The sequence below is a fragment of the Leucopleurus acutus genome (genome assembly GCF_964270905.1).
Source record: "Leucopleurus acutus genome assembly, chromosome: 16".
In the NCBI taxonomy this organism is placed as follows: domain Eukaryota; kingdom Metazoa; phylum Chordata; class Mammalia; order Artiodactyla; family Delphinidae; genus Leucopleurus; species Leucopleurus acutus.
Window position 1 is genome coordinate 4,420,977 of NC_139158.1, and position 283,480 is coordinate 4,704,456.

Genomic DNA, 283,480 nt, shown 5'->3' on the forward strand with positions numbered 1-283,480 from the left:
TCTTAGTTGTCAACCTGTTAGTTCACTGGGCATTTCATCCAAAATGTGTACCATTTTCTTCCTTGTTACACCGGCATCAAGGCAGATGTAGGTCTTAGGTGATAATTTTCTCCTTCAGATCACTGGGATGCAATTTAGTCCCATGGAGAAAAGTGTCAAAAGAATGTTGACTAATTTGTGACCCTGGACAAATTTTCCTCATCCATTTTGGTTTGTGGATGGGAAATTCTTATGCCTACACCCTGTTTATCAGTGCCCACACCCACTGGCATGGCTATAATTTTTTTTTTTTTTTTTTGTGGTATGCGGGCCTCTCACTGTTGTGGCCTCTCCTGTTGCAGACCACAGGCTCCGGACGCACTAGCTCAGTGGCCATGGCTCACAGGCCCAGCCGCTCCACGGCATGTGGGATCTTCCCGGACCGGGGCACGAACCTGTGTCCCCTGCATCGGCAGGCAGACTCTCAACCACTGCGCCACCAGGGAAGCCCTATAATTTTTTTAAAAAGGAAAATAATAAGTGTTGGTGAGTATGTGGAGAAATTGGAACCCGCATACATTGTTGGTGGGAATGTAAAATGGTGCAGCTGCGTTGGAATATAGTTTGGTGATTCTTCAACAAATTAAACAGAATTACCATATGCCCCAGCAATTCCACTCCTAGACTTATACCCAAAAGATCCGAAACAGGGACTCAAACAAATACCTGTACACGAATGTCCACAGCAGCACCATTCACAACAGTCAAAAGGTGGAAACAATCCATATCAGTGAATGAATGGGTAACTAAAATGTGGTCTGTACACACAATGGAATATCACTCAGCCTCAAAAAGGGAGAAGGTACTGATACATGCTACAGTGTGGATGAGCTTTGCAAACACTGTGCAAAGTGACATGACTAAGTGACTGTGGTCACATATTGTGTGATTCCGTTTATATGAATTATCCAGAATAGGCTAATGTACTGAGAGAGAGGAGATTCATGGTTGCCAGGGGTTGGGAGGGGGAATCAGGAGTGACAGCTTAACGGGTGTGGGGTTTCCTTTCCAGGTGACGAAGATGTTTTGGAACTAGATAGAGGTAGTGGTGGCACAACATTGTGAATATAGTGAATGCCACTGAACTGTATACTTCAAAATGGTTAATGTTATATAGATTTCATCTCAATTAAAAAAAAAGAAGAAAAAAGAAAGAAAGAAACTGCATGTGATTCTACTGCAAGGGTCTAGAACATTAGGAAGTGTGTCTGGATGAAGTAGTTAATATTGTCCTGTGGGAGAATAGATGTGTTCTGACCTCTCTAAGGTTGCTTAGTTCTCCTATGACACCTCCCAGAAGAGACAGTCCAAGTTTCTCAGATACACAAACAGATCCAGAACCTTCTGTGGATGGAAATTGCAGTGTTTGCAGGTTTTAGGCATGGAGCTTCATCCATGGTCTGGGCAGGGCTGACACATTTCAACATTGGGGACGACCAGGTAGCCTCACCCCACAAATTCTGGGGTCCACAAGTGGCCTCCTGTGGGGTTCCACATGGATGACAGGGGGTAAGGATATGGTAAGTGGGCACACATACCCATTCTCACTCTGTTTAGTGTGTCTTCCTGTATTACTGAGGCTGGAAAGCTAAATACTGCATTTCCCAGACTCCCTTGCTGCTAGGGTTCTCGATTCAAATTAGACTTGGCCAGTTAGATGCGCTTGTGGGTGACTTGCCAGGTGGAGGAAAGGAGGGTGTATCTTCCTGTTGCTTCCAGCACTGTGCTGGCAAGCACACTCAAGGTGGGAGCAAGACCCTGGCTCCTCCCTGATCCAATTTGTGCCCAAAGAGAGTTCACTTAATGGCCCTGAGATGCCCCATGTTGTCTGTTCCCAGACAAAGTTTTTTTTTTTTTTTTTTTTTTTGGCGGTACGAGGGCCTCTCACTGTTGTGGCCTCGCCCGTTGCGGAGCACAGGCTCCGGACGCACAGGCTCAGTGGCCATGGCTCACGGGCGCAGCCGCTCCGAGGCACGGGGGATCTTCCCGGACCGGGGCACGAACCCGTGTCCCCTGCATCGGCAAGCGGACTCCCAACCACTGCGCCACCAGGGAAGCCCCGCAAAGTTCGTTTTTACATGCTGACCTGCATTTCACCACAGCTCTGCTCTTCCATGACCAACCATTCAGTCATGTTTTCTACTCTATCAGTTTCCCCCTGTTTCACAGAGACCTACTTCCTGAAGCTGCCCATCCACTTGCTCAAACTGGACTGATGTATAGCTGTTGGTCTGGGCAACTATTTCTCCCAGACTAGCTCCACTGTTTCCTACATTCCAAATTGTTCTCTTTCTTGGTTGATTCTTTACATTTCTGACGTGCTTCCTAACATGGATTTAAGGGAAGGTAAAATTTATGAATTCTTGCATATCTAAAAATATCATTATTTGTCCTCATAACTAGAATAGCTTGGCTGGATATAGAATTCCAGACGGAAAATTACTTTTTCCTTAGGAAAAAAATTCCACCTAGTAGCATTGAGCACTCCAGCACCCAAATTGTGGTCCCTATATATCATTTCCCTCTAAAGGAATCAGGGCTTTTGGAGAATTGGCTGATTACAGGTTTGGGGTAGGAAATTGTCAAGGTAAGCCTGGGACATCTTGTCATACCAGGAAGTAAGGAAGCTATCAAAGATCATTAGTGTTGAGTAAAAAGCCATAGGAGCCACCTTCAAGAGGCTCCAATTAGTTATAGATGGAACAATTTGGACATTAATAAGAATAGTAACTGCAATGGGTTAAAATGATCCTCAAAAAATCAACTCTTTGAAACCTGTGGAGGATGCTAGAGAGCCAAGTTTTTGAAAACTGATAAAGAAAAAGTATCAACTCAGAAACAGAGTAGAACAGTGGTTGCCAGAGCTGGGGGTGGGGGAAATGGGGAGGTGTTAGTCAAAGGGTAAAAACTTCCAGTTATAAGTTCTGGGAATCTAATGTACAGCATGGCGAGTACAGTTAACAACACTGTATTGTAGACTTGAAAGTTGCTAAGAGAGTAGATATTAAATGTTCTCATCACAAAAAATAATAGTGGTAATTATGTGAGGTGGCTCATCTGTTAACTAAGCTTATTATGGTAATAATTTTGAAATATGTATGTATATTAAATCATCACACTGTACACCTTAAACTTACACAATGTTATATGTCAATTATATCTCAATAGAGCTGGAAAAAGAATAAAATGCATTAACTTATTTTAAAAAGAAGAAAAAGACTCAAACATTTTTTCTTGTCTTTCCTACACAAACTGTACCTCAAGGTACGAAATAGTTGATGAGGAAAAGCTTCTATTTTGGGAAGTAAGCAGCTAATACATGAGAAAGAAGTGATAGACTACAGTCATTTTGTAACCCCTAGTGAATTATCATATCTATGCAATAATCATCAATAGTGCTAATGCCATAACAGGAGAGACATCCAGACACATATGTGTCTCCTGATGGAAGTACACACCACCATCAATGAAGCAGTCTTGTTGGGGGGCGACATGAATTTGATTAATTTTCAAAAACGCAGGGTAAAATGTTAATAACACGACACGTCCACACCCAGCAAAGTCCAGACTGTGGGAACCTCTGTAGGACAAAGGACCTAGTCTCCCCAACAAATAAATTCCAGAGGGAAAAAGTAAGATTTGGGGACCCTAAAGATTAAGAGAGACGTAAGAGGTCTTCCCTGGTGGCACAGTGGTTGAAAATCTGCCTGCTAATGCAGGGGAAACGGGTTCGAGCCCCGGTCTGGGAAGATCCCACATGCCGCAGAGCAACTAGGCCCGTGAGCCACAACTACTGAGCCTGTGCGTCTGGAGACTGTGCTCCGCAACAAGAGAGGCCGCGATAGTGAGAGGCCCACGCACCGCGATGAAGAGTGGCCCCCCGCTTGCCATAACTAGAGAAAGCCCTCGCACAGAAATGAAGACCCAACACAGCCAAAAATAAATAAGTTAATTGATTTAAAAAAAGAAAACAACAACAACAAAAAAAAAAAAGAGAGACATAAGAGATAAATCAACAAATTGCAATGTAAGGACCTTATCTGGATCCTGATTCAAACAAACTGTTAAAACACACATACATTTATGAGACAATGAGCAACACCTGAACACTGAATACTCGATGGCATTGAACAATTTTTGTCAGTAATTTTAGGCATTAATATGGTATTGTGGTTTGTGTTTCTTTAAGAATCCTTACCTTTTAGAGATACACACTCAAATAGTTACAGATGAAATGATAAGATGTCTGGAATTTGCCTCCAAATAATCAAGGCACTGGAAGACAGGGAGGTCAGCAGGAGCGTAGGTGAAGCAAACTTGGTCATAAGTCGACAATTCTTGAAGGCAGGAGATGGACACAATGCATTTGGTAGAGTATTCTTTCAAGTTTTGTATATATTTGAAATTTTCCAGAGTAAATCTCAAAGTACAAAGAAGAGTAATTTCCCTAAGAAAGTTGCAGGCTTTGCTCCAGTTATGCTAATGAGGAATCTGATGTCAGTTGTATCTCTGTTCTTCTGCAGGTGACTGATTTTTCCTTTCTAGAAGCTTTTAAAATCTCTATATCTGTTGTCCTGGATTTTCATGAGATTACATCTATTAATGGAATTCCATCCATTCTGTGCAGCACTTGGTGGGCCTTTTCATTCTGAAGACCTGGGTCCATGACCTCTAGGAAATTATCATCTGTTATATCTGTTAATTTCTTCAATCACGATTTTCTTTTTTCTTTCCTTCTGGAAAAGTTCGATGTGGAGACTCTTGAATTCATCCTTTCTGTCATGATTTCTGCCTCTTCCTTCTGCTCTATATTCTGAGAGATAAACTTTAACTTCTAATTTTTCTTTTTTCTTTTGGGCCATTATTTTTAATTGCCAGGTTTTTTTCTTGTACCCTGATGTTCCTTTTTCCTAACATCCAGTTCTTATTTCATACAGGCAATGTCTTCATGAATCTCTGATATACTATTGGTGGGGGGGAGGGGCTTAAAAAACAGAAATTAATTTTCTCCCAGTTCTGGATCCTAGAATTCCCAGATCAAGGTCCAGCAGGGTTGGTTTCTGATGAGAGCTGTATTAGTCAGTGTTCTCCAGAGAAACAGAATCAACAGGATCTACATATGGGAAGAGATCCTTATAAGGAATTGGCTCACATAATTATGGAGGCTGAGAAGCCCCAACATATGCAGTTGACATGCTGGAGACCCAGGAGAGCTGATGTTATAGTTCCAGTCTGAGTCCAAAGGCAGAACACCAATGTCCCAGTTCAAAGGGGGAATTCTCCCTTACTCAACCTTATTGTTCTATTCAGGCTGCCAACATATTATTATATTCAGGCTGTGTTGAGTGACACAACCAACATTTGAACTATTGATTCAGACATTAATCTCATCCAGAAACATTCTCTCCGACCAGCCCAGAATAATGTTTGACCATATATTTGGGCTCCTCATGGCTCAGTCAAGTTGACAAGTAAAATTAATTGTAAGAGTGGTGCTTCTGGCTTGTACAGGGCCACCTTCTTGCTGTGCCTTCACATGGCACAGAGGGGAGAGAGATAGAGACAGAGAGAGAGTCAGAGAGAGAAAGACTCTTTGGTGTCTCTTCCTACAAGGACAATAATCTTATTGGACCAGGGCCCCACCCTTATGACCTCATTTAACTTTAATTGCTCCCTTTCTCCAAATACAGCCACACTGGGGAGTTAGGACTTCAACATATGGATTTGGGGAGGACACATACCTTCAATCCATAATGCTGCCTGACAAGTTATCACAATTTTGCAGCTTAAAACTTACCCATTTATTATCTCAAAGTTCTTTAAGTAAGAAGTATAGGTAGGCTCTGCTGGATTCTCTGCTCAGGGCTTCACAATGCCAAAGTCAAGGTGTTGTCCAGGCTGGGCTGTCACCTGGAGGCTCCTGGGAAGAATATGTTTCTGAGCTCATGCAGGCTGCTGACTGAGTTCAGATCCCTGAGGGTGTAGGACTGGAGCATAATTTTCTTTCTGACTGTGGCACAAGAGCTTTCGTCAGCTTCTGGAGAAAAATTCCTGGGCATGTGGCCCCCTCTGTATTCAAGCCAACAAGCACTGTTGAGCTTCAAAGCTCTTTCTTCCTTTTCTGCTACCAGCCAGAGAAAACTCATTGCTTTTAAAGGTCTCGTGTGTTTAGGTCAAGCCCACCCAGTGTTGCAATACAAGGAAATGTCATTACTAGAATGATATGTCTTCCCATTCATAGGTCCCCCCCAACCTCAAAAGGGGGGCAACCATACAAGGGTGAAGGTCACTGGGGGTCATTCTTAGAATTCTGCCTTCCACACTCTCACAGAATTAATCCTACCTGTGGATGACAGAATCGGCCCACACCCATGAAATCCCATCCTGCTTGTGATCTTCCTGGAGACACTAATTTATAAATCCTTAAAGTCCTCTTGTTTCCTGAATTTTCTCTGTTTCTTCCTACACCATTTTTTTCCTGTTTATTTTGGTGGTTTGCTTTCATCTAGCAGGATTTCTTCAAATGTCTAGTGGTCCTTGGCTGGCTCTTCTTGGTTGAGTAACAGATCTGCAGGAATATCTCTCTGCATATCTGAGGATTCCTGGAGATACACATATGTTTCACATGTGGCAAGTTCCCCTTTAGGAAGAGCAGGGGGCAGGGGGCAGCCACTCTGCTGAGGGTCTCCTACAAATCCAAATGAAGATGGCTTTATTCTAGGGGGCTAATACCCATACGAGGAATGATAGATGTGGCCATTAAAAAAATGACCATGAAATTCTCTGATATTCCTACTACTGAGAATTGGGGTTCTACACCCCTCCCCTTGAAATAGCTTTGACCAATGGAATATGGTAGAAGTGACACAACGTGACTTCTCAGGTGAGGTCCCAAAAGGCCATGCAGCTTCTGCCTTGTGTGTGGAACACGTCGGGATCACTGGTATCCAATCATCCCGAGACTAGCACGCCACACAGGGAGGCCCACCTGGAGGCATGCTAGCCCAAGTCCAGGTGTACGATTCCAGCTGCCAAGTCTCCCCCAGCTGAGGTCTAAGACATCATGGAGCAGAGAAAAGCCAGCCCCACTGTGCCCTTCTGAACTCCTGACCCAAGAATCCATGCATAGCATCAAATGGTGCTTGTGTTAAACCACTAGGTTTGGGGGTTGTTTTTGACACAGACGCAGTCAACAAAACAACAGACAGGACAGAGCTTCTGACTCCTCTCCTCCACGACCACCCACGCATCTGCAGCAGGTGCATTCTGGTTGCACAGCGCCCTGTGACCCTCACCCATGTAGAAACCTGGTCTCTGCACAGCCACCTCTGAGGGCACCTTCACGAGGGCACATAAGCCCCTGGGATCACACACCACGCCAGCCAGGCTACATGTCCTGGTCAGGGCCCCGTGCCTCCCTGAGAGCTTGAACCTTCCAAATGCAGAAAGTCAGGAAGGTGGGCATCGAATCTCTGTGTAACCTCCACTGTCATTTTGAAAGCTCCCAGACTCCCCTATACTGGTCAGGCCTCGACCTGCTGCAGGCAATGGAAACCCAACTCCAACCAGCTTTAGAGCAAAACGTCATCCCTGTAGGGCTTGGGCAATGGCTCTATCCAGGGACAGGAGGAACAGCATCAGCCTTCTCTCTCTGCAAATCCAAGACAGGCTTTCTCCACATGGCAAACGCAGCACCTGTTGGCAACGCAAAGCACATCCCACCAACATACCCCCAGAAAGAGAATTTCTTCCCCCCTTCACATTGAAGGGACCAATCTAACTCCTTGGTTAGGTCCTATGCTCTCCCCTGGGCCATCATCAGGGGGTCAGCACACCCAATGTGGGTGGGATAGGTTGACCCCAAGAAAGACTTGTTCCATTAAAGGAGTCCACTATTCTGCCCATCAACTCCAATTCCCGAAAGAGTCAGGCACACACCAGAGAACCACACTGCCTGGACTTGAATCATGGCAAATCTTGGGCAGGAGACTTCTGTGTCTCAATTTCCTCATCTGCAAAATGGGACTAACAATAATAGATTTGTTGTATTAAATTGAATTAATTCACATAAAGTGCTCAGAACAGAGCCTAAGATACAGATGCTGTAGACGTGTGAGCGGCTATTATTACCAGCCTGGCATCTCCCCCTCTCTGAGAAGCGACAGGAAGGGGAAGAGGACAGAAGGGAGAAGAGGCAGCCATCCCCCATACCTAGTCCCTGGAGAAAAGGGTTCTGGGCATCCAGAAAGGTACACTGTCCTAGCTCCCCAGCCTCCGCACCCCTGCCCAGGTCACCAAGGTCCACCCTAGTCCCCTCATGGCCTTAGATGCAGCAGCTCAGACAGAGGTGCATCTGAACAGAAGTCTTGCAGGGTCCCAGCCTAGCCTCTTGTCTTTGCTTTCCTGGACACTGGGAAAGCGCCCCCCGCCCCCATAGCCGGGGGAGGTTCTCACTCAGAAGGGGGCTGGAGTGCAGGGGAATCCAAACTGTGGTTTCCACACTGCAGGTCATGACTCATCATGGGTTGAGCTTTTTTTTTTTTTTAATGAAATAGATTAAATATGGTGGGATAAAAAAATGCAGTAAGTGTTAAGTACTGGTTCATGAAAGTGTGTGTGTTTGTGTGTGTGTGTTTGCATGAGCACATGCACTAGGTCACAACTATGTAAAATGTTTTTCTCACTGTGGATTACAAGCCAGTTTTCAAAGCACTGAGTTGGGGGATTAGAATGTTTTAATGGGCTTGAGGACGGAGGCCACTGAACATGACCACAGTAGGGTGCTCTGCTCAGGGATTCTGCTGAACGAATGAACAGAAAGAAAGGGGACCTCCTATTGGCTCTTTGGAACCGTGGGAGAGGCTGCAGCAGAAAGCACAGGTCACACACAAACAGTGAAGCAGCTGTAATCTGAGAGAGGCCAGCCTGGTCTGGGTGGGGATACTTTCTATCCACAGCCACAGAAACACCTTAGCAAAGGCCACGGGTTTAAAAAATTAATAATAACCTATTTATATGTTAAAAATAAATAGAGGGACTTCCCTGGCGGCCCAATGGTTGGGACTCCGAGCTTCCACTGCAAGGGCACGGGTTAGCTCCCTGGTCAGGGAGTTGGGATCGGCATGCTGCATGTGCTGGGAGAAGGAAGAAGAGAGGGGAGGGGAGGGGAGGGGAGGGGAGGGGAGGGGAGGGGAGGGGAGGGGAGGGGAGGGGAGGGGGAAAGGGGGAAAGGGGGAAAGGGAGAAAGGGAGAAAGGAAGAAAGAAAAGAAAGAAAGAAAGAGAAAGAAAGAAAGAAAGAAAGAAAGAAGGAAGGAAGGAAAGAAGGAAAGAAGGAAAGAAAGAAGGAAGGAAAGAAAAGAAAGAGAGGGAGAGAGAGAGGGAGGAAGGGAGGGAGGGAGGGAGGAAGGGAGGAAGAAAGAAAGAGAGAAAGAAAGAAGAAATAGAGGGATGCAAGCCATTCACTTCTCTGTAAAATGAAGAACCGAGACTAAACTGAATGCTGACGTGCCGTGTTGAGGTGGCCACGGACCGCTAGCACTCTCTCACTGCGCTGGGAACGTACAGTGACGGGCTGGAGTTAGCCGTACTCGGTGGCAATTTAGCTATATCTCCCAATTTAAATATGCATGCCCTTTGACCCAGCAACAGCACTTCTAGGACTTTACCTCATATAAACAGGTACATTAAAAATCTACATAACTAAACGGCTATATGTACAAGAATCTATGTTGAAGCACTGTTTGCAACAGTGAGAAGTTGGAAACAACCAAATAGCCATTTATGGAGAAGTTACCTAGATGACGGTATAGTCACAAAATGAAAATACTATGATGGAGCAGTTAAAATGAGTGAGGTAGCTCTGTCAGGTAAGAAAGAATGTCACATGGTTAAATGATAAAAGTTGTAAGAGAGCATGTAAAGCATGTCCCTAGTTTTACAACATTTCCACGTACATAGAAGAAATGTGCTCCCACACCTCCTGGAGCAACCATGGTACCTGATGGCTGGATGTAGTGTGACTCTTTAGGAAATGAAAAGTGTGTACTTAACACATTTTTGCACTGTTGGAATTTTTACAACTAGTGTGAATTTTATAATCAGCAAAAAATTAAATAATGAACAAGGATCATAAAGCTTTATTTAATAAATATAACCAAAAAATTCAAAATACTTTATTCCATATGTAGCCAATTAGGAAAAGAAAAAAGTTAGAAGGAAGTGTTTGAAGAGATTACGTGAAAGGGTCAGGAGAAAGGGAGGATGGGGAAATTCAAGCAATAAAGGTTAAGTGGAGACCAGAGGGTGTTCAGGGCCTCATGACTCTCAAAGCACCAGCTTTCAGGGGTCACAACTCAAGGGGCCCTGGGGGCTTCCTTTCCTCCTTGGCAATGACGGGAGATGCTAGACTGACATCTGTGGAATTAATCAGGACTCCAGAAATTTGGAAATCCTCTCAAAACCAGGGAGGCTGTCTACTTTTTTTCTATGACCATCAGAATTGCCTTATTTCCCCTCTAAAATAAAGTATCTGGCTGGATAACTGTAAGCTCTATCAGGGAATAACTTAAGTTTTCTGAATAGACTTTAAGATCCGCAAGGCCATCCATTTTAAACTAGGTCTTAATGCCCATCTACCACTGAAATACTGGCTTCTGTTCTGATGCCTGCATATCACACGTGAAAAGAGAATTTACTTCATAGTTCATATTTTTCAAATCTGTGGGGAAAGGATGGGAGGGTCAGATCTGGTCGTGGGGACACCATGTGGTGAGAATTCAATAATTCAGTTCAAAGGAAGGTGTCTGGGGCCCTGGGGGGCAGGTGCTCTGCCCTGGCACAGAGCAGGTGAGCCTGGATAAACCCATGTGGCTTTGGGGCCTCAGAACAGGGGTCTGGACCACCAGGAAGGGGACCTGGCTAAAACAATCCTCCACACGTCAATGTCCTGATACAGGTGTGCATATTACAAGACGCAGGTAGCAGTGTGCGGGCCCACTGGGGACTCCTGGGAAGACACAGTGGACACAGGTGGCAGGGGCCAAAGCTCTCTTGGGTTGACTCCTCACGGGCCAATTCTAGTTTCTAAGAAGAGAAACTTCTAAAGATCGTTTGCAGGAACAAGGTGGGCCTGATGCCTTGCAGGGCCTCCCTGAGGTCCCTGAGGAGCGGCAACAACACGGAATCCAATCACAAAGCTCGTTTGTCCACTCTTTATTAAAGCTAGGTCCTCCTGCTGACAGCTGCGGGGCGGGGCAGCTTGGGCTCAGGAGGGGCACCGAAGGTGGGTACTCAGGGCTGTGCCAGGCGGGACGGGCGCAGCTTGCCCTGGGCCCTTCCTGAGGCTCCTTTCGCAGCTGGGAGAGAGCGCCCAGGGACAGGCGGCACCGCCCAGCGCTGCCGGCGCCTCTGCGGGAACCCCTGTCCTCCTCAGCACCCCGCCCACCCCCACCCTCACCCAGCCAGGCCCATTCTTACCACCACCATCCAGGGCCCCTTCCCGCCCGCCCCGGCCTCTAGCGCCCAGGTGCTGGCTCTCAGGCCCCAGGGCCATGTCTGTGCCAAAACAGAAGGAACTAGGTCTAAAAGGGAATGCGGCTGCTTCAAAATCCCAGTTCTCTGGCCCCATTCACACTGGCCCCCAAAGCATTAAGGGGGCGGATGTCTTGCAGGTGACCCGGTGGCTCGAAAGAGCCCAGCCTGGAAGGTGCGGCGCTGGCCGGCTGCGGGCCTTGCATAGCTGGACAGTTGGTCAGTCACTGAGCCACGGGCTCAGGTCCGAACCCCCAGAGGTGAACCACTGTCGTGTACACAGCCCGGCCCACGGTGCCTCCACTCACTGCCCACTCTGTGAGACGGGAACCTAACCAGAAACACCACTTGCTCCTAGTGTAGAACAATGACAGAAGCAGAGTTAAACGGACCCGAGGCGGTCATAAGGCCCTAATCCTGGGAGGTAAGAAACAACCCTACTACCAACCTCTGTCACTTTACACTTGTCTATTAAATCTAAATGAGCGGCAGGCTCACAAGAGCAGGGCCCCGTGTGTCCACCCACTCAGGGAGAGGTGGCAGCCGGGGAGCCAACGGCTGGGGTCCCTGGCTGCTGGGCTCCCAGAGGATCTCCGAGTATGCCGCCTCCAGCGTTCCCAGGCAAGAGTACCAAAGGACTCAGAGGGGAGGCTGAAACTAACACCCACACGGCCGGGCTGCTCTCGGTGCTCAAGTGGGGTGAAGACAGCGAGCGACTCTGGGGAATAAGGCTTCAAACTCCCTGGGGACCCTGCGAACACCTGCAACCCATCTGCCTGGGGCCACAATTTGGTTTCCGGGTTTTTCTCCTCCTCCCAGATTCTTCGGGCCACACAAGCCATGGAAATAAATATCCACAGTCGACAGAATAAAAGCTTTCCCAGGTGCATCTCCACTTCACCCCCGACCCCGGATTAGGGAGGAACACCGTCCTTTGAAAACCCACGAGGCTTCCCCTCGCCACGCACACCGTCCTCAAAACTTTCTGGACATACTCGAATGCCCGGAAGGCCCCTGAAGTCTCCCGCTGAGGAACAGGAAGAAGTCATCAGCCAAACGCCCTGGAGTAGCCATACGCTCTGCCCTCGACCACCCCACCCTCCCTGGATGCAAGGGCTTCCCCTCCCTCGCTGTAAAACCCAGTTACTAACTCACAAGCCACCTGTCCCCCGGGCCACCCATATCGGAATCCGAGTAAAATAAATAACACCTCGCCTGCCATCCCTACCGCTTGGCCTCACCGCAACGATCCAGTGATGTCGCAGTCTCTTGTCGGGGTGGCCGCCCCCTGTCCCCATCTGCTTCGCGCGCAGCTCTCCTCTCCCCCTGCGCCCCCCGTACGGCCATCTGAGCTCGGCGGCCGGTTCTCTGGGGCCGGACAGGAGGGAAGCCCGAGGCCGGGGAGCGGTGCACCGGGGCTGAGGGGAAGGCACCGCACCAGGACTAGGACCCTCAGCTCCCTGAGGCCAGAAGAGCAAGGGGCCGGCGCGCGGCGGCCGGCGCTCGAGCCGCAAGGTGCCGGTGGCCTAGCGGGCTGCGCCTCCGTCGGCCTGGGGCCCTCACATGATGCTCTCCTCGTAGGCGCCCGAGGGCCCCGCGAACGCGGCCGTCGGCTCGGAGCCGAAGCTCGTTCCGCCTGCGAACTCCAGCAGGGTGCTGCCGCGCTCCCCGGACCCGGTCCCTGCGCCCGCGCTCGGCGGCCCCTTAGCGGGTGCCTCGGCCTTGGGCGCGGGGGCGGCCGGCGTCTGGCCAGGCGCGCCCGCCGTGCCGCGGTGCGTCTTCATGTGGGTGAGCAGGTGCGAGCTCTGCGAGAAGCGGCGGCCGCAGTTGGCGCAGGCGTAGGGCCGCTCGCCCGTGTGCGTGCGCTGGTGTGTCACGAGCACCGAGCGCTGCGAAAACCGCTTGCCGCACTCGGGGCACGGGAAGGGCCGTTCGCCCGTGTGGCCGCGCCGGTGCTTGGCCAGGTTGGAGCGCTGCGCGAAGCCGCGGCCGCAGTCGGTGCAGCGGAAGGGCTTCTCACCCGTGTGCGTGCGCCGGTGCCGCTTGAAGTCCGAGCTGTGGCCGAAGCCCTTGCCGCAGTCGGGACAGCGGTGTGGCTTCTCCTCGGCGTGCGCCCACTGGTGTCGCGTCAGCGCCGCGCTCTGCCCGAAGCGGCGGCCGCACTCGCCGCACGCGTAGGGCCGCTCGCCCGTGTGCGCGCGCCCGTGCGCCGTCAGGTGCGCGCGCCGGCTGAAGCCCGCGCCGCACACGCCGCACACAAAGGGCTTCTCGCCCGTGTGGCCACGCACGTGCGCCGCCAGGTGCGAGCCGCGGGCGAAGCGCGCACCGCACTCGGGGCACGGGAAGGGCCGCTCGCCAGTGTGCGTGCGGCGGTGGCGCGCCAGGTGTGAGCCGTACACGAAGCTCTTGCCGCAGTCGGCGCAGCGGTGCGGCCGCTCGCCCGCGTGGTAGCGCTGGTGCTTCGCCAGCGCCGCGCGGCGCCCGAACGTCTTGCCGCAGTCGGAACATATCCACGGGCTCTCCTCCTCGGCCAGCGCGGCAGGCGCAGGCTCCGCCAGCAGCCCCCCGACTGCAGGCCCGAACGCACGCAGGCCGCCGCCGCCCCCAGGCCCAGCACCGCCGCCGAAAGGGTCGCAGGCCAGCCCCGCGCCTTCTACCAGGGAGAGCCGGCCCCCCAGGGGTCCGGGCAGGGGGCGCCCGTCGGTCGACAGCCGCTCCGCGAAGTCCGGGAGGCCCAGAATCGGAAAGCCATCCGGGTGAAGCCAAGACTTGGGGTGCACGGGGAAGTGGAAGCCGAGCGGGTGCGAGGAAGGGCCTTCGCCCTCCCCCAGGCCGTTGCCCAGCCCCAGAAACCGCCTGTCCGGCTCGGGGTCATCCTTTCTCCCGGGGGTGGGCGCCTCCATCGCCGCCTCTCTCGCCTCGGCCTCTCCCTCGGCCTCTCCGTCTGCTTCGTCGACCTCAGGCCCCTCAGGCCCGGCTTCGGCCTCCTCGGGCCCCGCCGAGGGCCCCGTCTCACAGGGCTCGCGCCGAGGGCCGTCGCCGCTGGGCTCCGCGCAGCCGCCGCCCCGTCGATGGCGCTGGAAGTCGGCGCGGAGGCGGAAGGCCTGGCCGCAGTCGGGGCAGCAGTGAGGCCGGTCGGCCGTGTGCACGGCCTGGTGCCGCGCGAGCGCCGAGCTCTGGCTGAAGCTGCGGCCGCAGTGCGGGCAGGGGTAGGGCCGCTCTCCGGTGTGCGTGCGCTGGTGCGTGACCAGGTAGGAGCGGCGCCCGAAGCCCGCGCCGCAGAAGGCGCAGCGGTAGGGCCGCTCGCCCGTGTGGATGCGCCGGTGCGTGACCAGGTGCGACTTGTACACGAAGCGCTTGCCGCAGTCCGGACACGGGAAGGGCTTCTCGCCGGTGTGGGTGCGCTGATGGATGGCCAGGTGCGAGCGGTACACGAAGCCCTTGCCGCACTCATCGCAGCCGAAGGGCTTGACGGCCGCGTGGTAGCGCTGGTGCTTGGCCAGCCGGGACCGGTGCGGGAACACTTTACCGCACACGTCACACGTCGTCTCCGGCCGCCCGGCTGGAGCAGTCACCGCGGCCGGGAACGCCCAGGGCGCCAGCAGGCTCGCGCCCGGCTCCCGGCCCTGCAGAAAGGGCTTCGCCTCGGACCCCTCGGCCAGGACCCCAAGGCCGCCGGGGTCAAGACTCCACCCCTCTGGAGTCTGCGCCGAATCCGAGTCGTCGGGGCCCCAGGTCCCAGGCACGTCCCCCACGCCGTAGGCCGCGGACCACAGCCCTGGGGGCTCGTTCTCCTCCTCGGCCACCTCTGCCAGGAAGTCCTCGTCGTCCTCCTCCTCATGGTCCTCTATGTCGTCGGTCCAGAACCAGGCCCCTGAAGGCGACAAGGGAAAGCCAGGAGAAAGAGATGAGAAGAGGCCGTGACAGAAGCCGCTTACAGACTCCTGCTCCTGTAAGGAGCGATTTCTGCGGGACCCCAGGCTCTCGGAGCTCGGAGCCTGGAGCCCGGGGTCAGGGCGCCTCTTCCACGGGAGTGAGAGATGGTGCACGCCTCTTCTCTGAGTTAGGAGGAACTGTGCAGACAGGAGAAATGCACACGCGGGTGTCCCTCCTAGGAAGGCTGGGGTTCCCTCACCTCGTGGACTCTCCTCAAATGGCCTCAACTAATCCCTTTTCCAGACCTCCAGCTCCCTTCAGGGCTTGCCACCCTGCTGAGAATAGGGACACCTACGAATTGGGTGACCTTGCCTGTGGGTTCCTGTGAGACCAGGTGTCAAGCCCAAAACAGGGGTCCAGGGCCCAGAAAAATAGATGGAGACGCCAGGTCTGTTCTCCCCAAAGCCCCTTGTCTCCTGGAGAACTCCACCCCCCCCACCCCACCCCCCACCCCGCCTGTTTGGCCCAAGGCAGCCAAGACTCCAGCACCAGCACGGCCACTGAGGACCTGCCTTTGTAACATCTAAGCTTTGCTTAGCATCCCTCCTCTGGATCTCTCCACCAGTCTCAGGCTGGCCAGCATCCAGGGCTCTCCCTCCCACCCCCAGAGCACAGCCAGGAAAGGCTGCCCTGGGCCAAGGAGACCTAGAGCTCTCTGCACTCACCCTAGAAGGCTCCAGCAACTATGCAGGCACAGCCCAGCCTCCCCGCTGAGCCTCTCTGAAGCTTGGCTTTCTGAGCGGTTGTGCACTTGGGAAACGGTCCCAAATTGACTAAGACTGGGTGAGCTGCAAACATCTTCCCATCACAGAAGGCTAAGGACCCGCCTTGGGGTCCTGCAATTCCATCCCTCCTCCACCAAGCAGCACCCTGACCGCTCCCTTCAGTGCAGAGTAAGGATAGGGATTCGGTTTATAAGAGTGATGTGCCTGCCATCATGATGCACCCAGGAGGGAACTAGTATTGGGCTGGCCAAAAAGTTCATTCGTGTTTTTCCGTAGGGTGGCCAATCTGATATTTACAAAGCAGGCACTAAGTCACACAACAAACAAAGAAAAAGGCCTCGTCCACGGCAGCCCAGGTGTTCCAGAGAACCTGCGTGCCACCTGCCTCTGGTACACCTTGCCCCGTGTGTGTCTACCGTGGCCACGTACAGTGTAGTCCACCTCACGATCCCAGTACCAGGAAGGTTCAAGCTCCCCCACAGAGGTAGGAATCCCCTTTCCCACCACTCCCGGGTCCCCTGCCAAGGCTGTGGCTGGTGTCAGCCATCACCTGACCGGGTGGGCCTTCGTCACTGAGTCCTGTCCCCGAGGAGGGGTCGGGGCCCAGGAGGGATGCCCGTCCTGACTCGGCCCTGGTCCTGTGTTCTGTATAGCGTCCCAAACATACGGTGATGAATCACATGGGAAAACACAGCACAGTGCTGTGACATAAAGCCAGACACCGAAGTGCACAGACATGATTTCTTCTCTGAAGGAAACATGTATAAAGGGACACAACGGGTTATTTTAGTTCTTCATGCTTTGCAATACTTTCTAAGTTTTCTGTAGTTAGTAATAATATACGATTATAGTAAAAATAAGCTTTAAATAAAGGACAGTGGTTTCCTGTTACTAAGCTGAATTCATCTCCAACTGCCACCCACGGTGAGTGAGGGATGAGAAGTGGCTGAACAACACGGAAGAGGCCCAGCTCCTCACTGTGAAGGCTGGAGCACCCCTGAGGGGAGCTGGTGCAGGGACGGGCAGTTTGGGCCCATGGTCAGATTAGCTGGAAATTCTTCCAGTGAGTCTCAAAAAGGCTTTTCCCTAAGACTCTGGTGAGTGTCTGGAGGAGTTTTAACTGGAGTCCCTAAGGCAGGGGGTTCAAGTCGGGGAACAAGTACAATGTCTTCGTGGTAGGAATGTGCCCCAGGACCCAGCCAAGGGCCAGTAGCACTCGCTGGATAGAAGTGGACACCCAGGCCCAATGAGGGCCCGCCAGCTGGCAGCCTCAGCTACTCAGAGCCGGGGGACAGGCTAGGTCCCAACGACTCATCCACAACACCTCTTCCTTGGGGTCTGAGAGTAGCAAAGCCCCCCACTTGGGGAGGTGATCCTTTGCCCTGCCCCCACCCCAAACATCAAACAATGCTGCGCTCTGCAGAGGGGGCTGATCCGGGGGGTACCTGACCTCATCACTGGCTCTGGAGCTGGTATGGCCACTTATCCAAAAATGAGAAAATATTAAACATAAGGCAAGTTGGTAGAGGCCACCACTGACACTGAGTAAAGGACAAGAAGGGCATCCAGTTCCCTGGCTGCACCCCGAGACAAGATCTCTGGGAAGCAGCAGGGCCACCAGAGGGGACTCGGGGACAGCAGCCTGCCTCCAAGCCAGGCTCTGTTCTCATCTTCTGCCGCCAAAGTGGCCCAGGATCTGGAGGTCTGGGCCCCCGGGCGGGGGTGTCCATTGTCGGCGTTACCCCCGGCTGCAGTGGGGCCAGGGTTCCCCGGGGGTTTGCTAGCGCCCCGGATGCAAGCCTATTCTGGATCCAAGTGAGGACCCGTCAGGTCTACTCGTGAGACTGGCCGAGGCAGAGGAGACGCTCTGACAAGGGGGGGTGGCGGGCGGGCCTTTCCCAAGCGTGGCCCAGAAGGTCAAACACAGCTGCCTCTTCCAGAAGCCACAGGGGGCGAGTGGACAAGTGGAGCCTGGGGAGGGGGAGCTGGCCCTTCATCTCCCTGAGACGTCCGCTCCTAAGGACTCTGACACTGGGTGAGGATTAGCTAGGCCAGGGCCCGTGCTCCGAGCCTCATGACACTCGCGGGGGCCGACCAGTGGCCTTGTGAGCAGACGCCCAAGGCGCCCCTGGTGAGTGCCTTATTCAGGCACGAATAAACGGCCTCGGGGAGGAGGCCCCGCAGCCACCTGCCTGGCGCACCTGCTCCCTGAGCTGCTGCGAGGTGGCCTGACACCTGCTCTGCCCCGAGAACCAAGCCGAGGGTTTCTATGACTCCCACCCCAAGCACCCTCTGCCCCTGTCCTGTCCCGTCCCCGAGACCTGTCCCCAGGCCTGGCCTCACGGTGAGTCAGCTGCAGGTCTGCTCTGACTAACCCCTCCCCGAGGGACCCAGCCACGGCACAGGGCCCAGGAGGCAGTCGTGTGTGAGGTCAGCACCTGCTCCTGACCCTCCGGCCAGACCGAGACTCAGGGTGGGCTCGGGGAGAGCCCCGCCCCCAGGCACAAAGGCAGGACGTGGACAAGGGGGTGGCCAAAGCCGCAGGCGGGCTCCTTCCTCCCCGCCCGGCTGCCATCAGTAGCCCCTGCTTCCCTCTGAGCAGGAGTCCGGTCGCCCGGAGGTGGTGACTCCCGGCAGGGCTGGGCTTCTGCGATGGATCTATCCTCCCCGTTGCAGGGTCCTCAGGCTGACACATCTTCCGGGAGGGGGTCCTCCCCTGAGCGCCTCTCCAGAACCGCTGGTCGCGCTCACCAGCCATCAGATTCTCTCGTTTCGGTGTGCTTCACCTGACTGCTTTTGAACTTTCTCTCTCTCCTTTCCTGTGTAATGTTTAAGCCGGTTCCATCCTGCCTATCGTACTGCTCTGCTATCTTTCGCTTTCACACGAGGGGCAGGAACAGCAGTCAGGGAGCGGGGTCATCAGCCAAGCACTGTGGAGACGGCACAGGTGCGAACAAAACACGGCGCGCGCTCACAGAGTCCGCTGGAGCAAACGAGGAGGCAGGCACCTGGGCACGGCCATCCCAGACCTCGCCAAGGGCTGCGGGTGCAGGGAACGTCCTGGAGTGACATGGGAGGTTCCCGACATCAAGGCGGTCAGAGGACACACACAACCCAAGGGGGACCTACACACTGAGCCAGCCACACGAAGGTCACTCCAGGCAGAGAAAACAGCAGGTACAAAGCCCCGAGGCGAGAGCTTGAAGAGAAAGGCTGTCGCTGGAGTTGAGCCTGAAGAGCTATGGGTGTGTGCAGGGTGCAGACCCCCAGGCCGCAGAGGATCCCAGATACTGTGCCGAGTGCCCGGGGAAGTCTAGGGGTGGGGGGCAGTCAGCAGCTCAGGGACACCCGCGGCCACATGCCTGACAACCTCATGCCTGCACCAGGGGTGGGGTGAGGAAGGCAGAGGGACGAGGACCACCTGGGCCCCAGCCAGGCCCACCACGTGCCAGGGACGCTGCAGGCGGGGCCCGGGGTAGGAGACGTGGTACCACTTCAGGTTTAGCTCACTCTGAGATGCCCTCAGACACCCAAGTGGAGACATCAAGCAGGCGGTGGGACAGACAAGGTCAGAGCTGGAGAGAGAGGCTGAGAATGGGCAGGTGGGCAGCACTTAAGGCCCTGGCCCCAGCTGGGGTCACCTGCAGAGAGGAAAGAAGAGGACATGCAGTGGCAGGTGGGGAAGCAGCCAGGGGCAGCAGAGGGACCAGGGGCACGTGGGGTCCACCCTGCAGAGCAGAAAAGCTAATGCGACGAGGAAGTAAGGCCAGAGCCACCAGGCCAAGGGGACGAGGACATGCTCGGCCGCAGGAAAGGGGGTTCAGCCACGGGCAGGGATCCGCCAGGCGACCACACCGGGCATCTGTAAGGAATGGGGGAGCGTACGATCTCAGCCGGGTGAGGAGAGGTGGCAGTGATGGGTGAGGACCAGGGAGCAGGAGGTGGTGGTCAAGGGGAGCCAGAGCAAGGAGGCTTTCATTCAGCACTCAGAGGCGCCGGGGCACCTGAGTGGGCGCGTGTGGCCAGAGTCCAAACCTTATGTGTGGCCCAACTTGTTAAGAAGCACAAGAGATGAATATGCTTGTGTTCTGCAAGACTATGATCTAGAAATACAGAAACTCTGCCAGGCTCAGAACCGGCTGTCCTGCCCAGACCCAGTAATTCGCAACCCTCAACGGGTTCAGCTGCACAGAAATGAGCGCAGGGGGAAAAGGGGAGGGAAGCGCTTGGCAGACAGGCTACAGTGACAGTTAAGAGGGGGGACCTCAGATGGATTCGCTCTGCCCGAGCTGACCCCAGCCTTCGCTACCACAGCCCCTCCCGGGAGGCAGGTGAAGCGTGGAAGACTATGCCTGCATCCTGCACCCACCTCGGCCCACAGGGGAAGGCGGAGGTGCTGGCCCAGCGAGCCTGCCCCTTCTGCGAGCTGCCAAACCCCAGCTAGGTTCACAGAGCACATTGTGGGGACCACCCAGGCTCGAGCCTGCAAAAGGATCCTCCAGGACCCTCCAAGAAGCATGGAGAACAGGGGCACATCCAGACCATGTGTGGAGAGACTGGCCAGTGGAGGCCTTACAGCCCCTTCCTCTCCAGGTGGCTTTTCAGATCTGTGCCCAGAAACAGGGCACACCTCCCATTAGACCCTCCGACAAACATCACCTACATTCCAGTCTCAGCCTGGAGGCAGCAGCAACATTTTTTGCCAGCCAGAGCCCTCCTGATTCTGAAGGCCGGGAGACATTCCAAGAGGGTCCCAGAGAATGTGGAGACCTAGGGTAGGAAGGCCACCCCGAAACACAGTGCACAGTAAGGCCCGAGGCCTGAACCCACTGTGGGCAAGTGACTTAGTCACTACTTCAAAAGTCAATTTCCTTGACTGTAAAATGAGACCAATAATCCCTCGCCTGCTACTTCACAGCTGTTACGAGGATATAAAGTATACAGGGAAATACTCTGAAGAGTACACGTGTAGGCACAGCACTGTCTGTGTTCTTCTGTATTTTATTTTAAAACCTCTACAAGCTGCTCCCAGTCTACCCAAGCACGTGAGTGGCATGAGACATCAGAGCCCAACACTAGGCTGGCATCACCCAAGACCAAAGCCAAACACACACACCGTGCAAGGGCCTCCGCTGAACCTGACACACGGGGAACAGCTCACCAACCTCCACGCACCTCCGCAGAACCAGTGGTCCGACAGCCTCGGGTGGGAAACTGGGGGTTTTGTTCAACTCTTTATTCTCCAGATGAATAAAAATGAGGCCCAGAAAGTTGGAGGAACAGGGCCAGAGCCAGGTCCAAGGTCTCAGAGAAATCCGACACCCTGAACGCTTCCTGTATGTCTCTCTCCAAAATCTCCTCTCTGGAAGGTCCAGGGCTGCCAGCCCAGGCCCTGACCCTGGGCCTCCCAGGGAGAGGAGACGGCCAAATGGGCAGGGAAGCCGTTCAATCCTGGGAGCCGGAAGGCCAGCTCCAGCACTTCAGGGCAACGGTCTGTTCCTCACCTGGCCCCTCTGAGCTGGTAACGTGACAACTGACCCTCACACACACAAAAACAATCAGAGGCTCAAGGCAGGGACAGGGCATCGTTGTTAAAGATTCGCAACAGGAACCTCTGGGTTCTCTAAAGACTCCCCAGCCTTTGGGCCTCTGCAGACCAGAACCAGGAGGAGCCAGCCCACGAAGGCAGAGGTGAGCCCCCAGTGCCACCGTGTCCCCACAGCAGCAGCTCCAGGGCGGCTCCCTGGGGCCACAGTGGAGAGCAAAGGCACAGGCAGGAGTCGGTGAAACCCGCGAGACCCCGTGTCATGCTCACCTGTGTAGACACCGGTGACGATGTCTCCCTCCTCGGGACGGGGGCTATCCGGGACCCAAGGCTCCTCTCCTTGCTCCAGCCGGAAGATCAGATCCGGCTTGGGGATTGGGTATCCTGCCCCGGAAAAAACAGGCAGCAGCTGCAGGGCCCCGCCTGCAGGCCCCGCCCTCACCCACACAGCACTGCCACCACTGGCTCCTCTCTCCGGCCTTTCCAGGACCAGCCTTCCCACCTCCCCGCCTCCGCTGGGAGATCCCACACTCCCTTCTCTCTGGAGCCCTGCCCTGACCCCCAGCTCCCCTGTCCAGCCCCCTCCACACACTGCCATCTGCAGGGTGCCCGCCCTTCTCCTCCGTCACCTGACTCCTCACCCCTTGAGGTCTCTGGGGAGTGTACAGCACAGAGACCAGAGCAGCACTGCAGCTCCCCAGAACATGTCCACCTGGGTCATGGCGCTGCTGGGCCATAGTGGGCACCCCCCAAGACATGCCCCGGCCCAGAAGCCAGGCTGGTCCCTAGGGCTTCCCTGGGAGGCGGGCTGGCTCCAGCAGCTCCTTCACCAAGACCCCGGGGCTCCAGAAACCACCCTCTCAGACAGCTAAGCCCTGGCAGCCATCACGCCAGGATGCCTCTTGGGGACGAAAGGCTCTGCTCACCCAAGGACACCAGAATCCCATAGTTTTCCTGCATGACTTCCTTGTAGAGCTCCCGCTGGTCTGCATCCAGCCTTTCCCACTCCTCCAGGGAGAAGTACACAGCCACGTCTTCAAAGGTCACCAGCCCCTGGAAAACAAAGAACCCTGGCCGCTGCCCTACACTGCCCCGGCGAGAGGCAGGGGTGTCCCACGAAGAGAGGACAGGAGGTCACTTCAGTGGACACTGAGCTGACCCTGCAATGTGTAGGTCACGGGGACACAGCCCAGCAGCCCAGCAGCTGCAAGTCTACAAACACCTGACCGAACGAGGGGCTTGCAGGCCTGTCACAGCCCCGGGAGGCAAGAACCCCATTCCCATCCAGAGACCAGGGGCTCAGGCTCAAAGAGGGAGAACGCTCGGCTCAGATGGGGCAGAACCCGGACTCACACTGAAGTGCAGAGACAATGAAGCCCAAGACCCCATGTATGTGCTGCACGGGCACCTCGCCCCCTGCTACTTCACTGTCTGCCTCAAGCCAGTGGTCACATCAGTGGTGTGAGGGCCCATGCCTTGGTGGACAAGTGGCACCAACTGAGTGTGGGCACTGGCGCCCAATCTAACTGGGCTCAATAGGAAACCAGAGCCTGGACAGGTGACAGGCACTCCAGGTAAGGGCACAGCTTGACCCCGGGGGAGAGCCAGGGCTGACGCAACTGTGCAGGCTGCAGGAGAGCTGGTGGTGGGCAACATGGTCAGGACATTCCAATGGCCTGGGGAGGGTCGGGCCCCAGGAGAGCGGAACCATATCCCACAGGTTTGGGGCTGGAGACTCCCAGCTGCTTCCTGCAGCCCCGTCCTGGCCCACAGCCTGCGCTCAGCCTGAGGACCACAGCGCCACTGCCCTGCCAACAGGGCAGGTCTCCAGGACAGTGGGTGCCAACCTCCCTGGGGAAACCCAGCCTGGTCAACTGAGCCCCAAATAAAGGGGCAGCTCACCTGAGACCCAGATGCCAGGGAACTGTCCTCATCCTCGTCCTCGTCCTGCTCCAGGTCCTCACCCCTCGACATGGCTGGAGCCCGGGACGCCTGCAGGGCTGCGGGGAGAGACCTCTTGGGCTCCAGCCTTTAGCATCAAGCCTCACTGCCCTGGCCGACGTCTGTCCATCCAGCTACCAGGGTCAGCAGCTCCTGGCCACTCCCCCTTTTCAAAACCTGGGCCCTGGGCTTCCTTGGTGGCGCAGTGGTTAAGAATCCACCTGCCAATGCAGGGGACATGGGTTCGAGCCCTGGTCCGGGAAGCCCACATGCCGTGGAGCAACTAAGCCCGCGTGCCACAACTACTGAGCCTGCACTCTAGAGCCCACGAGCCACAACTACTGAGCCTGTGTGCCCCAACTACTAAAGCCCACGCGCCTAGAGCCTGTGCTCTGCAACAAGAGAAGCCAAAGCAATGAGAAGCCCGCGCACCGCAACGAAGAGCAGCCCCTGCTCGCCACAACTAGAGAAAGCCCGCGCGCAGCAACGAAGACCCAACGCAGCCAAAAATAAATCAATGAAATAAATAAAATTTTTTAAAAAAGAAAAAACCCTGGGCCCTGCCACTCCAGCTGCACCCCGTCAGGTCAAAGAGCTCTTCCCGGCCTGCCCACCCAAGCCCCCCCTAACTTCCTCCCCGAAGACTAGCTCCTTTTTCTTACCCTTTTCCTGAAGACCTGGGGACTCAGCATCCCCACCATAGCTAAAGCGCTCCTGGGTCCCCGATGCCGGACTCCGCTCTTCTGCCACCACCGCCTCCGCGTCGGCGTCCTCCACCTCCACCTCCGCCTGCCGCCCCGGCCCTGCCTGCACCCCGTCCGCCTCCACCTCCTCTGCCACCTCCGCCACAGCCTCGGCGTCCTCGGCCTCCACCACCATCACCTCCTCCTTCGCCAGCTCCCCCTCCTCTTCCCCCTTTTCTTCCTCCTCTTCTTCCTCCTGATCAGGATCACATTCCGACCCGTCCTCCGCCCTCTCCCGCTGGGCGGCTGGGGAGTCTGGAGTCGTGTGAAGGGCCGCCATCGTCTCTGGAAGGGAGCCTCAGCTCGGCCTGCAACACAGACAGGCGACGGTGACCAGCTGCCCGGCACGCAGCCCTCTGACGGAGGTGGGGTTGGTTTGCCCCGCGATACAGTAACAGCACCGGAGCTGAGGCACGACTGGAGCTCCTTCCACGATCTCATGTGGCACAACCTAGATTCTGTAGCAGAAGAGCTGCCAAAGAGCCCCTCACCGGGAGCCGCGCTACACGGCCTCAGCTCTTTCCTGCAGGCAATGGCGGGCCGCGTGTGAGCTTGCCATGCTTTCTTGGAGTAAGCCAGGGATTGATCCCGGGTTTTCATCCTCAAGAACATGGAAGCGTCAAGTCCAGGCAACACGCCCAACGGTGGCCCAGCCTGCATTTAGCTGAAACGGGTGCACACAGCCCATAAGGAACAGTGTACCTGATATATGGGGGCAGAGGAGATGCTCGCCCAGCTCTGAACGTGCACGAACTTGGGCACGAACTCGGCGGCAGGGAGTGTGGGAGCCGAGGTCTGAGCATGGGTGGGCCAGGAACCCCAGCGCAGTGTGACAGGCGGGGGAAGGTAAGACCACCCTGCCAGGAGAGCCCACTCTACCAAGCCAGCAGGTCAGGCTCCTCCCTGTGGGAGGCGGCAGAGAAGAGGCCCTGAGCAGGCAGTTACCCCTGTACCCCCCTCACCCCCTCGCTCCATTCAGGGCATCTGGAAAAAGCTCGGCTGATCAGGAATTTGGTTCATCGCTAGACCAGCAAAGGTGAAAAAAAATGCCCTGTGACACCTCTTCACGTTTGGGGATCAGAGAATCCTAAGTGTTGAATCATCAAAGCCCCAGTGGCTCACAGCATCCACCTCTCGCATTGATGTCGGAGACGGCTCAGCCCAGGCACTTGGGAGGTGCAGCCACACCGCCTCACAGCACGGGAGCCCGGGGCTGTGGACCCAAGAGGGATGGGATACCGCGGGCCCTGGGGCCACTCCTCCCTCCTAGCTGCGCATTCCTCACCAGCCCCAGTGAAGTTCCAGGACAAGACAAGAGTCATGGGTTTTGACGAGCCAGTTTCGGTGGCTCCTTTTTGAGTGCAAACTTAAGAACAGATCCATCAGCCAGCATGGCCCCATCAGTCTCTCAGACCTGACTAGAGCCACTTCCAAAGTAAGCCAACCCCACTACAAATACAGCGACCCCAGAACCCCGGGAAGAGAGTACGAACCCCAGAGGAGCCTGAGATGTCAGGCCACACATGACAATGTGGCTGCAAATTCAGGCTGAGCCCAGAAGCCATGCCAAGCCCAGCAGAGCCCCTCCTGCCTGGCCCCCTTGCAGAGCAGACTCCCGCAGGCCAGGCCCCCATCCGAGGACCAGAGGCTTGGGAATAAAGTGGACCCGTGCTTGTTGCACCTCAGGACCTTTGCACATGCCATTCCCACTCCCTGGCACTCTCCTCCCCTCTTCTTCACTGATCCTTTGGTGGTAGCCCCCTGGGCCCCTAAGACACACACAGTTCCCTGGACTCTGCCCTCTTAGCACCCACATATTTTTTTTTCTTTTTTTCGGTACGCAGGCCTCTCACTGTTGTGGCCTCTCCTGTTGCGGAGCACAGGCCCCGGACGCGCAAGCTCAGCGGGCATGGCCCACGGGCCCAGCCGCTCCGCGGCACGTGGGATCTTCCCAGACCAGGGCACGAACCCGTGTCCCCTGCATCGGCAGGCGGACTCTCAACCACTGCGCCACCAGGGAAGCCCAGCACCCACATTTTAATATACTTACAGAACTGTCTGCTTATTGCCTGTCTCCCCAAATACACACTCCACTCCAAGAAGGCAGAAGTTCCCTTTGTTCATCTCTGAATCTCCTTGTGCCAGACACAGAGTGAGCACTCAAATATTTATTGATAAAATGACTCTAGGGACTTCCCTGGCAGTCCAGTGGTTAAGACTCCACGCTCCCAGTGCAGGGGGCCTGGGTTCAATCCCTGGTCAGCGAACTAGATCCCACATGCCGCATCCCGTGTGCCACAACTAAGACCCTGTGCAGCCAAATAAATAAATATTAAAGAAAAAAAAGAAGAAGAAGAAGAAAGAATAAAATGACTCTAAAGCCTGCGGTCAACGTGATGAACATGCGATTTTCAAAACTCAGTATTCTGGCCCCACTGTCATGTTCCAGAACAGGATGACTGCTGTTGAGGGTCCTTCAGACTAGAACCCACTGGAGAATCTCTGCCTCTGAAGAGGTTACGACCTGAAGTCCCTTCTCCCAAGAGGTGCACCTGCTGCTGACCAGAGGAGGGAAAGACCCTCCAGTCGTGGAGGTGGTCAGTCACCCTGCAGACGCGATGGGGCCTAGCACAGCCAGACGCCCCATGAGCCCTGACCCAGCATCCAGAACAGAATGGTTCTGAGAAACGGGTCTCAGTAACACGGGTGGCAGATGCCCCCTCTGCCTCCCCAGGACAGACGTGTGCTGCGCATACCCCCAGACCCTCCTTTCTTCTTTCCAGCCTGCCAGCCTACCAGAAACTCACTTCTGGCATCCAGCTCAGGATGCCACCAAAAGTCAGGTGAGCAACCTAACCATGATAACCCTTCAGGTCATCCCAGACCATTATTCCCATGGGGGCTGGGGCGGGGCTGCACCCTAGGATATAGTGCTGCAGAGTTTAGAATGGGGCACGGGGAGAGGGGGGCGAGGAGGGGCAGTTAACGAGATGCCTGCCTCCGGGAGAAGGACCACACAGACAGAAAGAGGCAAACTTAGAAAACTTAGCAACTCTCCACTGAAGTCCCATATCCAGGGAACCTACATAGAGAAATGAAGAAATGTGTGGGTGCAGGTGGATCTAGGCCCCTTCCTTCCGTCTGGTGGCCTCACTGACCACACCTGTGACTCAAGGCCTTCCAAGCTTTCATTTCCGTCCAGAAACCTTCCTTCCCTGACTACCAGGATCCTCACTGTTTGTCCACAGATTTGGGCTCCCCTGCTCTCCTGGGTTTGCTCCTGGTGCAGGTGTATCCACGGGGCCAACCCTGCTGGCCGAGGGCAGCCCCTCACCTTGCTGGCCAGCTCCCCAAACCTGCCAACACTTGAACCAAACCCAGTACCAGAGTCTCCCCACAGAGGCACAGCTAGGGACCTGATCCTGCATACCTCCCCTTCCCCCTGCCCACTGGGTCCTCCACCAAAGGCCGGCCCCTCTCCCACCTCTCCGACCACATGGGGCAGCCCAGACCCCATCCAACCCCAGAAATGAGTTTCCCAACCCGCCTACTGGCGGTAGAAGACTCAGCACAGCAGCCCACCGGGGCCTCCATTTGCAGAGGGAGGACCCAGGCAAGGCCCCCAAGGTCACTAAGCAAGCTCGCGGGGGCGCCAAGCCATCTCCATCCCTCCAGGGGGCTTATCGGGTCTCCGCCTCCCTCAGAAGCCAGGTCAGGGCCGTGACAACCCCTCCTGGATGGGTGTGTCCCCGGGGGCGGCCGCGGCCCAACCCCCGCACCTCCGGCCGAGAAGGCGGCGGGCACCTCCCAGGGGTCGCGGGTGTGTGTCCTCCCAGCCCACCTACTCCGCGCTGCCCGCCTGGACCGGCCCTGGGGGTCGGGGCCCGCCTCCCTCGCGCAGGCCCGGGCGGGGGTCCACGGGCCGCACCGAGCGTGGGCGCGGCCGCGAAAGGCCAGGCCAGAGCGCCGCTCGGGCCCCCCCCAGACCCAGGCCCGCCCCGGACCGGCCCGCCCCGCTGCGCGCCGCTGCCTCCCCGCGGCCTCCCGCGCCGGCGTCGAGGGGCGGCGCGACCCCGACCCCACGCCCGCGCCTGGCCCGCCGGCACCTGCCGCCAGCGCCCGCCTCCCGCCGGCCTCGCCACCCACTCGCCGCGCCGCCCACTCACCGCGCGCGCCGGCCGCCGAGCCGCCGCCGGACACCCGGGCCGGGCCGGGGCCTGCGCGCCCCGCGCTACACAAAGTGACGGCCCCGGAGCTGCGCGGCGGCGGCGCGTGGGCACCGGAAGTGCCGCCACCGGGCTCCGCCCCGCCGGTGCCAACGGGGGGGCACTTCCGGTCACGCGGGGTCCAGCGCGGCCCCTGAGGGGGCGTGCGTGGGGGGAAAGAAAGCGTCCCTGGTGCGGGGGTGCCCTCGGACCTGGGTCGCCGCGCTCGTGTGCACTGCGTCCCGGGCCTTGGGGACCCTGGCGCGCCCCGCGCCGCCCCAGGGCCCGACCCCACCTCTGGGGACCACGGGCCCGCCCTCCCCCTAGAGATGCCCGCGAGGTCCGCCCGCTCCCCAAAACCCTCCCGGCTTCCTCATGCAAACATGATTCAGGGGGCGCTACCGAGCGCCAGACTCGGCCAGGTCCACCCGGGCCTCGGGACCCTCCCCGGGCCCCACGACGGTGGAGGGAGGCGATGACCCCTGTGAGGGCCCGCGTGCCCTCAGACCCGGGCAGGGGCGGGAGGCGATCCCTGCTGGTGATGGGCCCGCAGTACTGGAGCAGGTGGGTCGGACGTCTACAGCTCGTGCAGGGCCAACGCTGGGTAAACATGGGCGGGGGGAGAGGGGTTCCCAGAAAGGACCAGGACATGGACTGAGGGGGCCGGTGGGCCAGGGTAGCTGGATGAATGCAATAAGGGCCTCAGATCTGGAGGCTTTACAGGTGATCCATGGGGAGCGCCTGCCTCTGGGAAGGGAAGCGTTCCCCCAGCAGGAGGCAGGAAGGACAGATGGCCGCCCGAGGAGGTGTGAGAAGGTGAGGTTGGTGGACTCAGGGGACGCCTGCAGCCCTCCCCAAACCTAACCGCCTCTGCCCCCCAGGGGCCGCAGCTGGGGTCTGCCGGTGAGCTCTTGCACCCACGGAGGTTGGGCCCTGCTGCTTCCCCAGCTCGTACCCCATGGGTACCATTATTCTTATATTTTCACTAGTGACCCCGCGCCTCAAGACAGGATCATAGTCTGACTGGGCTCGCGGAGGGGTCACACCTGAAGTAACAGCTTCTCCTTCCCAGGACCTCAGCACCTGGCTGGGGAGCTGCTCAGGCCCACTGAGGACTCAAACCTGCCTGCAGCCCCCGTCCCAAGCCTTGCCTTCCCCAGCCCAGAGCACCTGCTGTGCGGCCTCCAGCTGAATCCAGCTCCTCACGCTTATTGTTTGGCTCCTGGTGTTTTAAAAATGTTTTAAAATGAATAACTAACACTTAAAAATTGAGGGTCTCTCATTAAAAGATGGACAAAGTCAGAAGTTCTGCCAATGTAGAGCCTGTGGTTTGCGGGGCCCTGGTCAGGGACCTGAGAAGGGACCAGCCCCTGTGATGAGCCTCGACTTTGAGGTGCTCCATGCCCACCGTGCCCCCGACCCTTCTGTAGGCCCACTTCTATGTGACACCCCCCTCTGGTCCTGTGGTCCTCTATGCTTTGGAACTCTGGACCCCCCCACCCTTCACCCCAGGTGGTTCCAATGAGAAGATCCGAAGGTGAGGTAACTCACAAGAGCAGCAGAGGCCAGGTAAATGGGAGCAGCAGGAATGGAGGCACCAGAGTCTGCCACCTGGACCTGAAGGGGTGGGGCAGGGAAGGATGCTCTTGTGCCTGCAGAGGGCTGGAGCCGTGGAGATGGCTCACCAGGTGGGAGCTGGGATTGATGTGAGACTCCGCCAGCCCTGTCCTCCCCTCTCCCACCCTGCCTGTGCTGCCCACTGGTCAAATCCACTCCTAATGTGGGGGACAGGGGAGTCCAGGGGACGCAGTCAGAGTCGGGGCCCAGAGCCAGGTAGAAAACAAATGGGGGAGGGGCAGGTAAAACAGAGAACCAACAGCTCATCCCTGCCTTAGAACCCTCCAGCTTGTCAGGCAGGGAGCCCACAGTGCCCCAGCATCTCCTCAGATGTCCTCTTGGCCTGTTCCCACCTGACCCCTAACCTAAGACCCGATTTCTTCCCCTTGTGTCTCTGCGGATTTTCACAGGCTTGGAGCCCACCAGACCCTGCCCACTCAGCAGGCCCCGCCCTCCCTGTCCCTGACGGAGTCTCTGCCCTCAGCTGGCCGCCATCCTCTAGAGGCTGAGCAGGGGCTGCCACCCTAGGCGCTCCAGTTTCCTTCCCTCTCTGAGGGGCTCCTCCCCAAGACCCCCCAGAGCCTCTCCTTCCTCCTGCCTTGTGACAGGCAGAGTCCCCAAAGCTCGTCCTGTCCAGGACACTGAGTGATGTGACCACACAGCCCACTGTGTTCAGTGTGTCCCAGGTCAGAGGTCAACTTCCACCCCTCCCCTGCCCCGCACGCCTGCGACTACAGGAGCCGGGTGTGCCCAGGTAGCCCGCCCACTGCTCTGTGAGAATAAGACCTAAGCCGCTTGATACGGTCCTTAGTATCTGTGTTTATTTCAGAATCAAATAAATGTAATTCCCCACTCTTGTGACCCCACCTGACCCTGTTCCTTCCAGACCTGTTCTCCGCTGGGCCTGGACTGGATGCATGGGCCTTGCCAACGGCCTCGGGCTGGCTGAGCCTCTGCAGATGACCTGCCCCCCCCACCCCTCCCCCGGGCCCGACGTCAAGTTTGTGCCTACTCAGGGCAGTGCTAGGCTGTCCCAAATGCGCCACGCCTTGTCCTCTCATGACCCGACGTCACCTGGCCTTGACCCTTCCAGCCACCTAAGTCCAGAGCTGCCAGGGGTCAGGGCTGGCTGCCCCCAGGTGCCTGTAGGCACAGACCATGGGGCAGGACCCCTGCCAGGAGGGCCTATCTTCACAGCGCTCCTGGACAGCAGAGACCCAGGTACCAGCCTTGAAGCTCCTTCTCCCCTCCCCCCTTTAGTCCATCTTGCAGTGATGTCCCAGAAAGCACCACGTGACCCCGCTGCTTGGGTTTTATGAATCTCAACAAGTCCTGGCCACTGGCCCTCTTTCGCCACCCCTTCCTGTGGGTTCTCAGGTTCTCAACGGCATCCTTCACTCCCTCCGCAGCAGCCCCATCCCTGCTTTTCCTTCATTCTCAACGGGAATTCTCGATCTGGGTGTGTGTCCGCATGTTTACACTCAGCCCATATGCGTTGCACACCCGATGAGCTTTGGACCCTGTGCTTACTCCAGTTGGTTGGGAGGGCGGGGGAGATGGGGGCCCCGTGGCTCACCAGGCCCTAAGGATCGTGTGTAGAAACGTGTGAGAACCTGATGGGGGCAGAAGGCTGCAGGTTGAGGCGTGAAAGGGGATGGGAGAGAGAGGTTAGGAGGGGTGGGACCAGGAAGAGAAGTGTCGGAGAAGGCCCGCAGGACTCACTGCGTTCCCAGGAGAACCTGGTGACCCAACTCGTGAGTCCAGACACAGCGCCACCCACAGGGAGACCCACTTAGGGCCATCTGAATTTACCATGGGGTCCCTCAGAACTCAGATATACGATCCTGCCTGGCAGCGATAGAGAGCCCTTTGAAAACAATTATAAATGAAAACAAGGCATCAGTATTCCATGTTGCAGATGACTGGAAATGGAGTAGGGGTTTGAGGCCATTTTTGGACATGATGGGCTAACTAGATGTGCCCCAGTCCTTCCAATTGCCTGGCTCCGTGAGGGGCAGCTGATGGACCAGAAACACAAGGACCATCAGAAGAAGGGACCCAGGCCCGCTCGAGACTTCTGCCAATATGAGGCTGCCTGGGGAGAAAAGGAGGGTGAGTGGGCCTGTATCCGGGCTGGTCCACCCTGCACCAGCTGCTTCTGAGCCAGAAGAAGAGATGAGAGGGGTGGTTGGCAGTGTGTCCCAGGGACAGGGCCCACCAGGGCCTGTAGCCCGAGAGAGCAGGAAGCAGCAAGAACAAGAAAAACAGAGACCCAAACTGGACGTTGTCGCTTGGCCTGGCCAGCACTAACCTGTTAGTCGGAGCTCTGGAAAGGGGGCTGGTGGAGGTGGGCTGGGCAGCGGGGAAGCAGCAGGGAGAAGGGCTGGCCTTAGCGTGAGCTCCTCCTGCGCCTGCCATCTGGGCTGCTCGGGGGTGAAGGGTGGACAGAGCAGTGAGGGGCACAGGGCCTCCATGCCCAGAGGAGGGCAAGTCCTGAGGTCCCAACTGTGAGAGCCATGGGCCAGGAGCTGAGGGGAGCTGCAGCGAGGAGGTCCCCACACCTTCATGAGACAGGTGGCATTTCCGCCATACCTGAAAGATGGCCAGAGACTGGGATGCAGTGGGGCAGGGGAGACCTGGCCTGAGCAAGAGCCTGTAGGTGAGGAGCTTGGGGCAAGTCTGGGGAGGGGGCGGGGCCATCCCATGGCTGTGGCCTCACATCTCAGTGGGGGCACCACAGCGGCAGGCAGCCAGCAATGGCATCAGGTAGGGGTGGGTTGTCACTTACCAAGATGGATGGGGGGGGTGGGAATAGCAGGGGTCCAGATGGGATGCAGGGTGCTGTCCAAAGGCTGTTGAGGTAACCCATGTGGACAATGACAAGGCTTCAAGGTAACGAAGTGTCTTAGTGCATTTGGGCTGCTATAACGAAGTTACCGTAGACTGGGTGGCTTAAACATTTATTTCTCACAGTTCTGGAGGCTGGGAAGTCCAAGGTCAAGGCACTGACGTATTGTCTGGTGAGAGCCCTCTTCCTGGTTCATAACTGGAGCATTCTCACTGAGTCCTCACACGGTGGAAAGGGTGAGGGATCTCTCTGGAGGTCCCTTTTCTAAGGGCACTAATATCCTTCATGAGGGCTGCACCCTCATGATCTAATCACATCCCACAGTGCCCCCGTCCTAATACCATCACGTTGGGGATTAGGCTTCAACGTGTGAATTTGAGGAGTGAGGGGAGCAGGAAGCAGACACAAACGTTCAGTCTGTAGCACAAGGTGACAGAGTTAAGCTGTGGAAATGGGAATTGCTGATGGGGGAAAACCTGATCACTTTGGGAACACACCTCCTGGTTCTGTGATCCTTGACACTATCGTGAAGAATTCTGCCCATTGTCCTTCTGGATGGAGCCCCTCCCTGGCCCAGCCCCTCCCTCAGTTTAAATTGCCCCCTGCCCGGGGCCGAGTCCATCCTAGCCTCCCTCCCAGCAGTGCAGGGCAGGCTGGCAGAGAGTGGTTGTGCCGGGTCTGGGGACAGGACAGGCAGGGGACTGCCAGAGGGCAGAAAGGAAGAGCAGACGGCTCCCTCCCATCCTGGGTGCAGAGAGAAATGACAAAAATGTCCACCAAACAGGGGCAGAGCTTCAAGTCCAGGCAGAAGGGAACAGGCAGGGGTGGGGTCTGGACTGCAGAGAGGTGAGGCATGAGCCGGGTGTGACAAAGACTCTCTCCCACACCAAACTTTTAGTCTGAGCCTCATCTCAGTTAGGCCTCCACTTTGGGGCTCCCATGTCTATCTTTGCATTGCCCAGTTTTAGCAGAAATCCTGTCAAGTCAGTTTAGCCAGAATCCCCACCCTGGATATCTGATCAGAATCCTCACTCCCAGCATTCCCTAGGTGATGTTCTCTGGTTCCCTCTGACAGTGGCACTACTGCCCTCTCCCTATGCGGGGCATGTAGGGGCTGGCTGGGGACGTGGGTCAGCACTCCTCTGTGCCAGACTCTGCCAGCCCACAGCAGGAGAACCCAGGAGGAGCCCAGGAGGACTACCTGCAGGTGGTGACAGCTGAGCATGTCCTAAGAGTCTAGTGGGAGGGAGCTTTGCCCAACTGTGGGGGGCCAGCCCTTGAAGGCAGTGCACGCCTGTAGATGAGTCTGTGCAAAGGTGGGGACAGATCAAAGCCCATATGCCCCAAAAGAGACATCCTGGATCTCACAAATTCCAAGTGCACCTAGATGCCTCGTACCTCTCACATCCCGTGTCCCTGCTGCAGAGCCACAGGAAGGCTGACACACAGAATGAACTTCATGGCAGTCACTGGATGGCTGACAGCCTCCTCACCACCAGCATCCCCCGTGGAGGGCACAGCAGTAACTAGGCAGATGACACACCCCACTCCCGCCACGAACTTGATTTGGTGGATACATTTTTATATGCATCCACTAAAAGGTTTATAGATCTATAAGAAAGGAAATTTTATTAATGCAGAAGCATCTGATTTATTTTTTGGAGACCGTTCGATTTCTTACACCTTATTTCGATGTGTTTAAATTTACTTCTTGGGAATTCCCTGGTGGTCCAGGGGTTAGGACTCCGCACTTCCACTGCAGGGGGCATGGGTTGGATTCCTGGTCAGGGAACTAAGATCCCCACAAACTGCACAGCACAGCCAAAAATAAATAAACAAATAGGTAAAGTTGCTTCTTTTCCAGGTGAATTTGGGAAACGAGTCAGGATTGAGTTCAGCACCGAGTAACAGGAAAGATCATCTAAGCAACAATCTATGCACACCAAGGATGTGATTGTCCTCACGTCGGAGGAGGAGTGTGGTCCAGGGCTGGTCCAGCAGCTCCCCAAGGCTATGGACCACCTAACCCCACTCCATTTCTCCCCTCCCCTCCCCCGAGTCAGCCACTCAGCAGCCTTGTAAGCCATGCTGCTGGGAGTGAGAAGCACAAGTTATTGGTGGGCAGTTTAAATTGCATTATTTAAATTTAGTTCCGTTTATATACTTACTACATCATTGTTTACTTATTCCTAAAACAGATAAATAACTTGGAAGTAGACTGGCAGAATAAATCAATTTATGGCCAGAGTTTTTAGTGTCTGGAAGAATGTGGTAGGAAAGAGCCTAGTAGATAAAAAGGGTCCAGAGTCTGAAATGCCTTTTACTGAGGTAAGGAATTTAGATTTTTCTCCTGTAGGTCATGTGAGACAGAGATCATTTTAGGAGGTGCTGGGAAGGGACTTTCAGTAACACTGAATTCCATTCGGAAGCAGTTGTTACCTTTACTCTTCTTCTTCTGATAACATCAGAGAGAAAGTCTCTGTTTGGGGCTCCCTGGTCTCTAACACCTTTCAGACATTTGCTCAGCTCCCATTTAAACAAAGATAATTTAACAACATCGTTTTGTTTCCATCGTATTTTTTTTTTTTACAACTACCTTCTACTTATGTCAAGTGACACTGGTTTTCCATTTACGGTAAGTAAAGTTAGCTTTTAGAATAAATTTAGCAGGACTTCCAGTTTCTGGTCCAACATTTAAGGAGCTTGGAAGTCACTAGTCCATCATCACAACAAGAAAACAAACGAAAATCAACAACTCATCCTAGATCCATCAGAGAATTGAAATCATGGGGCAAACCACTGCCCCCAGAATTGGAGAGACAGACAGCAGATACAGAGAATCACAGCTTCCTAGAGCAATAGCGCCTGCAGGAGCAGAAACTGCACTGGAGCCGGTGCTGGTGCAGCAAGACTTAAACTGTAACAGACAAACTGTTAGGGCCTCAGTGCGGTAAGTCTGAGACTTAAAAATTCCAGAGGTTCCAGTCTTAGGAAGGCCTTGCACTTGTGTGAGTTTTACCTCCAGGAGGACCAAATGGAGAAGTGACATGAATGACTGGGATCTTATAAGGGAGAAGAAGTAGGAATTGGGAATACCCTGTTATAAGATATATATATATATATCTCCCATGATATAGTATAGTGCACAGCCCCACTGAGCTCACAGCTGAACGCCAGTATCAACTACAAGTCTCGTGATGAGCACTTTTGGATGTCTCAGCCCCACGGAGCCCTCAGGTGATACAGCCCTGGCTAACCTCACATGGGGCAGAAGGACCACCCAGCTGAGCCCAGGAAGCCTGCAGAACCATGAGAAATAATAAAAATCTGTTGTTTTAAGCCAGTGTTTTGGGGTGGATTATTGCACAGCAATTGTTAACTGAAACAGAGGGCGTTAGGAGAAGCAGGGGCCATCTAGAAGGACTCCTGGGTTTGTGTCTCAATGTCTCCATGTGGACGGTGCTGCCAACCACTGAAGGGAGAAATCAGGAAGTACAGGCTTGGCCAGGGATTGAGAGCTCCGCGTGGCCTGACTGAGCTTTAGATCTTTGGAATATGCAAGTCTGGGAGACCAATGAGTCCTCAGGTTCAGGACTTTGGGGAGATGCCTGGGCGGTGGCTGATGTCACAGGATGGATAAAGTTACCTGGGAACCCTACCAGACCCTACCTGCAAGGGAGAATCCTAAGGGCATCGCTATGCCTTTCTACCATCTGGGGGCCTCACAAAGTCTTCATTTCTACAGTGTCTAAACTTTGAAATCTTGGAATAGTAGAAAGCCTTATCTCATAGAAAATCCAACCAGAGGAAAGAGTACGTGTTGGTCTCTTGCTTTCAGTGTAACAAGCGTATTCCAACTGTCTACTGTATGCCAGGTTCATTCGCACATATTATTTTACCTGTTTGACACACAATAACCCAGAACGATAGACCCTCTCGCTCACATTTTAAAGGCAAGGAGAGTTGTCACGTAGTAACTGGTGGCTACAATTCCAATCCCCAAGTCCTCGCTGGAGGACCGTCGCTAGTTTCTGAAAGAGGAAAGGCTGACTCAAAGTCTGACTGTATCTTATTCCCTGGAGATTCTCTGTTTTACCAGAGACTTCTGGGTAAGCCCAGAAGCCAGCCCCTTATATGGCACAAATACAGCCCAAGGGTCAGCCCAGAGAGATATTTACCTGATGGCTAAGAAGCAGAATGACACCCTGCCCTACTGCCATTATTGTGACTAACACAACCCAAAGAGACAGGAAGGACTTCTTACCTGGTCCCTCTGTCTCACACTAGTGCCTAAAATAGGTAAAACCTTGAGTCCTAGCCTGACCCCCTCATAGAAACAACCTTCTCCCTACCTTTTGCAAACCCTTGCAGATATGATCATTATATGAACAATTGAGGCTAATTATAGTCAGTAATTTTGGGGGTTAAAAAATGTTTCCCACTGTATTTTTTTCACTTGATGAGCCAGCCTTGTAAGGTCTGGACTCCTTTACAGAATTCCCCAAGGAAGACTCCTTTTCTTAATGTTCTTGTCTCTATGTCTTCCTTTGATGTCTCCCAACACATATGAATTAGTCAGGTCTGGCTGGCTGCCGGCACAGAATGGCCAAGATGTGATATAAACCCAGAAAAGCAGAGTTCCTCTGCGACTTAGGGTCAGGGTCAGGGTCAGGGTCAGGGTCAGGGTTAGGGTCAGGGTCAGGGTCAGGTTTAGGGTTAGGGTCAGGGTTAGGGTCAGGGTTAGGGTTAGGGTTAGGGTTAGGGTTAGGGTTAGGGTCAGGGTCAGGGTCAGGGTTAGGGTTAGGGTTAGGGTTAGGGTTCAGGAGGGAAACTGGCAAGGTAGGAGAGGGTTAGGAGAGGGGAAGGCGGGGATCAGTGTTGGGCAGGAACCCCAGGGGCAGGGCCTGGCTCGTGGGCCTTCCAGGGTCCACACTTGGCTGGCTTCAGGACTCAGGAGTCATCCTGGGGACAGCAGGCACAGAGGGCAGGCCTAGGTAGTCTAAGATGCTATTGGAATGGAGAAGTCAAGTAGGGGTGGGAGAGATGCTGAGAAGTTCTGGGGAGAAGTCAGAGCCTTATTGGGAGTCTAGGGCAAAGGGATGGTAATTAAGGCAGGGGGCTAGGCGAGGCCACCTGGTGTAAGGCTGTGGACAGGGAAGGAGCAGACTCCAACAGACCCTGGAACCTGCCCACACTTAGCCGTGGAGCGGACAACCCAGCATGGGAGTCGGAAGGAGAGTGTCCCCCGAGATCGTTCATGGCTGGGCTTCCTGGTGGAGTTTTGTCCATACAAGTAAGGAGGCCTTCAATCTCAACCCCGCAGTCACCTTCAAGGATGCTGCTGGAAACCCATGGGTTCTGGGAGAGAAGATGGGGGGAGGACACCTGTGCAAACTCCCAGGACTAGAGGAAGAGGCTCTGCCAGTGGAGACTCAGGGGTCTCTGCAGGTGGCCTTCCAAGGGAGCCGGGATGCACTGCAGAACTTTTGTGAATTTCCCATCTCAGCATCACACATCTCCTCCCAGTGATAAATGGAAATGCCACGTCCTGAAGATGATTGCTTACATGTGAGATATAGATATATACATATATACATACATACATATATATGTATTTTACTGTTGGGAATTATATTGTTATATTGTTGGGAATTAATATCAGATGTGTGCTCTCTATGTTTAAGTGTGACTGGTTGTTTTTTTCCTGTGAAGCCCATCAGAGATCCATGGTTCAACAGGGAATTCTTACAGCGTAAGGGAGAGGATGTGATGAAAATGGATCACAGCGCAATCACTAACATGGCCTCCGATGTGTGTGAAACCAAAACCACAAACCATACTTAACCAGCAAACACACCAGTCCACCTACAGTGGTGCAACTACTCCCGTGCAACCAAAGCACACCAACTCTTTCCCCCAGAGGACGCAAAGTCCCTTTATCCATCTTTGGGTGCCGTCATTTCCCTTCGACCTTTAATTCTCTGTAACTTAAATACTGAGCTATAAAATTAACTACTATGACTGTGTTTTATATGAGATGGTAGAGAAATGGGAGAAGGAAAGGGAGACAATGGTTAACATGTAAATGAACAGATTCACATCAAAATAAGGGCAGAACGCTGAGAACCATTACAGCCCTGGTTTCTGCAGCGGGTCACGTGGTTGTAACTGTATTTAGAACTGCTTTCTTGCACACCCAGTGTGTGTTCTCTTTGCCCCCAGCAGGCCCCCGAGTGTGGCCTCCTTAACCAGAGACAGAAAAGGGGATTCTGGGAAACGTGGTTGGCTCAGCCCAGCTGACACACAGAGCTGCTCCACTGGCCTTCCATCTGTACTGGTGAAACCCAGTTCCCGTTTTACATACGTCTGTTTAAGAACAAAATCAGCCATTTAAGACAAATATTAAGACAACGGTAGTAAAGGTGAACATAATAGATACAATATGCCAGTGTCCAAGGTATGGGAAACACTGATCCATACGATTAAATAGAAGCTTCTCGGCTTGAAAGTCATGTGATTCCACAAACTGTAGCCCCTGCCCAGCCCACCCCTCAGTCCAACACCTGTCTCCCATAGCACCTCTGTCTGGCCCTCGGGAAACCCTTGGAGTTGCTAACTCCTAACCACATCCAGAGCTTCTCCGGCTCTGATCCTTCACACACAGCGTGACTTCCGCCTGGATGCTTCCCACCCCACAGCCAGCCCCGCAGTCCCTCCAGTCCTCACCTTGCAAACACCTCCTGGGACTTCCCTGGCGGCAGCAGTTAAGACTCCAAGCTTCCACTGCAGGGGGCGTGGAATTGGTTGGGGAACTAAGATCCCACATGCTGCACAGCCAAAAAACAACAACAACAAAAAATCCCAAAAAGACACCTTCTGACTCAGGAAGACTTCTCCCGTGAGGCCACTTGGGTCCCCGTGGCAGAGCTCATGGCTCTGTCCCCACGGCCCATCCCATTGTGTCTCCCTCTCCCCCTGGGTTCTGAGCTCTTCAGCGATGCCTGTCAACCCCTGCCGCCGGAACAACCTTCGCCCGCCCACCAGCTTCGCCTCCCCTCCTGCCCTGGCCCCTGTCTGAGGTTTCCCAGGACCAGACCATGGAAGACCATTTGCGCACCAGGAACCACTCAAGGAAATGCAGCCAGGGGAAGCTGGTGAGAGAGGGGGACGCAGCATAGGAAAGGGGACTGAGGGGGAGGGAGGGCTCAGGCACAGCCACACAGAAGGAAGGAAGCTTCCATGGCATCCCAGGGCTCCTAAGGAGGAGAAGTGGTGCCGAAGCCTTGTCCTCGCCTGAGGAGGGAGCTGGGCTTTCACACTCCCACACCCCTCAGGGTTAGGAGCCCCGTCCCCTTCCCCTGCGGGTGCTGCTGTGGGAAGCTAGGCGGGGCGGGGTGGGGGGACCGTACGTCTGTAAGGACTCGTCCAAGGAGAGGTGGGCAGAGAATCAACATCTGTCCCGAGCCCTCCTTAACCCACACAGATCCACTCGCATCCCATATGAATTCCACTCTGGGTGGAGAACGCTGACTGGAGAAGGGCTGGTGGGGTCACGTACAGCCCCTGAGGCCCCGGCTGACGCTTCTCATCTTCCCCATCCTTGGCTTTAGCATCTCTGCTGGTCTAGGTGGCTTGTCTGATGGGGTTACTCAGACCTTTACCCCCAAGGAGCCAGAGCCCCTGCTTGAAAGATCTGGATACCCTTGTCCCCTCAGTGAATGGTTGCTCAGGGAAACGGACCCAGGTCTATTTGGGGGAAGGACCAAGGAAACACTACTCTATACGAATACCGGGAACTGTCGCATCGTAAAGTCCTTGCCCGGGGGACCGGCTTCTCCTGCGATCAGCGGGCTCTGGCTCAGAACTGGCTCAGATCTAGGAACTGGGAAAGAGACTGTGACTTTCCACTGGGGAAGATGACATTGGTCTTCAAGGTCACCACTTTTTTTTTTTTTTAATATAAGTCAAGCAATAGCCTAGTTGGCTGTTCACCCCTCTTGTCCCTGGGAACACCATTGTCTGCTACCCAACACCATGGATCCCTTCAGGCCTGGACGCCACCCCCAGCTTACTGCCCATTTCAGTAACTATGTCTGTCTTGTCCTGGGAGTTCAGCATTGCATCTGGCCGCTGCTACTCCAAGGATGCTGCCGCCCTGTTGACACAAGAGAGTCCAGTTCCGTGAAGGCACTTCTAATGTCAGCCCAGGTCTACAGACAGCAGCTCCTGCTTAGCTCCTGAATGAAGCCAGTGCCTTCTCACCTGCACACTGCTCATCTCCTCGGGGAGGGAAGGTCCTCTGGGCTCTCCCACAGCATAGCCAACAATGGGTTCTCTGGAATAAAACATCTATTTTCTCCAGACTTCTGATACTTTGACTCAGCACTCTGCCCAGGCAGTCCTGGCAACCCCAGCTCACTTGATGTGGACCATCGCCACATCCAAGCTTCCAGCGGTCGTCTCAGCAGAGCAGTAGGACCAGCTCCAGGTGCCCTTGCCAGGGCGCTACCCAGGGGGACACAGAGGTGTGTCTCAACCTCCAGGCTAATATGCCACCCACTCCCAGCCCCTCAACCCCCAGATCCACTCCTAGGTGTGCTTCCCTTGTTCCTGCTGGTAGGTATTAGCCAGGACTTGCAGGTCCTTTGGTGAATAATCCCTTCCCTCCCTTGGCGGAGCCAGCGCTGCCCCAGCCAGGCCGTGCCGGGCCTAGAACCTCATCATAGGAGGGCAAGTATTGTCTTGAAAGACATCTGCCTCAACCAGACCTCTGCATGGTCTCTGGACAAGGTAAGAGGCACAGCTGGTGTTTCTAGCAAGGGGAATCGGGTCACACCTGCTGCCCAGAGTTGAGGGGAATGTGGGGGCTTGGTGTTCTCAAGGACGTTGCCCAGATACCCCGGTCCGAGCCATAAGTTTCGCTACTCTTGCATTACGCCTTGTGCCTAGTCCTTGGCAGTCGACGCTTGGCAGAAAGAACCGAGTCCCTTTAAATACTGCACGGAGGCCTCTGACGGTCTCTCTGTGCCTTCAGTTAACTGTGGTCCCGAGCCTCTCTTTTACCCTCATCGTGGCTTTAATGGTGCTCAGCGAAACCAACCCACTCCACAGTACCTATAATAACCGTGTCTCACATCTCTGAAGTGCTCAAGATACCGCACGAGCTGGGGCATCTCCTCTCACCTGGTATCCTGTCCTGTCCATCAGTATAGTGGCCAGGGGTCACCACCCACAAGGGGGCCCCTGTTGCTACAATGGGCGAGTGGTCCAAGCCCAGGGTCCCCACTTTAGACTCCACTTGCTAAGACCGCTGTCAACACCGTCAGTCTTAAGGTGGGCTCCCCAGGAGCAGACCTTGAAACAAGGGTCTACGTGTGCGTGATTTATTAAGGCCATGGAGACGCCAAAACTGGCTTCCTCCAGCGTCCACTCTCTGGTCCTCGTCCCTCCCAGGAGGGTTTTACTGAATGAGCCCATCCCCCACCAAGGGTCTCAGGCTACAAGGATGGCTCTAGGGTGAGGGGCACTGGGCACGGGCCTGAATACTAAGTCCCTTGTTTCTAGAGCGACCAGGAAAATGCGCCAGAGAAATGAAGCCCCATGAAACCCAGAGGTGAAAACACAGGCAGGACAATGTATTTCCTCATTTTAATTTATTTTTCGTTGTTTGTTTCTCACTTACCAACACATCTGTAAAACGTAGCAGGCTCTGTTAGTAAAGGAGAAGCAGGGAGGACAGCAGGGCAGAATCTAAGTGGCCAGATGGGGGAGTCGAGAGCAGGAAGGGCTTGGGGGCCTGAGGTGGCGGGTGCCCCCCCGCCCCGGCATCATCCTGCCTTCCCACAAGGCATCATGTTGCTGCTGCTTCGACTGAGCCCCAGATGCTTACAAAACTGTCATAAAGAGCATTTCTGGTGCCTCCAATCCCTGTCCCTGACATTCTCCCTCTGACTCCCGGCGATGAGGCAGGGTCTACTCGGGCCAGCCCTCTGCACAGCCTGGCCCGGGAGAACCTGCCGCTGCGTCTCAAGGCCCCAACCCCATAGCCTCAGTCCCTGGACGGGCATCTGAGAAGGGAGGCTAGGGTGGGGCTACCCGGAGCTCTTTGGGAAGGATGGAGGGACCACCCCTTAGGACCTTGGACAGCACTCCCAGAAGGCCCTCTGCTTCAGCCCCAGGCTTTTCTACTCAAGAGGCATTAGGGAGCGGCTGTGGGCGTGGGAACACGGCAGCAAAGAGGCCTAGAGCCGGCCTGAGGCTTGCCTGGGTGGCCCTGGAGGGAAGGTTTCACCTTCACCCAGAGTGGACTTCCTGGCGTTTGCACATTGACCCAGCGGACACTCGGACCCTGTGTTTATGAACACAAACATTTTAATCAGGATTTTATCCACCCTGATGAATTTTCATTCTAGGAAGTATTTTCAAGGCAAATGCCATTGAGGACAACTTAATGCCTTGATCAGTTTTCTACGTAGTGCAGATACATTTCCTTTTTTTCCCATGAAATAATTTTCACCAGGACCAAATCCTTTTCACGTGCGTTGTACCACGTATATCGGACTCCCTGGTTAGTGTTCGAGCTCTGTCGAATGTCACCCACTGTCTCGTCTGGTCATTGGAATTTCTCTCCTGCGGCTCTCACCTCCAGTAAGTCCAATTTTCCCAGGGAGGCTTCCCTGACCGACTTCTCACCTATCGGTACCCGATGCCGAATCTGAACCGTGTGCTGTTTGTACTGATGTGCAACATCCGTGCTGTTTTAGCCTCGTCGACTTCCTCCTGTGGAGTGTTTCTGAGGGTGAACCCGTCCGACCACTCGGTTGACCCGGTAGAAGGATGGTAGCCTTTTCCCGGCGATATTCCAGGACGTCCCGAGACCCCGGAACTGGGTCAAGACGTCCTAGCGGGCGCTGAGCTTCCTGGGTGGGGGGCAGGGACAGCGGCGCCCTCCCCGACCTCGGCCCCCGCCCGGGGTCACGGCGCCTTGTCCGCAGCCTGCTCGGCGCGCGGGGCCCCGCCGGCGGCCGCGCGCGCGCCGCGGAGCAGACCCAGGCCCCGGGAGCGGCCGGCGCCGTGCAGCTGGCGCTCGTGGCGGCGGATCTGCACCTTGTGGCGGAAGCGCTCGCCGCAGTCCTCGCACACGTAAGGCCGCTCGCCCGAGTGCGTGCGGCGGTGGCGCAGCAGGTTGGACGAGACGCTGAAGCGCTTGCCGCAGTCGCCGCAGGCGTAGGGCCGCTCGCCCGTGTGCGTGCGCTGGTGCTGCACGAGCGCCGAGCTCTCGCTGAAGCGCTTGGCGCAGTACGGGCACGCGTAGGGCTTCTCGCCCGTGTGGATGCGCTGGTGCGTCACCAGATTCGAGTGCTGCGAGAAGCTCTTGCCGCACTCGCCGCAGCGGTGGGGCCGCTCGCCCGTGTGCGTGGCCTGGTGCCGCACGAGGTCCGTGCTGCGGCTGAAGCCCTTGCCGCACTCCCCGCAGATGGTCGGCCGGTCCCGGGCGCGCCGCCGCCGCCGCTGCCGGGCCGGCGTCAGGGCCGCGCTGCCCGCCGGGCCCGGGATGGCCACCACCGAGGGCGCCGACACGGCCGGCAGCACCATGAGCTCCTGCAGCACCACGTAGCCCGGGGGCGCCACCACGACCGCGGCGGGCGTCCCCGGGACGGCGGCACCGCCGCCCCCCGCGGCGGGCACCAGCTCCAGCTGCAGCTCCGGCGGCACGGGGGTCAGCTCCAGCTGCAGCTCCGGCGGCTGGGCCCCCAGCTCCACCGGGGTCAGCTCCAGCTGCACCTCCTGCTGCTCCTCCAGCTGCTGCTGCTGCTCCAGCTGCTTCTCCAGCTGCTGCAGTTGCTCCTGCAGTTTGAGCTGCAGCTGCCGCTGCTCCTGCTGCCGCTCCAGCTCCTGCCGCTGCCGCTCCAGCTCCTGCTCCGACCCCAAGTCCACCGGCATGAGCTCCAGCTCCACCTCTTCCTCCTCCTCCTCTGGCTCCAGCGGCCGGGGCTGCAGCTGCTGCTGTTGCAACTGTTCTTGCTGCTGCTGCAGCAGCTGCTGCTGCTGTAACTGTTGCTGCTGCAGCAGCTGCTGCTGTAACTGTTCTTGCTGCTGCTGCAATAGCTGCAACTGCTCTTGCTGCTGCTGCAACAGCTGCTGCTGTAACTGTTCTTGCTGCTGCTGCAACAGCCGCTGCTGCTGTAACTGTTGCTGCTGCAGCTGCTGCAACTGTTCCTGCTGCTGCAGCTGTAACTGCTGCTGCTGAAGCTGCTGCTGCTGCTGTAACTGTTGCTGCTGCAGCTGTAACTGTTGCTGCTGCTGCAGCTGTAACTGTTCCTGCTGCGGCTGTAACTGTTCCTGCTGCTGCAGCTGTGACTGTTCCTGCTGTAACTGCTGCTGCGGTGGCAGCTGCTGTGATTGTAACTGTTCCTGCTGTTGCTGTGACAGCTGCTGTTCCTGCACTTGCCGCTCCTGTGGTTGTTCCTGCTGTTGCAGCCGCTGCGGCTGTGGTTTCCGCTGCTCATAGTGCACAGATTGGGGATTTTCCTGTAGTTCCTGCTGCTGCCCATCTTGCTGCTGCTGGAGCTGTTCCTGCTGTTGCTGTGACAGCTGGTGCTCTTGCATGTGCTGCTCCTGTGGCTGCTTCTGCTGTTGCATCAGCTGCGGCTGTGGTTTCAGGGGCTCCTGTCGCACAGGTTGGGGGTTTTCCGGCTGTGGTCGAGGCAGCCGCTCTTGCCCGCCCTGCTGCTGCTGCGAGTTTGGCTGAGGTCCTGACCCTTCATCTCGTGGCTGCAGCTGTTGCCGCTGCTCCTGCTGTGGCTGCTGCTGCAGCTCTGGCTGCTGCTCTAACTGTCGGGGTTGCAACTCCTGCTGTTCTGGCGGGGCTCCCTCAGCGGTTGCACCGGCCCCCCTCGGGGCTGAGGCTGCTGGCCGCAGTGGGCTACTGCTCCTCTCCTGAGCCTCTTCCTCCTCCTGACTCTCACTCCCACCGCTGCCACCTGTAGCGGAAATGGCAGGAAGCCAGGAGAGAAAGATCTACAGGCAGCTCTCCGATCCAGACTCCCAGGATCTCCCCCCTTATTCTGCCCCATGTACAGTCACTGTACCATACACTCCTGAGCCCTCAGAAGGGACCCCAAAACACTGGACCAAGTGACAATGGCGGTGTGGTAGAAACGGAAACGCCCAGAGGTGTGGAGTTGGCTTGGAGAGGTGCCCCAGGGACAGCTGGTCACGTCACTCTGGACCCCAGCCCCCGATCTCTCCTTTGGGCCTTCTGCCACACAGGCTCCGTGCCTCAGACCTTGGCAGTGACACCGTGGGGGCCTGTGGCTCCCCAGCACCTCTCCCTGAGAAGTCCTTTGGCCTTAACGGCCATCCAGTAGGAAACAGTGAACCAGCCATTCCCACGGCTAAGCCACAAGCCCATGCTGAACTCACACCTCAGTTAAGGTCACACCGTAAATTAAAGGAACTCACCTCCTCTGTACATAATAACGAATTTCTGTAAGGCTGCCTGGAAGTGTTTCTGCGGCAGTTTCTAAAAGTCACCAAAGTGTCAGAGAGAACACGAGGTTTCCAGGTCGGAAGTCCTCATTTCAGAAAAACTCTACCAGTGAGCAGCTGTCTAACCTCCTGCAGGTTCAGGGCCCTCCTTGTCTGTAACATAGCTTAGTGACACCCACACCAACAGCTTAATGAGTGAAGCAGGAAGAGCCCCGACATTACCCCTAGCAGGTGCTTGAAAAATCCCTCTCCCTGTGGGTTTGGAATGGGTTTGAAAACTAACAAACAGTTCGGAAATACTGAGGATATAACTAGCTCCAACTGAAACAGTCCTTAAGCTGGAAGTGTTTTAGATTGTTATTCTGGGATGGAAAGGACCAACTCACGGCCCCAAGTCAACATGGCAACTGGCCAATTATTTAACCTCTGGGAACCTAAATTTCCCCATCTGCTAAAGAAGACAAATCCCTTTCAGGGAAATCGTGAGAATTAGAGGGGATAAATGAGCAGCCCCAGCACGGTACAGGACGTAGTGTAAGCTCAGCTAAACAGGACTCATGCCGTTGCTGTTTCACAAAACCCACACGCAGTCTCTCACTTTGAGCATTCCTGCTGTGTTATCAGAAAATCTGAAGAGGCTTTCTCCATTCCCAAGTCTGATTTCAACATCTGTTCTTCGTACAATATCATCTTTTCAATTTTGTAATGGAAAGTAGAGGTTTGATTTTGTAAATTTTGCTTTCTGGCTACTTTTCCAGGAATATATTGAATAATAAATAATATTGAATTAATAAAGCCAAGGGATATCTACATGTAAATAATTCCCTTTTAGGAAACTATTCCCAATAACCTTTGCTTAGACTAACAAATCAGTGAACGCATTTTTCCTATACACTCACATCAGGTGGGAGTATGCGGGAAGGGAGGGAAGACAGCCATGAAAACCTGTTTTCTCGGCAAATCGACACTCACATGGACACTCCCTTCTCCCACCACCTCTGGGTGCAGCAGGGACACAGCACGCCTCTGTGTGGGTCCTCTCATTTCTAGGACAGTGCTTGGCCATATGGCCACTCCGGACTTCTTATGGCATTTTAAACATTGTTAACAACAATGCTGTAGTAAATGTATACTTAAGTGTCACCTGATGTGTCTGCTCTCGCGAGATTTTTGTCAGTTAAATATTTAAGCCAAAAGAGTCCTGGGAATTCCCTGGCGGTCCAGAGGTTAGGACTCGGAGCTTTCACTGCTGAGGGTGCGGGTTCAATCCCTGGCCAGGGAACTAAGATCTTGCAAGTTGCGCAGCACGGGCAAAAAAAAAAAAAAAAAAAAGCCAAAAGAGTCCTAGTTAAGTCCACACATCCCCATCCAACCCCTCCAGTTCCCTTGGTCCTTTTCATGCTCTGTTCAACCCTGCCCCAGCCCCTCACTCAGCACCCTCGAAGCCCAGAGCGGGGAGTTGAGTCCCACGAGTGTGGCCACCATGGAAAGATTCGCCCAGAGCAGGTCCCAGAGAGAGGCGGGGTCTCGGAAGGTTCTGCAGGGCCACAGTTGCTTCTGGGCAAGAGGGGAGAGAAAGCTGGATGGAAGCAGAGGTCAAGAAAAAGTGGACGAGGTCAGAGACCAAAGAAAAGCCACACGGCCAATGACAAGAGGGCGCCTCTGCCGCTGACTTCAATCTGGGACCTTGAGTCTGGAGCCAGGGACAAGTGGGAGGAAAATGGAGGCTGTGTGAGCCCTGGGGAAACAGCAGAGGGTCCCAGCCAGCACTTATCCAGGTCCGGGGCAGGGGCTGAGAACGTCTGCACTGCCAGGCAGCCCTCACCAGCAAGCCTGCAGCCCGAGCCACCTGCTCTCTCGATGTGAACCTGCCGACGTGAGTGGGTGCAGTCTGCCCTCCACACCCCGAAACTGCCAGGTGGGTGCCCCTCCGCCACCACTCAGGGCTCCCCCCCAGCTGTGGCAGGCCTGGGTTCTGTCAAAGTATCCTTGCTGGGGACCTGAGGACCATCTCCTGGTTTAGGACGTCAGAGGCCCCCCCCCAGCCCCTCACCTGAGAGGGTGTCAGGCCTTGAGCCCCCATCTTCAAGACACCGCAGCTCCAGCACGAAGGTCTTGGTTGCCGGCCCTACCTCCATCCTGGCAGTCAGACGGAGATCCCAGGGAGCCAGCTGTGCTGAGGAAGGAAGGAAGCTGTTCAGATGCGTAGGAATGCTGTGAGCCCCGGGCCCAGGGGCACCAACTCCCTTGACGACCCCCAGAGCTGGCAGCTCACCCCTGCTGGAAAGGAGGACCGTGTGGTCCACAGCCAGGAAAGGGATGAGCAGGGGTGGCCTAGAGGCTTGGATCCCCAGCCCGTTCGCCTGCACAAGGAGTCCTGCCTCTCCAGACTTTGTGCAGGGCCCGCATTCAGCCCCACAGCTGGGGCAGCCCATGCAGCTGCGCGTCACTGAGGGACGATACTAAGGTGGCTAGCTGCACTCCCAGAAGGGACATCTGGGGAAGTCTGCAGAAAAAAGAGAGACTTGTCCATCTCACACTCCCCTAGCCCCCTTCCAAGCAGTGACAAGTCTGTTCAATTCCCTGGCCTCCTGCCTCCCAGGCTGCTTGGGGGGTTCACCCCACCTTCCCAGGCCGCCAGCAGACCAGCGGTTCCAGGCCATGTGGGTCGGTCCAGGTGCCACCTCAGCTCCCAGGAAGGCAGGTTTCCAGGGTACCACGACCCACGGAACTGGCGGGCTGCCTGTCTGGCCCTGTGCCCAGGCAGTCCTGAGGTCTGGAGGGCTCCCCGCCTCTCTCCCGCATCCACCTTGGCCCCTGCAGAGGTGTTCCCATGTCCAGTCCTCCCTCCCCTCCTAACAGGGTGACTCCAGGTCTCCCTAGCCCTGCAGAATCCAGTCCAAAGCCTCTTCAGAGAAGCGTCCCTAGGTTCACCCTGCTGTCCTACCCACTGGGCCTCACCTGGTACAGCATTTCCTGCTCCTCACGCAGCCTCTGCACTAGGGGAGGTGTGGTCAGCAGGGGCTGGAAGGTGAAGGCCCAAGCGTTCAGCCAGCACCTTCCTGAGAAGCCCCCATCCAGAAGGAGCCGGGGAGGCGCCAGGCCGCCCGGGGGCCTTTCTGGGCACTCAGGAGGGTCGGCCGCGGTCTGGGTTGCCGAGGTCGCGCTGGGCCAAAAGAAGCGGGCAGAGCGGAGTTCAAGAGCAGAAGTTGGTGTCGGCTCCCTGGGGTGGGGGCTGGAGGAGGCCGAGCCCCCAACCAGCGCGGGGCTCAGGGCCGGCCGTGCGGGACCATCGCGGGCGCCGAGGGCTACGGGGCGGCCCCGAGGGCGGCCCCGGTGGACGACCCAGCCCGAGGTCGGCGGGGCCGGGTGCCACCGGTGTCTTTTCAGCCCGGGGCAGCGCGGGCCCGGCCGGGGTCCGCCTGCCGCCACAGGTGCCGGGAGCCCGCCGGCGGGCAGCCTGGGCCGGGCCCCGCGGGCGGCGGGCGCCGCGGCCGGGCCGGGGTCCCCGTTCGCTCGCCCGCCCGCCCGAGCGTGCGACCCGCCGGCCGTGCGTCCGTGCGGGCAGCGGCCGGGCCGGGGGCGGGGGCGGCGGGGGCCGGCACAGGAAGTCCCCCCGGCATCCGCATCCTGTCCCCCGCCCGCCGCCCGCGCGGCCCCGCGCCCCGGCCCCCGCTGCCGCCGCCGCCACCGCCGCCGCCGCCGCCGCTCTAGGCAGCCGCGAGCTCGGTGGGCTTAACCCTTCCCCGCCCGGCCACTCGCCCGGCCGCATCCCTGGGTGCGCGCGTCCGCGCCGGGGTTGGCGACTGTCGCCGCAGGAGTGTAGCGGGAGGCTCCCAGCTGGGGCCCTGCCGCCCCGTGAACGACAGGCACGGCCTCAGGGCGCCCCTGGCCAGGGTACAAATTGGGCTTAATTAGCACTCAATTAGATGACACTCAGTTAGTGAAGCCCCACCCCGGGCCACCTGAAGAGGCCTCCCCCTCCTCCCCTTGGACCTCCGGTCCTGGACTCTGGAGTGGCGAGGACAGGCCTGAGGGGGCGGGGAGTGTTGCAGCCAGGACGGTGGGCGTGGGTCCCAAAGGACCAGATGGCGTCGTAGGGGCCACCCTGGTCAGCTCATCCCTCTCTGCGCCCCCTGCTCGCTTCCTCTGTGCACAAGGCCCCCTGCCCCACCCCCGCCCTCTGCCTTCCCCAGTCCCCACCCCAGCAGCACCTGGCAGCGGCCTCCCTGGACGTGCCTAGCCACTTCCCGGCTGGTCAGGGGTCCCTCCATCTCAATATCCCATCCCTTTACTGCACTGTCTCTCTGATCTGGAGATGAGTTCACCCTGAAATCGGGATACTCCAGTTCTCTGAAAACCCAAAGAGCTGGCCATAGGGAGCTGCTCCTGGGTGGACTATGGGAATGCCCCGCCGGAGGGGGACACGAGCCCTCATGTGGCCACAGCCCCCTCCCCTCCTTACTGTCTCCATGCTCACATAGCTGCCACACGTGTGACCCCCTTGTTCCATTTCTGGATTCTTCCTGGCCCTTCAGGCAATGGCGTTTGGGGCTTCCCCTCTGGCCCTTGTCTGAACTGCCTGTACTCTGTCTGGCAGCTTCACCTCAGACTAGGAGCTCCAGAGGGCAGGGCCACATCTTCCTCCTCCGCAGAACAAGCGCAGTAAGAGCCTAGCTTTGGAGACAGAAAAATCCGGGTTCCCAGGAACTTCTTCCAGCCATAGAATGAGGCCAATCATTGCCTTCCATCTGTGGGGTGGGGACCGCACCCCACTAGCCGGGTGTCTGAGGATAAGTGAGCATCCCCCTCCTACACAGGGCAGGTGTGCACCTTCCGCTCCCCTGGGAGGGGCTGAGGGCACAGCTGTCTCTGCCTTCTCCTGCCTCTTGGGAGACCTCACACCCAGAGGATCCACTCACCCCTTGAATCTTTAACCTCCCCCGCGGCTGGCTGCTTTCCAACAGCATTTACTCACTCTCATCTTAAAAACATACAATCCCCTCTCTCTCCTGCCCTGGGTGCCCAAACTTCCCGGAAAGATGACCCGTAATAGTTCCATCCACATCCCCATTAGCCTGTCCCTCCTTCCCTCTCTGCAGCCTCGCCTCTGCCCCATCACTCCACCCAGATAGCTCCCTCATGTCACCACCAGGGACCTCCATGTCACTGGATCTCTCATCTCATTCCACCTGTAGGCAGCTGTGGACATCTCTCTGGTGGCTGCTGGGAGAACACCCTTGGTTCCCCCTTCCTCCCGATCTGCTGCCTTTTCAGGCTCTGCTTCCTACCACAGGCTCCTTGCTCACCTTTACATCCTGCAAACCTGCAGTAAGGTGTCTTCCCAGGTCAGCAGTTCTCTCCCTAAGAGCATCATTTCTCTGGTCCATACCTGAGCACTGGCTCAACCACAGCCACCCTTTCCCTTTCTTCCTCGTTTTCCCTTTAATTTTTTTTTTTTTTTGGCCGCGCCTTAGGGCATGCAGGATCCCCAATCAGGGATCGAACCTGTGCCCCCTGCAGTGGAAGCATGGAGTCCTAACCACTGGACTGCCAGGGAATTCCCTCCCTTTGATTTTTTTTTTTTTAATCAAGGTAACACACATACCGAGCTGTGTAAGTCAAATAGTTCTACAAAATCTGTAGCAACAAGGAAAGTATCTCCTCACTTCTGAGTTCACTCCCATTTCTTCTAATATCTCTTGCCATATTTCTAAATAACATGCTTCTAATGCTATTACTTGATTTTTCCAGTTTAGATGGTATCTATTGACATCCCACTTTGGAAGGTGCAGATTTAACTCTTTAAACCACACAGACACATGCATACTTTCCCTCTCATCCTCCTGTTGTCCAATCATTTGTCTGGTGTTTATCCCGTTTTCCGGAAAACAGCTTCAAACCCTAGGCATTTCCTCGGTGATAGGAATGCCTTTGTTATTCCTGCTGGACCCCTGGAGAGCTTCAGGGTGGGTGCTAGTCATACCCTGAAGACCAATTATGTGATTCTGTAATTGGGGCTTTGAGCCAGTGATATCAACCCAACCTCTGGGGAGAAGGTGGGGAGCTGGAGATTGAAGTCAGTCTCGTGGCCAATGATTCAGTCAATCATGCCTAAGTAATGAAACCCCAATAAAATCTCTGGATACCAAGCTCAGCTGAGCTTCCTGGTTGGTGATAATCAGAGGAGTGGGATGCATTCTGATTCCACAGAGAGAGGATACAGAGTGCTCCATATTCAAGACTCTCCCAGACCTTGGGTCCCTTCATGGCCCATGTCTGGTCCTGATTTGTATCCTTTATAATAAAACTGTAATCATAAGTATAGTGCTTTCCTGAATTCTGTGAGTTGACCTAGTGCATTATTGAACCCGAGTGGGTCATAGGAACCCCTGAATTTGCAGTCAGTTGGTCAGAAGTGTAGGTGGCCTGGGAAACTGCAAACTTGCAGTGGATATCTGAGGTCAGGGCAGTCTTGTTGGGGATCATGTCCTTAACTTGTGGAGTCTGTGCCAACTCTGGTGGTCAGTATCAGAATTGCAGTGCAGTACCACACCTCTCAACACAATTTTATCCGTTTTGGTAAATCCATGTTTACTGTTTCCATAATTATATCTATGCAAATGTTGTTCACTGCTCAGCCTAGTGAATTATTTTTCTTAGTTTCCTTCTTATACAACTTCTGGTTCTTCCTGGAATTAATCACTCCTTCTCTCTTTCTCTCTTAAATTTCTTTGATTCATTCTTAGAATCAACAGTTAGGTCTCACATCTTCCTTCAGCTCTATGCATGCCTCTCAACCCAACTTTCCACCTGGTGAAACTGGTCAGAAAATCTATTTGTTTCATTTTGTTTCCAGAGACATCCCTTCTGGAGCCTCCTTCCTTGGGATCCAAATTGGGCAGGTTGCCCTCAGGGCTGCTGCCATCAGCCTGGGACTCTCCACTGCCATCAATCTGGGACTTTCCTTTGCCTCTCTCTCTCTCTCTCTCTTGCATCATTCTGTTTCCTCATACCATGTCTTTCTGTTTCTCATTGTAGTAGAGACATTTTGTGCTCAACAAATATTCCAAGAGCTCCCCTATATTTCCAAGCATTCCATACAGTTAAATTGGGGTTAAATGAATAACTTGGCCAAGGGACTATGAAAGGAAGTGACATATGCTACTTCTAAGACAAAGCTCTTACGAGCTGGTGTGCTTCCTCCATCTCACTCCTCTGCTGCCGTGTGGCCTTGGTGGAGATGTGTTCCAGATGGTACAACTACAAGAGTGGAATCTCAGTCAGCCCAAGGCCCGGAAAATCCATTCAGGAAAACAGCAGAATTCTCAAGTAATTAAACATAACATTTAATACAGGAAAATGGTACAAACATGTTAAAAGGGCTTCAGTATTACAAAGAGGGAAGATGAGACCACCCAGAAATTAGTGCCCTCGGGGCTGGAGGAGCAAAGGGGAAAAACAATATTTCAGGGAGCTGTGTCATCAAGCCTGTTGTACCCACTGTTGGAACTGTGAGTCCAAAGCAATTTCATGAGCCCAGACCCACCAGCCACTGGTGAAGGCACCACCAGAAACAGGAAATGTCTTCTCTTCCATCTCTCATTAGTGCATCTCACTAGTATAATAGAATCTAGCCTGAGGTCAAGACAAGGGAGTCTGGGAAATGTAGTTTGAAGTCTTGCAGCAGAAAAAGTATATGGCAAGTAAATTTTGGGGAACCCTCATGTGCAAAAACCTTCATTCTCATGTGACTGAGTATGGATTACAGATTGGCAATTGTTTCTCAAAATTTGAAAGACACTGCTTCATTGCCTTTTGGCTTCCAGTATTGCTACTGGGGATGTCCAGGGCCATTTTGATACCTGATCCTTTGCATGTGACTGGTATTTTCTCTTTGGAACCTTGTAAATCTTTTTTTTTTATATAACCTGTATCCTGAAATTCCATAATGGACACTCAAGCAGCTATTTCAGTCTGGAAACTCATGTTTTTCTGTTCTGAGAAATGAATTTGAGTTATTTATTTGATAATGTCCCCCTTCTGCTTTCTTTTCTCCTTTTCCAGAATTTTGATTATTCAGATATTGGACCTTCTGGACTTCCCTGGTGGCGCAGTGGTTAAGAATCTGCCTACCAATGCAGGGGACATAGGTTCAAGCCCTGGTCGGGGAAGATCCCACATGCCGCGGAGCAACTAAGCCCGTGTGCCACAGCTACTGAGCCTGCTCTTTAGAGCCCACGAGCCACAACTACTGAGCCCATGTGCCACAACTACTGAAGCTCACGCGCCTAGAGCCCGTGCTCCACAACCAGAGAAGCCACCGCAATGAGAAGCCCATGCACCGTAATGAAGAGTAGCCCCCGCTGGCCGCAACTAGAGAAAGCCTGTATGCAGCAACAAAGACCCAACACAGCCAAATAAATAAATAAAATAAATAAATTTATATATTAAAAAAGATATTGGACCTTCTGTTCTAATCCTCTCAAGTCATTTTAACTCCTCTTCCATTTTTCATCACTTAAATTCAGTGCACTTTCTAGAGCCCAGATCTAGAGGATGTTCTCTTCATTTTCTTCTAAGCTTTTTGTTGAATGTTTTTATTTCTGCTATCCTGTCTTCAATTTCCCAGCACTTTCTTATTCTGAAGCTGTTGCTTTTCTCATACTTGCTGTTCTTGTTTCATGATTACAATACTTGCTCTCATCTCTCTGAGGACAGTTAACTTTGTTCCTGCTCCCTCTGTCATCTTTGTTTGCTGCAGTTCCTTTTATTGTTTGTTTTTTAATGTGTTTGTTTTGTCTCTCCTGTTGGAGGGTTTCCTAGCATGCCAGGTGACCCTGGGTTGTTCAGTCATATGCGTGGAGTGAGTCACTCTGCATACAAGAGAGGGAATTGAACAACTGGAGAACTTCACCGGGGGAGGGGTGTCCTCAAACACCTGTTAGTACTTTCTCTTAGGCCACTCAGTTTTTCTAGAAAGGACTCATTTAAGCTCTAGCCTGGAGAAGTAACTCGATCATGAGCATTCTAGGAGCTTAACAGGGAAAAGAGGATTCTCATATTACGCAAAGCAGATTTCATTAAATCCCCCTGCTTTCAAGATGAACTCTCCCTGCCTTGGCTCTGCCCGGTGTTCCCCAAATCAGAGCCTATTTGGTCTCAGGCTTCTGCCAGGGTGGAGGAGAAGGGGTCTCTTAGCTGGATACAAAGTGGGAGGTGAGGTCTGGGGGCCCACTGGCTCCTTTTAATACTTTGTACCAATCTTCCTGTTTTTAGGAAGCCTTGGATTCTGCAGGCTTTCTGGGGGTCTACGGAGCTCAGGTGGCTGCTTCTCGGCTTCTGCCTCTGACAGCTTAGCTTTCAGCTTTCTCTACTCTGCTAAGTCAGGTCCACTAGGTCATCTGTGTTCCAGTTTCTAAAATCTGGTGAATGGGTGCTTTTGGTTTTCTCTTTCCTGAGAGAGGCAGAGACTGTGTGCAAAAGAATCAGAGAGAAGGAAAGACAGAAAGGAAATTACACAGGCCTGGAGGGGGAGTGGAATGTGACAGACTTGCACCCAGATGGCAACTCTGGGGCTGCAGGAAGTTGCATCTCCAGCTGGGGACGATGGAGAAGGTCCAGAATATGCTCTGGGGAAGAGTGACCGATGAGGGGGCAGCACTGACTGCCCAGGGTGTGTGTAAAGCGTGCATGGTGGTGACCAGTGGGCAAATGTCAGGCATCGATTCCCCAGGTCCAACCCCCCACCCTCCCATCCCCCGATGTTCACTCTCAGAGAACTGGAACTGAGGTGCTTGCCTGGTTCTGAGTTTAAAATCTGATTGGGGCTGTAAGTCAGCTCTGCTCCCAGAGCAGGAGACCTGGGAGGCACATGTTCTTGGCCGCCACATCTAAACTCCTAGGAAAGACTCTGAATGGCTCAGCTCAGTTTGGCTATCCAATCTACATTGCCCGAGGCACGGGGATCACGTGCCAGGGAGGCAGGGGGGAAAAGGGATCTAGTGGTGTGTTCAGCTACCACTTAATTTCGGTGGAAGGAGAAAATGGATTTGGCAGACAGCCAGCAATCTCAGCTCCACAAAGTTAGGAGGGAAACTGCACCTTAGGGCTTGGTGGTGGTAGCTCAAACCCAGGGAACAAAGGGGCAGAAGTTCTCCTTTCAAACGCCTTAGTCAAGCTACACCTATGGAGGAAAGCGTGTTTCGCCCCATTTTGTGGCTGAAAACACCAGGGCTCAGAGGATTAAATGAACTCCTCCAAGGCCACAAAGGGCGAGCTGGGGTCAGATCCTGGTCTGTGGAATTCTAAAGCCCATGCTCTTGATCATTCCACCAACTAATTCCTAGTCCAGCAGGTGACGTAAAATCCCAGGGGCTGAGGTGCAACTGGGGTCACCACGCAAATATTAGCAACTGCGTTAAACATTTCTCAACTTTATTTTCTTGATCTGATCACAAAGTTAATACTGCGTGTTGCAAACACTTTAAACGTGATATTCGTTCAGCAAAGATTTACAGGTTGGCTTTCATGTGCTCTCTCTACCAGCCCTAATAGAAGTGTGATGCCAAATGCAAGCCATAAGAATCATTGGAAAAAAATTTGTAGCCACATTGAGAGGGGTAAAAAGAAACAGGTGAAATTAATTTTAGTAATATTTAACCCAATCTATCCAAAATAGTATCATTTCAACGTGTAATTGATTTTTTAAATTATGAATGAGAACTTTTACATTCTTTCTATATATGTCTTCTGCACGCACAGCGCATCTCCATTTGGGCACATTTCAAGGGCTCCTCAGCTGCCACGTTGGCTACAGGTTTCCATGTGGGACAGCAAAGCCATAATGTAGAACGTTTAGGGAATTCCCTGGCAGTCCAGTGGTTAGGACTCGGTGCTCTCACTATCAGGGCCTGGGCTGGATACCTGGTCTGGGAACTAGGATCCCACATGCCGCGTGGCGTGGCCAAAAAAAAAGTTTAACTCTCCTAAAATCCCAACCTCCAGAGACAACCCCTCTTAACAGCTAGGAACACAGTTTTCCAGATGTTTCTTATAAAAATCCATAGGTATATGTATTTGTGAATTCATCAAGAATCTCTCGGCTGCTGGTAAAAGAAAATCACCCCGAACTGGTTTGAGGAAAAAAGTTGGGAAGCATCTATTGACTCATAATTTAGAAGCCCAGGGTATAGATACCATGTTTAGGCATGTCAAGATCCAGGGCACAAGTGTCATCATAAGGACTTCGGGTCTCTTCATTTCTCAGCTCTGTGTTCCTCTGTGTGGTCACTCTCCATCCACGTGATTGCCCCCCCTGCCTCTCCCACCCCAGCTGTGGACTTACACCCTCCTAGCTTCAAGTGAAAAGACAGATTCTCTTTCCAGTAGTTCTGGCTCAAGTCTTTTTTTTTTTTTTTTTAATATATTTCTTTATTTATTTTTGGCTGTGTTGGGTCTTCGTTGCTGCGTGTGGACTTTCTCTAGTTGCGGTGAGTGGGGGCTACTCTTCGTTGCGGTGTGCGGGCTTCTCATTGTGGTGGCTTCTCTGGTTGCGGAACACGGGATCTAGGCCCACGGGCTTCAGTAGTTGTGACACGTGGGCTCAGTAGTTGTGGCACACAGGCTTAGTTGCTCTGTGGCATGTGGGATCTTCCCAAACCAGGGCTCGAACCTGTGTCCCCTGCATTGGCAGGCGATTCTTAACCACTGCACCACCAGGGAAATCCCTGGCTCAAGTCTTAGAATTGGGTTTCATTAGGGTTCATTGGGTTCATGCGTTCATTTTCAGGCAATCACCACGGGGGCTGCAGAGCTCAGCTAGGCCAGGCCTGGGCCAGGGATGGAGCCAGGGCCTCAGGGGTGAAGCGAGGATGCTATCAGTAGCAGGAGAAAAGGGGCAGAGTTTTGAATGGGCAGAAACGACAGAGATACATCATAACTAGAAGATATTGTTATTTATTTATAGTGTGTTTACACAGCGGGGATCATAATATACATATTGACTTGCAACAACTTTTTTATTTTTGTGGCTTGCAGGATGTTAGTTCCCCGACCAGGTATTGAACCCCGGGCCAAGATGGTGAAAGCGCCAAGTCCTAACCACTGGACCACCAGGGAACTCCCAACTTGCTCTTTAAACTAAATATATTTTGGACATCTTTCCATGTAGGACAAATACCTACCGAATTAGAAAAAATCCCTCTTAGAATCCAATTGCAAGGATATACCTTAATTTACTTAACCGGGCCCATACGGATGACTATCTAAGCTGTTTCTCATCTTTTTTTTTGTTTTGTTTTTGTTTCTCATCTTTTGATACTGCAAACATGCTTGTACACGGAACTTAACTGTGAGAGTTCTTCTGTGAGATACAGCCCTACTTGTGGAATTGCTGGCCAAAGATATTTTATTTACTTTATTTTTTTTTGGTCACACTGCACAGCATGAGGGATCTTAGTTCCCCGACCAGGGATCGAACCTGCACCTCCTGCAGTTGGAAGGGTGGAGTCTTAACCACCGGACGGCCAGGGAATTCCCGGAAACAGATATTTTAACTTTTGATAGATATTGCCCTGACAAAGTTGTACCAATTTAAACCATTACCAGCCAAGAATAAAAGTGCCTGTTTCCCAACCACTCTGCCACATCAAGGATACTTTCAGTTCCAAATTTCAGAAACAGTTAAAACTGGCTTAGAGAGGAAGACGCTATTATCTCACGTAACAAGAAGTGCAGTGGCGGGGGTTCTAGGGTTGGTCAATTTAGTGGCCCAAGGACACCTCAATGACCAAGAGGAGTCCCAAGAGGACTGCAAGATGCCTATGTCCTAAGAATAGAGGTGCCATATCCTCGACGACAGTGTCCAACCAACACCAAAACGGCTGTGTCCCCATTTCTGGTCCCTTTGGGCTAGAGAACTTTCCAGAAAGCCATTCTCTCAGACCTGCCCCCACCCTGGCCAGAAACACATCCCCTGCCCATGACAAAACCAAATTCCGAGCAGAGGTGTGGAAGGACATGCCGGTTTAGACCAACCACAATTCATTCCAAGGAGGGGCCCAGCTTCCACGGAGCAGGTGCCTGTCAAGTATTTGCCCCAACTGAGGTCCTTTAGGAGACAGATGGCTGGTAGATGGCTAATAATTCTGCCACATACACTTGCTAACCACACATTTTTTTTTTAACAGCTGGCAATGTGATGGGTAAAAATGACCTCGCTTTAATTTGCATTTTAAAAAATTCTCAGTGATGTTGAACAGGATTTCGTAAGTTGAAGAAGGCGTAGGTATCATTAAAATACTGTATTTTAAAGAAACTGGAAATTTTATTTTCTGTGTGGTTTTATGCTACCGATTCGGATACCAAGTGAATTTCACCTGCTTCAGTTTGCTTTGTGTTTCTGTCTGATTTAATGAAGTTACACATTTACATGGTCCCAAAGTCAAAACTACAAAACAAGGTACATTCAGCAGCCTCGTTTCCATTCCTATCACTTCACTCTGCTGCTCCCCCTTCCCCTAAGCTACTATTAGTTTTTCCTTTATCCTTCCTTCATTTCAATTTCTATTTCCCCACCTCCTTCCTTTTGCAAAAGGTAGCACACTATACACACTTTTCTGCGCCTTGCTTTTTTCTTTTAACTTAGTAAATCCTAGCAGTCACTCCCTGGCAGAATATCTTAAAAACAAAATCCAAACAACAGTAGCATAATACTCTTCCATGTGGATAAAAAAACATGTTGATAGACTCAAAGGAAGTTTTTGATCTTTTGCTATTATACGTAATGCTGCAATGAAACGACCTGTATGTGTATTATTTCCTATTTTTGCCATTGGAACTAAAAGGAGGTTCCTGGGTCAAAGGGCAAACACATATATAATTCTGCTAAATATTGCCAGGTTTCTTTCCAAAGGGGTTACACCATTTTGCATCCCCACCAGCTCCACTGAATTCAGTAGGTGATTCTACTTTTCATTTCTTGAAGTTCTAGCCAGCTTTTTTTTTTTTAATCTGCTAGGTAATTCACAATCTCTTTTTCCCTGGAGATAGTGTCACATTCATCTTTTATTCCTTTAAACATGACTGTTTTAGTCCGACTCTGACAACTGTGACACTGGAAGACTTTCTGCTGGTTCCCACTCTTGGCACCGGGTTCACTTCTCATTGTTTATCAGTCGTTCTCCTTGGACAGTCATTTGTGGGCTGAGCCTAGGATGAATGACTTTCCTCCAGAGGATGTGTGTTTGCTCCTGCCAGGTACCCGGGAGGACTACAAGTCTAGGACCCCCACGGACTGAGGTCACAGTGGGATGTGCCCTGGGGTAACCAGTGCTGTCAACCAGGGTGAGGACCCACCCCTGTCCCTCACTTCTCAGGAACCAGACTTTCCTTTGGTTTTTCTCAGGCTCTGCTCAGCACCAGGGAAACCTTCCATGCTGTCTTCTGTTCTTACTGAAGGTACAGCCCTGGGGGTTCCAGCAAAATCGAGAGAGGGTCTCCTAGTAGACCGCCACTTTGAGCCCTTAACCCTTGAGGCCCTCAGGGCAAAAGTGTCTTAGCGCACCTTACCTGCTTTCCCTTGGCACCCGACCTGGATGTTCTTTGCAACCTGTGGGCTCATCAATAGACTTCTGTATTTTATCCAGCATTTTAATTTAAAGTAAAAGGGTTGGTCTGAAAAATCTAGCCCATCACTACCAGAAATCGAAGTCCTAAAATTCCCTTAGAAAATTATCTTTTAATTAGACAAGTAACATGTGAATACATCATCCTTATAAAAATGTAAAACGTGCAGTACTGGCTAGGACATATACCAGACGCCGGCTTCTCTTACTTATAGTAGTCAGGGGCTGATTCAAGTCTTGTCTTTTATTATGACTCAGAATGTTTTGTTTGTTTGTTTGTTTATGGCTACGTTGGGTCTTCGTTGCTGCACGCGGGCTTTCTCTAGTTGCGGTGAGTGGGGGCTACTCTTCCTTGTGGTGCGCAGGCTTCTCATTGCGGTGACTTCTCTTGTTGTGGAGCACAGGCTCTAGGCGTGTGGGCTTCAGTAGTTTTGGCACGTGGGCTCAGTAGTTGTGGCTCATGGGCTCTAGAGCGCAGGCTCAGTAGTTGTGGCACACGGGCTTAGTTGCTCCGCGGCATGTGGGATCTTCCCAGACCAGGGCTGGAACCCGTGTCCCCTGCATTGGCAGGCAGATTCTTAACTACTGCGCCACCATGGAAGTCCCCAGACTATTTTTTTTTAATTAAGAATTAAAAAATAAAATGAAACTTTAAAACTGTACAGAGAAGGAAAGGTCTCCTTTGGCCGTCACCCCATTTCTAGTACCCTCCCCAGAGGTTTCCACTGTTTTCAGTTTGGTGTATACCATTTTGTTTGTTTGTTTGTTTGTTTGTTTTGCTGTACGCGGGCCTCTCACTGCTGTGGCCTCTCCTGTTGCGGAGCACAGGCTCCGGACACGCAGGCTCAGCGGCCATGGCTCACGGGCCCATCCGCTCCGCGGCATGTGGGATCCTCCGGGACCGGGGCACGAACCTGTGTCCCCTGCATCGGCAGGCGGACTCTCAACCACTGCGCCACCAGGGAAGCCCGGTGTATACCATTTTTAAACACATGTACATACACATCCACGTATACCTGTGGGAAAGCTGCAGTATCACCTTGTCTTTTTATTTTTTACATACATGGCTTTGGGCATTACACTCTTCGTAATGCTATCCAAGCTTTCACTTGGCAAATACTTCTCGAGGAACTTTCCATATCAGGAGCCCAAGGGGCAGAAACAGGAAACCTCTGGGTCAAATCTGGTTTAAGACTCTGTCGTGGTCAGCCCACATGGTATTTGGGGTTTTGGGGGGAGGCACTTGTTATCAAAGGATAACGACATATGGAGAAGTGCACAAACCTGTGGCACCAGCCTCTACTAGTCACGACCCAGCCTCCCCCACCATCTTGACTTCTAACAGCGGAGACTGGTTTCCAAATGTGGTTTTTAAATTAAGAAAACGCAACATGAAAAGTCGTATTTCCATCTTCCGTGAAAACTCAGAAGTCCTGGCAACGTTCCCTTGGCCCAAGCGACCAGGTCTGGCAACGACCAGCTCTAGGTGTTCTCTAGTTTAGCGCGGAACCCAGTCCCCGCTGGGGTCTGATTCTGGAAGCTTCATCCCTTGACATCACCTGCCTGGTCCCTAGAGACGTCCAAGTTTACAGCACCTAGTCAGACAGTCCTCTATTGATGCCTATTAGAGGTGTGTCTGGATCTTCCTTATTAAAGAAATACTGCACCCAGCATTTCCATATACATGTGTATGTGTATATATACGTATACCTTTCTCTCCAAAGGAATCAAAAACATGTTCACAGGAAACCTTGTACACAAATGTTCACAGCAGCAATATTCATAAGAGCCAAAGGGTTCAAATGTCCATCAACTAATAAATGGATAAACAAAATGTGGTCCATCCATACAATGGAATATTATTTGGCCATAGAAAGGAATCAAGAACTGACACTTTACAGTACGGATGAACTTTGAACACATTATGTTAACTGAAATATGCCAGTCACAAAAGAACATATACCGTATGATTCCATTTATATGAAACGTCCAGAAAAGGCAAATCTATGAAGACAGAAAGTAGACTAGTTGTTGCCAAGTGCTGGGAGGAGGGGGTCAGTGACTGGTAATCGTTGCAGGGCTTCTTTTTCGGACGGTGAAATGTCCTAAGACAGATAGTGGTGATGGTTGCACAGCTCTGTAAATAAACTGAAAACCACTGAATTGTACCCTTTAAATTAGTGAACTGGGTATGTGAATTACCTGCCCATAAAACCATTACTTAGGAAACAGACAATACAGCCCTGAACACCCTTGTACATCTCTTTCTAGTATTGCTGGACCACAGAACCATCTTATCTTCTAATTTCTCCAGAGCAGCTAAACTGATTCACTCTACCACAAACCGCAATCCTTCTCTCCCCACACCTTGAGCGACACTTTCTATGGCATTTCACTTTAATTTATATTTCCCTGGTTACCACTTTTAGAATCCTTTCTTATTTATTGGCCATTTGTATTTTCTCTTCTATGAATTTTCTGTTTATGTCCTTCACTCAGTTTTAAAACTGGAATGTCTTTGGATTAATGTGTAGTTTCTTTATACACTCTGGGTAGATACACTTTATTTCATATGTTGCCTAGTATTTTCTCACATGTCAGTTTTTAATGGATGTAAAACACTTAGCAAGCGCCCGCACATAACAGCGTAACAGGAGGGCCATCGTTTTTAATATGCTGACTTAACTGACCACATTCTGCTAAAAATACCACAAAGGAAGTCTGTGGCTCTAGTGGCTTTATTTCCTACATTTTACCCTTCTTTTTATTTTTATTTTGGCAAAAACCACCTCGGGTCTGAGAGGAGCTAAGACTATCTAGCCCTGGACACGGATGGTGACAACCACCTTCCGAGACAGAGCCAGGTTTAGAGACCCTCTCCAGCCAGGAAGCAGTGTGAGAGCTCCTTTTCCACCCTTTGCAGAAACACTTGGTACCAGAGTTGAACACGAAGAACCAGCAAGTGCTACTCTCCTTAGTTCCGTGGATGAGTCCCACCAAGAGAGATGGAAGCAGAGACTTGACTTTGGCTCCTGCCCTGACATCAGCAGATTTATACAGGCAACAGGAAACACAGGGACAATGAAATCAAACTCAAAGAAAAGGTAATTTCCTCTCTAGTTCACGGCTCTCAAAAGCAACCTAAAAGCAGGGTCCTGATAGGCGTCACTTGCAGGCTGGTTCCTACACACCGGCTGGGGCAGCGGTGAGCACTCCCGGGGCCCACGGAAGACCACGAGCTCGTGTCCCTGAGAAAGCACCCTGGTCACGGACCCTGGAGGCCAAGTATGGCTCTCTCTCTCTCTCTCTCTCTCTCTCTCGTCTGGTCTTCCAGGGCACGGACTTCAGCAGCAGCAGGGTAAACAACGGCAAGGTTACATTTTACCCCGAGTTAATCTTGGTCCTCCAAGCTCACTGTTTGCTGTAACCGCCTCTCGTTCCTCACGCTCAGCCTAGGGGAGCCCAGCCATGGGGTTACTGGTTATCTTTCCTTCCTCCCCAAACCACTAAGTGAGAACTCCGAGCAGATACCTTCCAACCGCGTGCTGGAGACAACTCCTGAGGCCTGAGTTTTGTTCCTGAAGGAAGAAAGGAGCCGTAACTGAAGCAGACAGACCCTGGGTGCCCTGCACAGGGTGCGGGGAGCGCCTGCAGCGTTTCTGCCAGAAGGAGCGCCTACAATTGTATCCAATCTTCTCACCAGGATCACTGCGGACTGGGGAGGACATCTCCGAGGCTCACAGCTACTAAGTTTTTAAAATACAGGCCATAAAGTCTATGAAACTGTTTAGAAAAAATTTATTTGAACATATGGAAGGAAAACTTAGAGACCCCAATAAAACAGAGACGTTCCTTTCCCTACTGATGGGGGCCACGCTCACAGGTTCCCCCGACCCGTGGGGACCAAGTGCTGGGTGAGAGCTTGCCATGCCGGCGGTTCAGCCTTGCGCTCCCGGAGCCATGGGAGTGCCTTGTGCTCCTGGCGGGACACAGCCCGTCCACAAGGAGGGAGGCCAGACACGTGGACTCGCACACGCTGCTCCTCCACCAGTGCTCCGACAGCACAGGCTCAGGGCGTGTGTCTGCAGTGACACCCCAGACCACAGGTTCACAGCCCTGGCAGCTTTTAAAGATGCCCGCATCGCTCCGCAGAGGGCTGGACGTTTCCTTACATCGATCCCATCTGGACTTTTACGAATGAGACGGGTAGGAGGTGCCTGGACGGCGACGTCGCAGAACTTCCGCACCGACCCGGTTCTGTGGTTCTGCAGCGAGGAGGGGCCGCCCGGCTGCCCCCCGAGCCCTCTCCTATGGATCGGTCGTCCTTTCCTGGGAAGGCTTCCTCCAACCAGGCATGGAAGGCACGGTGCCACTCAGCGGTTCGCGGGGGCCAGCCTAGCGGATGGGCCTGAACGGGAAGGTCATGCCTGAGATGAAGGTGTGCCCGGGGTGCGTGGGCAGGGCAGGGTGGGCGGCAGGGTGGGCCGGCACAGCCCCGTAGCCCAGCGGGGGTGTGTGGATGTGAGGGTAGAACCCGGGAGGGAGCGCCGCGTGCGGCGACTGCGGCACGGGGCCCGAGATCACCAGCTGGAGAAGGCTGCAAACACAAGGAGAAGGGTTAGGATGCCAACGGTGCCAATGGTGGCAGCCGCCCAACCCGTGGCGCTATGGGTGGGGGGCAGGCTAGGCTGCCGTGGTGGTCCTTGCTCCTGTGCCGGAACAGACACCAAGTTTCCAGGGAGGATGAAGGGTGGCTCATGGCTGGGTAGCAGGATGGGGGTGACCTGGAGGCAGCGGGATGTATTGACAGACTGGGGCCTGGAGAGGCGAGGGGCCGTGGTGGGCAAAGCCGGGATCCTGCCGGCAGCGATGGGGAGGGAGGGAGGGAGGGGGCCTGTAGTCCACAGAAGCTCCGACACAGCCTTGGCATCTGTGGCTTGGGGACCGTGCAGGTGTGCACTGGTGTCAGCCTCACCTGTCCACACCTTCGGGGGCTGTGACTGAGGAGCCACAGCAAACAGGACAGAGGGCCACGTTCTCCAAGTCACTCCTGGTGACCGAGTCCTAACTGAATTCCAAGCAAAGCCACACAGAAGGTGGCTTTTCACATGACCCTGACGTCCGGAGTCCTCAGGAATGGCCCCGGCCTGGACCCAGCCCTCACCCACTCTCAGGGCCCCCTCCTGCCCCACTCCCCTCCCCAACCCCCTCCCACCCTGGCCTGCGCTCCGCTCTCTGTGGTTCAGCACTTCAACAGCCTCTGCCTCCAGGAAGTCCTCCCTGCTCCTGAATTCAATGTCGCCTCCTGTGCTGGTCCCTTCTGAGACCCCTTGAAGAGCTTCCTCTCATTAGTCTCATCCTATCTAATGCCACCCTCCCCTCTCAGCACGATCAGCAGAGCGTCCTAACTTTCTCTCCACCTCTAGCTTGTCCGGACTCAGCCTGAAATAACCAAGTCCCCCGGTTACGCCCCTTCAGGACAGAGGGCCCCTCCCCAGCCCTGCCCTCCCCCGGGATCCCCCGGCCTCTGTGCTTTGCTCTCCCGGCCTCACCCAGGGCCGTGGCTCCGGCTGGGTCCTGTCTCTCGAGTGTGTACACTGTCCCTCCACACCACCAAACCCCGCCTGCCAGGTCCCGTTCTTGCCCACCACCTGCCCCTCAGCTTCCCGGTCCCACGAGGCCACACCTTCCCTGCATGCTGTCCTGCTTGGCCCAGCGAAAGCCCACCCCGACGGGCCACTTCACCCTTGGGCGACTGACTACGGTTGGCTGCTTCCTGGAGCTCTGAGATGAAGCGGGGGGCGGGCCTAGGTCTTTGGCAGAGTGACCCTCACTCTCTCCCACCCGCCAAGTACAAAGTCTGGTACCCTGGGCCCCCAGGAGGGGCTCAGGCAGTAAACCCAGGTGTGAAGAAATCTGGTGCCTTTTAGTGGCTTGAAGCTCTTCTGACTCTCTTCACTACGTTTTAATAACTACTACGGTTTAATAACTCTGGGTAAGAAATTCAAGGAAACTAAGCAGTAAGTCTAAGCAGGGAATACACTGCGGAGGCAAAACGTCGGTCACATGCTCGTTTGAACCTGCACACCCTGCCACAGAGAGAAGGGGTTTCAGGAAGTTTCTGGTCTAGTCCAGAAGACAATTAACACAAACGGAACAATCAGAAATCAAAGAGGTAGTCCAAGCGACTGTGGGCCACTCTCTCCCCATGTCAGTGTCAGGCTGCCCCCGGGGGACTGGGGCCCAGGGCTGTACGTCGGAGCGGCAGCTACAGGCCCCTGGGGGGGGGGGGTCCCTCGGGGCTGTTAGAAGTTCCAGAGGATTCCCACGGGGACCCCTAGTTGTAACACTGAGATGATAAACGATTCATACCCTATCTCATTTTAATGCCCTGAAAACATTAAACATTACATAAAAGCTGTGCACAAAGAAGGAAAAGGTTGCAAAGGGATTAGTGCGAGGAGGTGAAGAGGTGCCGCGTGCACTGGCGATGTCCTCAGACGCAGGAGACTTTCTTGGAGGGAAGAAAGGAAAGAAGGAAGGGACGGAGGGAGGGAGACAAAGGAACAGTGTGGGCTCCCGAGGGCGAGGTGGCCTCTGGACAAGCTGTCCACCCTGCCGATGTCACTTCTCAAGGTGGGCCGTTTTGTTGCTCCAGAAACCCCCGTTTAACCACCCAGATGCCTGCCTGGAGCTACCTGCCCCTTAGGGCCCGACAGCAAGCTCCCGGCCCTCTGGCCGCAGCTCCTCTCCTGTCAGCCCGGGAAGTAGCATCTGGCCCATCTTCTGGCCTCAAATTAAGCCTTTGCTCAGCCTGCCACACCTGCCCCACTGCCGGGCCCCGGCAGGGCTGGCGGGTCAGGCCCTGGGCGGCTGGGAGCACGCACGGTGCCGAGGGGCCCAGTGGGCTTTTGCTCACCCTCTGCCCGCACTGCCTGCCAACGCCAGCCCTGGAGCCCCACTATCCACCTTAGAAACCAGTGCGACCCTCTGAAGAAGGAACTTGGCTGCTTTCATTCCTGTAAACCGTGCCCAGGTGCACACAGCAGGCAGCAGGGCAGTTCTGCCTTCAAGGATAAACATCTCCTCACAGGGTGGCCACAATTACTGTTTTTAGTGGACACACAATGTTCCATCCTCCTGATGTATCATCACTAACTTACTAAGTATCCCCAAGCTATGGGATGGTTAGCTTGTTTCTGACTTTTTGCTACTGATAAGACTGCCTTTGCATGAAACATTTTTGTGCAGATAGCTTTTTGCTTCTTAACTTCAGTGAAATTAACTCGATTAAGAGAAACTCCTGTTACACAAATAACAGTAAAAGTCACAGTAGCTAACACTTCTTAGGTTATTTACATGTCAAGTACCATTCTAATTGCTTTCTATGTTTTTACTCAATTAATCCTCACAAAACTCCTGTGAGGGGAGCAGGGCGGGGGAGGCAGGGGGACCTGAGGCAGGTACTATTGTTTTCTTGATTTTATAGAGAAAACAGGGGTAGTGGGAACTTGCCCAAGGTCTTACAGATAGGAAGTAGTAGGGGTGGAATTCTCACCAGAAGCTGTTAGGACCACACAGTTCCTGCTTTTCACCACTATTACCACTGCTTCCCCCTACATTAGGACAATAACGACCACTTACGGAGAGACTCCCGTGTGCTGTGGACAAACAACTTTGCAAACACCACCTCATTTACACCTCACTACAACCCTGGGAGGCAGGTGAATTACGGTCCCCATTTTACAAGGGGGGAAGCCAAGGCAAAAGAGTCAGCCCCGGCGTCACAGCAAACCACAGACAGAACCACGCTCAGAACCCGGTCTGTGCCACCCGAGACCAAGGCGCTGGCCTAACCGACACAGTACTTCCTTCCGTGAGGGCTGTGCGATCGATGTCGCCACAGCACATGCCATCACCACGACCCACACGCACGCTTAGTGAGCAGTAAAGGCCCCCGAGTTCGCTGCGGCTTCTCCCTTGACGCCCACTTTTCTTACCTCGTTGATGGCCTCCCTGCTCGGGCCTCCTCTCCTGTGTTATGCTATCACATCCATTCCCCCACTTACTGTCAGGTTCTGGGGGGCCCCTTATTCACAGACGCTCTAGACGCTGCAAACCAGCTCTCCCCAAGAAGCCAGGACAAGGGGCCCGCCCCCGCCCCCACCCCCGCCCCCGCCCAGCTAGAAGTCTTGGGAGGATACTTACTTATTATGGGGCAGCCGGGAGCACAAGGTTCTCAGGTCATCTGAAATGAAGGAGACACAGAATTAAGGAACGCCTGGAGATGACGAGGCGAGAGGTTTGCTGATGTTCAAGGATGCCAGCGAGACAGTAACAGTACCTCATGCTCACCTTCCTAGCACCATTTAGAAGCGGGGCTCTTTTTCTTCCATTTTTGCTTTAACACACGCCCTCAACAGAAGACATCACTTAGGAAAGGGGGCAGCTCTACTGGTAATTTGTCAGATGGCTGGGAAAAGGCCCAGAGACAACAGATCAGACGCCCAAGGCTAAGAGCGAGATAAGAGGGAAACCCATCTCCAGGGACGACTGCGTGGGCCTCAGGCAACGTCTGTGAGCCAGCAGTCAAAGAGCAAACAGAAGTGTGTCATTAGCATCAGATCATTCTTCTGGGCGAGTTCAAGCACTGAAATGCAGAATTAAGGAGCCCTCTGAACAGGTGATGGGAATGGTTCCTGCACTTAAACAGGTGCATTTCATTGTACGTAAATTATGCTGCAATGCAAAAGAACTGCAGAAAAAGAAAAGATTCCCTAAGAGGAAGGAGATTAAGCCATTATTATCTGTGCTCTGGAGGCATCCCCAGGCCTGGGCAAAACAGCCAGGAGACACCCAGATGCCACGGCCACAGGATTCTACCTGGGCACGTCCTGCAACTTCCGCCCACCTACCCTGCGTTCACTGAGAGGAAAGAAGTCCTAAAAGCGGAAAACAGCCCTTGTCCAGGAACCCGATTTTCTTTCCGGCGGGTGGTGGTGACCCACCCCCGGGAGGCCTGGGCAGGCAGTCACCCACCTCTCGTGCACAGCAGGGCTCCAGAGGCCATGGCCACCTGCAGAGCCTGTGCCAGCCGGTCCAGGGAGAGCTCGATCTCCTGGGAGGCGTTGAGGGGGTTCAGTTCATCCGCCAATCTGTTGATCTCCTCCACCAGCGGGACCATGTGGTCAAACAGGATGAGCCCCAGGCGGCCGTACAGGTTCTTCTCAGTCAAGTGCACCTGGAGCATCATGAGGACCTGCAGGACGCTGAGGTGGAGCTTTGAGTACAAGAGGTGGGAATCTCTGTCCGTCCCCCCTGAGTCCTTGGTGACTTTGGCAGTGACGGGGCCATTGGCTAAGGGGGGCTTCTTCTTCCTTTTATAAGCCAGAGGGGCCTTCACACACCAGCGGATCAATCCAGTGAGCGGGGTGAGCTCTAAAAATCCTATTGGGAGATTGGCTGCGATTGGAGTATTTAAAAAAGTGATGAGAATCAACCTCGGGTCCTCAAAAATCCAGTTGACAATCATCTCAAGCAAGTCCAACGGTGGGATGAGATCGTCTGCAAAACAAAGTCAGAAGGGTCTTCAGCCCCACGGACAGGAGACAGGGACAGACAGACCTTCAAGCTCACAGTACTCATCACCCGACATCTGGACGACGCACCTCTGTCCTCACCTACCCTCTGTCTCCTTTCCTGGAAAGTCCCCTCCGAGAGGGCTGGGCTCTCATCCGACTCAGGAAGGCCTGGCCATGGTTGGGCTCAACACATTAAACCAACAATTCCCGAGAACTCCATTATGCCTTGTGATCCTACGTGTCAATTTAAATAAAAGTCCACTATCTACGTCCAGAACTACCACCACCACACTTCATCCCTTCCCTTGCGAGTAGGTTTCATCCCTGTGTTTGGTGTCCCCTCAGTGGTACGGTGACAGCTACGGGGGCCGTCAGGGAGCAGCTCAAAGTCCAGACAACGATCTGTCCGCTGCCAGGAGCCATCCCAGCCCCAAACCTGGAACCTCTAAGCAAGGCCTGGCCTCCTGGGAGTCCTGAGATCTAGTACATTCTATGGCAAGACAGAGAACAGTAACTTTAAAGACAAAAGTTGATATTTATTCTGAGTTTATGACGTGCCAGGCACCGGGCTAAGTCTTACCACAGATGAACTCACTTAATCCTCAAACAAACCATCTATTATATAGAGGATGAGGAAACTGAGGCACAGAGATGTTAAATCATTTTCTCCAGACTCATTAAAACTACGTGGTGGGCCCAGATCCGACCCCAGGTGGCCCAGCTCTTACCACTAGGCTACACCGCCCAACCTGGGGTCAGCGGACACTGCCCTTAGGCTGTGTGTGTGTGGGAGCCGGTCCCCAGCCTCCTGCCTCTAGGGCTGTGCACACCTCAGCTCATGAAGCTGGGGATGACGGAGCCCCTTCCGGGCTGCTGAGGTCCAGAGCCAAGCATGAGAAGAGAGACCGAGGGGCAGAGTGAGCCCCGTGTTGGTGTGAAGTCTCCAACTGCTCTTCCTCAGGAGACACCGGCCTTTCCCCTGGGACGGTCTACTGCTTGGGGGCTGACCCACGCCCTTCCCTTCTGCTACGAAATGACGGTGACAAGAGGGAGTTGTCGTCTATGACCTTTACTTGGCAAAATAAACAGTGGTGACCCTGTGTCCGGCCCCTTGACTCCCCGAAACGTTTCTGTCTGGGACACGCCAGTCTCAGGCCTGCTCCTCCAGCAACCCAGCCCCTCCCCCGCCCGACACGTGTAGCTGGGGCATCTCCGGAGCCTGAAGGTGGCATATGCACATATGCTGTGTACACATGTGCTCGGTGAGTACACGTGAGCGTGTGTACTTGCGTGAATAATCTCCACAACCTTCGTATGCAGAGACCCAGGTTCCCTGTGACAATGGGGCAAGAGGGTGTTCTGTTTGGTTAGGTAAGCCCCTTCCGTTTCACAGCTTCGGAGGCACAGACGCCCGTCAGCCACAGTACCAAGAGCAGCGGCAAGCACCCTGCTGCCAGCGGACTCAGGCCCACCCTCTGGGCCACCACTATGGAGCCAGGGATTTCCATATCTCCAACCTCATCCAATTGTACGTATAAATACATGGCTCTCTCTCTGTCAATCCTACCTCGACAGAGTGGTTTAAAGAAAAGACTTGACATGTCAGACTGGCAAACTGACTTAAGAGAAAAATACCACGTCTCATGTCCATCCTAGAACGTTAGTGTTATTTTCTGAACATTATTTCCTTCTCCATATGTTAATGAATCCATTCCCGATGTTAAGGCCAATTTCTGTCCTTGTTGCCCTGGAATAACCGATGACTTGAAAGAGCAACTACGATGCTGCAAATCCTTCCTGTGGGAACACAAAAGGCCTAAATACAGTGTCTAGCTATTAAGAGCTCTTGAGAAGACTCTTAGGAGAGCGCCAGGGAAGACTCCACCCCAGCAGCGGGGCACCCACAAGCCCTGCCACCCATCCCAGCGAGCGGCACGCAGCGATGAAAGCCAAGTATGCAATTACACGCGGGTGTGATACGCACTTAAACGTTCATGGTAGGTCCGTGCGAACTTTCTCAAGAGAACTCAAAAGTCTAACGGCAAGGAAGAGAGTTACAGATAAAAGGAGAATCAAATACAATCAGGGTGCTGGCAGGAGACCAATGCTGGACTGAACAAAAGTGGAGAATGCTGCTAAGGCTTTCCAGCAGCTGGGTTCGCTATTAGACCAGGAGAAGAAAGAGGCTACCTGCCAGCCCTCTGAGCGGCCAGAGCTGAGGGCAGAGGAGGAACCTGAACTAGAACAGCGGGCTTCGGGTCTGCCTCTGCAGAGAAAGCTGTTCACGAGGGCGAGGCCTGTACCTTCCCCAGATGCAAAGCGAGGGCAGCAGCCCTAGCCAGGGGCCACGAGGGCTGTGGGGGTCATTCAAGGACACAGATGTAGAAGGACTCAGTGCTTGTCAATCCATGTTCCTTGGAACCCACTCCTGGGGGAGGAAAGTGGGCAGCAGGGCCCAGTGGGTGGGGTCTGAGACCCCTGCCACAATTCAACCAGAGCTGGTCAACTTCTCTTGGTTTTCTTTATGGGGGGTCCAGAGGGCTCTGCTGCTGGACAGGGACAACAGCCGTGGGCTTCTCCCAGCTGAAGTCAAATGCCATCTAATGGCCTCCCTGAGGCCCTCTCCTGGTACCTTGCTAAGGAAGTCTCAGAACATCACCCACAGGCCAACAGACATGCTTGCCTCCCGGCGCAGGAAGGACACATCACGGCCTGGGTAATATTGTTGCCACAAATGTTTAACTTGAACCTTTCATAAGGAAACAGACAAAACTAAATTGAGGGACATTTTGCAAAACAACAGGCCTGAGCTCTCAAAAAATGTCAATATCATAGAGATTTTTTTAAAGGCTGGGAACTGTTTTATTTTTGTTTTTAACCTCTTTATTGGAGTATAATTGCTTTACAATGGTGTGTTAGTTTCTGCTGTATAACAAAGTGAATCAGCTGTATGTATACATATATCCCCATATCTCCTTACTCTTGCATCTCCCTCCCACCCTCCCTATCCCACCCCTCTAGGTGGTCACAAAGCACCGAGCTGATCTCCCTGTGCTATGCAGCTGCTTCCCACTACCTATCTGTTTTACATTTGGTAGTGCACATACGTCCATGCCACTCTCTCACCTCGTCCCAGCTTCCCCTTCCCCCTCCCCGTGTCCTCAATTCCATTCTCTATGTCTGTGTGGGAACTATTTTAAAAGGACCAAAGTGATGTAACAACCATGTATGAGCCTTGACTGGATCCCGAATTCTCCTGGTCCCTCAAAAGGGGGGAAAAAGGCTATAAAAGACATTATTGAGACGATCAAGGAAATCTGAACAACAGCTAAATATATGCGATAAAAGTATTCTGTCAGTATTTAATTTCTTACATGTGATAATGATATCATGTTTGTGTAAGGGAATGTTCTTGTTCTTAGATACACATTTAAGTACTTGGTACCTGACACTGGCAACAAGCTCAAGGGTTCAGGAAAAAAATACTTGTGAGTGTGTATGTGGAGAGAAGGGGAAAGAAAGAGAGAGCAAAAGGAAAAGAGAAAAAAAAGAATATATGGCAAATGTTAATAACTGGTGAACCTCGGTGAGAGATACACAAACCTTTGTTGTAACATTCTTGCAGCTTTCCTGAAGTTTTGCAATTTTTCAAAATAAAAAGTCGGGAATAAAAAAGCAAGGCATGGGGACTTCCCCGGTGGCCCACTGGTTAGGATGCTGTGCTTCCAATGCAGGGACCACAGGTTCAGTCCCTGCTTGGGGAACTAAGACCACACATGCTGAGTGGTGTGTTCCACAAAAAAAAAAAAAGCAGGTCATGTCTGGGGAGAAAGCCACATCTGTCCCACACACCAGACCCTTCCTTATTAGCTGTCTGCCACCCGGACCATTCTGAGTCAGGCAAATGGGACTCACTAAGGAAAGTTCCCTGCTAGCAAATTCCAGAGGTGCAGGTGGCCCATCCCTTTAGCTTTCAGCCTGAAATAAAATACACATTTCAGAGAGAGAGAAAAAAAAAAAAAAGGCCATCCGCTGGCTGGGTGTTCAGTGCAAATACAACTAGCAATCGGCTGAAGCCTCCTTAAGGGTAACAATCTGCTTAAAGTTTACCTGACGACAGGTCATACAGCGCAGTGACTGAGGTTATGAACTGGCAGCAGAAGCGAGGGCTGGCACTGAATATCTGCTTCAGCGTCTGAACGGATCCCGGCACCAGACAGCAGTAGTCATCCACGAGGGCCCTGGCTAACCGCACACAGTAGACCACAGGCGTCCGCTGGAAAGAAGCCACAGTCCACGTAACTACAGGTGTCGTGAGCCAGAAGACTAGCAACTATGTACACGTGGTGAAGATCAGAACTGGCAGAAAGCCTTCCAAGAGGGGAAGAAGACGTTAACAGCTTACTTTGAAGCAGAGATTGGCAAATGAAAGCCCACAGACCAAATCCACCCTGCCACCTCTTTCTGTAAATAGTTTTATTTAAACACAGCCCTGCTCATGTGTTTGCTATTGTCTCAGGCTGCTCCTGCACTACAAGGGCACAGCTGAGTAGGGGTGACAGAGATCATATGACCCGAGGGACTTCCCTGGTGGTCCAGTGGCTAAGACTCCACGCTCCCAATACAGGGGACCCGGGTTCGATCCCTGGTCAGGGAACCAGATCCTGCATGCCGCAACTAAAGATCCCGCATGCAGCAACTAAGACCCGGAGCAGCCAAATAAACAAATATTTTTTTAAAAAAGAGAGAGATTATATGACCCGAAAAGCCTAAAATGTTTACTGTCTCGCCCTTTACATGAAAGGCCTGCCGACCTTTGAAGTTCACTTCAGAAAAAATCATTCCTGACTTCAAGTGAGGAAACGGCAATTTTTGTAACCCTACAGGTGAGACTCCAAAGGTAAAAATTACCAGTTGGTACCACTTTGATGTGACTTAGGAGAGCCTGTGAACTATCACATGATTTAGAGCAGTACTTTCTCAAATTTTCCTACAGTCCTTTCCTATTACGGATTCCGTTAATAATTTTGAACCCTACATCACCACCCTCCCGTCTTTTTCCTTCCCACTCAGATGCCCATCTGTAGCCACATTTAACCATTGTTCAGGATGCTACAGTTTCAGGGCTACAACACAGCCTGCAGGGCAAACTGCAAGGAGGCATCAGGCCAGATTGTTCATTCACGCACCAAACCAGCCATCTCCACCCTTTTCTCTGGAGGAAGCTGCAGCCCTACACCCCAGTGTGGCAAACCCTGACCCAAGCCACAAGACCCTTTCCTGTTGTTAACATCTGCTTTCACTTTGCCAAAATGCCAGCGCAACAGCACCATGAGAGATAAATGGAAAATTATATGATGAATTTCAAGATGCTAAACTTGACTTCATCAGGTTGTCAAGGGATAGAGGTAATCTTGACATTAAATACAACACACAAGATTTATTCAGGTGTCCCAGAAATCAGAATGGTGGCCATTAAGGTACAGATTCCCTTGAGATTTACCTGTGTATTACAAAGAACACAATATATTTTTACTAGCCAAATTTTTTTTTTTTTGCGGTACGCGGGCCTCTCACTGCTGCGGCCTCTCCCGCTGCGGAGCACAGGCTCCGGACGCACAGGCTCAGCGGCCCTGGCTCACGGGCCCAGCCGCTCCGCGGCACATGGGATCCTCCCAGACCAGGGCACGAACCCGTGTCCCCTGCATCGGCAGGCGGACTCTCAACCACTGCGCCACCAGGGAAGCCCTACTAGCCAAATTTTAAAGATAAATAAGATCACAGGAAAAACTTTTAAATAAATTGAAAAAAACCCAAATGATGTCAAGTCCTTGGGAATGAAGCAGGTTTGAAAAACTGAATGTAGTAAATTTTGCTAGCTTAGCTGAGGATGTTAATCAAAAATTTGAGTTAATAATTACTCTAAGTGGATTATGAATTTTTCAACAACTGAGTAACGAAAAAGCAAAACAGAATAGATCTTCCAAAAAACTATCTAACACGAAGTCTACTATGAAAATACTTTTTTTTTTTTTTAGATATTTAAAAACATTATAGAAGGCTTCTATGTCCATATCCATTAGAAGAGCCATCAGCTTTGAAATGGCACCCCGGAACAACTCCCATGTTTACTGATCTAACTGTATAAAAAACAAGCAAACATTGCCACAGTTTGACACACAGTGACCTTAAAAAAAAAAAGAATCCAATCTTTGAGACTGCATGCATAGCTGTTTTCAAAATCCTACCTTACTGTTTTCAACTAAGAAAAATTAATTTTCACTTATTCTGAAGATGGAGCCTTCATTTACCGTTACAAACTACTGTTTTCTCAAGAATGGTGATCACCTGTATATACAGGTGTGGGGTATCAGCATACAGGGCAGGAACATCAGGGAGATAACATATGGAAAAGACCTCTCTAGAAATCCAATTAAATTAAACTTCCTGACACGAAACACCTCTTCAGAGACTCTCAGAGATGCTATCTCTAGAGACGTACCTGGAGCCAGGAGGCTGCACATTCCAACACTGGGATTCGACACACAGCCACTGCCATGGAGACCAGCTTTCCCAACAAGCTCATTCGGCTGTCATCGGCTTTGTTCCCTTGGGGGCTGAAAAGGGATGAGAAAATAATCTGCCGGACAGAGTCCTTGGTTTGCTCCTGGAAATAACTGCACATGATTTCAAGAAGTTGGAGCTCCTGAAGTGAATTCAATCTCTGTAAAACAAATCCAGGAGAAGCGATGAGAAATTCGGCCTATTAATTTCACAGAGTGAGAAAACAGAAAACACTGGTTTCACCAGGGAACTTTTCACCTCCCTAAAGCCCGGGTCCCGCGGAGAACTCTCTACTGTTAATCTCGAGAAATACCATTCTACGTCATTATGCATCACCCTAGGGGGCTCAGGATGACCTACAGCGGTTTGAGATTCTCGGTAACAGGCCTTTAAAGTCTCTTCCTTTAACACCATTGAGACATGGTTGTCACAAGCCCCGCAAAACGGGCATTTTGGCCGCTGCTGAAGGAGCAAGGCCAAGGGTGAGGACGGAGCCCCCGATCCGAAGAGCGTTTGTGGTCTGGCCGACGCTTGTCACCGAGAAGGAAAAAGGAGCCGGAGTTTACTTATCGGGGACGCGGCAGCCGGACCCGGCGCACCTTGGGCTGCGCGCCGCGCTCCTTGGGCACCTGGAACACGAACTCCTCGAGCAGCTCCACAGGGCCCTTGTCCACGATGGGCAGCGGCGCGCTCTGCAGCTGGCTGCTGAAGTAGATGTCCAGGTGGTACAGCACCTCCTTGGCGGCGCTGAGCGCGTCGCGGCGCAGGAGCGAGTGGCGGATGTCGCTCATGGTGCCACCTCTGCGGCCGGGGCGCCGGGAGCGCGGCGGGACTTCCGCCCCGGGCCCCGCGGGCGCGCCCGCCGCTGCCGAGACAAAGAGGCCGCGAGTCGGCCTCCGCCCGCCGACCCTGGGCCTGGGCCGCGGCGCCCGCCCGCTCCCCGCTCCCCGTTCGGGCCCGCTCAGGGGGCCACCGCCGCCGCCGGCGGCCAGCGGGCGCCCCGGGTGTGCGACTCCGGCGCCACCAAGAGCCCTGGGAACCCGATGCCGCGGAGTCGAAAGGCGGCAGACGCCGACCGCGGCAACGGCGGCCCGGAAGGGCCAAGCGCAGGCGGTGGCGAGGGCCCGCCCCCTGAGGGCGCCTCCTGGCGGCTCGGCCCACGGGCGCGGAAGGGCCCCGCCCCTGAACCCCGCCCCTGGGCCCCGCGACCGCCGAGCGGGTCCCGAGCTGCCGAGCTGGGGGCCACATCCACCAGAGAACGCAATCTAGGTCTTGTGCGCGCCCCCCAGCCCCGCAAGGCCCGCCCGGAGCTCCCCTTGCTTTCTCTGCGCGGCGTTCAAAGCCTACACATGTGATTTCATGGAGCTTTTCCAAGGATAGGGTGGTGGTGCAGGGCCGTGGCTCAGGCCCCAGCCGTTCATCTTTAACGCTATATCTAGTCTGAACTCGGGGCTGCGACGACAAATGATGCCTGCCTGCCTGCGAGTCCCTATTCCCCAGCCCCCTCCAGATGGGCCCCGCCTAGCCTGGGAGGGCCATAGGAATCATGTCTCCTGCGCCTGACCACTACGACCTCAAAACCCTCAGCACTTTCTGTGAATCTCTTTTCCTGCATTCATCTCTCTGCAATGAATGAACAGCGGGGCTAGCCTGGGATTTTAAAAACAGCAGAAATGACTTGAATGTGGCCACAAGAGGCCAGTGGAGGGCAGGCCAGAGGCCACAGGAATGAGCCTTCTGTAAAAGGTCCATTCTGGCCTGAGGGTGGGCCTAGGAGAGGATGCTGGGTGTGGTCAAGGAGATGAAAAAAGCCAAGGCCTTTCCCAGGGAAAGATGGAAAGGACATTAAAGAGGGTGCAGCTGAGACAACTTCAAGTCACAGAGACCCTCCTGCATATCAGGGGACACAGCCATAAGGCCCCTCCTGTCCAGGAGCCCAGTGGGAGACCAAGGTTAACTGGAACCTCTGGGAATTCACCTTTGAGCCCCTTGGCACCAGGACTTTAGAGATGCTCCACTCCAGCCGGCTGAATGAACAGAGGATGAGCAAGGGGTATTTCTGCCCCAGGGTTTATTAGCATGGCACCTGGCAAAGCTTAGGCACTCAGTAAACACTAGTTTTCCCTTCCCTTCCTTAGCTACTGAGAGCCAATTCATAAACACAGTGGAAACTGGGAAAAAAGAAATAAACCAATGCTTAGAAAGTAAGTATCCAGGACTTCCCTGGTGGCGCAGTGGTTAAGAATCAGCCTGCCAGTGCAGGGGACACGGGTTTGAGCCCTGGTCCGGGAAGATCCCACATGCCACGGAGCAACTAAGCCCGTGCGCCACAAGTACTGAGCCTGCGCTCTAGAGCCCATGACCGCAACTACTGAAGCCCGCGCACCTAGAGCCTGTGCTCCGCAATAAGAGAAGCCACCGCTCGACACAACTAGACAAAGCCCACGTGCAGTAACGAAGACCCAACGCAACCAAATAAATAAATAAAAATTTTTTAAAAAAGAAGAAAGTATCCATATGTATAAATAAACATATACTATATTTAAAAGGCAGTAACACTCTTCCCATTCTTATTTCTTCTTTCTCTCATAATGTGCAACAGCAGGTAGAAAGATCTCGCGAAGGTTGATCCAAAGCCCACGGGAGTGAATGTTCTGGTAAACCTGGGGCTCTGCTGACGGGGGCCAGGCCACGTGGGGGCAATGCTGGCACCAGGCTCGGGCACCTCTGTACCACTCGTTAGTGGTCTGATTGGTAGCGGCCAGGTACAGACAGAAGCACAGGTAGCTCCCCAGGAGGAAGCTCAGCACCACAACAAAGCCCAACAGGAAGACAATCCTCGGGAAGGTCAGGAACAGGTACTGGGGGCAAAGAAGAAGCAGCACGTTAGGCAGCTAGGCTGTGACACGAGTCGGGGTCAGGAACCACCGGCCATGGTCACGTCCATATACACTTCATAACTGCCTTCCCAGCTCCCCCACCTCCATACACATCTGACCCACTGAACACAAAATCAGAACCAAAAACAGCACTGACAAACCTCCCAGGAAGAATTTCATATGGGATAAATTAAGTGTGTGCATTGAAGGAAAAGGGGAAGGACACTCAGGAGATGATGCCAGTTAGCTATTCAGAAAATAAACAGAGAAATGAATGTAGATCTTAGTTCATGCATCAACATAAAGTCCAGACGGACAGAAGAGATCAATCTCTCTCTGAAAACAATACGACCACAGAAATACATGTACAAGGGTATTCACTGTAGCACTGATTTTAATAGCCCCTCTTCCCAAAAGAAACAAGTTAAATGTCCATCCAGGAGGAAGAGTAAAACTCTGGGATAGTCATACTATAGAACAACAAGGAGCCTTTAAATTAGGTCAGTGTCTATGTACTAATTTGGAAAAGATGTTGGTAATATATTGCCCAACAAGAAAGACAAAATGCAAAAATCACAATGGAATCCTATTTGTGTAAAAACAAAACTAACTCCATGAAAGTGTATGGCCATATAAATAAACATAGAGAAAAAGCCTGAAATGTACACCAAACTATAAAAGTGGTTGTCTCTGGAGAATGAAACTGTTGGGAGGGGAGGGGAATAATTCCCAGTTTATATTTTATTTTTGTCCAAGATGTTTTAAATTTTCTTCTCCCCCCCCCCCCCGGCTTTGTAGAGATATAATTGGCATGTAACATTATGAAAGTTTAAGGTGCATGTAATATACAACATAATGATTATATATATTATATAATGAAATGATTACAATAACGTTAGTTAACACATCTGTCACCTCACAGTTACAATTTGTGTGTGTGTGTTGAGAACCTTTATGAGCTACTCTCCTGGCAACTTTCAAATGTACAATACAGTATTGTTAATTACAGTCACCATGCTGTACGTTACATTCCCAGGACTTATTCATCTTTCAACTGGAATAACTACCTTCACTTATTTTTCCCACCTCCCCCGACCCCTAAAAGTTCTGGACTACTTGAATTTGTATAAGTTCGTTTTTATGATAGACAAATAATTCTGAAAAAGTTCAATATTTTTGAAAGTTAGCAGAAAAGAAGTAGATACTCATCAAAACTCCATCAAAACTCCCGAAGGGGGAGACTTGCTAACTGAAGTTACAAAGAAAAGAGACAGATTCGATGAGGAAGAATGTCTAAAGCTTTTTAAACAACAAAAAATGAGACACACAAACAGAAAACAAATATAACAAGAATGAACTACCATTATTATCCAAAGACCTCAAACCAAAAGTTATTCTAATATCAAATAGGTAAACAATTAAAGGGCAGAATTCACAAAAAAAGATATACCAATGACTGACAGACAAGGAAAGTAATCAAAAGTAATGAAAGAAATGTAATTTGTAAAAAAGGGTAAACCATATTCTGTCAAACTAGAAGCACTTCCCATCCCAGGCATCATCAATGCCTGCTGTTATACAGTGAAAGGAACACTTACACACTGCTCTAACCACAGGTTTTAAGCAATTTGACAACATATGTAAATATCGGAAGACTTATAAATGTTGTCAGTCTTTGACCCAGTATTTATGTTGTTGGAAATCTATCCTAAAGAAAGTCCTAAATACAAAAACAAAACCATATACACAAGATTACCCATTGCAAAGGGGAAAATGCACTTCACGAGTGGAGGGAACTGGTGGTCACCTCCGTAAACCAATGAATCAACCTGGGCTTCACTGCTCCTATGTCACCTGATGGGATGCACTATGAAATACACATCCCACCTAGGAAGCATTTTTGCCAAAAACATTTAACTTGAATCTAATCAAGGCTCTAGAACTAACTTCCAGTTTACACTAATATAAAGAAAGAGAAAAATTAGATGACAATTAGGAAAAGAAAAATCTAGAACATGGGACATTTTAAAAGATAACTAGACTACTAAACGTCAATTTAATGGAAAAAAAGCAGGGGCATTATTTTAGAATAAAAGGACATAATATTCAAATGTAATGCATAACTATAAAATGGAATCTGGTTCAAGGAGGTAGAAGAGCTATAAAAGACATATTTGAAACAACGGGGAAATCTGAATATGGACTAGAGAGTATATAGATTTATTATTACTTTTCTTACATGGAATAATAGAATTGTAGATACGTATGAGAATGTTGACATTCTGAAAAAATGCATGCTCAGGTATTTAGGGGTGAAGCAACATCGTCTCCAACTTATTTCTAATAATACGGAGAAATATATACACACGTATAGAAAGAAAACAGATTAAAATGTTAACAATTTTAAAATCTAGGTGGAAGGTATATGGGTAGTCACTCTGTTATTCTTTTAACTTTTCAGTATGATTACAAATTTACATAATTGGGAAAAAACTTGAGAATAAAAACTACTCAAGGTTAAAACAACAAGGAGGTATCATGACATACCTATGAGAACAGCTGAAGTGAAAATCAGTGATAAACCTGGCAAAGATGCAGAGAAACCACTTACTCCCCAGTCCCTGGGGAGGAGAATGTAGAAAGGTACAAGCACTCTGCAAAACAGTGTGGTTCTCCTTTTCAAAACTTAAAATGGACTTACCATACAACCCAACAATCACACTGAAGACTTCTTTTCACACAGCAGCTTCTAAACCAATGTTCATAGCAGCCTCGTTAGTGACAGCCAAACACTGGAAATTACCCAAATGTCATTCAAAGGCTAACTCATTAAACAAACTGCGATCCATTCTCACCACGGAAAACTATACGGCAGTAAGAAGGAATGAACTACTGATACATGCAACCACTAGGATGAATCTCAAGGAAACTGTGCTGAGTGAAAAAAACCAATCACAAAATGCTACTGTAGGATTCCATGTATGTAACAATAAATAACATAATAACAAAGATAGAAAACAGATGAATGGTGGCCAGGCATTAGGGAGGTGGGGAGGAGGAGGATGTGGGTATCAGGGATAACACAGGGAGTCTGTGGTGATGGACAGAAGAGCACCTTAGTTGTGGTGGCAATTACGCAAAGCTACACATGTGACAAACTGCACAGAGCTACACACACAACACAAACGAACACATATATAACTGACACTGTGGACTGTGCCAATGTCAATTTCCTGCTTTTGTGCTGTGGTTGCACAGGGATTCTGGCATGGGGAGAGGAGCTTAGGGGTGCACAGGATTCCTGTAACCTCCTGTAAATCTATCATTATTTTAAAATAAGAGTTAAAAAGAAAGATGCAGGCTTTAGGACTATGTGTGTATTTTATCATATTAAGACAATATCCTTCAATTCCTATTTTCTAAGTGCTTTTATTATAATGGGTATTGAATTTTTTGACAGGCTTTTCAGCATCTAGAGAAATAATATCATTGTTCCTAATACTTAATAATGCTGTATAAGATACTAATCAATTTCCCAATATTGAACCAACCTTGCATTCATTTAATACGTCCCACTTGCTCATTTTATTTTCTTTGAAACAAAAGGAAAAAAACACTCAAGGAGAATTAGGCAGTTACCTAAAAAAAGACTGCTCGTAAGCCATTTCCCATAAATGAAATAGAAATCTTTTAGCAATCAAATGAGTTTTTAAAGAATGGCTTTGACTTTCACATTATGGTAAATTAATGGGCAAAGAATAGTCTTTTCAATAAATGATGCTGGGGGACTACCCTGGTGGCACAGTGGTTAAGAGTCCACCTGCCAACGCAGGGGACACGGGTTCGAGCCCTGGTCTGGGAAGATCCCACATGCCATGGAGCAACTAAGCTCGTGCACCTAGAGCCCATGCTCTGCAACGAGAAGCCAGCGCAATGAGAAGCCTGTGCACCACAACAAAGAGTAGCCCTCGCTTGCTGCAAATAGAGAAAGCCCATGTGCAGCAACGAAGGCCCAACGCAGCCAAAAATATAAATAAATAAATAAATGATGCTGGAACAACTGGATATCCACAAACTAAAGAATAAAGTTGGGGCTTCCCTGGTGGCGCAGTGGTTGAGAGTCCACCTGCTGATGCAGGGGACGCGGGTTCGTGTCCCGGTCCGGGAGGATCCCACATGCGGCGGAGCGGCTGGGCCTGTGAGCCATGGCCGCTCAGCCTGCGTGTCCGGAGCCTGTGCTCTGCAACGGGAGAGGCCACAACAGTGAGAGGCCCGCGTACCGCAAAAAAATAATAATAATAATAATTAACTCAAAATGATTAAAGATCTAAATGTAAGAGCTAAAATTATAAAATACTTTAAAGAATATTTAAGTGTAAATCTTCATGATCTTGGATTAAGCAATGATTTCTTAGCTATGACACTACAGCAAAAGCAACAAAAGAAAAAATAAATTGAACATCAAAATTTAAAACTTCTAAAAAAAAAAAATTTAAAACTTCTGTGCTTCAAAGAAAACTATCAAAAAAGTGAAAAGACAACCAACAGAATGGGAGAAAATATTTGTACATCCTGTATCTGATAAGAGTCAAGTGTCCAGAATACAAAAAAGAACTCTTGCAACACAAGAATAAAAGACAACCCAAATAAAAATGAGCTGCTTCTCCCTTAAACTTTCTTCTCCAAAGAAGATATACTAATGGCCAATAAGCACATGAAAAGATGCTCAATATCATTAGTCATTAGGGTAAATGCAAATCAAACCACAGTAAGGTATCACTTCATACCCACTATATGGCTATAATAAAAAAAAAGATAATAACAAGTATTGTTAAGAATGTGGAGAAATTGGAACCTTCATAGATTGCTGGTGGGAATGTAAATGATGCAAATGTTTTGGAAATCAGTGTGGTGGTTCCTCAAATGATTACAACAGAATATTATTTAGCCATAAAAAGGAATGAAGCACTGATTCATGCTACAAAATGAATGAGCTTTGAACATATTACACTAAGTGAAAGAAACCAGCTCAAAAGGCTACATATTGTATGATTCCATTTATGTGAAATGACCAGAAAAGGCAAACCCATAAAGACAGAAAGTAAACTGGTGGCTGCCTGGGTCTGGGGAAAAAGGGGATGGGGAGTGACTGCTAATAGATAAGAGTTTCTTTTGCAGATGATGAGATGTTCTGAAATTAGATTGTGGTGATGGTTATGTGGTTCTGTGAATATACTTAAACCACTGAACTGTACACTTTAAAAGGGTGAATTTTATGGTGTGTGAATTATATATTGATTTTTAAAAATTATATATCAATTTTTTTAAAAAGGAATGCCTTCACGTTTTGACTCAGAAAACAAATGCCCTTTTTCCAATTTTTAAACCTTAAGTCAGAAACATACAGCCCACAACATAATTACCTGAATATTAATTACCTGAACAACAAAGACAGTGTCAACCACCTGCAAGTGTCCAAAATCATTGATGTAAGTCTCCAGGTACAAGTCCGACACCATCACCAGCTGGACTAGAAACACAGTGCTCACCACAGCCATGGTGGCAGCCGAGGCCGTCAGTGTCAAGAGGTAGAAGAGGAAGTACCTGATGTTCCAGGCCCCGATGCAGTTGTTCACCCACACACAGTGATGGTCAAAGCGGTGCACACACCGGTTGCACACACCTGCACAGAAACGGGGGAGCCACAACCCTGCGTTGATCCTTGATAATGACACCGTGCACTCCTACCGAGAGTTCACACACTGACACTAGCAGGATGAGCTGGCAGTGTCAATGGCAGCTCCTGTCACCAAGCTTTCAGAACCGAAGGGGACAATACAGTAGCCAATACAGTAGCCACATGTGAGTAATGAGCACTTGAAATGTGGCTACAAGAGAAACTTGAAAGAATACTTTGTTGATATTGATAAATTCGCAGTTGTTTTTCAATTATGCATTGCTCCTTTGAGATCCAATGTGAATAATGCTGAACTTATTAACTTGGACAGACATAATTTTAGTGAACTTATAGTGATAATTAGTGAACTTATTAACTTGGACAGACATAATTTTAAAACTGATGCTTTTGCTTTAAAGTCAAATCAATTCTTCTGATAAAGACGAACCATTATGTCAATATAGATATGGATATTAAAGAAAAATGCTGGTTTATTTATTTGTTTATTTATTTTGGCTGCGTTGGGTCTTCGTTGCTGTGCACGGGCTTTCTCTAGCAGCGGTGAGTGGGGGCTACTCTTCGTTGCGGTGCGCGGGCTTCTCATTGCTATGGCTTCTCTTGTTGCAGAGCATGGGCTCTAGGTGTGTGGGCTTCAGTAGTTGTGGCACACGGGCTTAGCTGCTCTGCGGTGTGTGGGATCTTTCTGGCCCAGGGCTCAAACCCGTACCCCCTGCATTGGCAGGCGGATTCTTAACCACTGTGCCACCAGGGAAGTCCCAAGAAAAATGATGTCTTGGTACTGATTCAGTCATTGAAAAACTTTTAAGAATGTCTAGAATAGCTTCGGTATGTGAATCAGCTCTTTCAACTGTAAGTTTTATGAAATCTAAATACAGATCAAGAATTTCCAATAAAAATTTAGTGTCGGGCTTCCCTGGTGGCGCAGTGGTTGAGAGTCCGCCTGCTGAGGCAGGGGACACGGGTTCGTGCCCCGGACCGGGAAGATTCCACATGCCGTGGAGCGGCTAGGCCCGTGAGCCATGGCCGCTGAGTCTGCGCGTCTGGAGCCTGTGCTCCGCAGCGGGAAAGACCACAACAGTGAGAGGCCCGCGTACCACAAAAAAAAAAAAAAAAATTTAGTGTCTATTGATTGAGATGTACTGTAAATGTAAAAACCACGGAATTGCAAGGAATTAGTATGAAAACAGAATATAAAAATATCCACGAATGATATTTTTATACTGATTACATGTTAAAATGGTATTTTAGATTATCTTAAGTGACATATAATTAAAATAAATTTTTCCCATTTATTTTTACTTTTGCAACATGGCTACTAGAAAATTTTAAATCACATCGGTGGCTCACATTATATTTTTGTTGGACAGCACTAATCTAGAATCTTGGCCACTGCCCAGAAGAGTAGGCTCTGCCAGGACTGAAGTCTGCAAACACAACATCCTACAGAAACATCTCTTGAGCAGCAAGCACTGCCATGTGGCAAAGGAAGGGCTGTTTTGCCCAGAGCTGAAGGTTACCCACTACAGGAGAACACAAGACCTCACCTCTAGGCATCTCAAAGAAACCACTATCTAACTGTCCCCTACCAACAGAGGCCGCCTCATGTCTGGAGGTCAAATGGCCCTGCTTCTACATTTATGTAACATTCCCTTACAGATGAAGCCCACTTGTCTGCTGTGCGAGGGCAGAGCTGGAGGGGCCAGAACCAGACTTACTGCAGTGCTTGGATCGCGCTGGTTTCCTTAAATCACAAGTAGAACACCTCACGTTCTTTGGGAACATCCCTTCATCAAATTCATAAACTTGAAGAAAGAGTAATTCATTTGCTTTTGTTATGGTACCTGAAAAAAGGAAGGACAAGTGTCAGTTTCGAGCAGTACAGTGGACCAGATGTTCACACAATCTGTCCAGGCAAAGCACAACTAAAACTGCTGTATTTAATACTCCAAATAATTTATTTTTTAAATTAACAGCTTTGAGATATAGTTCATAAACCCAATTCACCCATTTAAAGTGTACCATCCAATGTTGTTTTTTTAAAATTAATTAACTTATTTATTATTTATTTTTGGCTGCATTGGGTCTTCATTGCTGCGCATGGGCTTTCTCCAGTTGTCGTGAGCAGGGGCTACTTTTTTTTTTTTTTTTTTTTTTTAGGGGCTACTCTTCGTTGAGGTGCACGGGCTTCTCATTGTGGTGGCTTCTCTTGTAGCAGAGCACGGGCTCTAGGTACGTGGGCTTCAGTAATTGTGGCGCACGGGCTCAGTAGTTGTGGCACGCGGGCTCAGTAGTTGCAGCATGTGGGCTCAGTAGTTGTGGCGTGCAGGCTCAGTAGTTGTGGGGCACGGGCTCAGTAGTTGTGGCAGGTGGGCTCAGTAGATGTGGCGCTGAGGCTCAGTAGTTGTGGCGCACGGGCTCAGTAGTTGTGGCACACGGGCTCAGTAGTTGCGGCCTGCGGGCTCAGTAGTTGTGGCACACGGGCTCAGTAGTTGTGGCATGCGGGCTCAGTAGATGTGGCACAGAGGCTCAGCAGTTGTGGCATGCAGGCTCAGGAGTTGTGGCACACAGGCTTAGTTTCTCCGCAGCATGTGGGGTCTTCCCAGACCACGGCTCAAACCCGTGTCCCCTGCATTGGCATGCGGGTTCTTAACCACTGCGCCCACAGGGAAGCCCCCATTCAGTGGTTTTTATAGTCACAGAGTTGTACGACCACCACTACAATCAACTTTAGAACATTTTCATCACCCCAAAAAGAAATCCTTTCAGCAGTCATTCTCCATTTCTCTAATCCCACAACCCATGGCAACCACTAATCTATTTTCTGTCTCTATGGATTTGCCTTTTTTGGATACTTCATATAAATGGAATCATACAATATGTGGCCTTTTGTATCTGGCTTCTTTCATTGAGCATAATGCTTCCAAGATCCACCCATGTTATAGGATGTATAAGTACTTCATTCCTCCTTATGGTTGAGTAACATTCCATCCAACAGGTATATCGCATTTTATTTATCTGTTCATTAATTAATGGACATTTGGTCCTTCAAGGATAGAAAAGATTAAAATAAGGGAATGGGGACTTCCCTGGTGGTGCAGTGCTTAAGAATCCACCTGCCAACGCAGGAGACACGGGTTCGAGCCCTGGTGGGGGAAGATCCCACATGCTGCGGAGTAACTAAGCCCGTGCACCACAACTACTGAGCCTGCACAGCTAGAGCCTGTGCTCTGCAACAAGAGAAGCCACCGCAATGAGAAGCCCGTGCACCACAGCGAAGAGTAGGCCCTGCTCACCGTAACTAGAGAAAGCCCACGCACAGCAATGAAGACCCAATGCAGCCAAATATTTAAAATAAATAAATAAATAAATTTAATTTATTAAAATAAGTGGATGGGAAAAAAAAATACCTAGCAAGTATATATCTAAAAACAGTGTAATAATAAATATGAGTATCAGACAAAGGAGACTTGAGAGCAAAGAGTATTACTAGTAACAAAGAGGCTCACTGTATTTTGAAAAAAGATTCAAGAGATGATACTAATTCTAAACTTGAATACGTCTAATATGAGTATATATAACTATTATACACACACACACACACACACACAATAGCTTCAAAATATGTGAAGGAAAAAACCTGTCAAATCTACCAACAGAATGAGATCACATACCTCTCTCAGTAATCAAACAAAAATATTAGTATGAATATAAAAATCTGAACATAATTAACATCTTGATCTAATGGACTTATATCTTTGCCTGTGCCCAAGGACTAGAAAATATAATACTCTTTTCAAGAACACATGGATCATTTACAGAAACTGACCACATGCCTGGGCGTAATGCAAATATCAGTAACAACTTTAAAAGAAACAGTTTCATATAGACGGCAAGCTCTGTATATAACACAGTTAAGTGATAATGTTTAAATAGTTCTAAATAATCTGTGGGACAAAGAAGAAAAAAATAAAACTAGAAAACATTCAAAACTGAAAGATCATGCAAACCCTACATAGCAAATTTTTTGCAAAGCCCTTGGAGGGATCACTACTTGTTTGTAGCACTGCCAGTGAGACAGACAGTTGATCTGTCCCCATTTTCTATACTAAGAGCCTCAACTTACCAGGGTTTGTTTCACAACTTAGGGCAAAAAAAAACAGGTTTACAATCAGCAGCAGATAAGGCAGAAAAAGGTAATTCAAGGAGAACTCCAGCTCTTGACAGAGGCCAAATATTTCCCAGGTGTATTCAGTATAAACCATTCCTTGCAAGATGAGATGCAGGATAACAAAGGTGTGGTTTCTGAAAGGACACAGGTACATGACTTGTTCACAGGGGCTTCTCTGTGAAAAAAATCACACCACACTACAGGAGGTGAACCAACGGACAACCACTTCCTTTGGGTTTGAGACAACAGTAAGAATTACATTAGAAATCATGTGAAACATTTCACCTAGTGCCTACCACATAGTAAGTACTCAATAAATGTTATCTATTATCATCATCATCTTTGTTGGGAACTGAGGTCTCAGTATCAGTATATATTTCTTTTTACAGAAACGCACGTCAATACTTTCCCATTCTTTAAGTATTGATACTTAAAATTTGATATGTCAAAACCCCAGAGATAAAAGGCAGATTATCTGTCAGTAGAGGTTCTGAACCCAGGACTCTTGATCCCTGCAGCATCCCTCCCTGTATCACGCTGGAAACAAACAAGGAACCTCCTAGAGCTAAAGGACAGCAACAGTTAATAATCGAAACAGAAAAGAAGATAATACTTAAACTCTGAAATATAAATACCGTGTATGGAAGAGGTAATGAAGCAATCTTAGCATGGCTCTCCGAAGGCATTCTGGAATTATATACGAAATTATCTGAAACAAAAGAAAAGAGAAAGGTTCAGTTTCATTTCTCTTTCTCCCCACTCCTAAACAAATTAGATGCTTCTCTTTCAGCCAGCAATATTGGTGATATTAAGGCATGTTTCTGCATGTGAGCAGAGAAGAGATTTAAGTGAGAATAAAGAGGAGGGCTTCCCTCAGCTGGCCTTCCTATGATGTCAACTCCTCCATTTCCATCCTGACCCCAAACAAGGCATTAAGTCGGGGTCTTCAGGCAAAGAGAGGTAAGCAGAGGGGCTGGATCAGGTAATGCTGATGTGAACTGTTAATGTAGCCTTTCCCTGCCTTGGGTTCAATCCTAGGTTCCAGAGTCCACCTCCAGATCACGGAGCATTAGCCCAGGTCCCCCCACCAGGCCAACCGCTTCCCAAGGCTGCTCACTCCAATTCTGCTCACTTTGATCCCTGGAGGAGTGTGGGCAGCCCGATGTTCAGCTTTCTACTCACGCTACCCCCAGTTTCACCCATCAGGCCCCTCCAGGCAGACACTGCTCACATCCATGCCCAACTACAGGCATCAACTCTAGAGAAAAACAGCCAACCTTAAGAATGCTATCTTCTCTTAAAGCATCATCAAAAGATTACTTTTGGGACTTCCCTGGTGGTCCAGTGGTAAAGAATCCACCTTCCAATGCAGGGGATGCGGGTTCATTACCTGATCGGGGAACTAACATTCCACATGCCCACGTGCCACAACTACTGAGCACACAAGCCTCAACGAGAGAGCCTGCGTGCTGCAAACTACAGAGCCCACATGCTCTGGAGCTCACGTGCCACGACTAGAGAGAGAAAACCCGCGCACCACAACTAGAGAGAAGTCTGAGCGCCGCAACTAGAGAGAGAAACCCAAGTACCGGAACGAAGAGATCCCGCACACCTCAACAAAGATCCTGTGTGCTGCAACTAAGACCCGACACAGCCCAAAAAAAGGGAAAATAAATAAATTAAATAAATTTTTTAAAAAAGATTACTTTCAACAGTAACAAAAACAGAAAGAGAGAGACTTTCGAATATACCGCAAGTGCCATAAATGAAAGGACAAGTGAACGAATAAAAAATGGCATCTCTTTTTTGTTCTGACAGAAAATTGGTGAGCCTTTTAGACTGGTGGTATTCAAAATCCCGTGGTCTCCAACCATCACTGTTACCTGTGCTCCTCTTCTGACCAGGCCTTTAAAGCAATGGGTTTTCGAGCAGATGCAGATCGTAACAACACCAATCAGCATAAAAGCCAAGTAGAACAAGAAGAGAACCAGAAAGTCCATCCTGGGGCTACAAAGGAACAGAAGGAGTGTGACTATTACTGAGGGATATAGTCCAACACATATTCTCAGACATCAATTCCCTAAGTGACTCCAATTCCCTAAGTGACTCCAAGCAGATTCTTCATCCTTCAAGCACAAATTGTCTCTCAGTGGGGCTTCCCACCTGGTCACCCTTCAAAAGTTTCCTAATCAAACCACTGTGGTCTGCCTTGTGGCATCTCCTGCCTGCAAATCCCAAAATAAGTGGGGAAGAATATGCAAAATGCATCCCCCTTCCCTCCCACAACGATAAATCAGTCTTTTACTCCCCTGAATACAAATATTCACAATGACACTGATATGAAGGTAACCAAAAGAATCTGCTGACATTGCTCTTGGAACAAGCATCCACCAGAGGCAGTCAGGGGGCCCCTGCCAGGATCAGGCACGCTGTCCTATGAAGATCCCTCCAGGACAGTGACCACAACAATCAGCGATCACCCAGGGGGACCAGAGTCAACACACAGGCCTGTATTAAGAAACTGGAAATGGTTACTATTGGCCTTGGCAGATATGGTTCTGGGCAGAACTTCCAATTAAGATAACCAAACTAGAAAATCCTCACGAGATAAGGCAGAGGAAACAAAGAGCAGCAATTCTCACGAAGTGATTCAGGGTCCCCAGCCTACATATTTCCTTTGTTTGGATAGTTTTCAGCCGGCAGCTCTGGCATTCCTCCTCCGAACATTCACGGAGAATCCAAAAGGCATCTCCTCTTGTTCAGCGGCGTGCGCCCGGCACAACAGGTGGCACCCAAAGCTGCAGGAGACATGGCTCCTCTAGGAAGCTGGATCTGGCTGCGGAGACATCAATTCAACCCTCACATAATATGACAGGCTAGGAGTCAGGGGCGGAATACATTGTGTAAAAGAATTTGGAAGTCAAGGGATGTTGAGACCCCGCAGGATGTACGGGGCTGTAAGATTTCTAGACAAAAAGCTCATTGGGAAGAAATAACCCGGGAGCCTTGGATCTCGGTGTTTATCCCTATACCTGAGGAGCCCACGCTGGGGACCCAACAGAAAAGCATTCCCGATGCTACTCTCCGTCCGAAGATCCCAGCGGGTGGGCCTGGCCGGCGCTTTCCCCGGGAGCCGAAACCGGGGTTGGGGGGATGGGAGGTGCAGAAGATCTGTGCGCCGGGAGGGGTGGAGGTGGGGCTGCAGCTCCATACACAAAGGGGAAGGGCGAGTCAAACACGGAGACGAAGGGCCCTGTGCCAGCCCGGGTATCTAACAGCCCAGTGGAGGCGGACTTACCGCCGAGACCAGTCTAACGCCAGCCGCACCTGGTCCGCGCCTCTAGAGCGCGTCCCCAGACTTCCGGTGGATCCGTGACGTCATCACGCGACGCCATCGGCCAGGCCGACTTCCGGCGGAGGTGCGTGCGGACAGACGGTGGGGCGGAGCTGCGGCTCGTGTTCTGCACCCTCGGAGTAGTCTTTCGCTTCCCGCCTTGACTCCTCCAGAATGTGGTCAAGTCTGACGGCTGGGAGGTCCAACTTCATAGAGCCGTTGCCAGAAATCTTACAAAGAGACTGTCCCAGGCCTGGTGCGGGCGAGGACGCCGCTGTTGTGAAGCGGACCGAGCCGCCCACCGGCCTGGGTAGAGCCCAGTCATGGCTCGGCTCCCAGCCGAGCAGGGACCCCGGGCGGCCCAGGGCAGGCACACCTAGGGGCTCACACCCTGTGTCTTAGTGGTGGACAGAGTTCGCTTTGCTTTCTGCCAATCACACCGTTGGGACCTGTCTGAACCGTCCCAGTGTCTTTGCTCCTGCTGTCTCAGAACACCTCTGAACATCCTGCCCCTGGGAGCATGACGATTGATTTGACTCCAAACCTAGAGGATAAGAAGGAAGGCTGTTTAATGATAGTTGAACCTGGAGTGAGAAAAGCTGCTTCCAAACATAGCATTGACAAGTCCCCTGTGGGGTGTCCCTTTTACCCTGAACGCCTCTGAATCAGCTGAGACCAGTCTATTCTCGATGCCTCTGAAAACTTGTCTGTAACTGAGCCAGGCCTATCCTTCTTTTGAGGGGAAATGTCTGTGATCTCCAAACGCTGGCATTAAAGCGCTTCTCTCTTGCGGTCTTTGCTACCTACCCAGCTTACAGATTCTTAATTTTTTTTTTTTTTCCTTCTTAAAAAACTTACCAAGCTGGGCGCTTTCTGATACATTGTGTGAAAGGCCTTCACGAACTTGTGGACACAGAGTTGAAAAACAAAACCCCAAAATCAGAAAATGTGATACCACCAGGGAGGACTGTGGTTATGGATGGAGCCTCATAACGTATGCAGAGTGGCTGGACTTCATCAGTGTCTCCAGCTGACTCCTCACCCTGCTGGTTAATTCTGAGCCGGTGGTTAAGTATTTTAATTAGCTTTCCTCACTCATAAATGCCGAATTTTAGTTTTAACCCCATTCATTTTTTTCTCTGGATGGTTTCATTTGAGCCTAACTTTGATCTTCGTTTGATTACCTGTGGTATTTTGCGCTGGACTGCTTTTCTTTCGTTTCTTAAAATTTATGCAAGTGATACAATGTTGTGTTCTCCTTGTGAAAGAGTCAAACTATACAAAACAAAACCAGAGACCTCCCTTGACCATCACCCCTCCCAAATCTCAGTCCCTCGGCAGGATTAATCACTTATTTAGTGTGTATCTTCCACAACTCTTTTATACATTTATACATATGTACTTATTAAACAAATATGTATTGAGTACACAGTATATGCCAGGCACTATTTTAGTCACTGGGAACATAGCAATAAAACAGAAAAATCCCTGAACTTCATAGTTTACATTCTAGATTGTACGTACACATTTATAATTTTTTGTTTACCGAAATAGCATTATCTTATACATAATGGCTCTACATCTTGCTTTCTTTTTACTTCCCCCAAAATATGTCTTGGTGATCCTTCCACACCAATACGTATATATTTGCTATATCGTATTTACCGCATTATGTGCAATTCATGGTTTAGCTGAGCCATAGCTCATCTGCCAGGGTCCCAAACTCCAGTGCCTACAGGGGATATGCAGGTAACAAATCAGTAACGTGACAAAGTGGAGCAGGTGTGTTTTGTTCTAAGCAGAAGTAGCTATTTATTTACACAGACCAAAGGATTGTTAACTTGAATTCCAGTGTTTTAAGAGTATTTGAAAACCTGGCTTTTTATGACATAAATCAAATTTTTTAACGTTGGCAACTAATTCAAGATTTTAAAACACTATTCAGGCTAAGCACAACATACCTTCAGGACAAATCTAGCCTAAGGGCCACCAGTTTGCGACCTTTAATATAATGGTCCTATTACTAAACATTTAGGTTAATTTCACATTTTGCTATTACAAACTGTGCTGAAGTGAAAATACCTTCATGAACTTCACTACACACAAGTAGGTGTATTTCTCTAGGACAGCTACAGGAAGTAGAATTTCTCGGCCACAGAATTAATAGGCATTTTTAATTTTAATAAATACTAAATTGCTCTTGCACTACAAATGTCTGAGAGAGCCTGTTTCTCCAAACCCTTGCCAACATTTGATAGATCGGCTTCTGCTTTTTTTTTTTTTTTTTGGCCCTGCCATGAGACTTGTGGGATCTTAGTTCCCTGACCAGGGATTGAACCCCAGGCCACAGCACTCTGGACCGCCAGGGAATTCCCAGATCAGCTCCTTTAATATGTATATTCTGATGGGTTAAATGGCATTTTATTTATTTATTTGCTCACCACACACTTAGGTAGCACCTACTGGGTACCAGGTACCGTTCTGTTAAAAATTTTAAAATATTTATCATTTAATCTTTATAGTAACTCTATGAGATAAGTACTAGTATTAATATAATACCACTTTTATAGATGAGGAAATGGAGGCATAGAAAAGTTAAATAATTTTCCTTCAGGCCGTAGAGTTAAAAAGTATTAGAGCCATGATTCAAACTCAGGCCATTGGGCTAGAGCATCAGTGTGCTTAATTGCTGTGCTGGGCTGTCTTCACTACAGCTGGCTGGTTTCTAGTGATGTTGAACATCTTGTGTGTTTATTGGCCAATTGTCTATCCTCTATTGTGAACTGCTTACAATTATCCTTTGCCACTTTTATTTGTTTACCATTTTCTTGTTGCATTGTGGTAATTATTTACATATTTTATGTATTTGTTAGGGAACAGGCTAAGGTGCTTCTCTTAGTTCAGGCTCCCTAAGAGCAAACCCCAAGACAAGGATTTGGTATAAGTAGTTTGTTTGGGGAGAGGTTCCCAAGAAACATGGTGAGGGATTGGGGGAGAGAAAGGAGAGGAAAGCCGGGAAAGCAGATGTTGATGAGTAGAGGGGGGCATGTGGGGCTCAGTCCCACTGGGGATCATCTGAGAGGCTCCACAGAACACACCTCAGGAGTGTCCCATGGAGGAGCAGCTACTCCTGGGACAGTAACTCCCTAGTCCTTCGGGCCTGCCCACACATAGGCCAGCCCAGCCCCACATACAGAGGACACCTCAGGCAGACACTCAGGAAGCCATCCATCTCCACGGAGGGCTGTGGGGATACTGGCAGGGCACCTACAGTGTCTGCTCTGCTGTTATAACAGAGAGACCCCAAAACACAATGGTTTTATTAGGAAAGAAGTTTATTTCTTTCGCATGCGATAGTCCAGAGGTAGGTGGACAGTCCAGGCGTGGTAGGCAGTTCCGCTCCAGGAGATCCATGCGATCACACGAAGACCCAGATCCTTCCTATCTTGTTGCTCCACCGCTCGGTAAAAATTTCCAAACCTTCTCTGATTACATCACCCCTCAGGGACTTAGAATTTTTTTCACAGAGCACCTCAGCCAGAAGAAATATCTAATAATCCCGTCTATTAAATAATTATCTCTGAACAACTTCATAAGTATTTGCGTCCAAACAACTTAGTGCCCCTTGCACACTGCACAGTTTATCAAACTTTAAAAACAGGTTGAAAACCACCTCTGGGATGCAAGTGAACCAATTAGAATGAAGCTAGGATTCCTTTCCAATGGTGTCTCCTCTCCCTTAGATTGACTAAAGATATTAAGGAGGAAGCCTGTAGCTTCACTTCCCTTAATTTGTAACTATGAGGAAAGACAGCCTGAGGATAAAGCCTACATACTGGAGAGGGCAGACCCAAGAGAGGTGCAGAGAAATGAAGTCAGAGCCCTGATCAAACTGTGCCTGAAGCCCACACCACATCTGGACCTCCTAGTTAGATGTCCCCTTTATTTTTTTAAACTATGTTGAGTTACATTTTCTGTAACTTGCAGTTGAAGACATCCTAATCCTAAAAGAAACAGGTAGTCACTCAGCTCTTTTTCCCCTACCTCATATTTTTCTCTTTAAACTCATTTAAAATTTTATAGAAATGTAGAAATAAACAGCAAAGAAAAAGACTGTATTTTACTATCATAACTGCTACTTTATTATTGTGTGTTTCTATAAACATGAAAATGTGAACTTTATATGCGTTTAAAAGGTTTACATAGCTGTAACTGTAGTGTCTAGACAATTTTTAAATTTTGCTTTTTAAATTTAGTTTATCATAAATTCTTTTACTCTATCTAGATAATTTTAATTATTATTCAGGGATACAACATAATGAACTTAATCTTATCATTGGACATTTGTATTATTTCCTACTTTTCAGTATTATAGTTTTGCAAGTATTCATATTCATAGCTTTTATTTTTATTCAGTTGAATTACTTTCTCAGGACACATATCTCAGCGGTCAGTCAGTTCCTGAAACTCATGTATTTCTGGCATTTTATTTTCTCCCTCTGTTCTTCAAAACCTCCAAGCATGAACCTTGACACTTGTACTTTTATAAATAGCAGAGGAGAATACATGCTACTTAAGCCTAAATCCAAAATTTTAATTCAAGTGTGATAGGAAGGATTGTATCACCCATGAAACATGTAGCAAAGAATCCCTCTTTGGAGCATTCCTAGGCCCTCCTGTCAACCCCTGAAACTGGACCTGTGGTATCAGTTTTTTACCTGCTACAAGATCGGTTGACCGGATCAACCACATTTTATACCGCCATCTCTTGTCCCCAAGGGAATGACTGAAGCAATACTTTGGAAAGGGGATACGGGACTTCATAGCTACCCTTGCAAAGACAAATATAGCACATGATGCTTGCTTACAAACAGTGATTTATTGGTCAGGAGGAATTTTACAATGGAGAAAAAATATATAAAGGAACATGACCAAAGTATTTTTTTGGAGGACAAGCATTGGGTCTGTATTTGCTTACTATTGTATCCATATCAGCTATTTTAGTGCCTCATTCATAGTAGATGCTCAGTAAAAATGTGTTGAATGAATGAAAGAAAAAGGATGAATTCTACCCAAAGGAAAATCTATATCCTGGATAGCAACCAAAACAAAAATTCTTCTGGCCAGTAGGTGGGGCCATAGAGTGTCACCATTAACCAGCTTGAAGCATTACATAGGTGTGGCCAACTTAATACTTTCCAATGGGCCTTTGCTTCCTTGACTGCTGCCCCTTAAGGTAACTGTGTTCAGCTCTCAGTTCAAAGGAATTGTCAGAGCAGAATCTCTATTTCCCGATCACTTCTGGTCTTGTCTTAAGCCTGTGCCCTGTTCAGCTCTCCTCACCCCAAATGCTCTGTCATTCCAGGCAACAATACTGCAGTCCACTGTCAACTGTGGTATCTCTCAAAAGAGGGAATAAGAATAGCTATACTAAAAAATTATCCTTTGTTTATCTGAAATTCAAATTAACTGGGAGTCTCGTATTTTTATTTCCTAAATCTGGAGAGCCTATCTCTAGCTACCTATCTTAATGCCTCTCAACAGAAATTCTCGTTTTCTACCCCAGTTGAGACCAAGAATTAGTTTTGCAGTTGGAATCTGGTCATCCCCTGGTTAGCAGTGTTGAGCAAAAGGAGAGTGCAGCCCTGGACATTGAGCTGGGGCTGAGCTGTCTCTGGCTGACCCTGAGACATTTTCAGAAAAGAGAAGCCACCTGACAGCCCAAAGAAAAGGCAGACAAGCAAGAGATTCCAGGCTGACTGATGGAGGATGGCCCCTCCCTACACATAAAGTATACAGTTTGTTCTTCACTTGTTTGGTTTGTATGTTACACAGAAAGAGGCTGGAGAAAGACAAGGGATGATGTTGTGAATACTGTCTCAGAGCAGTGGGGAAGAAATGAGGAGCACTTCTTGGTCAGGGTCCCAGAGTCATGACTTCCTTGTTAATGCTCTCGACACCAAGCAAATCAGGACTGACACTGGGCCCTGTGAAGGGCAGACATGAGTGTCATCCCAGGAGGAAATTCAGAATGAAAATATTCGGTGGGAAGTCATGTAGGGGTTAAGCAGATGAGTGCAGGGGCTTCCCTGGTGGCGCAGTGGTTAAGAATCCGCCTGCTAATGCAGGGGACATGGGTTCGAGCCCTAGTCTGGGAAGATCCCACATGCCGCGGAGCAACTAATCCTGTAAGCCACAACTACTGAGCCTGCGTGTCTGGAGCCTGTGCTCCGCAACGGGAGAGGCCGTGACAGTGAGAGGCCCGTGCACCGCGATGAAGAGTGGCCCCTACTCGCCGCAACTGGAGAAAGTCCTCGCACAGAAACGAAGACCCAGCATAGCCAAAAATAAATACATAAATTTATTTAAAAAAAAAAAAAAGAAGATGAGCTCAGGAATCAGGCTTCCTGGGCTCCAGTCCAAGATCCACCTCGTCTAGCTGTATGGTTTTTACTTAACCACTGTGAGTCTGTTTCCTCATCAGTCAAGTAAGGATAAGAGACTCTACCTCAAAGCGTTGTTGGGAGGCTTAAATGAGATAATGCACGTAAAGCACATTCAATCAACACTGGCCGCTGCTACAGATGTTAACAAACGTGATCAATACAGGAGAACAAAGTGGGAAGTACTTCTGACCTCTGAAGAGGTTTGGGGTATCAGGGTTCTTTATGTTGCAAGTAACAGTAAGCCCAACTCAGATGGGAATAAACAACAAAGGAGATTCCTTGGCCTCTGTCACTGGAATACCTGAGAGATGGTGCAGGCTTCAGGAATGGTTTGAATCAGCAGCTCAGTGACATCATCAAGGACAGAGGTTCTTTTTGTCCCTCACTCTGTCATCCAAGTATCAGCTTCATCCTCAGACCAGCTTTCCTTCTGGTGGTGGGATAGCTGCCAGCCACAGCTGGGGCTTCGTGCTTCCCCATTCACTTCCAGATGTTTACCCTGGTATTCCAAGTAGGAGTGCTGAGATTCACCCTGGCTGGCTTGAAGCAGAGGCTCACTCCTGCACCTTGAAGGGCTGGGAAAATGGACTGTGCCTTTTGGTGAGTTAAACAAGGCCCCCTGCTGAAGCTGCAGGGGAGATCAATTTCTTGCAAATCACCGTGAGCTGCTCAGGGGTGAGGAAGATTCCAGACAGAGACCTGGGTAATACTAGAAAGGGCATGGATGCTGGGTAGGCACTCAGTAAGTGGGTATCTAATAAGTTGTATCTGGGATGATGGGCACAATAAGTAAAAAATGTTCCCCCAGTTAAGAGTGAGCCCAGGATGAAATAAGTTGCCACAGTGAAAACGTGGGATGAGTGGGGCGTAGCAGGAGCTCATGGTGGACGCCTTTCGTCTCCCAGACTCAAAGGCAAATATATTAATAAAATTCCTTCCTGGCAAGCCGTCCCCTGGTGTAAGTTCGAGAAAATGTGTATTCAAAGGAAGAGGAAGGAAATTCTAGCCACAAAGCTGCAATCTCACAGTTCTGCAAGGTCACCCAGAACGGATGCAATTCCTTAGGAAGAGCAAGAGGCATAAAGAGAGAAGAGGCAGAGGCTCTCCAGCATCACGGGGTGGCAGGAAAAGAGGGGCTGGCAAAGACAGCCCAGTTAGGGTGGTCCACCAAGAGGGCCGCCATGGAAGCCAAAGGAGGAAGTGTTCTCTAATCTCTCCAGGGGGGCTCCAACAGGGGAGGCAAATGGGAGGCCCTGGAATGAGCATCCCACAGACATGAAGAAATGTCCCTGGGGAAGCGAGGTGCCCCCTATCCTGGCACAGGCTCTGGCGGCCCCTCCGGTCCCCTGAGCTACCACAGCAACTCCTCTTGCTACAGATGGCACGTTGCGGGCTAGGAGCTCCAGAATCCGCAGGATTAACAGCTTACAAACTGCAGCCTGGAGAAGGTCGATCCGGATCCTGCCGTGTGGGGAAGCAGTCCTGAACATTAGCCCGAAGCCAGGGGACCGGAGGGAGAGGCTCCTGGGATACACAGAGTTTTTTGTTTGTCACACACACAACACAGTGAGGTTGTGCATCACCCTGACCGTCCCACTCTGATGGCGCTCCCAGGAGTGGAGCGGGGCGCCGAGGGAGTGTGTGCAGCTGAGAAGAGCTCAAACTGCCCCCAAAGTCAGCTGTGCCAAACGCAACCTCCTTCGTTTCCCCATAACTGGACCGAGCTTGGCTCCCATGACCTGGGTTCTAGTGGGGCGGTGAGTCTGCTCCTCCAAGCCTTCTCCTGAGCCTCCCTCCTTGCCCACTGCTCCAATTCTTACTTTTTTTGGGTGTGAAAGAGGCTTAGTCCCAGTGAAAGCAGTCTCACTCTATGGTTTATGGTGTAAACCATAGGTTTTTGCAATAATTTTTTTCCCCTTCCAAAATCCCCAACTTGACACCAAAAAAAGAAAACAGTTTGTATTTCAGAACTTGATGTTTCACCAGACACACTAAAGTCCACTAAAGAGGGTGAAAGACCAAAAGGTGCTCTTTTAAGGCTAAATCTCCCCATCACACACACACCCCAAGTTCCCATCTAAAGCTACCTTGACGACTGGGGGAAGAGCAACAGGTATAAGGGATAGGCAGGGCGACTTCTCCAAATCTCAAACTGTTCTCCACCACATTTATTTAAGGACAGGTGCTGTCTTATTCCTGGCAGGACTGGAGATGGTTTACATAGACGTACAAAACAAGATAAAATAACTTTCAAGTGAGGAGAGGGGAAACAAGACAAAGGGGAAATGAGCATAAGAAAGACAAGGTGCACCAGTGGGTGGATCTCACTTCCGTCGTGGAAGCAGGGGTGCCGGGAGAGGCTCCTACCGGCACTTGGCTCACAGACCAGCTCTACATGCAGCTCAGGCCAAGGCTTGTGCCAGGGGCTGAGCAGAGAGTCAATCCTGCCTGGACCCGGACGTGACAGCTACTTTGTTCTTCACTGTTGTTTTGCTAACGCTTCCTGTGGCATGGTGGTGGGATTTACAGTCCCAAATGCTGCTCATCACACCACACTCCTCTCCAAAGAGCACCCCCAACAACTCCCATCCTTAATTCACACCAGATCCGTGGTCAAGTAAGCCCCCAACTTTTACCCTGTTTACCGCTAAGCCAACTCTCCTACTATCTTGTTGGATTGAAACGATTGTGGCAACCAGCATCCCTAACTCTGGAGGCTGAGTCCCCACCCACCATCTTCCTCAGCATCCCAACATTTGCAGGCTGGGTGGGAAGATGAGTGTCTTTATCTGTGGTAGGGACAATGCCAGGTGCTTACCACCGGGCTTCCTCTTCCTGGGCACAAGGGAAGGTGACATCTCCCAGGCTCCTTTGAAGTTTGTTCTGGGCATTGAAAAGCAGGCAGAAGAAATGTAGGTCACTTCTAGACCATGCCCTTAAAACATTCCCGCACAACCCTCTGGCAATCTCTTCCCCTTCTATAATGGCTTCTACAGAAGTGACCACATGTTTACGATGTTGACATCACAAGATAGAAGGATCTAGAACCCTGTGTCTTTTCCTGGAGGTAGCCCCCACCCCCGACCCAGGAAAGCCACCCAACCCATGCCAGACTGTGATGTAGGCAATAAATAAAACCTTATTATGTTAAGCCACTGAGACTGCAGGTCGTTTGGTACCACAGCCAGCATGCATCACCCTGACTAATACACTAGCCAAGTTGAGGCCAGTCATCAAAATTCCATTATGACTCTGGTCAACTTCAGCTCTCATGTCACAGGGATGGACAATCATCTGGACCAACCCCTCCATCCCCTCAGTAGGCTGTTGCCTATTCCCCTGCCTTTGTTACCCAAGGTCCTAAGGATACAGTGCAGATATACTCAGAGGCTTTGGGTAGGAGTACATGACGTGACTGCAAGATATCAGTGCCCAGTCCTCAGTCCTGAGTGGCTGGATGTGTCAGGGTAGACTTGGCATGGAGAGAGGAAGACACGAGCCAATTTTAAACTGATGTCTGGGTCTTCCCACTCAATCCCTGTCTGCCCACATTTGCTCTCCTTGGCCAAGGCCACTTACCTAGCTCTTAACACATCCTGAGTGAAGAGCCTTTTAACCATATTCTGATGAAACTTCACTACAGCAATGCACAAGTTTGCTAGGGCTGCCTTAAAAATACCACAGACTGGGTGGCTCAAACAATAGGGATTAATTTTCACACAGATTTCAAGATCTGAGATCAAGGTGTTGGTAGGGTTGGTTTCTCCTGAAGCCTCTGTCCTTGGTGCTGTGTCCTCACATGGTCTTTCCTCTGTGCACATGAATCCCTCGTTGTCTCTTTGTGTTCTCTGTGTCCACTTCTCATAGGGACACCAGTCAGATTGGGTTAGGGGCCACCCTAACAGCCAAATTTTAATTTAATCACTTCTTTAAAGAGTTATCTCCAAATGCAGTGGCATTTGGAGGTACAGGGGTTAGGAATTCGACGTATGAACTTGAGTGGACACAATTCAGCCATAACAAACAAGATCCATTTTGTGGTGTTCGCAGTCATATTCCTGTGGATTATTTAAGGAGAAAAAAGCATCTTCTAATGGGGGAAGTCAGATCAACTACAATATACTCTTAACAAGGCACCAGGGCTGGGCTGGATGTTTCCAAAGTTTGCTGGAAGAAAAAACTTAGGAGAAAATCTGTACAACCTTGGGTTTGGTGATGGGTTTCTAGATACAGCACCAAAAGCATAATCTCCCCCCTGCAAATTTAATAAACTGGACTTTATTCAAATTTAAAATTTGGCTCTGTGAATAACACTGTTAAGAGAATTAAAATACAAATTACCCGCTGGAGAAAATATTTGTAAATCACATAACAGGTGAAGGACTTGTATCCAAAACACACACCAAAAAACTCTTAAAACTCAACAAAAATTTTAAACAGACAAAATATCTGAACAGACACCTCACCACAGAAGATACATAGATGGCAGATAAGCACATGAAAAGATGTTCAACATCATTTGACATTAGGAAGAAGCAAATTAAAATATCAATGAGATACCACTATATACTTACTAGGGTTAAAACCCAAAATAACCTTTACAATACCCATTGCCTATAAGGATGTGAAACAACAGGAACTCTCATTCACTGATGGTGGAATGCAACATGATACAGTCACTTTGGAGACAGTTTGACAAAGCTAAAGTCTGTCTTACCATATGATACAGCAATCGTTTGTATTTATGTACAACTCCTAGATATTTACCCAACTGATTTATGTCTGCACAAAAGCCTGTATGTGAATGTTTATAGTAGATTTGCTAATAATAGCCCAAAACTGGAGGCAACCAAGATGCCCTTCATAGGTGAATGGATGGTGACCCACCCAAACAATGAAATGATGTACAAAAGTAAAGACACAAAAACATGGATGAATCTTAAATGCATATTACTAAATGAAAAAAGCCAGTCTAAAAAGACTGTTTGATTCCATCTATATGACAATCTGAAAAAGGCAGAACTAAAGAGACAGTAAAGAGATCAGTGGTTGCCAGTGGACTGAGGGAGCAGGATTGATCAAGCACAGGGGGTATTTTAGGGCAGTGAAGCTCCTATAGGCTATAGTAATGGTGGACACATGACATTAATCATGTGTCAAAATCCGTGGAACGTTATAGCACAAAGAGTGAACCTTAATGTATGCAAATTTAAAAAATCATTTGGGAAGTTAGGGCATCCCAAGATGAAATACAGAATGCGACCCCCCCAAATCAAACTGTATTACAAATGTATGGAATAAACTCAGTGAAGGGAATGAGGGGAAAAGATGCTGACTTAACTTGGGAACTGAGTGGAGACTATATGACTAAAGGTGCAGAAGCAAGGACACCCCAGTAGGAATGAGCACATCCAGTGCCAGATCTTAGCTTCTAACACCATTCTTTGAGAAAAGAAACCAGAGCTCCTCGGAGAAATGGCTGATTCTAGGGGTGGGATGAGCCTGGCCTGCGTTGTAGCAGCAGAAAATAAGACAGTGTAAAACACACATGATTTGAGCAACAAAATAAATAACGTAGGACTGGATTATGAAACAAAGTATAAAATAAAATATCCATGAGTCTATACAGTTACAAATGATTGAATGAATCAATAGAGGAGAAGAGACATGTCTCCTATGCAGAAGGATCCCAAATAATTTATGTAGAGCATAACTCCCCAAATTTAAGTGACTTCCAAAGAAGGCAGGACGCAGGGGTGGGGGAGGGAGAGCTGTACAGGGGAGAAACCTGACAAACGGGACCTCAGTCAGGTGATCAAGGTTAACAGCATGTAAATCAAGTTGATAGCATGTTCCCTTGATACGACGTGATGAGAATCGCAGTTTGCTTCTCTGGTCTTCCTCCCCAAAACCCACAACCAGTCTAACTATGAGAAAATATCAGGCATACCCAAGAGAGGAACATTCTGTGGAACAGCTGACCAATCCTCTTCAAAACTGTCAAGGTTAAAAAATAAAAGTACTAAAGAACATATTTAATGAATCTCTTATGAGCTATTTCCAAAAACAAACAAACAAAAACCTGTCAAGGTCATCAAAACCAAGGAAACTGCCACAGATTGGAGGGACCCAAAGAGACATGACAACTAAATGCGGCATCTTGGATGGGATCCTGGGACGGATAAAGCACCTTAGGTGAAAACTAAGGAAATCTGAATTAGCCGATAATAGTGGATCAATTTTAGTTCATCGGTTTTGACAAATGTAGCATGTAACTAATGTAAGATGTCAGCGATAGGGGACATTGAATATGGGGTATACGGGCACTGTACTATTTTTGAAATTTGTCTGTGAATCTAAAACTACTCTAAAATATAAAGTTTCTATTTTAAGTGGTTTGTGACTTTGGGGAACACAGCTGAATTGTCAGAAGAACCTAATAATACTGGATATAATAATGATCACAATACTTACCATGTGCGATACTGGGGCCCATCCTGGAGATTCTCTTAAGGTTACTAAGGGCAGGGGCTTCCCTGGTGGCGCAGTGGTTGAGAATCCGCTTGCCAAAGCTAGAGGACATGGGTTTGATCCCTGGTCCGGGAAGATCCAACAATTCCCCAGAGCAACTAAGCCCGTGTGCCACAGCTACTGAAGCCCGTGTGCCTAGAGGCCGTGCTCCACAACAGGAGAAGCCACCGCATAGAGAAGCCCATGCGCCGCAACGAAAAGTAGCCCCCGCTCGCCGCAACCAGAGAAAGACAACGCGCAGCAATGAAGACCCAACAGAGCAAAAAATAAATAAATAAGATAAATTTATTTTTTAAAAAAAAAAGATTACTAACGGCAGCCTTGGGGAGAGAATGCACTTCCTTCTGTTTGAGGCATACAGCGTGGCTTTATTTATTTATTTTTGGCTGCATTGGGTCTTCATTGCTGCGCACGGGCTTTCTCTAGTTGCCGCAGGCGGGGGCTACTCTTCGTTGTGGTGCGCGGGCTTCTCATTGCGGTGGCTTCTCTTGTTGCGGAGCACAGGCTCTAGGCGCGCAGGGTTCAATACTTGTGGCACGCGGGCTCAGTAGTTGTGGCTCGCGGGCTCTAGAGCGCAGGCTCAGTAGTTGTGGCGCAGGGGATTAGTTGCTCCGCGGTATGTGGGATCCTCCCGGACCAGGGCTCGAACCCATGTCCCCGGCACTGGCAGGCAGATTCTTACCCCCTGTGCCACCAGGGAAGCCCAAGGTTTTATTCATGTATTCATTCATTTTACAAATATTTATTGAGCACCTGCTACGCAGCCGAGCACTGTTTTAGGTACTACAGGTACAGCAATGAACAGAAGTGATGGAAATCCCTGCTCTCCTGGGTCTTGCACGTTAATGGGGAGAAACAGACAATAAAAAAGTTAAATCAATAGGCCACACGGCAGGTCAATTGGTGAGAGTGCTATGGGGGAGGGAAAACAGAAAGCAGCGGACAGAAGGAGTGCTAGGGAACCACTCACAGAACAGGAGACACCGGAACAGATTCTAAGGGGGAGGGGCACGTGCAGACATATGAAGGAAAACAATCTAGGCAGAGGGAAGAGCTAGTGCAAAGGCCCTGAGGTGGGAACATGCCTGGCCCTTGCACAGAGGGAGAAAGCAAAGCGTAGTGTAGCAGCGGGAAAGCCAGGGATTTGCGAGGGCCCTGACTGGGTGGAGTCCTACAGGCCATTGTGAGGAATTAGTGCTGGGCTGGGTTTTGAGCAGAAGAGTGACACGATCTAACTTCAATTCAACAGATCATTCTGGCTGTTACATTGACCATAGAGTGCCGGGGGCAAGGGAAGCCCAGTGAGGAGGCTGAGGAACCAGTCCAGGAGAGGGATGATGGCGGCTTGGACCAGGATGGCAGCAGGGGAAGTGGAGAGAAGCAGGTAGGTTCTGGTTATCATTTTAAAGTCCAAGATAGAGTCCGGAGGATTCGATGATGTTTGAATTTGGGATGTAAAATAAAGAGAGGAGTCGAGGGTGCCTGCTCTTTTCAGCAGCACCCGCCAAGGGTCTCCAGAGGTTCCTTCTTCCACACCTACAGACATCCCCCTCCCTGACTCCCACGAAACCCTGGAAACCTGGGTCTGGCCTCCCCCACCCCGCACCTGCTGGCATGCCCACAGCTTGGCTGGACCTTCTGAGATCGGGGTGGGAAATGCCCAGGACACATTGTGAGCCTACTGGGACATGCTGGGCAAAAGAAGGTGGAACCCGGAGGAGCATGGATAAAGTATCTAGGCTTGGGGGGCAGAGATGTGCATTCATCTGCGGTCAGTTCTACAGGACCATGAGTCTCCCTGAGGGCTCAGGTGGAGGAGGGCAGAGATGGTCAAACACCATCTCAGCCACTCATGAGCTTGTGTGGCCCTGGACAAGTCACTTAACTCTCTGAAGCTCTGTTTTCTCCTCTCTGAACTGGGGCTAACAATTCTGACTTCTTTGGGAGAGTCGTGACCATCACATGAGGTAACAAATATATGACAACTGCTGGCGCATGATGGGGTCTGGCTCAGTGTGTGTTACTTTCCCAGCCTACATAAGTTACAGGGTTTGGGAGTGTACCCCTCAAGTAATTCAAGTTTCTAAACGTCACCTTTATCGAGGTATAATTTATATATAAGAAATTGCATACATTTAAAGCATACAGTTCAGTGAGTTTTGACAGGCACATCCCTGCCAAATTACCACCACAATCAAAATACAGAACATTTCCATCTTCTCCAGAAGTTTTCTCACACCCCTTTGCAGTTCATCCTTGCCTCTACCTCGGCCCCAGAAATCACTCATCTGCTTTCCAATGTTATAGGTCAGCTTGTATGTTATAGATTTTAATATAAATGGAATCATAGAGCCTTTCATTACCAGCTTCTTTCACCATGGAGCTTTTGAGGTTCATCCTTGTTGTTGATTGTATCAATAGTCATTTATTTTTATTACTGAGTAGCATTCCATTGTAGAGATAGACCACAATCTGTGTCTCTATTCGCCAGTACATAGGTATTAAGATTGTTTCCAGTTTTTGGCTGTGTGAATAGTGCTGCTATAAACATTCATGTACAAGTCTTTTTTTAAAAATTTATTTTATTGAAGTAGAGTTGATTTACAATGTTGTGTTAATTTCTGCTGTAGAGCAAAGTGATTCAGTTTGCTGTATAGCAGAATATATATATAAACATATATATATATATATATATATATATATATACACACACATACATACACACACTCTTTTTCATATTCTTTTGCATTATGGTTTATCACAGGATATTGAATACAGTTCCCTGTGCTATACAGTAGGACCTTGTTGTTTATTCATTCTATATATAATAGTTTGCATCTGCTTATCCCAAACTCCCACTCCATCCCCCCACCCCCTCCCCCTTGACAACTACCAACTTGCTTTCTATGTCTGTCTGTTTCTGTCTCTTAGACAAGTTCATTTGTGTCATATTTTAGATTCATATTTTGATATACTTAGATCACATAGAAGTGATATCATATGGTATTTGTCTTTCTCTGTCTGACTTCCTTCCCTTAGTATGATAATCTCTAGGTCCATCCATGTTGCTGCAAATGGCATTATTTCATTCTTTTTTATGGCCAAGTAGTATTCCATTGCATGTATGTACCACATCTTCCTTATCCATTCATCTGTTGATGGATTCATGTCCAAGTCTTTGCGTGGGCATATGCTTCCATTTCCCTTGGATAAATCCATACCCAGGAGTGGGATGGGTGGGTCATTTGAAAAGTGTTTAGTATGTTTAGCTTTTTAAGAAACAGTATTCCATAATGGTTGTACCATTTTACGTTCCCATCAGTGCTGTTAGGTAACTTAATTTTGTACCATATAGACTTTGTTAGTCGGGAGGACAAAAGAGCAGCCCAAGTGAATCAGCCATGCGACTGCCCTGGTTTGCGTCCAGTCACCATGCAGCACAACAGTTCTGCAGCCTAACAGGCACTCCGAGTTGTGCTTGAAGACGTACTCAATTACAGCATCAGTCACTCTTCCACCAGGCTCTGGGGACACTCTTGTTCACTCACAGTTATTATTTTTTTTCCAATGAGCATATACTGTAAGCTTCCTAGCAGAGTTTATAATGTACATGAGCCTAGAGCACACATATATACACTTCTCTCTCTCTCTCTCCCTCTCTCTCTCTCTCTCTCTCTCACACACACACACACACACACACACACACACACACACACACACACACACACAGAGTAACTTGGAGCGCCTATGGTCAAAGCAAACTCTGGAAAGCATCCAATTCAATCATGGTGGCCTATTGAGTACCTTCTAATCTGTCTGATCCCCATTCCCCACATCCTGAGAAAGGGATTTAAAAATAAACTTTTAATTTTAGAACAGTTTTAGGTTTGCAGAAAGTTGGGAAGACAGTACAGAGTTCCATCTTACCCCGTACCCAATGTCCCCTATTGCTGTCATCTTACGTTACTATGGTCGATTTGTCACCCCTCATGAACTGATACTGACCCATTATTATTAGCTAATTCAGATTTCCTTAACTTTTCACCTAACGTGCTTTCTCCGTCCCAGGATCCCATATTGCATCTAGTCATCAGGTCTCCTTAGCCTCCTCCAGTCTGTGACAGTTTCCCATACTTTTCTCGTTTTTGATGACCTTGACCATTTTGAAGAGCTACGTATTTTCAGAATGTCTCCCAGTTTGGGTTTGCCTGAAGTTTTTCTCGTAGTCAGACTGATTACGGGTTTTGCAGAGAAGTCCACAGAGGCAAAGTGCCATTCCCATCACAGCAGATAAAGGGTCCGTGCTACCAACCTGATTTTTCCCTGCTGGTGGTGACCTTGATCACCTGACTGAGGTCATGTTCGTCGGGTTTCTCCACTGCAAAATACTCTCTCCCCACCCTCGTATCTGTCCTCTTTGCAAAGAAGTCACTACGCTAAGCCCACACTTAAGGGTGGGGAGTTCCGTTCCACCTCCATAAGGAGAAATAGCCGTCTAAATTATCTGGAATTCTTCTGCACAGGAGATATGTCTCTTTTCCTTATTTATTTAATCAATTGTTTATATCAGTGTAAACTTGCAGATATTCATACTTTGGGTTGTAACCCAACACTATGTTATTTACTTTTTTGCTCAAATCGTTCCAGTTTTGGCCACAGGGAACCCTTTCCTTCAGCTCCTGTGTCCCTTTGACAAACCCCATCGTGTGTGTGTGTGTGTGTGTGTGTGTGTGTGTGTGTTTAGCACTTCCTTACTCTCCAGCACTAGAAGATGCTCCAGGCTCACCTATATTTCCTGCCCCAGCCCTCGAATCGGTCATTTCTCCAGGGAGCCCGGGCTCCTTTTACTGGGCAATGATATTAGAAATCAAGATCTGGCACTGGATGTGCTCATTGCTGCTGGGATGTCCTTGCTTCTAAGCCTTCTCAGCTGACAGAGCAAGCAAACTGATGTGCAGGTACTAACCTATGCATATGCGCATATCTGTAAAGATTTCTCTGTATATCTATCTGCTGCAATAGTAGGCTAAGCATGAGTTCATACTGCTGTTCCTGACTAATCCAGTGCCTCGCGGGTCATTCCAGCTTTTCCCCTTTGCTCATCTGTAATCTCCCACTCCAACAGGGAGAATCCTGGCTCCCACGATCCACTGACTTAACTGTTCAGTGCCAGTGTGCACGTACAGTGTGATTTCAGAATTGTCAACCTGCACCCCTGCAGGGAACAACTTTCCCAACTAGGGCACAGTGTTATGCACAGTTCCTTTTGCCTTTCGTTTTACAGACCCTGCTCGTTTCCAAAATTACTTAGGTCAGCATCTTTTCTCCCATCCAAACATCTTTTTCTGGACTGGGTCTCCCCTTCTCCTGCCAATAAACCTGGCCTGTGGGGCTCCGGAGGTGGTGTCCTCTGTGGGGACTGGATCTCCATGCCCCAGAGAGTTTCATCAGTCCCCTGTGCCGTCACCCCCACCCCCAAACAGCCCAGTTGAATCCTCTTGACCCACCTGCCAAGCTCTGTGACCTCAGGGGTGGACCTGGCCCCAGGCCCAGCTCCAGTCAGCCTTCACTCCTGCCTGAGGACCACTGCGCATCCCCCAGGACCCTACAGCAGGGGCCGGCCACTCTGGGCCCTGGCCAAGCTGTCCAACCATCCTGCTGGTCCACCTGGTAACCGGGGCCTTCTCGGGTTACTCAGAGGATCACTTTGCCTTAGAAACTCCAGCTGTCACCTCGGACGCATCAGTAACCGATGCTAAGGCCCTGAGCAGCGGAGGGCCGGCAACAAGCAAGTGTCCCCAGGTGTCCCGCGAGCGCTGTGCTCTGTCACTGCAGCCACTGCCGTCACCAGGGAGGAAGGTGAGCAAACCTGGAGGGAGGTGAGGGACCCAATATTCTGGGATGGGCAGCCCTGGGATGCCTGCCTCTCGTAAGCCCTGTTGGGAGCCTGGAGTCCTGTTTCCAGGGGAAGATGAGGGAGGAGAGTGACCCAGACGGGGAGCTCTGCATGGGTGAGAGAGGGCTTTGGTCAACCTGCAGGGCTGCGGACGCACTGGAGGGCTGGACACAGCTCAAATGCCCAGCAGGGTTCGCTTGCTGGCAGCCTCTTCGGTTGTGCAGGCTCCCCAGGTTGGGTGTAGATGTGTTAGGAGTTGCCTGCTCTGGCCTCTGATAGGCAGCCCTGCCAGAGGTCGCTGGTCAGAATAGGTGCGCACAGTTTCCAGCCAGCCCCTCTTTGATCGTGGAGGAGCTGACTGCTTCTCTCATGGTACAAGAACTGAGCTCAGGCCCCTCCAAGACACGGGGATGCCCCCACCCCGCCTGGGCCCAGTGGACCCAGGAGTCCAGTGATACCCCACCGTGTGACAGCGTAAGTGTCCCTGAGGCCCCGTGGTAGCACCACTGCCTGGCGGAAGAGGACCAGGTCCCCTGGGGTGGGCTCGGGAGTGAGCCTGCCGGCCTCGGGGAGTGGCAGCTTCCACCCCACCAAGTGTGAGGAGTTCTCACACGGTGCACTCTGGTGGCAGGGGACACAGGTTCTCACTGAATGTCACTCAGGGACATTTCCTCCCAGAGTCCATGATGCTCCTGGAAGCCTGGACCTCCTCCCTGCCCCACGACGGTTCTAAGAAGTGTTCCCCAGGTGTCCTGGGAGAGGCCAGCTCCTGGGAGAGGGAGCCAGTGGGAGGATGCCACCCATAGTGTGGGTGGAGGGCTCTCCAAACACCTTCGGAGGGCCGAGGGGTACCGAGACCAGGGCCTTCAAAATCCAGCCCTCAGAGGTTCTTCTAAGCCAGCATCAAGAAGATCTCAGAACTATGGACTCTCACCCAGAAAACTAAGCCTCACCTATGACGTGTCACCCTCACCTCCCCATGATGTGTTTGCGTCTCCAGCCCACACAATCATCTGCTTTTGGAGGACAGAGTCACCTCCCCTACCCCGAGCCTGTCGTAAGGCCAGGAGCCCAGAGCCCCCAAATCATGCTTCCTCAAGGAGGGCAATTCAAAGGGCAAATAACCCCCAAGGTCAGTAGGAATTTGTGAGCGCATACCACTGGGAAGTCCCATTGTCCCATGGAAGTTGGTGAATCGGGCACAACTGGATCCAAGAGTTCAGACAATATCCTAAGAACTCATCCTCCACACGGAGGCAGAGAGGAAGAAGTAGAGACTCGGACTAGCACAGGCTTTGAGTCTCTGAGCGGCACGCAGCCCAGTGTGCAGTCTCTCTCCCTCTCCAGCTGCTCGGACACCACTGCCATGCCAGCCACCAACCAGGGCTGGCCTGAGGACTTCGGCTTCCGGCTGGGCGGCTCGGGTCCCTGCTTCGTCCTGGAGGTGGCCGAAGGGAGCAGCGCACACACCGGGGGTCTGCGGCCTGGGGACCAGATCCTGGAGGTGGAGGGGCTGGCCGTGGGCGGCCTGAGCCGCGAGCGCCTCGTGCGCCTGGCCCGGCGCTGCCCGCGCGTGCCGCCCAGCCTGGGCGTGCTCCCCGGCCCCGACGGCGGCCCCAGCGCGGGATCCGGCTGTGCACCCCTGACCACAGCCTCGCGGGTCCCTCGCTCCGGCCGCGGCCTCTCTCTGGGCCGCGAGCTGCTACGCCTGGCCGGCCGCAAACGCCCTGACGCCGTGCACCGAGAGCGCAGGCGCAAAGCCCAGGAGTTCAGCCGCAAGGTAGGACGCCCATGGCAGGACGGGGCGGGGCCCTAGGAGGCGGGGTGGTCTGGGGGTGGGGCTCTAGGGGCTATTGTTCTGGGGGGCGGGCACTGTGGGCGGGGCACTCAGGGGCTTGATTTGTGGGGGTGGCTTTTCTTTATTTATTGAGGTAATACGGATGCACAGCTCAGTAAATCTTACCTAGGCGCACACCCTTATAACTACCACCCTGATCAACCTGTAGATTAATAGCATAAAGACAGTAATAGAATGCAGACCATAGAATGATTCCTTCACCCTCTCCTTCATGAGAAGGTTCTCACGTGATCCTTTCCCTGTCTATCTGCCCCAACCAGAGGTAGCTACTCTTCTGTCTTCCATCGTTACAGATGACTTTTGCCTGTTTGTGAACGTCATGTAAATGGAATTATATAACATGTACTCTTTGGTGCTGGGCTTCTTATGGTCATGTTGTATCTGTGACTTTCATCCCTGTTGTGTGTGGTAGTGGATCATTCTTTCTATCGCCCGTATTAGTAACATACTGCCTTAGTCGACGGCGGCTGCTCTAATGAACTGTCAAGAGTGTGAGCGGCTTACAAACAACAGGAATTTATTTCTCACAGTTCTGGAGGCTGGGAAGTGCAAGATCACAGCGCCAGCAGATCAGTGTCTGGTGACGACCCACCTCCTGGGTCACAGACAGTGGCCTTCTTGCTGTGTCCTCACAGAGTGGAAGGGGCTAGGGATCTCTGTTGGGTCTCTTTCATAAGAACATTAATCCCTTAATGAGGGCTCTACCCTCATTACCGAAACATCTCCCAAAGGCCCCATCTTTGGGGGTTAAAATTTCAATATATAAATTGGGGAGGGGGACACAAACACTCAGACCATAGTACATAGTGTTATTTTCAAAAGAGCCACACCTGGGCTTCCCTGGTGGCACAGTGGTTAAGAACCCGCCTGCCAATGCAGGAGACACGGGTTCCAACCCTGGTCCGGGAAGATCCCACATGCTGCGGAGCAACTAAGCCCCTGTGCCACAACTACTGAAGCCCGTGTGCCTAGAGCCCGTGCTCTGCAACAAGAGAAGCCACCACAGGAGAAGCCTGCGCACCGCAACGAAGAGTAGCCCCCACTCACCGCAACTAGAGAAAAGCCCACTCACCGCAACTAGAGAAAAGCCCGTACGCAGCAACGAAGACCCAACGCAGCCAAACATAAATAAATAAATAAAAGAACCACACCTATTTCGAGCCCCCACAAAACCGGGATCTGGCCCTGCACAGCAGTCTGGATGGCAGGTTGGCCACAGGAGGCCCAGGTTTGGGTCCCCCAAACCTCCAAAGGCATCGCCTGCCAGACTTTGGCACAAGCAGGCTCTGAGTGTTCTCAGGTGGAAAGTTAGGACTACCCTGAGGACTGAGAGTTAGGAGCCTGAAATGGCGAAAGAGGAGCCCAAGGCCTGAGTCACCTTCAGGAAGTGAGGGGTAGCTACCAGGAGAGGTGGGGACCCGGGGCTGGGAAGGAAAGACTGAGGATGGTGTTGGCCTCAGGCCAGAATCCCAAGAAACCTAGGATGTGACACATATATGAGGAAGAGGCTGCCCAGTACGATCATGTCTACCGGGAAGGTCTCAGCGCAGCAACTACCTCAGGCCATCCGCCCTCATATACCTATGCTCCAGGGCCTTCAGATGTGGTCCAAAGGCCCTCATTTGACTGAAACTCCAACTGAACAACAAGTGAGCCGGGAAAGAGTCTGGAGCCTAGACACTCCCCTCGCCCTGCCTAGGGTTCAGGCCCCATGTGGATGCCAAGCCCAATGTCCTGGAAACTTAGTACCTGCTTGGTACTTGGGACACTTGAGTTCAGATAGCATTCCTTGTCCTCCATGGAAGTGGATTTGCTCAGTCCTGCCCTTGGCAGGGTTTGGCCATGGGGTTTGGGGGCGAAGGGGCCAGGAAGCCATGCTGGAGTTTGGCCATTGCCCAAATGGCTCCCAGCTCACTGCCCAGGTATCAGATCCCCACCCACCTGGCCTCTTCCGGCACCTAAGCTTGGCCCAGTCCTCCTTCTACGCTGACCCCCCTCAGGAGCCTCACCTCTACCATGTGCCCCGGCATAACCCCTTGTCTGGGCAGGACTTCAGCTGAGCCTTTCAGCCCCATTCTCCCAAGCAGGCCAGCCTCTAGCCATGCCCAGGCAGTCACTCACACATACACACAGGACTCAGCTCTGGCCTTCCTAGGTCACCAGAGTCCAGCTCCTCAAAAGATGTGACTTTTTCCTATCTCCATAATAAGCTCGCCCGTAACAACAAACATCAAAGATATGGATGCCTTTGCACCCACCACAGTTTATTTTTACCCCCACTTTTAGTCCTCTAAGTGTCCAGAGGGCTGACCTCTACATGAGGTCCCAGCATTCCAGACTCCTCCATCTCAACATGAAGCTCAAAGATTCCCATAGAAGAGGAAGAGAGCATAGAAGATTGTGCCTCACAGAATTAAAATTCTAAGCAATACTAACAAGGAATATGATAGGGTGATAAGTGGAGGCGAGCTGTGTTCCATAGTAAAGTGTCGTAAATTTCTTTTCTTATCTAGGAAGGGACCAGAGATTAATGTCAGACTTCGGGTCATTTTGTTGTTGTTGTTGTTTAGTTAAATACATGTGTTAATAATTTAATGGTAACTACTAAAAAAAATTAAGAAAATATTCATTAAAAAAGAAAAGAAGATTGGGCCTCAACTCTTAAGGGAGGGATCCACCCACTGCACCTCCTGTCAATGCTCATTGGCTAGAACCAGTCACACTGCTGCTTCCAAAGGATGCTGGGAAGTGTAGTCCTCTGTGTGTCCAGGAAGGAGGGGAGACCTAGAGATATTGGTGAGCGCTAGCACCTGAATCCATTCCAGCTGTTGTAAAAAACTACCACAGATTGGGTGACTCGTAAACAGGAATCTATCTCTCACAGCTCTGGAGTCTGGAAGTTTGAGAACAGGGTGCCAGCATGGTTGAGCGAGGGCCCTCTTTGGATTGCAGACTTCTGGTTTTGTCCTCACATGGTGAAAGGGGCGAGGGAGCTCTTTGGGGCTCTTTTATAAGGGCACTAATTCCATTCATGAGACCTCCACCCTCATGACCTCATCACATCCCAAAGGCCCCACCTCCTAATACCATCGCCTGGGGCATTAGGTTTTCAACGTACAAATTTTGGGGGGACACAAACATTCAGACCATCGCAACTAGTAAAGTCTGCTGTAATGCCAGATGACCTGCTGAAGAACCAAAGTTCTGTCCCAGACTCCACGCAATCCCTGGAGAGTCAGAAGGGGGCCCATCAGAGGCCCCAGAAGGGCAGGGTGGACATGCAGACTTGGCCAGGAAGCAGGGCCAGGGGTCATGACCGAGGGAGGAATCTGACCAGCTGCCCAGGTCAGCTGTGGTGCATTTTCTGGCAAGAGGGAATGGAGAGTGGTAGATTCTGGTTAGAGCTCCCCAAGCAGCTCCACAAATCCCAAAAAAAGACTGCCTCAGGAAGATCAACAGTGTCTGTGGAGTGCCTCCCCCCACCATCCGCCATTGGTTTTGAACAATCAGCTCCCAGATTCTCGCCAGCACTCTTCCTGCCCCAGATTGTCCTCCTTGAAGAGTCTGATATTTAATAGAAAATCCATTAGTGTCCCGTGATGGCGCATCATGCTTAGATGTAGGTTGAGAGCATCTCGGTAATAGCTGACACCAAAACCGCACTGTGGCAGGGGCCCCAGGAGGGAGGAACTATTTTTTCCTCTTTCTTACATAAAACATCTTTCCCCCTAGCCATGTTCTCCTTTGAATCGAGGCTGCAGCTGACTTTGATTTCAAAGCCACTAACCTTCCTCGGTCTGGCGGGTTCTCGAGGAGGGATGCCTGGTACTGCAGCCTGCCCCACGCACCGAGAGGGAAAGAAAGGTCGGCGGGGAAGCTGCGGGAAATGCACCTCGAGAATGGCTGGCCACTTGCCAGCTCTTTGGTTCAGTTCTGTAAACGCTCACTGAATGCACCAAGCCCTGTGCTCGGGTCTGGATAGGAGTAAGATGTCAGGTCTATGTCTTGGGCCATCACACCTGGTGAGGGAGACCCGGTGTGCAGGTGCCGGGACTCAGGCATGCACAGGATGTGGCCTCTGGCTGGATGCCCTGGAAGCCACTTGCTAATACCTGCTCGTGCTCTATGGTGTCACCACCTCTGGAAAGCCTTCCTTAATCCCCTTGTGCTACCACGTAGAAAGCAGCTGGATGTACAGTTCTGAAGTTCAGGAGCAAGCTCTGGGCTGAAGATCAAGATGTAGGCGTCACCATTTGGGCTCCTTGTCCAGAGCGGTGTCAGGGAGCACTTGTGGCAAGTCAAGGGGTTGACTGCGGCGGGTAAGGACAGTCGTATGCAAAGAGCAGGAAAAAGAAGAGGATGGTGGGGTTGTGGGATCAGGGAGGACTTTATTTACTGGGAAAGATGTGAACATTTGTATGAGCTGAAGGAAGGAGGCTGTGGAGACCCTGGAATCCATGCATTTTGCCGCGGTCGATGAGCAAGGGCTGGGGAAACAGCTGTGAACAGGACTGGAGGGGAGCCTGCTCTCATAGCTGCTGACATGCCCGTGGGGAAAGAAACAATGAGCAAGAAACAATGAAACAGTTATTTCAGATGATGATTTCAGATGATGATCAATTCGGGGAGGAAATAGACAGGGAGATGAGAGAGTGATGGGGGCCCCTTGAACGGAGTGGTCAGGAAAGGCTCCCTCAGGAGGGGACTTTCAAGCTGGTAGCCGAGTGACAAGTAGGTGGCAGGAAGAGAGGGTGGGGACTCTGGTGTGTGTGTGTGTGTGTGCAGTGGAATGTCTGTGGCCTTGTGGGTTGGCCTTGCCCAGGAGAGTGGAGGGTGGAGGGGAGGGATGCTGGGTCTGTTGAGAAATTTGGAGGTGGATGGAAGGGAGTACTGAACAGCCCACTTCTGGCTGAGATTGCACCTGCACGGTCCTGAGAGAGATGCATGGCAAACTCCCAGGCTCACCAAGTGGCCCAGCCTCCCACCCCTGCTTCAGGGTTAGCTCAGGATGTCAGTACCCAGAGGCACCCCCAGACCCTGGACTAACAAGGCAGGGATCTCCTGGAGTATGGACAGACAATGGTTAACTGCTGCATTTTTAAAAGTATAAGTGGGAATTCCCTGACAGTCCAGTGGTTAGGACGCTGTGCTTCCACTGCAGGGGGCGCAGGTTCGATCCCTAGTCGGGGAACTAAGATCCCACATGCGGTGAGGCAAAAAAAAAAAAAAAAAAAGTATTGGTGCCAGGCACAAAAGCCCACATAGTATATGATTCCAGTCATAAGAAATATTCAGTATGAGCATCCACAGAACAGAAAAATAGATTAGTGGCTGCACGGGGCTGGGGAAGTAGGGAATGGGGAGTGACCGCTTAATGGGTACAGCGTTTCCATTTGGGGTGATGAGAATGTCCTGGAACTAGAAGGTGGTGATGGTTACACCACATTGTGAATGTACTTAATGCCACTGAATTGTACATATGAAAATGGTTACAGTGGTAAATTTTATGTTATGTGCATTTTTACCACAGTAAAAAATAAAGGGAAAAAAAGAAGCAATGACAACATGTATGCCTTTTCCTGACTGTATAAGTCATATAAGCTCGCTGTTTAAAAAATGGAAACCATTGACATAAAAATAATCAAAATCACTATAAACCTTAGTGCATATTCCCTGTGCAGACATATGTGTACTTATCTATGATAAAAATGTAACACCGTGTGTTCCATTTGATAACCTGTTTTTTCACTTACCTGTTTATCACAAACATTTTCTATGTATTTTATAACAGCTTTATTGAGATGTATTCATATACCATACAATTTATTCATTTAAAGTGTACACTTCAATGGTTTTTAGTATATTCACAGAGCTGTGCAACCATCACTACAATTTTAGAACTTTTTAATCACCCCAGAAAGAAGCCCTGCACCCATTAGCCATCACTCCCCATTTCATGGCTTTTAAATAAAGACCTACAGCATCATTCTCTCTGGCCAAATGGTACCACATTGCATCAAACCTTAAACACTGTCGATTGCAAGATGCCCTTGTTTTATTTACCACCAAGAAAGAAAAATCCCTGCCAACTGATCCATGACACATGCTTCCTTATCTTCTTGTCACTTAATTTGTAGTTAGTGGAAGAGGGCTTTTAGACTTATTTGGACATATTTAGTACTCGCAATGTACATAACTCAATGGAAGTAACAATATGAAACCCATGACCAAATTCATACATGCACAGGAATGACAACTAGCCGTAGGACACAACCTGATTTCAGAGATGTTAAAATTTTTTTTTAAAAAGTGCTCACCCTAGAATCAACGATATCCAATATTGCAGAGCATGGAGTGAACTTGGCTGTGAAACAACAGAAGTTGACTCCGCTAACTGAGGCAGAAAAGGAATTTGTGGGAGGAAGAGTTCATAGAATCAGTGCTGGAGACCTAGGCTTAGGACCAAGAAGGGATGGGCCATCTGGAGCACAGCTGTCCTAAACACCCTTCAGGATGAGTCTGCTCAGGGCGCGCTACAGGGCTCTGCCACTGCCCTGAACAAGCTCCGTGTCCCCACATCTCTGCATCATTCCTTCAAGAGCAAAAGCCCTGGGCAAGAGCCTCCGATTGCCCGAGGCTGCAACATCAGGCCCAGGACCTTGCCTCTCACCTGGTTGGGGATTTCCTCCCATCTTGGCTGCATAGCCAAGGAAATATCCCCCAAATGGATGTGCTACAATTATTTAGCCTGTAATGTCAGATATTTATACTGCTTCCAATGTCTCAGTGTCATAAACAATGCAGAGGTGAACCTCTTCACTCATATATCGTCGTGCACTTGTCAGGACACGTCAAGGACACATTCGTCGACGCACGATCATTGGGTAAAATGACAGGCGCGTTTTTAGGCTTTGGACACTCTTACTGCCCATGTCCGGTAGGCTCCTCTGAGTAGCTGTGCTCTGTCTGGCCTCAGCTGGTTTGCACACTAAGGTGAAGAAAACAAAAGTCCAGAGGGAGCATTGAGGAAACCAGAATTGGGGGTGACGCGTGCACTCCAGGGCTTTTTTGTGGAGCCAGAATGTTCTCTGTGGGATCTCTCGGCGGAAGAGTATGGTGGAAGGGAATATAGTGTTATGATGATAGTAACCAGCAATTACAGAGTGCTTGGCACGTGTTTTAAGCCCTTACATGGATTCCTTTAAACCTTACGATATTCAGTAGAAGGGCTGTCTCTGGGTTTGAATCCTGACTCCATGGCCTTGAGTAAGTCACCCCACCCCTAGCAGCCTCAGTTTCCTTAGATATAGAACAAAGATACTGGCCCCGCCCACCTCATTGGGCTACTGTGAGCTCTGAAATGGCATGGTCTGGGTAAGGAGCTCTCACGGGGGCCCAGAGGGGGCTGCCATGTCAGCTGTCCTGGGGGAGAAAGGGAGGGAGGTGACTGATTCCCTGGTGTTCTGCCCTGGGACCCTGGTGGCCACTCATCAGACCCTTCCCCGCAGGTGGATGAAATCTTGGGGGACCAGCCGATGACCAAGGAGCGGATGTTCGCTGCTCTAAAGCAGTTCGCGGCTGAGCAGCGGGTGGATGAGCTGGTGTGGGCGCTCACCCTGGTGCTGCCCCTCGAGGCCCGTGGGCCCCTCCTGGAGAACCTCAGGTACCTCAATTGGGGGGCAGGATGGGCAAGCAGGGGTGTCCACTCTCCCACCACCACCCCGGGCTCCGCTGCTGCTGTTGCTGTGTGGCCCGCCCCTGAGCTTGACCCCAGCTCCCCGTCAGCTCCAGGATATGGGTGGGCCAGTGACCCCGAAGGCTGCTGGGAAGGGCAGCTGTTGGCTTTGCTGGCCGCCAGGGCATCACTTTGAGTGAGAAGGAAAGGGCTGCCAACTGCTGGGCTGGAACGGGCTGCAGAGAAGACCCACCCCCTGAGCTCAAGTCACAGTCTGCCCTGCTCTGTCCCAAAACCCAGATCACAGAAATCTCCAGTGCGACACCAAGACACTCCTAGTTCTTCACTGAGCGGGAGTAATGGCGCAGTGTCAAGGCAAGGAAGCCTGGAGCTGTGCTGTGTCCATCCCGGGCACCGCCCCCCTCCCCAGCCTATAAACAGTGTGTTCTCTCTGCCCTTTGATGATGACAGCTGCACGCCAAGAACCTCGCCAGGTCCCTAGACGAACACTCTCTCACTGAATCCCACCAGCACTGTTATTGTCCCCATTCCACAGAGGTAGACTGAGGCTCAGAGAGGTTAAGGGACTGGCCCAAAGTCACACAGCAAATGAATAGCAGTCACAAGAACATGAACCAGTCAGCTGTGCACTTTCTGCTCAGCTTTGGACCTTCTAAATTCCTCCTTCAGGAAAAAAAAAAAAAATCTCCTGGTAGGTCCACACCTGGAGTGGCCTGGGAATCTCCCGAAACCGGCCCCCCACCTCCACCCCCATCCTGCCCGGCACCGCACAGCTTTGATCAGGCCCCCGTGGGCCTGAATGATGTGTTCCCTGCACGGGTCCTGTGGGGCTGGCTCTCCACCCCCTGCCTCCAGGGCCTGTGACGCTCCCCCACCCCCGCCCCTCCCCCTTCCTGGGCTCAGCCCGCCCCCTCCCCTCGCTGCCATTCACCCCGCAGCCTGCCCCTCCCTCTGGGCCTGGCCAATGTCAGGGACCGGGCTGGCCACCCCCACTCCCCAAGCCCGGGCGCAGCGTCTCCGCTCTGCAGCAGAGCACAGAAGGCCACCAAAAGAGGCCACCATGAGCTGCCTGGGGTGAGTTAGGGGCCTGCCCCTTGCCGGGAAAATCCGGAGAGGAAAAAAGTTATTTCTAGAGCCAAATTTGCAGAGCAGATGATGCGCTGGCGCTGAGGGCTCCCTGGGGAGGTGATGGATGGGCAGCCCCCCACCCCGCCCCTCCGCACCAGTGCTGGGCCAGGGGCCGGGCGGCCAGGCTGTCCCTGGGAAGTTGGCATGCGTGTCTTAAGGCTCTTAGCCGCCAGACTCAGCTGGAGGCCCCCTCGGTCCCTCATCTCCCTCCGGCGCTGCCCAGGCTTCCGTCCCTGCCGCCTCTGCCGGGTCAGCCGGTCTGCCTCCCGGGACAGCCCCTACGCCCGCCTTTCCTGTCCGCGGCTCGTCCCCCGAGCGGCCGGCAGAGGGTCAGGAAGAGTCGGGGTGGAGAGGCACCCCCTTGGGCATGCCCGATTTAGAGCCTGGGAACCGGGAACCCTGGACACCTGGGATGCCCAGTCCCCGCAGCGTCCCCGTCCCCGGGGCGCTGCTGGGGAGGATGAAACAGCAGCCTCTTGTCCGAGCGTCAAGGGCGACAGGAAAATTGGGGAGGCTGCTGGAGGGGGGGGGGGCGGTGCCCAGCTGGGCTCTGCAGGGAGAGGGGTGCCCTGGCAGCCTGGCTTCAGCCACCCATCCCCCTACCTCCCCACCCCCCTCCACCACCCCTCTGGTGTACTGGTGTACTCTGGTGCCCATGTACTGGGTTCCAGGGATGAAGTGACGATCCCACGCAGCACCTTCCCGAGAGAGCTCAGAGAAGGCAGGGAGGAATCACAGGCAGTTTTCTGCGATTCTGAGAGCTGAGCATCAGCTGAGGGGCAGCTGAGAATGGACTCAGCACAGGGCAGTCAGGGCAGGCTGCCTGGAGCAGGCAGCAAGTTCCGGAGCTGGAGCTTAGGCAGTGGCCGGTGGGGTGTGGCCTGTGCCCTGTGGAGGTGGGAAGATAGTTCATCAGGGCCAGGCATCTAGCCACAGAGGTGGAGCCCGGAGAGCCAAGGCGAGGGTGGTACCACACACAACCCAACCCTGGGTGCCCAGCTGTGCCCAGCTGTGACCCACCCTGCCTTGGTAGAGGGCCATGAAGGGCTCTGGGTGCCCAGCTGTGCCCAGCTGTGACCCACCCTGCCTTGGTAGAGGGCCATGAAGGGCTCTGGGTGCCCAACTGTGCCCAGCTGTGACCCACCCTGCCTTGGTAGAGGGCCATGAAGGGCTCTGGCCTTGGGACCCCTCGACTGAGGAGAGACAAGGCTTGAACGAGAGGTGCAGCAGCAAAGGGTAGGTAAAGATACACGTGTGCGCGTGTGTTGTGCTCATGTGTGTGCACACTCGACAGAGGCTGGAACCCACCCAAATCACCGTGTGGCCTCTGAGGGGTGGTCCCAGTGGCCCAACTGGAAGACTTGGGGAGAAAGGAGAAGGAGCAGTGAGACCATGAAGTTGGGCCATCCAGTGCAGTAGCCACTAGCCACATGTCACTCTTTAACATTGAATTTAATGGATATCAAATACGACTTAATATTCAGCATGGCCTCATCATCTTAGCATGGCTGTGAGGGTGAGATTTGGGTCAGTGGCGATGTTGTAAGTAAAGGGTCTTATCTTTCTTTACGACAGCAGTTACTCCTGTGGCTCAGAGCCTAATTTGGGTCTATCCCCAAAGGGATTCCAGTCTGATGAAGTGATAAAATGACTTTCTAATTAGGACAGGCCAGGTAGTTTGGAAAGCGTGACGTGGATAGGAGGCAAGAGGAAAGCAAAGTCAGCTTTGTACTCTGCTAGTGTTTCAGGAAAAAATGCAAAGAAGGAAAGGGTCAGGGGTAGGGGTCGGGAGAGGAAACAGCTGAGGTAGTGGAAGAAGCTGTGTTTTGAATCCCAGCAGACCTAGCGAACCCCCAGTCCACTCACTGGCTGTGTGACCTTGAGCAGTTTCACTAACCTCTACACTTCATTCATAAAGATGGGGTTGGTCATTTCTACGTGTTCCCCGTGGGGTTCTTGGTAGGAAAGCATGTAAGTGGACTCTGCCAGTGGCAAAGCAGAGAAAAGATTAGTTGAGAATCTGGGGGATAGGGTGTGAGCACCTCCTTCACCCTCCTCTGCTTTAATGACAAGTGTCAGCGACACCATCATACAAAGCTCCTTGGAAAATTCTATGACACTGTGCAGGGGAAGCGCCAGGCATCTAGTATGTGCTCCGTTAAATTGGTTCCCCTAGGGAAGGTCTCTTTCTCCCTAAAGAGGTTCCTTGACCATGGCACTATCGACATTCAGGGCCCCATGTTTCTCTGTTGCTGGGGGCTGTCCTGCATGTTGTAGGACGCTTAGCCGCATCCCTGGCCTCTGCTCACTAGATGCCAGTAGCACGCCCTCCTCCCACTTGTCGTTTTGTGACAACCAAAACTGTCTCCAGACAATGCCAAATGTCCTCTGTGGGGCAAAATCACCCCCAGTTGAGAAACACTGCCCTGGTGTGGCCTGCCTTTGGTAGTACCCTCTTGCCGGGGCAGACATTTCAGCAGGACCAGCCTGGCCCACCCTATGCTGCCATGGGTCATCTGGCCAGATGCACCAGCTGCTGGCCCCTTCGGTGCCTTCACTGTGCTGGGGTGGCGGGTGGGGGGAACCTGGCCCCAAGGCAGCGAGCGCACTGCTGGCTGTGTCTGGATTCGAGCAGCAGCATCTGCTCCGTGGTCGCGTCTCCAGTGCCCACGGCAACGTGGACGGTCTTCACAGCCTCAGGGCCATCACAGCTGGTACCAAACAACCAGAAATGGCTCGATCATGATGGGACGGCTGTGGCCTGTGGATGACAGGGAGCTGTGCTCACCGTGAGGATTTTCAGACACTTCTCCCCCCGGCAGGGCTGAGGTCAGGCACGGGGAGGACACCGAATGAGCACCGGCTCAGGCTTCCTGCTGCTGCAGGGGAGACATAAAGCCGTGAGAGGTCACCCCAGAGTGGTGGCCTCCCTGGGGCCAGGCATGCAGGGCTGAAGTGTGTTGGGCAGCATGGCCTGGATAGAGGACAGAGACTGACCGTCAGGTCTGCAGGGGCCTCCCTGTGACGGGCTGCAGGAAACCCGCAGGCAGGATCATGGAGGATGTTCCCCGCAAAGACTGAGGCGGAGGCAAAGTCCCCAGGGTTTCCTGCCTCTGCGGTTCCAGCCTGTCTGGGTGGTGACCGCCTCCTTGTGCTGACCTCCCTTCCCCCAGCGCCCTGCCACTTTGAGGCTGTCCCTGAGAAACCCCTCCCAGGATGCCCTGGGCTGGCTCCCCGGCATCTATCCTTTGGTCCTCAGAACTCAGATTCTCACCCTTTCCAGCCTGAAGCGAGGACTCGGATCAGCAAGAAATGACAATGCGGTGGGGGCCCTGGGGCCTGCTCCTGCTTTGTGGCAGGCCCAGAGCTGGAGGAGGGGTCCGGACCCCCTTTCCCCTTATCTCCGTCTCTTCCTCTTAGCTGGTCCTCCCCTCCCCTCTCCCAGTAGGACACGCCCAGCCCAGGGAGGCCCTCTGTTCCCCCCACTGCCCTCACCTGGGACTTGCCCCAATCTGGCCACCCCCTCCTCATTTCCACTCACTCACCAGGTCTCATTAACTTGACTTCCTGTGTTTTAGAATCTGGCCACTTGTCCCATCCCAACATCCTTTGCTGTGCCCCTCCCAGCATCACCCCTCCCCTGGTGTACCAAACCTTCGGGGTCCCTCCACCTCCCCTTAAATCCTTATACCCTCCCGCGGCTCCTCACTGTTCGGAGTGCAGCTTGAGCGGCTGACAATGGCATTCAAGGCCTCCTTCTCTAGCCCCTTCTCCTCTGGAGCTTCCCCCTGGGTGGGAAGGGAGGGTCTCTCTGGACGACACCTGCTGAGTCCTCGAGTCCCAGCGCAAAGGCCACCTCCTCCAGAAAGCCTTCCCAGGCTCTGCACAAGGCAGTCGGAGCTTCCTCTGAACGGTCGGGTTCGGCCTCGCTGCATTCGGGTGTTGGGGACTCTCCGGAGCGCCGCGGCCCGAGGGGTCGGAGGCGAGGCGCCTGGGGAGGTGCTCGTGGAGGGGGCCAGAGGAGGCGGCGTGACGGCCTCGACCAGCCCCAGCTCGCGGGGAGCTGACTGAAGGGTCCCCCGAAGGGGCGGGGCCGGGCGGGGCGGGGCCACCCGAGAGGGGGCGGGCGCGGGGCCTCGGGCCCAGCCGGCTCGGGAGGGGCCGAGCGCGCTCGCCCAGCAGAGGCGCGTGGAGTCTCGGCGACCTCGCTCTGCTCGCGGGCTCCGCCACCCCCTGCCCATCGGCACCTGCCGCGCCGCCGTCGCCGGCTTCAGATGGGGAAGGACCAAGGCTTCTCTCGGCACTTTAGGTAGTTTCCCCACTGCGCCCGGAGCCCCCGGGAACCGCGCACCCTGGTGCGACGGACCCGCCTCCGGCTGACCTGAAAAGGGGTGGGGCTGGGGCACTGAGGGGCTTCGCTGTCCTGGGTGGGCACCCACCGAGCCTGGCTGGGGGCGGGGGCTTGGGAGGGCAGGCATAAACCGGAAGGTTATTAAAGGGGCGAGTTCCCCGCGCTAGGCACCCGGAACCCGTCCGAGGCCCTAGGGGTCGGGATGCAGGTCGGGGATCAAGGGCTGGGATTGAACTGGACTGATTGAGGGAACTGGGCAGAGAACAAGGCGGGGAATGTGGTGGAGAGAGAGGACCCTATGGGAGCCCCGGGTAGGAATCTGGAGCTGGATTTAGACCTGATCCCCCAGAGAGAAGAGAACTGACTCTGAGTGCAAGGTCATTGTGTGGCACCCAGAAGAGCCCTGTGGCCACAGAGAAGCTTCTTGGCATAGCAGGGACCTGGGAGTCCTGAGGCAGCCGTAGCCAGGCTGTCAGGTCAAAGGGGCATCAAATCCATCAGCCACAGTGGTCCATGAGACCCCACTGCATCTGGATCTGCTGGGCCAGTCAATTCAGAGCAGACCCAGGGCTGGGGTGCCTGGGCCAGACTGAGCCGCATGGAGGGCCCACACCAGCCAGAAAGGGCGTCTGGCACACCAGGCAGCCTTGGCTTCCTTCTCAGCCCCAAGAACACCAAGGAGGGAATGGGCCACCCAACTTTCTCCTACCTATGCAGTTGGTGACTCACCTGGTTTCCACTGCAGGGGCAGGGTGGCGGCTGCCACCCTCTATTGCTGCTAGAGGGTGGCAGGTTGGACCTAGGGGCTGGGGGTGTTGGGCTGATACCTTCTGGAGCCTGGGGCCAGAGCCAAAGTGTAAGGTAGACAGTTTCCGGCTTGTCATCTCTGCTTTGCCTGAGCATGAGGCATGTGGGGAAGGTGCAGGCCAGGCGGAAGGAGAAGGCAGGCTCTGGAGACCTTGACTGACCGTGTGGGGAATGCGACTGAGGCTCTAGATTTTCGGGAACCACTGGGGGTGGGCAAGGATGCGTGTATCAGGCGATGACTCTCCTGGCAGAGTTGAGCAGGCCATCGTTCTAACCTCCTGGTTGCCTGGAACATCCAGATCTGAAGCAGAGCTCACTGGGGGGTGGGGGGCAGGCCCTGATGCACCCTCCTCCCCGAGGATCCACATCCCTTCCCTCCCACCAGGTAGCTTAGTGTGTCCACTGACCTTATTAAACTACCCACAGAGATCGGGGCAACTTAGCGGGGGCCACCGTGCGACATCAGAGGCGTTGTATTTCAGCTGTGGCTGCAAGGCCTCTGCTCCCTCCCCTCCTCCCATGCCCTTGGCACTGGCTCCTGGTCGAAAGAACAGGAAAGGGAGCCTTGGGATGCAGCCAGGGAGGCCTCGATAGCAACCAGACCTTCAGGGGCCCTCGACAGAGCCCTGCCACAGTGCGGAGGTCCAGAGGCTGGGCTTCCATCTCAGCTGTGCCGAGGGCGGCCGAGTAACCCTGGAAAGTTAGGGATCCTCTCTGAGCCTCAGAATCCTCTTCCTTGGGCCAGGGAGTCCACCAGGATGTTAACTGCTGCCATTACTTAGAAGTATGGGTGGGCCACTGGTAGACCCCTGTTTACTGCGTCTCTGAGTCCCAACCATGTGCCGAGCCCTGGCTGGTCACTGTCGGTCACACCCAAGCTTCAGATCCAGCCCTCAGAGAGCTTCCAGCCTTGCCGAGGAGACCTATGGGCACCAAGGAAACATTCCAGGGTGTGGACCCCAACAAGGGACTGTGTGAGCCTCCCCGCTGCCTCTCATCACTTCCAGGGTGACTCCTTTTAGAGCAGGGTCCACAGTGCCTTCAGCTTTGAAGCCGAGCGCCTGGCTGGCACAGAGAGCAGAGACTTCCTAAAACATGTTGGACAAAACGAGGAAGGCCAGTGTTGGGTGTTGAAGGGCGAGCCCGGTTTAGCTAGAAGAGCAGAGAGAGTGTGCTAGGTGGGGGCCACAGCCCGGGCAAAAGTGTACAAGCCAGGACTGGATGTGGTGGTCCTGGCGCTTTCTGAGGCGGCAGCTGCAGAGAGGGCTGCTGGGAGAAGCAAGCTGGGAGCTGGGGAGTCTGATGAGGGTCTGGGCGAAGTCTGACCCTGGAGCGGATTGTGGCTTCAGTTTTCTCCAGCAGAGCTGCCTGGAATCAGGCAGGGAGACGGTGGGTGGTGGGGACCCCTATCTGCTGTTTGGCCTGGTGCGAGGGCATGAGATGAGGGAGTCTGGGAGAGGCCAGAGGTGGGAAGACAGAGGCAAGGGGAGGAACGGGTCCATGGACGGGCTTTGAGGGCACTGAAGGCCCCGAGGCCAGAGTAATGGGGACAGTGGGAACGAGACTTTCCCCGAAGTGCAGCAAGCAGGGCGCCGTGGCCTTTGTGTGGCCCGGGCCCGTTGGGGCGCAAGTCCGGGCACCGAGGGGGACACTTGGGGTGTGGGCTGCTGATTCCCCCGCCACCCTTGGGTGGAAGGGAGAGCCGAGGGCAGCGCCCACGAAGAGAAGTCTTTGGGCCAAGGTTTGCCGAGTTCAGGGCGCGATCAGGGGGCGCGCCCCGACTCTGCTGTCCTCGCCCGCAGGATCTTCATCCCCAAGAAGCACCGGGCGCGCTTCGACGAGGTGGTGTCTCAGGGTCTGCTGGGCAAGCTATGCCGCGCCCGGCGGGCGCAGGGCGCGCAGCGGCTGCGCCGGAGCCGCAGCGAGGAACGGCCGGAGCGCCTCCTGGTGTCCACGCGCGCCAGCGCCGCCCCGCGCCGCCCCGACGAGCCTCCCCAGCGCAAGGCCGCCTCTCTGCTCGGCAGCCGCGCCGGCCCCGGGGGCGCGCGCAGGTACCCGAGACGCGTGGGCGCGGGCTGCGGACGCCTCTCGGTCGGTGGGCTCGGCATGGAGACCCAGGCGGAGGGCGCGGGGGCGAAGCGAGGACAGCTGGGGGTTGGGGTCCAGGAGAGGTGAAGGAGAGCGGGACACTGGACATCGCCATCTCCTGCACCCCCCAGGCTCCTCTCCCCAGGGGAAGGCGCGCTGCCCGCCCCCCACCCGCCCCTTCTTTCTCCCCAGGACGGTCCGAGTCTACAAGGGCAACAAGAGCTTCGGCTTCACGCTTCGCGGCCACGGACCTGTCTGGATCGAGTCTGTCGTGCCTGGTGAGGTGTGGGTGGGTTGTTCAGGATGGGGTGAGGGAGTCTGTTAGGCCGATGCTCAGCAGCCCCTCCCCCTTTCAGGTACCAACCTCAAGTAGCCTGTGTCCTCTGAGTGTCCCAGAGCAGCAGGTCCAAATCATCCACCTTCCCCAGTCAGGGCGAACCCCCTCCAAGTTCAGGGTCACCCCTGCGCCACGTGAGCCAAGTTCTCCGTCCAGATCTTTCCTATGTCCACAGGGAGGGCAAGGGGCACTGCCTGAGACACGGGGGCAGCTGGGACAGAGCTGCTGCCTGCCCAGGCTGAGCCCCAGACAACATTCCCATCCCCTGGGAACTGGGCACTTGCTGGGCGGGCAGCAGGGCTCCGGGGCCTCTTCCCACTATCCAGCCCCCAGCCCCCCAAATCTGGACTCCCCTCCTCCTCCCACCTGGCCAGCCCCTTCTTGCTCCTGGAATGGTGCATCTTGAAAAAGGCAGTCTCCTCAGTGAAGGAATTCCTTCTTCCCACCCTTCCAGTGGGGCGCTGAGGGGAGGGAGGGAAGAAACCCATTTATTGTGGAGGCAGCCCATTCCCTTGTGGAAGGTCTCCGTGGACAGACATGTCTCCTGGTACCGAATTGATCTCTCCCTCCCTGTAAGCAGCCCACAGGGCTGGGTCACCTGCTCCGTCCTGTCCCCATCCCCTCCCAGCACCTGAACATGATGCGCTAGTGAACCAGCCCCATCGGTGCCCCTGCTGATGCTGAGTTCTTTCTACCCTTCTGCATCTCACATCTCCAGTGCATGGATTTGTGAGAAGGGCTCTTCTGATCGCTGGGAAAGTGCCTCAGTGCCTTTGCATCACTGTTCCGACCTTCGGATCATTCTGAGACCCAGTCCATCTTGGATTTGTACATCACTAAGTCATCGACACACTGTTGTAGAGAAAAGGCCCAAGGCTGCTCTCTGGGGAGCTTCCTCTAGACATGATTAATTTCTCCTCTTTGGATATGTCTCTTCCAACTTTGCCATCACCCCCACCCCCACCTCCCTGCCTCTCCCACATGTGTAGCCAGAGATACTTGGCCTGGGGCCATGTTAAAATCCAGGGGTGCTGTTCTCCCCAGCCCAACCTCCAGGCTGGTAACGCCATGCCTTCCTCGTCATAGGAAACCAAACGGGTGCTTCGATGGCAGCTTTTACAGATGGGGATACAGGCTTGAGAGACTCTGGCAAATCAAGGACTAGAACCCGGGGTCTCCTGACTCCTGATCCAGTGATCTTTCATCCCTTGCTACTACCTCTCTGGCCTTTCCACCCCAGCCTGGCCCAAGCTTCCAGGCAGGCCATGTTGGATTTGTCACCATCGCCCTCACCCCCTTTTCAGTCCCAGGAAAAATAAAAACCCCTGGCCCCCTCTGTCAGGAAGTCTTCCCTGATCATTCCCCTTCCTCTCCTGATGAATCCCACCTCAAGAGAGAACCAATTGCTCACAGTCTGAGAGTATATTTAGGCATCTATCATTTCCCCCTACTTGCTTCCAAATCATATTTAGAGTGATGAATAATGAAAGAGGCAGAAAGAAAAACAAGTCTGTATCCACAGGAGCAAACTTAGCAGCTCCCCCTTCTCCAGGTATCAGGTACTGGGTTAGGGCTGACCTGCAGGGCCATTAAGGCAGAGTGAGAATTAGCTGCTCCCATGTGCTGAAAATGTAGGTTTTATTATTCAGACATGGTGAGGCCAACAGGTCAGGAGATGACTGCCATTAAAAAGATGGTGTGTTACAGCTCCCAAGAGGAAGGGGCACGGCACACCATGCCACAGAGAAAACATGGGCAAGAGCCCTGTTTTTTTTTTTTTTTTTTTTTTTTTTTTTGTGAAGAAATGGGTGAGGCAGGGTAAGCCAGCTAAGCAGGTTTACCCGGACTGTGTGAGCCCCATAGACGAAGGGCGGCGGGATGGGCTTAGGATTGGTTGGTTGGCACGGGAAAGATGCACTTGCAGACCAGTCATGTACCATCTCTAGGGATTGGCTAGCCCTCTAGAGGGACAGTCCCTCCAGTGTCAGCAAGGTCCCAAGATGTCGAAACATGATTAATTCTTCATGTTTCCCAGCCTGAGGGAGGAACCTCCCTCTAGACACATTTTCTCCTAGTGACAAAGACACAGAGGAAGTTATGATGTGGACCTCTGTACGAGGGGTCGAGAATAGAGTACAGAGTAGGGTCCTCTGCGGGTGTGCACACCTTCCTTTTCTGCTCTCCTCCCCCAGCTCAGGGCTGACCGGTGGTCCACGCCGGGTCCCAAGCACTCCCACCCTTGCCAGGCGATCACTCCCTGCTTCGAGCAGCTGGGAGCAGAGGGGCGCTGGCTCTAATGTGGGACTGCTGGCCTGAATTTGGCTCTCCTCTGCCACCCATCCCGCTTCTCGCCTGTAAAACAGGAGGACGACACAGGGATCCCTGAGTGGGTCACCGCTCAGCTGACCACACCCTGTCTCCTTGCTTCCAGGGAGCCCAGCTGACAATGCTTCCCTCAAATCGGGTGACCGGATCCTCTTCCTCAACGGACTAGACATGAGGTCAGAGGCTATTGGGGTCACTGGAGCTTGGTGGCAAACAGTCCCCAGGACTCCTGACTCTTGGGATACCCCGGCCATGGGCCTCTGGCCAGTTGGTCCCCAGTTTGTCCCTCTTCTCACAGGAAGTCTTGAATCCACCCTCCCACCCTCTCCAGGATGTCAAATCGTCCTTCCAACCAGGAAACACCTCAGCTCCGTGCAGGGGGCACAGAGTTGAATGGATCATGTGTGTCTTACCCTTAAGAGGGGACCCTGCCCAGGGGTGGCGTGGTCATGACCCCTTCTGTACCCAGAAGTGTCCAGCTGGCCCTGGGCCTGGAGCTTCTCCTGCAGAGGAGATTAACAAGCAGGAGAGGCAGGGCCCTGGCTTCTGGTCCTGGCCCAGCCGTGGGCTTGCTGTGTGGCCTCCACCGGCAGGAAAGGGAGGTCTGGCGGGTGGCTTTGGGCAGGGCTCATCCTGGGCAGGCCCTCCTGGGCCATCTCTGCTCGGCAGGAACTGCTCCCACGACAAGGTGGTGTCCATGCTGCAGGGCAGTGGTGCAATGCCCACGCTGGTGGTGGAGGAGGGGCTCGTCCCATTCGCCAGCGGTGAGACCCCCCACTGGCCCTTGGCCGCCTTGGCCCACATACCCTGCTGGGGTCGCCATGGGTGGGATTTATGATTCTACAGAGGACTCTGCTTGTCCCCCATCTCTGCAGCTTCCCTCTCCAGGTGGTGCTGCAAAACCCAGTGGGGTGGCCTCAGGGACGCTGCCTGGGGCTCTCCCTCCTCCCCCAATGGGGCACATCCCCAGGTGTGCCTCCCAATGCATGGCGCTCACCCCAGTTCGGGAGGTCCCCTGGCCCCAGCTGCCAGGAAAACCGCGCCTGGCCTGAGCACGCTGGGTCACCCGGGCCCCTCCTTCCCGTGGCCCCTGCAGACTCCGACTCGATGGATTCTCCCAACCCGTCGTCGGCGCTCACCTCCCTGCAGTGGGTGGCGGAGATCCTGCCGTCCAGCATCCGGGTGCAGGGCAGGACCTTCAGCCAGCAGCTGGAGCACCTGCTCACGCCCCCCGAGCGCTACGGGGTCTGCCGGGCCCTCGAGAGCTTCTTCCAGCACAGGTGGCTGGGCCAGGGTGGTGGTGGGGACCTGCCCAGGGTAGACCCCGATTCCTGCCCGGCCTCACCATCGGGGTCTCCCTGCCTGAGCTTCCTAAGCCCCCTTCTCCTGAGGGAAGCTCAGAGGACCCGAGTTGGGGTGGGGACCATCGGGGCTGCCCTAGAACAAACCCTGGCTCTGAAACCTCCTAGCCAAGTGCCCTGGGCGAGTCACAGCCTTCTCCGTAAAGGGAGGCAGGCAGCGCCCCCTGCAGGGTGGTTGGCGGGACCCTCACAACACCCCCGCCGCGGGCACTTGCCACCAGCCCCTCCCTGTGAGGCTTGGGTTAGCACCTTTCTTTCTGCACCTCAGCAGCAGCAGGAGTGTTTATCACACGTCCCTGCAAAGCCCATCACTTGTTCATTCCCTTTTTCTGTTTAAACAAAAATGTATATTTGTTGAAATATAATCCACATATCATGCAATTCACCCATTTGAATGTACAATGCACTGGTTCTTAGTATATTCACAAATATGTGTAACCATCATCATCTTAGAACACTCAATCTTAGAACACTTTCATCAAAAGGAAAGCCCAACCCTTTCACTATTGCTCTCGCCCCCTGCCGCTCCTCCTTCACCTTAAATAACCACTAATCTACTTTCTGTCTCTGTAGACTTCCCTGTTCTGGACATTTCATATGATGGAATCATACAATATGTGGACTTTCATGTCTGGCTTCTTTCATTTAGCATGTTTTCAACATTCATCCAAGTTCTAACACCCCCAGTCGGTCCTTATATCCATGGGTTCTGTATCCATAGATTCAACCAACCACTGAACAAATATATTTGGAAAAAATTCCAGAAAGTTCCAAACGGCAAAACTTAAATTTGCCAGAGTTCCCTGTTTATTTTTTTATAAATTTATTTATTTTACTTATTTATTTTTGGCTGCATTGGGTCTTCGTTGCTGCACGTGGGCTTTCTCTAGTTGTGGCAAGCGGGGGCTACTTTTCATTGCGGTGTGCAGGCTTCTCATGGCAGTGGCTTCTCTTGTTGCGGAGCATGGGCTCTAGGCACGTGGGCTTCTGTAGTTGTGGCTCACGGGCTCTAGAGCGCAGGCTCAGTAGTTGTGGCGCACGGGCTTAGTTGCTCCGCGGCATATGGGATCTTCCTGGACCAGGGCTCGAACCCGTGTCCCTTGCATTGGCAGGCAGATTCTTAACCACTGAGCCACCAGGGAAGTTCCTCTCTGAGTCTTAGATTCCAATTCCTTGTTGATTTTAGACATTGTAAATATCTTCTCCCATTTGTTACTTCCATTATATCTAATATTTTGTGTGTGTGTGTGTGTTTGCGGTACGTGGGCCTCTCACTGTTGTGGCCTCTCCTGTTGTGGAGCACAGGCTCCGGACACGCAGGCCCAGCGGCCATGGCTCACGGGCCCAGCCGCTCCGCGGCATGTGGGATCTTCCCGGACTGGGGCACGAACCCGTGTCCCCTGCATCGGCAGGCGGACTCTCAACCACTGCGCCACCAGGGAAGCCCCATTATATCTAATATTAACAGCTCCAAGTTGTGCTTCTTTGAACAAGTATTCTTGATTTTGTATCATCACATTCAATACATTTGGGGCCTATGGCTTTGGCTTTTGAATTTTTGTTTAAGAAGTCCTTTCCTGCCCCTTGGTCAAAAGATATCTCCTGCATTATCTTCTATTAATTTTATAATTATACCTTCCACACTTTGGTCTGTTATCCACCTGGAGTTCAACTTTATGTGTGGTGTTACATGAGGATCAGTTTTATTTTTTCCATACAATGCAGCGATCAGCAAACTATTTCTAGAAACGTCCAGATAGCAAATATTTTAGGCTTTGCAGGCCATATAGTCTCCATTGAAACCATTCATTTCTTCTGTTGTAACTTGAGAACAGCCATAGACAAAATATAAACCATAGGCTTATATAAACCATGTTCCGATAAAACTTGCTTTACAAAAACAGGTGGCAGGCCAAATTTTGGGCCTTGGGCCATCATTTGCCAGTCCCTGATATAGTGAGTCAGCTTTCCTAATACTTTCTATACGTTTTAATCTTCACAACAGCTCTGTGTGGTAGATGCTTTCATTTTTTTTTTTTTTTTTTTTTTTTGGCCGTGCAGCACAACTTGTGGGATCTCCATTCCCCGACCACGGATTGAACTCAGGCCACAGCAGTGAGTCCAGAATCCTAACCATTAGGCCACCAGGGAACTCCCCAGTAGATGCTATTTTTATCTCCCATTTTACAGAGGAGGAAACTGAGAGCAATTAGTAGCAAGAAAGGTCACTTGGCTGGTAAGTGGCAGAGCTGGGATTTGAATCTGGGCAGCCTGTCCGCAGGGCCTACCTTCCTGCCCACTTCTCTGTCTTGGGGAGGAAGGGAAGGGCATGAGGCTGAATTCTGTGGCCTGGAAGTGCCCCCTTGTCCACCACCCTGCCCCCTCTGTTGAGCCCCTGAGTCATGAACCCCTTGCTCCTGCACGCCACCCCCAGGAACATCGACACCCTGATCGTCGATGTCTACCCGGTGCTGGACACGCCCGCCAAGCAGGTCCTCTGGCAGTTCATCTACCAGCTGCTGACTTACGAGGAGCAGGAACTCTGCCAGGAGAAAATCGCATGTTTCCTGGGCTACACGGCCATGACAGGTAAGCAGCCCCTCCCCCTGCTCAGCCCGCCAGGTAAAGGCCAGACACCTGATGTTCTCACCTGTGAGGTATTACAGCCAACCCGGGCTCCTCCCACACACAGATGCACCCACTTGTCCTGGAGCTGCACACCCAGCACACCGGGGCTGGTCCCACGCTTTGCCCCACGGATGTGCTTTGCCAACTTGACCCTTAAGGCAGCATAACCTTGGACTTTAGACACCCCACCGAACGCCCAGGGTCTCAGGTTTCTCACCCACAAAATGAGGGTGACCACATGGCTGTGCTTTGCACCCTGGGAAGTGTGGCACAGATCAAGAAGTTCACGTGCACACTGTTTACAGACCTGGATTGTGAGCGCACGGCCAGGTCACACCTGCCTAGTGGGCTCTGGAGCCCACAGACTCACACGAGGGCCTATGGGGCCCCGTGCAGCCTCAGCTCCCCGCTGCTGCCCCGCCACTGGGTGCCCCCGGGCCCACACCACGCACGCGCTTCATCACTCGGCTGTGGGCATCGAAAGTGGGCTAAGCCCTGGGCACCTGCCGTCCGCCTGCCCGTCTCCTCGGTGCTGGCCCTTGTGGACCCACCAACCCTAGTCCTGGGGACCCAGAGTTTGTTGGGGGGTTGAGGGTTTGAGCTCAGGTGCAGGCTGGGCAGCAGATGTCCCACACATCTGCCCTGATCTGGAACCTTCCATTTCACTCTGCAGGCCCCTAGGGGCAGCAGCGCCTGCGTGTTGAGACCTGGGAATCAGGGGGTCCTAGGCTCTCGGCACGAGAAGGGGCCCTGAGGGTGGGTTGTGGCCACCTCCGCCCAGCCTCTGTCCTCAGGCTGGCACCCCAGCGCCCCGCCTCTCACCCTAGGGTTCCCAGCTGTCCTAGAGCCGAGCAGGCCCAGGCTCACAGGTGGGTGCCCTCACCCTCCCTGTGTTTGGAGGCTCCTTGTCAGCCTGAGAGGACAAGGGGCCTGTCTCCCCTTTGGTCCCACAGCAGAGCCAGAGCCCACACTGGACCTGGAACCCGAGCCAGAGCCGGAGCCGGAGCCGGAGCCGGCGCCTGAGCCCCAACCACGGAGCTCCCTGAGGGCCTCCTCCATGTGCCGCCGCAGCCTCCGGTCCCAGGGCCTGGAGGCCAGCCTCAGCTGTGGTGAGGCCCCGGACCAAAAGGCTGGAGTGGGTGAGAGGGCGCGACAGGGCTCGGTTTTCCCACCTGCAAAATGGGCTTGGCGAGATGAGACATCCCTGGGAATGGGCTGAGCAGTGGCCCCTCTGGGCCCACGGGGCTTGGCGGTTCTTTCTCCAGAGGCCCTCGCTGGGTCTGGGCTGGGGCCTGAGTCTTAGAGCTCAGGGGTGGTCACTAGACCCCCGTGTTGTGGACTTGGCCCTCCTGATTCCCCGGCAGGGCCCAGCGACTGCGCGGAGATGCCTCGTCCTCTGATCCCAGGCGAGCGCCAGGCGGGCGATGGTACATCCCTCCCCGAGACCCCCAACCCCAAGATGGTGAGACCTTCTCTCTGCCCTGCTTTTGGTGTCAGTGGGGAGCTGGGAATGGGTGGCCCACGGAGCTGGGGCAGACCCTGGCCTCCCAGGCCACCCAGGCCTGGCCTCTGAGGCCATGTTAGGGCCGCGTGGGGGAGGTAAGGGCAGGCTGGACCCATCCCCACCTCCTCTCCCCAAAGATGTCGGCTGTCTACGCAGAGCTTGAGTCCCGGTTGAGCAGCAGCTTCAAAGGGAAGATGGGGACCACCTCCAGATCCCGTGCCTCCCCACCAGTGCCCAGCATGGCAGGCACGGAAGGTAGGGGCTCGCCAGCCCCGGCTCCCAAGGCAGCTCTGGCCTCTGGCCTCCCGGCTGGCTGGCTGAGTGTGACCACCACCTCCAGGCATATCCCTGGACCTCCCTCTTCGCTCCGTGGCTGTGGGACTGAATGCTGGGGAGCCCTGGATGGCCCATAGCTAGGGGCCATCAAGGTCCGGGTTGTCCCGGCCCCTCCCATGTCCCCTCTGATCCTCACCTCTGCTATGGATCTAGAAAAGCAGAGCGCCGCCCCCACAGGAGTCCCCAGGTTCACATGTGACTGTCCGATAGACTAGGAAGTGCATGCGTTTTGCTCTGTGAGTGGCACGGCTGGGAAGATGGTTGTTCACAGACACACATGATGGTTTCTCGGCAGTTCAGAAGGCAGGACCCCTGGGTGATGTTTCTGTGAGCCAAGGGCTTGCTGGGTGCGGGAGGTGCCCCATGACCTTTGGTCTGGAGACCCCCTCACCCTTGACTTGTGTTCAGTGGGTTCCAGGTGGGACCGTGGGATCCTGTGCAAGATGAGCTGGGGTCTGCCTGTCCTGGGGCCAAGCAGTACTCCCCCTGCCCACTCCGGCCTTTGATCACCCTAAGGGAAGCCTGGGGACGCAACGCCATCCAGGGTCTTCCTGCACTGTGTCCAGAGGAGGAAAGGAAGGTGTCCAGGGACACAGAGCCAACCTGCCCTGGGGCCCCTCCCCTCCAGCCCGCACCTGGAACCCAGGTACTGACCCAAGAGGGGTCCTCACGTTCCATCCCCCACCCTAGGACCCAGGACCCTGTCCAGCGTCTCGTGGACCAGCGAGCGGCTCCTGCCCTCCCCCTGCTACTACCCGCTGTGCTCAGAGGGCCTGGCCTCCCCCAGCAGCTGCGAGTCCCACCCCTACGCCAGCCTGGACAGTAGCAGGGCGCCCTCCCCACAGCTGGGCCCCGGGCCCCTCCGCTCCAGCAGCACCCCCAGCCCGGACCCCGGCCGCCCGCCCAGCCGCAGGAAGCTGTTCACCTTCGCCCACCCTGTGCCAAGCCGGGATACTGACCGCTTCCTGGATGCGCTGAGTGAGCAGCTGGGGCCCCGGGTCACCATCGTGGATGATTTCCTGAGCCCTGAGAATGACTATGAAGAGGTGAGCACGCGGGTAGACGTGCAGGGTACGGGGGCCTATATGGGGACAGTGTCCACAGGCTCCTGCAGGAGGCCTGCTGCCCTGGGGATGTGCCCCAGGCTCCCCCTCTCCCTGCCCCAGTCCATCCTAGAATCTGTCCCAGGACACCCCGCTCCCTGGCTGGAGCTATCCCACCCTGGGCTCAAGCTAGGACCCTGTTTGTCCAAGGCCGCCCCATATGCCCTGTCTCAGGTTCCCTACACTCTGTCGGGCTGTCCCACCACAGCCTCAGGCTAAGCCCCCAGCCTCTCCTGTCCCATCCCCGGGCCATGCCACCCCCTGCCCCAGACTACTCCACTCTCCCTCACCTTGGCCCAGGCTCCAGTTTCCCTGGGCCCAGCCTGACCCTCCCCTTGCCTTGCTCTGTCCCCCCAGATGAGCTTCCACGACGACCAGGGCAGCTTCGTCACCAATGAGAGGAGCAGTGCCAGTGAGTGCATCAGCAGCAGTGAGGAGGGCAGCTCCCTGACCTACTCCTCCATCTCCGACCACATCCCCCCGCCCCCACTCAGCCCCCCGCCACCGCCACCCCTGCCCTTCCATGACCCCAAGCCCAGCTCCCGCACCCCTGATGGCCCCTGGGGCCCCGCTCCGACGCTGGCCAAGCCCCTCACCCAACTCAGCCACCCAGTCCCTCCACCACCCCCGCCACCCCTGCCCCCACCTGTCCCCTGTGCGCCCCCCATGCTGTCCCGGGGCCTGGGCCACCGCCGCAGTGAGACCAGCCACATGAGCGTCAAGCGCCTGCGGTGGGAGCAGGTGGAGAACTCGGAAGGCACCATCTGGGGACAGGTAGGTGACCCGGGGGCCAGGAGTGCTCTGCGCCGGGGGAGGTGGTCTGGGCAGCAGCAGTGAAGGCAAGACCCTTCTCCAGGCCTCTTCCAGCGTCAGCTGAACATCCTCTGGTCGTCCCCATGCTGAGCAGAGGATGAATGAAGGCCCAGCCCATGAACACGCCCACCCTTGGGGCTGACACAGGCACCGAAGCTCAATCTGTGTCCCTAAGCCAATGACACACTGGGGACATCCAGAAACAGCACCACACTCACCCTTGAAACCTATCACTTGAGATTTGAACAGTTCCCTTAGGCTCTTAGAGCCAAGAGAAGGACATCTGGTTAGAGAGTCACAGACCTTCGAACTGTCCGCCAGTCTAGGATCGGTAGTTTATTCACAGGAGCCAAGACTGAAGGATTCTTAAAAGGGCAGCTGTTCCAAACCCCTGCACACCAGCCTCCACCCTTTCACTCTGATGCTTGAACTTCCTCCCAAACAACACTGCCAGTATATACTTGAACCCCTTTAGTGATGGGGAGCTCACTACCCGTCAAGGCATCCCTTTCCTCACTGGACAGTTTTCACCATCCATCCTTGTATTGCTCTGAAATCTTGTCTCACCAAGATTCCCATGTCCTGCTTTCTGTCCTGCCCTTTGAAATCAGGCAGAGCAAGTATATTTCCTTATCCACAGACCAACCAGCCTGTCCCATGAGCAAGGTTCGCCCCATCCCTGTTCTTTAGGTCATTCCCCTAGAATGTGGTTTCTAGCCCCATAGTCTGTCAAAGGGCAGGTCCCAAATGGAACTCCTAATGGGGCTTCACCAGTTCAGAGGAGAAAACAGTGCTCTCATCTCCTTTGACCTGGACATCATACTCCTTTGAACATGGCCTGGGAACCCTCCAGCTTCTGGGGCTGCCCCGTCGCAGTGCTCATTCCCTCCGTCATCCTCAAGCCTAGTCCCTTCCTCTTCTTGGGACCAACAGCATGTCCTTACATGCAGCCACCCTCCACTGGGGCACGCTTGTCATTTTTTCCCATTGCCGCTTCCTGGGTCCCAGTTCTGTCTCCTGCCTTCCCAGCCAAGTTGGCCTCAGCCCACACCTCCAAGGGAAGCTTTCCATGTTGCTGATAAGGATGCTCGGCAGGACAAAGTCACAAACTGGGACCTACTGGGTCCCCTGGAGACCTCACTCCTACCAGCCTCAGATGGTCCTTGAAGCCTTGCTCTGAAGAGTGGTCTTTCCACTGGATTCTGAAGGTGGACACAGGGACAGAGGTCATGCACATGGCCAAGTCCAAATCCACGCCAGGTGTCCCTGGCCTGCAGCCATGGCCCTTCTAGACTGTCACCTCTCACCCAGGTCATTTGTTAAAACCACCTGTCCAGTTCCTAGCTCCTGGCATTTCCCTGCTTTAGTTTCCCCAGAATCGGGAACCCAGAGCAGCTCTGGTGAACTCACTCAAAACAGACCCAGACCCCTTAAGCCTCCTTGGTCGGCTCCAGCCCCTTTAGAGCCCCTCTACCCCCTGCTCCAGCGCAACTTGCTGGCTTCTGCGTGGAGAGTGCTGCAGGTGTGAGTGTTGTTGACCACAGGAGGGGCGGGCTTACCGCCTGATAACTTGGATGATTTAGCTTCTCCTGCAGCCTCCTCCTGCCGCCGGGTTTATCCCAGGGCTTGATGAAGGCTCTCCCTCCTGGAGCTCACAAGGCAGCCCTTAGAGGGTGGGGGCGGTGGAGGGCGGCAGTTCTTCCTCGCTCTGAACCTCCCCCTCCCTCGCAGCTCGGGGAGGACTCTGACTATGATAAGCTGAGCGACATGGTGAAGTACCTCGACCTGGAGCTCCACTTTGGCACCCAGAAACCTGCTAGTGAGTGGCCTGAGGGCCCTAGGGGAACCCAGATACCAGGTCCTCTGTGGCAGCCCACCCACTACCTTCTGTGGCGTCCCAGGGCTTAGAGTCCCCAAGGTCTGCACGGACCGCCATTTATTTACTGTGTCCCTGAGTTATTGAACTTCTCAGAGCCTCAGGTTTCCTACCTCAAAATGGAGATAATAAGAGCTGACCTGTGTTGCATGCTTACCAAATGTCAGACACCCTTGTTTCTAAATTAATCCTGTGACAATTCTGTGAGGTAGGGACTGTGATCCCCCCAACCTCCTGATGAGGAAGCACAAAGGGGCTAGGTAATTTGCTCCAAGTCACACAGCCACAATAAGGTAGACAGATATCCCTTCCAAGTCTCTCTCTCCCATTACCCCTCTCAGGGTATCTCCCTGTAGTTGTTGGGTGGGGCTCCAGGCAGCCAGGGATACTGTGTGTGGAAAGTGGTCCCGGGATTGAAGAGAAAGGCCGTTGTCCGTCCAGGAAGCATCTGCAAGGTCGAGAGGTGATTGGTTCTCCTTATGGGGCCAGCTCAGTCCCAAGGGCCCAGGGGAGAGAGGATGGGGGGCGGGGAGCGGACACACGCCACATCACGCACACTGTGTTAGACTGGACCCCAGAGTCCATGAGTGAGGGGAGTGTGGACACGTGGAGCTGATTCAGTCAAGTCCATGGGCGGGGGCGTCTGGGCTGTGGGCTGTGGCCACACCCGTCCTGGGCCCTCGCACAGCAGCCTCAGCCTGGCGTCCCCTCATTAAACCATCAGTTTCCCTTCCAGAGCCGGTGCCCGGGCCTGAGCCCTTCAGGAAGAAGGAGGTGGTGGAGATCCTGTCCCACAAGAAGGCCTACAACACCTGTGAGGGGCTGGGGGTGCCGGGTGGTTGTGGGGGGCAGGACGCGACCCCCCACCGGGCCACCGAGCCTTTGATCCACCCCGGTGGATGATCGAGATTAGGCCGTGGGGGCCCCAACACCTGCCTCCCGCGCGGTGAAGACCCTCTCCCAGGTCCCACGGCCAGCCCGATCCCACCGGGCGCAGGTGCCGGCCTTGGCTCCACCCCCATCGGCCCCGCCCTCATCCTGTAATCGGCTCCCCAGTTCCGGCCCCGCCTCCAACCGCATACCCTACTCTTCCCGTCTCAGGACCCTCCCTAGTTCCCTGGCCCCAGCTCCGCAGGCCCCGCTCAATTCCAGGTCTGTCTCTTTGAGAACCCCGCCCTCGCCCCTCAATAGGTCGCGGGAAGGACCCTCCCCTCCCCTGGGCAGGCTCCTGCTGCGCCCCGGTTCCTGGCCCCAGGTCCCCCGACACACCCAGGAGCCAGGGTGGATCTTGAAGCCCCGCCCACTCCCCGCCCGGGCCCTGCCCCGGCTCACCCTCGCGGCCCCGCCCGCAGCCATCCTGCTGGCGCACCTGAAGCTGAGCCCGGCCGAGCTGCGGCAGGTGCTAATGAGCATGGAGCCCCGGCGCCTGGAGCCCGCGCACCTGGCGCAACTGCTGCTCTTCGCGCCAGACGCCGACGAGGAGCAGCGCTACCAGGCCTTCCGCGAGGCGCCCGGCCGCCTCAGCGAGCCAGACCAGTTCGTCCTGCAGGTGCTGCGGCCGTGACCCCCACCCGGGATCAGGGGCTGCTGCCCAGCGGCCTCGGCCTCCTCTGTCGCGGCTTTCGCTTTGTGCCTTTGTGCGTGGGTCTCGCTCCCCTCCCGCCACCGCGTTCACGCCTCTGAGTCCCGGTTTTACACCTGTTAACAGCCAGTTCTCACTCAGGGTCCAAGGTAGATGGGATGAGGGTGCCCCCTAGAGGTTGTGCTTGTTTTCCTAAGGGAATACCGGGCAGCCCGCTGACCCCCACCCCCGGCTGTCCCGGGGCAGCGGGTCTCCCGGCGGGATGGATGAATCCTGGCCCTGCCTTCCCGTCAGATGCTGTCGGTTCCCGAGTACAAGACCCGCCTGCGCAGCCTCCACTTCCAGGCCACCCTACAGGAGAAGACAGAAGAGATCCGGGGCAGCCTGGAGTGCTTGCGCCAGGCCTCCCTCGAGCTCAAGAACAGCCGGAAGCTCGCCAAGATCCTGGAGGTCAGAACCGCCCCTTCTCAGATCACTCTACCTGCCCCTCTGTCCCCTGGGGCTTCCAGCCTGGAGGTTCATCCAGAGAGGGGCCAGGGCGTGGGGCAGGACCTGCCCACCTTTCTCTCCACAGTTTGTGTTGGCTATGGGCAACTATCTCAACGACGGACAGCCCCAAACCAACAAGACCACGGGCTTCAAGATCAACTTCCTGACGGAGGTGAGGGGGCCTGTCAGACAGTCACTGATTTGTTTGCTCTACCACTGAGGCCCTTGCCCACCCCCAGCCCCCCCGGAGGAAGAGCTGGCTGCCCGCAGGCCAGGATGTAACAGAAGCAAAGTTTGGGGGTTGAGAGGTTGGGGGAACAAGGTGGTGTCTCCAAGCCAATCCTCAAGATCTGGAAAAATGGAGTGGTGGGAGAAGAGAAGGGCAGGGAGGGAAGGCTCCAGGAGGAAGGGGCGAGTCCCACCTGGTGGATTCTGTGCCCTCAACACCACCACCACCATCAGGCCAGTCCTACCCCAGAAAGATCTAGGATCAGAGAAGGGACAGCTCAAATATCCAGCCTTTCCCCTGTGTTTCTGGGACTTTCCCCCATGACGCCTTTGGTTGTTTTCAAAAAGAGAAAGAAAAACTCCCTTTATAGATATGAATGGTTTAGGGTGTCTGAGGCTCAGATGGGCCACAGACGGTTTCAGAAAACCACAAAAGGGAAGAACTGTGAGTGATGCTCCCCGCGTTCCCTGGGGTTAGAGAATCTGGGGCTCTATCTTTTGACAAGGGCAAACTCACAAGAACAGAAAAACCTAGGGTCCTTCCCTAGCTGGGGGCTGGGGGCCTGGTTCCTGGGGGTCTCAAAGATCTGGGCCAGGAAACAGGCCTGTGGCATCCCAGCAGATGAGAGCTTCAGGGTTAAGTATTACTAGCCATCAGCTTATGAGCTTTGGAGTTGGAGAGTGTCGGGGGCCAGGAACTGACGCCACAGCCCAGGGGAAGCAGGGAGGAGAGCACTTGAGCCCGTGTGATCAGGAATCTGATGGGGTCCTTGAGGAAGATATATGTTGGGGTCACTTGCAGCTGAACTCCACCAAGACGGTGGATGGGAAGTCCACCTTCCTGCATATCCTTGCCAAATCGCTGAGCCAGCACTTCCCGGAACTCCTGGGCTTTGCTCAGGACCTGCCCACCGTGCCCCTGGCTGCCAAAGGTAGGCTGGGTGGATGGGTAGGGAGGCAGAGGCACCACTGTCCTGGGCTGAGAGGGCAGCCCCACGAGGCTCTGTTGCCTACCCTACAGTGAACCAACGGGCCCTGACCAGTGACCTGGCTGACCTCCACGGCACCATCAGTGAGATACAGGCCGCCTGCCAGAGCATGTCCCCCACCAGCGAGGACAAGTTTGCCGTGGTCATGGCGGTATCCTGTCCCAGTGCCGCAGTGGACCCTAGGCCGGGGGGGGGTGGCGGTCAGGTAGAGCTGGCTGTAGCTCCAGTGACCAGCAGAGATTCTGGGCAGAGGCTGCTCTGGGTCCAGGGGTTCTGGAAGGGGGTCCGCCTTAGGTCATTTAGAATCTAAGTGCTTATGTGAGGTCTGTGTGTAACTGAGAAGGAGCTCTTTTTTTTTTTTTTTTTTTTTTTGCGGTACACGGGCCTCTCACTGTTGTGGCCTCTCCTGTTGTGGAGCACAGGCTCCGGACACGCAGGCCCAGCGGCCATGGCTCACAGGCCCAGCCGCTCCGCGGCATGTGGGATCTTGCCGGACCGGGGCCCGAACCCGCGTGCCCTGCATTGGCAGGTGGACTCTCAACCACTGCGCCACCAGGGAAGCCCAAGGAGCTCTTCTGATTGGCTACATCGCCCCCTCTGTCCTCGGGGGTGGCAGAGTCCAGGCTTAAGTCACAAGATACAGGGAGAGTCTTGTCAGACTTGGCAGGCCTGGCCAGCCAAAGGCAGTCAGGAGAGGGGACTATTCCGACTGAGCACAGACAGTGACAAATGCTATAGAAAAAGAGAGAGACAGAGAGAGGGGGCCACTCTTAGTGGATGGTTGGGGAAGAGAGGGTGGTGGCATCTGAGCAGAGCCAGGAGGGAAGAGAGAGCTGCCCCACAGAGAGAGGAGCAAGTGAAAGGCCTAAGGCTGGACTGGACGTGGCAGGTGTCAGGACGAGCTTGGAGGGCAGTGGGCAAAGGGACGGGAGCCTCTGACCAGGGCATGGTGCCCAGGTGAGCAAAGGGCCTGGGGTAGACTGGAGTGGTCGCTGTTTGGGTCACTGCCCGAGGACCTGCCCCAGGGACCTGGGGCAGTTTCCTTAACAGAGGCCCAACAGTCCTTCCTGGAGACAGCCCAGCCGGTGCTGCGGGCGCTGGACGGGCTGCAGCGGGAGGCCATGGAGCAGCTGGGCAAGGCGCTGGCTTTCTTCGGCGAGGATTCCAAAGCCACTACTTCCGAGGCCTTTTTCGGCATCTTCGCGGAGTTCATGAGCAAGTTCGAGGTGAGCCACGGTGGGAGGCCCTGAGGAGAGGGCAGGGCCGTAGGTCCAACGAGGGGGTTCCTCTGTGAAGCCCGGGGCGGGAAAGGGCCCCTAGTGAGTGACACGCTCCCCCAGTGGGGCGGAGCCAGTAGGTCTCTGCCCCGGCGAGGGAGGGGGTGGGGGGAGACGACGCAGGGAGGGGGCGGTCCCGGGACCACTGACCAACCCCCGTCCCCACGTGCTCCTCCCTCCCCAGCGAGCGCTCGGCGACCTGCAGGCTGGGGAGGGCACACGCAGCTCTGGGATGGTTTCGCCCCTCTCCTGGTGACGGCGGCGGCCTCGCGTCCTCGGCGGCCCGAGCGCGGAGCGGACGCCGCCCGCGTGGCTCGGAGCGTCCCGGGTGCGGGAGTGGGGCCCAGCCACGCGCGCATCTCCAGCTAGCTCAGCCGTCGAGCTCCGGCCGCCCTCGAAGGTGCGGAGACCCCTTCTTGGGGCCGATCCCGGGGCTCCGAGGGTTGGGAGCGCGGGGACGGAGCCGGCACGCCGACTGCCCGGGACGCGTGAACCACCCGCCGCCAGGTCCCGGCGGCTTCCCGCGCCTTGTCCACTCCCCCTTCTCCGCCCCACCCCCGACCCCTCCCCGCTCCCGGGCCTTCCAGCAAGGGCTGGCGGTGCACGCCCTCAGGACCTCGGGGTCCCGGGGAGGGGCCGCTGCCACCAGCCGGTGGATTCCGAGATGGCTGCGGCACTAGGGCGGCGTCTTGGCCAGAGGGTGCCCGGCCCCAAGGAAGGCCGTCTGAACCTCTCCTGAGCCTGCTCCGAGTGTGCCCGGGGGACGCCCTCGCGGAGCACGGACCCCGCAGACCTTAGACTGTGGAGAAGGAGGCAGACGCCCTTGAACATGCCACACCAGTGCGCACGATAAGGCCTGGAGGTCTCTCACCCAGCCCAGGGCCTCCTGGGCTGCTTGGACGAAGGCAGGCAGGAGGGAAGAAGAGCCCCAAGTACAGGGACCTGGGGGAGGGGGGTGGGTGCGCACCTAGCCTGGGTCTTGGAAGCCAGAAGAAACCTCAGCTGGCTGCAGAGGAGAGAAGGCTGGATTGGAGAAGGCAGGAGAGAAGCTGGGCAGAGAAACAGGAAAGCATTAGGAAGACTATATCAGACTGCAGAATTGAAGTTTTCACCCAGCAGACAAACTGAAATCCAGTTTAGAAGTGGTCCCTTGGAAGTGGGGAGTCTGGGAGTGGGAGGGGGGAGGTCGCGGTAGGGCAGAGAGAGCAGAGAGATGCTCAGGTGACGGGTGAGCAGGACTTGGTGGCCGGCTGCCAGGTTTCTCGCCTGGGTGGGTGGCGATGATGATGTTCCCTGGAACAGGCCATGTGAGCAGAGCAGGCTTAGAGGCAGTAACACCACCTGGGACATATTTGGGATCTCGGAGTCTGTTTTACATGTGTGTCTGGAGCCCCTGGTGAGGATTGGGGATAGAGGAGGGAGCTACCTGGATGCTGGGAGCAGAGGGACGCTGGGAGCAGAGGGATGCTGGGGGCATCCTTTCCTTTCTTTGTTTCATCCTTTCCATTCTCCAATCGACAAATCCTGGATCAGGCAGCTTCCTGTTACCTCTTCCCTTAACTTTCTTCCACAGAAGTCTGAAATGGACTTTAGAAACCATCTTCTGGCTTTTTTTCCCTCCACTATGATTGAATGGCTCGTGTTGCCCCTGGACAGTATTCGGGACCCATCCAGTTCTACCCGGTCTCCCACAGGCCCCTTGTGGAGGCCATGTATGTTCTTCCTTTGTGCCCTGCTCACAGCCACCATATAAAAATATCTAAACCAAATTGTGTAATTCAGGTGGGGGAAGTGAACCCAGATTTGGCTAGTGGAGGGCATTTCTCCCCAGCAGCTCAAGCCGGATAATTTCCATAACTTCCCAAAGCCTTCGTCTCTGAGAAACATGTCAAAAGGTCCATTAAAATCCTGGCATGAGATCCGGAGAGACTGTAGACTCCACCAGGCTATGAATAGGCATGACCCTCCAGGCCCAGGTGTCCTGTATGGCATTTTCCCGCAAATTAGAAACACACACCCTCTTCAGGTAGATCCAGCCCCACGCCAGGGGACTCAGGTTGGCAAGCCAGTCGCTAGCTGGGTTTCCTCCCTATAATGCCTTGTAACTGTTACCTATCTCCCACACAGTGCTGTGTAACAAACTGTCCCAAAACTCAGTGACTTAGAACGGCAGCCACTACTGCTCTTGAGTCCATGGGTCCTGCTGGGCAGTTCTGACCCGAGCTGGGCTCAGTGGACTCACCTGGGTGTCTGTAGTCTTCTGTGGGTCAGCTGGGCAGCTTTGCTAGTCATGCAGGGCTCTTGCCATGTCTGGGGCCTTGGTTGGGACAGCTGAGATGGCTTCATGTGGTCTCTCATCCTCCAGCCAAACAGCCAGGACAGTTCACATGGTAAGTCAGGGGCCTAAGAGAGCAAGCAGAGTCACAGAAGACCCCTGGAAGCCTAACCTCAGAACTGTCACACCATCCCTTCCGCCACAGTGTATTGTCAAAGCAAGTGACAAGTCCAGCCCAGATTCTAGGAGAGGGGAAATAGGCTCCCCTCTTGATGAGAGATGCTGCAGAACTACCTGGCAGAGGGTGTGGATTCAGGGTCAGGTAGAGAGTCAGGGCCATGGTTGCCATCAGTGTACCACGTACCTCCGTGGCCAGGCACCCTGGTGCACATCCCAACCTCCTTCAAATCCTCAGTGGCCCCGGTCCTCGCTGGACCCAGCACCGCGCTGATTACTCATCTTCGTGTGTCCTGCAGGTGCCATGCTTTTCATTCTCTCTTACTTAGGCACCCATGAGTTACCTGAGTTCTCTCCAGATACACTAAGTCCAGGGGCACAGTGGTCTGTGCCCGTGCCTGCACCTGCCTAGCAACCAGTCTCCCTTCTGCTGGGGAAAGCTCCCTGTTTTTCCTTTGGGAAATTATCCCTCCTCTGCTCCCAGGCCTTGGAGTGTTGCTGATTGGATTAAGGATGATCTTGTGACTCTGGTTGGGTGGCTCAGAGTCAATTCAAGACTCAAGTTTGAAGTGTTTGGAAAAGGAGGCTCCTTACTTCTGGATGAATTGTTGAGTGTAACGAGGGTGGAATCCTGGAAGGAGCTGCCAGGACTACCACGTGGAGGGCACCTGCCTGGGTGTAAAACCAATACAGAAGAAAAGGAGAGAAGACCACTCCATCCATCTCTTGTCCCTGGATCCAGCTGTGCCTGAAGCAGACATCCCAATGTTTCAGTTTCCAAGCCAACAGATTCTGCCACCACGTGTGAATGTTTTTAATTTCTTTTAATTTTTTGGCTTAGGCTGGTTTGAATGGGTTTCTGTCACTTGCAATATTAAGAGGGTTGACTAACATACTCATCAACAGATCGTTATAGATGTTCAGTCTTTTAACATTCTCAGTGCATTCTCTTCATTCATAAATGCAATCGCCAATACTATTTGACTGCCTACCATGTGCCAGCCACAATGCTGGGTGCAGATAACCTTACGGGTCAGCCTCTCTGAGTTTCGTTTCCCAGGGTTCTATTTCATGGTGATCTACACCCAAGTCAGTTCGAAACCCTATATGTGAGCCAATATGTGCGCCATACCCTCCGCCCCTTTCCTCACCAAATGACAGGGTGTGACAAGCAGGAATGTATTTCTCTCTCAATGATACTAATAAAATAGCCTAGCCCAATTACACACCGCCTTTCCTAACAATCCGTTAATGTTTACTAGGTAGTGTGCTCCATGTTTTTACATATTTCATTTTACTTTCACAGTAACCCTCTCAGGTAGGTTTTGTTATCTCCTTTTTACAAATAAAAAGTCTAAAACTCAGGAGGGTTATGTGACTTGCTTGATGGAAAATCAAGTCTGTCTAAATCCAAAGCCCATCCTCTTAGTGGAAATATCTTCTTTGTTTTGCTTAACATGATTTTTAAAAACATCTATCAGCATTCCAGGGGCCACAGATTCTGGTGACTTCGACATAAAGAAAGCCTTTACCTCTTTTCTCACCCCCTTCTATTCCTCCCTGTGTTAATCTGCTTAGGCTACCATAACAAAAGGGGCTTAAACAACAGGAATTTATTCCCTCACAGCCCTGGAGGCTGGAAGTCCAAGATCAATGTGTCAGCAGGTTGGGTTCCTCCTGAGGCTGCTCTCCTTGGCTTACAGACGGCCGCTTCTTGCTGTGTCCTCACGTGGCCTTTTCTCTGTGCATCACTGGCGTCTCTTCTCGTAATGACACCAGTCCTATTGGCTTACAGCCCCATCCTTATGACATCATTTAACCTTAAATACCTCCTCAAAGACCCCATCTCCAAATGCCGTCACCTTCTGAGGTACTGGGGCCTAGGATTTCCGCATATGAATTTGGGGAGGGGGACACAATTCAGCTCATACCACCTTCTTACCAGGTGCCAAGGATATAATAGTGCTAGTTCCAAGGAGGCCTCAGAGATCTCTGGATTCAGCTGACGTTCCAAAGAGAAAGGCTTCAATCAAGCGGGATTTACTCACCTTCTCCCCCCCGCATCTGCAAACTTCTATGTACTTGCCCTCATCTTCATCCCATGATGTTCAGGCATTGCTCTCAACTCCAATTCGGAGCTAATTCTTTGTCCCATATCCCCGCCTCCCCAAGCTCCCAGGGGTCCCAACGCACCTGTGACCACAAGTCATTTTCCACTGGCTCTTTCCCCTTCACCAATAAACATCCCTCTTCCTGCAACCCTCAAAGAACAGTCTAGACCCCAGTGGCTCATGCCCTCTCACTCCCTCCTTTAGACCAAATTTTTCAGAGCTGTTGTCTACACTTGCTGCCTCTGCCTCCTCACCATCCACTCACCTCTCAGCACACAGCAGCCTGGCTTTCTCTCCTGTCACTCCCCTGAACCTGCTGTTGTCCTGACAGGAAACCACAGGAAGCTCTAGTTGTCCTTATCTTCATTGACCTTTATTTAAGCAGCGCTGGGCACTGTTTGCCCTCCCTCCACAAATTCTCACACACCCAGGCTTCAGCTAGTAGATGTCTACTCACTGATAACCCATTCATCAGCCTGATTTCCCATTGGCCCATCTTGCATACAGCAAGGTTCCGTAATTGCCTATTAAATCAAACAAATAACACAAAGGTGAGGGTGACCAAGCTGCTCAAGAAAATGAATGGCTCCTTTCTATGAAACAGTTTGGCCACATGTATCCAAAGCCCTAATGCAAGGGTTGCGGACGGAATGCCCACGGAGGCTGGACGAGGAATGCAGGCTTGTGAAGAGGGTGGTGTAAGAAGACAGCTACACAGGACCAAGGATGACAGGTAACTGACACGGAGGGACAGGGAGAGAGAGTAGGGAGGGCTGGAGAGCGGATGCCCTGTCTGCGGGGGCCCCGCTGCACCCTCTAGTGAGTGGGCCTCCATGTGAGAAGGCACGCCCTGGGATGCCTGATCTCAGGCTTTCGCAAAGGAAGCTAGAAATCCAGATTTCTATTTCAAATGTCCTAACGAAATGTTGGCAACCAATTCAAAACTTTAAGGAAGATGATCAATTATGAGCCAAAGAAAACGTTTCTGTGAGCCAGATGGAGCCCAGCTGTGAGTTTGCAGCCCCTGAAATGAAGCATGTCTGCCAGTTGACTCATTCGGGCTATCCTGGGGTATAGTGGTGTACCCCCTAAAAAGGGATTCGATTCACTTTTAGATGTTAGCAAGGGAGCTGTGTTTGAAGCTAGTTGGCCGTTCTGGTTTCTGGATGGAAAGATGCTGATTACCTTATTTTGAAGATGCTCTTTGTTTTAGGAAATTCACCCAGACGCTGGTGAGTCACAGGCAGGCAGGACCCACGCAGTGTTCTGCGGGGAAACCGTGACGTCACCAGGAAACCGAGTGCTAGGCATAGACCACTGGCTTAAGGGTCTGTTGGTTGTGCAAATTAGCAAAATCTTTCTCTTGATGGTGCCCTAAAAGGGAGGGAAAATATTTTCTCTAAAGAGACGTTAACTTGATTCCTGATGTCCCCGGCACTGAATAAAAGCACTGATGGTGTGTTCTCGGACCACGTGGGGTCAGTGGGGGGTTTCCGCAGAAGGAAATGGATGACCCCAATGTCCAACATCTAGGAGCTGGAAGGGCTGGAGGTTGCGGAAGAGGAGAGTCCTCGAGGGAGGAGCTGGGAGCTCCCGCACTAGCGGGAGGTAAGCTGGGCCCTGGGGGGAGAGACCCTGATGTGGGATTAGAGCATCAACCTGGAAGCACTGCCCTCCCCCTCTGAGCTTTAGGCAGACATCATCATGTGACCTTATTTGTGTTGGCAGGACTTGTATGTGTTAGGAGGGAATTGATGCGGGAAACACAAATAGCTTGGGCAGAAGTAGTGGCTCTGAGTGCAAAAGCTGGGCCGAGGTGTCAGGCCGCTACCAGAACAGATTTCCAGCACATGGCCACATCCTTCAGGGATTCCCCCAGAAGCTCCTTGAGGAGGGGAACCCCAGGAGAAAGACCAGACTTCCTGCTGGTTTGAGCCATTTCATCTGTTTTGCCGTTTCTAAGCGTCTGTTATCAGCCATTGAATCTACTTCGTGAGAAAGTTATCCTCAGGTCGTCAGGGTTTTTAAGCAATCATTAATCCTGATTGGTGAAGGCACCTGCAGAAAGTTTTTCTCTTCAAATTTCATATTATTCATAAGTGTATATGTGCATGTGTGTGTCTATACACACATAGTCCTTCTGAGAAATCATAGACTCAGACATAATGCGCAGAAATAAATCTCAGATCTAACCTCATACCCATTCAGAGATTTACATTTTCACAACAAACTTACATGCTAAAAGAAACAAGAAGAGAAAAAGGAATACGATTTCATGTCATTATGTTACACAGCAAACTGAAATGTGTACAGAAGGTTTGGATGACGCTTACTTAGAACTGAAACTCTATCTCATAAGCTCAAGAAAAGAGTGAAAAGAAGTTACAAATCTCTTAGGTATGACTATGTCATTATGAGCCAACAAGCCATGATTTTTTAGCAAAAAAAAGTAGTTCGCAAAGCCTAGTCTGTGTGTTCCAATAAAGATACACACATACTATATCCAAAATGGAGGGAGAGATGAAAAGAAGACAGCTTTTTCAAAATATTTGGGTACTTCCAGTGTTTAACTTTCTACTGCTCTGATAAAAGATCGTTTTATGCATTTGTTTCTAAGAATGAAAAGTGGTTGTGTGCTCTGAACCTTTTTCACTTATGAAAGAAAAAAAGGAAGTGACAGGACCCCAGTCATTGCTAAAATACACAGGTATATGCTGTATGTAAATATTTACACAATTTGGCAACATCTCACTATACAAATCAATTTGTTTTGCGACGGTTGCCTATAAGTGGTCCCAGATATTAAGTAGTCTGATATTTTTACACTCATCAGTAGGTAGAAGTATTTGAAATACAAAATACTTGCAGTTTTCATAAGTTACATATTAGTTACCCCAAACCATCTAAGAATCCCAAAAATAAATTAGAAGATTTACACCTGTATCAAGAATATAGAGCCGTTTCTCGTTTGCTCAAGAAATTATCGCAAAAAAAAGAAATTCATCGCAAAATCTTGATTAGCCTTTCCTTACACTAAGCACCAAGTGATATTTCTGAAAAATGCTGTGTAAATGGACACTAATAACGCTGGTTCAGGAGCTGAATTACTGAGTCGGAAGGGATCGCCGGTATAGGAGACATTTTTTTGTCAGCTTCTTTTCCTGCTTGGTGGAAAACTCCATCCTGGGAAACAATCAGGCCCATTGTCCCCTAGCTGTAGAGCTTCTGCCTACTGAAAGGCTGGCAGCTGAGTTCTTGTGTTTCCCTGGGGCTCCCAAAGTTTCCACCCCTGCAGAATTCTTATCTTCACATCCTGAATTGTGATCCTGTCTTGCTTCTTGCGCCTTCTTTCTGGGATCATTTTCATTCTTCCTCAAGTACATTTTTTACTTTAGAATTTTGTTTGTAGTGAGGGTCTGTTGGTAGTAAATTCTTTCAGTTTTTGCATCTGAAAATATCTTTGTAACTACCCACGTTCTTGAAAGACAGTTTTAGTGAATATACAGTTCCGGGTTGACAGTTATATTTTCTCATCAATTTGAATTCCACTGGTTTCTGACTTCCATTTTTTATGTTGAGAAGTCAGCAGTAAGTCTAATAAGCATTCTGTTGTAAAAGGTAGGTGTATTCATTTACTAGGACTGCTGTAACAAACTACCACAAACTGGGTGCCTTAAAATAACAGAAGTGTACTCTCTCACAGTTTGGAAGACCAGAGGTCCAAACTCACGTCAGCAGCATTGCCTCCCTTCTAGCCTCTGGTGGTCATTAGGTTACCAGCAATCCTTGGCATTCCCTGGCTTATAGATGCCCCACTCTATCCTCCACCATCATGTGGTGTTTTCCCTGCCTGTCAGTGTCTTCACATGATAGGGTATGTGTGTGTGTGTGTGTGTGTGTGTGTGTGTGTGTCTGCATCTCTGTGTTCTCTTATAAGAACACCAGTTATTGCATTAGGACCCACCCTAATCCAACATGACCTCACCTTAACTAATTACATCTGCAAAGATCTTATTTCCAAATAATGTCACACTCTGTGGTTCCAGGTGGACAAGAATTTGCAGTAGGGGAGGGAGCATTATTTGCCCCAGTACAGTAGGTTATGTCTTCACCATAAATATATCAGATACACAGAAAAGGCTCTGTGCTTGATTTCAAAGCTTTCTCATTGCTCTTGACATTCTTCTGTGTCTAGAAAGATATTTCATTCTCTTTTATTTATTTGTTTTTAATTTAAAAATTTTTATACAGTGTTTAAAGTTTACTTTCCATTTACAATTATTACAAAATATTGGCTATATTCCCCATGTTGTTCAATAGATCCCTGAGCCTATCTTACACCCAATAGTTTGGACCTCCCACTCCCCTACCTCTATATTGTCCCTCACCTCCTCTCCCCACTGGTAACCACTAGTTTGTTCTCTATATCTGTGAGTCTGCTTCTTTTTTTGTTATATTCACTAGTTTGCTGGGGTTTTTAGATTCCTTATATAAGTGATATCATACAGTGTTTGTCTTTATCTGTCTGGCTTTTTTTTTTTTTTTTTTTTTTGCCATGCCACACAGTTTGTGGGATCTTAGTTCCTCGACCAGGGATTGAACCTGGACACTGGCAGTGAAAGTGCTGAGTCCTAACCACTGGACCACCAGGGAATTCCCTGTCTGACTTATTTCACTTAGCATAATGTCCTCCAAGTCCATCCATGTTGCTGCAAATGGCAAAATTTCATTCTTTTTCATGGCTGAGTAGTATTCCATTGTGTATATATGACACATCTTCTTTGTTCATTCATCTGTTGATGGACACTTAGGTTGCTTCCATATCTTGGCAATTGTAAATAATGCTTCTGTGAACACTGGGGTGCATGTGTCTTTTTGAATTAGTGTTTTTTTTTTTCTGATATATGCCCAGGAGTGGAATTGCTGGGTCATATGGTAGTTCTATTTTTAGTTTTTTGAGAAACCTCCATATTGTTTTCCACAGTGGCTGCAGCAATTTACATACTCACAGTGTTAGGGGGTTCCCATTTCTCCCCTTCCTCTCCAACATTTGTTATTTGTGTTTTGTTTGATGATAGCCATTCTGATATGTGTGAGGTGATATCTAACTGTGGTTTTGATTTGTATTTCCCTGATGATTAACAATGTTGAACATCTTTTCATGTGACTGTTGGCTATCTGCATTTCCTCTTTGGGAAAATGTCTGTTCAGTTCTTCTGCCTATTTTTAAATTGGGTTGCTTGTTTTGTTTGTTTGTTTTTAAGATTTTTTTGATGTGGACCATTTTTAAAGTCTTTATTGAATTTGTTACAGTATTGCTTCTATTTCACATTTTTTTGGGTTTTCTGGCCATGAGACATGTGGGATCTTAGCTCCCCGACCAGGAATCAAACCCACACTCCCTGCATTAGAAGGCAACATCTTAACCACTGGACCACCAGGGAAGTTCCTGGTTGCTTGTTTTTTTGATGTTGAGTTGTATGAGCTGTTTATGTATGTTGGATATTAATCCCTTATCAGTCATATCATTTGCAAATATTTTCTCCCATTCAGTAGGTTGTTTTTTGTTTTGTTTTGTCAATGGTTTCATTTGCTGTGGAAAAGATTTTAAGTTTAATTAGGTCCCACTTGCTTATTTTTTATTTTATTTCCTTTTCTTTTGGAGATGGATCTGGAAAAATATTGCTGTGATTTATGTCGAAGAATGTTCTGCCTACGTTTTCCTCTAGGAGTTTTATACTATCCAGTCTTACATTTAGGTCTTTAATACATTTTGAGTTTAGTTTTGTATATGGTGTTAGAGAATGTTCTAATTTACTTCTTTCACATGTAGCTGTCCGATTTTCCCAGCACTACTTACTGAAGAGACTGTCTTTTCTCCATTGTATATTCTTGCCTCCTTTGTCGTAGATTAATTGGCCATAGGTGGTGGGTTTATTTCTGGTCTCTCTATCCTGTTCCGTTGATCTATTTTTCTATTTTTGTGCCACTACCATACTGTTTTGATTACTGTAGCTTTATAGTATAGTGTGAAGCCAGCACAGCATCACTCTGCTTCATTCTGTGGGTTAAGGTAAGTCACAGGCCCAGCCCAGACTCTGAGTGGGAGAGACTACACATGCACATGCATACCAGGTGGCATGGCTCATGGGGGTTACCACACATGGACACCATCCTTGGCAGGCTATTGTGAAGCAAAGAGGTGGAGAGCCTCTTTCTCTACCCCTTCCCCAGATTTTGCTCCTTCAATGCAACCTCAGAGCAAAATGTCTAGAACCCCAATTACAGACTCCAGTGGTCCAGCTGTCCCAGGCCCTCAACCTAGACCTTCCAACATGATGACAAGGCTGTTCCAATACCAGCCAAGTCCCACTCACTCTTCACATATAGGGAGTCCCCTCATGGGCTCACAGGATTGTCTGGAGCTGGACTTCCATTGCTTCCCCTCCAGACTTCCCAGACAAGTCTATATTTACTGACACCGCAATTCAGACATTGTTCAAATCCTCCCGCATCTTGCCCCATAATCAGCAAGACTCTACAACTCCAAATCTCCCCTGGGAATTGGGGAATCATTGTGGGGAGGCCCCCCTACTCGACACCACATCTGCTCTGAGCTTCAGCTCTAGAGTTTGGACTTATAGGTGACTTCCCCCCCTTATTTTTACCTTTTTATATTTTCAAATTTCCTATAATGAGCATGGACTCCTTTTTACTACAAAAAGGATATTAAAATACATTTAAGAAGAGAATTCCCTGGGGGGTCCACTGGTTGGGACTGCCAAGGGCACGGGTTTGGTCCCTGGTCAGGGAACTAGGATCCCACAAGCCTTGTGACATGGCCAGGCAAAAAAAAAGAAAACAACTTTAAGAAGTACCATGGAAAGATAATGTTCAGGAAGAGTTAATGATGTGGAAGAATGGTTATAATTTTTAATTATTCAAAAACAAGGTGCAATTTTACATTTTACTATATATACATATATATAGTACATTTAAAAAAATAAATTTATTTATTTTATTTATTTATTTTTGGCTGTGTTGGGTCTTTGTTGCTGCATGCGGGCTTTCTCTAGTTGCGTCAAGTGGGGGCTGCTCTTCATTGCGGTGGGCTTCTCATTGCGCTGGCTTCTCTTGTTGCGGAGCACGAGCTCTAGGCCCGTGGGCTTCAGTAGTTGCAGCTTGCGGGCTCTAGAGCACAGGCTCAGTAGTTGTGGCACACATGTCCAGTTGCTCCGCGGCATGTGGGATCTTCCCGGACCAGAGCTCAAACCTGTGTCCCCTGCATTGGCAGGAAGATCCTTAACCACTGCGCCACCAGGGCAGCCCCTAGTACATATTTTTTAAATGACAGGACAAAATACACGTTGGCAGCTACTTACCATGAAGTGAATGAAGCTTAAGCTCCAGGGCCCCTCACTTGCACAGGCTGCTTTGAAGACCCTGGGAGGGGCTCTAACTATGCATTCCCAGGGTCAAAAGTGAGATATTTGAACCACAATTGGTTAAGATCACTGACTCCACTCTACCCGCCCCCGCGCCTTCTAAGTGTTCATGGAGAGACCCCAGGCATTTTTGTGGTCTGGCTAAGGGGAAGTTGCATAGGGGACATATTCAGTTTAGGTTTAGTGGGACACATTTAGAGGACCCACAATCCTGTACACATCCAGTTATGTGACTGCTAGCTGTCCCGGTGTCTGAATGGCTTCCGGGAATACCTGTGCCAATTCACCTGGGGCAGGTGTAAGGCCAGAGGTCAGATCATCATACAGACACGTTCCGTAGCACGTGTCAAAGGTTGGGCTCTTTGGAGGCAGATATTGAGATAGAGCCTGTGGTGCAAGAAGCTTACTGAGGATCAAAGCCTGGGAGGGGAAGGAGTGAGAACGTGAACTGCAACACAGCCTTAGCCGACCAGGTGGAAGCTCTGGAGCGAGGTTTGTCCACGGGGGTGTCCTGTGAGCTGAGGGGCAGGGCCTTTATGCTCAGTGGCTGGGTATGGCTGCCCTGGGAAGGGCATGACCTGGGATGAAGCAGCTCCCAGTGCATGGACAGACTGAAGTTACAGATGCTGTACCCTGACCCCCCTCTGCTCGGCTGACCAAGCTCTCCACAGCTACACGGGAAGTTCCTCCTCCAAGGGGATCCTGGTGGTGCATCGTTGGGTTTCATAGCCCATGCTGTTCGTACGCACACACCTCTCTCCCTCTCTCTCATATTTTGAGGGTTCTGATCCTGCAGGATTTCAGTCGGCCTTTCTTCTTGCTTTCCTTAGAAGAGGGAAGTTAGTAGGATGAACTGTAGCCGTTGTCACTGTAGGCAGCTTCAAAGCTGCGAGGGATACCCATCCTCTCCCTCCTCCATTCTAGACTCCCCTCACCTTTAGTTACTACCTCTGCTGGCTTTGATGGCTTACCTGGGAGCATGACCCAGACCTTCATCTCCCAGGGACAGGCCCTTCTCAGGCTGGGGTTGCTGTACCCATTCATTTATGGTCATAATTGTGCAAGGGGCTACCAGGACGCTCTGAGTAGATCACCCGAATTTTATGGAGTAGCAGCAGCGCTACCTCCTCTTGGTATTAGGGTCAATTTCCCTGTCAAAGTGGGGGCTCTTCTTGCCAGTTGGTGTCTGCCCATAAGAAGCCCAAAGTACCCAGGCAGCATCTGTGGCTTACCATCCCATCGGACTCTTTTGTGTCCTTTGGTGGAAGTGTCCCCCTTTGGGGACCAGGACTCTAGCCCCGCAGAGCCCAGAGTTGCGGCAGCAGAGGTGATGGGATATCCCTTCCAAGATCAGGTTATAAAAAGACTGTGGCTTCCGCCTTGAGCATCTTCTCTTGCTTTCTTGCCCACTTGCTCTAAGGGAAGCCAGCTGCCATGGTATAGCTGCAGTAGGGTGAGGCCCACGTGGCAAAGGACAGATGTCTCGTGCCAGCAGCCAGAGAGGGCCCAAGGCCTACCAACAGCCATACCAGTGAGCCTGAAAGCTGATCGGCCCCAATCATCCTCCACTCAAGCCTTGAGATGACCACAGATGGTCAATGCCTTGATTTCAGAGCTCCTGAACCAGAGGCCCCCAGGCAAGCTGCAACCAGATCCCTGACCCACGGAAACATCGAGGTAATGAATGTGCATTGTTTTCAGCTGCTAAGTTTGGGGGTGGTGCGTTACCCAGCAACAGATATGATACATGGGACCACTCCTGCTTCCACCCCTTGGTGTCCAGGTCCATGCATTCTTCCTTGTGAGGACACAGTGCCAGGCAGAGGTTTAGGGCACACACCATCCTGGGGGATGGTACCCCATCTTGCCGAGCACTGCCTTTGAGCTGGCATTTCAGCTGCACCATCCACAGGCGGTGCCCTCACGTCACCCCGAGATGGCAGCTTCTGGGTGGTGTGGCGTGTGACATCACCAGCGGTTCCAGGGGTCATGGGCCCGCTTCCTACTTCCTTTGCTGAGGAGTGGATCCTCCGGTGGGTTGTAGTATTATGGGGGATCCCATGCTGGTAGACCAAGCACTCAGTAAGCTCTCAGCGTGTGGTGTCAACAGAGTTCTGCATGCAGGAAAGGCAGGTGTAAGCTGATTGGCAACTTGGTAGAGGCCCAATCCTTTGGCCCCTTGGAACACCACATTTGTTTTGGTTTTTGTTTTTTTGGGGGGGAGGTTTGTGTGTGTGTGTGTGTTTTTTTTTTTTTTTTTTTTGGCCGTGCCGTGCTGCGCAGCTTGTGGGATCTTAGTTTTCCAACCAGGATCTAATCACCTGCTTTCTTGGACCCCCACCTCCAACTGTCACGGGATGGGTTCTCCAGAAGCAGATGCTGCCAAGACGGTTTGGGGTATGAGATGTTTATTAGGAATCTGAACCCGTGGAGGGCAGAAGAGGAAGCAGGATTGGGAAGATGGAGAAGTCAGTGGTTACACAGGCCCAAGAAAGTCACGGCTGCATGATGCGGAGTTTGAGACTGAGTGTGGTCCACTAGCATGTCCCTCTTCAAGGTGACATGGCCAGGCCTTGACACCCCATCTCACTCTCCGGCAGCAGGTATGGGCTTGGGTGAGGTGTGACGTTGGATGAGGAGTATCTCTGTAGCTGCCAGCTGGATCCTGACCACACTTCTGCAGCTGGGATGCATCTCTGTGTCTAGTGGGGCACAGACAGTGTGTGCAGTATAGAGGGCCAGAAGCTAGTGTGCAAAAAGTTCTTCCAACCATTAAGAGGGTAAAATGGTAGGTGGACGATTGGGTTCTCAGTGATGCTCCATAAAAATGGAAAATCTCTCCTGCGTCAATAGATTCAAAAACCCAGTGTATACAGTTATGGACACAGGATTCATTTTTGCGTTCATGGAAATCCAGTGAAGTAGAATGATCACAGTGCCTCTGTACCTCTGTGTGAAGCACAAACCCTGGTGGAACTCAAACATCGCGTGGGTCTTTGGATGAAGTTGCATGCCTTATGTCTCACTTCAGCACTGGTTTTCTGTGACTGGGTAACAAATTACCCCAAAACTTAGCATCTTAAAACAGCAAATATTCATTTTGGAATGAATATGTATTTTGGAAGGCCAGGAATTTGGGAGCGGCTCAGCTGGGTGCCTCAGGCTCAGGAAATATCATGAGATTAGGTAAATAAAAATCTAAAAAGTTTACACTTTTCCTGGTGCCAAAAGGGAAAAACACCCTCCCCCCAACACACCTTTTCTTTCAGCATTTCCTTTAGAAAACTTGTCATCTTAACTCCTTTCTCTGTCTCTTTCAGGCACGTAAATCTTTTTAAAAACTAAATAAGCCTCTTGCCAGTTTTGCATCCTAGGACTGTCCTTGGGGGGTATTGGAGCTGTCTCTTTGAAATGCAAACACCAAGGCTTCCTGTCTGTGTGGGAGTTTAGCCACTGTGCCTGGCTCACAGTCATAACTTCTTGCTTGTTGAAAATATAAGTTTTCTCTTTTCTTTTGGACAAAGACAATTCATATATATGTAACGAGTTGTGTCTGCCTGGCTATATATTAATAAAAGGGTGAGATTTCTTTCTGTCCGAAATCTCTTTAGTGGATTGTCTGTGATGCACATCACAGTTTGGTTTGATCCTTATTCAATAGCAAAACTATTGTATTCTTTGCTATATTTTGAGCAGAGGTTTTACTGGGTTGGCCGGAGATTTTATTTTTAATTACATTTCCCCAATAGTTGCATTTAAGACACCAGTCGAGGTTGCATTCATCCAAAGGCTTGACTGGGGCTGGGATACTGCTTCCAGGATGGTTCACTCACACGGCTGTTGGCAACGGGCCCCAGTTCCTTGCTGGCTGTTTACAAGAAGACTCAGTTTCTTACCATGTGATCCTCTCCGCACGGTTGCTTGTGTGTCCTCCTGGCCTATAGCTGGCTTCTCTCAGAGCGACTGATGAGAGAGAAAGGAGGAAGCAAGAAGAACTTTTATGACCTATTTTCGGAAGTGATATGACATCACCTCTGTCGTATTCTATTTGTTAGAAGTGAGTCTCTAAATCCAGCTCACATTCAAGGTTGGGGGAGGGGATTAAGCTTCCCTCTTAAGGGAAGTGTCAATGAATTTGTGTATGAAAACCATGAAATACAACAACAAGTGCCAACAAGCTAGTTAATTAGTGTCATCAATCCAAAAAGTATTACATTAGTCCTTGCACAAGAAAACGCCCTGAAAACTTGGAGCTTTTTTCTTTTTTAATAAATTTATTTATTTATTTTTGGCTGCATTGGGTCTTCCTTGCTGCGCGTGGGGTTTCTCTAGTTGCGGCGAGCGGCGAGCAGGGGCTACTCTTCGTTGTGGCGCACGGGCTTCTCATTGCGGTGGCTTCTCTTGTTGTGGAGCACGGGCTCTTGGTTCGTGGGCGTCAGTAGTTGTGGCTCACGGGCTCTAGAGCTCAGGCTCAGTAGCTGGGGCGTGTGAGCTTAGTTGCTCCTGTGTATGTGGGATCTTCTGGGACCAGGGCTCGAACCCGTGTTCCCTGCATTGGCAGGTGGATTCTTAACCACTGAGCCACCAGGGAAGTCCCAAACTTGCAGCTTTTATATGAAATAACTCGATTGAGGTTTTCTGAATGTGACAACTGTCCTAATAATGTCCATGATATTACCAATAACAAGTTGAGAAGATGAAAGAAATGTTTCCAAACTATCAAAAGCATTTTTCAATGAACCATGATGGAGAAAACATAATTTTTCTATTCTCTCTATAGAAAATATTTCCAAATCATTGTTGGGGTGAGACTAGGCAAAATGGATAAAGGTGGTCAAAAGGTCAAATTTCCAGTTATAAAATAAGTCCTGAAGATGTAATGTACATCATGGTGACTATCGTTTATAATAATAGAGTCTTGTATATTTGAAAGTTGCTGAGAGAGTAGATCTTAAAAGTTCTCATCACAAGAAAAAAATTGTGTAACTATGCATGGTGATGGATGTTAACTAGATTTATTGCGGTGATCGTTTGCAATATATTCAAATATTGAATCATTACATCGTACACCTGAAACTAATGTTTTATGTCAATTATATCTCAATAAAAAATAGAAAAAAATGGCAATGTTCTGCATTATTAAGGTTGTTAATCCCAACACACAGACATACAAAAAAATCATCGTCCTACGAAGAGGTGGCTGAAGAGTGTACAATGAAAAACATGTAGGAAAAATGAGCATTACAGAAGTGCGCCAGTGAGTTAATTAATAAAAACATGTTTCATTTTCAGGATTTAGTGTTGTTTGTGGTATCTGTTGGAAGGGCTGACTTCATGCATTTTCACAGGGACAGAAGGTCCCATAATCAAGGCATAATGCTCTACCCTCATCTTCTTCAAACTCTTAATAATTTTACCTTTGGATTTATGTTTTGCAAGTGAGGTCCCATGAGACAATGGCACATGCAACGGAGACTTGGAGTCTTGGCTCCTGGTCGTTTGTCCCTCAGCGTGCCTGCTCCCCTGTGCCCTGGGAGCCCGGCCTCCTCCTCTCTCTCCTGCCCAGTGACCGCTGCATCTTCTGCTTACGTGGGGGCCAGGGTGCAGGTGCAATGTGGGTCAGAGTGGGTGGGGTTGAGCTCGTGTGCTCTGCGGCTTCTCTGAGCAGGACATGGTGATGGCTGTCCCACCTTTTAGCGGCCAACCTGGCAGGCGCTAGCCTCGTGCCCACCCCTGTTCCAGGTACCTCATGTATCCTGGCACCGAGGTTGCAATACGCTTGATGTTGCCCTCTGCCATGGGTTGAGGTGGTAGAGGATGGTAAGGGGAGGTGCCTGGTTTCACCTCGCTGCCCCAGCAAGCTCAGCTGGAGGGAGAGGGAACCAGTAGCCATCAGGCCCATGTTGGTCCTCCAGCCAAGTCCAGGGCAAGACCCTGGCTCACTGGAGCAGTGGCACTGGCCCATCCTTTATCCCACGCCCAAAGATGTGCTCCTTTGGCCTCCACTGTCCCTGGGGGCCCCTTTTTCCTCCTTCCAACCTTCCTGGGTCTGGGCTGTGTTCATCTCTTCTGGCCAACTCCAGGCGCCCTCCATGCACAAGCCATAAAATACAAATTACACTTTCAGCGATTCCGCACCCGTGTTAAATGCTCTGATATTTGCATTCAAAACTGACATGGCTCTATGTAAAGACAAACGGTAAAATTCATGATCATAGTTTAACATTTTCTTTTTTCTTTACTTAGAATGACATGAAACAGAGAACAGGAAGCAAGTCGAGAGAGACTGCAAAATAAAGGGAAAAGGTTTACATTTTAGAACCTTTAGCAGCAGGTTTTTTTTTTCCTGCATTTAAATAATCAGGGAACCCACGTTTTCATTTTGCACTGGGCCCCGCAAATTATGCAGCGTATCCTGTTCGTCAGCTTCGTTCCGTTAGTAATTTCTTGTGATTTATTTTCACATCCTACAGAAATGTTCGTTTTCTACCTAATTTTGCACACTCTTTGTCAAAGAGAGTCCCCAGAATGGTAAAATCTTCAGATCCCGGCATAAGCCGCACCCTCCCCGAAACCCCAATATCCACCTTATCTTGAGTGATGCAATCACATTAATTTTTCCCTCCTCATACTTTTTCATACAGTAAGCCTATAGAGCTCTTAAGATCAGTGGGAGGGGGAAAAAATCCCCCACAAGAGAGTGTCATTTCAAAAATTAAAGGAAATCGCTGGCACCCGAGGGGACGCCGGAAACCCGGCAGGGGGAAGTTCGCAAGCAGTCGGGGTCCTGGGTAGGGGGCCCCCGGAGCCTGCCCGCCCTCCCGGTCTGCTCCCGAAGCGTCCCCTTTAAGGGGCGGGGAAGGGGCGGGGCCTGGCGGCCGTCCGCTCTCCCAAGCTGCCCCGCGCGCGCGCGCCGGCAGTTCGGCCACGTCCCTGGCCACGTCGCGCTCGCTTTCGCCATCTTCGCAGCTTCCTGTCTGTGGCCGCCGCCGCCGCTGCCTGAGCCGCGGAGCCTGGGGCCGCCGCGCAGACCGCCGCCGCCATGAACATCTTCCGGCTGACCGGGGACCTGTCCCACTTGGCGGCCATCGTCATCCTGCTGCTGAAGATCTGGAAGACGCGCTCCTGCGCCGGTAAGCGGCGGACGAGGCCCAGGAGAGGCTCGGGCATGGGGCCGGGTCTCTGGGAGGACCAGGCGACCTCGGCTGCCCCACGGCCCGCGGGCCTGCGCCGGCCCGACACACCCCCTCGGCCGGCCTGGCGGGCGGCGGGGCCCGGGGGGAGCCTGCGGCCCCTCGGGGTGGAAGCTCAGGCCGGGGTGAGGTGTCGCGGTGCTGGGCCCAGCTCTGCACTTGGTCGGCTCGCGAACTTGAGCCGTCGGAGCGGGGGAGGCGCCAACTGGACAGCGCGGGGCCTTGTTCTCTCTGAAAAGTTTGGATGGGGGTGCGGGGGTCCGGCAGGCGCGGCCTCCGCCCGCGGCTTTAGTGGGCGCTTCTCCGAGCGCCTGTTCTGGGGGTCCCGAGGTGCGGAGAGCCCGCGAATCAATGGGACGCGCGGGAGGAGGATGGGCAGGACGGCGGCGGCTCGGCCTGACGTGGCAGACTACCCAGCCCGGTAGGTGGGGCTGGTGTGGGGAGAGGTCACCCTGCTCCCCACCCTGCCCCTTCGAGGACTGGCCTTTACGTTAGGGTGTCCGGGCAGGCCTGTCCGTAGAGTCCTGCTCTAACACGCCAGCTCTCGGGTCCAGGATCACGCCTGCCACGGGAGGGGGTGTGGGGACGTCTCTAAGCGAATTTCTTGGGGCAGTTAATGCTGCTTTGAGGGACGATCTAGTTTGTCAAACTCCGAGTGCCTTCATCTAATAATGGGTTCTCTTCAACCTGCGGCGCGGCGCCGGGTACCGCCGAGGTCTCGTGTGGTCTCCTGTAATTCCTCACTCCACGTCACCAGTGAGTTGGCGGCTCGCTCCTCTGGAGTACACATTTCATGCTCACACTGCTGGGAGGCAGTGAGACAAATCTTTACCGGCTAGTAGTTGCGGGGTTTTGCATTTCATAAACCCTAAAAGCTTAAGAATGGCGAATTTTAAATGATTTCTTAAAATTACAGCGTCTTCCTTAAACATATTTTTGATGCCATGGCCTTAGTATAATAACGTTTGATGAATTAAAGAGCTTAATTTTTGCAGAGACGGTAAAAGATGGGGTCCCAAAGGACCTGGGTGGCAGAGATTCCATTTACCTGACTGATTTCTAAATATTTTCACCTGTCAAGGAACGCCACATCTTTGGCTGCTGTCTTCAGGCCTCACCTGTCTCCCTGGAACATAGCTGAAATCCAGGAAGTAAGCAAAACCAAAAAAGACCTTTGAGCAATCAAAGTGGATGTTACAAAGTCCATGTACTGAAGCTGGTGTGTTTGGCTTGGAGGTGATCTCTCAATTTATGTATAGTTCTGAGAGGTTCAGTTGTATGATTTCCGAAGACAGCGAAGTAATTTCAGCGATCGTGATAGCTGCCATTTAAACGCTTGCTATGTATTAGGTAGTGAGCTAAGGACCTTATATGGCTTATCCCGTGTAGTCCTTGAAATAACCTTATGAGGTGAGTGCTGTTGCCCCCATTCCGTGGACCAGGGAACTGAGGCTCAGGGAGGTGAGAAAATTAGCGCCAGGGTTGGAACACAGGTGATCAGTAACTCACAATTAAGGATTTGAATAAATATCTATTTGGCCTGAACAATTTTGTTTTAAATTATTCAAAATTATTCAGGTGAGTAGTTTAGGACATTTTCTGTTGCACTCCAGAAATGTTATTTTTTATCCCTGCTTTATTGAGCTGTAATTGACATATAACATTTTATTAGTTTTAGGTGTACAGCGTAGAAATTTGATATGTGTATTGTGAAATGATTACCACAGTAAATTTAGTTAACACCCATCATCACACATAGCTACATTTTTTTCTTGCCATGAGAACTTTGAAGATCTACTCTCTTAGCAACTTTCAAACATATGATACAGTGTTGCTAACTACAGTTAACCGCTGTATGTTACATCCCCAGGATTTACCTTTTGACTACCTTCACCCATTTTGCCCATCCCCCCACCAGAAAATGTTACTGTTAATCTTTATTTTTGCTCCAAAATCTTTGTATGAATCTCTTTATCCTTCATATGTTCCTCAGAATCCCCTTCTCTGTCAAGTCATTAAATGTTGAAGCACGCGATCTCCTAAATGTGTATCTAAACTAAGATGTTGGGGAGAAGTTAGTGCAATGCTGAATATAGAATTCTTAAGGGAACCTTGAGTAATAGGAGAAAGTAAGGAGGTTTGCTATTTTGTTTGTTTTAAAATATTCATTTAGAACATTTTTAAATGTTCTCATTTGGGAGATTTAGGAGCATTTAGGAAAATATAAAATACTTCAGCCAAAATAATAAGGAAGGTGAATAGGTGAGTTAAGTTTGTGTGCATTTGCCCAGTATCCCAATAGTTACTAAACTATCCTCTTTATCAGACTTAGGATCATTTCAGTTCTTATATGTGAGATTTCCTGGCCTTGTAAAAATCAAAATCATCAAGATCGTTTATTGAGAATTAAAGTCTGAATTTGACTCACTGCCTTGTTTTTTCCATCCTAATTTAAAGTTGTTTAGAGACTTTTGAAAGAGTAAGAATTTGATATGAGGTTCTCAACTAAAATAGGAGACGTGTACATTCAGGTTGTGTTTCTCACTTTGAAAATACTGGTATTGGGGTTCATTTTAGGATTTTGGCATTTGTTTTGAACACAGCTGCAGCTGCTACTTCCCTGGTGGCGCAGTGGTTAAGAATCCGCCTGCCAATGCAGGGGACACAGGTTCGAGCCCTGGTCTGGGAAGATCCCACATGCTGCAGAGCAACTAAGCCCATGCACCACAACTACTGAGCCTGTGCTCTAGAGCCTGCGTGCCACAACTACTGAAGCCCACACACCTAGAGCCTGTGCTCCGCAACAAGAGAAGCCACTGCAGTGAGAAGCCTGCGCACCGCAGCGAAGAGTAGCCCCTGCTTGCTGCAACTAGAGAAAGCCCGTGTGCAGCAACGAAGACCCAACACAGCCATAAATAAATAAACAAACAAACAAATAAATAAAAACAAACATAGCTGCAGCTATAGAACCACGGGGCTTTTTCTCCTTAGGGTAAGGGATGAGACAGGTGAGTGAGGAAGATTCTGTTTTCTTGAACAACTGCCTTAAAGGACCTATTTTAAAGTGAGGGCAGGGGAGTTGATCTTGGTTTAGTTTGAACTGGCATTCTCCGGTGTCTGCCGTTGTCATGACAGAGGGGTACCCAAATGAAGTGTGAGTTCCTCATCTTCCTGAACTATGACTGCAGCTGGATGCACAGTATGCTCAAGTTGTCACTTTATTGTCTTCAACACTGACCTGGGTAGTGTTGGGAGAACAAGCCTTGGTTTGTAGGTGAAGGATTTCCTATCTACATTTTCCTGTAGGCTGATAGTTATTATTAGTACTGTATCTATTGTGCTTAAAGTACTAGTGGAGTTCTGAGCTCCAAGGCTCCCAGCCATCGTCCCCTAGTCCTCCCCTTCCCTCTTCCACCTATTGCTTAGATTGTTAGCTGTTGTCATGTAAGTTGCAGACTTTTCATTCTCCTGAAGATGACTGTAATGTACAGTGTCCCTGCATTGCTTGTAGTTGGACAGTTTATATATATATGTGTGTGTGTGTGTGTATATGTATATATATATATTTACCTTTATATTTTGGACTTATTAGGAGATAGTTTTTTTGCAATGAATGTATCTAATTTACAAAAAGCAGCCATTTTCTTGGCTCTTAAATGTGTTGAAGTTTTAGGTTTTAATATATTTCATCTTAAATTGTCTTAAGTAGTACGCAGTGTCTGGTATTTTGATTGATTGATTGATTTTTGTAGTTGCTTTTCCAGATGTGGGGAGTTTTTTCCCCTCTTTTTGTTTTTTTTTTTTTGTTTGTTTATCGAAGTGTGGTTGGTTTACGGTGTTTTAGTTTCAGGTGTACAGCAAAGTGATTCATATATATATACATATATATATGTGTGTGTGTGTGTATACATATATATTCTTTTTAAGAATCTTTCCCTTATAGATTATTATAAGATACTGAGTATAGTTCCCTGTGCTATACAGTATGTCCTTGCTGTGACAGTTTATATTTTTGAAGCGCATGGAAAAGACCTCCTCTTTTATTGTCACTGAGTACTTCAGGAAGCTTTTGCCTCACATTCCCAGCTCCCCCTTGGCAGCAGCTGTCACCGTTGTTCTTTTGAGTGCCAGTCTTGTGAGTAATCATTGCTCTCACTTACTGACCACCCACCATGTGCAAGGCACTGGGGACACAGTCCAGAGCAGCAGCTTGTTGCTGTCAAAGTTTCTGCTCTCAAGAAAGCTGCAATTTAGTTGAAATAATAAGACATATATAAAAAGATAAAAACACAGGGTATCAAACCATATAGGCAGTAAATCCTATGGATGTGAAGTGGCAAGACCCTAGGGAAGGCTCCCTTAATTTCCCAACAAGGAGGGTATAAGACCTCTATGAGGAAAAGTATGAAACTTTGCTCATGGACATAGAAGGTGACCTTGAATATATGTTCATACCAATGTCCTGGATAGGACCAGGCAGGCTGGTGAGGAAGCAAGATGATTTGTCTCCCCAAATTAACTTACTAATTCAGAATATCATCAAAGTTAAAAGATGATAAACTGAGAGAAGTAATCTGCAATATATCTAAGTGACAAAAGGTTAATATCCATAATAAAATACTCCTACAAATTAAAAAAAAAATCTGATAGATAAATGGGCAATGTTGGCAGTTCACAGAAGAATAACAGAAGGCCAGTTAAACATGGAAGAATGCCTTGCCTCACTAGTAGTTAGGAACTTGGATATTAAAATAGCAGTGCATGCCATGATTTGCTTCTGGGTGGGAAAAAGTCAGAGGTTTACAAGATCTAATGTAGGCAAGGGTGTGAAGTAAGGCGTGTTCTCATCTGGTGTTAAGGAATATGTAAATTGGCACAGCCTATGTAGAGGAAATTTGACAGTATTTCAAAACAAAGTGTTTATTTTATCCCAGCATTTCTAGGGAATTTGAACTACAGAAATTGTCATATATGTGAACAAACTATATATAGGTATAAAGATGTTTGTTGTACATAAATAAATACAAAACACTGTTTATAGATACAAAGATGTTTTTATAAGAACAAAAATTGTACACAACCCAAATGTCCATTAGTGGAAGGGTCACACAAATGACACTGTGGAGCACTATGCAGCCATTAAAAAGAATGAGCCAGAAGTATTAACAGGAGAAGGTATATCTGAAACACTGAGTTAACAGAGCAAATTGTAAAGCGAGAGATGGTATGGCCCCATTTTAAGGGGCAAACGTGTGGGTACACATATAAATACACATATGGAAAGCGGCTTTAACAAAAAGCCTGGAACATTGCACTTAAAATGGAGGTGGGAGGGGTGTTAAAAAGGTCCTTTTGATTTTTATTCCATGTATGTTAGTCCAGTTGTTATTTTTAATAAAATAGCATGGATTTCTCTGAAAACAGGAAAAGATGGCAAAGCGATACATAGTAATAGCTGTCATTTATTGAGCATTTGCAGCATGGCAGGTACAGTCAAAACCACGTTTTCCAGTAGTCCCACAATTTGGCATAATTTGTCCCCATTTGACAGCTGCAGAAAGTGAGGTTTAGGGGGGCCAAGAATGTAATGGGCCCTAACTTACCTGGTGCATTCAAGGGCTGAGCTTGAACCCAAACCTTCTGGCTCCAAAGCCTCTGTTTCCCCAAGTCCCAAGAGCTGTGTTATGAGTCAGGTGCTGACTGTTGGGCTCCTGGTTCCAGGGTAAGTTAATGGCCTTTAGGAGAGCATCTGGATCCTTTGAGACAATGGGGCAGAGCATGGTGCCTGGGACCCTTGGTGAATGCGGCCGTGCAGATTATCCTGGTAGTCTGACCTACAGTGCTTGGTTGCATCCCAGCTGTTGCCAGGACAAAAATAATTCATTGAACACTTTTCTTTCTGGTTGAGGGCTTTGTTCTATAAATACAATGGGAATATGAGAAGTGCAGCTTTTAACCAGCTTAATTTAAAGTAACATACAGTGGAGTATTTAGTTGTAGGCTTTTATTAAACTTAACTTGGCCCAGTGGGAAAAGACAGGAATGGTGTTAAGTTTAATGACTGGTTTCCATTTTACAAGCTATACTCCTTACTCTGGGTATTTGGTGCATTTGGTATGGGGATGTGGCTGTTACAGAAACATTTAGAGTGAGTGTTCTTGAGAGCTCGTTACCGATAGCGTTTGCATGCTTCGGTCTCAACACAGAAACTGACCGTGGGAGCCCCTCTGGCGAATAGCAAGTATTCCCCCTGGAAGGAGATTCCTGCCCCTGCCTGATCTGTCTTCAGCTGGGATCCCTGCCTTCCCGGGAAGACAGAACAGTTTTTCTGTTTTAAAGGGAAAAGCTGCTACCTGCTAATCAGGATCCCAGGCCAGGAAGAATAGGGTAAAACTGTGTAAGCACACTCAGGTTTCCAGCATGGCGGTTCCTGCATGGATTCTGCACCACGGGACAAGCTGCAGGCCACTCGCTGCCTGTCCCCTGCTCCTCTGCCCCACCCTCTGGCTGGCAGTAAATTAGGGCAGAGCCCAGAGCATGTCGCCTATTTACAGTCATAGAGACACAGTATAACTTAGAAACTCTTTGGAAGTGTTACCCCAAAATACCATAAAATGAGAGCTTACCCCCATGTCATGAAAATAAAATGAATTGCATTTTCTTTTTTCCATTTGCTCATTCATTCAGCAAGTATTTTCTGGGCCCTGCTGTGTGTCAGGCCCAGTGCTCAGCACAGAGAACACGAAGTGGAATAAGGCATGACCCCGGCCTTCGGAGATCTCTGTGTCTGGTGGGGGTTTGGGGGAGAGGGAGACAGGCAACCAGGTAATCACAGTGTATTTATAAGCACTGTAACAGGAGCTAGGGCAGCAGCTGGCATGAAGTAGTTCCCAGTATATACTTGCTGAATGAATAAACAGCAATGAGGGAGGGTGTCTTCAAAGACGACTTCCCAGAGGAAGTGATGTGAATTGGGTCCCAAAGGGGAGTGGCAAAAGCAATATGACAGTCCCTGATGTTTAGTATAGGGGTGCTGAGAATGGGGGCATTAGAGTAGACCCTGCACAACGAAATTTGCCCATGTGTATTCCATAATTTTTTATTTAAAATATTGGAAAGAACCGTATAGAAAATGAACTGGAAATTTCTCACTCAAGGCTTCAACAATCACCAAACGTGAACTGCATGCTCCCTGTCCTTTTTCCCCCATCTTGTCTTCTCTCTCCCGTCTTCTCTATGTCAATGGCAGCCTCATTGTTTCTCCTTTGGAACACTGATCTTTGATAAGAAAAAAAAGTCCCTATTACTGGAGAAAAGACTAGAAGGGACAGGCTGACTATCTGTATCTCCACCTTTGGCGCTTGAAATTGGTTACTACTGATGGATCCAGAGGGATAGAGTCAACTTTTTCTTCGGTTTCTATTTAGGTATTTTTGTGAATAGGTTGGAACTGCAATTATGCATGTGTAGAAAGTAACATTTTTAGATCCAGGCTTTTCGCTTCAACAGGCTTTAAAATTGTTTTGTAAAGTAGTGTTGTTTGTAAAATATCATTTAAAACAATGTGATTTTCACATTCTGGAAGAATATTGCTAATGATTTGGCTGCAGTGACATTTCTGCTAAATACAAACTTGCTTAAATGTCTGATGGTGTGAAGTTTGCAATGTAGGTGAGGTTGGGCCGGTTCTGACACCTAGTAAGACTCCGTTTCCTTAATGAATTCGCTCTTTCTCCAACCTCTGAAACCCACAGTTCACAGTCTGTTGTCACACAAATATTTGGCCAAATCCCGATGTCGGGTACACTCCACCTGATCTACTAGATGTCCCCGGCTGTGTCTCCATGTGCCACAACAGTGCTCTGGAGGGAGAAACAGTTTCAAAATGTGAAATCAATAGAAGACTGCTCTTTGGGGGACTAGCAGGCTCCCACCCTCTTGTTGCCATAGCATCCAGGAGCATTTTTATGTGAGTCCGAAATTGGTTGTGTGATTCCTCTAAGAGAACTTTTTTTAAAGTTTTTAACCTGTCCCAAGTAAATGCTGCCCTCACAAAAGAAGTCACCTTGGGAGGCCAATCCAGGAGGATTACTGCTCAAACTCTGCCCTGAAACACTGTCCCCCACAGGGTTCCTTAATCCAGGTAGATTCCAGCTCCATCCTCGAAAGATTTGTCACCACGAGACATTGTTTTAAAATGGAAAGATGCTAAAGGTAACAGACAAGTTACAACACTAAGTAACAGCAGGGTTTTTGAAATAAATTTCTTCCTGCTTAGACATATTTGAGAAGTTTAATGTGCATTTGAACAATGCACATCCTGGTATATTGGAGCTGGCATAATTAAGTCACTTTCTATGGTCACCCATCATAGTAAGACAGAAAAGTTGTTAGAACCTTCCCAAATGGTTATGTTCAAGAATGTTAAGGGAAAGAAAACCTGAAACTGCTGTCATTTATTTAGAGTCATCCCGACCATCAGCCTTGACCCCTGGTGTCCCACGTTCCTGCGTTTCCTGCACGGTGTTGTCTACAAAAATCATAAAGCTCTTGGAGGCATTTCTAATGCTTTCCTTTTGTTTCTTTAGGTATTTCTGGGAAAAGCCAGCTTCTCTTTGCACTGGTCTTCACAACTCGTTACCTGGATCTTTTTACTTCATTTATTTCATTATATAATACGTCTATGAAGGTATGGTGTGGCATCCAGTGGAATGTATTTTATCCGTAATTCACAGACCTATGGAAACTGTTAAATTTATGTCACCTGTGCACTTAATTAAACATCTTCAAGAATAATGTCTAAATATGCTGTTCTTGATGTAGGCACTTTTAGACCACCTAGTACATATAACAAGGAATAGTTACCTTTAGGCATAATTTTTTCCAACATCAAAGCAGTATCTATTTAATGAAAGTGCTTCACACTTAGAGATTTCTTAGTCTTAAGTTCCTCAACTATGATAAAGTTCTAAAGCTCTTGAAAACCTTATAAGAAAGAGGGGTGACTATCATGTTTTCAAGCAGTGGGAAATTATAGACTCCCTGGGAAACCCAGCAAGTTGGTTCAGAGCGAGAAGCGAAAGCCGGGGCTCCTCGCCGCACAGCCTTGTCCTGCTGCTCTGGGAGGGCCGGGCTGTGCCATCTGGGTGTCACTTGTGCTGTGCTGAAGCAACAGCTGCACCGTAATTTACTTAATATAGATTTTAAACCTTTTAACTTGTCCTAAGTATTAGTATCCATGACACCTTTGGTGTCATATATCCCCGCATGAAAACAAATGTATAGCTCTCAAAATACAAAATGTTTGTATACCACCTAGCCTCCTGTGTGCCACTGGTGGTACGCGCTCCACGCTTACGGCAGCCTCAGTTCTTTCCCTCAGGCACTGACCTCACACTTGGTGAGCACCACCAGGGCGCAGTGAGGGTGGGGCAGACAGCAAGCAGCACTCCGTCTGGCAGCGGAGAGCAGACTATCATAGCAGCACTAAATGGATGACTGCAGTGTGTGATTGGTGCCATGAAGGAAAGTATGGGGCTCTCAGCATGTGTAAAGGATGTCTGATTTCATTCATTCATTCTTCAAATGCTTAACCGCACCTGCGTGCTGGGCACTGTGGTAGGCACTTGGTTATTGGTACCCAGGGAAGCAATGTTTAAAGCCATGGGTATGGTATTTAAAGCAACTCCCCCCAACACTTTGTGTTCAAAAGCATTTTTATAAGCACAGGTCAAAGTAGACAAAGCAATATTTGAGCCTGTGGTCTTTACTAAGAAGCAAATTTGAGTTACCTGTAATCATTCCATTCTTTATTACTAAGTGATGGGAGCGTCATTATCAGGAAATAATTAGCTCCCTTAAAAATGGCTAGGTCCAGGAATTGCCGGCAGTCCAGTGGCTAGGACTCTGCGCTTTCACCGCCAAACTGCCAGGGGCCCGGGTTCGATCCCTGCTAGGGGACTAAGGTCCCACAAGCTGCATGGCGCTGCCCAAAACAGAAAGCCTAGGTCTTTGCTTGCTGTGCAGGCAAGTTACAACTGTAGATACTGGAAGTGTATGAGTGAGAGTCCCCTTACCCCCAGGACGCCTAGCTTTCAGAGGAATCCTTACTTGCTTAATTGTTGCTTCCAAACATAATGTCTTGAAAATCAGGGCAGTGAGAGCCAAGTTTTATGTGCTCATAGCTTTTTACTTTAAATGCCAAGCACTGGTGAGAGGAGAAAAGCAGCTGCTTTTCCCAGTGGCTGCTAAGCCTTTATGGGCGCAGTCTGGGCTGGCTGCAGGAGTGGGGCTGGGGAGGGACCCCCGGCCACCGTGTGCCTTCACAGGATGTTCGGGGGGGGGGGCTCTGTACATAGATGTGTGTGTATTTTGTTTATACATGTGGATTATATGTTATTTTATTCATATACATACGTGCATATATTTTCACGTGGAGAGAACTCACAGTATAAGATATTGACCTTCCTTGATTTTGCATTGGGGAGGGGAGTGTGTGTGTTACTTCTTGGTGTGTGGGTATCATCAACAATTTTAATATTGACGTTGTGTTGACTGTTTATTTGCAAATGTAACTTCATGATAAGATGCCAGGGACCGTTTAGGTCTTTGTTTTGTTTTGTTTTTAAGTGTGTGTGGACTGGATGCTTGCTCATTTTTCTCTGAAGTTGTTTTGCCCAAATGTTTTCATAATCAGGTTTCACAAGTTGCCTTTCCTGGAGAGAAGTGGCACCAGGCCATGCGGCTGACATCCTGGTTGTCTATGTTTATAGGCTGGAATTGCCGTTTGCTTCTTGAGCCTAAAATTCTGCAGTCTGAAAATTGGTGTAATTTCAGAATATCAGACTTTTCCTTGGGTTCAGATGAATATATAGTGTTTTACCTTTTGAATGTGAAAGACGAACATGTAGGCAGCAGTGTTTTACAAATTACCACTTAGTTTGGTTTTGCTTTTGTTATGTTACCAGGCAAAATTTCATAGCAGCAATATATAAGTTAAAACCATCATTGCAAAGTTTAACATGAGTTACATTGTTTATCTTATCTTTAGATAAAGCACTAGCTCAGAAATATCTTCATGCTGTAAGGAAGTGCCTTGGTTTTGAACTGCATTGAACTTCCCGTTCACTTTTTTTCTAAAGCTACTATCTAATAGTTTAAAATGAGATTAAAAATACATTCTTTGCAGTCTCTTATGTAAAGTTAAACTTAACGTATGATCCAGCAATCCCACTTGTAGGTATTTACCCAAGAGAAACGAAAACTTACGTTCACACAAAAGCCTGTACACAAATGTTCACAGCAGCTCTACCCACCATCTCCCAAGCTGGGAACAACCCACCTGTCCTTTAACTGCTGGGTGGATGAACAGCTGTGGCACCCAGACATGGGCTGTTGCTTTGAAATATGGGGGGACCAGTTCTTAATACACATGACAACACAGTTGGATCTCAAATCGTTATGCTAACTGAAAGAAGCTGATCTTAAAGTTGACATATGGTTATGATTCTATTTATGGAATGGAATTCTAGAAGAGGCAAAAACTGCAAGGACCAAGAACTCATCAGTGATTGCCAGAGGTTAGGCTGGGAGAAAGGCTTGACTCTGCAGGGGCAGCATGAGGGAATTTGGGGTGGTGGAGGTGTTAGGACTGGTCTGTGTCTTGATTGTGGTGGTGGTTATATGACTTATAGAACCGTATATCCCAAAAAAGTATGTATTTTAAATTTAAAAAAATATATATATACACATACGTGTGTGTGTGTGTGTGTGTGTGTGTGTGTATACATATGGATGATGTAGACAGCCAAGAGAGTGTGAGCAATTTTAAGATATTGATGACCCAGTATTTTTTTTTCCTTGTAGCTTATCTACATTGCCTGCTCCTATGCCACAGTGTACCTGATCTACATGAAATTTAAGGCAACCTACGATGGAAATCATGATACTTTCCGAGTGGAGTTTCTGGTGGTCCCTGTGGGAGGCCTCTCGTTTCTAGTCAATCATGACTTCTCTCCTCTTGAGGTTAGTTAAGAGGCTATTTAGTAATCCTGTCTGGTTCCCTAGGGAAATAGACCTGTTTACAGGTAATGGGGTTCTGTTTTGGTTTGGTTTTTGGCGGGGCGGGGCGGTGGGTTGGCAGACATACATGGTTTGGTGTAAATAAATCGTGGGCAGGAATTAAGCACCCAGGTTAGACACCTCTTTGGGTGTCTCTGACTCTCCTTTAGAACATAAACTTGGCTTCTGTGATTCCAAGCACAGTGCGCTGCCTGTCCGAGTGTCTGAAGCACACGGTCTTCTCCCCGCTCCCACTCTTCGTGCGCGGGCTTCGCTCATTGGTGCCGTCTGCGAATCATCTAAGCAGCGTTGCTTCAGTCCTCGTCTTCAGGAAGCGCAGTTAGCGTGGTGCCCCAGCGCTCCTATGCGCTCCGCCCACCCCTGAGCGTCCTGGGCTTGATTCAGTTACCGCACTGACGGTGGTCATCTGATGGTACAGGGAGCGCCTGGGTTTTGAAACACTTCAGGGACTACTCACAAGTCCTCCTTTCGTCATCGTGAATGAAGTGCTGTGTTGGGCAGAGAGTTTGCATGATTACAGCTCTGACTTCCTACCCCTTTGATTTAACCATGCTAAAAGAGCCTGAATGATAAGAAAAATAGTGAGACGATTTAAATAGCCTGGAAAGGAGACCCAGTTGGTGAGGAAAAACAGCAGTGAGGGAGTGGAAGGACCCAGTCATCAGTCTTGTCAACCCTGGCAGAAAGCAGAAATTAGGGACCCTAGATTCGGAGTGGGATAAGCTGACGCAGGAGAAGCAGCACATACGTAGAGTCCCAGAAAATTGAAGAACGCAACGCTGGAGAGACAAGGTGATGAAAGTCCAAGAGGTAGAGCTGTGCAGGTTGTCCAGCCTGTCACTGGGAGCGTCCGTGCCTTTTATCTGTGGCTGAAGTTTCTGTGATTTATTAAATTGCAAAGCTACTCTGGCCTGGGCTCTGATGCCAGATTCCCCACTCTGTGCTACTTCACAGTAAAGCAAGAGTGTTTCCTGTGAACTCACGGCGGGCACTGGATGCTGACCAAAGCGTGCTGTTTCTCTTACAGATTTTGTGGACCTTCTCCATTTACCTTGAGTCAGTGGCTATCCTACCACAGCTCTTCATGATCAGCAAGACCGGGGAGGCCGAGACCATCACCACCCACTACCTGTTCTTCCTGGGCCTCTACCGTGCTTTGTATCTTGTCAACTGGATCTGGCGCTTCTACTTTGAGGGCTTCTTTGACCTCATCGCTGTGGTGGCCGGCGTTGTCCAGACCATCCTGTACTGCGACTTCTTCTACTTGTACATTACAAAAGGTACACTGGGCTGCGTCCTGCCAGCCTTGTTGTACGGCCGTGTGTTCTTCTAGGGGCTCTCCTTGCCTCGCATGCTCCTAATCTGACACTTGCTCAGAAAGCAGAACTGGCTTCAGAGGAACCTTTTAATGACTGTCCAGTTAAATTCTCGGTCAGGGTTGTCAGGCTTTTTTTCTTTTTCTTTTTCTATAACTTTATTGTTTTCTACAATGACACGTTTTCATTGTAAAATCAGTCAGAACTAATAATTCTGAAAACAATCACCCAGAATCCTACCACTCAGAGATAATCATTGTTAATGCTTCAGTAAATGTAATCATTTAATGATACATGATTTCAACTAAACATGTTATTCTATAATCTGCTCTTTTTCCCAGACATCTACATAATTTTTAATAGCGATAGAGTATTATGTGGATTACCATAATTTACTTACTCAGCCCCCTGTTCATGGGTGTTTGGGCTTAAAAATCCAGTGCTTATCTCAGCATCCTTGTATGTGTATATTTTTGCATTTGTATGAATAGAGGATGTGTGAACGTCACAAAAATCTGATGAAAGCCGTGGTCCTTGCTGAGAAAAAAATGCACAGTTAGACATATTCACACAAATATATGCGTAGAGTTTTAGGGAATTCAGGAGCTTCTGAAACCCAACCACAGATCCCAGGCTAAGAATCCTGGCTATGCAATAAAATTCCTAATGGTGGAATTGCTAGTTATAAGGGCATATGTATCTTATCTCCTTTTTTAACATCCAAAATATCATAACAGTTATATTTCAGTACATGTTAATTAGGGAAGAAAGTCATGATAAAAAAAAGCTGCTGTGAATTTAGTGACAATTTCAATTGAATTACTATTTTTAAATTCAATTGCTGTGGCATCCAGATACATGAAGAAAATTCCGGTCTGTGTGTGCATGACACTTCCATAGTTCAGAGGGCTTTGTTTGTTGACACCAAAATCAGACGCCTGTTGGTTGCCAGAAGCTTATTTCCTTGGACCTTACTATGTAGTATCTTGTATGACAGACTTCTGGGAATGGGAAGGAGGAAACTGTAAGCTTGTCAGGATCAGTAACCTTTTGTTTTTTTCTCCCTCTCTTGAAAATTCTAGTACTCAAGGGAAAGAAGCTCAGTCTGCCAGCGTAAGTGCCAAAGACCATGACCAGCATCTGTCCTTCAGGGTGCTCGGACAGAATTCTTACCACAGCAAAGGCACAAGATGCTTCATATGGAAAATCAGAAACTTAACTCTTTTGTTGCAGATAGTCATCTATGGCTCTGTAAGAACCCAGAGGGAAAGAACCAGAAGGTTTCTGTTCAGTGCATCTTGCCTTATCTTTTTTTATTACTATGTACAAAGATTTTTTTACACAAAGAAACTTAATGCTGTATTAATAAAGTCAGTGTGTAGCTTCAATTGGGATAGTTGCAAAAGTGAAGATTTTGTGAGGAATAAGTGCAAACTTGTTTTTAAATTCTTTGAAATTGTTGATTCTTTGTGTCTGCAATGAAATCATACTCCTTGACAATTGGTAGATTATATATTCCTCCATCTATCAAACTTGCATTCCACTATATTTATTTTTTTGCCAAGAGATGAGTTATCTTTGTTTGAAATCTGAGACACTGTGTCCAGTTTGGTACATCTGTTCAAATCACTTCCCACCTGATGTGGAAATCCTTCCTTGGACGTCACAACACTACATTTAAGGCTGGTAAGGGTGACTTGCAAGTCTTACGGTTTTCATTACCAAAATTTTAAGATTCTGAATGTCGATGGAGTCTCATTTAGGAGTCAGCAAAGGTGCCTGCCCTCCTCCCCTGCTAAGAAGTGTCAGTTTGAGACTGTCCCAAGGCTGTTAAAGAGCTCGGTGGGCAGGGGCTGTGAGCTGCCTGCTGTCTGAGCGTGAGGTGCAGGAAGCATTTGTGATTGTTTTGGATCTAGGACTCCTCTGAGAAATGGAACACGAGTAGTTACCTATCACTTTAATTTATAGTTACAGAAGATTACTACAACCATGTCTATGCTCAGATTCTTCATACCACTTTTGGATAGCAAAGTGATTTCCTTTTTTTTTTAACTGGCAGCAACAATTGCCATTCCTTTTACTTTTTTTTGTTTTTTGTTTTGTTTTTACTGAGCTCTTGCGTGACTTACCTTGTGTTACCATCCTAAATAAACATTTTACTAAACATAGAAGAAATTGTCTTTTTTCTGAATTAGGCTTTTGGAACATCCTATGTCAGGATGGGTTTTATGTTTTTCGATTGGCAACAAAAGCTCTACATAGGGCTGCAAACATTTGTTCTCCACTTAATAATCTAAAACCCTCTGTATTTTTTAGAAAATTTGGAATTTTCCTCCTGATTTTGCCATTGTATTGGTTTGCTGTGTTTTTTTGATTTATGCAAAAGCATTTGACTTTGTTTTTATGTGATGCACCATAAATGTTAACGTGTTGAATACTAACAGTGCTTACTACAAGAAGGATGTAGTCTTCTTGCTTGCTGCATTAAAATATCTTGTGGAGGAAGGGAGCTGGATGGGTTTTACTTTTATCTAGTGTGTCTCATAACATCTTTCCAAATAAGCAGTGTAACTGCATAGTTTAACCTCCTGTCTTTCTCTCTCTCATTCCCACCCCCCGACCCCCCGCATGTCTTTGCTTTTCTGTATCAGAGTATCTTTCTTTCTGGCATCCTAGTTTTGTTTCTGTTTTCATCCTCCTTGGAAGATTCTGATAGTGTGGAGGAAGGGTAGGAAATCGTGTCCTAAGTGGAGCAGACTCCTTGCGGCCCAAGCTGGGGATGGGTGGGGGTCTCACACTTGTTTTTGTGCATGTAAATCAAACACAGGCTGGGATCATTCGTTGGAGAGCACAATGCGTAGAGCGAGGATCTGGGACTTCTGCACGCCACCTGATTCATGAAGTGTCAGTGCCTCCTTCAGTCATTCTGCCCAAGTAACTGTAAAGCTGGCTAAGATGCTGCCACCATCTTGTGGCCCACCAGGATGACATCTTAACAGGTGCCTTAGGGGAGCGCAGGACTGGGCAGCATCCTTGCACACGCTGGAAACAAAGGCATTGTCTGATGCACCTCACGAAGCACTGTTTCAGAATTACTCTTACTTCCTGAATAAAGGTTATCAGGTAATTCATACTTTTGATAGAGCTGTTTTATTTGTGTGAATTTTTTTTAATGTAAACATACAGAGAAAAAAAGTTAACAAATTTGCCCACTAAGTAACTCTGAAAAGCTGCTGGCTGTTGGCTGCTTACAGACACCAATCCATTCCCTGTCCAGTTCAATCACAGGCATCCTAGTTTCCCAGGGAGTTCCCTGGTGGTCCAGTGGTTAGGACTCGGCGCCTCACTTGTGGTGGGTTCAGTCCCTGGTTGGGGAACCAGGATCCTGAAAGCTGCTCAGCATGGCCAAAGAAAAGAAGAAGAGGAAGGCTCCCCGCTTTTTATAGTCGGGTCAAAGAGAGAAATGGCTGGAGAAAAAAAAGTTGCAGGTGGAAGGCCTGCTAGGGAAGATCCAGCCCAGCCTTTCCAGAGATACCAATTGGTTGGACAGTTTCCTGGAAAGATCAAGCAAAGATTCCATTTCAGTAGAAATTGTAAGTGGTTTGTGGGAATGCTAGGTAAGGCACAAGCTTTGGGGTCAGACTTGTGTTGAGTCCTGGCTCCCCCACACTCTAGCTCTGACCTTGGATTTAACATGAGCCTTGTTCCCGCTCAGTTACCAGCAGAGACTCCTGCCACAGGATTTCTGCGAGGTGTAGATGAGCCCATGTCCTGAAGCTCACAGCACAGAGCTTGGGGTACATCAAGTGCTCAGGACCTCAGGGGCCCACTTTCCCCTCCCCTTCTTTGTGCTTAACTTGGGACAGCTACCTTGAAAGCCGGCTGGAACCAGTTCGGCCAGAGTTCCTTTGACCCATTTGACGACTTCAGTAGTTTTGCCCTTGTTAGAGAGCTTGCATCTTCAGAAAGTGACTCCCGTACCTTGTAAAACCTGCTGTCAGTGAGGTCTGATGAGGGCTGATTGGATTGGGGCTCCATGTGGGGTCTTCTCCTGTGTGCTTCACCATGTAGTGGCTGAATGTAGAAACTCCAAGGAACCTGCACTCTGCCCAGTAACCACCGCTCCCTCGCCTGCCAACTGCTCTGGGTTAGCCTTTGCAGTGTAGAGTCTTGTGCAGGTGCTGAGCAGGGCATTCTCTTCCCGTTCTGAAACAATTCCCACGAACAATTTGTCCCTGCAATTTAAAAGCAAGTTGCAGCATAATATAGCACTAGTCCTTTTAAACAATGACAAGGATACTTTTATGCCACCAGAACGTAATATTCCAGATTTCTGACCTAGTGTGACCTTGGGTACTTAAAAAGTGAGTCTCCATTACCAAAATGGAATGGGAATACAGAACCTATTTACTCATGAGTTTTCTAAGACAATAAATAGTTCTGTAATAGGAAAACTGGTGTGCCCTAAAACTAAGTGATGTGTTTACTTCAAGTTCTGAGAACTGAAGATCTCAGGACTTTAAAGAATGGTCAGAGAAACAACTGTCCAACTGATGGAAAGATCACCTGGCTAAAAGCCCCCATCCCAACCCCCATCTGACACAGACAATAGAGCAAACATTAAATCCAAGGATATTAATCCTATTCAGAACATAGGGGTTTACTCAAAGAAAATCCAGTCCTAAAGGGAGAAATAGAGGAAGATGTGAATCAGTTTGAAACACAGAATAAAGATCAGTTTCTTCAAGTTAATATGAAGGTAAAATGAAATGCCAAAAAATCGCTGAAGAATACTTGCTGTTATTTGCAGATACATAGTGAAATTAACCTGAAAGAACAAGCAGGGAAGGATATCAAAGATCTCCCTCCCCACCACCACCAAATTCAAGATGAAGCAAATATGGCAGGATGTTATCCCTTGTTAAATCGGATGGTGGGTCCTTGGGTATCAGACATCTTCTCTGTATTTGAAAATTTTCATCATTTAGAAGTCATGATGGGTCATTCACCTTTTCAAGAGCTATGCTTTGAGTTGGATATCTCATTTGGAAGTAACACAAAAGTTATTTTTTAACGTTGATTTTTAAAAACTTTTAAAATAGCTATTTTTAATAGAAAATTGAAAAAAAACTGTTAAATAAGGGGCTGTCTATGCTTTGTATGACTTACCCACATGATGGCACAATACATTGTTTTAAAATAGCTCCAATTCAGGACTCCCCTGGTGGCACAGTGGATAAGACTCCACGCTCCTGATGCAGGGGGCCTGGGTTCGATCCCTGGTCAGGGAACTAGATCCCACGTGCATGCCGCAACTAAGAGTTTAAATGCCACAACTAAGGAGCCCACGTGCCGCAACTAAGGAGCCTGCCTTCCGCAACTAAGACCTGGTGCAACCAAATAAAACAAATATTAAAAAATAAATAAATACAATAGCTCTAATTCAATCAATGGAATACTGTTAACGTGGAAATGGCAGAATATACCTGCAGTGATTAGAACCATACAAAATACAGGGAATTCCCTGGTGGCGCAGTGGTTAAGATTCCGCCTGCCAATGCAGGGGACACGGATTTGAGCCTTGGTCCAGGAAGATCCCACATGCCACGGAGCAACTAAGCCCCTGTGCCACAACTACTGAGCCCGTGCTCTAGAGCCCACGAGCCACAACTAATGAGCCCGTGTGCCACAACTACTGAAGGCGGTGCGCATAGAGCCAGTGGTCTGCCACAAGAGAAGCCACTGCAATGAGAAGCCCATGCAGCACAACGAAGAGTAGCCCCTGCTCGCCGCAACTAGAGAAAGCTCGCGCACAGCAACGAGGACCCAACACAGCCAAAAATAAATTAATTAAAAAAATACATTTACCTTAAAAAAATTTGTTTACTGTTTTTTTAAATTAATTAATTTATTTTTGGCTGGATTGAAGACCCCAGTGGCTGAAGACGAGAGGAAGACAGCCCTGGAAATGGTCCAGGCAGCTGGGACAGATAGACACTGTGTGACATTTGTATTGCACGAGGAGGACGATATCCTGGGAAATTCTCTTCGTTACATGATCATGAAGAACCCGGAAGTGGAATTTCGTGGTTACACTACAACCCATCCTTCAGAGAGCAAAATTAATTTGCACATACAGACTCGAGGTGCCCTTCCAGCTGTTGAGCCCTTTCAGAGAGGCCTGACTGAGCTCATGAATAGACATCTGCCAACATGTGCTTGATACGTTTGAAGCCAGCATAAAGGAATGTAAGGATCAAAAAGCCAGCAGAAATGGAGCCACATTCTAGTCCCTTATGCACTATGCAGGGAGGACTGACCTCTAGGATATTCATGTTCTTGCAAAACCCAGAAGTAAACGTTTATGGTTACAACGTGACCTGTCCTCCAGAAAGGCTTCCTTCTAGCTCTTAGCCCACTTCTGCTGTTGGAGTCCCCATAAGAAACTGTATTCTTCTAATAAATTCCCTCTTTTATTTAAACTGGAAAAAAAAAAAAGAATGTATGTGATCACAGGCACAACATTCTAACTTCTGAATCACCCTTTTTCACCTTAATTGCTACTCTTCCTCCAGATCTCATTTTAATATCTTCTTCAGGGAAGTCTTCCCTGACCTCTCTGATTAAGTCACTTCTGGCCACACCAAGTGCCCAATAAATATTTATTTTATGAATGATTGAATGATTCTCTTTTTCTATAAAAATCTCATAACTTCCTTGTTTACAATTCCCTGTATCATTTTCACAACCGTCAATACAGTTTATTATTATTACTCTTTTTTAACATTATTATTTTTAACTCTGAAATTCTGCCCTTTAGAAGACCACTGAAGGTTCTTCACACTTGGAAAATTTTGACATTTAATGTTTGTTTGTTCATTAATCAAGTATTTAATAAGTGCATTTAATGTGCTCTATTATGTGCATTGCAGTGAACAAGATGGACAAGGTTTCCAGGCTCAGGCAACTTAACACACTCAAGGTGGGAGGAGAGCGGTAACACACGTGATACAATGTCCGGGAGTGATTAAGAGCTGTGAAGGAAACTAAAGCTGGGCAAAGGAACGGGAACCGATGGGTGGGCTGTTTTAGATAAAGCGGCCAGGGAAGGCTCTTGAGGCAGTGACACTTGAGCTGAGGGCTGAATGAAGTGAGAGAGTGACAGGGAAATACCTGCAGGAGGAACGTCCCTGGCAAAGGACACGGGGACTTTGAAAACCTTGGGGCGAGAATAAGCTTGATGTATTTCAGGGGAAAAAAGGTGGCAGGCAGTGGAGTGAAGGAGGGAGACAGTAGTAACCCTAACCCGGGAAGGCAGATAATCACGCATTTACAGACTTATGCTGTATAACTACCAAGGAAAAGCTTCTCTAGGGGTTTGGAGTGCAGCCTTGCAAAATCCTAAGCTGATGGGCCTGGTTTGACGGTTCAAGAAGGTCACGCCAGCTGCTGTAGGACAATGCACCGTAGGTGGGGTAGCAGAGTGGGGGAGAGCAGTGGGGAGACCGGGTTAGGTACACGATGAAGGGGGCTCGGGCCAGGGTGGAGGGGCGTGGAGGGGCTGAGAAGTGGTCAGAACCTATGACCTGCTCGGGAGGAAGGAGGGCAGATCGGGTTATTCCCCACTCCCCAGCACAAAGCTGCCGTGTGGCTTCAGGCCCTGAACCAGGGAATGGTCCTAAAGAGGCACTCCTGACCCCAGGATCGGTCGGAGCTGGGGGCAACTTCGTCATAGGCTTGCAGCCCCGCAGACCTGGGTATGAACTCCAGATCCGCCACTGACTGCTGGGGGTCTCTGGGCTAGCTAACCCTTCGGGTCACGAAGACTCCTTATCTACAAAATTCATACCTGCGAAGTCCCTACGAGGCCCACCTGCGTCTTCCGGGTCAGCTCACCTGCGCAGGCGCAGAGGCCCAGCGGCCGCTGCGTGGAGCTCAGTGCGCGTGCGCCGGTCTCGGCCTCTCACTCTCTCTCCCCCCTTCCCCCCCTCACCCGTCCCAGCGTGCGCCTGCGCGGAGTCGCGGTTCGGCGGTGGAGACCGGAGGGCTCGGGGCTCCGAGTGGCAGCGCGCTCGCGGCGAGCCGGCCCGAGCCCGGGCGGCGGGTACTTCGCCATGCCGGGGATGGTGCTGTTCGGCCGGCGCTGGGCCATCGCCAGCGACGACTTGGTCTTCCCGGGGGTCTTCGAGCTGTTCGTGCGAGTGCTGTGGTGAGGGCGGGCTCTGCGGGCAGCGGGCGGCCGGGACGGAGGAGGGAGCGGGGCCGAGGCGGTCGAGGGCAGGGACCGTGTCGCCTGCCCTGCGTTCTTGTACCTGGTCCTCTCCACCGCCCGAGGAGGTGGGTGCCGCTGCTCTCCCCATTTCCAGACAGCATACGGCGGCCCAGAGCGGGGACGCCATGCCCGGCGTCATGGGGTGGGCCCGCCGGCGGGACGTCGGCGCTGCAGGGCACGGGCACCCCTCCGGGGCGTCGAGACCCGGGCCTGGGAGCCGCCGGGACTGCGCTGCCGCCCAAAGCCGTGGCCTCGGGACCTCCTGCCTCGAGCCGGGAACAGCCATCAACATCGCTCCAGCGTTCTGCATGGAAACGCACTGCATCTTGTCTGCCAAACGCAGGAATGGCAACAATACCGTTCGTGCCGTTCCTGAGCCGGTTGTGGCTGAATCCCTCGACGAGCACACAGGACTGGCATTTTCTCTCTAGTCTTTCAAAGTGTGGAATCCGTGGGGAGTGGAATTGGGTGCCTGAAAGTCAGTCCCAGAGGGTCTGAGCGAAGAGTAATATCATCGTTATTAAAAAGTAGATTCTTAAGGGGAGAGGAATTTAAAAACATGAAATTATGAGCTGCTTCTTAGTTGTTTCATAGTTTTTAGGGCCAGTCTTTCTGAGATCATTTCCCGTTATTATTTCTAGACAAGGATGTAATATCACAAAACTGACAAAAGCATAAAAAGTTATCTAGTCCAGTTCCTCTTCTGGCCTTGAATCTCTAATACCGCGTTCTCGCGAAATGGTTCCCTGCCGGATTCTGAAATAACTCTAGTGAAGAACCACTATGACGTTGCATTGTTGGGTGCTGCCTTTCGTTGTTCTGTCCTGAATTACAAAATATACTTATGAGTCTGCAGTCCTTGTCCTTTCAAGTTGATCAGTGTTCACCACAGAACATCTTTCCATAGCTTGCTTCCCATCCCCTTGTTTTTGTACGACACCCAGCAGATTACGACGTGCGTTTGTCGTTAATCCACAGAAGTAAAAATTCTCTTGCTGATGACTGATCAAGTATATACTTTGGAGTCATGATGGGGCAACTTTCTAGCAGTTCACATTACATTTGCTTACTTATGGCTTTAAATGTATTACAACAGGCACAGAATAAAAACGATGATGTAAGCATAGAAAGTATAAAGCTCATTAAAAATAAAAAAAAAGCCATACTCTTTAATTGACTTAGTAAATATGTTATTGAGGAAGATTCAGTTCCAAAGTGAACCTCGCCTTGTTTTGGAAAGTATTAACTCCATTTCCTTCCTTCCATTGTGTTTTTCAAAGCGGCTCCTTGGATTCCATTTCTGACGCTACCTGTGTCTCGGCAGGTGGATTGGCATCCTGACGCTGTACCTCATGCACAGAGGGAAACTGGACTGTCCTGGTGGCGTCCTGCTCAGCAGTTACCTGATCGTGCTCATCATCCTGCTGGCAGTTATCATATGCACCGTGTCAGCCATCGTGTGTGTCAGCATGAAAGGTAAACACTAGTCTCTTCTGTTTGACACCGCTTCTTCCTCCTCTTCTTTTTTTGGCTGCGCAGCCTGTGGGATCTTAGTTCCCAGACCAGGGATGGAACCCGGGCCCCCTGCAGTGGGGGAGTCCTAACCACTGGACCACCAGGGAATTCCCAACACCTCTTCATTTTTAATCGCTTTTTTGAGATACAATTCACATACCATACAATTCATCCATTTAAGTGTACAATTCAGTGATTTATCGTATATTCAGAGAGTCGTGCAACCCTCCCCGCTATCAATTTCAGAACATTTCATCACTCCAAAAAGAATTTCCTGTGCCCGCTAGCAATTACTCCTCATTTCTCCCCAACTCCCTCAGCCCTAGGCATCCACTACTCTACTTCCTGTCTGTAGATTTGCCTGTTCTGGACATCATATAGGTGGACTCATCCACGATGTGGCCTTTCGGTCTGGCTTCTTAAACTTGGGATAACGTTTTCAAGGTTCATCCGTGTTAGAGCATGTATCAGCACTTCATTCCTTTTTATGACTGATTAGTATTGCACTGAACGTGTATACCACAGTTTATTTATCCATTTGTCAGTTGGTGGACATTTGGGTTGTTTCCACTTTCTGGCTGTTAAAGATAAGGCTGCTTTCAGCGTGCGCATACATGTTTTACATACCCTTATGTTTTTATTTCTCTTGGATATGTACCTAGGGGTGGTAGTGCTAGATCACATGGTAAATCTGTTTAACTTCCTGAGGAACAGCCAGACTGTTTTCCAAGCAGTTGCACCATTTTTCTCTCCCACCAGCACTTTATAAGGGTTCCAGTTTCTCCACATCCTCACCAACACTTATTATCTGACTTTTTGATCATAGCCATCCTGGTAGATATGAAATGCTATCTCATTGTGTTGTTATTTTTTGTTTTTTTTTTTGTGGTACGCGGGCCTTTCACTGTTGTGGCCTCTCCCGTTGCGGAGCACAGGCTCTGGACGTGCAGGCTGAGCGGCCATGGCTCACGGGCCCAGCCGCTCCACGGCACGTGGAATCTTCCCGGACCGGGGCACGAACCTGTGTCCCCTGCATCGGTAGGCGGACTCTCAACCGCTGCGCCACCAGGGAAGCCCTCATTGTGGTTTTGATTTGCATTTTCTTGATGACAAATGATATTGAGCATCTTTTCATATGCTCAGTGGCCATTTTTATATTATTTTTAAAGAAATGTCTGTTCAGATTCTTTGCTCAATTTTAAATTGGGTTCTTTGTCCTTTATTAATGAGTTGTAAGAGTTATATCTCTTCTTGATAGTTTTATTCTGTATGTTACCATTTTCTGCAGACAGTCGTTTAGCTGAGAATGTCTGAAAACATTGGAAACCTTCCCTGTCGATTACTGTGGTTTGTAGGATGAGCTGAGCACTCTTGTGGCTGATAAAGAAATGCATCAGTAAATGAAAACTCATCCATCAGAGGCAGGGCTGCATGGCATGCTACCATCCAACGTGTTTTATCACTGCTTGAATCGGGATGTAGGAGGGAGGCTTACAGATTGTAGATGATGATGATGAAACTGGGAGGGAGTAGGTAGCTGATACCCTGGGTGATGGAATCAAGATCTCGATAGGGTGGAACGATAGACTGAAACTTAATAGATGGTAGTTCGTGGGGAGAAATACAGAGAGAAATGTTAGCGGCAGAGTGTTTCATGAGAAAAAGCCCTTAGGGTTTGGATGACCAAGAAGCATGGCGCATGCCCACGTACTGCAGCAACGTAGAAAAGAGAGCCCTGGCTATTTTAGTTTACCTCTGAAAACGTGAATGCATGGGGTCTGGATCAAAGACGGTCCCAGTTCTTTGCTCTCTGTCGGACCCCAAGTCTGGATTGTCATTGGTACTGATGCTGAAGGAAAGGAAGGAGCTGAAAGGTGTACGATGAGGATTTAGCACTATGAGGTTCTTACTGAGCTCAGATTTTCTGAAAGATGGTGTCATTTCAGGTACAGGGTATCTAATTTAGTTTCCCTATCTGTTCACAGCACATTCTGTTTAGCACACCAGGTTTACAACTGTAATAGTGGGTTAAGTACAAGCCCTTTTCTCCTTAAATGTTTTTCTTCAGATATTTTGGGTGGTGTCAGGGCACAGTCACACCCCTGCGGTGGATGGATGGCCGCATGCCTCAGGCTTCTCCCCGCAGGCACCGTCACACGTCACAGTTCGGCAGACATCTGTCGGTTGTGTGGGGTGTTGTGGGTGGGTTGCTTATGCAGCAGCCTCCTCCAGACAGGACTTCCCCCCACCCCTCACAGAAACCGGCCCTGTGCCCGGTGCAGGATGGGTGGTTGGTTCAGGACTGGACATGTGCCCTGATTCGGGCCAGTGAAATTCAGGGAGTTTCCTGGGAAGTTCCAGGGAAGTCCTTCCCTGCTCCTCTGGGAAAGATCCAGAAGCAGCATATGGTTTTCCTTCTGGATGGCACTGTGCATGAGTGAGCTGCTGAATTCCCGCTGAGTCTCCTCCACTCACAGCCCAGGAGGAGCTGAATACAGAGGAGGGCAGGGCTAAGAAGCAGAGGACACCCTGGTGCCAGTCCTGGCCCTGCATTTCCAGCCCCTTGAGTCAAGACAGGTCCTGCTTGTTTTTATTTTTTTAAATTTATTTATTTTATTTACTTATTTGGCTGTGTTGGGTCTTCATTGCTGCGTGCGGGCTTTCTCTAGTTGTGGCGAGCGGGGGCTACTCTTGGCTTCTCATTGCGGTGGCTTCTCGTTGCAGAGCACAGGCTGTAGACATATGGTCTTCAGTAGTTGTGGCACGTGGGCTCAGTAGTTGTGACTTGTGGGTTCTGGAGCGCAGGCTCAGTAGTTGTGGCGCATGGGCTTAGTTGCTCTGCAGCATGTGCGATCTTCCTGGACCAGAGCTCGAACCCGTGTCCCCTGCATTGGCAGGCGGATTCTTAACCACTGCACCACCAGGGAAGAACCCTGTTTGTTTTTAAACCAGTTTGAGTTTGATTTTCTGATACTTGTAGCTAAAGATACCACAACTGAACTGAAGACAGTATTTTATAAAAACATGTTAGTTTAATTGCCAATTTGTTACAAATCAATAGCATCATATTCTTTATTTTAAATATTATGTAAATTTCAATGAAGAATACCATAAAGTTAAAAAAAAAAGACAGATGATGGTTAGGGTCAAATAAGAAGAGGAATAACCATCAAGCCGACAGTAGATGATGACTGAAGATTATCAGTGAAGTAATACATTTGGATGAAGTCAGAATTTCTCTTAACAGCCTGGGGGTATAATTTCAAAGCAGTACTGGGGATACAGCTCATTACCTTAGTAGAAGCCATAAGGTTGTTTTCATTTTCTTCTGATGAAAATTAACCTCTACTACTAAAATAAATAATAGAATCTGTAATAAATGTCAGAATTGGCATATTGGTGGATTTAATCCACATTTTAGCGCTAATTGATCATTGCTTAACAGTGTCACATTTGTGCATCAATTCAGGTTTGAAATGAAACTGCTGTTACAACCAGCCTTTGCTGTAGCATGCACACCACTGACCCTGTTTGAAATAAAGTTTTTCTCTTATTTTTCAAAGAAAAAAAAAGACAAATGGGAAAAAATATTGTAATAGATGAGACTTAGAGCCAATCTCCTTAATATAGAAGGGCTCTACGATAAATAAGAAAACGACCAATAGTCAGCGCAAAAATGGGCAAATATGGTGAACAATAAAATAAGTAAAAGAGATTTTTACATATATAAAAAAACAGTCAGCCTCAATCACAGTAAGGAAAATTCATCAAGATGATACACTGGGTTGGTGAACCCGTGCAGTTGTGCGACTGTTGCTCCTGGGTCTTTCCTGGAGCAGGGAACGCCTTCCCCAGAACCTCCCTTCTGCTCAGGCCGCTCATTTTGTTGGTGGGCATGTAGATTTGTTGAATCTCTTGGAAGCCTAATTTGGCTGTGTGTGTTGTGTACGTGTGGGTATCAGTCGGTTTCTTCCTTATATATTTGCATGTGTGCAAAATACTTGAAGTTTGCCACAGTGTTGCTTGTAGGCATGAAAGATTGGAAGAAACTAGGTGCCTGTCAATAGGCCGCCGGTTTAAGTGTCGCTCGTTCGTATGATGGTCTCCTGTGCACCTGTTAAAAAGAATGTGAAATGCTTTGTGAATGGACAAGGAGTGATTTCCAATATGCTAAGCTACAGGACACTGTATGTAGTTTGTTACTTTTTTGTAAAGGGATAAACTTACCTGTTTGGTTTATGTGTGGACTCTCTGGGGTGGGTACATGAGTGACTAGTTTACCTTGAGGGAAGATGACCGAGGGCTGGGATTCAGTGGTGGGAGGGAGGCTTAACATTTACTTTATACCCACTTGAGCGCTTTGAACTTTTCACCCTTTACCTGCATTGCCTGCACAGAACCAGAGTTTTTTACAAGTTATAAACTTTAAGTGTATCTTTTAATAACCGTGAACCCCTTGGTAAACCTTATTACTGATACATGGGTAACTCCCATCACCCCTTCTGTTTCGTAAGTCATCTCAATAGTTAATCTGTCATTTGAACGGAAAGGCCCTGTTTCTGAAGCTTTTGGCTGATACACCTCTAAACGAAACAGCGCACATTGTAAGGGTGCATTTGGAACAAAGAGAATTCAGTCATCTTTATCCAGAAAACAGACGCTTGTGTAGTTACCTCTTTCTTGGTCTTCACTGTAGAATCTTGATATCGTGGTAGTTTCTAGTTTTGATTTGAGAACCTCCCTGATGAAATCCTACTGTTTTGGCCATGTGGGAGGTTTAATTAGGGAAGATCCACCCTCTTGCCTATGGTGCTTTGAGAGAACGCCCTCAGCTTCCAAGGTCTGCCCTTCGCTGTGTTTGGTTTGTGTTCTGGGACATCTTGCATCGCCTCGGCGTTTGTGTCTCAAGAGCTCCTCTCGTGCCGGAGAAAATCACTGCAGTGGCTGGAGGTGTCAAGTCCCGAGATTCTGTGACACAGGCCTTCCTTGTGTGGCTCTCATGTCATCGGCTCAGCCATGTGAAGGGCAACAGGGTTCCTTCCTGAGACGGCGTCAGGGATGTTACGATCGGGAACGTAGCCGCGCTCATTCATTCTGGGGCGCCAGCCTTGCGATGCTCGCTGCAGCGCCAGATCCACACCGGCAGCTCTTTACGTCGAGGAGAAAATAAAGGTCTGAGTAAAATAAAAATGCTTTTCTAGGCAAAGCGTAAACATAAAAAGGCTTTTTTAGTCTCTCACGTCTTCTCTGGGCCCTTCACCAGAACTCCGTCTCCTGCTTCCTTACCTCTGAGTTTGCTTCATCCGGGCAGTGTCCCGGGCTGGAACCTCCCTGCTCCAGCAGCCTCTTCTTTGGAATCGTAGCCCTCCAGGAGGTCGGATGTGAGCAGGTGCTGTTTCCTGTTTCTCTCTGCTGGTTGACTATTGCTATATAATAATACACTCCAGATGCAGGACTGATTTTTACATACCTGCACTATTTGTCCCTCAGGGAGAGAGAGGGCGTGCTGTTTCAGTTATCTTAGAACATTGTGTCTTTGTGCCAAAAAGAAGGCCGGATAGTGTCTAATATTTTAAAATATGACTGAGTAATTCATTCTAATGGAAGGTAGCTTTTGGAATTTAAAAGCTATTTCCTTATCCAATTATTTTTTAGATCTTAGATATTTTTCAGTCACTGTTTTTGTTTTAATCACGTGGCATTTTTATGTTGCTTAAATTGGTGTTTATCACAACTTTTTCCCAAAGGGAGAGAGTTGATTTACACCAAGAATTAAAGTACACAGGCCTCTAATGATACTTGGATTTGTTTTACAAACAGTTTTATTTATTTATTTATTTTTATAAGTTTATTTGTTTTTGACTGCGTTGTGTCTTCGTTGCTGCGCGCGGACTTTCTCTAGTTGCGGCAAGTGGGGGCTACTCTTCGTTGCAGTGCTCAGGCTTCTCATTGTCGTGGCTTCTCTTGTTGCAGAGCACGGGCTCTAGGTGCTCGGGCTTCAGTAGTTGTGGCACGTGGGCTCAGTAGTTGTGGCGCACGGGCTTAGTTGCTCCGCGGCATGTGGGATCTTCCTGGGCCAGGGCTCAAACCCGTGTGCCCTGCATCGGCAGGTGGACTCTCAACCACTGCGCCACCAGGGAAGCCCCAAACTCAGTTTTAAATGTTGTGTCTAAGTGGTGGGCTTCTGCAAGTGGTCTCACGCATCAGAATTGTTCACTTCCCAAAAGTGAGGACCACGGAGCATTGGTGAGGCAGAGCGCCTGCAGCGTGCGAATCTGGATTGTGTTTTAGAAAGTGGTTACTAAGCCCTCTGAGCCTCAGCTTCCTCATTTGTAAAATGGGATGATGACTATGTCACAGTCATTGGGAGGATTGAAGAATAACGGGCCCATGCTGTTTCAGGTGGTGCCTGGATCTTCCTGGCTGTGAGAACCCGGGTGACTGTATACCTCTGTTTGCTGGTGGCAGTTCTGTTTTATGTTGATTGTCCCAGCATTATTAATAGAGCCTCCCTTTGCTCTCAGAAGTATCCCAATTTGGACAGTGATTTTATTGTCACTCTAGTTAGAACCCAGTGTTTTTAAACGCTGGTAAGTCTAAGAAATGAATCTGAGGCTTTTTGTCATGTTTCCCATCCCCCGCGTTGTCTCTTGCTCTCAAACTTAGGCATTGTTGCCCAAGTACAGGCCGAAAAGTCAGGCGGCGGGTGAGCCTATGGGACACGTGTGTGTGCTGTGACAGCTGTTTCTTTGTGGAAGGGCAACTACTCATCTCTGAAGGGGCAAGTGACCAGTTTGAACATTTTCTGTGTTTCAGGGACCATTTGTAATCCCGGACCACGGAAATCCATGTCTAAGCTGCTCTACGTGCGCCTGGCACTCTTTCTGCCAGAGATGGTCTGGGCGTCCCTGGGGGCCGCCTGGATAGAGGACGGTGTTCAGTGTGACAGGACGGTGGGGAATGGCATCATTGCGACTGTCGCCGTCAGGTGAGGTCTCCAGTCTTCTGCAATTTCTTGTCCAAAATGTACTCGAGATGGAGGTAAGCAAATACCTTCTGAATAACTGAGGTGGCCCAGTGTCATGCAGGCTTCCTAATATAGTTAGAAAGGGATCTTTTTTTTTTTTTTTTTTTTTTTTTTTTGCGGTACGTGGGCCTCTCACTGTTGTGGCCTCTCCCGTTGCGGAGCACAGGCTCAGCGGCCATGGCTCACGGGCCCAGCCACTCCGCGGCATGTGGGATCCTCCCGGACCGGGGCACGAACCCGCGTCCCCTGCATCGGCAGGCGGACTCTCAACCACTGTGCCACCAGGGAAGCCCAGAAAGGAATCTTTCTGAGTAAATCATAAAAATGCAGAGGCACTTGTTCATACACGAGGAATAGTTCATCTCCCGTTATGCATTTATTGATGTAGTTTCCTTTCTTACCCGTTCTCATTTTTCTGCATTCCCTCCCTTCCCTTACAAGAAGGAAGAGACCTGAAGACCAAAGTAGGGCCCAAACTAAAAGTAGGACGTGAAGAAATATAGTCTCTGGAATTGCTGCAGGAAATAATCCGCTGGAATAAGGTTTATGCCCTTTCCAGACTAAAAATCTTGCAGATGATCTAGTCACATCCCCTCATGCTGTAAGTAAATAAGGGGATAGAGACTCCCGCTGCCCTGCTGAGCCTCTCGGGAGAGGCCGTGGCGGCCCTTCCTGGGCCACCTTCCAGGAGCACACGTGCTCATGGACCCAGGGCGCCTTGCGCATGGTGGACAACCTAGAAATATTGAAACGTATGAATGAAAGACCTGTGAGGGTATCCCGTGGCACGGGAAGCCTCCTTTGGTTTTACTGAGGGGAACCCCGAGATCCTGGGGAGTAGGCCTGGGTCAAGGTCAAGGACTTCCATGCCCAGGCCGAGGCTCTGCCCACCAGACACTTCCCCTTTTCCTTTTGTGGCTTTTGGGGCTCTGATCTTTGTCGGGCCTGGGTTGGCCATGGGCTCATAAGGAACTTTCTAGAAGAAACAAGTTGCTCGCCTCCGCCAGGTTCTGGGAGACCCCCATCTTCCTTAGTAACAAGAGCCACAAGTTGTACAGATGCAGAGAGTGACCCCCTGGGTCACTTCAGGACTGCAGCCCCCAAGCCTTTTCCTCTCTCTGTGTCGCAGCTGGATCATCATCGCCTCCACCGTGGTCACCATTGTCATCGTCTTTGACCCGCTGGGGGGGAAGATGGCTCCGTATCCCCCTGCGGGCCCCCATCACCTGGATAGTCGTGAGTCCAGCCAGTTACTTAATGGCCTCAAGACGGCAGCTACAAGCGTGTGGGAAACGAGAATCAAGTTCCTGTGCTGCTGCGTCGGCAAAGACGACCGTACTCGAGTTGCTTTTTCGAGTACGGCAGAGCTTTTCTCAACCTACTTTTCAGTAAGCCGACGGGGTCTGCTCTGGTCTCTTTCTTCTGTTTAAGTAAACACTTCTTTTGAGAAGATGAGTTCTCTGCATTTTGAACCCTGTTGTCTCCCTGTTGACATAAAACACCTCCTGAGAGTGAGTCCCCTGTGGGTGCGGCGGGTGGAGGTGTGCCCTGGGGTGAGCGCCCGAGAGCTCCAGGGAGCAGGGACCCAGGGCCCTGTGCTCACAGACCCCACGCCCTGGTCGGCGCACCTTGTGTTGACACCCATCTGTTGCACAGTTAAGATTCTGAATTAGTCCCTAAGGAACTAAGTAGTGGAACCTGCACATTTGAGAACCTTTTGCCGGTCGTTTCCTACATTCTTTGTCCAGCTGGTTCTCAGCAGATGCCAGGCCCCGGCAGTGTCGTGCCTCCGAGGTAGTATCGGGCCCTGGTTTCTTACAACTTTATGGCATGATGGAAATGACAGATGATTCTCTTTCTAAAGACAGTTGCAATGCAGAAGGGTATCATGGTTCTAGAGCAGTTTCTTCAGTGATTTGGAAACATTTGTTTTTCTTTCACATCCAATTTCTCTTATAATGATCTCTGATAAACTCCTCTTATGTTCAGTACTGCAGCCAAGTGAGAGAGAGGAGTTCTCTTGACGTCGTGCCCGCCCGCCAGTCTTTTTCTCACCTCTCTGTGGTGTCCAGGCCTGCCCTGTTCAAGGCTGGCTCTGTAACCAGCAGCCTCCACATAGGGATGAGAGAAGTGTGTCCCCCTAAATAATTTCAAAGGAGCACTTCAACCCGGTCTTAAGATTGTTGAAAGAAGGAGGAAGAGAACCTGGCTATTCTTAGAGGACGTCTTAACCTGCATCGCGGGCAGAACCGATGGCTCAAGTGGCCGAGTAGCCAGTACCTGGTTTCTCGTGGACTCCCGTCTGCTCCGTGTCCCTCGGGAAGGAGAGGGTCGGGTCAGGCTCTGGACACTCACTCGGTTGCTTTCCTAGTTTGAGGGTCTTTTTGAGGCTTGTCCTGCCCAGTGAGTATAAGTCCAGTCTCATGCAGCTCTGCCGTGGACTCTCAACAAAACCTTCTCAGCATCTTGAGCAGCAAGAGTGTAAACCTGGGCCAAAATCAGACGTTACTCCAGAGAGGGCAGATTTACCCATTTACTCACCCACTTCACAGGCGATGTGAAGTAGATTAAAAATAGCCGACTCCCTTGACGTGAAACCTGAGAGCAGAGATCAGTACAATATTTATGTTCTCGAGCAGGTTTGTGTGAGAGCAGGATGGTGAGAGACACGAAGCCCACGTGCAGGAGTCCTGAAAGGGAAATAGTTTTCAAAACACCTTTTCACACGTAACTGTATGTGTATGTGCACGTGTGTGCATGTGAACTGCGTAAAACTGGGCCCTCGGGAGCTCGTGGGCCGTTCCCGCTGGGTTTATGATAAGCCCTGTGGTTTCCCACCCAGGACACGGACCTGGTGCCCAGCGACATTGCAGCAGGGCTCGCTCTCCTCCACCAGCAACAGGACAGCATCAGGAACAACCAGGAGCCTGACGAGGTGGTCAGCCATTCCCCAGGGCCCTCCCAGGTAAGCCCACGTCTCCGTTGAGCTGTACCGTTTTGACATTTACACCTACTTGTAAATTAAAAAAAAAAAAGAAACCGTTTCAGGAGCAGTTGATTGGAATCTGACTTGTGGCTTTTGCTAGTTGTGGTCTGTCACCTGTCCGGTGAGGCATCTCCTCACCACCTGGAGTTCACGTAGAGGGAGCCCACTCCTGGCCCGTTCACCACCCATTGTATTTTTTTTTTTTTTTTTTTTTTCCTGAGATTCTCTTTTAGGAAATTGGCTGTTGTCTGCATATCGAAAATTCCCTCTGGGGTGGGACCTGGTTCTCCCAGAGTGTGTTTGCTCTCTTCTCTGGGTCTGGGGAACAGAGACAGTTCAGCTTTGCTTGATGATTGCTTTCCCACCACAGACTTCTGTGCTTTTGAAAGAGAAAATTGCATACGGATTGTGTGTCTATCTGCACCTAGTTCCCAGAAGCCCATTTGTTGCAGGGGCGTCTGCATCTGCATCCAGCAGGAAGTCACGGGCTTATTTCACCAGGAGTCAGAAAAGTCATTAGGGATTTTTGCTGCTAACTTCTGCATTCTCCGAAAATGAGGGGTTCATCTGTCTGTATTTAAGGACCAGTTTTCCCAGTGGAAGTCCTCCGAGAGGTCTATTCCCTGAAGAAAGAAAGGGAAGAATCAGGAATTTGAGTTCAGGTTTAAGATCATAGTGTGTTCTACTGTTTATCAAATAGGTAATCCACAAGGACCTACTTTGTAGCAAAGGGAACTCAACGTCTTGTAATAACCTATATGGGAAGAGAATCTGAAAAGGAATAGATACAGGTATATGTATAACTGAATCACTTTGCTGTACACCTGAAACTAACACAACATGGTAGACCAACTATACTCCAATATAAAATGAAAATCAGGTTAAAAAAAAGAAAGATCATAGTGTGTTGATCCTCTCCTTGATGGGCTCCCCTAAACAAAAAGCTTTTCTTCTTCTCTTCCAGGAAGCTGATTTGGACGCAGAATTAGAAAACTGTCATCACTATATGCAGTTCGCCGCAGCTGCCTACGGGTGGCCCCTCTATATTTACAGAAACCCTTTTACAGGGCTGTGCAGGATTGGTGGTGACTGGTAGGTCGGCACCGTCCGAGGCCTCCATCCTCATTCCGCCCCGGATGTTGCTTGCTATGGTGTCCGTACTTTATTTTCTAAAAATAATCCCATTTCCCTGTTTAAAAAAACTTCCTATTTTGAAATATTTCCAAAACCGCAAGAGCAGTGCTAAGAACGCCCACGTCCTTTATCTAAAATGACCAGTGGTGACTCAGTTTTGTCACATGTGCTGTATCACTCTCTCCATAAATACGTGTTTCTCCCCCAGAACCACTGGAGATTCAGTTGCGGGCATCATGCCCCTTTCCCTCGAATTACTTCAGCTTGTATTTCTTAAGAACGAGGTCTTTCTTTGCCATAAATTACAGTACAGTTATAAAATTCAGGAAGTTTATCATTAGCTATTCCAATTTTTCCAGTTGTTCCAGTAATACCCCTTGTAGCACATTTTCTTCCAGTCCAGGAGCGTGGATTGCATTTAGCTGTCATGTCTCCTGAGTCTCCTCCAGTTTGGAACAGTTCCTCCGTCTTTTTTTTTTTTTAAGTCTTTCACAATATCGACCTTTTGAAAAGGACAGTCTGGGTACTTTGTAGGCTGCCCTCACTTTGCATTCGTCTGGTGACTTCTTCACGATTAGGTTCAAGTTACACATCTTTGGCAGGAATGCTTCCATGCGGAGCGTGCGTCCTTCTTAGTACATCATATCAGGAGATACCTGATGCCGGCTTGTCCCATTCCTGGTGGTTTTAGGGTCTCTCCCATCCTTGTTGGTTTAAGTTTTGAGTATGTAAAGCATTAATAAATAAGTCAGACTGTAGTAAGTCGTGTACACAGAAGTGTCATTTAAAGGCCACTATAGGTTCGCCAGACTGAGCTGTGCAGACTTGCAGCGGGCGCCCTCAGGTTTGCTAGGAAACGGGACGGCAGGGTGGGGTCTTCCTCGGTACGTGGCTCTGGTTGGCGCAGTAACGCCTCTGCCCCCGTTTTAGTTGCAGAAGCCGGACAACCGATTATGACTTGGTTGGAGGTGATCAGCTCAACTGTCACTTTGGCTCCATCCTGCAGACGACGGGGCTGCAGTACCGGGATTTCATTCACGTCAGCTTTCACGACAAGGTAGGGTGAGCAGTGCCTCCTAACTTCTTCTGGTTCTTGGAGTCCTTCGAGATTCTGGTGGACGTTATAAACTATTCCCCCGGAAAAGTGTGTGGAGACACATACACAGACACGTACCCCAAGTTTAGCGCACTATCTCCGAGGTTCACAAACGCTCTTGAAGCCCCCACAGGTTTAACATAAGATGGGGCAGAAAGTCTTCATCAGAGAGGCTATGCTGTGTTTCACCTGAGCCCATTTTTAGTGAAGAACAATGAGTTGCACTCGGCATTACTCCCACACAGGTCACCGGGGTTGATCAATCCTAGTCTCTGGGTCTGAGCTCCATCCTATGAGTGCAGTGCAGTGGGTCTCACACTTGGGAGGGTCCCGGAATCGCAGGGCTGGCTAGCGAACCTGCGGAAGCCAGTCTGGCTTCAGGGACCCGTCCTGCATTGCTTCGTGGCTCCCCACACGGTCCTCACAGGCACCGGAAGCCCAGAACCTGCGGCCAAGCGCAGCGGCTCTCACGTCTGCTGTCTACTGGGATCTCCTGGGGAGCTTTTAAAACTCAGAAGCCCAGGCCAGACCCCACATGAATGAAGTCAGAATCTGTGGCGATGGGACCCCAGCTCAGGAGCCCCCCACGGTTCCAGCGCACAGACGATCCAGGCAACCACTGGTGTCCTGTTCTTGACCCCCCTGGCTCCCAAACTGCTGCATTTTAGACTCACCTGGGAGGTGTAAAAGTCACAGCCCACCCCGCTGAGATCAGAACGTCCAGGATCTTGTTTTCATGTCCGCAGTGAATGGTGGTACCCAGCAAAGCGCAGGAGCCCGTGAGCCCTGTGCTGCCCTGTCACTGCGTGGTGATGACAGAAAGCGGATGGGGTTTAAAGGAGGTGATTTTCCACAGAAGGCTCGTGACTGCTCTGTGGGCTCTTTCAAGGAGCGCCCCACAAGGTCATCAGTAGAAGTCCCTCTCCTGCGGAAACCAGGGCAGTGAAGTCGGCAGTCTGTCCTCTCCTGCTGGCTCCACATGCACGACCGTTCACCACGCACAGGTGGCCGTCCCCGTGGTGTCACACCAGCTGGAGGACAGCACACCATGCTGTCCTCCTTAAAGATGAGGAAATGGGGTCGAAGAGAACTTCAGACATTTGCTTGGGGTCCCACGGCAGGAATGGGGTGGAGCAGAGTTCCTGAGGCAGGTCTGCCTAACCCAGACCCTCTCGCTGCTCCTCCAGGAGCCTCTGCAGACGCGAAGGCAGGAGCCTAGGGTTACCGCTGGACCCGCGGTCGGTGCTGATGCAAGTGGGTGCTTACGGCGCCCAGAGCCTGTCACCCGCTGCTTGCACTGACCCAGAGTGGAGGCTCTGGTCTTGCCCGCTGAGATGGCTCTATCCCCTGCCCCCGAGGGTAAAAGGGGCTTGGCTTTAGAGAGCCTTTCATCACTGAGAATCAGAAGTCACACTGTCTACTGAGAACGAGCAGAGGTGGGGATCAGTGCACCCCTCCGCGCTGTGCTCGGAAGCGCGTGTGTTACACGCTGCGGGCTGGCCCGGCCGTGTCCGCAGACACCTGTGCTAATGCTCATTCCTCTCTCCCAGGTGTACGAGCTCCCCTTCTTAGTGGCCCTGGACCACAGGAAGGAGTCGGTGGTGGTGGCTGTGAGGGGAACCATGTCTCTCCAGGTACGGAGCCTGGCGCGCTGGCCCAGGGGGCTGGGGGCGGGGAGTCAGCAGCTCAGACGCCAGGAGACCCAGCTTTCCTGGAACTGAGGGGAAACCTTCGTAAGCGACAGCATCAGACACAGGGAAACACCGGGCGTGGAAAACAGGGAGGCGAGTCCAGGGCTGTCAAATGTTCCCTTTGAAAAAGCAGAGAAAGCCATTTCCTTTTAACCAAGAAATACTGGAAACTTAGACGCTGGCTGGGCTGGGCTCCCCTACTCCCGGGCGGGTGCCCACTGGATTCCCTGCGCCCCCAACCCGGGTGACCCTCCCCTTGAATTTTCTGCACCCAAAGCCAGAAAGAACAGTAGGTTAAGTCATGCAGTCCAGAGTCAGCCCACTCTTAGGTACCCCCCACCCCACCTCCCCAGTTCCTGTTGGGGGCCTCAGCCGGCCCGACGTGCCTGCCCCCGGCTCCCCTGGCCGCTGCTCCCCCGGTGCCGTGGGAACGAGCACTGCCCAGCCCCACCCAGCGGCCCCCTCCCGTCCTGCTCGGTCTCTGCCCCACGAAGACACCTGGCGACATTCTTCTCTCCTGTGTTGTGCTTTTTGGTCTCTTCTTGGCCGTTCCTCAGTCTCATTTCCTAGTTCTCTCTTTTCTCCTGACCCAGGAAATGAAACGAGACTCCACCCTCTTCTGCTTCCCCCCCGCCCCCCGCCAACCTTGCCCCTGCCTCGCCAGGAGCCATCTGGGTCTGCCCGGGCCCCCGCTCCCGGGTCTCCTCTCCCACCCGCCCACCCCAGTAACCATGCGGCGCCCCCTTGCCCACCAAGAAGCCGCAGAGCTGAAGTCGTCTCTGGCTCTCTCCTCGCTTCCTGCCCAGTCTGTCGCGTGTGGTCCTGCCCGGCCCCTCTCTGGCCCGTCTCCTCCAGTCCCAGCACCACAGCCCTGGTTCTGGTCCCAGGCCTCTCTTTCCTGGGCCAGCGACAGGTCCTCTACCTCGGTCCCTGTCTGTCGTCTCACGTCTTCCCCGTCTGTCCTTTGTACTGTCCAGAGGACTCTTTCTAGAACATAGTCAGACCTGCCACTGCTCGCAAACCTCAGGCAGTTCCCGCTGCGTTTTATACACGGTTCCTGGTTCTTGTTGAGGCTGTCGGCACTGTGGCGCACAGTTCCCAGCCCTGGCAGCGCCAGAGCCACCTTTGGGGCCCCTTCCCCCGCAGGCGGGCCTCCCCGGGTCCCAGGGACACACCAGCCTCCCAGGCTCTGCCCGCGGCCCCTCAATGCCTCCAGAGTCAAGTGCCCGTGAGCCCAGCCCACTGCCCTCTTCCCGTGCTCAGCTGCCTCTGCCCTGGGTCCTGCTGCTCCCCTGGGTGAGGATGCCGGCCTCTGTTCTCTCCTCTGCTTCCTGAAAACCAGCTTTTCCATCAGGCTCTGGCTCAGGCCACCTCCTCCAGGAAGCCCCCCGTGCCCTGCAGCGCTCACCCCTCCTCTGCTCTGTGTGACGTGTCTCTTACCCTCCCTTAGGTTTCAACCAGCCGTTGACTGGGCCCATGGAGGACGGGAACCATGCTTTGCTCAACACCCTGGCCCAGGGCTCTGTGCTTCGTGGGTGCTTAGATGCTGTGTGCAGGGAGTGGGGGCAGAGGGTGCGTCTTAGACGTGTCCCCTCCCCAGTCTTCATGTCTGATTGCGCCGTGGGTTCCTCAGGAGCTTCCTGGCCACCTGGCATCTCTCCCGAGTTCAGGCACCTGGGGTCCAATTCTCAACAGCCTGACCCGGGGGACTGTCCCACGCAGCCACCCTCATCTAGCCCAGCCCAGCTGACGGCCTCTTCCCACGCACTGTTTCCAGGACATCCTTACGGACCTGTCAGCGGAGAGCGAGCCGGTCGACCTCGAGTGTGAGGTGCAGGACTGCTGGGCACACAAGGTAGGAGCCGAGGCCGTGTGGTCTGGAATGTTCTGTCAAGGGGAACCTCGAAGGCGCTGGAGTATTTTCAGTTTGGGGTCTCCCGCGTTAACGCTGCTCTGCGCCAGGTGCTGTCCAGCACAACTTCTCACCACAGCCCTGAGAGGTTACTTTTGTGTTTTGTTGTTTTTTTTTTTTTTTGCGGTACGCGGGCCTCTCACTGTTGTGGCCTCTCCCGTTGCGGAGCACAGGCTCCGGACGTGCAGGCTCAGCGGCCATGGCTCACGGGCCCAGCCGCTCCGCGGCATGCGGGATCTTCCCGCACCGGGGCACAAACCCACATCCCCTGCATCGGCAGGTGGACTCTCAACCACTGCACCACCAGGGAAGACCTCTTTTTTTTTTTTTGAACGTAGCTGTTCTAGTGGCTGTGAAGTGGGTATCTCACTGTGGTTTTGATTCGCATTTTCCTGATGACTAACGAGGTTGTAGAGCTGAGCGTTTTAACATTTGAGGGAAAGTCTGGGATGATTCCTTCCCTAAAGGTTACAGCGGCTGCTTCTGGGGAGAAGGATGTCGGGGGCGGAGGGCAGTGGCCTTCCACTATTTTTATACACTTCGTGTGGTTTTTAACCAAAACATGCATTACTTCTGTAGTAATAGTTTTTTAAATAGAATGCTTAGTTTTTTTTTTAAATTCTGTTTATTTATTCTTGGTGCCTGGACAGGGACATGAACCCTGGGCCCTCAGATTAAAAGTCTGATGCTCTCCCAGCTGAGCTACCTAGGCTGGAATGCTTACTTTTTATAAAAGCACGTGTTATTGCCAGACTGCGGTGCTGCTAATTGAACCCCAGTGTCCTGTCTGGACAACTTTTTTTCCTTCCAGGTTTTTTTGTTATTGTTGTTTTGGGGGGTTTTGTTTTCTTCTGTGCCTGGACACTTCAGGGAAGAGCCAGCGTGGAGGCGTTTGGCTTTTGTTCTGCCGCCACTTAGGAGCTTGACAGTCCTGGGAATGTGAACTTTTTTCCTTTATCCCTTAGCTGTCTTTTCATACCTCAATTCACCGACAAGTCCAGTTTAACTATTACTGGGTGTGCATAAAGAAAAACAAATAAGAAACTTAAAACTTCTTATAGAGACGCATCAACTAGCCAAGCACAGAATACCCTCAGAGCCCTGTGGGCTCGGCTGTGGCTCTGGTCTTAGAAGAATTGGGGCCGCAGACCAAGGCTTTGTGCCTCCAAGCTGCGACCCGCAGGCCTGGCCGGCTCTCAACGGAGGCCTCCTCCAGCACCGTTTCGTTCAGTGACACAGCTCTTGCCCTCCCCCCGGGAAGACAGCTGCTCAGGGCCTAAGGGCACGGACTGTTCTCTGCTCTTGGCCTCGGTACCGAGTTTTGGCTCTGATGCTGTCCACGATGGTTGGAGTTCAAAGCTGTGCAGCTGAAAACGGTCTTGGCGTTTCACCTGTAACACTTGTGCCAGGGAGACTCATAGCCGGCCGAGTTGTGGTCCAGATGCCGAGTGGCTCTGGCTGCCCAGAACCAGACACGCGGTAGGTGCCTAATAAATGTTGGCGGAAGTCGACAGCATCATGTGGTAGGAGGGGGAGGAAAGGGAGATCTGGTGGTTTGTCCAGAAGTGCCGTCAGACTGTGCACAGCATGTTAACCCTTCAGACCTCCTGGTTTCTCACATACGAGGCCAGGTTCCGCGTTCTGCTCACAGGGTTATAGAGCTACTGAATCAGGAATTTGCAGCAGCTTCAGAGAGGAGCAAAACAGCCACCCATCTTATGTGGAATTTCTCCCACTTCATCCTGTTGGAGGTTAGGCTGCCAGGGCCGGTGGCCAGGCCCGTCCTGTGTTGTCATGCAGGAAGCACTCCGAAAATGCTTTTGGTTGACAGGGTTTTCTCTCCTCGATGGGAACTACTTAATTTTCAAGAAGTCTGTTTCGTGAGATAGATGTATTTGTTAGGAAGTTTTACATTCTATTTTTGGAAATGAAACCAAAGCCTGACCTTCCTAGAACTCATTTCCGATGGTTTTAGTTCTGCTTTTGCAGGAACAGTGGCTGCTTAGTCACTGTCACTGATTCAGAACTTTACATTTTAACATACTTGTAAAAGCCCAGCCATTTATAATCTAAATGTGACGGACCATGGGGACTTGGCTAAAGTAAATTGTGGGACGTCCACGCAGCACAATGCTTTGCAGCTGAAGAAGCCTTAGAAATGTCCATTGACGTGGAAAGATGTTCCTGACGTCACCTATTCGCTCATGGAAATATTTTTTGAGCCCCTGCTTCTTGCCAAGCTCTGTGCCAGGTGCCAGGAATACAGCAGTGAGCGGTAGATGTGCCCGCTGATCCCAGGATGCCTTTCCTGTCTGGGGGGACAGAGTCACCGATAGGAGACCCCGTGTAGGCCTGCCCTGACAGTCACCAGCCACCTCTGTGTCTGCACTTTCAGGGGATTTCTCAAGCTGCCAGATACATTTACCGACGACTCATCAACGACGGGATTTTGAGCCAGGCGTTCAGCATTGCACCTGTGAGATTTTAATTCTTCTTTTCTTTCGTTTTCTCTGCCATTAGCTATTTGTTTTCTTAACCTTTACTCATTCTGCATTTGCCCCCTAGGAATACCGGCTGGTCATCGTGGGGCACAGCCTGGGGGCAGGCGCCGCAGCCCTGTTGACCATCATGCTCAGAAGCCCATACCCACGAGTCAGGTGTTACGCCTTTTCCCCGCCCAGGGGGCTGCTGAGGTACTTCTTTGTTTCCTTTCCTGTAAGGAGGTGCTACTCACAAGTCATATGGTCAGAACTGGTCTCTTATCTGCAAGTTAGTTAACAATTTCTCATCCTCAGGAGAAGTTTGTTTCAAAGCCCTGTTTGGTTGAAAAAAGACTGGATAGCTTTTCATAGGTCTCTCTAACCATAGCTTTGATTTGATTTTTTTTAAACTGAGGTATAATTATATTAGTTTCAGATGTACAGCGTAACGATTCGATATTTGTATATGCTGTGAAATGATCGCAATAAGTCTAGTTAACAGATAGTCACAGAATCATTTTTCCTTGTGAGAACTTTTAAGATTTACTTTCCTAGCAGCTTTCACATACGCAGTCGCCATGCTGTACGTTACATCCCAATAACTTATTGATTTTATAACTGGAAGCTTGTACCTTTGGACTCCTTTCTCCCATTTCACCGCCTCCCCTCCCACCCCCCGCCTCTGGCAGCCCCGTCTGTTCTCTGTATCTGTGAGCTTGGTTTGTTTTTTCAGTTTTCACATATAAGTGAGATCACATGGTATTTGCCTTTCTGTCTCTTATTTCACTTAGCGTAATGCTCTTAAGGTCCATCCATGTTGTTGTCCATCCACAAATGGCAAGATTTCGTTACCTTTTATGGCTGAATAATATTCCATCTCACACACACACACACACACACACACACACACACACGTCTTTGTCCATTCATCCGTTAGCGGACGCTTAGGTTTTTTTCATGTCTTGGCTATTGTAAATAATGCTGCAGTGAACATGGGGGTGCAGGTATCTTTCAAGTCAGCGTCTTCATCTTCTTTGGATAAATACCTACAAGTGGAATTGCTGGATCATCATATGGTAGTTCTATTTTTAATTTTTTGAGGAACCTCCATACTGTTTTGTTTTTTTTTTTCATACTGTTCTTTTGTAGTGGCTGCACCAGTTTACATCCCCACCAGCAATGCACAAGCATTCCCTTTCCTCCACATCTGGCCAGTGCTTGTTATTTCGTTTATCTTTTTAGGATAATAGCCATTCTGACAGGTGCGAGGTACCATCTCGAGCTTTGCATTTTCATTTGATTTGCATTTCCCTGATGATTAGTAATGTTGAGCATCTTTTCACGTTACCTGTTGGCCATCTGTGTGTCTTCTTCGGAAAAATGTGTACTTAGATCGTCTGCCCTTTTCTTTTGGACACGCGACATGCGGGATCCTAGTTCCCGGACCAGGGCTTGAACCCTGCAGGGGTCACGCCCCCTGCAGTGGAAGCTCGGCGTTTCAACCACTGGACCGCCAGGGAAGTCCCCCTCAGATTGTCTTATTGCTATTGAGTTGTATGAATTCTTTATGTATTTTGGTTTTAACCTCTTACCAGGTATATGATTTGCAAATACTTTCTTCCATTCAGTAAGTCGCCTTTTCGTTTTGTCAATGGTTTCCTTTGCTGTGCAAAAGCTTTTTAGTTGGATGTAGTCCCATTTGATTAGGCTTTTGTTGCCTTTGTTTTTGGTGTCAAATCCAAAAAATCATCACCAAGACCAATGTCAAGGAGCTTACTGCCTATGTCTTCTAGGTGTATTCTGATTTCAGGTCTTACATTTAAATGTCTTTAACCCATTTTGAATTAACTTTTGTGTATGGTGAGATAGTGGTCCAGTTTTCCCAACATCATTTATCGAAGAGACTGTCTTCTCCCCACTGTGTATTCTCAGCTCCCTTCTTAATTAATTCACCATAAGTGCATGGGCTTATTTCTGGGCTCCCTGTTCTGTTCCATTGACCTGTGTGTCTGTATTTATACTAATCATCATACTGTTCTGATTACTTTAGCTTTGTATTATATTATGAAATCAAGGATCACGGTATCTCCAGCTTTGTTTTTCTTTCTCAAGATTGCTTAGGGCTGTTTGGGGTCTCTTGTGCTTCCAAATGAATTTTAGTGTTGTTTGTTCTGTTTCTTGAGAAATGCCATTGGAATTTTGATTAGGATTACATTGAATCTGTAGATTTCTTTGGGTAATATGGACATTTTAGTAATAATTCTTTTAATTCATAAGCACAGAATACCTTTCCATTTATTTGTGTCTTCATTTTCTTTCATCAGTGGCTTCTAGTTTTCACTGTGCAGGTCTTTCACCTCCTTGGTTAAATTTATTCCTAGGTACTTTATTCTTTTTTTTTTTCAATATTTATTTGTTTGCATTGGGTCTGAGTTGTGGCACACTGCATCTTCGTTGTGGTGCATGGGCTCTAGAGCACACGGGCTCAGTAGTTGCGGTGCGGGCTTAGTTGCCCTGCGGCATGTGGGATCTTAGTTCCCTGACCAGGGATCAACTCGTGTCCCCTGCATTGGAAAGCGGATTCTTAACCACAGGACCACCAGCGAAGTCCTATTCTTTTTGATGTAATTATAAATGGGACTGTTTTCTTAATTTCTCTTTCTGATAGTTTATTATTAGTATATAGAAACGCCAACAGTTTCTGTATATTAATTTTGTACCCTGCAACTTCACTGAATTTGGTTACTAATTCATTTTTTGAGTTTGAAAATTATTTTTCTTTTCTGATTCAACATACTTAATCCTGTATAATCTTTGGCCTGATGATAGAAGAAATCTGTATGACCATTAAAAACAAGAAATAAAAAATGAAAGGGGTAAAAATTAAATTTGTATCCATCGTAGAAATTTTGAAAAATATAAATAAGTGGAGAGATCAGGATCTACCCAGAAATCATCACTGTAACTATTCAGGTTTGCTTTCTTCCAGCTCTTTGTGTGTGGATATGTGTTTTTCTAATACTCTGTATACATTATATCCTTAACTATTCTTTGAGAACATGTTTTTAAATTAACTTAGTTTTCTATCATCTGGTTACACCACTTTTATTTATTCCCATACTGATATTTACATTCTTTTCATTTTTTCATTATTATAAATCTATCAATATCTTTATACATAAATGTGTACCTTTAAAATTTTTTAAAAGCTTTTAATATTAAAACATATTTATACATACAAGACACGAAAGTGACTTTTTAAAATAACTGATTGTTTTTATTCAGTGAAACAAAGATAAAACATGTTTTTTAGAGTAATAAGCAAAAATCCATACAACTTGGATGCATTTTGCTGTGTGAAAGAAACCTGACACAAGAGACCTTACTGTGTGATTTCACTTATGACATTTAAAAAAAAATTTTTTTTAATAAATTTATTTTATTTATTTATTTTTGGCTGTGTTGGGTTTCGTTGCTGTGTGCGGGCTTTCTCTAGTTGTGGTGGCTTCTCGTTGCAGAGCGTGGCCTCTAGGTGCACGGGCTTCAGTTGTTGTGGCACGCGGGCTCAGTAGTTGTGGCTCATGGGCTTAGTTGCTCTGTGGCATGTGGGATCTTCCCGGAGCAGGGCTTGAACCTGTGTCCTCTGCACTGGCAGGTGGATTCTTAACCACTGCACCACCAGGGAAGTCCCTATATGACATTTTAGAAAAGACAAAACTATAACAACAAAAAGCAGATCAGTGGTTGCCTGGGGTTGGGGATGGGGTATTGCAGAAGGACACAGGGAGCCCCGGGGGTGATGGAAATGCTCCACGTCTTGATTGAGGTGGTTGCTAAACAATTATAGACATTTGTCAAGAGTCATCAAATTGTACACTTACAATGGGTGTGATTTTACTGTTGTAAATTACACCTCAATAAAGCTGATTTAAAAATAGTCACATACCTATGCACCCACCCAAGTGGAGAAATAAACGTTGCCAGAGCCTTAGAAGAGTCCCTGTGTGTCCTCTCCTTTCCTGTTCACAGGGAATCACTGTCCTGATCTTTGTGAAAATTCTTCCCTTGCTTTTTTTTTTAATTAAAAAAAAATTGTTTTTTAATTTTTGGCTGCACCACGCGGCCTTGCAGGATCTTAGCTCCCCAGCCAGGGATCGAGCCCATGCCCCCTGCAGTGAAGCGCAGAGTCCTAACCACTGCACCGCCAGGGAAGTCCCTTCCCTTGCTTTAAAAATCAGTTTTACCACCTGTAGACATGTCTCTGCATAGTCTGGATTTGCATGATTTTGAAATTCAGAGAAAGGGAATTATACTTTTTTTGTTATTTTTTTTCCGCACATTGTTTGATGTCTGAAATGTTATTGTGTAAATTCTCGTTATGTTTCATCACATATCACAAATTATCTGTTCTGCTGGTGACGGACATCGGGCTGTCACAGACGTGCTGGGTCATGGAGCGTGCACATGCTCGCGCTTTGCGTGTTGTGGCTGCACCCATTCACACCTTACCGGCAGCGTGATACCCCTCCACATTCTAACACTTAATAGTGGCCAATTTGAACATTTTTGCCAATCTGATGGGCACGCAGTGATGTTTCATTGTTTAATTTGCATTTCCATGATGAAGTGAGTCTCTTCATATTTTTATTGAATTTCCACTCTCATGAAGTTCCTTTTGCCCACTTTTCTATTGTATTGTCTTTTTTTTCTCACTGGTTTGTATATATATTCAGTACATTACTTCTTTGTTGGTTCTAAGTATGTGTTGTAAATATACTCACTCCTTGATGTGTCTGAGTCAAGTCTTTATCAGTTCTTAATTTTAACATTGACTAATTTGTCATTATTTTTGGCTGTGTTGGGTCTTCGTTGCTCCGTGCAGGCTATCTCTAGGTGCAGCGAGCGGGGGCTACTCTTCATTGCGGTGCGTGGGCTTCTCACTGCAGTGGCTTCTCGTTGTGGAGCACAGGCTTCAGTAGTTGTGGCACATGGGCTCAGCAGTTGTGGCTCACGGGCTCTAGAGCGCAGGCTCCGTAGTTGTGGCACCCAGGCTTAGTTGTTCTGCGGCACGTGGGATCTTCCCAGATCAGGATCGAACCTGTGTCCCCTGCATTGGCAGGTGGATTCTTAATCACTGCACTACCAGGGAAGTCCCAGGTTTTCGTTTTAAGAAATCTTTCTCTGTCCCAAGAACATGGAGCTAGTCTCCTATCGTATCTTTTAAAAGCCTTTTAGTCTGACCTTTCACCTTTACCTAGGTCTTTAATCTATGTTTAATTCGGGGTTTTTTTTGGGTACAGCATGAGGTAGAGATTCCGTTTCATCTTCCCGCTCACACCTTGAGTGCTTTATCTCAGCACTGTTTATTAAAGGCCCATCCTTCCCCTACTGTGGGAGGCGTCTATGCTCACTTTTCCCCTGGCTTCGTCTGACTCTGCTGACGCCACACTGGGTTAAGTACCTTAGTTGCCTACCCAGTGCTGACATCTAGTAACGCAAACCCCCATGCCTTTTACTTTTTCAAGAGAATCTGGCCAGTGAGTTGCTCTACCTGGAATCTCTTATTTCTCTTCCCCTTTAGAGGGTGGAGAGTAGAGTGGAGTTCTGTGAACACTGACCTCTTCCTAACTTGGTACAGTTACTTGCTTTCTCTTGGAAGCCTTCTGTGGGCGATAGAATCACTTTTTCTTTTTATTTCAGCAAATCCCTTTATGAATACTCTAAGACCTTCATCGTGTCACTTGTTCTGGGCAAGGATGTGATTCCCAGGTGAGTCTGCTGGCTGTCCTGTCTGGGCTTGGGCTGGCGGGAAAGGCGGAGGTCTGAGCCTCAGTCTGGTCTTTTGCTCAACAGGCTAAGTGTGACCAACTTGGAAGATCTGAAGAGGAGAATCTTGCGAGTGATTGCTCACTGCAACAAGCCCAAGGTAAGGCGGGGGTGGGGGGTGCGGAAGAGGACCTGCAGGGGTTAGGGCCTCCCCACCAGGCTGTTTGTGGCCTCATAGCGCAGGGCACTGATGCTGCTAGAAGCTCTTCTACCCCGGCACAGGCTGTTGGCTGCTGTTCTGCAGAGGCCGCCTGAGAAGCAAATGGCTAAACTGCGCGCAGGGAAGCTGCAACTAGAACACACTATACTAGAACCATCCCTGTTTGGCTAAGCGATTTGTTTTTTTGGTCATACTTAGTCCTGTCATGACTAACAGCGTTCTGATGGTTTTGGTCCCAAAGCTTAGAAAATAAGGCTGCCAGATACAGAGTCTGGAAGGCGCTGGTATTGCTGGGCTGTGGAATATTATAGTTGTTACAAATATAAATGCATTTTTATTTACCAGTAGAGAAAAATATCCATGATGTTTTGAAGAGTTCTTTTAAAAACGGAAGGATTAAAAATGCTTCTTAGAATGTAATCCAAGGCAGGGGTAGGTGACGAGGTATATATAGCTTTCACCAAAAAAATACACCAAAATGTGGTTTTATTTAGATAACGGGACTAGAGATGATTTTTCACTTAACATCTTTGTTTTGTGACCTTTTTTGTGTTTTTGTTGCCCATTAGAAAAAATTTTTTAATTTAAAAATAAACTTCCTCCTTATCGGCTACACTCCCCCCAAATTAAAAAAAAAAAAAAATTTGTATCTAATGTCTTTAAGGGTAAAGGGTAAAACTGGTTTACAGAATTGCCTAAAATGAATTAAGGGTAATTTTTCCTCAAAATCTGCCTGAATTTGGTTTTTAAATATTGCTTCAAGTGTGATGGCGTCACTGCCCCAGAGAAACCTGAGTTTGGGCCCCTGACCTCCACACTCCTAAGGTCCATGTTGAAAAACAAAGCAGCCAGGCTTCTAAGTGCTGTGGGGTTGCCGCCACCAGCTCACGGGTCGCAGGAGGTCTCCGGGGACCGTGAAAGCCTCACGGAGTCACACGCACGCCGTCTTCTCGGTCTCGCCCTCAGTACAAGATCCTGCTGCGCGCGTGCTGGTACGAGCTGTTTGGAGGGCACCCCGAGGACCTGCCGACGGAGCTGGATGGGGGCGACCTGACGCAGCCTCTCCTCGGGGAGCGGAGCCTGCTGGCGCACGGGTCCCCGGCCTACAGCTTCTCCAGCGACTCCCCGCTCGAGTCCCCCACCAAGTACCCCCCTCTCTACCCTCCCGGCAGGATCATCCACCTGGAGGAAGTGGGCACTTCAGGGAGGTGAGTGCGGCGGGCCTGACGCGGTCAGTCACCCACCAGCGGTGAAGGGAGACTCACGGGGGTGAGACTTGAGAGATGCTCGGCTTTTCCTTTCAGGTTTTCCTGCTATCCTGCTGCTCGGTATAGTGTGAAATGGTCACACGAATCGGAATTCAGCAAAATACTCATCGGCCCAAAGATGCTAACGGACCACATGCCCGACATCCTGATGAGAGCCCTGGACAGCGTGGTGTCCGACAGGGCCGCTTGTGTTTCCTGTCCGACCCAGGGAGGCTCCAGTGTGGAGGTCGCGTAACCAGGACAACTGGGAGCTGCTCGGGCCGTGGACCTCTGAGTGATTCCCACGATGCCAATGATCGGATTTCAGCGGTCTCCTAAATGACTGAGTAATTTGAGTACTTCTGACTACAATTCACACAATCAGGAGCCAGGAGAGCACTGAGGTGACGGCCCCCCCGAGACTGAGTGGGTGTCACGCCCTTTTCTGTAGGCCTGCTGATTCCCGGGAGTCCCACAGCCAGGTTTAAGGCCCTAACGATCTGTAGGCGCCCGCCCCTCAGGCCACCTTTTCAGTGGCAGGGTCCTGCCTTACGAGTTGGCACACAGGTGTGCAGTGTGTTCTGCAAACTGGACTTTCCCGCCTGCACAAACTCAGTATCAGTTGCGAGGGTGCAGACGGGTCTGTCATGGGTGGCACTAAGCGAGGGTCAGCCCTGAGCTCCGACTGGGAATCGGACGAAAGCAGGTCGGGGAGGCGAGCAGAGACTGCAGCTCCTGGCCTCCGGGTGCCCCGTGCCCTGTTCACACTGCTTGCTTCACCAGCCTCAGGGTGATGGCCCAGTTCTCGTGGGGTATTCGCAGAGGTCGGCCAGTGGATTCAGAGTGAGTTAAAAAAAAAAAAGCACTTACGTATCATGAGTGCCTGCACAGCCATGAACTCTTCCAGTGGGTGTTTCTGGGAAGGTCTATTTTACTGGGTAGTTTTACAACAGTCCTGTTTTAAGCATCTTTTTTCTGTCCACTGTAAACAACAAAATGGAGTCTTAGGTTTTCCTGGCTCTCTGGCTAAAGACTGAAGGTTGCCCAGGCGTCTGACTGCACTCCACCCCCGATCCAAACCCTGTAAGATGAGAGTAATGGGATTCCTTTAGAAAGCATAGACCCACAAGGACGGGGGGAAGAAGAGACAGGAACAATGAGATGGCCAGAGGTAAGCGGGCTCCTGGGTGAAGTGGGGAAGGAAAGACAAGAATAAATCCGGTCTACAAACCAGATGCCCCAGGTACCTCGGACCCCGGCATGAAGCAGACAGCGGGGGACCGGCCAGAGTGACGGCTGGAAGAAATCTGGCTCCTCGCTTGCTTCAGGGTAGAGGGGGTGCTGGACACCAGCGCAGCAGAACAACTCCTCCCACTTGGCTCCCAGAACCTTTAAGAAGGTGCTCCAAGGAAATCAGACCTCTAGGGATACCTGCCCCCTCAGGGCCTAGTAGCTGCCACAGCCATACCACCTTAGTTTTTGAAAACCCACAAAGGTCTCTGACTGAAATGCTGCGGTAACATCCAACTGCTACAAGTTTCGTTTCTAAACATAATTCCTGTACGTTCCTAGCGGCAGGAAGGAAAGCGATCCCAGCACCTTGAACCACACCGCCCTGGCGTGACCCACCTACGTGCTCAGTGTCCGGTCTGCTTTTTAGTTTTCAGTGTTCAAGCACGAGCCAGGGATTGCCAGACACTTGGGGAACAAAGGACCAAAAGAAACAGACACGGGAGACGCTACATACAGCTTAGGAGCAGAAAGAGTGCTGCAACCACAAAACTGATCCACAAGGCTGAAAAATAGTATTTAGGGAAAAAAGAACTCCTGGACATGAAAAGTATAAAAAATGAAATCAAAAGCAGCTGGGAAAGGGATACCTGAATAATGGAAGACAAGCTTCCAGACGAACAAGCCCACCAAGCACAGGGTACGGGAGACAAAGATCCACCCAGGACACGAAGACGCAGGGCAGACCCCGTAAGACGTGCAGATAAACGTACCGCCCCCTGCAGTGCAAACAGCCAAGACGACGGGGAGATCTGCCTTCAAGAAGCCGAAGAGAAGTTATTTCCAGCCTGGAATTTCAGACCCAGCCAAAAAGTATCAGGTTCGAATGAAGTTATTTTCAAAGATACAAGTGCTCAAAAACATAGATGACCCACATACTTCTCAGGAAACTCTTGGAGAATCTGTCCATCAAGGTGAGAAAGTAAATTAGAAAACAAGGAGTTAAGATGTAGAAAATAAAAGATCAACACGTAAGAGAAGTGGTGGTCAGAGGGCTCTGTGCCTTTAGGGAAATGAAAACTGGTGAAACACATGCTACATCCGAATGTCCTGAGAGATTCAGACAACAGATGGAAAAGTCAGTTAAGTTAATCAAGTACACAGAAAACAAAGCAAATAAACTAGTACTCCAGAAGAAACCAAAGTTGTGCAGGAGAGGCAGATTCTGTTACTACATGGCTCAGCCCTGAGCAAACGTGGCAGTGGTAATGCAGACACTGAATATCAGCGCCAACCCAATCGACTGTACTGAAGGGGTGGGAAAGGTGTGTTGAGGCTGGGGTCACGGCTGGTTAAGAGCTACTGCATCCCCGCCGGGGAGGGGACGTCGTCAGTGGTGGCTGGAACTGAAACTCCAGTGGAGCACCCAGCTCAGCCTGAGCCCCGGGGAGGGGAGGGGCTGACAGCTCAATCGGTCACCAATGGCCAGTGACTGAACTGAAGCCTCCAGAAAATTCGAAGGGACCTGGTTTGGACAGCTTCCGGGTTGGGGAACACATGGAGATGTGGGGAGAGCCGTGCACCCAGGGAAGCGCCCAGCCCTTCCTCCATACCTTGCCCTCTACATCTCTTCCGTCTGGCTGTTCCCGAGTTACATCCTTTTATGATAAACCAGTGATCTGGTAAGTCAAAGAGAAAAAAGCAAGCACATGCTTTAGACATGTGAAGACAAGTACGAAGAATTACCTAAGAGAACCCAAATGGGTGCCTCTGGGGAGGGTGCGAAGGGGGAAGACTGCTGTTTTTGTAGCAAATCTTTAGATTTGGTCTTAAAACTGCATTGTTTATCTTTGGTTAAAAAAAAAAAAAACTCTTCCAAGCAATAAAAAAGAGGATTTAAAAAACTGCTTCTAACATGAACTGTTGATAGTATAAGTTTAGGCTCCAGAAAGGATCTTAAAGTCATATCGTCAGTCTCCACCTTACCAGGCTGCCAGCTCGGGTTCCAACATGTGCATCTTCAGCCCAGAGCTCTGGTCCGACATGCTGACACACGTCCCCGCGTGGACATCACATGAGTCTCGCCAACATTCGCCAGGTCTCAAACCGAACGTCACTCAACGCCCCCTCTTTGTTTGCTGGCTCCTCCGTCTTCTCCCCGTAGAGGGACCGCTCCCTGTCCCCCACCACGAAAACATGCGTTGGAAATGAACATCCAACGACCCAGGGTTTTACAGGGAGGCAAACAAACACATACCCCAGCAGGTGGTTCCCCAAGCTCTCAAGAACTCCAGTATTACCAATCATGATTCAAGGATTTATTAAGTCATACATGCAAAACATACTGCTAATCGCATTAGCAAAAGATCAATGTAAAAACACTCCACAATTCTGCAACTGTCAATTTAAAAAATTTTGTTCTAGTGGTTGAAAGGTCCAAGCTCGTATTCTTGCCAGTGGGTAAGTTGTACAGAACTTCGTTAGCACGAGCACGGGGTTGACGGAACCTCACAGACCCCAAGGAACATCGTTAGGGCAAGGACAGGAAGCGTGTGCACGCTGTGAGGCAAGAGGCGGTCAGTGTTATTAGTCCAGGTGCAGTGCCGGTGATCTGGCAGGGTTTACAGTTTAAGAATATCTAAGTATTTTAAAAACTGTAAAGCTGCAACATAGGATTTTTACACCTAGTTACTAGAAAACCAAGGAAAGCACTTACTAGCTTTGGATAAGGTAACATGAAAACAGGAATGCACTTTTACTAATCTACAAAAAAAATTTTCTAATGCATATTCAGAACGATTTTATAATACAAGGAGGCATATTGCTCATTAAGAAGGGGTTCTATAAGAAAAGCACTTACTAAGTTAGCAACTATGAGAATGATGAGGTCAAAGATGGATTAAATGCCCAATTTCAGGAGGGATGGGCACGTTTAAGGAAAAGCTTAAGAAAACACTTACTGATAATACCGGCCTTTCTTCATCATCTACTGCATTTGACAGAAATTAACCTTTTAAAACGTTTACCCGTGACACTTTTAATAGTTTAATTATTACGTATACAATGTAGTGTAAATTAATCTCCATATTTTGTTAAAATACTGTCTTCATCCTCTGATCACAAGTGTTCCACACGCTCCACCCAGTGCACCCGCGGCCAGAGCAGAATGCTTCATCGGAGGGAACACGGCAGTAAAAGCTCTGTTCAAAATCTCACCAAAGCTAATACACTAATTTGTTCTAAAAATCTCACTACGAAATCAAAAAGATTGATCCGAAGAGCTGAGCTGTTACACTCGTTCATTACGATGTACAGTACAGTGTTAGGTAGTGAACGTGGGCTGGTAAATCAGGATGCGTTAAATGGCAACGTTTCAGGAAGGAGGCTGTACTGCTCTTCGCGTCTGAAACTCATTAGCGAGCGTCTGCATCTCCTGCCTCAGAAGCTAGTCTCTTCCAGACAAAGGTCTTTGAACAGTTTAGTGCTTAGTGTTCTTAGCCCAACAATGCAACTTAGTTCACAAGGTATTTTGGCAACTCTTAATCTGAGCAAGAATAGGGGCTTTGAGAAATAAGGCTTTAAGGAAGCTCGTCATCTTAGGGCTAAACTTTAATGGGATGTGAAAGTTTGAACTCTTACACTTTAAACAAACAAAACCTAGAAATTACTGATTGGTTCAAAACGGTTTTATGGAAAAACTAATCTGTAACAAAAACTTGGCATTGAGTGCGAAGGCTCCACCGTTTGAGCAAAGCGTACAAAGGGTCCTGGGGGACGGGGACAGGCGGGAGGGGCCCGGACATTCACAACAGCAGGCATTTTCTCTTCCTCTTCTTGACGGGGGGCGGGCAGAGAACCGCCCGGATAGCTTCATCAAACACCGTCTTAAGACCTCGCTGCGTGAGCGCCGAGCACTCCAGGTATTTGACGGCACCTGTGGGAAACACAGCCTCACCCTCAGATCAGAACGGGGGCGCCCCCCACCCTGACACGGCACCGAGGGCCCTGCTCTGCGGGGTCCCGAAAGGCAAGCCAGACCCCGAGTCCACTTCCCCAGGCGGGACTGCAGCCTCCATCACGAAAATAAAAACGTGGGCAAAGCAGACATGACAATGGGGGGTTCCATACCGATCTCCTTGGCCATGGCCAAGCCCTGCGGGTAGGTGATGGGTGTCAGCTTCTTCTCCTTCAGTTTCTCAATCGTGTCTTTATCATCCCTCAGGTCAAGTTTCGTCCCCACCAGGATGATAGGAGTGTTGGGACAGTGGTGTCGCACTTCAGGGTACCACTAGGCACCAGCAGAGGAGGCAGTCAGCCTCTCCTTCGGAACCGCCCTCGCCTGAACTGTATCCACACAGGTGCCCAACTGCATCAACCACCCACTTGGTCACCGCGTCCCCTTGCCTAGCTCACACCCTCCAGAACCACCGACTGGCTGCGGTGTGTGCCTAGCCAGCCTGGAGCCCAGGACTCACGCCCCTACTGACAGCTCTACTTGTCCGTGAGAGAGGAGAGAGGAAGGACGACCCCCCCACCCAACTACTCTGTTTTTGGTAAAACAGGCCAGGTTCTTAGGTCATCTCAAAATCCCTTACATATTCAAGGATGAGAATAAAACTATCTGGACCCAGGTCTCAGCTCTGCCGCCATTACCCCCACCAGACACGTCCCCGATCCCAACTGAAGGGCCTCTCACCCGTCATTTTCACTACGTTCATGAAAGATGCCAGAGTAGAAAGTATGGTCATTATTTTTATTAGACCGACTCCGAAGTGCTTCATTATTTTAACCAGGAACACGGCACTTCTGAATCAGACCTTGAGTCTTTAGAACTCTGCATACTCAAGTCATGTACCTAAAAAACTGATGACTTATGTAAAAAATTACCTAAGTAGTAGAATTACTAAAATCAACTTAAATAACTGAAAGTTTCTATCAGTAAATGGTATTTTATTTTTTAATGTTTCTTCCTGAGAGTGACATTATGTAACAAAATATTTTCCTAAAAAATCCCACTTACCTTTGCACGAACATTTTCAAATGATGCAGGACTCACAAGAGAAAAGCAAATCAAGAATACATCCTATAAAAAGAAAACAGGGAGGTGTTTAGAAAATGGTCTTACAGTGAGGAATGCACTTTGCTTCTTGAGTGCTGCTGGGAGGGAAGCATGGGGCCAGGGCATACGCCTTCTCCCTGACACGCCTGCAGTGTAGTCAGACGCTCCCAGACCAGAACCAGCATGTGAAGCACCAGTTACCAGTGAGAAGGGGAGTGGAGGACGAAATATGCTATAAGTTACTCGAGGCTACAGAGAGAGATCAAATTTAGACCCCCGGGAGGCCTCTTTTCCATCCTTCCCAGCTCCCACTGGGAACTACTTAATGCTCTGTTACTACACGGGGACAAGAACGAGTGTCAGGTACTACGGCAATATTTCTATAAAACTTGGTTTCAGTCCGTCAAAAGCAGATTCAAATTAAAAACTGTTATCCTCAAATGGGATGCTTTTCATTACGCTCCCATCAGAATCTTAAGTACAAACATTTTTAGATGGTCACTGGGTTCCAATTAAACTGCTTCTTAAAGAACTGCCGTCAGAGTCCCAGGCATAAAGCCGGGTCTCAAGAATTCGCTAAACAGGCACGTCCCTCTGGGAGGGAGAACGATCTGGTATGTAAGGGGCGTCTTGCCAGCTGTCAGAGCTTCTCAGACCCAAGGAGGGCCTCCGGAAAGCTTGCACCGTGTTGTGTAAAAAGTGAAATTTGGGACTTCCCTGGCAGTCCAGTGGTTACGACTCCGCGCTTCCACTGCAGGGGGGGAAAGGTCTGATCCCTGGTCCAGGAACGAAGATCCCGCGTGCCACGAGGCGTGGCCAAAAATGAAAAAGTGAAATTTAAATATTTACCCATGTTAAAAAATGCCTATGAGTTTCTAAACTGCTAGATTTATGAAACACTTTCCTGGAAAAAGGCAATTAGGCTACTCTGTGAAATGCACACAATTCCCAAGTTCCTTGCGATCATCCAGCTGCTATCTTGTACCTGAAAGGGAAGAAACATCCCACACAACAGCTTTTCGTAAACGACACTGAAAATGCTAGCACATGCACAAGCTCGTCCAAGAATCACCACAGCATCTCGGCACCTGGGCTGATCACAACATCTCAAAGCAGGGGTGGGTTAGCTCACCAGCGCCGCGCAGCCTCGCCCGACAGGCCCTGCACCGGACACCAAAGCGGGAGGAAGGAGGGCCCGCAGCGTGGTTAGTCCCGCTCCCGCCAAGCACTCGGGCCACGTGAGCTGCAAGGTAGAGCCTCCGCACTCCTTCCCCAACCAGCCTGGACAGGGGCCCTTGCACGACAGTCCCTCCTGTCCCCTGGGAGGGGGAGGAAAGCAGTTCACACACTGCTCTGATTCAAGCCAGTAGGTAAACTGTCAGGCAAAACCCCAACCTTGAGTGCGTTAAATATAAAACACTCAAGGAACGTGAGGCTCAATAGGAAATCCTAGGAAAACTAAGTGAAACGAGAGAACAGATAAAGCTTGAAACTGAAGTCGACTGAAAGTTTTACATACGGCAATCGGCTTGTCTTTGCCCCTGGAGGGTATATCCTTACCATACGTTTCTCCAACCTAGTAATGCATGAGAACTTTGTTTGAGTTTAGTAAAAAGCGAGAAGAAAAATCAATATAACCAGTTACCTATTCTTCATCTGAATTTTGTCTCAACCCTCCCAAGGGATCTAAAAGCAGATGATCTAGCGGGTCTATAACGCCAGGCGCTGCTGAATCGCTCCATCACTCTGTGAAGGTCAGAGACAGTGGAGACCGAGGCATGCTTCAACCTGTGGTGGCACAGGGAGGTTCCTTCCCCAGCATGAAGCCCATGGCTTCTGCTCAGCAAGGACATGCCAGAGGGGTGTCCCACCCTCAGCGAGGGCGTCCATCAGCAACGACACACCTCTCAAAGCTCTCCGGCCAAGTTCTCAGACAGGAGCCCAGCTGGAGCCAACAGGAGGCGCGGCCGTCTGCACGGCACGCCTCTCGGCCGAGACGCCGTCCAGCAAGGCGGCCGGGTGTGAGGGCTGTGACCTCAGGGGAGTGCGGCTCAAATTCAGGAACCCGCTCTACTGAAAGGACAGCGCTGCTCCCGCCCCCGTGTGCATGGAGGGGCCGCCCAGAAGGGACCGCACTTCCAGCGTGTACCACTGTGCTTTCAATTCACTCCTCTGTTCCAGTAAGAACTGAAGGCCTGCTCTTCAGCAACAGAGAACCTGGAATTCTAGAATCGAGAGAAAGACAGGCGAGACAACTATTTTAATTTCATCTCACTCAAGCTTCTCCGATTTCCAATTTAAAGCGAATGTTAAAGTCTCTCTATCCTGATTTGATCTATGGGCTATTTTTGAAGCCTGGTCCTCCCGAGACCTTGAAGTGATGCCAAAGCTTCACTGTGATACAGGGACTCATGGGGATTGGCCACAAAAACTCAGCTTCAAAATACCCTTTAACCACATCTGTTCTACCCTTTTGCATCTTTCAGAACATCTTTCTGATGGAAAAGAACATGCTTTCCGTCCCACATTAACGTGACACCGTCTGCCTGTTCCTTCCTCTTCCTTCTGCCCCCAGCCCAAACTCAGCTTGAAGAAAACGCCTCTAGCGCTTCTGACGACTAACCGTCAGGCGTCCAGTCCCTCCCACCTCTGCTCTCCGACCTGACGCGCTGTCCTTCTGTCCTCAGCCCTCCTCACAGGGTCACTCCCGTGTCCTGGAGTGGCGTCATTCCTCCTGAGCTGCTGTCTTGGGTCTCAGGCCCATCTCCCCTTTGGTCTGAAGGCTACTCTCCCTCCGTGGCGGCCTGTCCTCCCCACACCAGACGCCCCTGGGCCTCCACCGACCTTGACTCCTGTGCCGCAGCCCCATCTCCCTCACAGGCCCCAAAATGACAGCAGCCCTCGGCGCTCCTGCCCGTCCGCCCGCCTGCCGGCAGAGCTGTCCGCAGATGGACCAGCCTCTCCCAGGAGAATGAGGGGGCTGGACCTCACCGCTCCGAATGATGACCCCGTGCCCACCACCTTTTGGAGAACCAAGTGGAAGCTAATGGTTTAAACAGTTTTAATTCAGCCACACAGAGGATGCCAGGATTAAATGACCACAGGAAATACACGTCTCTTTGTAGGTCACGAAGACCTAGAGAGTGGGGAGATCTTTGTATGAAATCATCCAGCTGGCCCTTCAGGCATGGGTCAGGGCAGTGTCATGGATGAGCCACAGAAACAGCCTGCAAACCAGAGACCGGGTTTCATTTAATACAAAGTTCAGAGGTTTCTCTTTGCCAAGAAGAAATCCAGGTGCCAGCCTGTCACTTCCAGGGTCTGCTCCTCCTGGCAGGACAGCATGGCCCAAGGAAGGAGACCCTCCAGGCCCCAGCGTCTCAGCGCTCGGGGCGGCCCTCAGTAGCCAAGAGAACCCTCTCGTCTCCAAAGGAGCCCAGGCAGGCACAGCTTTAGCTGCTAGTGGGGTGCCCGCCCCCTTTGCTCCTAAGCTGGCAAGGGGTGGGTTACACACTGCAGTGCAGGTCCACTGCCTTCCCCAGATGGGATGTGAAAAGTTCAAGTCCTGGCCCCGAAAGGACAACACCCACTTGGATTTCAGGCCTCACACACTGCAGCCTGATTCAATGTGTCACTTATCTAGGTGTTCTTCAGCATGCAAAGTGGGGATCTTGCCAAGTCACCTTGCACTTACTGCGAGTGACCGCCTCAAAGGAAGAAGCCGCACCCTGCCCTGGACCCCCCGAGTCACAGCAGATGGTTCTCATTTCTCAGTGGTGACACACCGCCCTCCCAGATGTATCCAGTTGACTGGGGACGCCTACTCAACGCAGATGCCTTTGAAACCTGGACTCAGCAAGCACCCACTGGGGATGGAACAGTTTCCTAAACTATTCTACTGAAAAATTCAAACCATTTGGTGACTATGGGCTGATTTTTTTTTTTTTTTTTTTTTTTTTTTTGTGGTACGCCGGCTTCTCACTGTTGTGGCCCCTCCCGGTGCGGAGCACAGGCTCTGGATGCGCAGGCTCAGCGGCCATGGCTCACGGGCCCAGCCGCTCCGCGGCATGTGGGATCCTCCCGGACCGGGGCATGAACCCGTGTCCCCTGCATCGGCAGGCGGACTCTCAACCACTGTGCCACCAGGGAAGCCCTATGGGCTGATTTTTAATAATCACAGTTAACTTTTACCTGGAGATTAACTGAGAAGCCAGCCAATTCAAGCCTCCCATTTTATGGTTTTGGTCTTTGTTTAGCATTCTTCCCAGAATTCAGCTAAAGGACAATCAGCAAAAATCTACAGCTCAAAGAAACTGTGCCTGGACTTCCCTGGCAGTCCAGTGGTTAAGACTCCACACTTGCAATGCAGGGGGTGCAAGTTCAACCCCTAGTCGGGAACTAAGATCCCACATGCCACGGACCAAAAAAAGAAAGAAAGAAACCTGGCAATTCCTCTAGCAGAAAGCAAATGGAAAAGACAATAAGTTTTGCTTGGAAAAAGCCATATTTCAAAAGCAAAAAAACAAGATTTGGGTAGACTAGAACTAATTACTTCTTTTCACTCACACTCCCCCCCAGAACAAAGTGATAATTAAATCAGTGCAAGGGCGGAGGCCTGTCTTCTCCGGGATGTTTCCCTGACCCCAACCCCTCTGGCTGCCCGGCTCACTGAGAGCGAGTCCTGCATCTTCCTCTCCTCTGGATGCAGCTCGGAACCGAGGGCCTCCCCACATCTACCAGCACAGCTACACAAACACAAGGAGGAGTCCCAACAGCAGCGACACGCCTGGGGCTGTTCTACGTGCTCTACGCGCTACATCTATACTCATCCAGCCCTGCGAGGAACGGGGCAGGCCTAGAGGTGAAGAAACCTGCCCAGTCACAGGGCGAGGAAGGGGAGGGCGGAATTTGAACCCGAGGAATTCGCTCAACTGCCTCTGTGCAAACTGCCCTGGCCAGTTAGTCACTAACTCTCCAAAGCTGTTTTAAAAAGCACTTTTAAAACAAAGAACAGACGTGTAACAAGAAGCAAATGATACAAGTAAGACAACTGCTTATTGAGAGAAAAGTGGCTTCTGACCATGTGTCCACCAGCTACGGCTCCATATAAATTAGCTCTGGTAAAGAGACGAGCTACTAGCTGATAGGCAAGCAAACCCAATCTAACAATTTTCTGACTGGACACAGTGGACACATTTTTATAAAGCTAAAACCTCAATCTACATTGAGAAGATTTAGGTACTAAAGCTGCAAAAAATGAACATGTATTTTATAGAAAAACAGCATTAAACCTGTAAGATTAGTTACTAACTTGATCTAAAGAAACCTTAACCTTCACTGCTTAATTTGATTCTGTGGTACAAAACTGTCACAAAGCAAACTCATCTAGAAACTAACTGCTCTTAAAACTATTTCGCCAAAACAAAACAATACCTATTTCAGACGGCTGTCCTAAAACTACACGGAAGAATGTAAAACGCACAGCGCCGTAGTTAATAACTGGTAATGCTCAAAAAATAAAAACAAGCAAAACGGTGGTTTGCATCCAGGCGGATATTCACTATTGAACTAATTTAACGTTATTTGTTATTACTCGATATACCCAAAAGGTGGCAATATAAGCAAATCCAGAGGTGATATGAATTAATTAAATAATCAGGAATTGTAAAGGACAAACTAAAAATCAGTCATGCTCCTTACCGTTTGCGGATAGGATAGGGGACGTAATCGGTCATAATCTTCTTGTCCAGCTGTATCCCACAAGCCCAGATTCACCGGTTTTCCATCCACCATAACATTGGCAGAATAGTTGTCAAAGCTGCGGAACAGAGTGAAAATGGTTAGTCTCTAGCCGTGGAGCACAAGGCACAGACCTGGGAGCTGAGTGGTGCCCAGGCTGGGGTCGCAGGGGCAGAAAGCTGGGGAGGCCGAGGCAGGCCCAGAGGCGGCCAGGCCAGCAGGTGCCCAGCCCAGCCTGCAGGTGCAAGGCGAGGCTCCCAAGGGCTGAGAAGCAGAGGGAAAACGGGAACTGGAGTGTAAGGGAAACAAAGGCAGCACTTGAGAAAAACACCCGAGAAACAGGAACAAGCTACTAAATTTAACCAAAACAAGTCGCTGTCAGCAATAAAAACCTGCTTGCCTTTAATGAAGAGAGCATTAAAGTTTTTCTCCCCAGGAAGAATTAAAGTATAAAATTAATCCCTCTTTCAAACCCCACGTGTTGACTTTTCCATGTACACGTGTGAGTCATTCTCAGTTAGGGGGCACACCAGGACGGCTGCACTGGCAGTGTTTCCAGAACACCACCACCCCCCCAAGATGAGCCTTGGTCATCCACCTTGCGACCAAACTGCAGGGTAACACAAAGCAAACTGGATCTGAGAAGCTATGGTGTAACGCTTTCAAAGTGAGTTCACACAGGTATTTAAATTAATTTGAGGCTGCTACACACAAATTAGTTTATCTATAAGAAGAGGAAGCCTAGAAGGTCTACAGGCTGACAGGGGGAAAATAAGGTTGACATTAAAAAATTACGGAGAGTACCATGAAGTAGCTCATTAAAATCTGGCATCACAAGGCAAACCAGGGCAAGTGCCAAGCAGAATACAACACATCAGCCTTTAAAATAGAATTCCAGAATTAATTTTTGCATACTTAAGACTAAAACTTAGGATCTTACTACACTGTGACAGCAAAGTCATGGTCTGAGTAAGTTCCATTGTGATTTATAAAAGTTAATGACCAAACCAGCTTTCATAAAGAAAAGGTCTCATATGCTGTATTTCCGCTTCAGTGGGAAGATGATAGATTATTCAATAAACGGTACTGGGACTTTTTTTCTTTTCAACCTGTGAAGAAGAATCAGGTTCCTGCCTCATACCATACCAAAAAATAAACTCTAAATGAATGAAAAATAAAAACTTCAGCAACAAAAATCCTACAGAACATTTTTAATAAGACATTAAACTCAGGGAAAAGGCAGGATGGCATGTTTACATAAAAAAGCAGAAGACACCATAACAAAGTTCAAAGACAAATGAGAGACAGAGGGATAAATATTTCTCATACACACAGTTCCAACAGTAAGAAGAATTTTCAGTGGAAAAACAAGCAAGGGATTTCAAAAGGCAATTCACAGAAGAATATTATACATGGACAGTAAACATTCAAAAGATTTTAACCTCACCGGTGACCAGAAATGCAAATGATGAGGTCACTTTTTTTAACTCATGTTAACCACAGTATGTATGAAGGGGGTGTTTCAGTCACAGCTGCTCAAAGTGACAGCCTGTGGGACAGCAACTGTGTAGCATCTATCAAAGCGTAAAGTGTCCGTTCCTTTGCTTTGCCACAGTTTCTCTAATTATCTATCACATGTGCACAAAGACACGTGCAATGATATTTAGCCAGCCCTGTTTGCAATGCCAAGTGACCAGTGGTTAAGTCCGCTACAGCACTTTAGTCAGTAACAGCTGTTAATGATTTAGCTCTAGCTACATGTGGAGATTAAGAAAGTCCCCACCATAAATTCAGGACAGTGTGATCCCACTTACATTAAAACACACACAGGACACCGAGATGTGCCTGTTGTGACTGAGGGGGTGAGCACAGTGGGAAGTGAGGTGTTTCCTCTCCACCAGCACCGCAGCCATGAGGACAGAGCTCCCAGCAGCAGGGCGGTGCGTTACGAGGCTCCCTGGTAACCCCATCATCAGAAAAGCACTTTTCCACCCCTGCCCAGTTCTGCTGCCAACAGGGAATAAGCAGCTCAGTAGCTGATTCCGTCCTCCCATCCGTCCCCCCACTCTACACCCCACCACACACACACACCCTGGTTTCAGTTCCAAAGCCCAATAACTCAACAGTGACATGTAACCGTTGAATTACTCGCCAGGAAAGGCCAATTAAAACATAATGGAGTATTTTGTTCCAGTTCCTTAACCCTTCACACAAAGAGCCCAGAAAGCCAAACTTATCCGTAACTCTTATATTATCCAGTCTCTGTACTTCACAGTTGGTTTAACTTTCACTTCCCGAATATCTAAAAACCAATTAGGAAAGCTGTGTGCTTCATCACTGTGCAGAAACTTTACGTTAGATTATTATTATTTTTTTTAAAGACACCAATTGTACTTGAACATTTGTTACTTTTTTTTTTTTTAATTTATTTTTGGCTGTGTTGGGTCTTCGTTTCTGTGCAAGGGCTTTCTCTAGTTGTGGCAAGCGGGGGCCACTCTTCATCTCGGTGCGCAGGCCTCTCACTATCGCGGCCTCTCTTGTTGCAGAGCACAGGCTCCAGACGCGCAGGCTCAGTAGTTGTGGCTCACGGGCCTAGTTGCTCCACGGCATGTGGGATCTTCCCGGATCAGGGCTCGAACCCGTGTTCCCTGCATTAGCAGGCAGATTCTCAACCACTGCGCCACCAGGGAAGCCCCCGCATTAAGTATTTTTTTAAAGTCCAAATACCTTATAATGAGACCTCAGTGACTGAAAGGAAAATTAATCACATCTGTTTGCATAAGGATTAAGAAAGAGCAGAACAAAGGTCAATAGAATCCAAAGCAAGGCACCACAGACAAGTTAATTTCCAGTTTAACTCAGGATACTTACACAGTGGGGATATACTCTCCAGGAAAGGCATTGGTCGTATAACTGATCAGGAGGCAAGTTTTACCTACAGCTCTAAAGAGAGAAAAAAATGGTGTAAGTTGCTTAGTCAACATGAATGCAGTCTTAGATTTCATTATTCGGTGAAAAGAACTTATAGAAAAATCAAGAAGTATACATCAAGTACTTAGCCCTAAAGAGTTTCTATAACCTTTTATTTAACACTACACATAGTTTTATCCTGAAATTTAAAGTAAACCAACTAGAACTACTCAGAAAGGCAGAGTCCAGAGGCTTCACACTCTGCTTTTGCTTTCGGTATTAGCACTAGTAGTCAGGAAATACTTGTTAATAAGCACAAGGTTGAACAGGAACAGTATTTTAAATTGATTGATTGATGGCTGTGTTGGGTCTTCGTTGCTGTGCACGGGCTTTCTCTAGTTGCGGCGAGTGGGGGCTACTCTTCGTTGCAGTGCATGGGCATTTTGGTGACTTCTCTTGTGGCGGAGCACGGGCTCCAGGCGCGTGGACTTCAGTAGTTGTGGCACATGGGCTTAGCTGCTCCGCAGCATGTGGGATCTTCCCGGATCAGGGATCGAACCCGTGTCCCCTGCATTGGCAGGCAGATTCTTAACCACTGCACCACGAGGGATGTCCCCGGGAAAAGTATTTTGAAACTGAAAGTCTCTTCTGTGAAGATCTCTAGAAGGCTTTCATCCAAGAATCTGCAAATCTATCCTCAAATTATTTTGATGAATACTAATATGCAAACATAGCTTTCCTCTCCAGCTTCCATTTTGTTGCTAAGTAATATATTTTGCTGCCTCCGAGTGGCAGCTCAAATCCCACCACCTAAGCCTTCCCTCTGGCCATCAGTGACAGCTGTTCTCTAAAGAGAGTGCTTAGTTACCAACCACCACACACAACCGCTCTCACCTTAATTCATCTGCATTCACATGCCACCTTGCCACATCCTCACATCCACCATAAACTTTTTTTTTTCCTGGTACGCAGGCCTCTCACTGTTGTGGCCTCTCCCATTGCAGAGCACAGGCTCCGGATGCGCAGGCTCAGCGGCCATGGCTCACGGGCCCAGCTGCTCCGCGGCATGTGGGATCTTCCCGGACTGGGGCACGAACCCGCGTCCCCTGCATCGGCAGGCGGACTCCCAACCACTACGCCACCAGGGAAGCCCCACCATAAACTTTTAGAGCAGCTAACATATTACGTTCCAGACATATTAATTAATGGCTCAGGGACGCTGGAGTAAACTTCCCAAACAGCTGCAAAGAGGAAAAGTAACAGAGAAGAGTGTAGAAATACTCCCGAGACAGGAGGGCCTCCCGCACAACTGGAAGCAGATACAGGGTGCCAGGGCGGTGATGAAAGTCTCCCAACCACTTGGAAAATTTTTCAGGGGGGTATCACCTAAAAATTAAGACGATCACTGCACCAGTAGCCAACACACATTCTCTAAATTTTACAACATTCACAGGGTGGCTTCAGGGGCTTCTCAGAGTCCCTGGCCTCCCAAGGGCTCACCAAATAAATGCTCCTTACACGGGCCCATCTCCCTGCTGTCCTCTGTTGGCTCACCAAGGTCACGAGATACAGTGGAGTTCTGAGTCGTAAGATGTTGTTCAATCTCAACTACTACTATAAATTAGGACTCACAATAAAGAAGTTAAGTGCTTTTCTATTTTCCTTGCACTCTTAGCAAAAACCTCTCAACAAGAGCAGATTACATACAGGCCCAGGCAGTCTTGCCAATACTTGTTGCACTCATAACATTATTAAGGCTGAACAAAAGCTGGAACTCCCTCACCCCAAAGACCTCATAGTCAAACATGACATCATCAGGAGCTAGCATCCAACTCCTAAAGGCTTTCTAAACAGAAATGACTCATTGGCCATACATTTTGTTAAAAGCTTAGAATGTTAAAAAAAAAAAAAAAACCTGAATGAGTAGGAGTCTGAGATATCTGAAGTCACTGTCCCAGATGTGTGACCCATAGCCAACTCTACCACTTACTGGCTGGAATTGTTTAAGTTTCAACTTCCTTATGCCTCAGTTTTCTCAATTGTAAGATGGATACAAAACTACCAACTCCATCACCAAACTATTGTGAGCATTAATGCAATTTCAATCTATACCAACAAACTGGGTACTACGCCAGAAGTACACTAGGTGCTAAAGACACTGCAACGAACAAGATCTCATGGAACTTATGCAGTTACTAAACTAAAAAATGAAAAATGCAGTCATTACACAAAATTATAGGTGTGATAAGTGTTACTAAAGATGCTCTGGAGATGGACAGCAAAGGGATCTAACCTAGTCTTGGGGGCAGAGGCGGCAGCAATGTCATTGAGACTGATGAGTGGGGACACAGCAAGGAGGAACATTCTAGGCAAACGCAACAGCACGTGGCGAGACCCAGACTACAAGAAGCCCAGTAAAACTGAAGGACGAAGAAAGAAGGGGCAAGTGGCAGAGGGAAATCTGAAGAAGTTGTCCTCTCTTCTCGTTAAGGGCCTGGAACTTGATGCTACTTGGGAAGTAACAGAAGATTTTTGTTGCCGAGAAACCATTAGATTTGCATTTTCAGAAGAAGCCTCTGATGACAGTGTGGAAAGAGGACCAAAGAAGTTGAAACTGGAGGCTGAAAACAAGGAAGCAGCTGCCACTGTGTTCCAGGAACCAGCCCTGGTGGCCTGGACCGTGGAGGGGGTTTCAGGGTGCAGAGAAGTGGGCCACTTCAAGAGCTACCGAGACGTGGGGCAGAACAAGCGTGGCTTGGCCAGGGGCTGGATGTGGTAGCTGAGGAAGAGAGTGGACTCTAAGGCCAGGATAAGTGAATCTCTTTTCAAAATTACAAATGTTGCTGTGTAAAAATGTTAATAGTTATTGCCTCTTAATGTCAAAGATAAGAAGCTCTAAAAGTTTTAACTGTTATGTTAAAATATCACAGTTTCACTTCGAGACCCTGTCCTAAGTCTCTCCTCTATGCATGAGGAACAAAGCCATCACTATAAATACCACCAACTGTGTTTTAAATGCTCCAAAATTTCTTTTCCTGAAACTCCACCTTCAGCTGAGCCTTCATCTTTTGAAAGGTTTAACTGTAAAGGAATTCAAGGTACTGGCATCACCTGATAATAAATGAAATTTTATTACCAATCATCATTTGCTAAAAAGCTGTATTCTATAAGAAAATTAGTAAAGTATAAAATTCTGACTTTTTTTAAATAAGTACATGTCCAACCTTTGATTGAAATGTTTACTTAATTTTAAAAAACAGATAAAAAGAAAAGGTTATTTACCTCCCATTAGTGTATTTATTCACCGCTTTTAAACACACTCCACAAATAAATGCTAGAGGCCAAAGTCAACATCGGCTCTAGACAAAGTCACAGCTTTTCCCCACAGAAAGAATAGAAGCAGTTATTTGGTCAGCCTTGACTGATGCTGCTGCATAATTTCTGGAAGTTACTATTTGCTTTGGAATTTCCAATTTTATATATTTAACTATTCGGTTGGGTCTCTTTTTAATCTTTGAAAGATGCTGTAACTCTAGAAAGTGAACGAGTCTACTAGAAGAACATTCACATAAACACATTTTTAAAAAAAATTTAAGAAGTATCTTACTTGTGATAAATATTCGCAACTGTTACTAGTTTTTTTACAGGTTACAAAGTTGACAATGTAGATAGAAAATATTTATTTAAGTTATAAGTGACAGTGAGTCACCACACAACATTTTAATCTAACCACAACTGAGCACATTTTTTTAACCTATGTTTCTGCTCTATCCTGTAGAAATAATCAAGACCAAAGCCAGTAAATTATGTTCCTACTATGTCCTTTATTTTTCCATTAGGAGAACCTCAAGGAAAACTTTTCCTTAAAAAATTATTGGTAAACTGCAGTGTTACTTCCTGAAACCTATAAGCCAAAACTTAAAAGCACATAAAAATCGATAAATCTGTAAACACTGGCAATTTCCTCACGTTAAAAAAGTAAGGGATGGGGCTTCCCTGGTGGTGCAGTGGTTAAGAATGTGCCTGCCAACGCAGGGGACACGGGTTCGAGCCCCGGTGCAGGAAGATCCCACATGCCGCAGAGCAATAAAGCCTGTGAGCCACAACTACTGAGCCCACGTGCCACAACTACTGAAGCCCATGCGCCTAGAGCCCTTGCTCTGCAACGAGAAGCCACTGCAATGAGAAGCCCTCGCAAGGCAACGAAGAGTAGCCCCTCGCTCGCTGCAACCAGAGAAAAGACCACGCGCACAGCAACGAAGACCCAATGCAGCCAAAAATAAAATAAATAAATTTATTTTTTTTAAAAAGTAAGGGATGGACTTCCCTGGCGGTCCAGTGGTTAAGACTCTGCTTCCACTGCAGGGAGCATGGGTTTGAGCCCTGATGGGGGAACTAATGAGATGCCACACACCACCCAGAGCAGACCAAAAAAAAAGAAAGAAAAGAAAAAAGTAAGGGATCCAGGCAACTCAAAAAGAAGAAGATTCTGCATTGCCTTAAAAAAAATAAAAAAGATAAATTGATCTTAGTAGGACAGAAAAACCAGATTTCTCCAATGACTACTGTAAACCAAACTAAGGAGCCTGTATTGCTGTCTAAAAGTACCTAGATCTTTTTCCCCCAGTTTTATTGCGGTATATTTTACATACAGCACTATATAAGTTTAAGGCGTGTAACAATGATTCAACTTATATACATCATGAAATGATTACCACAATAGGTTTAGTGAACATCTATCATCTCTTAAAGGTACAACATCAAAGAAATAGAAAAAAATTTTTCTCCTGTGATGAGAACTCTTAGGATTTATTCTCTTAACAACTTTCATCTATAACATACAGCAGTGTTAATTACCTTTATCATGTTGTACATTACATACCTAGTACTTATTTATAACTGGAATTTTGTTCCTTCTGACTCCCTTCTAATTCCCCCTCCCCTAACCCCTAAAAGTACCTAGTATCTTAAGAACAAATTAATAGAATGTAGTGGAATGTTAATTATAAGTATCAAATATATATTTACACTTATTGCATTAATGAAAGACCCTGAATGAAAGTCCTCAATTTATGCCAAGAAATGGGTTTTGGGGACTTCAGTTATACGTTTACTGAAGACACCAGCCCTTCAGTAAATGTATAACTACGCAGAGAGTAAGTTCAGAAAATGTATGGATTAATAGAGCAATTTAGTGCTACAAAAACACAAAACCCTAACTGAAATTCTGATGTTCTGCCACCAACAGGGGACATTCCAACCAACTTAGAGAAAGCCAGTCATTATCACCATTGGAGGCTTCAAAAAGTTCAGATTCTCAACACTTAGGTTACTAGAACACTCAAGGCTGAAGATGCCACCTACGATAGAGTTCAAATCTGAAGCAGCCGTTACTCCAGACTGTCATTCTAGAACCACCAAGCCTAACCCTGGGGTAGCTGATTATATGGGTCAGCTAAAGATGCAGAGTTCAAAACCAAGAATTTATATCTGTGTGTCACCCCCATTCTCCTTCCAAAATCAGCTTCTGTATCAAATCCTCTTAAACTACTGCCCCCAAATGGGAACACGTTACCATGTGATAAAGCAAATAGAGCAAACTCTTGATTACAGAATCTAAGTGGTGGGCATATGAGTGTTCACTGCACAATTCTTCCAACTTTCCCATGTTTAACATTTTTCACATTAAGATGGTGGAAGAAAAAATCCCGTCAGGTGACATGTGGTAACTGCCCTGGTAGCAGGATCCCTGGTAAAACATCTCCTTTCTAGGAAGACTACAATTCTAAGTTAGAGCTACCTGATGATGCAAAGGTGAAAAAGTAGGAAGTACAAAGACATTAACTGACTAATGCAAAAGACAGATTATAAAAGGGTGGCTTTAAGGTTTCTAAAAATGGACTCCTGATATTCCTTCACTGAACCCAACCCCAAACTTTTAGCTGGAATTATCACCTGAAATTAAAACAACAACAGCAAAAAACACATTACACAGAATTTTACCAACCAAGATCAGATTCAAATACTAAACATAAATTTGGAAGGCAATGCAGAAACTTAAAACTCATGGATCACACCATTACTGCTTGTTCAATGGAAGTAGGCAGGAACTGGTGTACATTCCTATAAAGATGACATCATGGAAGGCATTTATCATGCTCAACTAAAAAAATTCCTGGACAGCAATGTCTAAATCAGACACTAGGCTGGAGAGACCACTAACGCCACCTGGAGTGAAATGGGGGGCGGGGGCTCAAGTCACTCACCCCCAGCCTCCCAGTCAAGCCAAGCCGAAACAACACACGATTAAAAGTGGCTGTTCAGGACCTCCCTGGCAGTCCAGTGGTTAGGACTCTGCGCTTCCACCCAGAGGGCACGGGTTCGATCCCTGCTTGGGGAAGTTCCACGTGCCGCACAGTGCAGCCAAAAATTTAAAATGTGGCTGATCATAAATGTGAGATGCTGTCTTACCTAAGTAAAGCTGAGAGAAAATCGTGGGGCAGAAGTTCCCCAAATTAAAGTGACAAACCCCATGTTCAGGAAGGACTAATAGAATCAGGATCAACAGAAGGATTAACACAATTAAAAAGTATCAAAATTTACCTCACATTTGATACTCAATGCCAACTGAATTGGTGTATAGAAAATAATCCATTAGAAGAATATAGGCTTGGGGACTTCCCTGGTGGCGCAGTGGTTAAGAATCCGCCTGCCAATGCAGGGAACATGGGTTCCATCCCTGGTCCAGGAAGATCCCGCATGCCTCGGAGCAGCTAAGCCCGTGTGCCACAACTACTGAGCCCACACTCTAGAGCCCACGAGCCACAACTACTGAGCCCACGTGCTGCAACTACCGAAGGCCGCGCGCCTAGAGCCCGTGCTCCGCAACAAGAGAAGCCACCGCAATGAGAAGCCCGCGCACCACAACGAAGAGTAGCCTCCGTGCGCTGCAACTAGAGAAAGCCCGTGCATGGCAACGAAGATCCAGTGCAGCCAAAAATTAATTAATTAAAAAAAAAAAAACAATGTCAGAGGCAGAAGCTAAGTTCTAAAAAAAGAAGAAGAATATAGGCTAATTGGTGCTAATTATAATACAGTTACGACAGAGCCTTTAACCAGAATATTTTTAAAATAAGGAAGCCTCCAATTTGTGGAACCTCAACCAGTTTGCCTTCCCTGCTTAAACTGCCCCTAACTGCCTGAAATTCCATAACATTAAGCAACTTTCATGCCACAAAATTTAGACCCGCACTTATAGCTGTAAAAATTTTTTAATAAAACATTCCCACCAGGAATATAGTTTATTCAGATAAAAGCAGGAAAATACTTTTGATGGAAAAAGTATATATTTAGATTTTTCACTTAAGCCATGTCTGCTACATGTTAGCCCTGATTTAAAGTAATACAGCTCAATTTTTTTCGTAAAGGTACATTTCACTTCTAATGTCAACATCAATGTCAAATACAGTACTAAAAAACTGACAGAAAACTCTAGGTCACCGTGTTTTATGCCTAACACTCCTTCCACAGAGCCTAGCAATGCCTCAGAGTAACAGAAACAGCAATAATAATAAAAATACTGGCAGCTGGCACTCAGTAAGCACTCAGTAGGGGCCAGGCACCTGTGAGGCACTTAATAGCCAGCATCTTGTTTAATCTCACAATTTCCCCTTGAGGCACCTCTCTTGGGGGATGAGTGATATGCTCAGGGTTTCCCCATAAGTGGTGAGGTGGGGATATGAAGGAAGGATCCAGATTCCACAGTAGGCATTCAACAAGTATTTAACTAGATAAACAAGCCAAGTAAACAGTAGAGGTCCACAGTCTGTAAGTATAATTAAGTAAACTGAATATGTCTTCTGTGCATATGTTTTTAAATTTTTCAAATAAGAATATTACATTCTAGGATTAGGTAATGGATTATCAGCAATATGACTTAAAAAAAATTAGTATGTATTACTGATTCCGCATTCTTATTTTTTAAAGGAAATTCAGATAATTTAAAATGTTCCTAAGACAGTGACATATGCTCAGTTAATTCAGTAGCAAAAGGATCAAAACTTCATTTAAATGAATTTAGTGATTTCACTGTTAAACCAATTAACTGAACATTTTCCCCCAAATTAAAGCTTTCTTTTAAAGGGTTAAAAAAACACAAAACTACTATACATATTCCTAAATAGAAACTTACAATTTTTAATAATATAGACAGAACTATGAAGTGTCAATAATCTTTCACATTTGTGAGCCTGACAAATCATACAGAAGGCATCTTTTTAAAACAATCAGTTGTCTGATTGTCCTTCATGGATCTGAATTAGTTATAGAAACAAGTCAAATGTCTAATTTACAATGATCTAAAGAAACTGAGAACTCATAAATTCATCGAGAGGCATAAAAGCAAACCAGCCCTTGTAACAAGTTTAGGGTACAGGGATGCCAGAACTCTTCGTTCGACTTTACAAAACTCCAAATAGGTACCAGTTGCATTCTGACTTTGCTGCAACTGGTAGTAATTCTTGGAGCTTCCTTGTTAATGCTCATGCACTCGAACCATGCTGAGACGCACGATTTTGCTCGGATTACACTGAGATTCTTGTTTCCAGGGGAGGAAAAAACTGCCTAAGACAAGTCTTCCTTTAGGGCCGGGAACCACCACAGACAGTAGTGAAAAGAACTGTTTTGAGTCACAGGGCGGCCCGGCTCAGGGAGGCTGTTCTGCTACATCCCAAACCTAACGCATGAGGCGAAGGCCAGCTTTTTCTTCTTATTTTCTTTTCTTTCTTTCCTTTTTTTTTTAAAATGTATGACCACACCACATTCCGAGAAAGGAACCGTCTTAAGCACACCCAGCTCCTCGCAGCTAGAAATCCTAAAAGTTTCCCCACCTTAATAGCAAACAGAGAGTCCCTTAAAAAATCAGAAAAGTGGCTTAAGTACAAGCGGAAGGCACCCCCTGGCGAATCAGTTTAGGATCCACCCCCAACCAGCCCGTGCACATATTCCTCCCCTACGACCGAGCTGGGACCGCCGGGACCCACGAAAGGTCTCAATGAAACTCGAGGTTAATGGGAAAATCAAGAGGGGGTCCTTTTTTAAGAAAGGCAACTCCCTAAACCCACCCAAACTGCAGGCAAACGAGGGAGGGTGGCGGCCCGGGTCGAGTTCTGCCGGGCAGTCAGCGGGCCGGGGAGAAAGCGGGAGGGTGGAGTTCACTTTCCCTCCGGCCGCCGATCGCGATCCCCTCCCTCCCCCCACCACCACACACACCAAAAAAAAAAAAAAAGCCGGAACCAGGCCCGCGCCGTCCGGTCCCGGGGAGGGTGGCGGCCCACGCCCCCCACCCCGCGCCCCCCGCCCGGGAGAGGCCCGGCCAGGCCCCAGGCCAGCCCGCGGCGCCCGCCCGCCCGCCAGGCCCCTAGCCCCGGCCCTCGACCCCCGGGGCGGCCCGCGCACTCACCCGTCTCCCACCACCACACACTTGATGGCCTGCATCTGGGCCGCTCTCTGGGCCGCGGCGGCGGCGGCCGGGCACTGAGGCGAAGAGCGGAGAGCTCGGGGCGCGGCGGGCGGGCGGGCGCGCGGCTGCGGGCGGCGGGGCGCGGGGTGCCGGGGCCGCTGTCCACGCCGCCTTGCCCTCCGCCGATGGGAAGCCGGAGCCCAGCAGCAGCCACCACCCAAAGCTGGGGAAAACTGCAGAGAAACAGGAAATGGCCGCTCCACTCACATCCGGCCTCCCCTCCCCCGCCCCGGCGCCTCCGCTCCCAGGCTCCGGGGAGGGGCCGCTCCCGCCCGCGCGACTCCCGGGGTTTCTCTAGGCTTCGGGAACGCTCGGGAGCGCTCGGGAGCGCTCGGGAACGCTCGGGAACGCTCGGCTCCGGACTCCGGGAGCCGGGAGCGGGGCGGGCCGCCAGCCATCTTTGTGCGCTTCAGCCGCGGTCCTGGCCCCGCCCCGCCCGCCCAGGTTGGCCTCGAGGGAGGCCCCGGCTTCCAGGAGCCGGCTCCCCAAGCCCGCGACCAACTGCTGTCGGAGGCCGCCCAAGGGGTGGACATCTGTTCTTTGTGATCCCCATAATTTAGGTGATGACAAGGCCCTTCTAGAAAATTCGCAACCTAGAACTCTAAAGAAAAGACCATACATGGTACCATTAATCAGATAACGTTCATTCAGCCAAAAATAGGTTGAACTTTCCTCCTTTGCATATGCATTTTCTAGTTATTCTTAATTATTTTTATTTTTTTAATTATTTATTTTTGGCTGCGTTGGGTCTTCGTTGATGCATGCAGCGAGCGAGCTGCATGTTGCGGCGAGCGGGGGCTACTCTTCGTTGTGGTGCGCTGGCTTCTCATTGCGGTGGCTTCTCTTGCTGCGGAGCACGGGCTCTAGGCACGCAGGCTTCAGCAGTTGTGGCTTACCAACTCTAGAGTGCAGGCTCAGTAGTTGTGGCTTGTGGGCTGTAGAGCGCAGGCTCAGTAGTTGTGGCGCACGGGCCTAGTTGCTCTACGGCATGTGGGATCTTCCCGGACCAGGGCTGGAACCCGTGTCCCCTGCATTGGCAGTCAGATTCTCAACCACTGCGCCACCAGGGAAGTACCCTTAATTATTTTTAATGCGTTGAGCGTTTACTATGTCCTACTGATTTGCACCAAGTTCTGGAGATAATGTCCTCTTAGCAGACCATTAACGTGAGAATATTTTGGTATATCTCCTCCTAGTTACATCTGTATATATATAATGAACATGTTTTTAAACAAAATTGGGAAATCATGCTGAATCATTGTTAGAACATTTTTCATGACTGCTTACGTTTCATTCCATTATGCGCATGTGCCTTAATTTAACCAATTTCTCTATTATCAGACAGCCGATATTTCCCTATTTGAGAAAGAATGATGGGATGAACATGTATGTACAAGAATCTTTGTAGCTTTATTTCTTTAGACTGCATTCCCCCAAAATGGAGTTACTGCGTTAAAAGAGGTGAATGTTAAAAAAAAAAAAAAAAGAGGTGAATAGTTTTTTAAAGCTTTGATACATGTTGCTGCAATGCCCTTCTGCAAGGTGATAACCAGTTCACACTCCCCTTACCCTGTTTAAGAGCGGATCTTCCGGAGGAGTTATTTCCAATAATATTTTCATCGTGTAGGTCTTCTCTTCCTGTAACTCATTCAGTTGTTCAGTACTATAACAATTTTTCTGAAATCAGACCTTTTCTATACAATTTTTTTTAAACATTTTTGTCTTGCAATTATTTCAAAATAAACGTTTCCAGAGCAAAGGGCATCTCTTCTTTGTTCATTAAGATCCCCCTTGAAGGCCTCTCTCACCTTCAGAGAGGGCCCACACACTGTGTGTGGAGTGTGTATCTCCCGGAATAAACCTTCCTTCACTTTACTGTGGCTCGCTCTTGAATTCTTTCCTGCACAAAGCCAAGAACCCACCCTTGGCAGCCGCCCCAGGGACTCGCCTGAGACCTGGGACGTGACCATCCTCTCGCCCCGCACTCTCTTTCCTGCAGCATCTTTTCTGGTGCCCAACGTGGGAACTCAAAGGGCAGAATCTCGATCTGCCTATTGGGCTTCGGCTTCCCCCCTGAAGGGTGGCTGGGACTTCTCCTGAGCTGTGTAGATTCCAGGAGGCCCTTAGGTGGTGACTGACACTGCCTGCAAGATCTGGCAGAGACAAGTTCTCTGGCTGTGAAGGAGCCCACTGAGGCCAAGGCTTTTCTCCTCTCAATCTTTCTCATTATCCTATCGCTCTATCTCTTTGGACTCGAGAAGATTGACCCAGACGACCACCGGATATCCAAATTAAGACTGCGCACGGCAAGTCATTGACAACTTGGCTGGGAGCTAAGGCCCCCAGACAGGTGGAGGATGGCAACTTCAGGCTGAGCACAAGATTCCTGGAACACTGTCCTGTTACCTCACAGCCAACCAATCAGAGGAAGGCCACGCCCCCTGCAGCCCTCACCCCAAATTTTGCCTATAAAAACTTCTCCCCCTTGGGCTTCCCTGGTGGCGCAGTGGTTGAGAGTCTGCCTATTGATGCAGGGTACGCGGGTTCGTACCCTGGTCCGCGAAGATTCCACATGCCGCAGAGCGGCTGGGCCCGTGAGCCATGGCCGCTGAGCCTGCGCGTCCAGAGCCTGTGCTCCGCAACGGGAGAGGCCACAACAGTGAGAGGCCCGCATACCGCAAACAAGAAAAAAAAAGAAAAAAAACTTTTCCCCAAAACCATCAGGGAGTTCGGGGTTTGTGAGCACGAGCCACCCCCCGTTCTCTTTGCTTGACCCTGCAATAAACCTTTCTCTGCTCAAAAAAAAAAAAAAAAAGATCCCCCTAGAAGGTATTGGAGGTGTGGAGAGGCTGGTTAGGAGGACATAATACTAGTCCAAGGAGGAGGGGTGTTACGGGCTGAACTGTGTCTCTCCCAAATTCATATGTTGAATTTCTAACCCTCAATGCCTCAGCATGTGAGCATTTCAAGATAGGATTTTTAAAGATATAATTAAGGTAAAATGAGGTCCTATGGGTGGGCCCTAATCTAACATGACTGGTGTCCTTTTAAGAAGAGGAGATTAGGACACAGACAACACATAGACTGAGGGGAGACCACGTGAGATCACAGTGAGGTGGTGGCCATCTGCAACCCAAGCAGGGAGGCCTCAGCAGCCAAACTCGTTGACACCTTGATCCTAGACTTCTAGTCATAGTTTCTCTAGACTTTTGAGAAAATAAATTTCTGTTGTTCAAGAAAAAAAGATCCTCCTTAAAGAGGAGTTGAGATTTCAAGGACTGTAGAGCAACTGTGGTCCCTTTGCTGATAGAAATGTCCTGCGAATCTATGAAAAACTTCAACTACTAAGTGTAATTACCTTCCTATCTTTAGACCAGGAGCAAGTAAAAGGGTGGGGCCTCCAGTTAACAATTTAACTGAACAAATATTTCAGTGCTGTTGTTGCATAATGGACTGATAGGAAATGAACCAGACAAGGACACAGTTGCCAGGATTTCAGTCCTTCTGAGCTCAGTGCTGGAAGTGTTGCCGAAACTCAGCCTAATAGAAACATGGAGACACAGTCATAGGTGAAGTGGAAAAGAGTAGCTCTTATTGCTTTGCCAGGCCCACAGCAGGATAATGCCCTCAAGACTGTGTGTCCTTCCCTGGAGGGAGTAGTGAGGAGTCTTACATTGTTCAAGGAGGAGGGCGTGGTCAGCTCATGGACATTCTTCTGATTGGCTGGTGGTGAGGTAATGGGGACTCAACATCATCAGCCTTCTGGTTCCAGCCGGTCAGGGGTCTACGTGCTTGTGGGCAGCATGCAGTTAACTTACTTCTTCCACCTGGTGGGAGTTTCAGTCTGTGCAAAACAGCTCAAAGGACATGGCTCAGAGCAGTATCTACAGCGCTTGAGGAGGAACTAAAGGTCCTTGACTTTGTTTAATGGCTAAAGTATTATTATTTTGTATTGTTCGACTGTTTTCCTTTCTTTCTGCATTTTCTTGCTTCTCTGATTAAATTTATTCTTTGACTAAAGTTTTTCTACAGACAAAAGGTGGCGGAGGACATGCGTGGGGGATCTATTATGGGAAAGCCTCATAGGGTTCTGCTCGGTTACAGAAGTGAGGGACAATATGGTGCTTATCAGGAGGCAAAAAACTATAGTTATGCTAATAAAAAGGCTTTCCTCAAAGAGATGAGAGTTGAAAGATGGTCTGGGTAGAATGGGTCTTGATGGAATAAGAAGAAAAGAGTTGGACTTCCCTGGTGGCTCAGTGGTTAAGAATCTGCCTGCCAATGCAGGGGACATGGATTCTAGCTCTGGTCCAGGAAGATCCCACGTGCCGCGGAGCAACTAAGCCCGTGAGCCGCAACTACCGAGACTGCACTCTAGAGCCCACGAGCCACAACAGCTGAGCCCACGTGCTGCAACTACTGAAGCCCGTGCGCCTCGAGCTCATGCTCTGCAACAAGAGAAGCCACCGCAGTGAGAAGCCCACACACCACAACGAAGAGGAGCCCCTGCTCGCCGCAACTAGAGAAAGCCCACGCGCAGCAACGAAGACCCAAAGCAGCCAAAAATAAATAAATAAATAAATTTGAAAAATTAAAAACAAAAAAGAAGAAGAAAAGAGTTTTCCACGGAAAGAACAAAGTCCAGGAATTTAGAGGCCCAGGGCCGTCTTCAGTCCTGACGCAGAGGCACTTGTGCTGCTCCAGGTCTAGAATCCTGGAGGTAACTGCAGGCTGAGTTACAGACTGGGTGTGGACTTTATTCTGATAAGACAGGAGTTTTTGAGCAAACATGTGACTTGACCACATTGAGATCATTATTTCTCTAGATTGATAAAGTGAAATTCCATCGTATGAGAAGTTTGACCAGGAATATAAAATAATAATATATATAAAATAATAAAGTTAATGTACACACCACATACGAAAATCAGCTTTAAATGAAAACTGAGTTAGTTTAAAACTTAATTTAAAACTTCTCCAAGTTTGGCCTTGAGTGGCCATTTACAATGTTCCACATGGCAACGAATGGTCCAAAAAAGTTAAAAATTAAAACTAAAGAATCTGAAAAAGAATGTGTGTGTGTGTGTGTGTGTATCTGAATCACTTTGCTGTACACCTGAAACTAACACAACATTGTAAATCAACTATACTTCAATTTAAAAAATTAAATAAGCAAATATCAGACCATGTGTGTTTCTGAATGTGCTACATAGTTGTTTCTCAAGTACCTGTTACGTATGCAATCATATATCCTACTTAGGTCCTTCATTCAAGGTCAGTCATTTATTCCGCTCCAGTCACTGTCCAGATGTTGAAAGTGTGAAATGAACAAAACGAATCCCTGCCATCAGGGAACCTACAGTCTGTTGGGGAAGATGCTTAACAGGCAAATGAACAGACAGTATTCATTTCCAGGTTGACATGATTAGTTGCAAGCACTGTATCTAACGTCCCTTCTATCCAAAATTCCACTAGAATTTCCGAAAAGGAATTTCAATAAAAAAGACATGTAATTCTAGAACAGAAAGTATGGAGAAGACAAGAGATAGTGGAAGGTGGAATGAGGGGACAGACTGGTTTAGCCACCTAGACCAGCAGTGGGAAAAGGTGATCAACAGCAGATCGAGAGCAGACACTCCTCAAAGGGTTGGGAACTGGCAGCCCCAGGCACCTCTGGGACTGGGGGTGTTGGGCGCGTACAGTAAGGAAGATGGGATGAGAGCTGAGAAGCAAGAGCGGGCAGCCTGTGTGGTGGCTTCCTATCATGCATCAGGCAGGGTGACCGCCTTCGCCTACAAAGGACTGGACGTCCCTCTCTAGAGAGGGTAAACCAGAGGGTATGGGGGGCAGGGGTGGGTAACTCCAGGCATAGGGTCTGGAAAACAAAACAAACACCAGAGGATTGAGTAGCCTAGGCTGAATCTTGGACCTCCCTAACCCCCTCCTTCTCGGCTCCGGCTGGAAGGTTACTTCAGCGTAGGAGGGTGGAGGGTGGGAGCTCTTCTCTGGGGAAACTGTCCAGTCTAGGAGGAAAGACCAAACAGGGGAGGGTCTTCAGGAAGCCTCCCACTCCTTTAGACCTTCCCATTACCCCCTGGTTTCCCACCTCTGATCAGCAACGGAACCATGGGTTAAAAGACATGAGGGAAGGGGCTTCCCTGGTGGCGCAGTGGTTGAGAGTCCGCCTGCCGATGCAGGGGACACGGGTTTGTGCCCCGGTCCGGGAGGATCCCACGTGCCGCGGAGCGGCTGGGCCCGTGAGCCATGGCCGCTGGGCCTGCGCGTCCGGAGCCTGTGCTCTGCAACGGGAGAGGCCACAGCAGTGAGAGGCCCGTGTACCGCAAAAAAAAAAAAAAAGACATGAGGTAAACCTCCAGAATGGCAGGTAGAAATCAAAATAATCAAAATAAGTAAATTTGGAGAAAACAAAAACAGAGCAGTGAGAAGGAAACTTAAAAAAAAAAAAACTATCAATAACTCAAGATAATATAATTCATCCATGAATAAGAAGGGAGTGCTTTTATTTTTAGAAAAAGGAACGTTCAGATGATTAAAACAAACAACAACAAAAAACCCTCAGAAATTAAAAACAAGCCAGCTGAAAAAACTCGGCGGAAAGGCTGCAACAGCAAGTTGAGGAAGTCTCTCAGAGGACCCAAAAACATAGAGTGAGAGAAAATAGGAAATGGTGAGAACATCAGGGAACCAGCCCAGAAGGTCCAACCATCCTAATAATATCCTGTAATAGAAAAGAAAGAACAAAGAAAAAGCAAAGAAGGAAAATATCTATGAAAAAATTGAAGGAAGTTTCCCAGATCTGAAGGACAGGCGTTTACAGAGGGAAAGCACCAGCCCAGCAAACAGAAATACCCCACCCCAGAGCACCTCGCTGAGAAACTTCAGAACAATGGGAACAGATACGATCCCACAAGCTTCCAAAGAGAAAACACAAGTCATAAGGAAACAGGAAATAAAACAGCTTCAGGTTTCCCAACAGTTACACTGGTGGAGCCACACCTTCAAGATTCTGAAGGAAAATGATCTTCCACCAAGGATTCTCCTCACTGCTGAACTGTGGATCCAGTGGGCGGGTAAAACAGGAACATTCCCGCACATCATGTCTCAGGAAGCTACTGGCACATGTGTTCCTCCAGTAGAAGGAAATAAACCACAAGAGGCAGAAATGGGAGCAGAGCGGAGGGCAATCCCCCCAACCTCCCCAACCCCGGGCATAGTGTCTATTGTATGATCAGCCCACTTCCGAGCAGGGAAACTTCATGGCCAGAAACCGCACACAGTCCTATTCTTGGCCACTTCCCTCAGGGCGAATGGCTGGAGATAGTGAAAGACAAACAGTACTGCAGTTGTGTTGACCAGCTCAGCTCTGATGACAGGGCAAGGATGTGATACCAGTGAGTCGGTAACAATGAAACAAAAGAAAAGTACTTACTTCTGAATAGGAAGTATACTCCCACCCATACTTCTCTTTTTTTCTTTTTCCCCCACCCATATTTTATTGAAAAAATTTTCAAACGCACAGAAAAGTTGAAAGGCATATACAGTGAACGCCCATATATCCGTCGAAATTCTATAGTTAACATTTTTCTATACTTGCTTTCTTGCTATCTGACCATTTATCCATTCAACAATTCATCTAATGTTATGCATTTCAAAACAAGTTACAGAAATCAGGACATTCCACCCTTAAACAATTCAGCATGCATATCATTAATTACAGTTGCTTATAGTTCGCTTCTTTTAAAGTAAAAATTACATACAATGAAATACACAAATCTTAAGTTTGCCATTTACCAAGTTTGGACAGGTATATACACCTGTGTAATGCAAAAACCCTCTGTATGTAAAACATTTCCATCACCCCAGGCAATTTCTTCATGCTCTTGCCCAGTTGATCTCTGCCGCAACTCACAAAGGCAACTTCTGTTGAGATCTTTTTCACAGGTGAAATGAGATCGTTTGGCCTGTTCTAGAAAGTCATCTAAAAGGAATCATACAGTATATACTCTTTTGCATCTGAATTCTTCCCCTCAGTATCATGCTTTTGAGATTCATTTGTGTTGTATATCATGGTTTATGGATTTCCTGTTTGTGGACACCTAGGGTGTTTCCAATGTGGGCCGTTGTGAATAAAGCTGCTAAGAATATTCTTGTACAAATCTTTTTAGACATGTATTTTCACGTATCATGGATAAGTACCTAGGAGTGGAATTGCTGGGTCATAGGATAGGTGTGTTTTGTTTTATAAGAAACTGTGAGAGGTTGGTAAACACGTGGAGGTGCCGCAAGGTTGAAACACCCAGAAAGGGCATGGGAGCTCCGTGCCCCTTCCCACGTACCTTGCCCTACACATCTCTTCCATCTGGATGTTCACCTCTATCCTTTATCATACCCTTTTTTTAAAAAAAAATAGATTTTATTTTTAGGGCAGTGGGTTTTTTTTAATATTTATTTGGCTGCGCCGGGTCTTAGCTGTGGCACACGGGATCTTCATTGCAGCACGCAGGATCTTCAGTTGTGGCATGCATGTGGGATCTAGTTCCCTGACCAGGGATCGAACCCGAACCCCCTGCATAGGGAGCACAGAGCCTTAGCCACTGGGCCACCAGGGAAGTCCCTATCATATCTTTTCACAATAAACTGGTAAACAAAAAGAACACGTCTTCCCTCCCATTTCATTCCGAAAGAACCCTAATCAGTGCGTTCAAATCTTCTCCAACAACGGCGGGGGATTTCAGATACTGGGCACAGTCTGACCCTATTGCAGGACTGGGAGAGAGAAAACTCTGTCCTCTTGTTTCAGCAGCAAAGGAGAAGTGAGTTGGTTGAGGATGGCCTGGTTCAGAAGCTCCAGAACCAAAGTAAAATCAAACTGGAAAGGATCTTTGAGATGCAGCTGAGACCGAATCTGGCCCAAGTGGAGAAGGCAATGGATGTCAGAAGAACTGGGTCTCACTGTCCATCCCCCTGATGGAGGCGTCAGAAGCTTCACTTGGCATCTGCGAGTCAGTTCTGATGGGAATACTTGGTCTGGGACTTCCCTGGTGGTCCAAGTGGCTAAGAATCCACCTTCCAATGCCAGGGACTCAGGTTCAATCCCTGGTCAGGGAACTAAAATCCCACATACCGTGGGGCAACTAAGCCCATGTGCTGTAACTACTGAGCACGTGTGCCACAACTACAGAACCTATGCGATGCCCTCGAGCCACAACGAAAGATTCTGTGTGCCGCAATTAAGACCCGACACAGCCAGAAATAAATAAATATTTTTTTAAAAAAAAAAAGATATACTTGGTCCCTACAAATTATCACAGCAGACTGGACTTCATCCTAACGAGGTTGACTAGACATGAACATTAGATGAGTCATGAGAATAATAGTAATGAAAATTATAAACCCCAAGTGGGAAAGTCCATACAAGGATGCTCAGTCCTGCATTATGTGCAGCCCAAACCCTAGAAAGAGGGCTTCACGTGCTTTCCCTAGGCCATCTCCAGGACGGTGGCCTCTAGCCACTCACGTCGGGGCCAGCTTCTGGACTTGAAACAAGCTTTACAGAAACACGCTTTACACTCTGTTCAGCTTGGGAAGGTGAGAGAGAGAAGAGGACAATTTGCATCATCTCAAGCTGGAAGTAAGGCGCTGCCCCCACCGTTCCTCACCGCCGTGGGCAATTGCTGAACCAAACCCAGCTTGCACTAACAAGGGTGGCTGAAGGGAAATAAATTAGTCCTGTGCTCAAAATAAAAAGAAACTGTGGGGCTTCCCTGGTGGCGCAGTGGTTGAGAGTCCGCCTGCTGATTCAGGGGACACGGGTTCTTGCCCCGGTCCAGGGAAGATCCCACATGCCGCAGAGCGGCTGGGCCCGTGAGCCATGGCCGCTGAGCCTGCGCGTCCGGAGCCTGTGCTCCACAACGGGAGAGGCCACAGCAGTGAGAGGCCCCGCGTACCACAAAAAAAAAAAAAAGAAACTGTGACATTTTTTTCCAAAGCAATTGTTCCATTTCACATTCCCATCATCAAGGTATCCCCACCAACACTTGGTGTTATTGACTTTTTTTTTAAATCAGTCTTTTTGATTTTAGTCATTCTGGTGGTTTCTAGCAGCATCTCATTAATTTGCCTTTTCCTAGTGGAAATGCAAAGGATGTTGAACACTTTGGTGTGATGATTATCACCATGCCTCTCTTTTAACTAATAACTCAGCAAGAGTCTTCTGATTTTTCTGGACAGTAATGCAGAAAAAAAATTCACAAATCTGCCTCAATAAGAAAAATTCTGTCATATAGACATGGTTATTTACGTGTAGACTCTCTCTGGAAGGAGACGCAGGAAGCTGGTAACAGTGCTGGCTTTGCGGAGGGGTCTCGGTACCTGGGGAAAGGGTTGTGAAGGAGACTTTTCACCGTTTACCCTTGTTCCTTTCATATTTTATCCTATGTGCATGGAATACCAGCTCAAAATCAGAATAAAAATTAAACTTGCTGTAAGAGATTGCAAGAAGGAAATCAAAAAGATCTCAAGGGTGTGGCTGTACTTTGCTATCTTGATGGAAAGAAGCAAAACCGCAGGATATGGTTCAGATTCCTTCAATAAGGGGCACCCATGGCCCAAAGAAATGGCTGCCTTGTCTTCATCATGTCAGACTTGCTGACATTTGATGCTGAAAGCCTGGCACAGTGGAAGGAACTCTGGAATAGGAGCCCGAGAATGCCCAGCTTCGCCACCAATGGGCTCTGTGGCTTTGCTGAGTCACCAAACCTTTTTTTGCTGGTCCTCACAATGACAATGAACTTTGTGCTCTCAGTTCTATGGGTCCACAGTTCCAGCAAGGGCTGTAACCATGAGGAGGATACAAGCTGTACCGATCACTCATTACGTTATTGGAAATTTTTGGTGAGTAAAGCCACATGCACGTCGTTAAAACAGCAACTGCGGGCTTCCCTGGTGGTGCAGTGGTTGAGAGTCCGCCTGCCGATGGACACGGGTTCGTGCCCTGGTCCCGGAAGATCCCACATGCCGCGGAGCGGCTGGGCCCGTGAGCCATGGCCGCTGAGCCTGCGCGTCCGGAGCCTGCGCTCCGCAACGGGAGAGGCCCTCGTACCGCAAAAACAAAACAAACAAACAAACAAAAACCCAGCAACTAGTACAGCAAAGCTTATACTAAAGACCACGGTGCTCAGCCCAACTTCTCTTTGGATCTCCTACCCCCAAGTCTGCCCCCAAGGGCCAACCACTTTTTTTTTTAATTGTGAAATATAACAAATGGAAGAAAAAGGCATTAAACCTAAATGTACATTTCTAGTTTTATCAGTTTTCCTGCAGTGATTTCCCCAATCTCTAAATAACGAGCCAATACCACGATTTCTTGCTTGATCAACTGTCAACCTTATATCTTGGCTTTGTGCTGTGATAAATAAAGATTAAGCTCACTGCTATCACCATTCCCCCCTTTGTTGTATATATCACGATTTCAGTTCTCTTGGTTACCAGTAAAACTTTAAGTAACATACTGTCCCTCTCTTTTTTTGCTTTACTCACTATCATCTCTGGATCCTCCTGGGTAAGATGAGGATAACTCATCAGGCTCACCCAGGCCAGCAGGTGCTGTGCATGGACACAGAGTGACCAAGGCAGCATCAGCCAACCTGCTTGGGCCTCTGACCCAAGGGCAGGCTGTTTGCTAGGGCCCCAGCCTCCTTGGAGGGTTCACCGATTTTGTCCCTGACATCTGGACAGGTAGAAGCCTGAAGGTGAAAGTCCTGCCCAGAATTCAGGTGGGAGAGATGTTAGGATCGTCTCCCACCCCTCCAGACCCCAAGCCAGCTGCCACTTGCTCCTTTGTTTCCTAAGGTTTCTATGTGTGGTGTGTCATGCTGGCTTATCTCCCTGGAAATGTTTTAAAATGCATTAAGGGACTTCCTGGTGGCACAGTGGTTAAGAATCCGCCTGCCAATGCAGGGGACATGGGTTAGATCCCTGGTCTAGGAAGATCCCACATGCTGCGGAGCAACTAAGTCCGTGCACCACAACTACTGAGCCTGCTCTCTAGAGCCTGCGAACCACAACTACTGAGCCTGTGCACCACAACTACTGAAGCCCATGCACCTAGAGCCCATGCTCCCCAACAAGAGAAGCCACCACAATGAGAAGCCCGTGCACCGCAACGAAGAGTAGCCCCGGTCGCCGCAACTAGAGAAAGCCAGTGCACAGCAATGAAGACCCAATGCAGCCAAAGATAAATAAATAAATGAATTTATTTTTTAAAATGCAGTACTGTTTATTGTCTTAGGGTTCTTCAAAGAAAACCAATAGGAGAAATATGGAGAGACAGAGAGAGAAAGAGGCTGAGATTTATTATGAGGAATTGGCTCATACAATTATGGAGGCTGAGAAGTGCCTGGGTCTGCCACCTGCCGTAAGCTGGAAGCTCAGGAGAGCTAGTAACTCTAGTCCAAGTCCAAAGGCCAAAGGACCAGGAAGTTGCAGTCTGAGTGCAGAAAACCGATGTCTCAGCTTGAAAACAGTCAGCAAATTCTCCCTTACCCCACATTTTCTACTCAAGCCTACAGTGGATTCTGCTTTATTCAATCTACTCATTCAAATGTTAATCTCATCCAGAAACACTCTCACAGACACACCCAGAATAATGTTTAACCAAATATCTGGGCACCCTATGGCCTAGTCAAGTGGACACATAAAATTAACCTTCACCTTTACTATTATGGGTATTGAGGGGGATGTGTTATTATCATCATTAATAATAATAATTGCTCATTAATAACAAGAACAAAACCCAACTAATCATTGAACACATACTATTTGCCAAGCACTGCATACACTATACTTTTTTTTTTTTGCATATACTTTTATTGTGTTCTTTCTAAGACTCAAAACAGCTTGTGGATGAGACAGTACTATTATACCCATTTCACAGATGAGGATATTGAGGCATATTGACATTTAGTAACTTGTACAAGATTATGTCTCTTGCAAATGACACTTTGAACCAGAGTAGTTGGATGCCAGTGCCTTCTGTCTTAGTCACTACACTAAGCTACTTCATTTATTCATTCTTTCATTATAAATTCTTAAAGGTCTGGTCCCTGCCCTCAAGAAGCTTCCAGGATAGCAAGGCCATGAATACGCTCACAAAAAGAAACCATCTGTGGTTTGGAAGATAAACATGATGCCAGGGAGATGCATCAGACGTGTCCACAGGAAGACGTGGCCTGGATCTAAAAGGACAGGTGTCCATAGGGTTTCCATACTCGTGGCAGGTTATATTTTCCAAGTTGGCCAGTGGAAGATCTCCTATCCTACAGGCCCCGCCTACAAAGTGATATTGACACATCTCCCACTGAGAGATGAGATCTACAGTCCCCACCCCTGAGCCTGGGCAGGATTATGTCTCTGACAGAAGTGGCTCCGCTGGTCTGCCTGGGATCTCTTGCTCTTGGCACCCAGTCGCCACAGTGTGAGGAAGCCCAGGCCACCTGAAAAGGCCACAGACAGGTGCTCAGAATGACAGCTTCAACTGGTCCAGCCAATAGTTTGCATCAGCTGTCGGATTCGTGAGCAGGAAGTGTGGTATAACAAAAAATATACCTGGTTTTGTGTCCAGTTCCTGGCCCGGAGATCCTAACACCTTTGGAATTTCCTGAGCCATAGGAGTGTCTTTTGTTACTCATAAGGAGACCTTTTCCACCATATCGGAGTTTATGCTAATGAGGTGACTCAGACCTGGGTCCCTAGGTGTGTTCAGGGTGGAGGTAAGCACCAGAAAAACCTCCCACGTGAGTAGAGGGTTGGAACCTTCAGCACCATCCCCAACCTCCAGAGGTAGGACAGGGACAAGAGACTGGGTTCAAGAGTGTGATTTAATCAGTTGTGCCTGTGTGATACAAACCTGAGACCATGAGGCTGGAGGAGATTTGGGTTGATGAACACACCTTCATGCCGGGAGGGCGGAGTGTCTAGATGCTATGAGGAGAGGGCATGGAAGCTCTGTGCCTCCCCCCACCTTGGAGCTCGTCCTATTCAACTCTTTTTAAATTTTATTTATTATTATTATTATTATTATTATTATTGGCTGCACAGTGCAGCATGCAGGATCTTAGTTCCCTGACCAGGGATGGAACCCGTGCCCGCTGTGGTGGAAACAGGGAGTCTTACCACTGGACCACGAGGGAAGTCCCTCTTTCTTTCTCTTAACCATTTCATTGAAGTATGATTGACGTACAAAAAACTAGACATATTTAGTGTATGTAACTTGATGAACTTGGAGATAAATATACACCTGTGAAATTATCACCACCATCTATGCCCTAACCATATGCATCAGCCCCAAAGTTTCTCCTGCCTCCTTTACTTACTATTATTATTTGTTATAAGAACACTTAAGACCTGCACTCTTAGCAAGTTTTTACACGTATAATACAGTGTTGTTAATTCCAGGCACTATGCTATGTACTTAGCTCTCTAGGACTTGTTCATCTTGTATAACTGAAACTTTGCACCCTTTGACTAACACCTCCCCGTTTCCCTCTTCCCCCATCCCCTGGCAACCACCATTCTATTCTCCGCTTTTATGAGTTTGACTGTTTTATTATTTTTAAATTTTATTTATTTATTTATGGCTGCATTGGGTCTTCCTTGGTGCGCACAGGCTTCTCTAGTTGCAGTGAGCAGGGGCTACTCTTCGTTGCGGTGTGCGTGCTTCTCATTGCGGTGGCTTCTCTTATTGCAGAGCATGGGCTCTAGGAGCACGGGCTTCAGCAGTTGTGGCACATGGGCTCAGTAGTTGTGGCTCACAGGCTCTAGAGTGCAGGCTCAGCAGTTGTGTGTGTGTGTGTGTGTGTGTGTGTGTGTCTCACATCTTCTTTATCTACTCATCTGGAGCTTGATTATTTTAGGTTCCTCCATATAAGTGGTATCATGTAGTAATTGTCCTTCTGCGTCTGACTTATCTCACTCAGCATAATGTCCTCCAGGTTCACCCTTGTTGTCACAAATGGCAGGATTTCCTTCCTTTGTAAGGCTGAATAATATTCCATTGTATCCTATTGGACTCGTCATCTAGCTATTCATTTGTATCCTTTATAAGAAACCAATAATCATAAGTAATAGTGGTATCTTGAGTTCTATGAATCATTTCAGTGAGTTATCAAACCTGAACAGGGGTGGTGGAAACCCCCAAATTTACAGCCGACCTGTCAGAATTACGAGCAGCCCAGGACTTGTGGCTGGAGTCCAAAGTGAAGGCTGTCTTGTGGGACTGAGCCTTTACACCTGTGGAGTCTAGTGTCAGAATGGAGTTGAATTATTGGACACCCAGTTGGCCTCAAGGAATTGCTTGGTTGGAAAATACAGGAAGCTTTCAAGACAACTGCAGTTCTTGCTACCATCTGACTGCAAAAACATAAGAGACCCCAAGTGAGAACCACTCAGCAGAGCCCACTCAACCCTAGAACCGTGAGAGATGATAGCAGAATGGTTGTGGTTGTTTTAAGCCGCTTAGGGGGCTATTTGTTACAGAACAACAGTGACTGTGGAGTATCAGGGATTCCAGGGAGAGACCTTGGCACCATCAGAGGTGGAAGAAAGAGAAGCAAAGGGCATGTGGGAGAACATCAGCAGCTGTGACTCTTGGGTTGCAAGTAACAAAAAGCTACTCTGGTTTTTTATTTTTTTTAATATTTATTTGGTTGCATTGGGTTTTAGTTGTGGCTTGCTGGCTCCTTAGTTACAGCATGGGAACTCTTAGTTGCAGCATGCATGTGGGATCTAGTTCCCTGACCAGGAATTGAACCTGGGCCCCCTGCATTGGGAGCGCAGAGTCTTAACCACTGTGCCACCAGGGAAGTCCTGCAAAACCTACTCTAAATTAAGAAAGAGAGAAAAGATTAATAGGAAAAATACTCGGGGAGCTCAGAGAATCAAAGGAAATGATAAGTAACCAGGACTCAAAAAGGACATGATTCAGGACCACTCTGGGGCCCTCAAGGATCTTCTTTTGGGGGCAGACATCACAATACCTTAGACCCACCTGCCTGAGGACCCTGTGCTACTCCACCCAGGTCGCCCTTCCTTGTGAAGGGGAGGGGGGATTCTGGTGGCTGGTCTGGTTACCTGCCTGCCTACTGGGGAAAAGGGAGGGACCCAGTGACTCACAGCGCACCAGAACCACAAGGAATGAGGTAGAGGAAGTCCCCTCCCAACCACCAAAACAACGGGCAGTTGTGGCTATGCAGGCAAAGCCAAAAAACATTTGTAGGAGTAGCTTCCGTGCCAGTGACAGAGACCTAAAGTGACAACGGCTTAAACAAGATCAAAGTTGACTCCTCCTGTGTGTGTCAAAACCCAGAGGTAAATGGTTCAGGCTGGTATATCCCTCTTATCTGTGAAGCCTCAGGCCCCAGCTCCTTCCTCACATACCAAGACGGAGCAGAGTCTGTGTCCACACAATCCTGGGAAAACGTCATGGTTCTCCTTGCATCCCACTGGCCAGAATTTTGTCACACGACCACACTAAGCTGCAGTGCAGGCTGGGAAATATCATCCCTGCTAAAAATTCTTTTGCTCCTAAGGAAGAAAAGCCTGGATCCAGGACTGTGACCAGGTCCTACCATAGCCACCATCTGGCTGCCCAGTACTCACACGTATACATCGTTCCCCACATTTAATTTTTTTTTTTTTTTTTTTTTTTTGCGGTACGCGGGCCTCTCACCGTTGTGGCCTCTCCCGTTGCGGAGCACAGGCTCCGGACGTGCAGGCTCAGCGGCCATGGCTCACGCGCCCAGCCGCTCCGCGGTACGTGGGATTCTCCCGGACAGGGGCACGAACCCGTGTCCACTGCATCGGCAGGAGGACTCTCAACCACTGCTCCACCAGGGAAGCCCCACATTTAATATTTTTAAATGTTCCCACCTATCACAATGGAACCACCAACATCTCACACTCAACCAAGAACACACTCCCCGTCCTCAGGTCCAGGTGCTGCAAGAGCACCAAGTCCAGCACCTCTGGGGAGTGTCCTCTTTCTTCCATCCCTTCTCAGTGTTTTGAAACTTGTGGACCAAACAGAAGTTTAGCAGGTGCCAACTCACCTTATCTATAATAATGAGGAAAAGGAGGAGGAAAGAGATGTAAACTTTTTAAAATAACAATAATATGACACAGAATGCAAGAAAATGCAGGCAGGCACTATCCACAGTCCCCATTCTGCAGTCATAATCCTGTAGCTGACATTTATCACTTCCCTTTTCACTACCCTTTCTGAGATCCCCTTGCCTTTGGCCAGAGTCAAAGTTAGTTAGTTAGTTAATTTGCTCAAAACTTCATTCCTAAGAGGTCTAAGCCCCTGATGGTCCAGCCCATGCAGGGATTCTGGCATCTTTTAAAACCTTTACCCTTGATGGATCAGTCATCTATTGCTGGGTAATTAACGACTCCCAAACTTGAAGGCTTAAAAGAACAATAAACAGCAAGCAGGTTTTGTAGAATGACTGTGAACACTTCTACGTCATCCTGTGGAGCTGGGGACGCCCCAGGAGTACACACTCACAATACTAGAGTGGGAGAGTACTAACTTATCAAGCAGAGAGAAACACTAACAGGCTATTCAGTGTCTCCTTTTTTTTTTTTGTCTTCAAGTAGCACTCCTTATAAAAGGCATCACAGGGGCTTCCCTGGTCGCGCAGTGGTTAAGAATCCTCCTGCCAATGCAAGGGACACGGGTTCGAGCCCTGGTCCGGGAAGATCCCACATGCTGCCGAACAACTAAGCCCGTGTGCCACAACTACTGAGCCTGCGCTATAGAGCCCGCAAGCCACAACTGCTGAGCCCATGCGCCACAACTACTGAAGCTGGGGCGCCTAGACCCCGTGCTCCACAACAAGAGAAGCCACCGCAATGACAAGCCCGCGCACCGCAACAAAGCGTAGCCCCCGCTCACCGCAACTAGAGAAAGCCCGCGCACAGAAACGAAGACCCAATGCAGACCCCGCCCCCAAAAAAAGGCATCACAGGTGCAAACTATTATATATAGAATGGATAAAAAACAAGATCCTACTGTATAGCACAGAGAACTATATTCAATATCCTGTGATAAAGCAAAATGGAAAAGAATATGAAAAAGAATGTATACATATGTATAGCTGACTCACTTTGCTGTGCAGCAGAAATTAACACAACACTGTAAATCAACTATACTTCAATAAAACAAAATTTTTAAAAAGGCATCACAGGGACACTTATTTTGGTCAAAAATTTTTTTTGAAATGAGAAAATAGAGGATCACCATATCAATTCCTAAAAATTCATCTATAATTTTCATTACTCTTAGCTTTTTGTCAAGGTGTATAAAACTTTTAAGTATTTCATGGATTACTCATGGACAACTGGATTTTTTTTAATAAATTAATTTATTTATTTTTGGCTGCATTGGGTCTTCGTTGCTGCGCGCGAGCTCTCTCCAGCCTCGGCAAGCGGGGGCCGCTCCTCGCTGAGGTGCGCAGGTTCCTCATTGCAGTGGCCTCTCTTGTTGTGGAGCACGGGCTCTTAGGCACGCGGGCTTCAGTAGTTGTGGCACACGGGCTCCAGAGCACAGGCTCAGTAGCTGTGGCGCACGGGCTTAATTGCTCTGCGGTATGTGGGATCTTCCTGGACCAGGGCTTGAACCCGTGTCCCCTGCACTGGCAGGCGGATTCTTAACCACCGCGCCACCAGGGAAGTCCCGGATAATTGGATTTTGCAATTTATTTCATGACAGTTAACATCAAAGAGAATAATCTGAGTTTACCTAGATGACCCTGACTTTCGGAATGTCATGCATTTTATTCTGACACATTCTTGGAGTGATTATTCAGTCAAAAAATATCTGTTTTCCATCTGCTACATCATGAACATTATTGTTAATTGATATTGGTAACAACAAAAAACAATTTACAGCTAAGGAAAACTTTTGATACTTTGTGGCTTAACAGAAACATTTTATTTATTAGCCACTGCATGCAGCATGTGGGATCTTAGTTTCGAACCCGTGCCCCCTGCATTGGAAGCTCAGCGTCTTAACCACTGGACCACCAGGGAAGTCCCTGGGTTTTATTTTTATTTAAACCCTTAACTAAAGATATTTTCAAATATACAGAAAAATAGAAGAGAGTAACAAACTCTTAGGTACCTATTACCCAACTTCAATCATTATCAATATAAGGCCAGTCTTGTTTCATCTATCTCCCTACTGTCAACACCGGAGTACTTTAAAGCAAACTCCCTTCATCATACAATTTTGTTCATAATTACTTGAGTATGAATCTCTAAGATAAAAACTCAATAAAATAGCTATAATTACATTAGCACACCTAACGCAATAATTCTTTAATATCAGAAATATTATACCTAATTCATGGCCAAATTTCTCTATCTCAAAAATAACTTTTTTTTTTTAAGATGTTGGGGGTAGGAGTTTATTAATTAATTTATTTACTTTTCGCTGTGTTGGGTCTTCGTTTCTGTGCGAGGGCTTTCTCTAGTTGTGGCAAGCGGGGGCCACTTTTCATCGCGGTGCGCAGGCCTCTCACTATCGCGGCCTCTCTTGTTGGGGAGCACAGGCTCCAGACGCGCAGGCTCAGTAGTTGTGGCTCATGGGCCTAGTTGCTCCGCGGCATGTGGGATCCTCCCAGACCAGGGCTCAAACCCGTGTCCCCTGCATTAGCAGGCAGATTCTCAACCACTGTGCCACCAGGGAAGCCCAAAAATAACTTTTAAAAAACCTTTTTTTTAATTACGGAAAATTTCAAATGTATGCAAAAGCAGCAGAATAGTAGAGGGAATCTCCATCTATAGGCATCACCTGATTTTTTTTAAAGTCTTTTACTGAATTTGTTACAATATTGCTTCTGCTTTATGCCTTGGTGTTTTGGCCAAGAGGCATGTGGAATCCTAGCTCCCTGACCAGGGATCGAATCCATACCCCCTGCCTTGGAAGGTGAAATCTCAACCACTGTACCACCAGGGAAGTCCCCGCATCACCCGATTTAACAGTCATCAATTTATGGGTCTTTTTGGGTCATCTCTATCCACTCTCCTCCACAGTCATTATTTGGAAGCAAATTCCTTGTATCATACATTACATCTGTAAATATTTCAACAGGTATTTCTAAAGGATAAACTCCTTAAAAATAAGAATAATTCCTAAGATCATCAAATTTTCCCTGTTGCCCCCTCCCTTTCTTACAGTTGACTTTTTTTGAAATAAAGTCCAACATCAGATTTGGTAACTAAATCTCACAAGCATCTTTTAATCTATCACCTCCCCACCACTCTTTCTCTTTCCTTTTTAAAGTATCTTTTTAAAAATGTCACAGTCTTGACTTTGCTGACCACATCATTGTAGACATTTAATATGTTCCTCTGGTAATTAGATCTAGATTTAGGGTCACATAGTTTCCCAATAATATTTCATCAGGAGTCATATGTAGTTTTACCTTTTTGTGTGTTTTTTTGTTTTTGTTTTGTTTTTGCTTTTTGGCTGTACCGAGCGGCACGCAGGATCTTAGTTCCCTGACTAGGGATTGAACCCGTTCATTGCAGTGGAAGCGTGGAGTCCTAACCACTGGACTGCCAGGAAAGTCCCAGTTTTTCCTTTTCGTGATGTTAGCAGTCATCAGCGATCACTGCTTAGATTCATTCATTCATTAAATTCTGCAAAATGGTGATGTTCTCATTCTGGCATTCCTGTTTTACTTATTAGCTGGACCCATATATAGAAAGTGACCTTATCAACTACTTGCTTATCCTGAAGTACAGTATATACAGGTAAAGTAAGATAAATGCTTCATTTCTTCCCTTTACTTACTAGTTTATAAAAAAAGTTTGTCTCCAAGCGTATTCCTAAGGTGACCAGTGAGGCTGTTTTTGTTTCCTTTTGTTTTGTTATTGAGTACTGTATTGGGTTAAATAATGTTCCCCAAACCTCATATCCACCCAGAACCTAAGAATGTGACCTTGTTTGGAAATGGGGTCTTTGTAGACATAGTTAAGATGAGGTCTTACTGGATTAGGGAGGGCCTTAAATCCAATGACTGGTGGGTGTCCTTCTAAGAAGAGGAGAGACACACACAGGGAAGTTGGCCGTGTGAAGACGGAGGAAGAGACTGGAGCAACCTGGCTACAAACCAAAGGAGACAAGGAATCCTGACAACTTCTAGAAGCGCAGAAAGCAAGGAATGATTCTTCCCTAGAGCCTTCGAGGGCGTGTGGCTCTGACGACACCTTGATTTTAGACTCACAGCCTCCAGAACTGAGAATAAACTTCTGTTGTTTCAAGCTGGCTTGTTAATGTATTACAGCAGCCTTAGGAGACTTATACAAATACCATAATGAACTCAGGGATTTGCCCACGCTTGGTGTGTTTCATTTCATCATAGTTATCCTTATTGGTGCTCAAACCGTCCCATTTTGGCCAGTGAGATCCTCTTTAAGTTGGTTCCTGAGTCTTTTTGACACAACCCTAGCATCTATGAGAACTTCCCTGCTGTCGGGTGTGACAGGAAGTTCTAGGCTCATCTTGTACATCGTCTGCCCCAGATCGGGTATCTGCCTCTGAGTAGGAAGCAGTATGTAGAGACTCTAACCTGGACACTAGGGGTGCTCATTGCTACTAGATTGGTCACTACTCCTAGGCTTTTTCGGCGAATAGAGCTAGGAAACATACGTACATTACCGAACCAAACTTGAGTCAGTTTGCCCTTGCGCGGTAAACCCAACCTCCTAACACGAGGCTGTGGTGAAGGAAAGTGCAGCATGTGTTGCAAGGCCAAGCCAGGATACAGGCAGCTGGTGCTCAAAGGACCTGGACTCCCCAGTGCATTTCAGGGAAGGGTTGTTTAGAGACAGGGCGAGGGAGAGGGTAAAGGGGTGTGTGATCAGCTCGTGGACATTCTTCTGATTGGTTTGTGGTGAGGTAATCAGGAGTTTGCATCATCAGGTGGGTTTCAGTCTCTGCAAAACAGCTCAAAGATAAGGCTCAAGATAATACCTACAGCCCTTGAAGAGGAGCCAAAGGTCCTTGACTTTGTTCTATGGCTAAACTGTTATTTTGTCTTGCTTGACTGTTTTCCTTTGCTTCTGCATTTTCTTACTTCTCGGATTAAATTTGCTCTCTGGAACTCAGGGAAAGCCTAGGAGGCTAAAGTTTTTCTACAAACAAGAGGCAGGCAGAGGACATGGTTGGAGGTCTGTCCTGGGAAGGCCCCATAGGGTCCTACTCAGATAAACACACACTCATCTTTTTAAGATAAATACATATGAATTCACAGCATACCTCCAATTCAAATTCAGAATTACAGTATTTTATTTAAACCCATCAAGTTTATATGGGCAACTCCCTTCTCCCATGCCAAAATTCCTTGTTCTCAGAAACACCAAAATAATTACTGATTACAATACATACATACGAGTTTCAGAGCAACAATACTGAAGCCTCTACCCACAATACAGTTAGTGAAAACAGTTTAGGAGTTTATCTTGGTTTTTTATTTTTTTTATACAGTGAAATTACAGTTGTGATGTTTCTGGGAACAGCTGCTCGCTCTGTATTATGCCACCAGTTGGATACACAGGTTCATTTGTTTCATTTTGCTTTCTGTTTTAAGGGTTTTAAATTAAAAAAAAATGTTTTTATAATTGTGTAAAATATTGGTTCCAAACTCAAATTCTAGAAAAGAAGGTATATTCAGAGAATAGCTTTTATCTCTGTAGCCTTGGCTCTATTCCCTCCCTCTCACTATAGATAAACATTTTATTTATTTATTTAAAATTAATTTTAAAAATTGAAGTCTGTTTGATTTACAACGTTTCAGGTATACAGCCAAATGATACAGTGATACATAGGTATATATATATATGTGTATATATTCTTTTCAATTATATACAAGATATTGAATATAGTTCCCTGTGCTATACAGTAGGTCCTTGTTGTTTATCTATTTTATGTATAGCAATGTGTATCTGTTAAACCCAAGTTATTAATTTATTGCTCTTCTGCCCTTTCCCCTTTGGTAACCATAAGTTTTTTTTTCTATGTCTGTGAGACTATTTCTGATACTTAACCACTTTAAAAGAAATTTATGGTTTATCGTTTTACTTAAAGAATAAACAAACAAAAGACCCCTCTCAAACCCTATAAATATGTATTTAAAAATCTGTGTATATTTAGATGTATATATATGTGTGTGTGTATATGAGTATGCATTCCTCTCCTTTTCTTAGCTAAACAGTGGCATTCTATGAAGACGTTTTCACTTAAGAATGCTCCATGCTAGTACTGACTCAGCAACTCATGTTGACTTTGATCTGTTGAAGTAATAAGTCAGGTGCCTGAAAATAACCCCTTAGCAGGAGACTGGAAACTTGCATTTTCTCAAAATGACAATTAAGGTAGTGTGTTGAAATCTACCCCACCTTTCCAAGTCTCCATGGGAATGAGCACAAGAATTTTAATTACTTCTGACCCACATTTTGGATCGTTTGTGTCCATCTTCTCTTCGAGGTGCTTGTGATCCATAGTTAAGCATTATTAATTATAATGATTAGAATCAACTGAACTTGCTTTCTAAGGACTCAAGGGCTCTGAGTATGAAAATAGCTACTACTTTTTGGGTGCCCTCTGTCTGCCTAGGATGTGCCAGGTGCTGTGCATCCCTGATCTCACTTATTTCTCACAAATATGCTGTAGGATGGGTGTCCTTATCCTCATTTTACAGAACCCGCTCACAGGGCATCGAGCAGTTGCTGAACCTGGAACCTGGCCTCTCTGTGCTTTTCTCACCGGGTCATGCTGAAAAGAAAAAAAGGCTTTACTATTTTCCTCACCTGAGATGCTGCTCTGATGGCAAGAGGGAAGATTACAGGCAAATCACCTGGATCTTGTTGATCAACAATCAGGATTGTTAATAAAATTATTTTCCTCTTTGCCTCTGCCTCTTTTCTCCTCTTTCCTCTCATAATCCATTGTGCGTCTATGAAAATACTTTTCACACTGACATAATTAGTTCTGTTTGTTTCTCAAATTATAATTAGAAGACTGTCTTTCCCAGAGATGTCAGAAGATTGGGGCTGAGTTAAATGTTAAGTCACGAGGCTACACTGATTTACCCGCCTGCTTTGTAGCAAGGAACTAGTTAACCTTGATATATAGTAAACTTCAAATCTTGTTCGTGTTCCCTTGTCTTCTCTTTGACCTCTCATTACATCTAATTACAATAGGCTTCTCACCTTGCTCAGTTAAGCTTTATGGTAATTTTGTTTGCCATTGTTTATGGCAACCGAAGAGCTTGTTAAAAATGTCTCATTGCCTCAATGGCATTTGGAGACAAAGAATGAGTAACCAGGGAGGAGATATATATATATCTCTCACATCTCCGAAGCCCATCTGGTTCTTCAACATAGTTCTAATAAACAGGACTGCCAATTCTCCACCCATGAAAATCTTTATAGGCCCAAGAATAAATTTAGCTGATCTCCAAACCTGTTTGCACATTGTCAGACTGGTTTTGTGTCTTTTGGTAAATTTTCCATGGAAGACCCTAGCCTTTAACATTTAGTCTCCTAAAAACTGTATAAAGAATAGTTCATTTTGCTTTTGGGAGGGGATGGATTGAAAAACAATGATAATTCAGCAGCATGTGTTCTGTTGTCCTCAAAGATAGCCTCCACTATGCACCAAAAGGAAAACATGGCTCACAAAAAAAGTGAAGTGAGCTTTTTAAGGTCAGTGATAAATGTGGCAAAATGCAATGCTGCAAAAATAAGGGAAATTAAAAGTTTGTGCAAATCCTTTGAAAAAATATTATTTTCATAATAACAAAACTAGCCACAAGCGGGCTTCCCTGGTGGTGCAGTGGTTAAGAATTCGCCTGCCAATGCAGGGGATACAGGTTCAAGCCCTGGTCTAGGAAGATCCCACATGCCACGGAGCAACTAAGCCCGCGACTACTGAGCCTGCGCTCTAGAGCTCGTGAGCCACACTACTGAGCCTGTGCACTACAGCTACTGAAGCCCGCGAGCCACAACTACTGAGCCCATGTGCCACAACTACTGAAGCCCGTCCACCTAGAGCCTGTGCTCCACAACAAGAAAAGCCACCGCAATGAGAAGAACGCGCACTGCAACGAAGAGTAGCTCCCGCTCGCCACAACTAGAGAAAGCCCACACACAGTAACGAAGACCCAACGCAGCCAAAAATAAATAAATAAAATAAATAAATTTATGTATTAAAATAACTAGCCAAAAGCTAAAAACCCTCAAATATCTATTTCTTGGCCCAAAACACTGAACATCAAAAAGTACAATTCTTGGGCTTCCCTGGTGGCTCAGTGGTTGAGTGTCCGCCTGCCAATGAAGGGGACACCGTTCGAGCCCTGGTCCAGGAGGATCCCACATGCCGCGGAGCAACTGAGCCCGTGCGCCACAACTACTGAGCCTCTGCTCTAGAGCCCGCAAGCCACAACTACTGAGCCCATGTGCTGCAACTACTGAAGCCAGTGTGCCTGGAGCCCGTGCTCCGCCACAGCAACGAGAGGCCCGTGCACTGCAGCGAAGTGGCCCCCGCTCGCCACAATCAGAGAAGGCCCCCGCGCAGCAACAGAGACCCAATGCAGCCTAAATAAATAAATTTATTTTAAAAAAAAATTACAATTCTTTTTAAACAGTAGACATATAAAGAAAAATGATAATCTAAATAATAGTTACAATGACAATACTAGAAACGCCCTATGTAATTTATAATCTTCCCCTTTGCACTACAGAGGGAAAAAAAAGCATGTTTAAAAAAGATTCTGAATATGAATTCATTTTGTGGTAGAGAAATTTTAAATGATTTTTTTTTTTTTTTTGGCAGCACCGGGAGGCTTGTGGGATCTTAGTTCCCCTACCAGGGATCGAACCCGCTCCCCTTGCAGTGGAAGCCTGGAGTCCTAACCACTGGACTGCAAGGGAATTCTCTTAAATGATTTTTAAATTTTTTATTTTACTTTTTATTTATTTATTTTTTGTCTGCGTTTGGTCTTCGTTGCTGCACGCGGGCTTTCTCTAGTTGTGGCGAGCGCGGGCTACTCTTCATTGCCGTGGGCGTGCTTCTCCTTGCGGTGGCTTCTCTTGTTGCAGAGCACGGGCTCTAGGTGCGCGGGCTTCAGTAGTTGTGGCTCACGGGCTCTAGGCGCGCGGGCTTCAGTAGTTGTGGCATGTGGGCTCAGTAGTTGTGGCTCGTGGGCTCTAGAGCACAGGCTCAGTAGTTGTGGCGCACTGGCTTAGTTACTCTGCAGCACGTGGGATCTTCCCGGACCAGGGCTCGAACCCGTGTCCCCTGCACTGGCAGGCGGATTCTTAACCACTGCGCCACCAGGGAAGTCCCTTAAGTGATTTTTAAAAACAATTATTATCACAAATCCATTTGGGGACAAAGGATTTTTAAATTTAAATACATTTAAATCCATCTTACACTGTTGCTTTCTATTGTCTCTTTCTTAAAGGACTTGACTTGTTTTTCATTTAACCAATGAAACTTTTTTCCCACCTGAACTACATTCCCAGACTTTCTCTTGGGTGGACTTAAGTAATGACATGAAATACTGTGTCTGAAACGAGAAACACAAACACCGCCCACAAATCTTTAATAGAAACCTATATGCTTAAGCAGGAATGTAAAAACTCACTGTAAAAAAAATCCCCTTAAAACCACAGAACACTAGAAGTTTTGAAAGTTTCAATATTTTTAATTTTTACATCAGAGGCTTTATAATTAATATCATAACTATTAAAAGATTAAACTATATGTAAGTTGACACTGTAATCTACACGAGGAGTAAGTTCTGCCTGTTGGCCCCAAGCTTTCCTTTTTTTCTTTTTTTAATTGTGGTAAGACACATAACACAAAATTTACTATTCTAATAATTTTCAAGTTCAGCAGCATCAAGTACATTCACGTCGTTGTGCCACCCTAAACCCACTGTTCAGCTCCTCAGCTCCTCCACTAGGGGGCGGACGAACACAGCGCAATCAGCCGGCCTCTTCGCGCCACCTAGTCTACGCATGCGCTTCTCACCTGGGAAGGTATACGGGGGCGGGGCCTGGGCGGAACCTCGGGGCGGGGCCGGGGCACGCAGGCGCGGCGCGGGCTGTGTGACGTCAGGTTGCGCGGCCGGGCTAGGACCTGGCCTCGGCTCGCTGCGGCTCTTCCCCGAGCGTGACGTGTTGACTCCCCTCCCCGTGGACTCCCTTCCCCGCGGCCCGCCCGCCCGCCTCACCGCCGCCTCCTTCGCTCCCTCAGAGCGGGCCAGCGGCCGGGGTGGAGGCCCGGAGGCGTCGCGGCGCCGAGAGGGCGGGCGGGCGGGCTTCGGAGCGCCGGGAGGGCCGGGTCCGCGGCCGGTCGGTGCGCGGCGGGCGGGCGGCGGGCGCCGGTCTATATGGCGGCGGCTCTATCGGGCCTGGCTGTCCGGCTGTCGCGCTCGGCCGCCGCCCGCTCCTATGGGGTCTTCTGCAAGGGGCTGACCCGCACGCTGCTCATCTTTTTCGACCTGGCCTGGCGGTTGCGCATCAACTTCCCCTACCTCTACATCGTGGCTTCCATGATGCTCAACGTCCGCCTGCAGGTGGGTGAGCCGCGCCCGCCCGGCCCCTGTCCCCCGACCCTCCCCGAGCGCCGGTCCGCCCAGCGCGGCCCGGCCCACCTCGCCCAGGACGATGCAGATGCCGCCGGGAGCTGCCAAGCTGGATGCTGAATGTATGCCAAACGCCGTGCATTTCTCCCGCAACCCCACGGGGGAGAAACCCGCTGAGGTTCTTGTTATCCCTGTTCCGCAAACGAGGCGGGGTGGGGACGTGAAGCGGCCTGCCTCGGGTACGGGCCTGCGGCTGGGGCGTGGGCTCCGCGGCCAGGCAGGTGGATGCTGCCACGGGCGCCAAAGGCCCTGGCCTTGAAGAGGAAATTTTGCCCAGAAAATTGCAAATTCTGGGGCGCGGGGGTGGGGGGTGCGTTTATGGTTGACTTTTCTAGTTCCCAAACTTTATGAAGCTTTGAAAAGAATTAAAACTTAAGAGGGATTAGTTAATGTTAACCAGTGTTCTGCTGGAGTTATCTCATTTATCCTGGCGGGGGTGGGTGGTGGTGAAAGGAGTGGGGGTGATGAGAGAAAACGAGGTGGAAGGAGGTAGAGAGGCAAAGGTTCAGAGGCTCGAAACAGTTCAGGTGTGAAATAGTTCACACACGAACACACACACCACACGCACACACCCAGCGCCTTGGAGATCATCTTTGCTATAAATGATTGACATTTCTACATCCCTCAAATTCCAGATGCCTTTTTCTGGTGGAATGGAAAGTCATCAAATTGAGAATTATTCCTTTCCAAGTGTGTCATAGATGGCCAAGTGCTGAGCGTGTCTTGGATTTCGTTTTCACATGGTGGAATGTCTGCTGTGTGCGAGGCACGGGCTCTGTGATGGAGGGATGGGTCCCTGTCCATCGAGAGCTTACAGTCCGGCGGTACTTGTGTTGCTCCCTGGTGTGCAAAATGAGGAAGCCTGAGTAGGAGTATGCAGTATTGACATGGGCGGGGCAGGTGTTTTTCTTTTTCCCTTTGGTTTAGTTGTATCAGAATATAATTGTCTCTAAGCTTGAACTGGAAGTTTTGGGTGCCTGTCACTGGTGCTGGCAGGCCACATAAAACTTAAAACCCACTGTTCATCAAAATTGTGTTCAGGTGAGTTGGGATGAACCTGCCTCTCTATTTCAGGGTCCAAACTGAGATACTTTTATGTGAGCAGGGACTTGTGGCATCCTTAAGTGGTTCCTGACAAAAGGAGTAGAAAACTCGGATACCTTTCCAGCATGTGGTATCAATGTGTAAAGAAGGGTGCTGGGAGTGGGGACTGGGGTAAATCAGAAAGCCTGTGCTCTATCCACTTGTCACTAGCCGACTGTTGTTTGTCAGATATAGCAATTTACAAGAGAAATTGGAAATCCTGATTTTTAATTATCAACTTAACAAAAAATAAACTGTGGGCAAAACAAAATATTTGACCCCAAGCTCCACTTTGGAAACTCTTGTTTTAGTGTTACATTTATAATTTGCAGTCGTCTGTAAAAATCACAAGAATGACTGTAAGAGAAAACCTACGTAATGTTGAAAATACTCAATTTTGTACCATTAAAAAAAAAAATCAGCTTTCTCATATGCTTACTTAGCTATTTATGACCACTCCCCTAGTCCAAGCTACTATAATCACTCACCAGGCCTATTGCAGGTGCCTCTATCTATTCTCCACAGGGCCCTTAGAGAAGTCTTTTAAAAACATAAATCAGATTGTGTCATTCCTCACAAAAAACCAGAAAACAAAAACTGCTTCCCATTGCATGTGGAATGCAGTTCACATGTTTCTGTCCTGCAGATCTGATTTCTGTCCACCTTTCTAACCTCTCCCCTGGCCTGTTCCTTGCTTGCTATCATTTCTCTTATTTTCCTATCTACTCTTAGCATGCATCAAGCCCTTGCGGCCCCTGGGCACTTGCACTTGCTGTTCTTTCCACCTCAGGTGCTCTTCCCTGGCTCTTTGAATGCTGATACATTCTCACACCCGGGTTCTCCTTTCAGAGGGGTCTTTTGGGGTCACCAAGGAGGGTCTTTTGGGGTCACCAATCGGTATGATCTTGCAGCTGCTCTCTTCACTGCAAGAGTGCTGAAGGCTTGTTTCATATCAACAAGGAGCAGAGGAGTCCGTTCCTATTACGATGCTGAGGGTTTCCAAATCTCTCAGTTGCTTGTAAGGCAGTAGGATTATCTCTGGAAAGGTTGTTCAAATACAGATTTCATAACAAGGAGTTTGCACTATCATGATTGAGGGTAAATGCATTTTGGAGGCGGGAAGTTGGCTCTGTGAGGATGGCGTGGGCAGTAGGGAGAGCTGGGTACACCAGGCTAATGGATGACTTGGTGGACTTGATGTCAAGTCATCATCCAGGTACAGCACAGCTTTAGAGTACTGGGGAGTTCGGACGCTCTGGCTGTAGAGTGTGGGCTTTGTTGGTCAGTTCAGGAGTGAGTGGGAGGTGGGGAGGCCCAGACAAGGTGGTCGCCGGGTACCTTGCGGGAGGGCTGTCTGAGAACTACGTGAGGATTTTAGGTGTGACCTTGGGCTTGGATCAAGTGCAGCAGCAGCCTGTCGCATGCTGAGGGGGGCAGGGTGGGAGTTGGGGTGTCTCTTTACTGTAACATTTCCATCTGCTGCTTTAAACTCCCCTGCAGGTTTAGAGTTTCTGTTCATTGGTGGAAGATCATTGACTTACCTGACTTGAGGGTTTAATGATTCTGGCCTCTGGTAAAGAGAAGTGCAACAGGAAATAGGGGACAAGAGTAAGGGGACGGGCCAACTCACCGCCACCTGCTTACTCAGGACACTCTGTCCATCCTGTTCCTTGCAGGGGCGCTGGAGGCTGTTTTGTGAGTCAAAATGAATAAAGGACTCTGTCCCACATGTTTACTCAGGACCCCCAAACCATCTGTCAGTAGGGTAGCCAGGCATTTTAAGGAGATTGATACCTCTTCTTCAATTTTTTTTTTTTTTTTTTGCGGTACGCAGGCCTCTCACTGTTGGGGCCTCTCCCGTTGAGGAGCACAGGCTCCGGACGCGCAGGCTCAGCGACCATGGCTCACGGGCCCAGCTGCTCTGCGGCATGTGGGATCTTCCCGGACCAGGGCACGAACCTGTATCCCCTGCATCGGCAGGCGGACTCTCAACCACTGCGCCACGAGGGAAGCCTCTTCTTCAATTTGAGAGTGATTAAATGAGAAAATAGATGCAAAGGGGCTTTGTAAACTGAGAAGGGCTATGATTTAAAAATACTGTTTGCAAGCAAGGCTTAATCTCCTAGAGTCATTAGCATCCTACTTATTTATATATAATCTGAAATACAAGGCAGTGAAAAAAATGAGAATCCATACCAAATACTAAATGTAGTAAAAGGAAGATGAAAAAAAGTGCTCTGAGAACCTGCTATAACTGAACAAGTTATGCCTACAATGTTTCAGTTACGTTGCCTGTGGAAAGAATCAAGTATCTTAGCCCCAGGTCCCCTAGATTCGCGTAACCATTAAAAGAGGAGGCCTGAAAGAGAACAGCTGGAGAAGGGGACCTCATGAAGGTGAGGGATAGTTGTCAGACCAAGCTGTGGCCTTGGCTTTCTGAGCAGGCAGCCACACGGCCCTGTGCTGAGCTGGCCAGGCCGAGAACCTCTCTTGGCCCGTCCTCTGCGGCCTGTCTCCTTGTTTTGTTTCTAACTGCTCTTCTTCAGTCTCCTCTCTCCGAAGGACTTTCTAGATCCATAGCTCCATAGGTTTCAGTGTTCACCTATCACTTGAAAATCTATATTCATTCCTTCCAACCAGGTAAAAAGAGTTGAGGAATGCACGCAGGGCTGGGGAAGCTGGGTGCTGTTCCAAATAGAGCACTCAGAGTGGGCCTTAGCGATGAGCAAAACTTGAAGGGGATGAGGGCTTTAGCCACGGAGATGCCCGGCTTAGCAGAGAAGCCTTGCAGCCCGTGCGAGAGCTCTGCGTGTCCCAGGGCAGTGGGAGGTGGCCGGAGGCTGGGACTGAGAGGCTCGTGTGCCTTGGACTGCCAGGACGTTGGCCTTGACTGATTGAAATCATCTTATGGCCGGACAATTTCAAAAAGTAGTAAAGATTCCAAGGGTTGACTGCAGCTTGAAATGAGTTTTATTTTGTTGCTTGATCTACATCAAGCTCCTGGAAGAAAGTTGGAGGAAATTATAGACTATTAAGGAACATCATAAAAGCTTAAGAGGCAAAGTCAGAAGCATGAGCTCAGTAAAACGTAGGAGTTTGTTCTGGCTTCTGGGGTATTGAACAGCTATATACTTTGAGATGGAAAATTCCAAACATGTAGGACACATAAAAATACCATGGAATCTTTCCTATCTTTCAAGGGAATTCATAATCATGGTTTTTCATAAACTTTTGAAAAAAGTTCCACCTATAAAGATAGGTTGAAGTAGATTTAAAAAAATTTTTAACCTGCATAAAATTTGAAAGAATAGTACAGTGAACACCTGTATCCTTGACTCAAGTTTTTAAAAAGTGTTAGAAGTAAATTCTCACATAATGGTTCAAGCAGATGTTAAAGTATATGAATTAGGTCTGTATGTACTAATGTTAAAAGGTATCCACCAAATATACAGTGAAGAAAAGCAAGTTTAAAAACCATCTAAGTAGTACCACATTTAAAAAATTTTTCATAAATACACTTGTCAATACCTAGAGCAGGGAGAAGCATGCCAGGACCAGGAGGCAGCCCTAACTCAGGAGAGAGCCTGGGCATTCCTCCTCACATGATCTGTGCAGAAGGGCCAATGTTTCTTCACCTCCACAGACTGGATGGCTTGTAAACAACAAACATTAATTTCTCGCAGTTCTGGAGGCCGAGAAGTCCAAGATCAAGGCCAGTATGGTCAAGGTCTCTTGAGGGCCCTCCTGGTTCGTAGCCAGTGCCTTCTTGCTGTGTCCTCACATGGTAGAAGGGGCTAGGGATCTCTGGCATCTTTTTATAGGAACATTAATTGGGGCTTGCCTGGTGGCACAGTGGTTAAGAATCCGCCTGCCAATGCAGGGGACACAGGTTTGAGCCCTGGTCCGGGAAGATCCCACATGGCCGTGGAGCAACTAAGCCCATGCGCCACAACTGCTGAGCCCGTGTGCCACAACTACTGAAGCCTGCGTGCCTATAGCCCGTGCTCTGCAACAAGAGAAGCCACCGCAATGAGAAGCCCGCACACTGCAACGAAGAGTAGCCCCTGCTCGCCGCAACTAGAGAAAGCTCGCGTGCAGTGACAAAGACCCAACGCAGCCAAAAATAAATTAAAAAAAAATTAATCTCACCTCCTAATACCATCATCTTTTGAGGTTAGGGGTTCAGCATATGAATTTTGGGGGGTTACAAACATTCAGACCATAGCATCTCCTGATAGGTTTGTAAGATCCAATAGAAATGAATTGCTTTTAAACATAAGAACTAAATGTAGTTCTTAGAATGTAGTTTTTAGAATGTAGGGGAAAATCTTCATGATACTGAATTTGGCAATGATTTCTTGCCAAAAGCACAGGCAACAAAAGAAAAAGATAAATTGGACTGTGAATATTAGGCATTGGTTCATCAAAGGATACTATCAAGAGAGTGAAAGAGGCAACTCACAGAATGGGAGAAAGTATAGTTGACCCTTGAAGAATGTTAAGGATTAATGTCCAAAATATATAAAGAACTCTTACAACTCAACAGCAACAAAAAACCCAATCCAAAAATTGGCAAAGGACTTGAATAGACATTTCTCCAAAGAAGATAGATCAATGGCAAGTAAACCCAGGAAAAGATGGGCAATTGGAACATGTTTGTGGGCAGCCAGTCCACCAACTATGGTGAGGCCCTGACACATCATTATGATGACCTCTGAGCCCCAGCTTGCCTACTTCAGCCTTGTGGCCCCATGGGATGCCCAGAGGAGGGGCCCTGCTGGCCAGGCGCCTCTCCCTATACCAGCCCTGCAGGATGTGGACGCAGTGTCCCCCTGCCTCTGGGCTCTCACAGACCCACCGGGTCAACTTCTCTCCCTGAGACTTGGCTCCTCCCATCTCTCCCCATCCCGCTCCAGGGACACTCATGGACCTGAAGGGTGAGTGACCACTCGTTTCTCACTGACAGAGTCTCCCAACCCAGACCCAGGGACCCCCACGCCAGGCTTAGTCTCCAAGAGCCCTCACTAACTGCTCCAGTTCCAAATCTGAGCCCAGCCACACAGGCTGAGAAACACTCCCCCTGCCCAGCCCTCGCCTGGCCTGGCACTGCCCCTAGGATGCCTGTCCTCTGCCAGGGCGGTAATAAAATCCAGTGCTAGGAGAGAAGAATTAGGGAACTGCAAATCAAAGCCACAACGAGATGCTACCTCACACCCGTTAGGTTGGCTATTATGGGGTGAGGGGGAGGGAAAGAACGCGAGGATGTGGAGAGATTAAAACCCTTGTGCACTGTTGGTGGGAATGTAAAATGGTGCAGTTGCTATGGAAAACAGTTTGGCAAGTCCTCAGAAAGTTAAACATAGAATCACTGTATGATTCAGCAAGTTCACTGGTAGGTGTATACCCCAAAGATTTGAAAACAGGGGCTCAGGCACTTGTGCTCCAATGTTCATAGCACTATGGACAACATCCAAAAAGTAGATACAATCCAAGTGTCCATCAACAGATGAGTGGATAAACAGAAGGTTTTATACTTTCAATGCAAAATTATACATCTTTGAAAAGGAATAAAGTTCTTTTTTGGCTGTGCCGTGCGGCTTGCAGGATCTTAGTTCCCTGACCAGTGGTCGAACCCGTGCCCCCTGCAGTGGAAGCAAGGAGTCTTAACCACTGGACCACCAGGAAAGTCCCAGGAATAAAGTTCTGATACCTGCTACAGCTTGATGAACCTTAGGGACACTATTCATAGAGACAGAATGTAGAAGGTGGTTGCCAGGGGCTGGAGAGGGGGAATGGGAATTGTTTAATGGAAACAGTTCTAGTTTGGAATGATGAAAATGTTCTAGAAATGTGTGGTGGTGATGGATGGTAGATTTTATGTATATTTTACTGCAGTTTTTTTAAAAGTACTAGAAAAGTGATTATGCTGTTGGTGGTTGTGGCAGTGTTAAGTTGCCATAGAAGTTTCTAAGAGCCTATTCTTAATTTTGTTCTTGTATGATCACAGTAACAAACTTGGGGGTATGGCCAGGGTCCAGTGGCTTGTACATTTTTAAGGATTTTGGCTTACTCTGAGTGAAATGGGAAACATTTCACTGAGATGTGACCTAATCTCATTTGCTTTTATAAAGGATCATTTTTTTCTTCTTTTAAAAAAGAAGGTTTATTTTTTCTTTTAAGGATCTTTTTTTTTTTTTTTTCCCTGCGCAGCATGGCTTGTGGAATCTTAGTTTGCCAACCAGGGATTGAACCCAAGCCCCATCAGTGAAAGCACCGAGTCCTAACCACTGGACCGCCACGGAATTCTCTAAAGATCATATTATAAAAAAACCTTTATTATGGGAATATTCAAATATGCACAGAAGTGGAGTACAGTTGTCCCTTGGTACCTGCAAGGGGTTGGTTTCAGGACCCCTGGGGATACCAAAATCCACAGATGCTCAAGTCCCTTGTATAAAACTGTGTAGTATTTGCATGTAACCCGTGTACATCCTCCCTTATACTTTAAATCATCTCTAGATTACTTTTAATACCTAATACAATGTAAATGCTATGTAAATAGTTGTAAACACAATGTAAGTGCTATGTAAATAGTTGCTAGCACACAGCAAATTCAAGTTTTGCTTTTTGGAACTTTCTGGAAATTTCCCTCCCCCCCAAAAAATCTATTTTTTTCTATTTCCTCTTGGTTGAATCCTCAGATGCGGAACTTGCAGATATGGAGGGCCACCTGTAGTATAATGAACCCCATGTATCCATCACTTCTTTTCAGTAAGGATCGACTCTTTGCTAATCCTGTTTTATCTTTTCTCCCCAGTCCTGCACTGTGTCCATCTAATCACCCCACACCGGAGTATTTTAAATAAATCCCAGACAGAACAGATCACTTTTTTGGTTTGTTGCTTAGTTTTTACTTTGAAGTAATTTGACTTACAGAGGTTGCACGTAAGTGCAGAGAGTTCCCATAGACCCTTCCCCCAGCTTCCTCTAATGTTGACATCTTACCTGGCCAGAGTACAGGCATCAGAACTAAGAAGTTAACGTTGGTGCAGTACTCTTTGGATTTCACCAATTTTTTCCACCAGTGAATTTTTTTCTGTCCCTGGACCCCACAGTGCATTTAGTTGCCATGCCTTAGTCTCATCCAATCTGTAATTTCCTTAGTCTTGTCTTTTATGTCCGTGAGTTGTTTTTTCAACTTTTGGGTGTTTTTCACTTTTTGGCTGTTGCCATGCACATTCTACAGGCACACCTTAGGTATTGTGGGTTCGGTTCCAGACCACTGCAATAAAGCAGTTATCGTGCTAAAGCGAGTCACGTGAACTTGTTGGTTTCCTAGTGCATGTAAAAGTTATGTTTACACTATAAGGTAGTCTATTAAATGTGCAATAGCATTATGTCTAAAAAATGGACATACCTTAATTAAAAAATACTTGATTGCCAAAAAATGCTAACCATCATCTGAGCCTCCGTTGAGTCATCATCATTTTTGCCGTAGTAACATCAAACGTAACTGATCACAGACCACCATTACAAATACAATAGTAATGAAAAAGTTTGAAGTATTGCAGGAATTACCAAAATGTTCAGATACGAAGTGAGCAAATGCCATTGGAAAAATGGCGCCAATAGACTTGCTCAATGCAGGGTTGCCATAAACCTTCAGTTTGTAAAAAATACTGCGAAACATAATAAAGCGAGGTGTGCTTGTATAGGTGTTGTGTGGGCATGTGTTTTCATTTCTCTTGGTTATGTACCTAGGGGTGGAATTGCTGGGTCATATAGTAACTCTGCATTCAGCCATTTCAAAGAGATCACTCTTACTTCACGGTAAGAGTGGAGGGTGGAAGCAGGGAGACCCTTAGATTAACAGGAGAGGATGCTGGTGGTTTCTCAGGGCGCAGCAGGGGAGGTGATGGGAGGAGGTTGCACTGTGGGTGTATCTTGGTGTTTGAGCCAACAGGCTTGCCTGCCTTAAAGGAAGAGGTGGTGTGAGAGAAAAGCTCATTAGCATCTCTTTGTGTGTGAGCTATACATGTTCTTTACCCAATTTTTTTTTTTTTTTTTTTTTTTTTTTTTTTTGCGGTACCTCTCCCGTTGCGGAGCACAGGCTCCGGATGTTCAGGCTCAGCGGCCATGGCTCACGGGCCCAGCCACTCTGCGGCACGTGGGATCTTCCCAGACTGGGGCACGAACCCGCGTCCTCTGCATCGGCAGGTGGACTCTCAACCACTGCGCCACCAGGGAAGCCCTCTTTACCCATTTTTTGGTGGGTTGTTGGTGGGTTTCTTGGAGCCACCAAGAAACCCACCAACTTATCAGACACCTTATCAGTTGTCTGTGATAAGAGTTGAAATTTTTTTCCAGTTAATATATTTTTGACTTTGTTTATAGTGTGTTTTTGCCATACTGAAGTTTATGTAGTCAAATTTAATAATCTTTTCTGACTTTTGGGTTTTGTCATAGTTAGAAAGGCCTTCCAAATGCTAAAGATATAAGGAATTCACCTGTTATTTATTCTGGTACCATTATATCATGTTTTACTTTTTCTTGTGTGTGTGTGTGTGTGTGGTACATGGGCCTCTCACTGTTGTGGCCTCTCCTGTTGTGGAGCACAGGCTCTGGACACGCAGGCTCAGCGGCCATGGTTCACCGGCCCAGCCGCTCCGCGGCATGTGGGATCTTCCCGGACCGGGGCACGAACCCGCGTCCCCTGCATCGGCAGGCGGACTCTCAACCACTGCGCCACCAGGGAAGCCCCATGTTTTACTTTTAAATGTAGAGTGTTGGAATTTATCCTGGTATATGGTGTATGATGTTGATCCAAACTGACCGTTCTCTGAACAGCACTGCCGGGAGAAACCTCGTGTGTATGACATTCTTGTCCTTGTACGTACATTCACTAGAAAGCAAGTTTCGAGAAGACAGAGCCCTTTTTGTCTGCTCGGTGCACTGTCCTGATACCAGCGCCTAGAACAACGCCTGGCTTAGGGGCTCCGTGAACGCTCGCTGATTGAATCTCTAGCAAAAAATCATAGGTGTAGAATCCCAAAGGAAAGGTTATACTCATTTGTAAATAATTTTCAAAGTCATTGCCTACTTGCCTTCCACAGAGGTGCTGCACTGTGTGCTCCCTCTGGCCATGCGGGGGGCCCTCTGGTTGCTCCCCGTCCCCTGTGGCCACTCCAGCCTGGGCCTCGGTCTCTGTCCCCCACTGCAATGTGCTGGTCCGTGCTTAGGCCACTTCCATGTTGCCATCCAGTGGTCACTTCTCTGTCCTCTGCTTTACAGACCCCCTCAGCAGCGTTTTCTCACTGGTTCCCTCTAATGCTCTTGCTGATAATGGTACTAATAGCAGCTGTTTCTTGGATGCCACAGGCTGCTGGTCAGAGAACATGCTGGGTGCTTTCACATGAAGAGTCCTCACACATCCTGAGGAAAGAGGACACAGCCTAGCTCAGCCATCCATCTCGCCTCTCGGCCCTCGGACGTGTGAGCGCACCTTTGAGCCTCTGGGTGACCGAAGCAGGGGACAGAGTAGTGGCCCGCAGGAGCTGCACAGCCAGCTTAGAGCACAGGTGTGATTTGGACGCGCTGAGTGGTTTGCAGCAGGAAGTTGGTCCCTGTGGTCTGCTTCCTGTGCTTACGGTTCAGTGTAACACAGAGGCGACCCAGCCCTTCCTGTTTCTCATCCTCTAAACTGTGTAGCAGCTTGAGCAATTTGTTACTCAGCTTGTGTGTGTCAGCTGCCTCCTCAGGCTGATGTTTCAGTGCTGAGCTCAGCGACGGTCAGGTCTGCTAACGCTCACCTCTGAGAGCTGTGAGTGTGTGATATCACTCATATGTGGGACTAAACATAACACAAATGAATGTACACGCAAAGCAGAGACAGACTCGCAGGTACAGAAAACAAACTGGTGGTTACGGAGGGGGGGCAAATTAGGGGTATGGGATTAACAAATACAAACAATGATGTATAAAATAGATAAGCAACAAGGATATATTGTATAGCCATCATCTCGTAATAACTTTTAATGGAGTGTCATCTGTAAAAATACTGAATCCACTATGCTGTACACCTGAAATTAATATAACATTGTAAATCAACTATACTTCAATTTAAAAAAAAGGCCGTGAAGCCAGGTGGCCTTGGAGCACATTTGTGAGCTGTCACCAGGCAGGACCCCCGTCAAGCCCATTGTTGTCTAACCTGGCCGGGCAGCCCCTGCTCCATTAGCTGTGTCTGCGCCCCCAGCCCCACGCCAGCCCGCTTTGGGAATAGCCTTGCCACCTGGCTTTCGGGAGCACAGAGGCTGGGATATTTTTAGTTTCCAGAGCACTGGTATCCAGCCCATCATGTCCCTGAGGCCATTAATAGCCCAGGTTAGGGAAGGGAAGGTGTTGGCCGTCCAAGGGGGCACAGCTGCCTAACTGGGTCAGGCCTGTTGTCAGGCAGCAAGTCAGCTGCCTCCACAGGTGGGGACTCTGGTGGGAGAGACTGCTCCTGTCCACCCCGAGGATCGTGGACACACCAGACAACCTCGTCTCCCTGCACACCTCACCCCCTCTGGCCTCTGTGGCTCCATTTTCAACCTTTGTCATTTGCTGAGGGGCAGGGGGAGGCACCTGTCGGGGAGGTACAGAGTTTAAGTTCAGGAATTTACTCCCAGTCCTGCACTTTGCTTTTCCTGAGTCATACTGTCTTGAATTTCAGAATAGACTTCCCTCATTCTGGGGCAGGGAGGGGGTGTGTCAGTTTTTGTGGATAAGATGGTTTGCCATAATTTATGCTGCTTATTATTTTGTAGACTTAACATGGGGGTTGAGGGGTGGGAAATGATGAGAGAGCTGGGGCCGAGGATGGTTAGTTATATAATTGGCATATTTTACTTGGTATGATATAGTGTGCCAAGATGTATGTATTCAAAAGTACAGTGAGAATAAACCACAAAAAACATTTCACAGGTGACTGCGTGTTTGGAAATTACTTGAAAATTATTTCTGGCTCTCAAAATATAAGTAATATGTGTAACTGTCTAATATCAAAAGAGGTGGCTGGTTAAGGGCTCAGAGCCAAAATGTTTTACTGACTTACTGAAGTATTTTTAAGGTAATTGAATACATAGTTTATTACTGCATTTACTAAAGAACTAGGAGATCTTCAGTAAGCAGTTTATTCTATCATTATTGAATGTATGACTACATGAATAGTATCTTATTCAAAATATTTTAACACAATTCTGGCAACACTTTATCTTTCTGAATGGTACTAAGTCCTCATACAAGGACATAATAAAAGTAGTTAGAAACTAATTTTCCTGAGAGTTGGCCCACATTAAGTGACCTGTTTTTCTTAAGAATTATTTTAAACCTGTTCTAATATGTATTAAAAATATATTTAGGAATGCTTCCATTTCAGGAAAATGTTCATTCTTAGTACATTTCAGATCAGTAAAATAAATGTAAGGTTTAAAATAACATGCTTTGGAGAGTTAATTTGAGAGAATTGTCAAGAGAAGTTGATTAGATTTGACTTGGTGAACTTTGAAAGTGTTTGTTTTGATTCGTAGCTGGAGTTGCACCTCTTACAAGTGTAACTATGTGAGGTGATGGATGTTAACTTGTGATCATTTTGCAATATATAGAAATATCGACTTACTGTGTTGTATACCTGAAATTAATACATTTTATGTCAGTTATATCTCAACTTAAAGAATTGCACCTTATATTTGCATATGGCTTCATACTGCTCAAATATATTTGTATCAGTTGTTGTATGTAATAATGGTCACACTTGTACAGATAAAAAGTTTTGAGCATGCCCTGTGGAGATATCTATATCTCTGTGGTATAAATAAGCATATATATACTATTTTTATAAACTATGTATTTTGCTCTACCAAAATATGTTATATATTATAAAACATAGAAAAGGTTACAAGGGGAACAAGGTAAAAATGAACTAGGCAAAGATGTTCTGATATTTTCTCCCATGCTCCTTGAGTTGGGGGCACTTGAACAGCCGCTGGCCTAGTGGAGTGAGTGAAGAGTTCTTCAGAGCTTACCTGACGCTAACTTAGTTGTTTGTGCAGGAAACGTATGTAACTGCCCTCTTTTTGAAGCACTCAACGCAGTTGGTGTCGGCGACCCTGGGTTTTCCCGAGGCGCTTTTTTTTTTTTTTTTTTTTTTGCGGTACGCGGGCCTCTCACTGTTGTGGCCTCTCCCGTTGCGGAGCACAGGCTCCGGACGTGCAGGCTCAGCGGCCATGGCTCACGGGCCCAGCCGCTCCACGGCATGTGGGATCCTCCTGGACCGGGGCACGAACCCGCGTCCCCTGCATCGGCAGGCGGACTCGCAACCACTGCTCCACCAGGGAAGCCCTCCCGAGGCGCTTTGAGTCTCCCTCCTTAGTGACTTTGGTGGGCCCCTCGCCCGTCCGGCCTTTAGATCCTGGAGACCCCTGTCTTCTGTACCTCTGTCTTCTCTCTTGATTTGTTCTACCGGGCCGTCATTTTACCTGCCTCCGCAGAGCTGGCGGCTTCTGAGTCGAGGTCCCCGGCTCTGACCTCTGTCTTGAGGTAAAGGATTTACTGATCCACCTGCTCGCCAGAGCCCCGCAGCCCAACTCTGCTGCCCAGTCTGAGCACCTTCCCTGTCTTCCAGACCTGCTGCTCTCCCCGCTTTGCGGTTAGTAACACGTTCATTATCCAGAACTGAAAGTCAAGAAACCTGCGGGTCATCTCACTTTCTTCTGCACCTAGTCAGTCACCAACTTAAAAAAGATTCTTCAGTTTCTCTCCCCTCTTTACTCTCACAGGCTTACTTCCTTTTTTCCCCTGCAGTATTAGAATAGCCTCCTAATTGGTCTGTTTAAGATGATTCCTTTCCAGTCTAGCCACCACCCTGCCTTAGCACGGTGGCGGGGTGGGGGTGGGGGCGTGCCTCACTGTCGGCCCTGCTCCTCAGTGACTCCGCAGCCCCGTTTCTCAGCCCTCTTTGCTTTCTCCCTCAGCCTCCAATAATACTTACCTGCTGTGTTTTCTTCCCAGTGTACTCTCTTTAAATTTTTGTTTGTTTGTTTGTTTGTTTTTTTGCGGTAGGCAGGCCTCTCACCACTGTAGCCTCTCCCGTTGCGGAGCACAGGCTCCGGACGCGCAGGCCCAGCGGCCACGGCTCACCGGCCCAGCCGCTCCGCGGCACGCGGGATCCTCCCGGACCGGGGCACGAACCCGCGTCCCCTGCATTGGCAGGCGGACTCTCAACCACTGCGCCACCAGGGAAGCCCACTCTCTTTAAATTTAAAAAAAACTTACACAGTCATAAAGCTTAATGAGTCTCCTGGTGCCACGAGATTAGTTAAGAGAAACAGCAGTTTCCTGTCTCCCATTTCTCCATCCAGCCGACTGCTTGCAGCTACAGCTGGTTCTCTTAGTGTTTACTTCTCTGTCTCTAAATTGCACGCTTGTAGTGTTGCTTCTTGACTTTTCATTTTTTGAGTTAGTCTTTGTCTTACTGTGGTAGAAGAGTCAGATGCAGCTGTCTTCTACCTGAACCCATATTTCCATCCCTCCTCCTTCCAAAAAGAGTTACTGCATTTTAGCTAGGTTGCTGTTCCTTAGGCTAGCCTCTTAGAAAAATTACTGAATACAAAGTATGTATTTTTGAAGTTGAAACATTTATCCGCGTTCTCTCCGAGGTATGCTCCTTTTTAAAGGAACATGTGTCAGACACTTTTTAAAAGTCATCAATTAAGGAGGGAACTAGTAAGATGTTATAATCAGTGTAAAGCAGCATTTAGACAAAACACATACATACAATGAGGAATGCTAAAGTGAATTTACAAATAGATGTAAAACTGGTCAATGTGCATAGGGCAGTAATCCGTTGCATTCCTCTGGACAATATTAATTTCCATTTCTTTGGACAGGAAATCACTTGCCTTTTAAGTTTTCTACAACTTAGAGCTGTGAAGCATCAAAGAGAAATCTGTGGAGCCCTGTTACATTAGATAACGCAGAGAATGCACTAGACAGCGCACCCAGTAATGTTGTTTTTTTGGGTCCATTTCAAAGCCTTTCACAGTTTTTCCTGCATCTTCCCCCTTTGGAGCATAATGTCACAGAAAGATTATTCTTGGTCACAGAATCTCAGTAGGTTTGCAGGTGCCTCGGGGTCAGTGACCACACGGGCCACCTCGAGTTTGCTCTTGAACAACTGGTGAAGTCGCAGATCAACTTCTGTCCAGAAGTTTTCATGTGGAATCTGAGAGTGGGCAACTAAGCCCAAGAAGCTTTCTCCGCCATATTTTTACCTGCAGTACATAAAAATCTGGGTGAATTCTTCTCTTATGGAGGCTCCAAAATTTGCTGAGATTCCTGACCAGCCGGCGGGTGATCTGAGGCTGGAATCTTGGATCCCAGGACCCCTCCAGGCTGGTTTTCCTGGGAGGGCTTTGTAGACATCGGATCCATAAGTAAAGTTGCCCTTGATTCCTTAAAAGTGGCTTGTCGTACCTGAGTCACTGAGACTCATTCTCAAATAGGACACTTTGGTAAGACCTTGGTTGCCTAATTGTGTCATCCAATTTATCCTGGTTAAAGGGAGGACAGATTTTTTAAAAAAATTTTATTTATTTTTGGCTGCGTTGGGTCTTCATTGCTGCGTGGGGGCTTTCTCTGGTTGTGGCAAGTGGGGCTCCTCTTCGTTGCGGTGCATGGGCTCTAGGCATGTGGGCTTCAGTAGTTGCGACACATGGGCTCAGTAGTTGCGACCCGTGGGCTCAGTAGTTGTGGCTCTTGGGCTTAGTTGCTCCACAGTATGTGGGATCATCCCGGACCAGGGATCGAACCCGTGTCTCCTATTGGCAGGTGGATTCTTAACCACTGTGCCACCAGGGAAGCCCCCAGGAGGACAGATTTTTTTATCGAACCTACAGGAATAACTATATTGCCACGAAAAGTGCAGAGCCTCAGAATGTATACTTTTATTATTTTTAAGTATTTTTAGGAAACACTGCATTAATAAACTACTGTTCTTTTTGTTGTGGTTTCTAATTGGTAGGTTGGTAGGTTGATATCCTGTTTTCTATCACAGTGTAGGTATCCTTGGGGTACCAGAGACTGTCAAAGATATCT

General features: G+C 49.5%; 8 protein-coding genes across 20 annotated transcripts in view; 4 read left to right on the plus strand and 4 right to left on the minus strand.

The window, feature by feature from the left end:
- Positions 1 to 42,776: 42,776 nt before the first annotated feature.
- Positions 42,777 to 49,847, minus strand: ZNF853 (zinc finger protein 853). Its single transcript, XM_082857586.1, has 3 exons — positions 49,582 to 49,847; positions 48,674 to 48,796; positions 42,777 to 46,112 (listed from the first exon to the last, which is right to left on the minus strand). The coding sequence occupies exons 2-3, from the start codon at positions 48,756 to 48,758 to the stop codon at positions 44,104 to 44,106; spliced, it is 2,094 nt and encodes a 697-aa protein (XP_082713712.1). The 5' UTR covers positions 48,759 to 48,796; positions 49,582 to 49,847; the 3' UTR covers positions 42,777 to 44,103.
- Positions 49,848 to 65,034: 15,187 nt separating this feature from the next.
- Positions 65,035 to 78,421, minus strand: INTS15 (integrator complex subunit 15). Of its 3 annotated transcripts, XM_082856605.1 has the most exons (7): positions 78,127 to 78,305; positions 77,992 to 78,090; positions 77,331 to 77,552; positions 74,939 to 75,104; positions 70,287 to 70,811; positions 69,456 to 69,495; positions 65,035 to 65,844 (listed from the first exon to the last, which is right to left on the minus strand). In XM_082856605.1, exons 1-7 carry the CDS (start codon positions 78,181 to 78,183, stop codon positions 65,643 to 65,645), a joined length of 1,311 nt encoding a protein of 436 aa, XP_082712731.1. In that variant the 5' UTR covers positions 78,184 to 78,305; the 3' UTR covers positions 65,035 to 65,642. The 3 variants fall into 3 exon arrangements, with proteins under 3 accessions (XP_082712731.1, XP_082712733.1, XP_082712732.1); XM_082856607.1 differs by having other exon boundaries at positions 77,992 to 78,421; XM_082856606.1 differs by having other exon boundaries at positions 65,035 to 65,655; positions 77,992 to 78,305.
- A 1,491-nt stretch (positions 78,422 to 79,912) lies between these two features.
- ZDHHC4 (zDHHC palmitoyltransferase 4) lies at positions 79,913 to 93,487 on the minus strand. 2 transcript variants are annotated; one of them, XM_082857091.1, is made up of 8 exons: positions 93,436 to 93,487; positions 92,806 to 92,973; positions 92,021 to 92,144; positions 90,773 to 90,846; positions 90,093 to 90,271; positions 87,685 to 87,810; positions 85,710 to 85,954; positions 79,913 to 80,253 (listed from the first exon to the last, which is right to left on the minus strand). In XM_082857091.1, the coding sequence occupies exons 2-8, from the start codon at positions 92,862 to 92,864 to the stop codon at positions 79,963 to 79,965; spliced, it is 1,098 nt and encodes a 365-aa protein (XP_082713217.1). In that variant the 5' UTR covers positions 92,865 to 92,973; positions 93,436 to 93,487; the 3' UTR covers positions 79,913 to 79,962. The 2 variants fall into 2 exon arrangements, with proteins under 2 accessions (XP_082713217.1, XP_082713218.1); XM_082857092.1 differs by having other exon boundaries at positions 92,780 to 92,973.
- Positions 93,488 to 113,707: 20,220 nt separating this feature from the next.
- Positions 113,708 to 147,376, plus strand: GRID2IP (Grid2 interacting protein; the record flags this gene model as incomplete). Of its 5 annotated transcripts, none has more annotated exons than XM_082857364.1 (22): positions 113,708 to 114,124; positions 121,711 to 121,865; positions 129,987 to 130,235; positions 130,465 to 130,550; positions 133,041 to 133,110; positions 133,604 to 133,698; positions 134,031 to 134,214; positions 136,730 to 136,884; positions 137,877 to 138,032; positions 138,288 to 138,385; positions 138,565 to 138,682; positions 139,454 to 139,809; positions 140,224 to 140,640; positions 142,411 to 142,498; positions 143,292 to 143,369; positions 143,908 to 144,104; positions 144,432 to 144,587; positions 144,712 to 144,798; positions 145,657 to 145,786; positions 145,876 to 145,994; positions 146,905 to 147,069; positions 147,305 to 147,376. In XM_082857364.1, the coding sequence occupies 22 exons, from the start codon at positions 113,711 to 113,713 to the stop codon at positions 147,374 to 147,376; spliced, it is 3,645 nt and encodes a 1,214-aa protein (XP_082713490.1). The 5 variants fall into 5 exon arrangements, with proteins under 5 accessions (XP_082713490.1, XP_082713486.1, XP_082713489.1 ...); XM_082857360.1 differs by having other exon boundaries at positions 113,711 to 114,124; positions 137,880 to 138,032; XM_082857363.1 differs by lacking the exons at positions 113,708 to 114,124; positions 121,711 to 121,865 and adding an exon at positions 122,959 to 122,972 and having other exon boundaries at positions 137,880 to 138,032.
- Positions 147,377 to 166,063: 18,687 nt separating this feature from the next.
- On the plus strand, positions 166,064 to 182,843 carry KDELR2 (KDEL endoplasmic reticulum protein retention receptor 2). The gene is made up of 5 exons (XM_082857867.1): positions 166,064 to 166,261; positions 174,910 to 175,010; positions 178,187 to 178,345; positions 179,430 to 179,682; positions 180,801 to 182,843. The coding sequence occupies exons 1-5, from the start codon at positions 166,171 to 166,173 to the stop codon at positions 180,833 to 180,835; spliced, it is 639 nt and encodes a 212-aa protein (XP_082713993.1). The 5' UTR covers positions 166,064 to 166,170; the 3' UTR covers positions 180,836 to 182,843.
- Positions 182,844 to 187,762: 4,919 nt separating this feature from the next.
- On the plus strand, positions 187,763 to 218,572 carry DAGLB (diacylglycerol lipase beta). 3 transcript variants are annotated; one of them, XM_082857869.1, is made up of 16 exons: positions 187,763 to 187,927; positions 189,315 to 189,466; positions 196,322 to 196,493; positions 197,662 to 197,920; positions 199,375 to 199,497; positions 200,483 to 200,610; positions 201,583 to 201,709; positions 203,299 to 203,382; positions 205,217 to 205,294; positions 207,747 to 207,827; positions 207,917 to 208,044; positions 213,532 to 213,600; positions 213,685 to 213,757; positions 214,784 to 215,025; positions 215,122 to 215,359; positions 215,928 to 218,572. In XM_082857869.1, the coding sequence occupies exons 1-15, from the start codon at positions 187,833 to 187,835 to the stop codon at positions 215,318 to 215,320; spliced, it is 2,010 nt and encodes a 669-aa protein (XP_082713995.1). In that variant the 5' UTR covers positions 187,763 to 187,832; the 3' UTR covers positions 215,321 to 215,359; positions 215,928 to 218,572. The 3 variants fall into 3 exon arrangements, with proteins under 3 accessions (XP_082713995.1, XP_082713994.1, XP_082713996.1); XM_082857868.1 differs by having other exon boundaries at positions 215,122 to 218,572; XM_082857870.1 differs by lacking the exons at positions 197,662 to 197,920; positions 200,483 to 200,610 and having other exon boundaries at positions 215,122 to 218,572.
- Positions 218,573 to 218,694: 122 nt separating this feature from the next.
- On the minus strand, positions 218,695 to 239,704 carry RAC1 (Rac family small GTPase 1). Of its 2 annotated transcripts, XM_082857871.1 has the most exons (7): positions 239,463 to 239,704; positions 229,964 to 230,035; positions 227,054 to 227,171; positions 222,873 to 222,929; positions 221,315 to 221,377; positions 220,423 to 220,582; positions 218,695 to 220,228 (listed from the first exon to the last, which is right to left on the minus strand). In XM_082857871.1, the coding sequence occupies exons 1-7, from the start codon at positions 239,495 to 239,497 to the stop codon at positions 220,098 to 220,100; spliced, it is 636 nt and encodes a 211-aa protein (XP_082713997.1). In that variant the 5' UTR covers positions 239,498 to 239,704; the 3' UTR covers positions 218,695 to 220,097. The 2 variants fall into 2 exon arrangements, with proteins under 2 accessions (XP_082713997.1, XP_082713998.1); XM_082857872.1 differs by lacking the exon at positions 222,873 to 222,929.
- A 27,246-nt stretch (positions 239,705 to 266,950) lies between these two features.
- The window catches only part of LOC309972496 (small integral membrane protein 10-like protein 3), an 18,449-nt gene continuing 1,919 nt past the window's right edge, over positions 266,951 to 283,480 (plus strand). Inside the window, exon 1 of one of the 3 annotated variants that reach the window (XM_082856219.1) lies at positions 266,951 to 267,193. In XM_082856219.1, coding sequence (XP_082712345.1) covers positions 267,008 to 267,193 — 186 coding nt within the window. In that variant the 5' untranslated portion in view covers positions 266,951 to 267,007. Of the gene's footprint in view, positions 267,194 to 277,859; positions 277,924 to 283,480 lie in introns of those variants that run through there. The other 2 variants (XM_082856217.1, XM_082856218.1) reach the window with 2 other exon arrangements.

What these genes read in the sequence shown, in the direction of transcription:
- KDELR2 (XM_082857867.1), top strand. Translation starts at nt 166,171, where the DNA reads ATGAACATCTTCCGGCTGACCGGGGACCTGTCCCACTTGGCGGCCATC. An exon ending in GAAGACGCGCTCCTGCGCCG is followed by an intron (nt 166,262 to 174,909) that starts GTAAGCGGCGGA and finishes TTGTTTCTTTAG; the next exon opens with GTATTTCTGGGAAAAGCCAG. An exon ending in TATATAATACGTCTATGAAG is followed by an intron (nt 175,011 to 178,186) that starts GTATGGTGTGGC and finishes TTTTCCTTGTAG; the next exon opens with CTTATCTACATTGCCTGCTC.
- ZDHHC4 (XM_082857091.1), bottom strand. Translation starts at nt 92,864, where the DNA reads ATGTTCGGAGGAGGAATGCCAGAGCTGCCGGCTGAAAACTATCCAAAC. An exon ending in TGGTCAGAAGAGGAGCACAG is followed by an intron (nt 90,847 to 92,020) that starts GTAACAGTGATG and finishes CTTTTGTTTCAG; the next exon opens with ATAATTTCGTATATAATTCC. An exon ending in AAGTTGTGAAACAAACCCTG is followed by an intron (nt 87,811 to 90,092) that starts GTAAGTTGAGGC and finishes TCCTTTTTTCAG; the next exon opens with GTACCATAACAAAAGCAAAT.
- ZNF853 (XM_082857586.1), bottom strand. Translation starts at nt 48,758, where the DNA reads ATGGAGGTAGGGCCGGCAACCAAGACCTTCGTGCTGGAGCTGCGGTGT. An exon ending in AAGGCCTGACACCCTCTCAG is followed by an intron (nt 46,113 to 48,673) that starts GTGAGGGGCTGG and finishes TTTCCGCTACAG; the next exon opens with GTGGCAGCGGTGGGAGTGAG.
- DAGLB (XM_082857868.1), top strand. Translation starts at nt 187,833, where the DNA reads ATGCCGGGGATGGTGCTGTTCGGCCGGCGCTGGGCCATCGCCAGCGAC. An exon ending in GGGGAACCATGTCTCTCCAG is followed by an intron (nt 203,383 to 205,216) that starts GTACGGAGCCTG and finishes CACTGTTTCCAG; the next exon opens with GACATCCTTACGGACCTGTC. An exon ending in AGGACTGCTGGGCACACAAG is followed by an intron (nt 205,295 to 207,746) that starts GTAGGAGCCGAG and finishes CTGCACTTTCAG; the next exon opens with GGGATTTCTCAAGCTGCCAG.
- INTS15 (XM_082856607.1), bottom strand. Translation starts at nt 78,183, where the DNA reads ATGAGCGACATCCGCCACTCGCTCCTGCGCCGCGACGCGCTCAGCGCC. An exon ending in GTGCAGCCTCCTGGCTCCAG is followed by an intron (nt 75,105 to 77,330) that starts GTACGTCTCTAG and finishes GCTTCTTTCCAG; the next exon opens with CGGACGCCTGTGGTCTACTG. An exon ending in TCCCGGCTGCCCCATAATAA is followed by an intron (nt 65,845 to 69,455) that starts GTAAGTATCCTC and finishes TTGTGTTTGCAG; the next exon opens with CCTTCTCCAGCTGGTGATCT.
- RAC1 (XM_082857871.1), bottom strand. Translation starts at nt 239,497, where the DNA reads ATGCAGGCCATCAAGTGTGTGGTGGTGGGAGACGG. An exon ending in GGAGAGTATATCCCCACTGT is followed by an intron (nt 227,172 to 229,963) that starts GTAAGTATCCTG and finishes TCTGTTCCGCAG; the next exon opens with CTTTGACAACTATTCTGCCA. An exon ending in GCAAAGACAAGCCGATTGCC is followed by an intron (nt 221,378 to 222,872) that starts GTATGTAAAACT and finishes TTCTTTTTATAG; the next exon opens with GATGTATTCTTGATTTGCTT.